Raw genomic sequence first — 288,358 nt, 5'->3', positions numbered from 1 at the left:
TCTATGTGAGTTCATTTCATTCCCACAGACGGGACAGCACAGGACCCTAAACATGTAGATCACCAGTGAATTTTAGATCTCTGGACCATTCCCTAGAGGAGGAATACATGTGAACCTTAATGAAAGTTTTAGGAGTAGAAAACCAGGAACTACATAGCACCTTGAGTTATCTCCATTGGCTTAACCATAGGTCTCATACAACTTCACTTTACATGGAGACTTTAGGATGCCTGGTGACACTTGGTGCCCTCTGGTAGACTTCCAGTTGCTCTAAGTACAACTTATGTTTCTTAATAACGTCCATGATCCTCTTGTTTTCCCACATGGCTCTTCATCCACGTGGCATTCACTTTCTTCCATGAACAATGATAATTCATCCTTTACTGCAGAGGCTTGGGATATAGCAAAGAAGCAGGTCATATAATAGGCTAAAGGCCATTGTCTAAGCACTGAGAGCTCATTAACCAACAGCCCTCACATGTCAGATCTTTAAATGGCTGAAGAAAATCCCTGCCTCAACCTTGTGTCTCCTAGAATGTTAACAGAAAGGATACATGCCATGTGTTCTTGTTCTAACTTCACATAGTTCTAAGGTATCATCCTGTCCCAAATCCACAAGTCTCCAAGGCAACCGTATCAAGGCCTCATTACATTGACTCTCAGTCTAGGTGCTATGCCTCCATACCCTACTCTCCCTCCAGAGAACTTGCTCTCAACATCACCCCAAATAAACTTCCCACAAGTTGGCTTCTCCTTCAGAGTCTGTTGCCTGGGAAGCAAATGCATGAGTAACAAAGCCAAAGGTGTCACACAGATTGTTCCACCAAAGGAATATGGGTTAGCATCAAGCAGCTGAAATACTGATGAGCCTCAATTAAGTGCCCCCTCCTATGTCACTTAGCTATGTTCCCAAATATAAGTATTGTGAGCAACACCATTCTCTGGGCAATGGACATTTTGGGGAAAGTATTAGCTTTAAAAGATAGCATCAGCCCCAGATAAGATACATGAACTAATCTATTTTCATAGTCTGTGGTATTTTGTTTTCATCCCTTCTTTCTGTGTAGCTACACACACACACACATACACACACACACACACACACACACACACACACACACACACGAGAAACATCTCCTCCATTTGACAGCTATCTAAAAATATTCACATCTGAGTTTGAGAATCATACCACTAATTGTGACAGGAAAACAGAAAGCAGATATGTAAAACAGCAAATTTAATTAATACATTAAGAAAAGTTGTTAAAGAGGTTTTGAGAAACAAGCTTCTGTTACAAAATTAATTAATGACACTCACTTCATAATTCTTTTAGTAAAAAATGTTTGGAAAAATCCCGTCCTCCTCTCAGCAACAAGACTTCAGCCAAGCCCAGTAGCATAGGTTTATGATCTCAGCTCTTTGAGATATTGATGCAAGAGGATCAGAAGTTTAGGGCTAGCCTGATCTACAGAGTCAATTCAAAGCCATCCTTGTCAACTTAGTGAGGCTATTTAGCAAGTAAAATGTAAAAGTGGGGAGAGTCTGCAAACATGCTGTTTAGCAGAGGGATGCTTGCCTTGCACAGTAAGGTCCTAGGTTCAGTTATCAGTACAAGACCAAAAACAAAGAAAAACTATAAAAGTGATGCATACTCCTTATAAAACTCTCCATGATGTAGAAAAGTCTAAGGAAGAAAATCACCTTAAAGGTGCCGCCAACACCAGCCAGACAGCATCCTGTACCTCTAACTGCTCGGCTCCCCTGGTCTATGCTTCTATGCTTTTCACTTATGATGTGAGCACAGAAGCACGGTCCCTGATGAAACCTGAATTTCCTGCTCACTCTGGAGGTAGATGTAGTTTGACCATGAAACGTCCCCAAAAGACTCATGAGCTGAAGATGTGGCCCTCACTCTTAAGAGGTGGTGTGTTGAGAAGGGTATTTCATCATAAGATCTCTAACAATGTTGATGAATTAATCCAGTTATATTGCTAATTTGTTGGGACATTGGAAAGTGGTAGAAACATAAGAAACGGGCCTAGCTGAAACAAACAGTCTCTCTATGTGTCTCTCTGTCTCTGCCTGTCTCTCTCTATTTTCCACTCCCTCTCTCCTCTATCTCCTCTCTTTCTCTGTCTCTCCTCTTTTCCATCCTCTCTCTCCTTCCCCCCTTCTCTACCTGTCTGTCTCTCCCTCTTTCTCTTTCCTTCCCTCTCCTCCCCTCTTCCTCTTACCTTCAAAGAGACCGTTTTGACCTGCCACGGATGGAAGTGGAGATGACTATATTAATTGAAAAAGCCAGTTCCAGAAAGGCAAGTACACATAACCTCACCAACATGTCGAATGAAAATGAACTTATCCCACAGCATCTGAGAGGAAAATTGGTCTACCAGAGTCTGCAGAAAGTAGTAGGCAGGAGAAAAGGTTAGGAAAAAGAAGTCCTGGGTTCTTATTACAGGGAGATGACACAGACAACAGCAATGTGCTGTTCAGTTTCTAAAGCCAGGAGGAAGAATTTCAGATGTGGTTAGTGTTATGGTAACTTTAACATAGTACAACATGCATACAGTAAGACACGACATGATGATGATGTTATGTATGGATGTTAAAGATGAAAATATTTTAAATAAATAAGCACCAACACAAAGATGACAAGAACTATTAAAATTACCTATGAGGATTTCAAGCAGCCACTTCACATGCTTAGGTTGTAATTATAAATATACCTGAAATAAATTAGATGGAAAACAGCAGAAAGTTTTTGCAAAAGAAGTAAAAATAAAGGTATTGGCACAGGAATATATTTTTTAAAGAAACATTTAAACAAGAAAATATTACTAACAAAAGTCAGTTTCTTTAAGAGCAGAATCAAGAAGACAGACATCAAGATGAGTGGATGTTACCTGAAACAGTGGAAACTTTCTAACCTGGCCAAAGAAAACAGAGACGTGAAACAAAATTTAAAAATAGAAATTTGGAAACTGTGACATATATATATATATATATATATATATATATATATATATATATATATATATATATATATACATATATATATATATATGTGTATATATATATATATATATGTATATATATATATATATATATCTTGAGATATGGGAGACTGAACTCAGGGCACACACATGCTAGGACAATGCCCTATTATTGAGATGGACTCCCAGTCTATCTTTATTTTTGTCTTGAGGCAGGATATCACTAAGTAGTCCACACTGGACTTGAACTTATATCCTTCTGCCTCAGACTCCAGAGAATCTGGGATTAAGAGTGACTAGAATGGTTTGTTTGTATACATCCATACATATAACTTATATCAGAGGAAAAAAGAATATGGTGCTGAAAAGTAACCACAGCAATAATAGACTCCATTTCCACAGAGAAAGGCAATTCAAAAGACAGCAGATAGCTCATCAGGTGCACTAAAGGTCATGGACAAAATTTTCCAAGAGCTGAGAAAAGTTTTTCAACATTGAGTTTCATAAGTGGCAAAAAACAACATTCAAGAATGAAAGGGAATTCAAGCCATTCTCAGATTTAAAATAAAAGCTAAGAAAATGTGTTTAAAAGTTCATAGAAGAATTTAAAAGTACCCTAAATAGATGGCATTGAGAAGTTGGAAGAGGAGGAGGAGGAGGAGGAGGAGGAGGAGGAGGAGGAGGAGGAGGAGGAGAAGAAAGAACAGCCATAGTGGCAGCACCTTGTTATGAGGGGTGGCTTGCAATCCCAGCACTCAGGAGATTGGGGTAAGAAGACAGTGAGCTTAAGACCAGCATGGGTCTTATGGAAGCTTCCAGCCCAAACTGTGCTAAGTGCAAAACCCTATCTCAAAGGAGAATGATGAAATTTAAAACATCAGGAAAGAGGGAGAAACATGAAATGTACAAAAACAAATTATAGCAACTGACTTTCCTTGTTGAGCCTTCCATGAGCTTATAAGTGTGACAACACTATTAAGCCTGATTCTCGGTGTGTAGAGGGAATCAACTGTACTATAAATGACAGTGTAATATAACATAAAAGGAGCTGAATATTTTATTCATTGAAATACTAATACTGATTTGTTTGAGTTAATTTTATGTCAGCCACTTTGCTGAAGTTGTTTATCAGGTTTAGGAGTTCTCTGGTGGAATTTTTGGGGTCACTTAAGTGTACTATCATACAATCTGCAAATAGTGATATTTTTACTTCTTCCTTTCCAATCTGTAGCCCTTTGACCTCATTTTGCTGTTGAATTGCTCTGGCTAGTACTTTTAGTACTATATTGAGTAGGTAGGGAGAGAGAGGGCAGCCTTGTTTAGTCCCTGGTTTTAGTGAGACTGCTTCAAGTTTCTCTCCATTTACTTTGATGTTGGCTACTGGTTTGCTGTATATTGCTTTTACTGTGTTTAGGTATGGGCCTTGAATTCCTGATTTTTTCCCAAGATTTTTATCATAAGGGTGTTGAATTTTGTCAAATGCTTTCTCAGCATCTAATGAGATGATCATGTGGTTTTTTTTCTTTGAGTTTATTTATATAGTGAATTACATTGATCAATGTCCGTACATTGAACCATCCCTGCATTCCTGGAATAAAGCCTATTTGATCATGATGGTTTTGATGTGTTCTTGGTTTCAGCTTGTGAGAATTTTATTGAGTATTTTTGCATCAATATTCATAAGGGAAATTGGTCTGAAGTTCTCTTTCTTCCTTAGGTGTTTGTGTGGTTTAGGTATAAGTGTAATCGTGGCTTCATAGAACAAATTGGGCAGTGTTCCTTCTGTTTCTATTTGTGAAATAGTTTGAAGAGAATTGGTATTAGGCCTTCTTTCTTCAAAGAAGAAAGTCTGATAGTATTCTGCACTGAAGAAAGAACAAAATGTGCATGCTTTGGTCCTTCTTCATAGGGGTAAAAAAATACTCATGGGAGCAAATACAGAAACAAAGTGTGGAGCAGAGACTGAAGAAAAAGGCCATCCAGAGACTGCCCCATCTGGGGATCCATCCTATTGGTCACCAAATGCAGACACTATTGTGGATGCCAAGAACTGCATGCTGACAAAAGCCTGACATAGCTCTCTGCTAAAAGGCTCTGTCAGAGCCTGACATATACAGAGGAGGATGCTTGAAACCAACCATTGATCTGATCACAGGGTTCCCCAGTGGAGGAGTTAGAGAAAGGACTGAAGGAGCTGAAGGGGTTTGCAACCTCATAGGAAGAACAACAATATCAACAAACCAGAGTTCCCAGGGTCTAAACCACCAACCAAGGAGTACACATGGAGGGACTCATGGCTCCAGCCATATATGTAGCAGAGGATGACCTTGTTGGGCATCAATGGGAGAAAAGGCCATTTGGTCCTGTGAAAGCTCAATGCCTCAGGGTAGGGGAATGTGAGGGTGGGGAGGCAGGAGTGGGTGGGTAGGTGGAGGCACACCCTCATAGAAGCAGGAGAAGGGGGCATGGGATGAGGGTTTCTGAGGGGAAAAGGGAAATGGGATAACATTTGAAATGTAAATAAATAAAATGGCGAATTAAAAAAAAGGAAATACTAATACTGGTAACCCAGACAAAATCATAACTAATTACAATAACAAAACCACTGTGTACAGAGCTATACAAAGACATTTAAAATTCAAAAACAAAAATAAAATCTATTGAAAAATCAAAATATAACTCTGAAAGTATCCAAATAATTCATTAAAATGCAGAGTAAAAAAAGAAACTAGAGAAAACAAAATAGGAGACCTAAATAATAGCATATTAATAATTATATTTAATATACATTAAATGTACCAAATAAAAGATTCAAATTGGCACAATATATTAAAAATATGATTGTTTGCAAAACACTTGCACTAAGTACAGATCTAGGCAAGTTTAAAATACAAGTATGGAAGAGCATATACTATATAAGTATTGATAACATTGATAAAAGAGAACAGAAATGCTATATTAGTATCTTATAATATTGTCTTTGAGCAAATAAAATAAATAAAGGCAGAGGAATGTTATTATGTCACAGTAAATGGATCCATATTCCAAACAGATACAGGAATCCTAAATGCCTATTCATCAAACCACTGAGCTGTAAAACATTTGAAATGAAACTGACAAAAGTTGAAAGAGAAATCTACATTTATGGTTGAAGGGTTCAACAGCCATCTGTCAAAAACTGGATTAAAAAATTATCCAGAAACTCAGAAAAGAATGAGAAAAATTGAACCAGGCCATTAGCCAATGGAATATAAATATCACTGACAGGTCATCTGCCAAACGTAAAAACACTCTTGGTTTTCAAAGACCCAGCTGAGCACACCCTTACACAGCCCTTAGTCTGCAACAGAAGCCTGTATCCTTGCGTGTCAGTGTCTTCTGCTGGCCTTAAAAAAATGCACTGAGGGATGCTCTCTAAATTAAGAAACCTTTTCTCCTGCAGACCCAACCAAGGATGTGCTGTATACTGAGACTCTAGGACATTCTAGTCACTAGACCCCCAGGGTTGAAGAGAACAAAACAAAAAATAACCAAAAAAATTCCAGTGATTCTGTTTACTCAAAGATCCAGACTGTTTCAGGGTAGAGCAAAGTAGGTTTAAACAGAATCTTGGATCTAATCCTTGTAAGTGGCATTAGAGCCAGCAGGACCTTGTTACCCCTGCATGGGAGGGCTCATTCTCTGCATCTAGGATCAGGATAAATCCTTGCCCCTAAAATAAGATCCTAATTAGACTCCACTGAATTCCAGCATTAATATTAAGTCTAGAGTTGCCACTAAGAAGAGGGTAAAGCCCCTCCTCCTTTCCAATCATGAATTGGTTCTAGAATAACAATTAGAAAAATCACTTTATCCAAAGTACTAGCAAGCCCCCAAATTGACCAGAAGAAATTTTTTCCCTATGTGAACAACTTATTCTCTTTCTCTCTTTTTAAATTACTTGTTTATGAGTGTTTTGCCTGCGTGTGTATTTGTGTACCACTTGCATGTGTGATGCCCAGAAAGTCCAGAAGAAGATATCAAATCTTTTGGTGCTGGCTTTACAAATGGTTGTAGACTGCCATGTGGAATAAGAGCCTTATCTTCTGGAAGAGTCACAGGTGTGTTTTTAACCACAGAGCCATCTCCCCAGCCCCAATATATTTTCTCTTAGCCAGTTGTTTCAGGTCCAGTTAGAAGCAGAGGATAACTTTCTGGATATTTAAGTCAGGGCAGGTCAGCCAGGTGTGGTGCACATCTTTAATCCCAGAATTCAGGAGGCAGAGGCAAGTGAATCTCTCTGACTTCGTGCTAACCTAGTAATACAGAGAGAGTTCCAGGCCAGCCAGGGCTGCTTAATTTAGTCTTTTTTAAAGATAAAACAAGTAACTATTATAAACACTAACTGGGTAATTTATGGTGATTTTCATATATACTAACAATGGGCATCAAGATACATTGCACTGCCATTGAAAGAGTACCTTCTAAACATGGTGACATAGCTTGTTCTCTTTTCTGTCACAAAAAGGACATGTACAAGGGACTGATTGTGCATTGTCACCTATTGCCAATGTGTCCTTTGGAGAGTTCTTTGTTCTCTGTCTTCCCCTCAGTGTTTATTCTCTTCCTGTCATCCCCTCTCATATGACATCTCAGAACAGACACGCTCAGCAGATTCTTTTCCTCTTACATGAATTAGTAGATAATGAAAACACTCACAGTAGGTCCCTAGCAAATATATCTCATCTTAGAACCTAACTCTTTCTGTCACTTTACCTAAACTGTAACACAAACCTATGAAAAATGTTTGCTGCTGGCAAATACAGCAAACATTTGGTTTTGGAGGTCCTCAGTTCTCCAGTTGTCAGGATGCTGGGATCTGCCTTCTTTTTCTCCTTCATGGGGGGCTGTATAATCCAAGCACACTTGTGCACAAAGGACTTGGAGTGCTATGAGGTGAAGATGACACAGAAGTATGGGGTCATCATTTAAGGTCATAATTACAATGTATTTTACTCAATGTCCTCATGAGCATCAAGCTCCTTGTTTAATAATTTTTGCATGTATACATGGGTATCATATTCGTGTGTGTGTGTGTGTGTGTGTGTGTGTGTGTGTGTACATGTGAAGACACGAAGCTGATGTTGGAAGTCTTACTCAATTGTTCTGAACCTTATTCCTTGAGACAATCTTAGGTTGAGCCCATAGCTAGCCAGTGTTTTGAATCTGATAACCAGCTTGGTCCTCAGATCATGTTTTCACATTCACAGTACTGGAATTACAGGTAAGCCACCATGCTGAACAGGCTTTTACATGGGTTCTGGGTTTCTTCCTACTGAACCTTTCTTCTCACATTTCATTGATCTACTGGTTCCAGCCATACCCAACCTCAATTTCTTTAAACCCCTATGACCAGTTGCTTTCCATCCATTTCCCAAGCCAGATGAAGGGTGCTGGTTTCTGGAGGAGGTATATTGTCTTGGCTGCTCATGTTGTGGTTTTGCCATGAAATTTTTGCTTTGGGGGGTTCAGATGTATGAAGTGTTTCAGACACTGAGAAATTCAGTATTTTGCTCCAATCCCAGCTCCCTAGAATGAAAGGAAATAACTCCTGGAACCCAGAGCCATGAAGCAAGACCTCCAAGCATCTATAGGCCTGGTAAGCAACTGTGTTATTTGTGTGGAGCCTGGAGACATGGTGCAGCTGTGAGCCTCTGCCTCCCATGCCAGATCAATCCTTTTAAATTTTATTTTTGACAGATTTTGGATTGTCTCAATTGGAAGAGAGAGAGGGAGGGAGGAACACTTGGACAATAATGAGAAAAATCACAATATCTGGTTTCAGTGGAAGAGTGGAGTTTACCTTTTCTTGCCCCTGTTTGAAAGGTGCCCCTGGAGGGCAGTGTGCCTGCCAGCTGGCACGGTGTGCTTCATTTTAAACAACTCCACTCGAATATGTCTGCGTTTATGCTTTCCCTGACAAGCACTATGGAGAGGAGGCTGTTACTGGAAGAAAGCGAGCATGATTTCCAGCTTGATGGTTAAACATTGGCCAACAAGAGCTGTAGAAAAAGAACAGAGATGGGTTTCTGCACTTTGGGGCATCTGTTTGCAGTGGGGGACCCCTACTGCATGACTCCCTGGGAGTGAAAAGCATGCTCCCTTTGTTTTATTTGCTGTTCACTACCATCCCTCCTGCTCATGTGAGTCCTGAGTCTTACATGGCTGGGAGTTTAAAAAGAGAAAAATCAGCACAAGCAATAAAACAGCAGAGGACCTCAAACCATTTCCTCTCGCTTATGGGTTTTGGTGGTGGTGGAGGGGTTTTTTCCCTTTGTGTGCTCATATTCAACTCTTCAGAAACACAAACAATTAAGAGACATATATAATGTGGAACTGCAGAAGAAATAACAAAAGTTCTTTAATATAAGTCCTATTTTTTTCTATAACCCAGTATCTAGTAGATTTCAGAACTGAGACAACAACTTTGATCCATAATATAAAATTATAGCACGTGTTGCATTTATGAAATTATAACACGTGTTACATTTAAGGTCAATCCTATATGTTATTGGAGCAGAATCTGGCAAGATATCCACTTACCTAGTTATGTCTTCTCTAGTTCTGGTCAATGAGAGACCACAAATTAATCTAGACTCAAAAATGTGCACAAAGATTGAGGCCTCATAAAGATAGAGCCAGAGCTGAGAGATGGCGCCATTACGTGTTTGCTGTGTAAGCATAAGAACGTGAGTTCAAGTTCTCAAAACTCATGTAAAAGCCCAGGAGCAGAAACATGCATGTAAAAAACACAGGAGCAGCAACATGCATGTGAGAACACAGGGACACAACCAAAAAAAGAAAAAAAAAAAAAAAGCTGGGCGGTGGTGGCACACATCTTTAATTTCAGCATTTGGGAGGCAGAGGCAGGTGGACTTCTGAGTTCGAGGCCAGCCTGGCCTACAAAATGAGTTCCAGGACAGCCAGGGCTATACAGACACCCAGGGCTATACAGAGAAACCTTGTCTCAGAAAAACAAAACAAAACAAAACACAGGGGCAGCAACCTGCATGTAAAAGCCCAGGAGCAGCAGCATGCATGTAAAAACACAGAGGCAGCAACATGCATGTAAAAACACAGGGGCAGCAAAATGCATGTAAAAACACAGGAACAGCAGCAACATGCTAATCTCCAGCCCTGAGATGAAAGGGATTACAGACAAAAGAGGATCCCTGGTCCTCACTGAAGAGCAAGTCTCATGACATTAGTGAGCTCCAGGTCCAGTGAGAGACTCTCTTAAAAACTAATATGGAGAGTGATTATTAAGCAGGAGGTTGGATGTCAACCTATGCATACACATACAGACACCCATGCACATGCACACATGAACATGTACACACACACACATGGCTTATGAGAATGCCTAAGAATCATCAGGCTCTGAAACAAATAAGCCTAAGGTCACATCTACCATTGTCTAATGTTGAACACACCTCTGCCCTCCCTCATAGCAGCAATATTCATCTCAGCCAAAAGGTGGAAACAACACAGATGTCAACAACTACTGAGAACATAAACAAAACATGGTATACCATGTAATGAAATATTACTCGGCCACTAATAGGAATCAACATCGAGTCTACTAGAACATGGGTCACACTTCTCTCTGTGTATCCGTGCCTGAAGATTTTTACTATGTGTCCTCTCACCCTTGTGTATTTCGAACCATCGATGGGATGTGAACATATGGTCTAGTTAAAAATGAATAAGTTTTGAAAGATTGGGAAACCTACAACAAACACAAAATGTAAAGCATACATTTTTAATGTGTATAGGGGTCCACCATGCTGGTATTTTACTTTTCTTCTTTCCTCCATGGGAAAATATTTCCTAAGAATCATCATGAGATATCACAGGATAGATTGGATAGGATTCACAAGCTATTTGGAATCAGATAAAAGTCTTTCTATGCAGCACAAAGTGCTTGTCCCCCTCTGTGTAGTGTACCTTCAATTTGAAGTCACTGTGGACCCTGGGGGCAAAGCACAGTGCTCTTTGATTTGAAGGTTCAAGGCTTAATGCATCTTAAGTCCCAGTTCGGCGTTCTGAACTTTTCCCATAGGTTTAGACATATATATAACTCGGGATTTATTTTTCATAATCCGATTTTTACATACCTTTATGTTATGTTCTTTTATCCTCTGATCCCTTAAGCCCTAAGAATCACTTCATGGAAGGAGGTAGACTGTTCTTATTATTTATCCCAAAAGGTAACAGCTGATGCAGAAGAACTGAATTGAAACTTTCGGCAATTTTTTTTCCAAAACTCTCTGACCCTATTTGGATCTTTAAGAAAGAGTTCTTCAGATAGAGGTAGAATGCTGAATTTAGACCATGATAATATTCATTGAAAAACTAATTGTGGTGTAAGCTTAGAAACAAGTGCCAAACAAGCTACATATTAATAACCCCACTAAAGCTTATCACGAGGTCTCAAGTTTCTTCTGTTAACATGACTACTGGATGTTGTCCTGGCCCTTAATGGGACTCTCATTGAGGAATTTATCAGTATCATTAAAAAGCCATATTTCCATATGATCTAGTCACAATATTTATTTGCTAGTGTTACAAGCCAGAGATTATGCATATGGTAATAAATAAATAAATTATCTACCCAAAGAACAGAATCCCATGCAGCCACTGAAGATAATCCTTCCAGATATGATGACATGGTGACAGCAGATGCTGGCAAGGATGGGGAGAAAGAACAATCCTCCATTGAGATTACATTGGGATTACAAGCTGGTACAACCACTCTGGAAATCAGTTTGGAAGCTCCTCAGAAATTGGACATAGTAATACCTGAGGACCCAGCAATACCACTCCTGGGCATATACCCAGAAGATGCTCCAACATATAATAAGGACACATGCTCCACTATGTTCATAGCAGCCTTATTTATAACAGCCAGAAGCTGGAAAGAGCCCAGATGTCCCTCAACAGAGGAATGGATATAGAAAATGTGATACGTTTACACAATGGAGTACTACTCAGCTATTAAAAACAATGAATTTATGAAATTCTAAGGCAAATGGATGGATCTGGAGGATATCATCCTGAGTGAGGTAACCCAGTAACAAAAGAACACACATGATACACTCTCACTAATAAATGGATATTAGCTCAGAAGCTCAGAAGCTCAGAATACCCAAGATACAATTTGCAAAACACATGAAACTCAAGGAGAAGGAAGACCATAGTGTCGATACTTCGATCCTTCTTAGAAGGGGTAACAAATACCCACGGAAGGAGTTACAGAGATAAAATGTGGAGCAGAGGCTGAAGGAAAGGCCATCCAGAGACTGTCTCACCCGGGGATCCATCCCATATACAGTCAACAAACCGAGACACTATTGCAGATGCAAATAAGTGTTTGCTGACAGGAGCCTGATATAGCTGTCTCTTGAGAGGCTCTGCCAGTGCCTGACAAATACAGAAGTGGATGCTCACAGCCATCCATTGTACTGAGCACAGGGTCCCCAAGGAAGGAGCTAGAGAAAGTACCCAAGGAGCTGAAGGGGTTTGCAGCCCCATAGGTAGAACAATAATATGAACTAACCAGTACCCCCAGAGCTCCCAGGGACTAAACCACCAACCAAAGTGTACACCTGGTGGGACTCATGCTTCCAGTTGCATATTTAGCAGAGGATAGTCATCAATGGGAGGAAAGGCCCTTGGTCCTGTGAAGGCTCTATGCCCCAGTGTAGGCGAATGCCAGGGCCAGGAATCGGGTGTGGGTGGGTTGGTGAGCAGGGTGAAGGGGGAGGGACTAGGGGGAATGGAGTTTTTGGAGAGGAAACAAGGAAAGGGGATAACATTTGAAATGTAAATAAAGAAAATATCTAATAAAAAAAAGGGAAGAAACAATTTAAAATAGAATACTAAACGAATAAATAGAATGCAACTTTCTCACACTTATCATAGTGTTTGAATGAGCATGCCCCCCCCACACACACACAGGTTCAGCTATCTGCACACTTGGTTCCCAGTTGGTGGTGCTGTTGGGAGGCTTAGAAGGTGCAGCCTTGCTGAAGTACATCACTGTGTGTGGACTTACAGTTTCCAGTTTGCTAGCACTGCTTTCTGCTTGGGGTTCACGGTGTGAGCGCTTAGCTTCCTGCTCCTCCTCCCATGCTTACCATTTGCCTGCCTCTTGCCTCCTGCTGGCTGGAGTGATTCCCTGCATTGATGGGCTGTTAACATTCTGGAAATGTAAGCCCAAATAAACTCTTTCCTCAAACTGCCTTTGTCATAGTGTTCTATCACAGCGGCAGTAAAGTAACTAACACACATGTCTAGGGACGGTGTATTAAGGGTGCAATGGTTTGAACAGTCCCTAACGTCCTTATGTTAGAAACTTGATCCCAAAAGCAACAGAGGTGAAACCTTCAAAAGCTAATTAGGGCATGAATATTTGGCCCTCATAAGTAATGAAAGTAATGTAACTCTGGACTCCATAGCCTCCAGAACCATGATCCAATACATTGTGCTCATCAGATATCCTCCAGTTTGTGTGAACAGCACAAATAAGAAAGAGACAAAGAAAAACCTTTATGTTTATTGACACACATGGTCTTACGAAAAAAATTTCTCCACATTATTACAATTTCTTCTCTTTTCAAAATCTTCTAGAATAAATGCATATTGTTTTATAAGACCTGGAAAAATGATTTTTCAGGTCTTATAAATTAGAAGTTCTCCACAATCAAACCCTTGAATGCCAAACATCTGCCAGTATGTAAATGTCCTTCCTAATGACAGGTTACTTCAGAACTCCCAAAGGAGACAGGACAATTAGACTTCTAATGCTCTACAGCATGGTGCATAGACAGAAGGCACACTTCAGAAAGTGACAGAAACACAAATTCTGAATCAAGTAAGGTGGTGCGCGTGACAGTGATTCTCCAAATCAGCCAATGCGCAGAATGTGGCACAACTGAACCACCTTCTGTACTGTAGGTTCCCATCCAGTTCTGTAAGAAAACTGAGAGTAAGCAAGGGCCCATGATACAAGCCAAAGTCCTCATCATCCTCTTTAGCACCAGATTCCATGTGAATGGGATAGTAAGACCCTGTTCTAAACTTGGCCATAACACTAACATCAGTGTCACCTCCTCTAGCACTGAAGACACCACACTGAGAGTCTCACTCGGGCTTGGTTGTTCTTGTCCTTGTCAAGCAAGAGCCTTGACGATGCTAAGGCAACAAGCACAAGTTTTCTCCCTGAGCTTCCCTTATTTGGGAAGGGAGAAGTCAGGGTCTCTCTAGATAGCATAGGCTGCCTTCAAACTCATAATCCTCCTGCCTTCACCTGCTGAGTACTGGGAGAATAGGCATGGGCCTTCCATTCTGTCCACTTGGAAATCTGGAGCAATTCTACTTAAAATTTCAAATCCAGTTATTTAATTGCAGTTTTCACCACATGTAAGTTGGCCATGCCTCTGATAAATAACGTTAGACATCTCTGTATGTCTGACAGTACTATAATGGTAGTTGGCAGTTCAATGCAAGCATACAGAGAAAAGAGCCAGAATAATCAAGTGTATCATATACTGACCAGTAGACTAGGCTCTGTCATCCAGATACTGCCTGTCTCTCCTGGTATGCCAGAAAGGCTGTTTCTCCTATGTACATGGCTTTGGCCTTCAGGGAGTGGCCCTTGCAGCCTCTTAGAAACAATATGCAGCTGCCTTATAGACCTCTTTCTACTTGAAGGAGTGGCCATCCTCTCAAAGCAGCAGAGACGAGAACAGCTGTGTTTGTGCATTTGATTACCAACTCTTTCTGCCTCGGGAAAGAAGCTTTTTGATTTATTAAATTCCTAAGAGCTGAGTTAAATGGTGAAATTAATAAATGAATAGATATATGAATGAAAACATGAGTGAATACATGAGGAACTTGAAGTTCAAGGAGCCTAAAAGCCAGGCTGCCTGTGGTTCATCCAAGCAGCAAAAAGCTCAGATAAAGAAAAACTAAACAAAGAAGGTGCTAAAAAAAAATAAAATAAAATAAAAATAAAGGCTGAAGGACAGAGCTTGGCAAAGATTCTCAGCTCTCACCTTCTTCACTATATGCACCCACTAGAAACTGAGTTTGGAATGTGGAACCCAGGGACTGAGACTCAAGAAATATATTTAGGACTGGGGATTTAGCTGGAACCATCATTGGCCAGAAATTAATAACAGTAATAGTAGTAACTGTACTAAAAAATAGATAACATTTTGGGGGCTATTAATTTCTTTATTTATATTACAAATGTTGTTCCCCTTTCCAGCCTCTCCTTTGCAAACCCGACCCCACCCATCCCTTTTGACTCTAAAAGTGTGCTTGCCCACCCACACACCAACATCCCCCTCACCCCTCTAGCATCCCCCTTCACTGGGACAACAAGCCACCATAGGACCAAGGACCTCCCCTCCCATTGATGCCAGATAAGTCAGTCCTCTGCTACATATGTAGTGGACGCCATAGACTGACTCATGAATTCTCTTTGGTTGGTGGTTTAATCCCTAAGGGTTCTGAGGGGTCAAAGGGTGATCCCCTTTAGCTCCTTCAATCCTTCCCCTAACTCTTCCATTGGGGACCCTGGGCTCAGTCCAATGATTGGTCTGCCTTAGGTGCTGGCAGAGTCTCTCAAGGGAAAGACCAGGCTCCTGTCTGCAAACACTTCTCGGCATCAGAAATAGTGTCTTTGTGTCTGCAGATGAGAAGGATCCCAAGGTGGGGCAGTCTCTGGATGGCCTTTCCTTCAGTCTCTGCTCTGTTTTTTTTTTGTTGTTGTTGTTTGTTTGTTTCTTTGTTTCTTTGTTTGGTTGGTTGGTTGGTTGGGGTTTTCTCCCCCTGTGATTCCTTTAGACTGGAACAATTCTGGGTTAAAGATTTTGAGATGGGTGGATGGCCCCATCCCTCGACTGGAGGCCATTGTCTATCTACTAGAGATGGTCTCTTCACATTCTTTCTTTCCACTGCTGGGTATTTCGGCTAAGGTCATCCCCATTATGTACTTGCAGCCTCTCCCATCCCTGGTATCTGGGACTTTCTAGTGGTCTTACCCTACCACCACAACATCTGAACCCCTACATATTTCTATTCATTCTTTGTCCCTCTGGACTGCTCTCCTGTCTCTTCCCCTCCTGTATCCCCCCTTTTTCCTCTTCCTCTCCCCTTCACCACGAAGGTCTCTCCCTCCCTCTGCCTCCCATGATTATCCTCTTGCCCCCTCTAAGTGGGATTGAAGCAGCCTCACTTGGGCCTTCTTTCTTGTTAGGCTTCATATGGTCTGTGAGTTGTATCATGAAATTTTGGGCTAATATCCATTTATCAGTGAGTACATACCATGTATGTTCTTTTGGGTCTAGGTTACCTCACTCAGGATGATATTTTCTAGTTCCCTCCATTTACCTACAAAATTTGTGAAGTTTTCATTTTTAATAGCTGAGTAGTATACCATTGTGTAAATATACCACATTTTCTGTGTCCAGTCTTCTGTTGAGGGACTTCTGGGTTGTTTCCAGCTTCTGGCTATTATAAATAAGGCTGCTATGAACTTAGTGGAGCATGTGTCCTTGTTGGAGAATCTTTGGGGTATGCCCAATAGTAGTATAGCTGGTTCTTCAGGTAGCTATTTCCAATTTTCTGAGGAAACTCCAAACTATTTTCCAGAGTGCTTACACAAGCTTGCAATCCCATCAGCAATGGAGGAGTGTTCCTCTTTCTCTACATCCTTGCCAGCATCTGCTGTCACCTGAGATTTTTATCTTAGCCATTCTAATTGGTAAAATATGTAGTCTCAGGGTTTTTTTGATTTGCATTTCCCTAATGACTAAGAATATTGAACATTTCTTTAAGTGAGTCTCAGCCATTCGAGATTCCTCAGTTGAGAATTCTTTAGCTCTGCACCCCATTTTTTAATGTGGTTATTTGGTTTTCTGGAGTCTAATTTCTTGGGTTCTTTATATATTTTGGGGATTAGCCCTCTATCAGATGTAGGGTTGGTAAAGCTCTTTTTCCAACCTGTTGATTGCTGTTTTGTCCTATTGACAGTGTTCTTTGCCTTACAGAAGCGTTTTAATTTTATGAGGTCCCATTTGTCCATTGATGATCATAGAGCCTGAGCCATTGGTACTCTATTCAAGAAATTTTCCCTGTCCCAATGTGTTCAAGGATCATTCCTACTTTCTCTCTTATTAGATTCATTCGGTGTATCTGGTTTTGTGTGGGGGTCCTTGATCCACTTGAACTTGAGCTTTGTACAAGGAGATAAGAATGGATCGATTTGCTTTCTTCTACATGCTAACCGCCAATTGAGCCAGCACTATTTGTTGAAAATGCTTTCTTTTTTCCACTGTATGATTTTGGCTTCTTTGTCAAAAACCAAGTGACCATAGGTGTGTGGGTTTATTTCTGGGTCTCAATTCTATACCATTGATCTACCTGTCTGCCACTGTACCAGTACCATGCAGTTTTTAATCACAATTGCTCTGTAGTACAACTTGAAGTAAGGGGTGGTGATTCACGCAGAAGTTCTTTTATTGTTGAGAATTGTTTTCACTATCCTGGGTTTTTTGTTATTCCAGATGAGAATAACAAAAACAATATTGAAAACAGCTAGTGTAGGATTGCAACCTTGTACAACCAAATTTTTTATGAAGGCACTCAGTGCTTTCAATTTTCCTCTTAGCACTGCTTTCATTGTGTCCCATATGTTTGGATATGTGGTGCCTTCATTTTAAATTCTAAAACATCTTGAAATTCTTCATTTTTTCCCTGACCAAATTATCTTTGAATAGAGAGTTGTTCAGTTTCCATGAATATGTGGACTTTCTGCTGTTTTTATTGTTATTGAAAACCAGCCTTAGTCTATGGTAATCTGATAGAATGCATGAGATCCATTTAATCATCTTATATCTGTTGAGGTTTGTTTTGTGTCCGATTACATGATTGACTTTGGAGAGGGTACCATGAGTTACTGAGAAGAACGTATATTCTTTTGTTTTAGGGTGAAATGTTCTGTATATATCTGTTAAATCCATTTAGTTCATAACTTCTGTTAGTTTCACTGTGTTTCTGTTTAGTTTCTGTTTCCATTATCTGTTCATTAATGAGAGTGGGGTGTTGAAATCTCCTATTACTGTGTGAGGTTCAAGGTGTGCTTTGAGCTTCAGTAACATTTCATTTACAAATGTGGGTGCCCTTCCACTTGGGGTGCAGGTGTTCAGAATTGAGAGATCATCTGAATGGATTTTTTCCTTTGATGAGTATTAAGTGTCCTTCCTCTTCTCTTTTGATAACTTTTGGTTGAAAGTCTATTTTATTGGAATTAGAATGGCTAATCCAGTTTGTTTCTTGGGACCATTTGCTTGGAATTTTTTTTCAGCCTTTTATGCTGAGTTAGTATTTGTCTTTGTCACTGAGGTGTGTTTCCTGTATGCAGCAAAATTTATGAGTCTTATTTCCATATCCAGTCTATTAGCCTATGTCTTTTTATTGGGGGATTGAGTTCATTGATCTTGAGAAATATTAAAGGCCAATAATTGCTGGTTCCTGTTATTTTTGTTGTTAGAGGTGGTATTATGTTTGTGTGATTCTCTTATTCTGGGTTTGTTGTGAGATAATCAATTTCTTGCATTTTCTTGGATATGGTCTCTTTCCTTTTGTTGGAGTTTCTCTTTTATTATCATCTATACAGATAGATTAGTGCAAATATATTGTTTAAATTTGGTTTTATCATACAATATCTTGGATTCTCTATCTATGGTGATTGAGAGTTTTGCTGGGTATATTAACCTGGACTGGCATTTGCACTATCTTAGGATCTGCATAACATCTATCCAAGATCTTCTGGTATTTAGAGTATCTGCTGGGAAATCATGTGTAATTCTGGTAGGTCTGCTTTTACATGTTAGTTGGCTTTTTTTCCCTTACGACTTTTAATATTCTGTCTTTGTTCTATGTGTTTAGTGTTTTGATTATTTTGTGATAGGAGGAAATTTTTCTGATCCAAACTATTTGGTGTTCTGTAAACTTCTTATACATTTACAGTCATCTCTTTCTTTAGGTTGGGAAAGTTTTCTTCAATGATTATGTTGAAGATACTTTCTGTCCCTTTGAATTGGTGCTCTTCTATTCTTATCATTCTTAGGTTTGGTCTTTTCATTGTGCCTTAATTTCCTGGATGTTTTGGGTTAGGAGCTATAGCACTTTGTATTTTCTTTGATTGTTGTAACAATATGTTCTATGGTATCTTCTATAAATGAGATTTTCTCTTCTACTTCTTGTATTCTGTTGGTGATCTTTGGATCTGTAACACCTGATCTGTTTCCTAGGTTTTCCATGTCCAGAGTTGCCTCCCTTTGTGATTTCTTTATTGTTTCTACTTTCATTTTTGGATCCTGAATGGTTTTGTTCAATTCCTTCGTTGTTTGATTGTGTTTGCCTATATTTCCTTAACTAATTTATGTGTTTCCTCTTCAAGGGCTTCTATCTGTTTACCTATGTTCTCCTGTACTTTTTTTTTAAACGTATTTTCCTCAATTAAATTTCCAATGCTATCCAAAAAGTCCCCTATACCCTCCCCCCCCCCACTTCCCTACCCACCCATTCTAATTTTTTGGCCCTGGTGTTCCCCTGTAATGGGGAATATAAAGTTTGCGGGTCCAATGGGCCTCTCTTTCCAGTGATGGCTGACTAGGCCATCTTTAGATACATATGCAGCTAGAGTCAAGAGCTCCGGGATACTGGTTAGTTCATAATGTTGTTCCACCGATAGGGTTGCAGATCCCTTTAGCTCCTTGGGTACTTTCTCTAGCTCCTCCATTGGGAGCCCTGTGATCCATCCACTAGCTGACTGTGAGCATCTACTTCTGTGTTTGCTAGGCCCCGGCATAGTCTCACAAGAGACAGCTATATCTGGGTTCTTTCAGCAAATTCTTGATAGTGTATGCAAAGGTGTCAGCGTTTGGAAGCTGATTATGGGGTGGATCCCTGGATATGGCAGTCTCTAGATGGTCCATCCTTTCGTCTCAGCTCCAAACTTTGTCTCTGTAACTCCTTCCATGGGTGTTTTGTTCCCAATTCTAAGGAGGGGCATAGTGTCCACACTTCAGTCTTCATTCTTCTTGAGTTTTATGTGTTTAGCAAATTGTATCTTATATCTTGGGTATCCTAAGTTTCTGGGCTAATATCCACTTATCAGTGAGTACATATTGTGTGAGTTCCTTTGTGATTGGGTTACCTCACTCAGGATGATGCCCTCCAGGTCCATCCATTTGGCTAGGAATTTCATAAATTCATTCTTTTTAATAGCTGAGTAGTAATCCATTGTGTAAATGTAACACATTTTCTGTATCCATTCCTCTGTTGAGGGGCATCTGGATTCTTTCCAGCTTCTGGCTATTATAAATAAGGCTGCTATGAACATAGTGGAGAAAGTGTCCTTCTTACCGGTTGGGACATCTTCTGGATATATGCCCAGGAGAGGTATTGCAGGATCCTCTGGTAATACTATGTCCAATTTTCTAAGGAACCGCCAGACTGATTTCCAAAGTGGTTGTACAAGCTTGCAATCCCACCAACAATGGAGGAGTGTTCCTCTTTCTCCACATCCTCGCCAGCATCTGCTGTCACCTGAATTTTTGATCTTAGCCATTCTGACTGGTGTGAGGTGGAATCTCAGGGTTTTGATTTGCATTTCCCTGATGATTAAGGATGTTGAACATTTTTTCAGGTGCTTCTCTGCCATTCGGTATTCCTCAGGTAAGAATTCTTTGTTCAGTTCTGAGCCCCATTTTTTAATGGGGTCATTTGATTTTCTGGAGTCCACCTTCTTGAGTTTTTTATATATATTGGATGTTAGTCCCCTATCTGACTTAGGATAGGTAAAGATCCTTTCCCAATCTGTTGGTGGTCTTTTTGTCTTATTGACGGTGTCTTTTGCCTTGTAGAAGCTTTGGAGTTTGTTGAGGTCCCATTTGTCAATTCTCAATCTTACAGCACAAGCCATTGCTGTTCTATTCAGGAATTTTTCGCCTGTGCCCATATCTTCGAGACTTTTCCCCACTTTCTCCTCTATAAGTTTCAGTGTCTCTGGTTTTATGTGAAGTTCCTTGATCCACTTAGATTTGACCTTAGTACAAGGAGATAGGAATGGATGGATTTGAATTCTTCTACATGATAACAACTAGTTGAGCCAGCACCATTTGTTGAAAATGCTGTCTTTCTTCCACTGGATGGTTTTAGCTCCCTTGTCGAAGATCAAGTGACCATAGATGTGTGGGTTCATTTCTGGGTCTTCAATTCTATTCCATTGGTCTACTTGCCTGTCACTATACCAGTACCATGCAGTTTTTATCACAATTGCTCTGTAGTAAAGCTTTAGGTCAGGCATGGTGATTCCACCAGAGGTTCTTTTATCCTTGAGAAGAGTTTTTGCTATCCTAGGTTTTTTGTTATTCCAGATGAATCTGCCGATTGCCCTTTCTAATTCCTTGAAGAATTGAGTTGGAATTTTGATAGGGATTGCATTGAATCTGTAGATTGCTTTTTGCAAGATAGCCATTTTTACAATATTGATCCTACCAGTCCATGAGCATGGGAGATCTTTCCATCTTCTGAGATCTTCTCTAATTTCTTTCTTCAGAGACTTGAAGTTCTTATCATAGAGATCTTTCACTTCCTTAGTTAGAGTTACGCCAAGATATTTTATATTATTTGTGACTATTGAGAAGGGTGTTGTTTCCCTAATTCCTTTCTCAGCCTGATTATTCTTTGTGTAGACAAAGGCCATTGACTTTTTTGAGTTAATTTTATATCCAGCTACTTCACTGAAGCTGTTTATAAGGCTTAGGAGTTCTCTGGTGGAATTTTTAGGATCACTTATATATACTATCATATCATCTGTGAAAAGTGATATTTTGAATTCCTCTTTTCCAATTTGTATGCCCTTGATCTCCTTTTGTTGTCGAATTGCTCTGGCTAGGACTTCAAGTACAACGTTGAATAGGTATGGGGAGAGTGGACAGCCTTGCCTAGTCCCTGATTTTAGTGGGATTGCTTCAAGCTTCTCACCATTTACTTTGATGTTGGCTACTGGTTTGCTGTAGATTGCTTTTATCATAGTTAGGTATGAGCCTTGAATTCCTGATCTTTCCAAGACTTTTATCATGAATGGGTGTTAGATCTTGTCGAATGCTTTTTCCGCATCTAACGAGATGATCATGTGGGTTTTGTCTTTGAGTTTGTTTATATAATGGATTACGTTGATGGATTTCCATATATTAAACCATCCCTGCATCCCTGGAATAAAACCTACTTGGTCAGGATGGATGATTGCTTTAATGTGTTCTTGGATTCGGTTAGCGAGAATTTTATTGAGTATTTTTGCATCAATATTCATAAGGGAAATTGGTCTGAATTTCTTTGTTGGATCTTTCTGTGGTTTAGGTATCAGAGTAATTGTGGCTTCATAGATTGAGTTGGGTAGAGTACCTTCTACTTCTATTTTGTAGAATAGTTTGTGCAGAACTGGAATTTGATCTTTTTTGAAAGTCTGGTAGAACTCTGCACTAAACCCATCTGGTCCTGGGCTTTTTTTGGCTGTGAGACTATTGATGACTGCTTCTATTTCTTTAGGGGATATCGGACTGTTTAGATTATTAACTTGATCCTGATTTAACTTTGGTACCTGGTATCTGTCTAGAAATTTGTCCATTTCGTCCAGGTTTTCCAGTTTTGTTGAGTATAGCCTTTTGTAGAAGGATCTGATGGTGTTTTGGATTACTTCAGGATCTGTTGTTATGTCTCCCTTTTCATTTCTGATTTTGTTAATTAGAATGTTGTCCCTGTGCCCTCTAGTGAGTCTAGCTAAAGGTTTACCTATCTTGTTGATTTTCTCAAAGAACCAACTCTTCGTTTAGTTAATTCTTTGAATAGTTCTTCTAGTTTCCACTTGGTTGATTTCACCCCTGAGTTTGATTATATCCTGCCGTCAACTCCTCTTGGGTGAATTTGCTTCCTTTTTTTCTAGAGCTTTTAGATGTGTTGTCAGGCTGCTAGTGTGTGCTCTCTCCAGTTTCTTTTTGGAGGCACTCAGTGCTATGAGTTTCCCTCTTAGAAATGCTTTCATTGTGTCCCATAGGTTTGGGTAAGTTGTGGCTTCATTTTCATTAAACTCTAAAAAGTCTTTAATTTCTTTCTTTATTCCTTCCTTGACCAAGGTATCATTGAGAAGAGTGTTATTCAATTTCCATGTGAATGTTGGCTTTCCATTCTTTATGTTGTTATTGAAGATCAGTCTTAGGCCATGGTGGTCTGATGCACGGGACAATTTCAATATTTTTGTATCTGTTGAGGCCTGTTTTATGACCAATTATATGGTCTATTTTGGAGAAGGTCCCGTGAGGTGCTGAGAAGAAGGTATATCCTTTTGTTTTAGAATAAAATGTTCTGTAGATATCTGTTAAGTCCATTTGTTTCATAACATCTGTTAGTTTCACTGTGTCCCTGTTTAGTTTCTGATCCACGATCTGTCCATTGATGAAAGTGGTGTGTTGAAGCCTCCCACTATTATTGTGTGATGTGCAATGTGTGCTTTGAGCTTTATTAAAGTGTCTTTAATGAATGTGGCTGCCCTTGCATTTGGAGCATAGATATTCAGAATTGAGAGTTCCTCTTGGAGGATTTTACCTTTGATGAGTATGAAGTGTCCCTCCTTCTCTTTTTTGATAACTTTGGGTTGGAAGTTGATTTTATTCAATATCAGAATGGTTACTCCAGCTTGTTTCTTCAGACCATTTGCTTGGAAAATTGTTTTCCAGCATTTCACTCTGAGGAAGTGTCTGTCTTTTTCCCTGAGATGGGTTTCCTGTAAGCAGCAGAATGTTGGGTCCTGTTGTGTAGCCAGTTTGTTAGTCTATGTCTTTTTATTTTGGAATTGAGTCCATTGATATTAAGAGATATTAAGGAAAAGTAATTGTTGCTCCCTTTTATTTTTGTTGTTAGAGTTGGCATTCTGATCTTGTGGCAGTCTTCTTTTTGGTTTGTTGAGAGATTACTTTCTTGTTTTTTCTAGGGCGTGATTTCCATCCTTGTATTGTTTTTGTTTTTTCTGTTATTATTCTTTGAAGGGCTGGATTCGTGGAAAGATAATGTGTGAGTTTGGTTTTGTCGTGAAATACTTTGGTTTCTCCATCTATGGTAATTGAAAGTTTGGCCGGGTATAGTAGCCTTGGCTGGCATTTGTGTTCTCTTAGTGTCTGTATAACATCTGTCCAGGCTCTTCTGGCTTTCATAGTCTCTGGTGAAAAGTCTGGTGTAATTCTGATAGGCCTGCCTTTATATGTTACTTGACCTTTCTCCCTTACTGCTTTTAATATTCTATCTTTATTTAGTGCATTTGTTGTTCTGATTATTATGTGTTGGGAGGAATTTCTTTTCTGGTCCAGTCTATTTGGTGTTCTGTAGGCTTCTTGTATGATCATGGGCATCTCTTTCTTTAGGTTTGGGAAGTTTTCTTCTATTATTTTGTTGAAGATATTTGCTGGCCCTTTAAGTTGAGAGTCTTCATTCTCATCAACTCCTATTATCCGTAGATTTGCTCTTCTCATTGTGTCCTGGATTTCCGGAATGGTTGAGTTAAGATCCCTTTGCATTTTGTATTTTCTTTGATTGTTGTGCTGATGTTCTCTATGGAATCTTCTGTACCTGAGATTCTCTCTTCCATCTCTTGTATTCTGTTGCTGATGCTCACATCTATGGTTCCAGATCTCTTTCCTAGGGTATCTATCTCCACCGTTGCCTCACTTTGAGTTTTCTTTATTGTGTCTACTTCCCTTTTCAGGTCTAGTATGGTTTTGTTCATTTCCATCACCTGTTTGGATGTGTTTTCCTGTTTTTCTTTAAGGACTTCTACCTGTTTGGTTGTGTTTTCCTGTTTTTCTTTAAGGACTTGTAAGTCTTTAGCAGTGCTCTCCTGTATTTCTTTAAGTGAGTTATTAAATTTCTTCTTAATGTCCTCTACCATCGTCATGAGATATGCTTTTAAATCTGGGTCTAGATTTTTGGTTGTGTTGGTGTGCCCAGGACTAGGTGGGTTGGGAGTGCTGCGTTCTGATGATGGTGAGTGGTCTTGATCTCTGTTAGTAGGATTCTTACGTTTGCCTTTTGCCATCTGGTAATCTCTGAAGCTAGCTGTACTAGTTGTCTCTGGTTGGAGCTTGTTCCTCAGGTGACTCTTTTAGCCTCTATCAGCAGACCTGGGAGGCTAGCTCTCTCCTTAGTTTCAGTGGTCAGAGTATTCTCTGCAAGCAAGCTCTCTTCTTGAAGGGAAGGTGCGCAGATATCTGGTGTTCGAACCTGCCTCCTGACAGAAGTTGTGTTCCACTCACCAGAGGTCTCAGGGTCCCGTGGGGAATCCTGTGTGGGTCCTTGCGGGTGTCCGGAGACTCTGCTGACAAGGCACCCCAGTGCTCGAGTGGACTGGAAGGGACTAGTGCCCCAGCTCAAGCCAGGTTATCTGCTTGCCTAGCTAATGCAGTCTCAGGTTCCTCGAGATTGGATTGGAGCAGACGCTGTGTTCCACTCACTAGAGGTCTTAGGGTCCCGTGGGGAATCCTGTGTGGGTCCTTGTGGGTGTCCGGAGACTTGCTGGCAAGGCACCCTGGTTCTCAAGTGGACCGAAAGGGACTTGTCCTGTACTTTTTTAATAGAGTCATTTATGTCCCCCTTAAGGTCCTCTATCATCTTTATGAGATGGGATTTTGGGTCAGAATTTTGCTTTTCAGGTGTGTTAGGGTATCCAGGGCTTGCTGTGGTAGAATCGTTGGTGTCTGATGGTACTAAGTGGCATTGGTTCCCATTGCCTATGTTCTTGCATTTGCATTTCTCCATCTGGTTATCTCTGGTATTAACTGGTCTTGCTGCCTCTAACTGGAGCCTGTCCCTCCTGTGAGCCTGGTTATGATGGACATCCTCAAGTCAGGCTTCGTCTACGTGTGGGAGGGGTTCTAGTGCACCTGATCTGTGAGCCTTGTTGTTAAGGACCTCCTGGGAGTCTAGTTTTCTCTGGATATGGGTTGGGTTGGGGGGCTGGAGCTGCCCCCAGGTACACCTGTGGCCTGGAACACACCACATGTATTTCCAGCAAGGCAGATAAGTCCTGCATCTGCTGGGTCCCATGGGGATCCCAGTTAGGTCAGGTATTGGGATGGAATGGGGAGCTCAACTGTGGGCCTGGCTATGATGGATCTCCTGGGAGTCAATCTGTCTTTGGGTATGGTAGGGGACCTGGAGCATCAGATCTGCCCCGAGCAGAGTTGCAGAGCCCAGGTAACATTTTTAAATGATTACCATGTACAAGGCAATAAGCTAACCATTTTACATGAGTCTTTCTCAACCAAGTGTCAGTATAATCCAATTAAAAAGCAGTATTATTAGGTCCATGTTGCACATCAAAATTTTGGCTTAGGAAAGATAATTAATTTGCCCAAGATGCACAGCTTGTACAGTACCATGCAAATGCCAATTAACTAAATGCTGTCTAAGTTCTATTTTACATTCTATAATGATTTAGAGTAGATCTATGTAATCAATGTTTTTCAAGCCAGCTCCTCATTAGCACTACCCAGCATCCTTCAAGTTTGGAGTTGTACTCAAAGGTTTTCTATATGTCAAGCTAAAGGATGTCTTTGAATCAATAGATTTCTGATAGCTCTGGGGGTCGGGGAAGACAAAACAACCACTTGAAGGAGTCAATCAGGTCACTTAGACACTCAATAGTGTCATTTACTTGTATATTGACTGGCATATCAACTAACCCCACAAACAGCTTGACTCTCTAGACATGTATTGCGAGCAGTTGGAAAAGTGAAAAATTAAATGATTGTTTCTTTGAATTACTAAATAACATTTAAACGTTTACTTGGGCAAGGAAATTTTTGAGTAAAACTGCTGCAATAGACTAAAAAGTTCCTTCCAAGGAGACTAGAATGAAATAATTTATGCATGGCAAGAACTGGGCAAATGTTTACAGATCATTCAGTCCAATGGTTCTCAATCCTGCCACAAATCACATGGAGAAGCTGCTACATAAAACCAGCCTCAGACTCCATGGGATAGCATTCAATTTCATCGATTTGGGATAGTGTCTTGGCATTGTTAGTTTTTGCCACTCCATGGGGGATTTTTAAACACTATGAGGAACAAATGATTTAACCCACCCTCTCACCACCTATGTAATAGCTTGCCTAAGGCCACTTAGCCTGTTGTAGACAAGACAGTGATATCCCCATCTCTAATTTCCACTGATTTGCCATGAAACTATGACTTCTTTTCAGATGTAACCAGGCAATTCCATTAGAAAAAATGCACTATCTATAAAATTAAAGAAAATCATGCAAGACTACAAATATATGCACTAAGACAATGCATAAAGGAGGCGCATGTGAGCGAAGTGCAATGAAATATATGTATGAAGATACAATAAAGAAACTCATTTTTTCATATGCTAGCTTAAAATTTTAATAAAAATATAAAAACAGACAGCGCAAGCATAGCACACTAGTTCTCTTTAATGAGTGTGTATATTAATTCTAATTATAGTCTGTTTCCCTAGCTTTGGTTATGTATACCAAAGGCAAGGTGATTGCCCAAATGCAGGCAAATATGCTATGCCTTTGAACACACAGGTTTACATGTTCAGCAGTATGTAATAGAAACCTTTGCAGTCAATGAACTGATCCTAATTGTACTCATTTCCCAACTCCTCGGTAGGATTGTCTCCTGAGAGACTGAATGTCTAAAGCCCAAAATAATGAAAACAAAGAACTTACATAGAATTCAGACCTATCAGGTGTCCGATGAGTGTGAGATTTTGATAGTGAACACCAAGAAGAGACAAAATAAGTGAATGCATTTTACCAATTTCTGGTTGTGAACACAGTGCTCTTCACCAAATCTGGTTTAGAGCACATGTGTTAGCCAACTAGAATAAATATTTTCCATTACAGGGTAAAGGAAACAAACTATGAGTAGCTGGATCATACATTCGCTACATAATCCCTAGTCAGATATATGAAAATAGGTCAGTTTCAAAGAAAAAGCAAATTAAGAATGTTAAAAAACAGCAAAACTAAGTGTTTATTTTTACTTTCCAGAAACACAAATTCAAAGACCACAGGCCCAATGATCCATGCAAAGGCCTAATTTAAAATGTTATCTATCTATATGTGAAAAGAGTTTTCAGTACAGGGTTAGAAACCAATGCATTTAGTAAAATAGATTGCTTACTCTAACTTATTGGGATCATGACAGAGGAAGTGGGTAGCTAAAAAAAAATATTTTGTAATTTATTTCCATTGCTATAGATAAAGCTAAAAGAAAGCTCAAGCTCTATGCTCAGAAAGCCAGATCCTTTTCAACCCTAGCTAGGAAAACACATTCGTCTATGGTGGACCAGATGCCAGGGGCAACAGATTTCCTCAAGGGATAAGACGAAAGCTCCTGTATTGGTACGGTTATAAGAATAGACAGAGAATGCCAGGTTAATAACCCTGGACTGAAAACAGAGGCAGCATGCATAGGCTCTACAGAGCTCAACAGCTGGCCTTAGAGGTGCCAGCATCAGGCAGTGCAGAGTGGAATACAAGGAACCCTGCTTAGAGAATCTGTTCAAGATACTCCAAGATACGGTCTTCTTCAAAGAACCTGGGCAAGGACCTGGAACTAGAAAACAGAATGGCAGTGCTGGGTCCAGGAGAAAAACTAACAATCAGTGGAATGTAGCCTAAGGACCAGAGCCTTCTCCACCCAAGAACAGGGATGCTGTGGGACTTTTAAAGCTATATTCCACAAACACAGCATGAACGCCCAAAACAAGGTCGATGCCTGTAAGGCGATTAATATCACACTTTTCATTGATTCCGACATACAAGAGCCAGAATTACTGCTAATAAAAGCCCTCTCAAAAGTGATAAAAAGTATTCCCTGAATATCACAAAATTGATTACCTATTACATTTGTGTAGGGAACGTTATCAACCAATAATTTTATGTCACTGAAGTCACTTGAATCTAACGCAACTTTGTTTTCAGTCCTCGTTTAATTCAGATATTCTGAAGCAGTGTCAGGGTAACAATGGTTATCTGGGTGGGCATCTCTGAAGTTTCCTTTCCATCTGAGTCCTTGCCTCTCATTGAGTTAGAAATGAATTTCCTAGAATCTTGCTGGAAACATCTAAAAGGTACTTAATTTAGATGTAAACACTCTCTCCACACACAGCTTCATGCATTGATTTTTTTCAACATACAAGCATAGCAAATCTCTCAGTGTTCCAGGCATGCCTTATCTCCACTCTGCTTAGATGCCAGACAGTTCAGGTGCTGTAAGCATAGCACAGACAAGAGATCTGTCCTGATACTGGGTTTGATTCAGTTTAAAAACAAAAAAAAAAAAAAAGAGAGAGAGACTGCCATATCCAGGGATCCACCCCATAATCAGCATCCAAACGCTGACACCATTGCATATACTAGCAAGATTTTATCGAAAGGACCCAGATGTAGCTGTCTCTTATGAGACTATGCCGGGGCCTAGCAAACACAGAAGTGGATGCTCACAGTCAGCTAATGGATGGATCACAGGGCTCCCAATGGAGGAGCTAGAGAAAGTACCCAAGGAGCTAAAGGGATCTGCAACCCTATAGGTGGAACAACATTATGAACTAACCAGTACCCTGGAGCTCTTGACTCTAGCTGCATATGTATCAAAAGATGGCCTAGTCGGACATCACTGGAAAGAGAGGCCCATTGGACACGCAAACTTTATATGCCCCAGTACAGGGGAACGCCAGGGCCAAAAAGGGGGAGTGGGTGGGTAGGGGAGTGGGGGTGGGTGGGTATGGGGGACTTTTGGTATAGCATTGGAAATGTAAATGAGCTAAATACCTAATAAAAAGAGAAAAAAAACAAAAAAACAAAAAAAACAAGAAAAGTGATTAAATAAATAAATAAATACATGAATGAATGAATGAATGAATGAATGAATAAATGGGTGAAAAATAAATAAATGGGTGAATAAATAAATAAATGTGGTGGATTCCATAATAAGAAAAATATGTGCCCTGGAGTAATATCTGAAAAGACACTGACTATTCAAGGTGGGATCTAGAGGAAGTAACAAACCAACAGTGAGTTCAAGACCAGGAGCACTTGTTCTTACAAAGGGTCTGAGTTTGATACCCAGCACCCATATTGAAGCTTACAACCATCTATGCTAGATAGATAGATAAATAGATAGATAGATAGATAGATAGATAGATAGATACATACATACATACATACACACACACACACACACACATACATCAATAGATACATAGATAGATACATACATAGATAGATGGATAGATAGATGCATACATAGATAGATAATAGATAGATAGATAGATAGATAGATAGATAGATAGATAGATAGATACATACATACATACATACATACATATATACATACATACATACATACATAGCTACATAGATAGATACATAGATACATAGACACATAGATACATAGATAGATACATAGATACATAGATAGATACATAGATAGATGATAGATAGATACATAGATAGATAGATGATAGATACATAGATAGATGCATATATAGATACATAGATAGATACATAGATAGAGAGAGAGAACATAAACAAATAAATCTTTTAAAACTGTTTTTACCACCACCCATAGGGACTCACAGAGACTGAACCACCAACAAGGGAGCCTGCATGGGACTGTCCTAGGCCCTCTGCACACATATGTTACAGTTGTCTACTCTAATCTTCTTGTGAGACTCCTAACAGCAGGAGCAGGAGCTGTCTCTGACTCTGTTACCTACCTTTGAGACCCTTTCCCCCTAGGGTTGCCTTGTCTAGCCTTAAACGAAGAGGAAGTGCCTAAACTTACTGCAACTGACTTACCATGGCTGATTGATATCCATCAAGGCAGGCCATTTTCTGAAGAGAAACAGAGGAGGAGTGGATGTGGAAGGGAAGAATGGGAGGAGAGAAAAGAGGGAAAACTGCAGCTGGGATGTAAAACAAATAAAATAAAATAAAATAAAATAAAATAAAATAAATGCTTTTTTTTAAGAATAGGAAAAGTAAGTTGATGACCAGTGCACATGTTATAATTTCTCACTCTCTTGTTAACCACTATAATGACAGAGCCATGTGAATTTAAACATAAGTCCCTTCCAGACAAGGTATGCACCCAAATACAAAATATTTGAACTTACAGAAATGACCAGTAGGATAAGTGGAAGGAAGTGCCTGTTATCCACATTACTTTCAAGAGTAATGTAGTTTCTATTCTAGAATTGTCACATCTGTCCCATGTCAATAGCATTCCTTCTCTATTCCCTTTGATAGGTGAGTAAGTCAGCTTTCCATTTCGACGACAGATGTTAGGGAAGCCAGCTTATAAAGAAAAGAGGTGTAAAGTCAAGTATGGTAGTGTGCACTTGTATTCCCAGCACACAGGAGGCAGACATAAAGGAATGATCTAGAGTCTGAGGCCAGACCAGTCTACATAACAAGTCCCAGGAAAGTCAGTTATATAGCTAGAACTTTTCTCAAAAACAGAAAATATAAAAGAATAGAAGGCAGAGGAGGAGGAAGAAGAAGAGGACAGGATGAGGAAGAGAAGAAAAAAAGGAGGCAGCTAAAACACAAAATAATTTTCAATAATATCCCTTGTTCATCCTTATACATATCGTTTCTCTATCCCTTTACTCTTTGTAAAAATGCTATATACTTGACATAACCTCCTCATCTTCCTCTTCCTCCTCCCCCTCCTCTTCTTCCTCCTTTTCCTCATCTTTTCTCATCTCTCCTCTACTGACTTGGAACAGCTCTTTCCCCATCACTCTTCAGAAATGGCTCTTGCCAAGATGAGCAATTGCATTTGGTTTTCCAAAGCCAGTTGATTGCTCTCAGCCCACACCTTTCTTTTCACTGCTCAAGGTTTATTTGGTGTTTTCATTGGCATGACATGTAGGTGGTTGGTTGCATCATCCACATGCAGATCTTACATTTCATGTAATATTGCAATGTACACTACAGACACACAGACTCTCACACAAATATTCTGTAGAACATTTATGCACAAGATACGCATATTGGACTTACACACTGGAGCCAGGTTAAGACTGAGAACTCATTGACCTAGGCATGTTTGGTGAATGTGCACAGCACAACAATGAAACAGATTCACAGGATGGTCAAAGCCTGCACACAGTTGGCCATATGTCTTGGAGACAGTGAAACTGTCATGTTAACCAGGTTACCACTACACAAGTATCACTTAGCAGCAGAGTACAGCTGTGGGGACTGAGATTTTCCTCAGACTGCCTCAACACAACTTTACTAACCCCAGCTCAAATGAGAAGGAGACACTGTGTGGTTTCCATAGAAGCCACACTGCAGCCTAGACAGTGAAGTGTTGGGACATTGGGAAGACTTTCGAACTGCAGCTCCTTCTGGATTACCCAGAGGACATCTGCTCTCTTCTTCAGGTGGGCCTCCTCTTCAGGAGTCAGTCACCCTCACAACATCTGAGATTCCATTTTGGCCCAGGATACAAGGGACACTGAGGAAGAGATCACCATTGATTCCATAGAGACACTAAATCATGGTGGAAATGGGATGCAACCTAAAGTTCTCCATTATGTTCTTGGCCAAGTCTGTCAGAGAGAAGCCCATGACCCAGAATGTATAAATAACCTTTCAGCTTGATCACCTCATAGGCACTATCAAGCACCTGCTTGTGAAACCCTTTCCACTGCTCCTTGTCTGCATCAGTGCCCAGTTCTGAGTTCAGATTCTTCAGGTAGACACTGGCAACATTCACACCACTCCAGACGGGTACCCAGAGTCACCATACTCTCTCCCAGGACCCACCCGTGACAGCTCAGTGGGTAAACTCTCAGCCTTTCTCCCATCAGGTCACAGAACCAAGCTGACTCCAGATTGCAATCATTTCCAATAACTCAGCTTTTGGGGAAACCACTTATTTTCCAAGACACATAAGTCAAGATATACACTGGATTTGATACAATAAGCAGCTTGCATTGTGGACTCTACTTCACAACGTTGAGGTGATGAACTTGAAGATGTTGATATTTCACTGGACCAGATTGAGCCAGCCCCTCCCTCTTGCTGATGGGCCCCCGCTGTGATAATGACCAGCTTGGAGTTTGCAGTCACACTATGGTCTTTACTGGAGACAATTCTTGGTGTTCTGGGGAAAGGGCTGGAGATCCATCATCTCGCCCTTCAGTTTGCCTTCCATGACATCAACAAGAGCAAGCTCATCTGCCAAATCCTTCATTAAGATACTGATGGCACAAGCTGTGCCAACAGCACCAACCCCAATAACCATAAGCTTGTTCTGTATAATCTGGTTTTTCCTTAAGAAGATTCATAATCAGCTGGTTCTTGAGGGTTGCCATCTTAGACCTTGAATCTTTTAAGACCGTTAGTATATGATGTGGTCATGGAGGCTGGCAGGCCAGCAACAGCATGTCTGGGCTCAGTGAACAGTGGCTCCAGTGCCCTCAGGGCACATCTTACACCCCCTCCCCCAACCACCTTTGGCAAGACTGAGTACTGTCTCCTTGAAATTTTTTCTACATCTAATGCATGATATAAGGAGTCCAGACTAAAATTCAAATAATGAAGAAGTTTCATCAACTTCCCACTCTGGGAATTCTTGACCTCCCCCCTTGCCCTAGCTCATGAATAAGCATCTCCTCCTTTAAAGTCTATACATAGTGTGCTGATGTGACTCTTGAGAAGTCCTTTATTGCATCTCTGAATTCTCCCTCTGACTGTAACACTAGGTATGAATCCCCTCTTTGTGTCTCTCCATGAGGCCTCTCCAGCCCTCATCACTGGCATCAAAACGATGCAAAGTCTAGAGATGAGCTGCCGAACCTATGCTCACTAGTTGACAGAGAAGAAGCATTCTAATTATTTTTAATTTAATTTAATTTTTTTTACTTACTCACTTTACATCCTGCTCACTGCCTCCCTCCCAGTCACCCCCCATGTGCCCCTAAAGCATTCTAATGACTAGATTAAGAAGAGAAATACTGTTTCCACTGGGCCGCAGGTGTAGCTTGGTGGTGGAATGCTTGCCCAGCATGTGTTACACCCTAGGTTCTGTCAACAGAAATGCAAATAAAGGAAAAAAAGATTCTATGTGTTAAACCAAGGAACTAAGAGAGTAGCAAGAAAGAAATGGCAGCAGAGAGGAACTTGTTTAATAAATAATATATACAGATATGAATTTTTTAAAAGAATACAATTTTCAAGAAAAGGAAATGAAATAGTTTGGAGTCTTGGAGTCTGGTGTCTACATCAGATCAATTGGTCTAGTGGATATAATGCTCTAGAAAGAGTAATGATAAAGGCTAGGTGGTGAGATCTTTCTGTGTGCAGTATATACATATCTGCAAACTGGTTATATTTAGGAAAGACTACCCAGTGCTACCTGATTTCAAAGACGCCCTCATTAATAGAATAGAATAGAACATGTTATAATTATTATATATGTCATATTATTAATATATAATATTAACCTATCAATATAATGTGTTGGTATTACTATGTATTATAAATATTATTATATTTATAATAAAAAACATAATATAATTAATATAAGATTTCAACAAGCCCTGCTAGATATGTCTGATTGTGTTTGCCTTGATAGACCCTGTATTTTTCCATAGCATGTATCACATCCCAAAACACTAAACAGTGTCATTTAGTTTGCTTATTGTTTGTTACTTACTACTAGTAAAATGTAAATTCCCCAGGGAAAGTAATATGCTTACTGTTACATCCAAAGTGCTTAGAACATTTTCTTGCAAAAAGTAAACTCTCAAATTAATATTAGGTGAGTAGATTAATGAGAGGGATATGTCTTGCTAAAGGCAGCGGGCACTGCTGTAACACAAGAGCATGCCCAGGAGTTTCTACATCATAGATATAGGCTTCCAACGTATACCTAGAAGCATGCAGAGTTATAAAAAAGTGTAGGGAATTAAAAGCTCCCGACCGACTAATCATTACCCACCACATAGTTGTCATGTGACTGAAAATGCATTCAGTTTGACTAATCTTATGAAATTTTGAAATATATTTGTTACGTAAACTAATTAATATATATTCAAACTTTAAAATGTTTCACCTTACATAAAATCGCATGCTCTTAATGAAGTATGCATTATTCACTCAACAAATGTGTTAAGCTCTTGCGATGGAACCAAGAACTCTAATAGGAACAGTATATTGGAAGATGAGTAATGGTAAAATCCTTTCCCTCCAAGAAGTGGAAAATTTACAGTATCCTGCTGTAAGTTGTATTTTAGAAAGAAGGAATGGGGGCATCTGTGCCCAAAGGAGAGAGCCTAATTCCATCAGACAGAGAAGGAATATCAGGACAGAATCTCACATTTAGAATTGTAAGTATGATAGAGAATGAAAAAGCAATAAGTCATTTTGTGAAATGCTACTTGACAAATTTGATCTCAAATTGTTTGGCCTTTGCATCCTCTACAACTGTTCCTAGAGTTTCATTAGCTACAACTCTTAGTCACTTCAGAGCTAAAACTGAAGTTGGGGTAAGAAGATCACACAAACAGGTCAGAGGAGAATACCACTCTACATTCCAGTAGAGCCACAAGAAGTCAGAAAGAAAGATCAGCATGCAAATGGCTGTCCTTTGCTAGTGATATATTCCAATTACTCAATTTTCCCCCACAAAAAATGAAGAAATAAAAGTCCCTAGAAACATATAAGAAAGTACCAGTAGGCATTTTATGATCTTCACACAAGCTGGGTGGTAGAATCCAGTTTTAGGTCCTAGGGTCTTGGACTACTTGCAGTCTACGACAGTGAAAGATGAGTTCTTTGTTCACCTTCCAAAATGCCCTAGGGCATTTGTTCTAATGAAGTTAAGAGGAGCCTTTTTAATGAATCTATGTGTTAGATAACAGGTAACCTTGACATTTATTAAGCAATCTCTTACACTCTGAGATAGATTAATTTTTCCATGAAGATAAATACTGACCAATGTGCTCAATAAGAAAGATTGTCTCACTAACATATAACACACATGGGGAGTATGGCGATAAGCTACCCCACAGGGGAGAGCTGGACACAGACCACAGCCATCTATGGAGCATGCAACAACACCAATGACTCTTGGCATTCAGTGGGTCCTATGCTAACTCAAATAATTCTCCCTGTATGAAGTAATAGAAACGAGAGAACTTTCAAGTAAGGGGGAGAAATGACACATAATCCTAATAACAGTCAGATTCCTCCATAGATCCTTTGTTCTCCCAAATCTTTTGACATTTTCCATATCTTCCATGTCTTTATACAACTTTAAAAATGACAAGTTAGATGCAAAAAAAAAAAAAAAAAAGCCTAACATGCAGTCACAATCTGATCTACCAAACTGAATCAAGCACTGTCTCTCTTCTACTGGGCTGGGTTGTTGAAGAGGAGAAATTGCAAATAGAGATGACTGAGGCATACTCTCTTCTCACCCCTCTGAGAGGAATCAGAATAGCGCAGGCACACAACAACACACTTTACCTTGCATTATCCTAAAGGTCCTAACATGGGACGGAATTGTTAGGGAATACCACCAAGATCTACCGAGGCTAAACAAGCCAATCTGCAGTAGCCTTCCCAACTCCCTGAGCACTGTCTCCAAGATTTTCTGTCATTCTGCCTGTCACCTTTGCTACACAGAAGTTCAACCCATCATCATGCTCTATATGTGTGGATTGCAACTACTTTTTAGACATACCCCTGTTATTATTCTGGCCACCTCTCAGGTGTCCTGTTCACTGGAGGTGAAATGAACTTATAAAAAAACAAATCTACTTACAGATTCTCCTACACCAAGCACTCCAGGGATTTCATTAGTTTTCTAATGCCCTGAATTCCTTAAATTGGGTGATTAGGTCTGACTTGATCTGTCTTGGCTCTCCATCCTAAGGCTACCCCATCCTATTCTCTCCTTGCTCAGGTCCTTAATGTTTTTAAAATTATCCCTTGCTCCCTACACTTCCTGATTCTTCCATTGTGATTTTCTTTGCTAAAAATGTCCCAGCTCCACCCTGTCTTCATATTTTAGCAGAACTATCTCTTAGGCAGGAAAGAATTCCTTCATTTCTCAGACACAATCAATTCCCTTCATAAACTTTCAACACAACTCACAACTTGTATCTATTATGTACTTGTGTATTATGTACTTGTGCATCTAACTCACACTCCTACCCTGAATTATCAGGACTATGTTGGCAAGGACAATGTCTGTTTTGCTTGCTTTTGTATACTCTTAATCTAACGTACTATCTGTCAAACTGTAGAATACACACACACATACATATACATACATATATATAACACAAATTAGTAAATGAATAAATGCATGGCAAAATAAAGATTGAATAAGCAAGATAACATTGGAAGTGAACAGTGAGGCTGAATTAGAATTTTCATCATCAGAAATAGTTGGGGAGGGGCACCCAGGCTCTGAGAACAGTCCAAATGAAAGACATATCAAGAAGTCATAAAATACAACAGGGTAGGTCCAAGAATCCATACTTTCTGGGTTATGTGTGCAGTATGATGTAATATCAATCTAGAGAAAGATAGATCGGTCAAGAAGACTCCAGAATGCAGGGAAAAGATGAATGCTTTATGAGACAGTAAACTATCGTATTGAGAACAAGAGGTGTTCCATGCCAAGTTGAATTTATGAAGATTTCTGATTCTTGCTAAAGAGTATGAAGCACTTAAAACCTCATGTTAATATCATCAGAGAAAATGAAGTTGCTCTGGTCTCTCATATAGTAACATGCATTATACATTGAACTACACACCCAGGCTATGTTATTTTTAAAAATTACTGCTACCATCTATTAAAAATAATAATAAAGGGACTGGAGAGATCGCTCAGTGACTAAGAACAATAAGAGCTCTTCCAGAGAACCCAGGTTTGATTCCCAGCAACCACACTATGGCTCACAACCATCTGTAACTCCAGTTCTAGTAGACTGATGCCCTTTCCTGGCCTCTGTGGTTACTGCAGGCATATGACGCAAGGACATATGCAAGCAAAATACTCTTGATATAAAATAAGAATAAATAAATCTTTAAAGATAGATAAAATAAAGTATAATGAAGATTTGGGGCATACCTTGTTATAAAATAAACAATTTCGATTCCTAGGTAAAAATTAATTTATAACCAAATCACCCCAAGTTCATGCTTTGAGAAATACACTTCACAGTAAGGAAACTGGCTGAGGTATGTTTGTGAAAAAGAATACCAAACTCATCCTTCCTTCAAATAGAGGTCTGGGTATCTGAAAAGATTAAAATAGAGCAATGATTTTTAAACTTTATTTATGATCCTATTTTAATTTAGAAATTTTACATGATCCCAAATATATAGGTAAAATAGCTATATAAAGTACAGGTAGTATTGGGCAAATTAGGTCAATCTCATTTCTTTAATTTGTCTTATTTTCTCACAGTTATAAAATATGATATGGGGCTGCAGAGATGGCTCAGTGGTTAAGAGCACCGACTGCTCTTCTGAAGGTCCTGAGTTCAAATCCCAGCAACCACATGGTGGCTCACAACCATCTGTAATGAGATCTGATGCCCTCTTCGGGTGCATCTGAAGACAGCTACAGTGTACTTAGATATAATAATAAGTAAATCCTTTTAAAAATAAAATATGATATGTGTGCAAATGTGTTTTAATTACTTTTTTACTATTGTGGAAAACAAAAACAAATAAATAAACACCTGACAAAAGCAATTTAAGGGAGGAAGGATTTATTTTGACTGAAGGTTCTTGAAGGACACAGTTGATCTCACAAGGAATACCAGACAGCAGGCTGGGAAGGAGGCTATCTGGTAACATTGTATCTATACTCCAGCAGCAGAGAAGGAAGCTGACTGGTCACATTGTATCTATACTCCAGCAGGCAGAGAAGGAAGCTGACTGGTCACTTTGTATCTATACTCCAGCAAGCAGAGAAGGAAGCTGACTGGTCACATTGTATCTATAGTCCAGCAGGCAGAGAAGGAAGCTGACTGGTCACATTGTATCTATACTCAAGAAGTAAAGGCTGAAGAGAAAGTGAAGCTAGGCTACAAAGCTCGAGGCCCACACTGAGCAAACTACTTTCTTCTGCCAAGCTCTATCTCCTAAAGGGTTCGTTCTCACTGTGACCTCTTTAGGTGTCATAGACCAGATATTGTGCTTTTCGGATATTTACATGGTAATTCATAACAGTAGCAAAGTTAGAGTAGTGAAGTAGCAACGCAAATAATTTTGTGGGGAACTGTATTAAGGTCACAGCATTAGGAAGGTTGAGAAGCACTGTCCTAAAGGCTCTAAGACCTTCACAAACAGTACCTGGAGACCAAGTGCTCCAAGCCGCAAGTCTATGTCTCACATTTCCCATTTGACTTACAATGAGATGATATAAAAATAGAAACAAAAATGTCCGAGGGAGGGGGGTATAGAAAGTAATGGGAGAGGAGAGAAAGGTATGGGAAGGGGAAAGAGATCAATGGCAGGGGAGACAGGGTAAGGTAGTGAGTTATGAAGGGAAGGGAATATGTTAAAAGTACATTATAGCCATACATGAAAATGGTCTTATGCAAGCAAACTTGCATACGAATAAGATATATGATCTTATTTTTTGCATAATGAACTAAATCTTGGCTGACTATTTAATATTACAGGATTTTAACATCCTCAATATTTCTCTGAGTTGATCAATATTTTGATTTTAAAATTATCAGTGCCAAGACTGCTGCTCCACATTAGTCCAAAATGACAGAACATAGTTAAGGCCATTTCTGTTGTTGAGAATTCTGTTCTGATCCCAAGCCAAACTTTATTTAATGATTTTCTATGAAACTCAGGGCAGCAAAGCTAAGATTAATTTTTCAAAAACCAGAAATCTTAGTTTTCAAATGTTAAAGGCTAATTGTAGAAAATATTAGCTTTAGTTTCCCAGAATCAAGGTATTATGTTTCCAGAAATAATATTGTGTGTCCAGTAGAAACACTGCAGTTCACAACATGTAATAGTCTGAGATGAAGTAAGTCTGGCAGTATGCATCAACATTGTATGCACTAAGCTGATATGTTGTTCAGAACAGCAATGATGTCATGAGTGCAATATAGGCAGGATATTCCAGAAACCGTTTGAATTAACCACACATTGAATTCATAATACACTTAATCTTTGGTTATTGTGCAATTGAAAATCTTCTTCTGTTACCAAGTTACCAAGTAACTGCATTCAGTTGTATGACCCTATATGGGGTCTTGATCAAAAGTTAAGCAGACATAAGACTGAGGGGGAAAGGGTAACTAAACAAAATGAATAGTGTATGAAGAAACCTTATGAAACCCCATTAGATTGTAAATTAATTTAAGTATAGCTAGTTGCAAAAGAGTTTGCAGAGAAGTACCACACATGGATGAGCAATGATGCCCCCAGAAGACATGAGTCATTAAATAAAAATCTCTGTGCTAGGTGTGGGTTACTTACCTACCAGCTACTAAGAAGTGAGGTGCAAGAGGTGTGGAGAGACGTGCCGCAAGCAATCACCATTATAAGATGGTGCTGGCTTCCGCTGTGCCTAACTAGTAAACAAGCCTTGTGTGAGAGTGAACTCATGCCTAGTCACTGCCCATCTCGGGGCATAGTAATGAGGTGATGGGCGAGCAACAAATCAGGAGCTGACACACCACATCAGGTGCTGAAATGCCACGCTGAGGGCTATATAAGCAGCACCATTTTCCAGGGTCTGGGTCTTCCCTCCTTAAGAAGCAATAAAGCTTGCCGCAGAAGAATCCGGTTGTCCGAGTGTGTTCTTGCCGGCGAGAACAATAGCTCGGGACAAAAAGGTACCCAAAACAAGACAGGTTATTGACATTACTCCTGCTTGTAATCAAGACATGACATCCAACACACATTGGTGTCAAGACACAAAAATTAAGTTTATCTGACCAGGAAACTCACCTTGTTGGCTAGCTTTCACATGCACTAGTGGCAATACTGTTTGGGGATAAGCAATTGCTCTTTTTATCAGATTTGATACCACAGGAGAGAATCAATGCCGGGAACTGCAAGCACACTTAAAAGTCAATGGATAGGAAAGTCAGGCTCAAAGAAAGAACCTATCAATGTTTTCATATATGTTGTCAAAGTGTCTGAACTCTAAATATCTGTGTTTATGTCTGTAGATTTATGCTGCTCTCAACCTGAGTCAGACGAGCTTTTTATTGCAGCAGTGGGTAGTAGTTAATACAGAGATTCATTATTCAAAGTGCTGAGAGCAACTCACTGTGACTACTCAGCCTTAGGACATTATACAGCTCCCTGAGGATCTGGAAACACCTCCCAAAAGGAGGCAGGAAGAACATAAGAACCAGAAGATGTGGAGGAGTGCATCAAAAATGTTTTCCTCTGGACAAGACATAGCTTTTGCCCAAATGATCTCACAGCATCTATGTTTAACCACATAAGATCAAAATCAAACTCTAGCACAGAGAGAGGAGATGCTCCTCAGATTTCACCCCTAGCCAAGAACTATTTGCAGTTGCTGGTTTCTGGGGAAGGGAAAGTCACCTTTCTTTGGGGAGTGACCATGGTAGATTGTCCATATCTCAGCAGATTTCACACCCATGTTCATAGGAGCATCACTAACTGAAAGGAAGAAAGAGAAAAGGAGAGAAAGAGAGAAAGGAGGAAGGAAGGAAGGAAGGAAGGAAGGAAGGAAGGAAGGAAGGAAGGAAGAAAGAAAGTGAAAGAGAGAAAAGAGAGGGAAAGAAACATCAATTGGGAGACAGGTATGTTAGGGGTGTGTTGGGAAAGTAAAAAGCAGGAAGTGGATATGACCAACATACATTATACACAGTATTACATTTTCAAAGAATAAATGTTTCAAAAGAAAAACAGTTGGGAATAGAAAATCTTCAGACTTGAAGCATCTGTTACAGATAATAGTGAAAATATAGAATCTGTGTTTATTTTGTTCCAGATCTCTTCATTTGGCTCAAACCTCAGACAGAAAAAAGTATAAAATATTATTTCCTGGATAAATTGGCCATATTCAAAGAAAATATCCAAGCAGACCCTATCAGGAACTTTAAGGAAAAGATCAAGTAAAATCACCAGGTGGGGACAGCAGTCAAAGAACAATCTCCAATCCTGCCTAACCTCCCTGTCACAGCTGGGGATTGTTGGACACATGAGAGACTATTTAGTATAAATGGTAGATACCAAAATGTAAGAAATCAATTAGGAAGAACACGTTAGAGAAATTGAATTTTTTTCAGGAACAAGTAGAAGAATATAAATGTCGGTGAACTCAGAGATAAAGAGATATAGTGCAGCTATGAAATGAAAATAGAATACTCTTCAAAGCAAGGAGAAAGAAGCTAAAATAAGACTCAGTACCAAGCCAATAATAGAAATGAAGGGACAAAGCCAGTTGTGGTGACACATTCCTGTTGTGGATTGTCCTGGTACTGTTTATATTTTGATGTTAATTCTACTGTCTGGGATGAGGAGTGAATCACTCAGGTAACTTCCTGGGAACCTTCTCCCCATATTAACTTGTAAAATAAAGGCTAGAGCCAGTGATTGCCCAGTGGAAGAGAAATGGAGCAAAAAAGTTTTGGAGAAAGAAAGAGAGAGAAAGAAGTGAAGGACAAGGGGGGAAGGAGAGAGAGGAAGACTGAAGAGGAGAAGGTGAAAGGAAAATGGAACAAAAGTATGTGTCCTAGAGAAACCAGAAGTTATAAGGGATCTCATACCTGGGGCATATAGCAATGTAGTGGTAGATCTGCCCAATCTAGGCGCACAGCTTGTATTCATATTAATTGAGTTGTGTTTTCCTTGCATGGGCTTATTTGGGTTGGAGATTTACCGCAACACATCCCTACAATTATAGCACTCAATATTAAGGCAGGAGAATTGCAAAATTGGAGGCCAGTTCAGGCTATTAGGTGAGTTTCAGGGCAGCCTGGAAGAGCTCACCAAGAAAATAATGACCAATCCTAGGTAGGCACTGTGTAGCTACCACAGCTATTTATCTAGTTTCTGCAGGTGAAAACAATGCCAGATACTTTTCTTCAAGATGAGAAAATCGATGAATGGCAAGAAACATCTAAACGTACAACTGACAACAGACTTAGAAAAATATAGAAGAGTTCCAGGTTAGGTTTCTAAGGATAAGTATATCTGTTGAAAATCAGAAAGTACACACATACAAGTCAAAAGGATAACTGTTAAGCCTAGCCAAATTACAAGGTAGAAAGGAAAGTACTGGATTTTATACTTCAACAGTGAATAGCCAAGCAGTCATAACAAAGCATGACTAAACGGTACTCTCCTCTGAGTCATGTGATAATGGAGGAAAAGATGAAGAAGGAGATGAGAGAGGTGATGGAAAAGAACAAAGCTCTCATCTTCTTACTGATGAGCCAGTACACAACTAAGTCAGGAAAACCAAGCTAGAATGGGGCTGGTCCTTAGAAACATGGAGGTAGATAGCACAGGAAATCACCTGAAGGGCTCATAGACTGAAGAGGATGTGGAGTTTGGGGGAAACTTCTGCTTCTGGAACTAGACTTGGAAAGTCATTTGACTCTTAAACAATGTACACCTAGAACTTCGATTTAAAAGAAAAGCAGAAGCCTGAATAAGCAACTTCAGTAAGCCGGGCAGTGGTGGCGCACGCCTTTAATCCCAGCACTTGGGAGGCAGAGGCAGTCAGATTTCTGAGTTCGAGGCCAGCCTGGTCTACAGAGTGAGTTCCAGGACAGTCAGAGCTACACAGAGAAACCCTGTCTCGGAAAAGGAAGAAGAAGAGGAAGAAGAAGAAGAAGAAGAAGAAGAAGAAGAAGAAGAAGAAGAAGAAGAAGAAGAAGAAGAAGAAGAAGAAGAAGAAGAAGAAGAAGAAGAAGAAGAAGGAAGCTGCAGTAATTTCATTCTATATTGTAATAGTGAGAAGAATGATAGGATAAGAGGAGAAAGTGTCTGTGTGAGTGTGGAGCTTTTTAATATGGCTCAGATGTTTCATGCTTCAGTAAGAGGGCACATGAGGATGTCCAAAGAAGAGGTCAGATCTAAAGAGTTATAATTTAATTTTCAAAATGCAACATTTCAGCCACAAACAACTGCCTGCTGACCCAAGGTCATGGAAAACCACTTTTCATGTAATTAAAGAATAGCATCTGCAAAGGCCCTTATTGTCCCTTGAGTTCCTTTGGAAATCTTTCTGCTTTGTTTTGTTCCTTTTTCATTGTCTATTTTTTTTATTGATGCTTTGTGAGTTTCTCATCATACGACACAGTCTTACTCATCTCCTCATCCCCTGATACCTTCCCTTTGCCTTTGCAACCTCTCCCCAAAATAACACACACACACACACACACACACACACACACACACCAAAAACAAAGTGTAGAAAACATCTCATTGTGGAAGCTGTAGTATGTCAGTCACAATGTGTCCTACAATATATCTCTCTGCCCACGTCTTCACTTGCAAATATTCACTCCAATAAGTCATTGCTCTGGTTCAATATCTTTGGCTTCTGCAATATCACCAATACTGGCTCCTCATCTGGACTTCCGGTTCTCCTGCTGTTGCCCTGTGTTATGGAGATTCTGTAGCTTTGGAACAACGAGACTGGCCATTTCACACATCCCAACTGTTTGAAAAACAGGGCAGGCATCCAAGAGACGACACCCAAACAGGACAAAATAAGATATAATAAGACAAAGTGAAGCCCTCATATTGAGGCTGGACAAAACAGCCCAATAGAAAGAAAATAATCCCAAAAGCAGACCCAAGGGTCAGAAATACACCTGTTCTCACCATTAGGGGGTCTCTCAAAAACAGCAAGCTAATAGCCATAACATATATGCAGAGGACCTGGTGCAGACCCATGTAAGCCGCATGCTTAGGACTTCTGTCTCTATGAGCCCGTATGAGACCTGCTTAGTTGATTCAATGAGCCATATTCTCCTGGTGTCTGCTATCTCGTGAACTCCTATAATCTTTTCTCTCCCTCTTTTGTGGGATTCCCTAAACTCTGAAGGGAAGGGCCCAATGGAGACCTCCAATTTAGAATCTCTCTTCATAGTTTATGACTGTTGCTCTCTGCAGCCTGCTCCCATCTGCTGCCAGGGGAAACCTCTCTGATGATGAATAGGCACAGCACTGATCTATGGATACGGCAGAATATTATTAGGAATCATTTCATTGCTTTTATGTATCTATTTCTCTGCTTGCTTGTTTATTTATTTTGACCAGTTGAGTTTGGCTCTATTCTAGGTTCTTTCGATTCTCTACTTCCTAGATAGCCAATCAGTATAGGGTGTAGACTCCCTCTCATGGCATGGGCCTCAAGTTAAACCAAATATTGCCCTGACAGCTCTTTAGTTGGCTTTTTCTCTTGATTGAGTCAGTCTGGGCTGGGGAGATGACTTAGTAAATATTTGCTTTGCAAGCATAAAGACCTGAGCTCTAGCCCCAGAGTCCACTTTAAAAAGTAAAAAATAAAAAGCCACACCCAGCTGCCTAAGTTCAAGGCAGGGACCCTAGAAGAGATGCTACTCCTGAACTTTCCTAAACCAGTATAAATCCTAACCACACGCTGAATCCTCATTACTATCCTTATACCTACGAACGACTGTAGCTCTCACCTCTCATCCAAGAAGCCGTTACAGAAATCCACAACCGGTCAAAATACAGACAAGAGCTGATTGTGGACCACTCAACCCCAGTGGACACATCTACAATGCAGTTCCCACACCTAAGGCTGAGGGAATATCATGGAAGAGGAGGAGAAGGGAAGATTGAAAGGCAAAAGAAAGCTGAGCCCATGACATCTCAATCATGCTTGCCTAGACAAGACGTGCATAGTAACAAGACCGATGATTTGTCAACACAGATGGGGGGGGGACCTCTCACAAGTCCCATCCCTAGATTAAAAGCTACAAATGACTGATGCGGAAAGAGGGAGGATTAGTCTTCGCCATGGACAAACCTTCTGATAGGTTATCCAATCCCAAGGGGTCATGCACCCATAAATGTATGCATATGTGTGGATGAGATATAGCATTAATGCTTAAAGAAGAGGCTATACATCTGTGAGGGAGTCAGGGAGGCATGGGAGAAGTTGGAAGGAAAGAGGGAGGGGGCAGGGGTTGTATAAATAAAAAGTGTAAACGTTTTTAGAACAGAGAAGAGCTTCAACTGAAGTCATGGGAGAGGGGGAAGCAGAGTTCCAGGCCCACGTGCAACCAAGAATTGGGAAGGAAGATACATGGATTCCTGAGATTGACTGGTCAGCCTACCAGGCCTGTTTAGCAAGTTCCAGTCCACTAAAAGACCATGTGTTAAGAAAAAGAAAGCGACTGACACCTAATATATGACACCCAAGTTTGTCCTCTGGTCTCCACACACAGGCACATGCCCATAAACCAACACCCATATACACTTGTGCAGTCACACACACATGAAAACACATAAAAATCATGATAGCAGACTCCCCTCACATTATCATAACTAACCAAAGCTGCTCTCCCTGCTCCCTGGAATCTTCATGGACCAAAATAACTCAACAGTCTACTGAACATTTTCATTCAGTAGAGGCTGGGCACATATATTTAATACCAGTTTTTGACTAGCTACTCAGAAGACTGGGGCAGGAATACAAGTCGAGGCCAGCAAGTTGACTGGTCAGCTTACCAGTAGGCTGCACAGGGAGACCCTACCTCAAAAAAGTTATCACTGGTAAGAGAATGAATTTACATAGAACGGATTCTTTTCATCCCTGGCCAAGACTTGAATAAATGACTTCCAGATATCACTTCCACTGTTCTTTAATAAGCACTGTTCTTTCTGGACAGAGACCACTCTACAAAATACGATGACAGGTATGAAGTGGTCAGGAAAACCTTAAAGGAAGGTTCCCTCACCACCCACAGGCCCTGCTGCAGGCAGCAATATCGTAAGGCTGCATTCTAAGACTGTATCTCGGAGCTCAAGTTCAAATTAAAGCCAAGTGCAGCAGCTTTATCCAGACTAATTTGAATCTTCAAGCTGTGCTAAGTGCCTTTTTGCCTCTACGTATGAAAATGACTGCATTTTCCAGTTTGTTTCCATCTGAAAGAAAAAAATGATTTAGGGTGATTATTTTGGAGTATCTTGTCAATTCCACAGAAATTCTCCTCATGATTTTTAGGTTAAAATTCCAAAGTCTCTTTAATAGATAATTCATGTTCCTCTAAGATAGCTTTTCTCAAGAATAATAAGAGCCCTCAAACTTCCCAGAGGCAGAAAAAAAAGTCATATGTGCATCCTGAATGTTCGCTGTTAGAGCTAAGCACTGGCCAGAGGCATGCTCATCTTTCATGATCAAGAGCCGGTCTCCAGGGGTTCTCAGCGGGTGACGTAAAGCTGGAGAACACTGATTAGACGCGCACTCCGCTCTTGGACTTGCTTCTCGCCAATGTCAAAAGCAAATGACATGTTTTTTAAAGGTTCTTTTGGAACCGCTCACTTGAAAAGCTCCAACTCTCTTAAATGCCCGTTCTCTTTACATTTAATTTTTATGTATTTCGTTCATCAAATATTGGTTGAACATCTACTGTGTGACTGGCAGTCGCTCTGCCTGCGGAGAAGACAGCAGGACACAAAGCGAGGCTCCTTCCAGGAGCAGAGAGACAAATAGTGATTTGTGTGCCTATTGTATCCTGCTTTAAAGAAGAGAGACTAGAAGGAGATCCTACCCAGTGATGGTAGGGCGGTGGAGCTGACGACACAGAGTACAGCCAAAGAGCTATTTCCATGAAAGTATTAGAACTGAAAACCTAGTGCCGAGAGGGGAAAAAAGCATCTCTGTAAAAGGACTCGGAAAAGGATGCTACAGGCAGAGGAAAGAACATGCACAAGGGCCTAAGAGGACTCTCAAGTGAGCATGGTGCATCCACAACGATGCTCTGGGGAGCACTTGAAGCAGTTTGAAGTCCTTTTATTAGTGACAGTGGATTTCTCGCTGCACCCGAACTCTTGTAGACTAAGGTGCAAATCCCGTGCTGCCATACTGTTCCAGAGGATGGTCCTTCGCTATCCCAGCAACTGGTCATGCCTAGAGGCAGACTGCCCTCTCAACATTAGGTGCTTACACCTAATATTTTCATGAGGAGAACTCTTTGGATCTACTTGTGCCATCAGCTCCACCCCCCAACCATCACTGTGTAGAATTCCCTTCTATTCTTTTTTCTTGAAAGCAGAATGTAATCAGTACACGTCTCATGCTTTGTCCCTCTGCTTGCAGAGGGAGTCTGGGCCTCTAAGGGCCTGGCACCCCATCGGCTGGCAGAGGCTGACACTGTGACCACACAGATAGTTCAATTCGTCTTTTTGTTGCTGTTGTTTGTTGTTTGTGTGTACAGTACTGGTGATTCAACCCCAGGCCTCTCACACGCTAGGTTAGTATGTAGTCTCAGCTATATCCCTACTCATTCATTTCTCCTTTTGCCATGCCTGCTTCTCCCTCTCTCCTTTGGAGTGTGACCCAGCTGCTTTCTTCTCTGTAGGTAGCCACTGCAGCCTCTTGTTGCTCTGGGCATCCAGCTGAAAGCCTGCCTAGGCTGATGGTTTTAGACACGAGGATTGCAATGCAGAAGCAGGAACAGCCCCAAATTGTAGAATCATTTAAGAATAGCAGTGCTATTTGAATCTGTCTTTGTGCTTAAAGATGCAGTGGTGTGAGGCCCCTACTGCTCTTTTCACAGCTATTTTTACACATATGAAATCTATCCCCAGGCTGGTGAGTAATGTAAAAGCCATATATCTAAGCAGGTGATTTCCCTTGATAATGCCCAGCAGTGATTCTCAATGATCTTGAAGACAGTGTCTGTGCTATGTAATCAACAAGCCTCTTTGTGTCTTTGTAGTACCTTCTGTCAACCCTCTACCCATCTTTAACTTTATATGCATGGCAGTTCGCCTATGATGTTTCACATTGTCTTTCCTGTCATTGAACCTCTAACTTGGCAAATACCTTGTTGTTCTTTAAATCATACTGTATGAAAGCTTGCCTTACCTCCATTCCCAGAGTTCCCACTTTGTGGCACACATCACTATCAACATCTTTCTGCTGCTACTGCTCGGCTGTACCGTTATCTATGTGAAATCAAAGGCCCTACCCTGTAAAGCACTGACCCCTCCCCTGTATCTAACACATTGCCACAAACCTTGGAAACATTTTTATTTTCTCCTGGGGAGAAATGTAGACTTAGATTATTTAAAACATTACTTTACTAAGGGTTCTCAAGTGCTTCAACCCCCTTCTAGCCCATCATCCAAAGGTAGGGGAGAAAAGATGGTATGTAGGACAAGGGGATGTGGACCTGTTTAGAAGTAGTTCTTTGAGGCAATTTCACTCTCCATTGTCAGGACACCAGCAGCCTAGTTCAGTAGTGTCAGGATACCAAACATGAATCAGCAGTGGTGACACAATCCAGCAGAAACAGCCAGACCTCTGCTGAATCGGCACAAGTCAGTGGCAGCAACCAGAACCAGCTGGGACACCAGGAAACGTTCTCAGTCATGCCTCTCTCAATGATGTGAAGGTCAGCAAAGAGTCCAGACCACTGAATAGTCACAAGACTAGCTAGCTAGGCAAGCGTGACATCACTGTCCATTGATTGACAATGTCCAGGGTATTTATACCCTCTCTGAATGTCACGTGTCCTCCCTCGGGTCTTGCATCAACAAAACACCAGGTGGGTTTGCATCACATGACAGGACCAGAAACTTCCTCTTCAGGGGGGGATAGACAGAAACATACCTATAAAATAAATATATTATTAGTGATCATTATACAACTTCCAACCCCATAATAATTGAAAGGTTGCCTTTCCCTCTTGAAAGAGAGAGGCAGAATAAAAGGCTAAATTAATGAATGTATGGTGCTTGTCGTACATGGTACAACTCCCATTGAGATCTGACATCCTCAGGACTACCTAGCCTCAGACTGCTATGTTCCCACATCCTCTTCATTTAAATGGTAAATTAGCGAACCTTGTCATGATTGCTCATTCTTCTAGTCTATATAGATGAGAGAAAGACAGGGCACAAATTGCAGTAACACGGATTTGTTCCCTATTTGTTCTGTTTGTGATCACTGATGAAAAATAAAACTCAATAAACATCTTGAGTAGGCAATTAACAAAGAATAGACTATGTTTTGAGGCACTCTGGTGAGGAGTGCTGAAAATGAACATTGACCACTGATCATGGCAATATGAGGTCAAGAATAACATAGCCTTCTCTTCCTGGATGTTCTAACGTACAGAAGAAAGTGTGTTTATCAGAGAAGTAAAGTGGCTTGTAAGACAAAATGCATGTGTTTTGATTCTCTTAGCAGTGAGTGGGTCACAAGATATTTAACTTCTAACTTGATTGTCTTGATCTTTAAGATAGGATTACCTTGAACTTGACCCTCAAGAATATTAAATAGGGTCATGAGGGCAAATGCCAGAGTAGCATGAGACTGATGGTTAAGCAGTCTGGAGGGTTCTCCTCAAAGACTTCTACTCAGGAGTAGCCAGGACCTTCATGTATATCAGAGAAAGTAATGCCAGGAGTAGTCAGGGTAGAATACAGTAGAGTTTAGTATGCAAAAGAATGTGCACACTTAAAAAAAAAACAGACATATCCAAGTAAGGAAAAGAGATGCTAAATATCTTAACAATAGCTTATGTGATTGTGTGGCTTCTGAAGCTACACCATTCAAAGACTATAACCTACAACACTAGAAACACCAAGATTAAGTTGATTTTAAAGTTAATTTTCAAGAGCGAATTGGTTTACATGTCTGTCAACACATGAATGGATAATGAAAATGTCATTTACATGTGGAATTGTATTCAGCTGTAAAGAAAAATAAAATGTAATTTGCAGGAAAAATGGATAGATCTATAAATTATTATACTAAGTGCTTAACCAGACATAAGAAGACAAAAAGAAAAACAACCATGCTCTCTCTCATATGTGAATACTAGCTTGATGTATGTGTGTGTGAGTGTGTATGTATGTATGTGTGTGTATGTATGTGTGTGTGTGTGTATCTGTGTCTGTTTGTCTGTGTGTGTGCCTGTGTGTGCATGCATGTTTTATGTCTATAAATGTGGGTAAATCCTAAGAACTAAAAAGGAGACCAAGAAGGGGTCAATCTAGGTGATGAGGAAGGGATGGGAAGAGCAAAAGATCAAATGGGACCTGAAAGAGAAAAAGAGCCTGCACACTTACAAGTGGGGATCAAGGACACAAGGGGTGGAGTAGATGAAGGAAACTCTACTAAAATATATGTAGCAAAGAATAGCCTTATCTGGCATCAGTGGGAAGAGAGGCCCTTGGTCCTGTGAAGGCTCAATGCCCCAATTATAGGGGAATGCCAGGGTGGTGAGGTAGAAGTGGGTGGTGGGGGGAGCTCCATCATAGAAGCAGGGGGAGGGCAAATAGGATAGGGGGGGTTGTGGAGGGGACACCAGGAAAAGGGATAACATTTGAAATGTAAATAAATGACATATTCAATTTAAAAAATGCTAACTATAAAAATTGTTATAGTGATGCCTAAAAACTCGTGAACTAACTACAATGAAGTACTGTCTCCTTTCTCTTATCTCACTGAATTTTGTTGTGTGCATAAGATTGCAAACTGTGTGAACGAGAGCACTCTCTGGGCCTCCCTGACACCTTTCATGTTTTACTAATAATTGAGTAGTTAGCATACCTAGAATTACCTTGCATTGCCTAAATCATGTGTATATAGTGAATGTTATATAATATACCTTACAGGTCTGTTATTATTTAATTGAATGAAGATAAACTACTTTGTTTGGCAAAAAAAAAAAAAAAAAAAAAGATTGCAAACTGGATCCCAAAATGCTTTGTAAAAGATCACTAATAAGGAAGGTGTGCTGATAAGGGTGAAATCAACATCCCTGTGTTTTCACCTTGAGCCGGTTTCAGCAGCTATTGTTAGAGCATGTCACAGAGAAGGGGACTTTTTTTCTGTACAGGTGTTTTTTGCAGCTGCTCTGTCTGTTTTTGAGTGGAAGTCCCTGACTCTTGGTCATTCAAGAACACAAACTTGATCATGGGAAATGAGCGCTTCTTCTTCTCCTTTCTCATGACCCTTCAGTTTCCTGTCTTTCTATACTGCCTCGTGAAGATGCCTAGACCACACTATATGCTGGCACACTGGGCTTCAAGATACTCTCCATTGAAAGCCAGTGCTTTCCTCCAGAGCTTTTCCCTAATGTGCTAAAACCCAAGCACTGGTGAGCTGAAGAAATTCTTATTACAGAGTAATGCCTTCCCTCTTCACCACGTGAGTTTCAGATACATTGAATTTCTAAGTTTGTCATTTCAATCTTGCTTCTGGTCCCTAGGGGGGAAAAAAGCCAGTTTATTTCAGAAGCTTGTATCAAACGGCAAGCATACATGCCAGGCTGCAGCATATTTGACTTGCGTTTGCTAGATAAACTGAAGAACTGACTAGCTCATCAGACATGAAAGCAAGCCCTGGGAGGTTAATAATTGACTATACCTTTTTAGTTCTGGAAAACACCTAAGAAGATCTCAGCTTGTCTACTTGTCTGACCACCCTTGTGCAATAATGGAATTTCAAAGGGCCGTGATAGCATGCCTGTCTAATCAACATATCATAAAAACCCAAAACCACCCAAAACTTTGCCTCTCTACTCAGCAGTGAAAGTCAACCACTGAGATCTGGTGGGGTGTTGTTGTTGTTGTTGTTGTTTTAAGCATGTTACTTATTGACCATAAAAGAGGCAAGGCTTGACTGAGAAAATCATGTACAAGCTTCTTAGTCTTTTGATACTTAAAATGGTAAGTCCCCTGGAGTAGTCTACAGGCTAAAGCAAATCTTTATATTTAAAAGAGAACTATTAATCAGCCTTTAGTGTAGCCCTGCTTGACTCGAATTAAACCACTTGTGGAGACTTTTGTTTAGTCACAAATAAAAGGCTTAGTGGATAAAGGTTTGGCCTTTCACTACAGGTTTTCTGCCAAACTGTGACCTAAAATGAATGAATTGGTATTGAGTGGGGCCTCCTGACTCTGTAATTTAATGCTGACAGTAATTAGCTAAGAGGGAGGCGGTCTAATGAAAGTCTAAGGCCTGGTGTTGATGGTTGATGAGATTTCTACACTGCTACAGTAGATGGCAACTCCTTCTTTCTTTTCTGTTTATCACTCTAGGGGTCGAGGGGTGGGTGGAAGGAGAAGGTGTCTGTCATAAAAGACATTGGCTGCTTGACTCTCTGATAAGTGTCTGGACGTTGAAGACTTTGGCTTAAAATTAGCTGTCAGGCTGCAGCTGTCTCGCTTTCTAGCTCTCACTGGTGTCAGCGACAGGTGCAAAGGCATTATAAATGGATTCATATGTCTTGATTAATGCCTTCTTTTGTAAACAGACATTTAAGCATGAAGCCACAACATAGAGACACCCTGCTCTAAAGGTTAATGGGTACGCCAATAGCATATTCAAGCTGTCCTGCTCTGTTACAATCCTCTTTTCGTTCAGAATTTCAAATTTCCCCTAGAATAAATGAGAAAGAGGAGGCCTGATAGCAGAATCAAGATCTATTGTTAGAAAATTCCTGTGTAAATAAAAGGTGGCTCTTCAACAGCTGACTATTTCATAGAACAAAGGATGTTCTCAGCATAATTTCAAATTGAGCCTTTCCTTGCAGGCGCTTCTTTAAAAATCTGTATTCGTCAGCCATACCTAAGTGGGCCCCTCTGTGCTGTGCCTGCGGCTAGGGAGACTTTGCTGGATGAAACCGAGTCTTTGAATTGAGTTATCTAATGTGAGAGTCCAGCGAGCAATCCAGCTGTAACCCAACTTTACAGCAAAACCCTGGCAATACATAAACACATAAGCAAACCATCCTTCCAACAGGAGGCAAAAGGATGTGGACTTGGAAGCTAGCCTGGGCTCTATTGTGAGCCCTGGTCTTAAACAAAATGGGCTGTTCTTCTCCAATTGTGCCCATCATTGTGTTGCCTGAGCACCACTTGGCTGTGTGAGATCCAGAGGGAAATGGGGATGCACAAGTCGGGAGTGGAAAGAACGCACAAACGCATCCCAAGTTCATCCCAAGCTGAGGCTCGGGGAGAAACTGCTGCTATGAGTTTTTTGTCACCTCAATTATTCCAATGAATTGGGAAGCCAAGCTTCCTTTCAAGTGTTTATTGACATTGCCGTTTGCTCTGCTTTGTAAATTGTTGACGTAAATTAGATTTTTGGCCTATTCTATTCCAGATAGGAACAAAAATAAAGTCCTTTGATAAGAAACAGCAACATAATTACTTCACCACCCCAGTAAACAAGCAGTTCTACCTGAGCTTAGTAAGTTCATGAGCCCATTTCCAGTAGTGAAAGGGGAAGGAAGCAAAGATTATGTGCAGGAAATTGGGTAGGAAATCCAATTAACTCTAGTTAGTTTTCAGTCTCTTTAGTCTACAGACCGACTATGTTTGCATAATTTAATTTGGATTTCCAGAACATCAATTTTCTTCATGTTCAAATGAAATAGACAAATACCCATCTGCAAAATTGAAGGATTATCTGGCATTTGCCACTGTTCACCTCTAATCACTGCTCATACTCCGCACCATCAGTCTACCTCTGGAGTTAAAAAAAAAAAATGTCCTACTGTAATAAACACTCCTCATTGAATGGCATCAAAAGACCATTTTGTAGTGTTGATGCAAAATACAGCACTCAGCTCAAAAGGAGTAAGATAGCTTATTCTTGAACCAAATGTGAGTGATGATAGCCAGAACACGGGTTGGCTTGCCCAGTGTAAAAATAAATGATATTTCCATAGTCACAGAACAAAAGATAGGCAGTTTTTGAAGTATGTTGGAGGAAATATCAGATATGTGGGTTACAAAGAAGAGAAATCTCTGGGTTAAGTGTGGTCTGACAACGTTCCTAGTTTGGGGTTGGTATGAGCTTGGTGGTCTGTTATTTCAACACATTTTTTGATAATCACAGAATTACTAAGTCAGACAGAGAGGTGGGCATGAGTAGCCTCTCATCAAGGGGACAAACATGAAGATAATTTGGTTCTGGATCTGCAACAATCCAACTCTGCATAATTATACATTTCTCTTCAGCCAGTCAGTTATTTGAATCTTTAATGGAGGCATGGCTTTCTCTCTGCAAACTTTGGTTTACAATACCAAGGCTCACGTGGTCCATTTACCTTTAATCAGTGCTGAGGGACAGAGTTTCATACGTGCTAAGCTATCGCTCTACTCCGAAGAAGAAGATCCAGGAATGTTAAGCATAAAAGGTATTTGATGCTATAAAAGGCAAAGGCTCTAGCCTTGGTTCCAGTCCTCCCAGCACTGTGGGCAAAAAGAGGAAATCTCGTGGGGCCTCAGCCTGAGACAAAGAACTACAGTCAGTACAAAGTTGGGGCACATGCCTTTAATCCCAGCACTTGGAGGGCAGAGACAGGAGAATCTCTGTGAGTTCAGAGCCAGACCAATCTATATAGTAAGTTCCTGAACAGCCAGACTTACAGAGTGAAACCCTGTCTTTAAAAATGGAAGAGAAAGAGAAGAGGAAGGGGGAAAGAGGAGAAGGTAGAGGAGGAGGGGGGGAGAAAAAGGGAGGGAGGAGGAGGAGGGAGGAGGAGAAGGAGGGGAGGAGGAAGAGGAGGGGAAGAAGGAGGAGGTGAAGGAGACGGAGACGGACAGACGGACAGACGGACAGATGGAGAGACAGACGGAGAGACGGAGACGAAAGCTACAGGCAACTCAGGAGTAATAATGTTCCGTGGGGAAAGAATCCCCCAATTGGTTATTGTAGCCTAGTTCTGGCTTCTATTGCTGTGATTAAACATCATTACCAAAATTTTGGGAAGGAAATTATTTATTTCAGCTTCTACTTCCACATCTTGATCCATCACTGGAAGAAGTCAGGACAGGAACTCAAACAGGACAGGAACCTGGAGGCAGGAACGTATGCAGAGGTTATGGAGGGGTTCTGTTTACTGGCTTATTCCACATGGCTTTCCCATCCTGTTTTTGGTTGGTTGGTTTTGGTTTTATGGGTGTCCCTATCGACAGTTGTCTGAACCTTCCCATATCAAATCACTAATTAAGAAAATGCCTGACAGGCTTACCTACAGCCCAGTCTTGTGGGGGCATTGTCTCAATTTAGACTCCCTCCTCCCCAATGACTGACTCTAACTTGTGTCAAGTTGACATATATTAGCCAGTGCCAAGTGGCCAGCCCTGAAATCATATGTATAAAAGTAACATGTAGACTGAGCAGGTTGTATTTATTTATATATTTAATAAATTATACATTATGAAATAACAAAAAATAGAGGTCATTAATTTGAGAGAGAGCAAGGAGGAAGGAGTGCTTGGAAAGAGTTGCAGGAGGGAAAGGAATGGAGAAAATTAATTTCAAACAATTTTTAAAATATTAATATGAGGGTCAGGTAAGAATAATGTAAACATGGGCTACAAAAAAATAGATGAAGGAATGTTAACATCATTTTTGACAGTGGAAAAGAGAAAGAAGAGAACAACATGATGATCAGGATGGAAAGAGGCAAGAAAAAAGACAGCAGAGGGAAGGAAGGAAAAGTGGAGAGAAAGAGAGAAGGGGGAGGGAGAGGGGGAGAAAGGAAGGGAGAGAAAAAACAAAAACGTTCATTGTGCTACCTTACAGGGTTTAGGAGCCAAGAAAAGAACTTAAAAGAGATAAAGATGCATAATATGATATGCATAATATGATATGCATAATATGATATGCATAATATGATATGCATAATATGATATGGGTGAGCTCCAATTTAAACTTCATTTTTCCCCAACATAATACTTTTGTAAATTATTTGAGAATTTCATACAATGCCTCCCAATTACATTCACTTCCCATTCCTCCCAGGTTTACCCTCCCCCTCAAAAAAAAAAAAAGTCCAATTTGTGTTGCCCTTATCCTTAATGGAGCATGATCGAACTCCCAGTGTCCAGCCAACCCCTTAAAGACAACTGGTCCCTTATCCACCCCTCTATTCCTGACTACCACCAGAGGCCATCAATGATGGAGAGAGCTCTACTTCACCATCTTTATCGTGGTTAAGGGCTCTCTTCAGTCACTATCTGAACTGTTTCATTTTTATTTGTTTTTGTTGTCGGTCAGGGTGGGGGTGTCAAAGTTGCCTTCAACGTCTCTCACGCTCAGCTATGCGACTGTTGTCATTGATAGAATTTCAACAGAAGTTTCCTTGCCAATAGCAGCCTGCAGCAGCACAGACCATAGATACCAACCCGGCCTGCAGCATGACAGATGCTTCATACAAAAGCATCAGAGGATGCATCTGTTGTAGATGCTTTTGTATGAAGATAATTCTTTTTGTATGACATAATTCTCAATGTTCCATGCATCACGGTTTACATTCGAAGCAGAACTCTCGGTGTGGTTTGAATAGATTTAAGATGTCAGGATAGGCAGAAAGAAAGTGAGAAACTCCACTCTCTTCTGCTGGTTTTTAAACTTCTTTTATGGATTGCTAGCTTTCTTTACCAAGATTAATCGAAACATGGTAGAAGTAGCAAAGAGTAATTAATGTCTTATCAGAGCTTCATCCACAAAACAGAAAGGTGAGGAATGCTGTTTTCTCCATGAGGTTTGCAATGTTGACCACTAATATTTTATCTGAAACTGCTTTATGACCTATAGGATTGCCCTCTTTCAAACATAAAATATTTTCAGAGGTTTGTGGTGGGTAAAAAAAAGAAATAGTATTTCTTTCTCTTTATATTTTATAAATTTACGAATAATAGAGTTACTCTATATATCCCAGTTTGGCCTGGAATTCTACGTTGTCCTTCTTCTGTCTCTATCTCCCACCTGGGATTACACATGTCCACCACCGCGCTCATAGGTGCATCTGAGGGAGCTCATAGGGAGAAAGAAGGAAAGATCTTTCACATGCCATGCAGCAGCGCTAACCCAGGATTTTCAGAATGGTCATTGAATCCCAGGAAATAATTCTGAAAAAAATTGTAACTGAAAGGAAGCCCATCACAGTTTGGTCTTTTTGTTGTTGTTTTGGTGTTGTTGTTGTTGTTGTGGTGCTGCTGCTGCTGCTGCTGCTGCTGTTGTTGTTGTTGTTGTTGTTGTTGTTGTTGTTGTTGTTGCTGCTGCTGCTGTGATCAAATGCTGCCCAAAATAATCTTGGGAAAGAAACAGGTTTATTTGTCTTACTGGTTATAGGCATCACTGAGAGAGGTCAGCACAGGAACGTGGAAGAAGAAAGCATAGAGGACCACTGTTTTCTTACTTCCCCTAGCTGGAGCTGTTACCTTTGATACTTATATAACACAGGATCACATTCCTAAGGACAGCACCCTCATAGTGTGCTGTTTCACCCTACATCAATCAGTAACCACAAATTATTTTCCAAACATAGCCACAGGCCAACCCTATGGAGGCAACTAAGGTCCCCTGTCCCTAGGTCTGTCAAGCTGACAGTCAAACTCGACATCATTAAGTCCATAGCATTCACATAGAAAAATGCTCTCTTCAGACCATTCATGCAGATCCTCTCAAATTAAAAGTCACCTCAAAAAAAATGATTCTTCAGCAAACATGTTCTTCCACCTCACGCATATCAGTATCTTGTATACTTCTAACCCCTTTTCTCATATACTAAATATATGGAGATATACTCCATATAGCCTCATGGAAAATATCTGCTTTACTCTACATAACTTCAAGTATAAAATGTTAATCCTTGCACATTTGCTTGAATTACTTAATATTTTCTTTCCTAGTTTAATTGTAAAAGGAAAATTCATCATCTGTCACTTATATGTCAGCAAGAATGACTTCAACCGGGTTAGTTTTCTACACTTCTCTATTACTCAGGTAATACTTCTATTGAAGAGAAACTGGTATAAAGCCAATTTGAAAAATTAAGTGTATATCTGTGTGTTCACACACACATGAATGTGTATGCATTAAGGCCCATTGGAACAGTAAAACACTTAGCACCATGTAACCAAAGATCACTTCAGAAAGGATACAAATTTTCATATCCAAAATTGGTGATGGCACAAGGCTGGTGGCTTAGATATGGGTCAGGAAAGCATGGACACAAGACAGGAATGAGAGCAAGTGTCTTAGAATGAATGTGCGCACATATTTTTATCTTACACTCACAGTATGAATAAAGACCTGCAAAGATAGCCAGGTTCTGATCTCTGGAACCTATGAATGCTTCCTTTAAAGGTAGAAGGGACTTTGTCAATGTTATTACATCAACAGCCTTGCAGTAGAGAGATTTCTAGATTATTCAGAGGGACTATAAGAGTAAATGTAGGTCTCCTTATAAAACAAAGGCTAGTGGAGAATTGTTTACAGAGGAGATCTGTCAGAGGCCACAGGGATGCTGATGTAAGGAGGTCAAGTCAGGGGATCCAAGCAGGCTTTCAAAGCTAGCAAAGATGGGGAAATGTGTTCTATCAGATCCCAATTCCCAAGGAAGGATCAACCTCAGCCACATCTTGACTCTAGCCCAATAAAACTGAAACAATATATACACAAACAACAAAAATCAAATTCAACAGGTCATATTTATACCTACACACACACACACACACACACACACACACACACACACACGGGAGACATAAATGAATGAATTGAAGAGAAATTTTGAAAGGTTCTGGAGGGAGGAAAGAGAAAGGAGAAAGAGATGTACCCATCACGTGATTTAAAATGTATAAGAAATAGGAAAATAACAAGTTTCCGAGTACTGGCCTCCATGACAGTAACAGAGTAAGCTTGTGTAACTGCACCAATGGGCAATAAATACAGCAATATATATTCCAAGTGTAAATTAATGTCGTCCACTCAATAATTCTGAAATAAGTTGTAACTGAAAGGAAGCCCATCACAGTTTGGTCTTTTTGTTGTTGTTGTTGTTGTTGTGGTGGTGGTGGTACTGCTGCTGCTGCTGCTGCTGATAAGGAAGATAAAATGTAAAAACCAAATTAGTACAACCTCTTGCATTTTATACGACAAAACTCACCTCTAAACACATCCACACAAATATAAATTTACACAGAGATAGGTTGTTGGATGTGGAAGATAGCACATTTCTGGTGTTGTTAGTCTGATTTGTACTGGTTACAAACTCTAAGGTCTTCTTGGGTGTGTGTTCTGATGGACACAGCTGAATCATACGCTAACTGTAAGTCTATCATCTGAGTGGCTGCTGATCTACTCTCTCAAATGACTGCATCGGGTTATAACCCACGAGCAAGGTCTGAGAGTCGCAGTTTCAGTGTACCATTGTGGAAATCTGTTAGTTACCTTTGTGTCACTACAGATCACCTAGTTGGTTAGAAGTGGCATCTCATGGTTCTGATTTAACTTCTTAATGGCTAGCTATTGATATTGATATTGAACATCTTCTCACATCTTTATTCTGTGTGTATAATGTAGTATATTATATATCATATTTTTATATATATATAAGTATATATATATATATAAATATATATATATATAGGATAAACACCTCTCGTGAATTCTTTGTCTATATCAAGTTTCAGTTACTTGGTATTATTTTTAATAATTATTTCAGTTACTTGCTATTATATTAGTTTTTCTATATTTTAGATTAAGTACATAATCCAGTATCAGAAAAATGTTTTAAAAAAATATTGTTCTCAGACTGGAGAGATGGGCCCACAAGTAAGAGCACTTACTACTCTTGCTGAAGACCCACAATTAGTTTCCAGTACCCATGTTAGGGTCACAACTTCCTATAACTGTAATATCAGTGACTTTCCCTCTCCTGATATCTTTGGGCTTATTCACACAGCTAGCACACATACATATACTTGAGGGCACATATACATAAAAATAATTTAAAATTATTTTTCTCATTCTGTAAGCTCTTTTAAATTTCTTTTCTGTTTTTTTTAATCATTTGTTGCCCAGGCTAGCCCTAAGATTCTTGGCTCAACAGATCCTTCTGTTTCAGCCTCCTGAGTGTCTGGAACTACAGAGTGCCACCATACTGGATTGTTTTCATTTTCTTGAAGACCGGAAGTTTTGCATTTGGATGAAGTTAATGTTTTCCATTATTTTTCCCTTCTGTTGCTTATACTTTCTTGTCATATCTAAAACCATTCATTCCTCAATACAAAGATACAGTGTTATTTCTGTATGGGAATCTCTAAGTTTAGCTTTTACATGTAGGTCCTTGATTCATTTGAGTTAATATTTTATGCAGTTTGATGTGGGATTCATCCAGCTTTATTCCCAGCTGGCACAGTTAGAGAGATGTGTGATTTCTGCCGTTTAGTTGCATTGGATTCCTTGTCAAAGTTGAAGTAACTATAAAGATTAGGACGGTGGTGAGCCACGTGGCTCACACCTGTAATTTCAGAATTTGGAAAGTGGAGGCAAGAAAACTGCTTCAAGTTTGAGACCAGAGAGCAAGTATGGAGCCAGCAAGGACTACATAGCAAGATTGGGTCACACAAAGGGAAGGGGAGCAGGGAGCTATTTCTACACTCTAAAATTGATTGTATTGATCTCTATGGGGTTTTTTTTCTTATGCCAAGAAATGCCAAGTAATCTTTGATTACTATAGCTCTATAAAGTTTTTCTTATTGATAAGATTAGTTATTTGACACTTTATACATGTACATCGAGCATTCTATAGACTTTCATTCTCTCCATCCCTATCTCCCCCACATCTTTTATTGAGCCTCTCCTCCTTACAGGTCCTTTCCTACTTTCATGCCCTCTTGTTATGGTTTGTGACCCTCTGACTTTAACCAGGACAGTCTGTGTGGTCACAGGATTGGAATTATTGACAGACCAAGTCTTCCACAGGTCCAGTACAGGGAACCACAGCTCTTGTGAGGTCATGTTTGATTGCTGTGTCATCTGCAAATACCATTTCACATCTAGACTAAAACATGATATTTTCAGATACCAAAAAATTATTTTGGCTCCTTTATCCACCAACCCTGCTTATGCATTTTTATATTACTCATCTTGAATTCCAATGGCAAATTCTGTTGGTCAAAGTCATGTATTTAATTTCTGTCTTTCAATTATTGAGCCTTATTCCTTTTTTCTTCATTAGTCTAGCTACTAATTTGTCAATTTTTTTCATCATTTAAAAAAAGTTTTTTCACTGACTTCTATATTATTTTTCTATTCTATTCCATTTTTTCCCTACTGTCAACCTAAGTAACAGAGATTCTCCTAAGATACTAAATTCACCAATAAACAAACTCTGTAATAGGGATATGTATTAGCATCTCTGGGGTCCAGGAATAAAATTTGTAAGAATTAATGTCAGAAGGAGGATGAAAATAGTACAAGAAAACAATTATGATTTGTGTAAGAGTGGAGTCAGTCTAGGCCTGGAGGGGCAGAGGTGGCTACATCTTCACACAAGCACTGTTTGTATCCACGTTTGTTCAGACTTGTAGATCTGGTGGTCTGGGCTAGTCCTTGCTAGCAAGCACACATTCATGAAACCCCTTCTTTTGTGACCTTTTGCCTTAACCCCGCCCCACTGCCGCTTAAAGTTTGACACAAGTGACTCCATTTTGATGTTGATAACCTTCACCCTGCTGTAATCTTTCTTAGATCATATTCTTTACTTCTCTGTGTGAACTCAAGTATCCTTTATCCAGTGTCCTTTCAATTAAGCTGAAGAATTCCCTTTGATATACACGCGCACACGCACAGAAAGAGAGAGAGAGAGAGAAGGAGGGAGGGAGGGAGAGGAGAGGGGAGAGGGAGAGGGAGAGAGAGGCTTGTGTGGACATCATATATATGGTACATCTAGTAGAAATAAACTATTTTTTATTTATTTATCATTAGTATGCCTAGACTTCTCTTTCCTTTTCTGGAGGAGAGTTTTGCAAGATATATCATTCTTGTCTGATAGTCTTTCAAATTCAGCACGTCTAATGTTTACACACTTCTAGCATCATGGTGTCTTCTGAGAAACTGGCTGTTAGTTGGAGTGAACAGTGGACATGATGACTTATTTCTTTATGTTTTATGGAGTCTCCCTTTTTTTACTTTTAACAGTATAGTAGGGTATATCTCAATATGCATCTCTTTGGGGTCTCCTTTTCATCTGAGGGCTTTTTAAGCTTCCTAGATATGCAGATTGATGCTTTTCAGCCCATCTCAGAAATGATTTCTCAAACATTCTCTTGCCCCCCACCCCTTCCTCTTGTCTTCTTCTCTGGGATGTCATTATGCATTTGGTGGCACACTGCACAGTGTGCTGGGTGTCTCTGGGATTATTCTGCTTGTTTTTTTTTTTATTGTTGTTATCATGTTTTTCAGACTGCAGTTCTCAATTGATCTATCTTCCATTGAGAGGGCACGTTCAAGCGGTGTGACAGTGGCTGCTTTGCTGTGATTTGCCCACTCTTCATAACTAAACATTCTATAGGTTATCACAAACCTTGATGATTCATTTTCAGATTTTTGAAAACCTTTATTTTGAAAATTTTGCATTCTCATCACTTACACGGAGGAGTTAATTTTCAGAGTTTTCTATACCATTTTTCTCAAAGTGCCATCTTATACTTATGATATATTAAGAATCCCATCTCTTTTTCCAGACTTTAAGATATAACACTATTGCCAGGCAGTGGTGGAGGTGGTGGAGTGGTGGTGCACACCTTTAATCCCAGCACTTGGGAAACAGAGGCAGGGAGATCTCTGAGTTTGAGGCCAGCCTAGACTACAGAGCGAGTTCCAGGACAGCAAAGGCTACACAGAGAAACTCTGTCTCAAGAAACACACACACACCAAGAAAGATATAACACTACATTTCTTATTCTCTCTGGTTTAGGATTGTTTTGGGAGACATCAAGACCTGCCACCTTCTGTAATGCCAGATACTTTGTTTTGCTAGCATTATTTTACTCTAGCAAGAAGGGAAAGGATAAGTCGGGTGCAATTTTCAGTCTCTCACATGCATGAGCAATGACAAAATAAGTGTGAAGATGAAAAGGGGAAAGCTGAACTCACGCAGCCTTTCCTCTGCCGTCCTCTTAGACTGCTTTCTCAGGAATCTTCAGGAGCCACACTGTTATTTTACCACCATCGCTTCATTTTCCACCACTCCAATAGTACCACTGAATCATAGTCTCTATAATTATGCATAATGTACACAACTTAAATAGTAAGTATATGCAGGGTTCCATTGGGGGAAAAAAATCAAGGAGAAAATCCCAGTGTGGCAGACTTGGTGACATGAAAACTGGGTACTTTATATTTTGCATCATTAGAAAACAAGCTATAGCAGTAAGCCTCACAATGTGACGCTGTCTACATACAGCATATCAGTGATGCAGCGTATCAGAACCACGGCATCACTGTGTAATTTACTGCATACTTGCAAACACTTATTTTTGTCAGGCTGTTTTCTAAATAGTAACCCTCTTAACCTTGCAAGGAAGAAAATACGCTGTTTCCCTGTGCACCAGCACCACCAAGAGTTGGAAAGAAGAGCTATTCCTGACTTAGAGAATTCACTAAGACTAATAAGCTATATAGAAAGAACAAAGAAGGCCAAGTTCTGACCCCACCCCATCACCTTTCAAGACTGAATAAAGAGCTTGGATTTTGCTAAGCAGCCAAGGCAAGATGATGAGGTCATCGATGGAGAATATGAATAAAGTACAATGATGCTGTCTTGCCATTTTAAATGCTTACCTAGATGAAGAGAGACAGCAGTCTTGCAGTGACAGCTATACATTATTACAGAAAATAATGATATTTTTTGCTAGACGGTCATTTTTTTTTTGGCTAGTAGTCATTTCGAATCACTGTTATAATCATTGGAACAACTTGTAAATATCCATAGAAGGACCTGGATGGTGCATACTGGAACAGCATTTCCTTTGGATATGCAACAGCCTCTGTTCAATCCCCACTGCTGGCCAGAGTGGAGAGGACGGGGAAGCTCATAGAAGCCATAATAATCCATCCTTTGCACTGGGATTCTACCTTCAGAACACATGGTCATTTTGTCTCATTAGGTCTTCTGTCTACCCATTATTTTTGCACCTATAGCTGATTCATCTTTCGAAGTTCAAGTCAAGTTCAAGTCAAATTCAAGTCAAGTTCAAGTCAAGTTCAGGTCAAGTTCAAGTCAAGTCATTTCTATTGAGCACTATTAAGATCACAATACTTTTCTTCTTTTTTTTTCCCTTTGGTTTTTTGAGACAGGGTTTCTCTGTGTAGCCCTGGCTGTCCTGGAACTCACTTTGTAGACCAGGCTGGCCTCGAACTCAGAAATCCGCCTGCCTCTGCCTCCCAAGTGCTGGGATTAAAGGCGTGTGCCACCACCGCCCGGCTCACAGTACTTTTCTATGTGCTGCAAAGCAAAACATGAAACAGTTTGTCAAAAAAGAAAGGAGTTGTGAAGAAGGGAAATTTATTCTGTTTCAACACACAAAAATCTCAATAGTTTGGTCCAGGACAAATATGACACCTTTCCTTCAGAAGAGTTACCATCTTCTGTTAGTTAGTGTGTGTGTGTGTGTGTGTGTGTGTGTGTGTGTGTGTGTGTGTATGTGTGTGTGTGTGTGTGTGTCTGCTCACAAGTTCTCCAGATGACTGTTCTATCCCTCCCCACCATTTTTTCTTGAGAAAGGGATTCTTACTGAACCTGGAACTCACCACAGCAGTGTGGTTACAGGTACAGGTTACACGTGTGGTTACATATGGCCATGTTTTTTTTAAATTGTAGGTGCTGAAATCAGACCACAAATGTTCATGCCTCTGTAAAAGGTGCTCTTACTCACTGAGCTGCCTCTCAAGCCTGCTCCTTCATCTCTAACAATGGTCTTTCGTTGGATTATCAGCAATACTTATAAATTAACTATTGCATAGGCTACACTGTTGATAGTGCTTATTCAAATGCTATGTCACACCAGCATTTCCAGTAAATACTTCTAATCCACTAAAGACAGGCGCTCCAGGTCCAGGGAGAGCATTTCTGAAGCAGTGTCTCAAAGACGAAGACTCTCCTTTTAAGAGTTGCTTGAAAAATGAAACTTCCTTCTGACAGCTATCAGAGATATGGAAAATACTAGCACATCCAGAGCCATGATCTTTAGGACAAGTAATTTAAATAACGTGTACTCTTAATACAAAACACAAATCAGTCTGTATATTTTTTTAACTAAGAAGTAGAACTACACAAATTTCAGGGAAGAAAAACTTGTATGGAAAAAAAGCCAACCATGAAGACGAGCAAAATGGTTTGATATGAAGCTCTAGAGCCACCTTTCACCCATGAACATCTGGACTCAGCAACTGCTCACAGATAAATTCCCAGTCTGAGAAATTCAAAAAACTAATTAAAAGATACATCTTAAACAAACACAAAGCCAGGCACTTCAAAGCTGGCCGAGCCATGTTGATCTCCTTCTCGCCAGAATTCAGTTCCCAAACACAGTTCCAGGTAATTGAGAAGAGACCATTTGGCAGCAATAAAATAATTTATAGATGTCCTCCAGAACCGCTGACCAGCCCTGTTGGTGAGGATCTGCTTCCAGTCAAGGCCAGTTCTTAACTTCTGTGAGAAGTGTCTGCCTTGGCAACTCCTCAGACGCCAACACAGAGTCAAGGAAAAAAGAAGAATTGTGCAAAGATGTTCCTAAAAACAAAACATAAATTTTCATCAACTTACATGAATAAAGTGGAGTTATCTGGCCTCCCAGACAAAGAATTCAAAGTAACTCTGAAACTTCAAGAAAATGCCACTGTAAAGAATTTCAGAAAAAAATCAAAAAACCACGAAACTCAAGAAGAACGAAGACCAAAGTGTGGATACTTCATTCCTCCTTAGAATGGGGAACAAAATACCCATGGAGGAAGTTACAGAGACAAAGTTTGGAGCTGAGACAGAAGGAAGGACCATCCAGATACTGCCCCACCCAGGGATGCATCCCATAAACAACCACCAAACTCAGACACTATTGCATATGCCAGCAAGATTTGGCTGAGAGGACCCTGATATAGCTGTATTGAGTGAGGCTATGCCAGTGCCTGGCAAATACAGAAGTGGATGCTCACAGTCATCTATAGAATGGAACACAGGGCCCCAAATGGAGGAGCTTGAGAAAGTACCTAAGGAGCTGAAGGGGTCTGCAACCCGATAGAAACAACAATATGAACTAACCAGTACCCCCAGAGCTCGTGTCTCTAGCTGCATATGTAGCAGAAGATGGCCTAGTCAGAGAGGCCCCTTGGTCCTGCAAACTTTATATGCCCCAGTACAGGGGAACGCCAGGGCCAAGAAGTGAGAGTGGATGGGTAGGAGAGCAGGGCAGGGAGAGGGTATAGAGTACTTTTGTGATAGCATTTGAAATGTAAATGAAGAAAATATCTATAAAAGGAGAAAAAAGAAAATAAAATCTTATAGAAAACAAAAAAATTTTTTTAAATTTTTTTCTATGAATGTTTATACCGCATGTGTGATTGGTGTTCTCTAAGGCCAAAATAGGGTGTTGGATCCCTTGGATTCAACTGACAACTGTAAGACAACATGTAGACACTGAGAACAAAACCCGGGTTCTCTGTAAGAGCAGCAACTGTTCTTAACTACTGAGCTATCTTTCCATCCCTGTGGTGGTTTAAATAGGTTTGTCCCCTGTAGACTCATGTGTTTGAATGCTTGGCCCATATGAAATGACACAATAAGGGTGTGTGTCCTTGTTGGAGGAAGTGTGTCACTGTGGAGGCGGGGTTTGAGGTCTCCTATATGATCAAGCTCTGCCCAATATGGAACAGAGGATCAAGATACAGAACTCTTGGCCCCTCCAGGACTACGTCTGCCTGTATGTTGCCTTGTTCTCCACCATGATGATAATGGGCTGAACTTCTGAAACTGTAAGCCAGCCCCAATGAAATGTTTTCTTTATAAGAGTTGGCATGGTCATGGTGTCTCTTCACAGCAATAAAAGCCCTAACTAAGACAGTCTAACGAAGAATTCTTTAAAGAAGCATTTTTAAATCTATACCAGAAGTCATAGAGATGAAGGAAACAATATTCTAAGTGAAAATTCACAGAGGTGTTCAACATCAGATTACATCAAGCAGGAAAAAAAGGATGAACAAATTCAAGGTCTTTGGAAATAATTCAACTTGAGGATCAAAAGGAATAGTGAAAAAACTGACTGAGGTTATTTGAGACAGCATCAAGATGACCAACATATACATAATAGGAATTCAAGACAAGAGCCAAAGAAGTAGCTGAGTACTCCCCAAATCTTGGAAAAGACTTAGATATCCAGATCAAAAAAAGAAACAAACAAACAAACAAAAACAAAAACAACAACAACAACAAAAACCCAAAGACCACTAACAAGGAAAATGCAAAGAAATCCATACCTGGTATATTACAATCAAGCTTTTAAAGATAGACAGAGGACTTCAAGAATAGCCAGAGCAAAAACGTATTTAGTCATCTTCTGGGAACTTCTATAAGATCATGAGCAAATTTCTTAGCAGAAGACTTGTGGATAGTTTAAATTGTCAACGGGTCAGATCTCAAGTTAAGTGTTCTTGCCAAAATCAAGTAAACTTAAAATAAATATCAAAGTCTTAAAGTTTGGGGGAAAATGTGTGTAGACATACTAAGAATAAGATGGCCAAGTGACAAGGGCTGTACATAAGCACTCCTCTTCGTCTGGACTGGAGCTCACTGGTAGTCTGTGCTCAGTATGCACAAGCCGTGTATTTACTCCTCAATGGCAAAAGGAAAGTCCCAATTTCATCTAAGCTTCATTTTGTTCCTCTTTTGTTCTGCTAAGGAGAAATTAAAGCCAAACTATCTCATCTAATCATGTGTCTGGTTGAAAGTCTCAATTGTTTTGACTTTCCCATTCTTAAGTTGTAACACATATGATTCATCTTGGTGTTTTTCAAAGTGCAGATATTAAAGGAGGGATCCTGAGCTGGGAACACCAGATGACATCGGTGCTGTTGATCTGCAGACACACATTTTTGTACTAATTTCTTGGTTGGCATATCATATTTGTACATATTTATAAGGTACAATGTGATTTTTTGACTTATGTCTATATTACTCTGTAATGAGTGAGCAAATAGACTAAGGGGCCCATTCGTCACTTTAACTCAATTCGTTTCTCCACAGTGAGTACAACCTAATTCCTCTTCCAGCCATTTTGAGATATTGGGCATGCTTTATTAACTGAATAACTCACTGTGCTGCAGGTGACCACAATTTATTTCTTCTATCAAGCAATAATTTTGTTTCATGAATGTCCTCTCCTATGCCCACTGTTCTCCCCGAGTGGGTGTAACAACCACACTGTTGCCAACTTCTACATTATCAGGGTTTTTTTTTTTTCCAGATTCAACTTACATGATGTTTTGCTTCCAGTTCTGGCTAAGGATCTCCAGCTCCATCCATGTTTTCACAAATAAAACTATCTATGCTTTTTGCTAACTATGCATGTGTAAAAATACCACATTTTTAACTTTTCCCATCAACCTACTGGTAGAAATGTTGGTGGCAAATAATGCCTAGTGTGAATAAAACTACAGGAAACATAATAGGGTCATGATCTGTCTGTCTGTCTATCTGCTTGTTTGTTTGTTTGTTTGTTTGTTTGTTTGTTTGTTTGTTTTGAGATGGGATCTCAAAATGTAAACTGTTTTGGCCTTGCTGTCTATCCTCGTGCCCCAGCTTCCTAAATGCTCAAACTGTAGCCATATATCTATCACCAAGCCCAGTTCTTCAAGCAACTTTTGAACATGCTGATTTCATTTCACTTCCTTTGGTTTTATCACTGGTAGCAGAGGAGGGTCTATTTTTAGTATTACAGAAGCCTTCATAACTGTTTCCATAACTACTATACTAGTTTATGTCCCCATTGGTATATAAGACTCACATTTTTAATAGGAAGGTATAGAAGATTTCCTTCTGCAGTGAAAATCTTAGCTAACATTGAGAATTCCCCTACTTCTTAATATCAAAGTAGGACTTGCATCACATTAAACTATTGTGAATTAGACCCCAAATACCAAAAAATAATGATAAGGTAACTCATGTATGTTATGCCTTCATCCATGTAATCATGCCACAAATAAGTCTTGAGAGCTGCCTCTGCACAGGAGTTCTGCATTCTAGGGGAACTTACACAAGATGTGAAGTCACTTACTTGGAGGAGTTCCTAACATTCTTGTGGGAGGAGCATGTTCTAAGCAAATGCACACCGCCTGTTCAAGCGCTGGAAATAAAAGGAAGGCAAAGACTTGGTGGCAGAAGGGTAGCCAGTGTCACCTTGCTGGAAAAGTCTTCATTCTCTTGTCTTGAGTTTAAGCAACTCTTCTTTAATACCTGTGGTGATCATCATCATACAAATCATCAACTTGACAGACCCTAGTATTACCTAGAAAACTGATCAGGTCTGTGAGCGTACCTGTGGGAGTATCTTGGTTACACTAATTAAGGTAGGAAGACCCGTCTTAACCATGGGCAGGACCACTCTCTGGTGGGAATCTCAACTGTATAAAACAGAAAAAGGAACTGACCAGCTAAGCAGCAGTGAATATTTTTCCATCTCCATTTCCTCATTCTGGGACCAGATGCTTCAAGCTCCAGATGTCCGGCCTTACCCATCATAAAAGACAGTACTTTGAACTGTGAACCAAAATAAGGCCTTACTCCCTCCATTTGCTTTTTGCCAGGGTCTCAAGCCACAGCAACAGGAAAGCAACAATGGCAGCTCCCAGTACAGCTCTTTCCCTATTTACTTGTACTAAACTTAGAACAATGCTAAATAATAATAATTAATAATAATAATAAAATAAAAATTAAGAAAAATAAACTTCCCAAATTCCCCAAATGTGTAGAACTAAGCAAGTGTTGAGTCATGGTGTGTGAAGTGAACCAAGTCCCCATCCTTACCTCAAAGCTAAGCTGGAGAAGCAAGACTAAAGATCAAAGAAAGAAGCATTAACATCTCCAAGTTCCACCACATTCCTTCACAGTTGCCTGGCTCCAATCTGACCCTCACTTTTTGTTTTTCCAGTTGTAGGAGGGGAAGGAGCTTTATAGAGACACAAAATAGAGGCAGAAAAACAAGCACAACTCGACTCTTGTGAGCGCCATTTCTGTTGCTTTATGTCACCTGTTTATGATACGCTGCTTTCGATTGATTTATATTTGTATAAATATCTCATGATATGCTTTATTTCATGCTTTCCTGATATGAGAATTAATATATGGAAAACAGCTCAATAGCAACACACACATACATCCTAGGAAAAACATTCCAACCTAAGCGATAAGCTGCTTACATGTGTTTGTCAGAGCTACTGGTAAATTAAGAATCTCCCTTACTCATTCCATTCTGTCTCCTACATGGATAGAAATCCACCACATCGTCGTCACCTTCAACCAAGGAACAAGGAAGCCCAGAAAGGCTTTGGCTTTGTTTGCATCTGTCTAATTTGACTTAGATAGAATTGTCACCTCCCACCACAACATTTTAATAAACGATTGCATGTTACCACTCCCCAAGTGTCAGCTGATAAAATTCTACCTCAGAAGTTATTATCCTTCAAGGCACTCCTGCTGTCCCCAGTTGCAAAACACAGACACACACACCTGATGTTTAGGCGAGTTCAGAATGCCACCTTTGTGGCTTCTATATGTAAATGCTGTTGCTTCTTAACTGGAATATTCACCATAAGAAAAAAGCAAAGATCCTCAAATGGGCAAGTGTGTATAAAATTCAAAAACATGCTTAATGTGCAGGTTGTACTGGTTAAACAAAGAGTCATTAATGAAGCAGTTTAGGGGCTTCTATCCTTGCTGTTTCATCATTTGGATGGATCAGTGTTCAATGTTTACCCTTTTTGCAGTATACCAAACCATATTGGACAATTCAAGGGGGTCAGAAATAGTGACTGCATAGCATAGATGAGTGAGAAGAAAATAATGGGATCGCTGACATAGTGTCACTCCTAATGGGGGTGTTTTGTTTTGTTTTGTTTTGTTTTGTTTTGTTTTGTTTTGTTTTGTTTTAAAAGACAAGGTCTCCTCTGTAGCCAGGCTGGCTAGAAATTCACTCTGTAGCCCCAGTTGCCTACAACTTGAAGCAATCCTCCTGCCTCAGCCTTCAAGTCATGGAACTATGTACATGAATCACAAAACCTGGATTACTTTTGAAGAATTCACTCTTTTCTCTTTTTAAGAAGACATTTTGGTTGGAAATGCTTTCTCTTTTTTCCCATGTTTTTATTTCTTGACGCTTTCATGTATGAATACAATGTATTGTTTTCGTACACACTCCTATTGCCCTCTCTTATTTCCATCTTAATCCTGATTACTTCCAACTAGCCTTCCTCCTGCTTTAATGTTTTTGGGGATGGAGTGGGGTGGGGACAGGGGGTGTCTTGTGCCATGAGCCAGAGCTGCCACCTGCTCCTGATTCCAACAGTCCTGTCATTAGCACACCTCACCAGCCCCTGACTCTTCCATAATGTTCCCTGAACACACCCTGTCCTGAGTGTTTGAGTTTATACCCGTAGATTAGTGCTGCTCCCAGCCATGGTCAAAGAACTTCTTTTTACATTTAAGTGATTGATGCAGAAACGTATACATCTACATGTGCACATGCAGGTCACAAGAGGGCATCAAATCCCTTTATAGATGGCCATGAGCCTCCATATGGTTGCTAGGAATTGAACTCAGGACCTCTGGAAGAGCAGCCAGTGCTCTTAAACACTAAGCCATCTCAGTGAGCCTGAAACTTATAAGTTGAAGTGCTGAGAACTAATGGCTATTGTGTAATTGGTTCGCCTTAGCAGACTGATTCACTGTCTTGATCTGAAAAGCTGGTTCCATTACCACCTTGGCACAAGAACTGTTTGAGTCTGGCTGCATAGGAGTGTGTGGTAGCTAATTCTCACTGGCACCTTTATAGGGTGTTAAATTTTTATTTTATTTTTTTTTTTATGTGTATGAGTGTTTTGCCTGCATGTATGTCTATGAACCCGGTGGCCAGAAGAGGGCATCATATCCCCTGGAACTGGAGTTACAAATAGTTTTGAGCTGCAATATGGATGGTAGGAATTGAACCTATGTCCTCTGCAAAAGCAGTGAGTGTTTTAAACCACTGAGTCTTCCTCGTGCTAGTCCCTGACTTTGTAATTTCAGATTAAATGTTTTATGGGGTAGAACTAACGATTTCTAAGGAAGCCAACGTGAGCAAACATTCATGGGCGAATTCTTTCTTGGCATGTTTGTGATCACCAACCCTGTAAGCAAGAGGACTCTTAGCACTGACTAAGCACAGATGGGATGATGGCCTACCCGTCTGTATTCTCCTCTCCAAAATGAGAAAGACTTTAGAGAAAGTCTGGAATACACAGCCATATATCCAGTATGTGATACAAAGGAAGCATTGGAGACACTTGGGTGAATCATTGGCCGATGAAATAAGGACAGATTTCCAAGAGGCACGGAAAGACAGGTGTATCTGGAGATGTAAGAAAATAAGTACTAAAACACTGGTGACCAGAAACAATGACCACGAAGAGGGAAACGGAACCCCTGAAGGACTTACAAAACTTACATGACCACCTCAGAGGCCATTCAGATGGCTGGCATTACTTTCAGTGTAGAGAGAACAGAGGTAAAGAGAAAATGATGTGTGGTCAAACCCAATGAGATTATAATCTAAGTCACAGTGAACAGTCAGCATCATTGGTCTAGAACCAAGATGCATATACCATACTATTCTAGTTTGATTCTGTTGCTGAAGCAAACACCAATACCCAAAGCAACTTGGGGAGGAAAGGGGTTTCTTTCAACTTATAATTCCAAGTCAGATCCATCCCTGAGGAAAGTTAAGGCAGGAACTCAAGCAGGTGTCCTAGAGAAGCTCTGCTTACTGTGTTTTCACTGGCTCATGCTCGACATCAACCAAGACCTTGCTCACAAAAATGACCTCAGGCCAATCCAATGTAGGTCACTTTTTGGTTGAGGCTCCCTTTGCCTGGGTGTCTCCAGGTTGTGTCACCTTAACAATGAAAACTAACTGGAACACAAACTGTCTTAGAGCTTCATTGCTGTGAAAAGACGTCATGACCAAGGAAACTCTTACACTGGGACAACATTTAATTGGGGCTGGCTTACAGGTTCAGAGGTTCAGTCCAGTATCATCAAGATGGGAGCATCCAGGCAGGTATGGCACTAGAGAAGCTGAGAGGTCTATCTCTTATTCCGAAGACAGCGCTCCTCCAGCAGGTGGGGGGGGGGGGGCCTCAAAGCCCAACACCCAAAATGACCCACTTCCTCCAACAAGGCCACACCTCCTAATAGTGCCATTCTGTGGGCCAAGCATATTCAAACCACCACACATACTAAGTGATAAAGGAACAAATACTAGAAAACCTGTACAGCAGCACAGAGTAAGCATTAGAAGACCACAGAGTGAGCCTTAGATGACAAACATAATGAAAGAAGTGGGGTGTGCGTATGCACACGCATGCACATATGTGTGCAGTGCACATGCCACAATATACCTGTAAAGGTCAGAGAACAACTTTTAGAAGTCAGTTCTCTTCCTTGCACCATGCTGAAGCAATCTGTCTTGTTGTTGCTCTGCATTGCACAGTCTCTCTTGCAGACTAGCTGGCCTCTGAGCTGCCTGGCAGTTCTCATGGCCCTGCTTTCTATTCTCGTCTAAGAGTTCTAGGATTACAAATATGCAGAACAATACCTCACATTTTCCATGCGCTCTGGGGATAGAATCTGGATAGTTGGGCATGCTCAGTGGGTGCTTTTAACCACTGCGCCATCTTGCTGCCAGCACCTGTAATGCAGGCTCTAATGGATTGATCAGGAAGAATAGAGTGTTTTCAGGAACTATGAGGTGCCCTGTGAGAGAAACAGGAATGCCCCTAAGACAATGAGGAAAGAAGATTCTAAGACCAATAAAGATGTAATATTTGAAGAGGCAAAGATACTCAATATACAAGCAGAGAGGCCACAACCCTAGCACTAAGCCTGGTGATTCCCTATGAGTAAATGAGCTACAGGTCTTGGCGATGCCTCAATCACAAGCTAGCACTTTTAAGAATGAGAGCACAGCACCATCAGCCCCGCCCCTTTGAACATACAGCCATTCATACTTATCAAGTGAACATGTCTCTGCAAGACCAAGAAGCAGTACCACAGTACTCTTTACCAAGCAGATCAACAATATAGCTCCCTCTTGTCTCCTGAGTTCTTAATGTTCCCTAGAAATGGGGCTGACAGGATGATTCGGTGCTAAAATGCTTGCGTTGCAAGCATGTGGGCCTGAATTTAACCCCCCCCCCCGAGAATTCACATTTAAAAAGAAAAAGGAAAAGCCAGATGTCAGTGTATTTATTTATTATCCCAGCCCTGGCAAGGAGGAGACATGAAGTTCTAGCTGGCCAACCAGTCACCCTGAACTGGCAAGCTGTAGCCCAGTGAAATGGTCTTGTCTCAAAAATCTAGGTGGACAGTTGCTGAAGTGGTCATCTGACCTCCATACACACATGCATGTACACCCACAAACCCACATGCATACACAGGCACACACAAACACAAAAGTTCTGGTTTTGATAAATTTAAAGAGAAATGAAGATTCTTTAGTTTAAAATAGTTGCCTTTTAGACTCACTTCTGTAGTTAAATGAAAGGATAACCACAGCTTCCGTTTGAGGTCACTTCCTGGTACACCATTCATGCCCTTACATAATGCCTTCTAGGGATGCTGGGTTGGCTCTGGAAGATGCTTAGGTCATCCAGAAACCTCTCACAAAACCAACTTACATCAGGGTCTTGAATATTTTTGTATTGTAGAATGCTTCCGTGCTCTGCGTGTAACTCTGTCAGAACCTTATTTCTAAATCCACAATTAAAGTATTTTGAAAATATTATAGAATGATACATGCATCTCTCTATAAGCATGTTAATAAAAAATTCAATAGAATGGGGTCTCAGGCATAACTTTCATGTAATGTTGAGTGAGAGAAATAATTCCATGTGCTACAAGTGTGACATCAAGATAGCTGTGATTCTTATGAGGTTCACTGGGCCTTGCTTCCATTTCTTACTTTTAAAATGCACTTCAAGTAGATGTAATTTCTTCACTTCAAGTTCCTGGACCACAGGCTTTTAGCTATGAACATCCAAAAGGCCTGGGTTAAGAACTTCTTGATTGAGAGCAGGTTAAAAGCTTAGAAAGAAAAGGCAGTATTAACTTATTCTAATATTATGTCACTTAGGGTACATTTTCCAGCATTTAAATAATAGTGCTAATGAATGTAATTGCTGCTTGTATAGTGAATATAGAATTATCCTTTCTACTCATGCTTTTGAATCTCCCAAGTGCTCAGTGCTTAAGCAGTTCTGACACTCTGTTCTAAAGGAAATGATAAGGTAATTTTTGTACAGTGCACATTCGTCTTAAATTACTTCCAAGGACACTTACATCTCAAAAGACTTGCTTTCTAATGTCTCCAACTTCAAGATAGATACAGGGATGGGTTTCATGGCAAATATTACAGACATCGGGACTAACTACCCCCATTAAGTCAATCTATCTGTAATTGCACCGTCTGTAACATTTAGACTTGCCCAGATTTAGTGGATGACTTCCTTGCAAAACTCTATAAATACCAAATGTCAATAAAATGTCATCTACAACACAAGATATTTCAAATGTTTGCTAATTGCAATTCCCGGTTTTCAGGCATTGAAGCATTTTCCTGAAAGGGGACACAGTCATCAAAATAGCACATATTGTTCCTTGTGCACACAACTACTAGCAGCCCGTCCCATTGATAATCTTATTTCTTTCACAAAAACCTCACCACCAATGGTAATGGTGACTTCGCTTTCTCACTTGACGACAGCTGACAGTAGTGATCAAGCTGATAGGGTCGGAGTTGGGAAGATTTTCCAGGATCAATTGCTTATTAAAGAAGAAAGTGTCAGCGCATGGGTCTAAGTGTGATCACTTATGTAAGACTGCCCTCTAGTGACTCATCCAGAGAACAGGAACGAAAGGAATGCTGGCCTCTTGGAGAAGCATAAGTCTCTTTAAAAGTAATTTTAAATGTCTTGACATGCCTTTAATCCCAGGACTTGGGAAGCAGAGGCAAGTGGATTTCTGAGTTCAAGGCCAGCCTGGTCTACAGAATGAGTTCCAGGAGAGCCAAGGCTACACAGAGAAACCTCGTCTCAAAAAATGAAAAACAAAACAAAACAAAATAAAAACAACAACAAAAACAATGTCTTGGTTGGTTGGTTGGTTGGTTGGTTGGTTGGGGAGCTTTGAGAGGAGGATTCACTATATAGCTGTCAAGCCTGAAACCTACAAAAATACTCCTGCTTCCATTTCCTGAATCCTGATGTTGCAGGGGTGTGTTACTGAGTCCTGATAAATTCCTATTGGCAAACAACAATATGTGCTATTTTAAAAAAACAAACAAACAAACAAAAGACATGCAATGTGATAAAAGAGAATACTACAGAACACTGGAATGGATGATCAAATGAATCTGCATATCTGCCCACGGGACAGTTCAGCATCAGTGACCACCATCCTAGGAAGACAGATATGAAAAAATAAACTCCATGACCTCAAGGAAGTCCAAATATCATTATAAATGTGAGTATCGTGACAGCAGATGCTGGCGAGGATGTGGAGAAAGAGGAACACTCCTCCATTGTTGGTGGGATTGGAAGCTTGTACAACCACTCTGGAAATCAGTCTGGTGGTTCCTCAGAAATTGAACATAGTACTACCGGAGGATCAGCAATACCTCTCCTGGGCATATATCCAGAAGATGTTCCAACTAGTGATAAGAATACATGCTCCACTATGTTCATAGCAGCCTTATTTATAATAGTCAGAAGCTGGAAAGAACCCAGATGTCCCTCAACAGAGGAATGGATACAGAAAGTGTGGTACATTTACACAATGGAGTACTACTCAGCTATTAAAAACAATGAATTTATGAAATTCCTGGGCAAATGGATGGATTTGGAGGGTATCATCCTGAGGGAGGTAACCCAATCACAAAAGTACTCACATGATATGTAATCACTGATAAGTGGATATTAGCCCAGAAACTAGGACTACCCAAGATACAATTTGCAAAACACATGAAACTCAAGAAGAAGGAAGACCAAAGTGTGAACACTTCGCCCCTTCTTAGAATTGGGAACAAAACACCGATGGAAGGAGTTACAGAGACAAAGTTTGGAGCTGAGACGAAAGGATGGACCATCCAGAGACTATCCCACCCAGAGATCCATCCCATAATCAGCCACCAAATGCAGGCACTGTTGCATACGCCAGCAAGATTTTGCTGAAAGGACCCTGATATAGCTGTCTCTTGTAAGGCTATGCCGGTGCCTGGCAAACACAGAAGTGGATGCTCACAGTCAGCTAATGGATGGAATACAGGGCCACCAATAGAGGAGCTAGAGAAAGTACCCAAGGAGATGAAGGGGTCTGCAACCCTATAGGTGGAACAACAATATGAACTAACCAGTACCCCCAGAGCTCGTATCTCTAGCTGCATATGTAGCAGAAGATGGCCTAGTCGGCCGTTATTGGGAAGAGAGGCCCCTTGGTCTTGCACACTTTATATGCCCCAGTACAGGGGAACACCAGGGCCAAGCAGTGGGAGTGGGTGGGTAGGGGAGCAAGGTGGCGGGAGGGTATAGGGAACTTTCGGGATAGCATTTGAAATGTAAATGAAGAAAATACCTAATAAAAAATTGGAAAAAGAAAAAAATTGTAAGTAACCAAAGAGAGGCAGGAAAGAGTTAGCAAAGGGCTAGAAGGATGGCTGACAGCTAAGAATGGCCACTGCTCACAACTGACTTAATGCCTGCTCCAGAAGAATCTGATGCCCTCTTCTGGCCTCCTTGGGCATGGCACCCACCTGTTCAAACTCGTAAGACACACCCATACATAACACAATTTTAATTTTTTTGTTTTAAAGAAAGGACTCAGTAAGAATAGGAGAGCACAGATTTGCTCTCTAACAATATAAAGTAAAACATTATAGAGTAGTAATAAAAAATTTTATTCAAAATGGGCTTAATGACATGACTTCACAAAAGAAATCCCAAAACATTGTGGCTCCTGGATAGGTAATACAGTAAATCAAATACACTAAATGACATCATCAGTACTGAGTGTGGGTGCTGTGGCATCGAACAGCTGACAGTCAATGCTTTAACCTGGGGGGGGGGGCAGGGCATTTCTGACAAAAATCATAAAAGGTGTAGCACATCTCTAGCATCTTTTTATTGTTAATTACTTTATTTATTTCCTAAATGTTGCCTCCCCTCACAGTTCCGTCCCCCCTGTCCCCGCAGAGTTCTGTCCTGCAACCCTCTTCCCCTTTGCCTCTGAGAAGAAGCCCCCGGGCATCTTTCCTCCCTGAGGCATCAAGTCTCTTCAGGATTAGGTGCTACATATGTGCAGGGGGCCTCAGAGAAGCCTGTGTATGATCTTTGGTTGGTGGCTTAGTTTCTGAGAGCTCCCAAGGGTCCAGGTTAGCTGAAGCTGTTGGTCTTCCAATGGGGTTGCCATCCCCTTCAGTTCCTTCAATCCTTCCCCTATCTCTTCCATAGACGTCCCTGCCCTCAGGACAATGCTTGGCTGTCAGTATCTGCATCTATCTCAGTCAGCTCCAGGGTAGAACCTCTCAGAGGACAGCCATGCTCGGCTCCTGTCTCAAGCACGACATAGCATGAGGGAGAGTGTTAAGGAATGATGCTTACCCATGGGACGGATCCCAAGTTGGACCAGTCACTAGCCCACCATTCATTCAGTCTATGCTCCATTTTTGTCCCTGAATTTCTTTTAGACAGGAGCAATTTGGGGTCGAAAATTTAGAAGATCAGTTGGTGTCCCCATCCCTGCACTGGAGGAGCTGTCTAAATACTGGAAGTAGTCTCTTCAGGTTCTATCTCCTCACTGCTGGGCATTCTGATTAAGGTCACACACATTGAGTCCTGCGAGCCTCTCACATCTCAGGTCTCTGGGACTTTCTAGAGAGTCCTCTGACGCCCTCACCCAAGAACTACATATTTCCATTCATTCTCCTAGTCCTCTGTTTTTCTTTCCTGTCTACCCCCACACCCATTATCTGATCCCTCTCATCTTTTCTCCTTCCCCTCACTTCTTCCACCCAAGTCCCTCCCTCCTTCTGCCTTCCATGATGATTTTGTTCTCCTGTCTCACTGAAATTGAAGCATCCTCACTTGGCCCTTCCTTCTCATTTAACTTCTTAGGATCTGTGAGGTATATCAAGATTATTCTGTACCTTTGGGCTAGTATCCACTTACCATTGAGTACACGCCATTTGTATCCTTTGAGTCTGGGTTACCTCACTCAGGATGATATTTTCTAGTTCCATTCATTTGCCTGCAAAATTCATGATGTCCTCTTTTTAATACCTGAATAGCATCTTATTGTATAAATGAACCATATTTTCTGTATGCATTCTTAGGTTAAGATGGTTGCTCCATTTTCTGGCTATTATGAATATGGTTGCTATGAACACAGTGGAGCACATGTGATATCCAGGAGCATCTTTGGGGTATATGCCCAGGACCAGTATATCTATATCTTCAGGTAGAACACTTTCCAATTTTCTGAGGAACCATTAGATTGATTTCCAGAAATAGTTGTACCAGTTTCCAATCCCACCAACTATGGAGAGTGTTCCCCTTTCTCCATATCCTCACCAGCATGTGCTGTCATTTAAGTTTTTGATCTTAACCATTCTGACTAGTATAAGGTCATTTTGATTTGTATTTTCCTGATAATTAAGATATTGAGTATTTCTTTAAGGGCTTCTCAGCCATTTGAGATTTCCCTGTTGAGAATTTTCTGTTTAGCTCTGTACCCACATTTTTAAATCGAGTTATTTGGTTTTCTGGAGTCTAGCATCGTGAGTTCTTTATATACTTCGGATATTAGTCCTTTACCAGATGTAGGGTTAATGAAGACCTTTTCCCAGTCTGTAGGTTGCCATTTTGTCCTATTGACAATATCCTTTGCCTTATAGAAGATTTTCAGTTTCATGAGGTCCCATTTGTCAATTGTTGGTCTCAGAGCCTGAGCCATTGATGTTCTGTTTAGGAAATGTTCCCCTATGACAATGTGTTTGAGTTTCTTTCTCACATTCTCTTTTATTAGTTTCAGTGCACCTGGTTTTATGTTGAGGTTCTTGATCCACTTGGACTTGAACTTTGTATACCGTGATAAGTATAAATCAATTTGCATTCTTCTACTTGCAGTCTGCCAGTTAGACCAGCACCATTTGTTGAATATGCTTTTTTTTCATTATATAGTTTTGGCTTCTATATCAAATGTCATGTGTCCATAGGTGTGAGGGTTTATTTCTTGGTCTTTGATTCAATTCCATTGATCAACTTGCCTGTCTCTGTACCAATACCATCTGTTTGTTTGGTTTTTTTATCACTATTGCTCTGTAGTACAGCTTGAGGTTAGGAATGGTGATTCTGTCAGTTCTTGTATTGTTCAGAATCATTTTTTGTCTTCCATATTGTATTAGTTAAGGTTTTACTGCTGTGAACAGACACCATGACCAAGGCAAGTCATAAAAAAAATTTTTAATTGGGGCTGACTTACAGGTTCAGAGGTTCAGTCCATTATCATCAAGGTGAGAGCATGGCAGTATCCAGGCAGGCATGGCACTCAGAGCTGAGAATTCTATGTCTTCATCCAAAGGCTGTTAGTGGAAGACTGACTTCCAAGCAACTAGGGTGAGGATATTAAGCCCACACCCACAGTGACACACCCATTCCAACCAGGTCACACCTATTCCAACAAGGCCACATCTCCAAATGGTGCCACTCCCTGGCCCAAGAATATACAAACCATCACACATATGAAATTGAGAATTGCTCTTTCCATGTCTGTGAGGGATTGTATTGTAATTTTGATGGGAATTCCAGTGAATCTGTAGATTTTTTTAAGATGCCCATTCTTACTACATCTAAAATACAACTTCAGTAAAGTTGATAGGTATAAAATTAACTCAAAGAAATCAGTAGTCTTCTTTTATAGAAATGATAAATAGTTTGAGAAAGAAATTAGGAAAATAATACCCTTCACAACAGGCACAAATAATATAAAACACCTTGGTGTTACTCTAACCAAGCAAGTGAAAGATCTGTATGACAAGAACTTCAAGTCCCTGATGAAAGAAATCAAAAAAGAATTCAGAAAATGGAAAGATGTAGGCGTTCTCTGGTAGAATTTTGGGGGTTACTTATGTATGCAAATGTATCACTTATGAATAGTGATACCTTGACTTTTTCCTTTCCTATTTGTATCCCCTTGTTCTACTTTTGTTGTCTTATTGCTCTAGCTAGAACTGCAAGTACTATATTGAATAGATAGGAAGAGAATAGGCAGCTCTGTCTTGTCCATGATTTTAGTGGAACTGTTTTAAATTTCTCTCCATTTAATTTGATGTTGGCCATTGGCTTGCTGTATATTGCCTTTACTATGTTTAGGTATATACCTTCTATTCCTGATCTCTCTCTCTAAGACTGTTAACATTAAGGGTGTTGGATTTTGTCAAAGGCTTTTTCAGCATTTAATGAGATAATCATGTGATTTTTTTTTAGTTTGTTTATATAGTGGATTATGTTCAAGAATTTTCGTATGCTGAACCATCCCAGCATCCCCAGGATCATGATGAATGATGTTTTTGATGTGTTCTTGGATTTGGTTTGCAAGAATTTTATTGAGTATTTTTGTGTTAATGTTCATAAACAAAATTTGTCTGAAGTTCTCTTTCTTTTGGGGTCTTTGTGTGATTTAGGTATCAGAATAATTGAGGCTTCATGGAATGAAATAAATAGTGTTCCATCTCTTTCTATTTTTGTGAAATAGTTTAAGGAGTATTGGTATTAACTCTTCTTTGAAAATCAGATAGAATTCTACAATAAAACCATCTGGCACTGGGCCTCTTTTAAGTTGAGAGTTTATGTTACAGATGGTTGTGAGCTACCATGTGGTTGCTGGGAATTGAACTCAGAACTTCTAGAAGAGCAGTCAGTGCTCTTAACCAGTGAGCCATTTCTCCAGCCCCCTTGTTGGTACTCATTTCTTAATGACTGATTCTGTTTCCTTGTGGGTTATGGGACTGTTTAGATGATTTACCCGATCTTGATTTAACTTTGGCACACACAGTCTGTCTAGAAAGTCATCTATTTCATCGAGATTTTCAAGTTTTATATAGTATAGGCTTTTTTAGTAAAACCTGATTTTTTTTTAATTTCCTCAGTTTCTGTTATGTCTTCATTTTCATTTTGTTAATTTTGTTAATTTGGATACTGCCTCTGTGCCTTTTAGTTAGTTTAGCTAAGGGTTTATCAATCTTGTTGATTTTCTCAAAGAACCATCTCTTGGTTTTGCCGATTCTTCGTTTTGTTCTCTCTGTTTTTAACTGGTTGACTTCGGCCCAAAGTTTGACTATTTCCTGCCATCTACACTTCTTGCACGTTTTTTCTTCTTTTTGTTCTAGAACTTTCAGGTATGCTGTTAAGTTGCTAATATAGGATCTCTCCAATTTCTTCATGAAGGCATTTAGTGCTGTGCATTTTTCCACTTACAACTTCCTTCATTGTGTCCCATAAGTTTTGGTATGTTATGCCTTCATTTTCATTGAATTCTAGAAAGTCTTTAATTTCTTTATTTCTTCCATGACGTAGTTATCATTGAGTAGAGAGTTGTTCAGCTTCCATGTGTATGTGAGATTTCTGTTGTATTTGTTGTTATTGAAGTACAGCAAATACTATACTTAGTCTGTGGTAATCTCAAAAAATGCAAGGGATTATTTTGATCTTCTTGTATCTGTTGAGGCTTGTTTTATGTCTGATTATATGGTTAAGTTTGGCAAAGTTTCTGTGAGGTGCTGAGAAGAAGGTATATTCTGTCATTTTGGGGTGAGATTTTCTGTAGTTATCTGTTAACTCTATTTGGTTCATAGCTTCCACCTTCATTGTATCTCCGATTAGTTGCTGTTTTGATGACCTGACTATTGGTGAGAGTGGGGTGTTGAAGTCTCCCATTATTATTGTATATTTTGAGTTTTAGTAAAGTCTCTTTCACAAATCTGGATGCTGTTGCATTTGGATAGACGTTCAGAATTGAGACTTCATCTTGGTAGATTTTTCCTTTGATGAGTATGAATTGTCCTTCCCCATCTCATTTTATTACTTTTGGTTGAAAGCCTATCTTATTGGATATTAGAATGGCTAATTTCAGCTTGTTTCTTGGGACCATTTGTTTGGAAAGTTTTTTCCAACCCTTTTCTCTGAGGTAGTGTCTATCTCTGTTGCTGAGTTATGTTTCTTGTATGCAGCAGAATGGTGGATCCTGTTTACATACCCAGTCTGTTAGTCTGCATTTTTTCATTGGGGAACTGAGTCTTTTGATGTTGAGAGATATTAATGACCAATGATTGTTTAGTTACTGTTATTTTGTTATTGGGGGTAGTATTGTGTGTTATAGAGATTCTCTTCTTTTGGGTGTGTTGTGGTGGTATATATGTATGTATGTATGTATGAGATTCTCTTGTTTGGGTTTATTGTGGAATGATTGATTTCTTGTGTCTTCTTGAGTGTAGTTACTCTCCTTGTATTTGAATTTTCCTTCTAATATCCCCTGTAGGGCTGGATTAGTAGAAAGATATTCTTTACATCTATCATGGAATATCTTGGTTTCTCCATCTATGGTAATTGAGAGTTTTGCTGCATAAAGAAGTCTGGGCTGCTATCTGTGGTCTCTTAGGGTCTGCAAGACATCTGTTCAATATCTTCTGGCTTTTAGAATCTCTGTTGAGAAGTGTTTTCCTGATCCTTCCAGTTTCCATCTGTGCCTAGAGCTGGCCCTGTGCTTCAACTCCCCATAACCAAGTCTAGCTGGGAGAAAGCTGGTCTTCCTGGGGTGATGACACATCTGAAAGCACAGGTAAGATCACCACTTCTGCTCTATGGGATGTGCCAGAGCCCTCAGAACACAGGAACTGAGGAGCAGTCTGGGACAGGATCCTTCTGGTTTCCATCTACACCTAGATCTGACTCTGTGCCACAGCTCTCCATACCCAAATTCTTCCTAGAGAGAGATGGTCTCCCAGGAGTATTGACACAAAGTCTTACAGGAGGGGCAAGCCACAGTCAGAGATAGCAAAACCAAATAACACCAGAGATAGCCAGATGGTGAGAAGCAACTTTGAGAACATAAGCAACAGAAACCAAGGCTATTCAGCATCATCAGAATCCAGTTCTCCCACCAAAGCAAACCCTGGATATTCCAACACACTGTAAAAGCAAGACTCTGATTTAAAATCACATCTCATGATGATGATATAGGACTTTAAGGACATAAATAACTCCCTTAAAGAAATACAGGAGAACACAGCTAAACCGGTAGAAGCCCTTAAAGAAGAAACACAAAAATTCCTTAAAGAGTTACAGGAAAACACAACCAAACAGGTGAAGGAATTGAACAAAACCATCCAGGATCTAAAAATGGAAATAGAAACAATAAAGAAATCACAAAGGGGGCAATGCACATATGCCATAGATTCCTGTGGAAATAATGAGTGAAATCTTGTCACTTGTGGCAATGTAGATGGAACATAAGAGCACTGTGTTAAGCATTATGTAAGCCAGGCATAGAAAGGCAGGTACAACACACTTCTATTCATGTATGGAATGAGTTACCCAAGACTAAAGAGGGTTGGGGAGAAAACGGGAAATGGGTGAATTGTTTCTCAGGTAAAAATAGACAAGAGATAGAACTTCTAATGTGCTATTGCACAATGGGACAAATACAGGTCACAACCTTGTCCTATTTCTCAAGAAGCTAAAAGAGGGATTTTGAATTCACTCACGATTAAGAAGAGATAAGTGAGCCGGTCGTGGTGGCAGACGCCTTTAATCCCAGCACTCGGGAGGCAGAGACAGGCAGATTTCTGAGTTCGAGGCCAGCCTGGTCTACAAAGTGAGTTCCAGGACAGCCAGGGCTATTCAGAGAAACCCTGAAGAGGAAGAGGAAGAGGAAGAGGAAGAGGAAGAGGAAGAGGAAGAGGAAGAGGAAGAGGAAGAGGAAGAGATAAGTGGTGTTGTTGGGCTCTGATGTGGGGATGCTGAGAAGACACTGAGCAGCACAAAGCTTCAGGGTAGGTGCCCAACTGACAAGGGGCTCATGGCTAGAACCAACAACCCAGCTGGTTGCTGGGTTGTACAGAGCCAGAACAGCCAGTGTTAAAGGTTCACTGCTCACTGCTGAACATGAATACATAATTTGTGCCTTCAGTTTTGTCAAGGGGCCAGATGAAGAATTAATATCTTGGCCACATGGCAGTGTGGGTGAGGAGAAGACACGTAAAGTCCAGCCCACCACCATGTGACACAGGTGGGCTGTAGACACCTAGAGGCCAGCCTGCTGCCATGCCATACAGTGTGGACAGGGGAAGATACCCAGGAGCCCACCTGCTTCTATGCCATGTGACAGAGCAGGTGAGTGGAGGACACTAGAGGTCTTCCTGTGCAAGTACATAGTAGACAGATGAGAGAAAAGAAAAGTAGAAGTGTTTGATCAGTATGAAGTGAGGTAGAACAGGAAATGTGAAGGTGGAGCAAAATAGCCTATCGTGAGTAGCCCTCACCACCTGGGGTCATGGTGAAATCTCGGCCCATACTGCTGCTGAGGACCATGAGTCTATGTCTGTGGCCATGAAAAAGCAGAGGTCTGTGTCAATGTCTATGGCTCACATTACCACTAAAGACCATGTTGATATCCCTGGTCTGGGCCACCATCTGGGAATACATTGAAGTCAAAGGGCAGAGCTGGCCCTAGAGGAGTAAGGAGTGGAGCTTGGATGATGACATCAGCCCAAGAGAGTTGGCCACACCACTTTTCTGCAGTGAAGTGGGGTAGGTGCCAGGGAGATGCCTCACTCACCCTTTCCCACATACTGGCAGTTAGGAGAGCTGGCCCTAGAGTCAAGAGAGTGGGAAAGCCAGGCCTGCCCTTCACCAGCTACAGCACTCCAGAGTGATGGACCTTCACTGGGCAGTACAGTAGAGCTCACTTTGGTGATATGGGTGCATGTAAACCACCCAGCCCTGGAGGCATGAGAATGTGAGAGTTGACTCTGCACCTTGCCAGTTGTAGCACTGAATGAGCTAGTCAGGCAGTGTTAGAGAGCTCACCCCGGGGGAGCAGGTGCAGGGGAGCTGGTGGGTTGACCAACTCAGCTGCATTCAGGCCCAGATCCAGGGCTTTGAGCTGTCAGATCCCAATACCTACTTCATCTATGAACTTCTGGGTAATGTGAAAAGACCAGCCCTACAGATCCAAAGCTGCAGTATCTCCATGATGTAGGACAACAACAGGATATCCAAGAGGAGTCCCAGTGAGGTTCCAGTATTGATCGTGTAGCAGAAGCAAGAGGCCTCAAGACAGACCAATGACTCATCGGAATGAACATTTGCAAGTTAAGATTTCTGGACTGAAGGGTATGGCCTTACTTTTGGTTTTACTGCTGTGAACAGACACCATGACCAAGGCAACACTTATAAGGACAGCATTTAATTGGGACTGGCTCAGAGGTTCCATCCATTATCATCAAGGTGGAAGCATGGCAGCATCCAGGAAGGCATGGTGCAGGAGGAGCTGAGAGTTCTACATCTTTATCTAAAGGATGCTAGAAGACTGACTTTCAGGTAACTAGGATGAGGTCTTGAAGCCCATGCCTGCAATGACACACTTTTTCCGACAAAGCCATACCTACTCCAACAAGGCAATACCTCTTAATAGTGCCACTCCCTGGGCCAAGCATATTCGAACCACCACATGTACACTGAGACACACTGTGCTACACTGCAGCTTCCACAATGAGATGATTTCTATGCTTCGGTTTGTTTACTTCTTTTTATTTTTCTTTCTTATTTTCTTTGGGGAAGAGGCTACAAAGGAAGATGGCAGATAGAAAAGTACAGGTGCCTCAAACCCTCTGGGTCCCTTTGTCTGTGTGGAACTGGTCTCTGGTCACAGGTGGGCAAGGAGTTGGCAGGAATGACAGACAGACCAACACCTGAGATTGTGTAGAATCTGAATGTAAATTGTCAAATTGAGCATCAAACTTTTTATACAGAAGAAAATAGGGAAGTTAGGTGACACATTGGCAAGGTACAAATGAGGTTACCGGATACTTAATGACTGTTACACAAAACAGGGGAATGTAAACACAAAGACTGGCAGGAACTGGGAAATAAAATAACTGAGACAAAGTCAGCCCTATCTAAGATCAGCTATAGTCTTAGAAGCCAGGTGTGAGGTCTTTACACTCCTAGGGCAAGGACTTTCACACCCAAGTCACGGTTCTAATTAGGGAGTTCCACTCTAGCTAACCATCTCATGAATAATGCATTACCCTAAAACCACACACAGCCCGATCTACTTCCTAAACCACTGTAAATTCCTGTATATGGGAGAAACTTGGCTTTTATTCTAAGTGATAATGTAATACCAGAGGCAATTCTGAGTGTTACTGAATAGGCAACATTGAATTCCAAGCCCATGGTCAGCTCAAGGACTTTCTAGGACGTTGGAACACTGGTGAAGGCTTAGCTATGTCAGAATTCAATCTTAAAATTTAATCTTTAATATTACTTTTAATAAAGTAATATTAAAAGAGAGCACGTGAATCCATACACCAGACTAACACGAGTATAGGGTATGAGTATATGGGTTAATGAGAACGTCAAAACTCCAGGGGATGAGTTTGTGTGAAACTCTTTGCCTCGTGAGCGCTTCCAGACCTCTCAGCCTGTCAAGCAGACTTCACCGGAGTATGTGTGGCATACAGGGAGATGAATGGCATTGGGATCCATGATGTAAAACTCACAAAGAATCAATTTTAAAAGGTTTTTGAAAAACAAAAGAACAAGTGTTGAAGAAGTAAAAATGGGCCCAGCTGTGGTAGAGCATGCCTTTAGTACCAGCACTCTGGAGACAGAGACAGGCCAATCTCTGAATTTGAGGACAGTCTGGTCTATAGAGCTAGTACCAGGACATCCACAGCTACATAGAGAAACCCTGTCTCAAAAGCAGTTCAAAATAGCTAACTAGATTCTACAGTATATGGGTTATACAGTGTATATGGCTATGTAGTCCTCGTTTAGTTACATGCACTTTTGGTCAAACATGGTGACACTCACTTGTTACCCTAGCACTCTTTTCTTTTCTTTTTCTTTTTTTCTTTTTCTTTTTTTTTTTTTTTTTTTTTTTTTGAGACAGGGTTTCTCTGTGTAGCTCTGACTCTCCTGGAACTCACTCTGTAGACCAGGCTGGCCTCGAACTCAGAAATCCACCTGCCTCTGCCTCCCAAGTGCTGGGATTAAAGGCATGCGCTACCACTGTCGGGCACTACCCCAGTACTCTTAAAGTAGAAGCAAACAACAGTGAGATTGAGTTTGAGACCATTCTGGCCTACATAGCTAGACCTAATTGGAAAGAAAAAAAGAAAGAAAGAAAGAAAGAAAGAAAGAAAGAAAGAAAGAAAGAAGGGAGGGAGGGAGGGAGGGAGGGAGGGAGGGAGGGAGGGAGGGAGGGAGGGAGGGAGGGAGGGAGGGAGGGAGGGAGGGAGGAAAGGAAGGAAGGAAGGAAGGAAGGAAGGAAGGAAGGAAGGAAGGAAGGAAGGAAGGAAGAAAGAGGTACATTTTTGTGTTTGTATAGATTGGTTAACAACTAAATTTTATTTTGAGAACCTAAATAATCTGTTCTTGGCAAGCTTGATAAAATTATCCATAAAACCATGTAGACCTAAGATGTTTTAAATAAATTAGGAGTCATTTATGAATCCCTCTGATTCTGGTTGTGGGACTCTCTTATACCCTCCATACTGAGAAATGTATGTCTTGTTAACTTCAGGGGAAATTTTTGCTGGCACCACTTTGTAGCAGCAAAACCAGCCAGTATCTATAACACACATCCTTGGACTGTATTAATGCAGGACTGTGAGCCATTGCTGACGAATGGCTGAAGCACACAGGATTTTAAAATAGGCTCTGCATTTACTTAACAATACTTTGAAAATATCATAATGGAACCCGAGAACAAAGACAATGTATGTTTGTCACAAATTTACCTATGTGTTCATTTGTATATTTTCAGAGGTTCCCTGCAGGTCTATAACTACATAGAATTATGTTCTTGGTGGAAGTAGTTGATATACATTATATACTTTTATGTGTATTTATATATATAAGCACATATACATATACACACATATGTATATATAGGAGAGAGAAAGACAAACATCCATTCTTATGATGGCAGTGGAATGTCACTTAAAGGAGACAAAACTAGCAGCCAGAGACATTTGATGCAGCCCTGTCTTTAGTCTCAGTGTAGACCATGGGTGGGGCACATTCCCTGTGGATCTTGGATTACTTATTTGACAGTCAAAAGACTTTGACTCTTTCTACAATGCATTCCTCTGTGTAACTCTGCGGTACATGGCAGGGGATAATGAGATGAGGGGAAGGGACAGCAACTTTCTAGATTGCTATTCTTTCCCAAAGTCACACCCACATTTGCCTTTGATTGTCCTTCCTCAGCCTGTCTCACAGTCAGATTTGACACGTGTTTGGCAGAATCTCCAGGGAGTGAAACCCAACTGGGTTTCTGCAATGTGAATTACCAAATCAGAGAACAAAGCAATCCTACCCTAAGTAATGACCCTGTCCCTCAGGCAGTCTTCAGCTCCATGGCCTCCAGCACCTTTGACCTGACAGCAACATGATTAACCCCCTTATTATAAGTCATTTACACAGAGGACCCAGGGACAGTTCAGTCACTGGCTCTCACGGTTTATCTCCAGTGCAGTTTATTAGTGAATTGCAACAAAGTACCTCGTGTGTGACCAGGAAAGGCAATCTGGTTCCTGGTTGAGCTAAGGCTTAAAACCCCGGAAACCCTGAAGGGACGGTAGGAGTTTCGCCTGTTCCCGGTTACCAGGCCCATGTCACTAGCCACAGTCCCCCCCCCCCCCCCCCCAGATTTATGGCCATCAGTCACTTAAGGGCAATGCCCCTAGTCCCCTCCACATGTAGAGGACATGACCTGTAGGCTCAAGACAGATCTCCCTTTTAATGAGGTACCTAAAGGCCTGGAGGGCTTAGCCAATAAGCTTTCCTTCCCAGACATCCCTCCCTGAAAAAGGTATTTAGCCTCAGGCCCGCCCTGAGAAGTGGGCTATGTTTTTACACATCCACTTTCTGCCATGACAATAAGTGCCTTAAAACCATGACTGCATCTTTTCACTGGGATCCGCTGTGGGGAAGGCTTCCCTAAATCTCTGGTGGAAAGCCTCTGTGCGCTTCCAGCCATGACAACGACCAAACCAAACGCTATCAAGCTAAAAACTCCCATAAGGGACCAGCCGGAGCTCCTTCCTCGCCCCACCCCCCAACTCCCTTCCCCGCCCCGCTAGATCCAGCCCACTGCTCCGTTCTCCTTTTCCATGGCTTCCAGTGGCACCTGAATGTCCAAGAGCCTGAAAACCAGAAGGCCCCATCCTCCTTGGAGGCCCAGGAACTCCCAAGCCAGCTGGGGCTGTCCCTCACCTCAGACTGAGCTTTCCCACCGCAAGTGGTGTCCCAGGGCTCAACAGCCCGACCATGGGGAAAGTGCGATCGACTGCATCTGGCCTCCCTGATCCGCCTTGCCTATGGCAGAGAGGATGCAGGACCCCATAACCCTACAACCTCGGGCTTCTCTGAAGATATTTTGTGTGGACCTTTATTCTAAAACCTTCCTACTTTTCATTATCAAAGGATGACTTGCCATAGAAATGATACTTGGATAGCATAGCCTTCAGATTCCATTTAATGAATGGATTTTGCTTGCCTGTAGTTCCTGGGATTGAAGCAGTATCTCACAGGTACCAAGGAAACGCTGAGCTATGACCCCTGACCCGTGAACGAGCTTTAATACAAATCTACAGACAAAAAAAATTATTTAAATTTTATTTCTAATAGTACAATAATATATTGGCTATGTTTCTGAATTAATCTTCTTTTAAACAGTATATCAGAGTCCAAACAACACTGCCCACAGATTCAATAAATGAGATGATAATGATAGCCAAAGTGATGGAAGATAAGTAGCTAATGATTGCTGCTAGATTATAGGTAAGGAGGGAGAGACGTATAAGTAGGTAAGTAGGATTTTTTTAGGGTTTGTGGGGTGTCCCGTCCCAATTTATAATACTACCACACAATCTATACAACTAAGACTCAAGAAACACCGTGGAAGAGGATGTAGAAAGATAGAGGCCCCGGACTGCACATCTGCTGCGAGGTATCGTCTTCTACAAGAGACCAGGGAGCTGCACCCAGGAAATCTCTACATGATTGCCTAACCAAGACAAAAAAGAAGAAGAAAAAAGAAAAGAAAAGAAGAGAAGAGAAGAGAAGAGAAGAGAAGAGAAGAGAAGAGAAGAGAAAAGAAAAAAGAAAAGAAAAGAGAAAAAATGATACCTCCAACTGACACGCCAATGTGAATTGAGGAATTCTCTCACAAGGGTCCACCCCTAGAAGAGCTAAAGGGAATTAATGATTGCTAAGGAGAGAATCCGTCTTTTTCAGGGCAGCACTGAATGATCTCATCATATATATCATATTTAAGTATTATGTATGTATTGATCTCTATATAAATGATCTAAATATATATCATAATTAAAGAATAAATGATCATGTATTTGAGAGACAAGGGAGGAACTGACAGAATGAGAGTGGAGAATATGTATGTATAATATTCTCAAGGTAAAGTTTTTAAAAATTTAAAACAAGAATAAATTTTTTTTAGTTTAAGAGTTTTTTACAAATGTATGCGTGCAAGTTACTCTGATCTAATCATTACACATTGTATTTGTGTACTAAAATGCTACACACTATCCCATAAATACATACAATTACTACTTATCAATTAACAGTAATGTTTTGAAAACTGCAGAAATGGCTCAATGGTAAGAATACTTGTTTTGCAAGCATGAGAGCTGAGTTTAAAATCCCCAGCACCATATAAAAGGCTGAGCATGGCTGAGCATGGCTGGGCATGGCTGAGTATGGCTGAGCATGGCTGAGCATGGCTGAGCATGGCTGGGCATGGCTGGGCATAGCTGGGCATGGCTGGGCCTGGCTGTAACCCTAACACTGTGAGGGGCAGAGACAAGTAGCTTGCTACGGATTTCTCATTTAGCACTGATTGCTAGGGAGATATAAACAAACAGCCAATCTCCCTAGACAGGGAACTTGTGAAAGAACCAAGTAACAATAGTACTTCATGAATCCATGAATGTCTTGGGGTTACATACAAGATCATGGACAATAAATAACAAAAACCTCTAAATCACCAAAAAACATAGCCCAGCAAGGGTAACAACTCCTGGAAGCAGGAACTCTGGAGCCCGGTGCACAACTTACAGGCAGCTCTATGGGTTAGGCTTCCAGTGCTGTGATAAACACTATGAGCAAAAGCAGCTTGTAGAGAAAAAGGGAAATTTGGCTTATAGGTTATAGTCCATCATCAGAGGAAGCCAAGGCAGGGGTGTAGGATGAAAACCTAGGGCTAGGAATTAAAGAAGTTATGGAGGAATCCTAGTTGATGCCTTGCTCACTCACGGCTTGCTCAGCCTGCTGTCTTATACAGCCAAGGACCACCTGGCTGCCCACCTCAAGAAAATAGTCTACACACTTGCCTCCAGGTAATCTGATGGAGACATTTGCTAAGTTGAGGTTCTTTATTCCAGATACACCTAGATTCATTACCAAGTTGATCAAACCAACCAGCGCAAGTCAGAAAGGTTTTCCTTGTTTGTGTGGGGTGGGTGGTGGGGGATGTGTATATGTGGATGTGTACATGCATATAAATGTCCAGTGAGGAGAGAGGGCATCAAAGCCACCGGAGCAGAAGCCACCAGAGCAGGTGGTTGCCTCCCTGAGTTCTGGGGTCTGAACTCAAGTTCTCTAGAAGAGTAATATATACTCATCATTGCCGAGCCATCTCTTTAGCCCCTGGACAGTTTTCTCTCCTCTGCGGTTCTTCCTGACTCAATAATCATCAAGGTAGAGGTAAGTTTCAAGGAGGCTCTGATGTCACACAAAGAAGGAAATTTCCACCACCCCTACTGCTACCACCATCCCACCCCGGGAGAGGTTTCCCTCACTTCTGACATTATCGGACACCTTGGAAGACAGATCAGAGCAGAGATAAAAATTAATGGTCGGCAGCATCACCACTTACGGACTACTTATTTACACACACCTCTCGCCTTCTATTTTAAACTAGAACTCACATCAGTAGCCCCTCAGGCAGACTTGGGGGCCACGGAGCCCTTTCATATACTCCTTTTACACAGGGCCACACTGGATAAATCTCTCTGATTTTCACTCTGACTCATCTCTTTATCGAGACACATGGCCATGCAGGGAAGGAAGGTAATTGTGGAATGTAAATAAACAATAATTTAATTAAAAACAAACTAGTTTTGATCCTTCCCTGAGTCCCACATTAAGGCCAACACCATTTGTAGTCAATAATCCTGAGAGAAATCTACAAAAGAAAATAAGGTAGGAACACAGTATTTTCTTATTAAGATGTAATAAGAATGGGAAACATGTACAGATCAGTCCCTGCATGAATTTCCACATAGAGAAACACAGCTAAGCATCAACTAGAAAAAAAGAAAAAAAAAAAAAAAAAGGTTGGTTGGTATTACAAATTGCCTTTGTTCCTCTCAAAGAACATGACACCTGTGCATAATACACAGAAAGCTTTTATACGCCTTTTGCTGCAGAGTCTTCCTGATTCTTTCATGCTTCACTTTCAAATGGGACCATCTATCTCCTAGAGACACACCACCCTCAGCTCTTTCATATGGAGCACTTTGCTCTTTTTAGCTATCCTTTCTATTTCCTTTAAGCTACTCCCCATGTATTATTTCTCCACTAGTGAATGTGTCACACTGTGGCAGAAGACATGCCCCACCATCTCCAGTGAAGGAAAATTCGTTTGAGCTCACAGTTTCAAAGGATACAGTCCATCAAGATGCAGGAATTGATCCTAGAAACAAATGTGTGGCAGAGTCCATTTACATCCCGGCAGGCAGGAAGAAGAAAAAGGAACAGGATTCAGGCAGGGCAGAGCTATCACATCCTGACCCAACTCTACCAGCCAGACCCTATAACTTCCCAAAACAGTGCTCCTCAGACACGTGACATATCTTCAGACTAACTCTTCAGAACTTTCAAAACATCACTGTGAGCTTTCCTAGTCTTTCTTCCTATTATGACAGAGCAGGATGGAGGAGAGGCTCGTCCATCTTGTACTTTTGCTGAGATCGTGTCCAGGTTCTGACCTCCTTGATGGAGAATCCCATGGAAAACTACCCAGGAACCAAAGGTCAGGATTTCCTGAATAACTTACCTTAGCCTTTGTTGAAACTGCTTATTTGTGTAGACCTTGCTCCAGCTAACTGTTTATCTTAGCTGCCTATTTGTGCAGAACCCACTCTGGCTGGCTAACTGCTCATCTTGGCTTATGTTTAAACTGATTGCTTCAAACTGCTTTCTCTGTGAAGCCCCCCTCGCAGCTTCCAAGTGAGATGCCTAAATGAAACCTCTGCCCTCAAAAAACCATGTTCTAGACACTTGGGGCCACACCTAAGTCCTGGAACTATGGTCCCTACTGGCTGGAATAAAGACTTTCAAATGTCTATATGCACTTCGTCAGAATGGTCTCTGTAACATTAGTACCTGCCTTGCCCAATTCTATGTCATTTTAAAATGACTAGATCTGGCTTCTGGAAAGAGAACTCTTCAATGATACAAGGAATAACTTATATGCGCAAAATACAAAATTATATTTAGTTCATAACACAGTGAGAGAACACTTGATGAATAGTTTTCTCCCACCACATTCATTTATACACAGTATACAGTATGTGACTTAATGGTGAATTACCTACACTCTTTTCCAGTGATGTCTAAGTACAGAGGGAGGCAAAACACTCGGGTTCAGAATTTTACATCTTGACCCTGAAACTGAACTGTCTCTACCATGTCTCTACACATAGTGCACCATGCAGCTTATACTTTAAGAAAATCCTTCCAACCTTCCCACCAAAGGTCAAAATAGAAGACAAAGCCCACAGTTTCTGTCACTGTGAAGAACCTGGAAGATCTCTTTCTCCCAAAGATAAGTACAACCAATGAAAATTTTAAAGATTCGGCCATTTCTTGTTCTCATGACATTTCTAAGGAAGCAAATGAAGACATGCCCTACTAAATCATGGTTAAAAAAAAAATTAAGGAAGCAAGACTGAGTGGTCCTGGGCCATCATTTCTCTCCTCCATGGCTCAACTGACCTAGCTCAGTGTGAGGAAAGGAAGGTTTAATCTGGCTAGATGGAAGTGACCACACAGGACTCTTTGTCTCCACAATTCCCAGAGTCCTCAGTTCCAGGCAGAGATGGGAATCTTCCCAGGAGGGGCACAGTACTTTCACTGCTGGGTCACCTCTAACTCTCGGCAACTGTGGAAGAGACTAAATTCTAGGTGAGGGCGGATGAGATGTTGAGGGCGGGCTTTCTCTACTCAACTTCAGAGTAGGGGCTCTACCCAAGGACACTGTGACCCTGCTCATTCTGTCACTACTGGAGATTCCACTCCAGGAGCAGACCAGAGGCTACTCCCTCACCCAGAATAGGACTCAAAAGGCAACAACATCAGCACAGCAGAGAGGAGTGGTTCTCCATCCTTCCAGCTCCAAATCAGAAATTCATAGACTTTGCCCAGAGCTTGAAGTAACAAAACTTAAAAGCCCTCCCCTAAGAAATAGACTTTGATGGGGCCACTGTGGTTCAGAAGAGCCACGGGTGCTCAGAAACAGTGGAAACCTTCATGGAAAGTAAATACGGAGATGTTAGCAGTTCCATGAGAAAAAGAAGCCATATCTCAAGCCAGCTGAGTATAACCAGGACAGCGAAAGGAATGGCAGCTAAAAGATCCTTCTGGTAGCAGAACAAACCTCAAAGACTGGCTTCAGAACCTACCTGTGGAGGGCAAAAAGTAAAGTTTGGGGTGAGATAACATACAAAATCACTTGGTTATGGTTAAATAAAGTTATACATTTCAAAAATGAAAGAAAAGAAATCTACCCACGCAATAGAACAAAAATTTAACTAGTTCTGATTGTAGAATTAATTTTGCATGCAAGGTATCATTGGAAACAAAAGACTTACCAGGAAACAAATAGTAGCACCTAACCATGCTAACAAAGGCAGAACTTTAAAGGGACAGGTTGAGGAGGCACCAAAGAAGATCCAACTCAAAACATTGCCATTCTACAGTGATGGAACACTGGATGCGGCTGTGCCAGCTGAGGAACTAACATCGGATTCCTTACAGTAAAGAGAAAATAAACTTCATTAAAGTCAGTCAAGTTACTAAACAAATAAATAAGCAATCGAGAACAAATAAAAGCCCAGGAAAGGGCCAGGATAAGAATGGGGGAGAGAAGAAATCCAAACCTAGAATTGAAACAAGAGAAAAGTATATGACTCCCTGCAAAGAAAAATGTAACATTTACATTGAGAAAATCAAAAACTGCATGTCAAATTATGTGCCTTGTGCTAGTTAAAATTATCATTGCTGTGATGAAACTCTGAGATCAAAAGCAAGATGGGGACGAAACAGTTATTTGGCTTACACATCCACATTACTGTTCATCATGGAAGGAAGCCAGGCCAGAAACTCAAACAAGGCAGGAACCTAGAGGCAGGAACTGGTGTTGAGGTTATGGAGGGGTGCTGCTTATTGGCTTGCTCCCCATGGTTTGCTCAGCCTGCTTTCTTATAGAATCCATGACTGCCAGCCCAGGGATGACCCCACTAATCACTAATTAAGGAAAAAATGCCTTAGAATTCGATCTTATGGAGTCATTTTTAAAATTGAAGTTCCCTCCTTTCAGATGACTCTAGCTTGGGTCAAGTTGACTTAAAACTAGCCAGCATAGTATGGAAAACACTCTAGGAATTCAAAAAAACCTAAGTACCATGAAATAAACAACTCAATCAGTAAATAGGCTAATGAGGTGTGTATCAAGTTCTCAAAAGATAAAGCACAAATGGCCAATAAGCGCATATAAAAGATGTTCAACCTAATTAGCCATTAGAAAAATGTAAGTTCATTCTAGCTGAGATTCCATCTCACCTCAGTCAGTTGGCAGAAGAAGTTGACAAATAACCAGGAATTAGGGAAAGAGGATGTACAAAAAGGAAGCTTCATTCCTGCTGGAAACTTAAATAGACATGCTACTGGGTGGATCAGTATGGGGATTTCTCAGTAAAACTAATACTCAACCATATGACCCAGCTATCTCACTCCCCAGTGTACACTCAAAGACATCAAGACAGCATTTCGCAGGGTTATTTGATCATCACTACTTACTGCAACCCTGTTCACATTAGTCTAGACACTGACCCAACCTGGTTGCTCTTCGACAGGAATGAACAAAGAAAAGGTGGTATGGTTGACAGGCAACATATGGCAAGACCCTTCATTCATTGGCCCTCTAGCTATGAGGCCCACCTACAGCTGTGTCTCTAGTGGTCCAGAGGTCCTGTTTGAGAGGTCACAACCAGCATCTCCTATCAGAAAGCAACAACTAAAATACCTTGGACTGTGCTTCTTGAAGCTGGACCAATGGACCACAGTGCAAATAAAAAGGTAGTGGGTAGAATACTCTGGGATTATCTGCACTTCTTAAAAGTGCTGAAGAATTTAAAAACCCAAGGAAGATTCCTGGTAGTAGCTCACAACTTTCCTAAAGCTGTGACCCTTTAGTACAGTTACTCATGTCATGATGACCTCAACTATAAAATTATTTTCATTGTTACTTCATAACTGTAGTTTTGCTACTGTTAGGAATTGTAATGCAAATCTTTCTGGAGACAGAGGTTTGCCAAAGGAGTCTCAATCCACATGTTGAGAACCACTGCCTAAGATGCTATGGTGGAGATATGTGGAAAACATTGCAATTATCACTCATACATTTCTCCTTTCAGTCATTGTCTTCATTTAAAAGGCAAATGTGATACCCACCTAAGCTTTCTCCCCCAAGGGTACCAACAAACTGTTTCATGTAATTGTAGAGTTCTAGAGTCAACCATTATGAAATCATCCTGTAATGACAGAGGGTTGGAGAAATGGCTGAAAGCCATGCCCCTTTGGAACTGTGGTTCTCAACCTTTGGGGGACACATATCTGATATCCTGCATATCAGATATTTGCATTACAATTCATAACAGTAGCAAAAATATAGTTATAAAGTAGCAATGAAAATAATTTTATGGTTGAGGGGCACCACAACATGAGGAATTGTATTAAAGGGTCGCAGCATTTAGAGAGAACCACTGCTTTGGAATGCCTTGACTCTTTCCCTTCTCTGCAAGACTTCTACTTTTATAAGACTGTTTTTTGTTACTGCTCCACTCCCGCCCTGGTCTCTCTTACTTTTAAGAGCAGGAGAACAAGCTGGGCCTAAGAGCTCACCTCTATAATGCTAGCATTTAGATTACTGAGACAAGAAGACTGCTATGAGTTAAAGCCTTAGCAACAGAATAAGTGAATCCAGGCTAACCTAGGCTACTCATCTAAAAATAAATAAATATAAATGAAGAAGGCAAAAGAAAAAATACTGAAATCATACTGATGACATTCTACTCATTTATAGCATGTACTATATCTGAATGACTGATTCTGGCCAAGTTATTTATGCTATTTTTTGTTCTTCACCTGTAAAATAAGCTAATGCTTATTGAATAAGGATTTGTATACCTTCCACATAACAAATGTTGCTTAAGTGTTAACTACTAATTGATGATGATTCATTTTCTTGATTGCATATAATCATACCATAACCAGAAATTATCTTAGTCCTTCAATACCTTTAAAAATATGAAGGTTAGCAGGGCGGTGGTGGCACACACCTTTAATCCCAGCACTTGGGAGGCAGAGGCAGGTGGATTTTTGAGTTCAAAGCCAGCCTGATCTACAGAGTGATTTCCTGGACAGCCAGCGATATACAGAGAAAACAAAAAGAAGAAGAAGAAGAAGGAGGAGGAGGAGGAGGAGGAGGAGGAGGAGGAGGAGGAGGAGGAGGAGGAGGAGAAGAAGAAGAAGAAGAAGAAGAAGAAGAAGAAGAAGAAGAAGAAGAAGAAGAAGAAGAAGAAGAAGAAGAAGAAGAAGAAGAAGAAGAGGTTTCCAGGAAAAATAGAAGCAAAGAGAGACAGCCATACTAAGTAAATTAATGCGATTTCAGAAAGACAAATATTACATGTTTTTTTCACATTTTGGGTCCTAGATTTTAAAATAGTTACATAAAAACCACATAGGGATGTTTAGGAAATAAAATCAATAACTGACAAGCGTGAAATTAAAAAGCTTCCTCCAGCAAAGGAAATAACCCAATGAAAAGAGCCTACAGAAGGGAAAAAAAAAGTTTTGTCAGCTATACATCCAATGAGTGTTATATTTGGAACTATATAAAGAACTCAAAAATAAATAAACCCCAGTAACTGCTGTGAGGAAACACCATGACCAAAGCAAGCTGCGAAGGAAAAGGATGTATCTGGCTTCTACTTCCTTATGAGTTTTCATTATTGAAGGAAGGCAGGGTGGAAACTCAAACAGGGGAGAAACCTGGAGGCAGGAGCTGATGCAGAGCCATGGAGTAGTGCTGCATACTGACTTGCTCGGCCAACCCAGGGTGGAGCCACCCACTAAGAATTGAGCCTTCCCATTCAATCACTAAATAAGTGTGGGTCCTTCTTAGAAGGGGAAATAAAATACTTATGGTAGAAATACAGAGACAAAGTGTGGAACAGAGACTGAAGGAAAGGCCATCCAGTGACTGCCCCCACCTGGAGATCCATCCCATGTACAGTCACCAAACAGACACTATTGTGGATACTATGAAGTGCATGCTGACAGGAACCTGATATAGCTGTCTCCTCAGATGCTCTGCCAGAGCCCGACAAATACAGAGACAGATGTTCCAAGCCAACCTTTGGACTGAGCATGGGGTCCCCAATAAAGGAGTTAGAGGAAGGACTGAAGGAGCTGAAGGGGTTTGCAATCTCATAGGAAGAACAACATCAACCATTCAGACCCCCCAGAGCTCCCAGGGACTAAACCACCAACCAAAGAGTCCACATTGAGGCCCCCATGGCTCCAGCTGCATATGTAGCAAAGGATAGCCTTGTCAGTCATCAATGCGAGAAGAGGCTCTTGGTTCTGTAAAGGCTCGATGCCCCAGCATATGGGAATGCATGGGCGGGTAGGCTGGGAGTGGGTGGGTGGGTGGGGGAACACCCTCATAGAAGCAGGAGGAGGGAGTATGGAATAGGGGGCTTCCAGGGGTTGGGGGGACCGGGAAAGGGGTGCAAATAAAGAAAATATTCAATTAAAAAAAGAAGAAGAAGAAAGGAAGAAAGAAAGAAAATGTTCTACAGGCTTGCCTACAGCTCAGTCTTATAAAGGTGTTTCTCAACTGGGGGTCCCTCTCTTCAGATGAGTAAAGTTTTTGTCAAGTTTGCATAGAACTAGCCAGCACAGTGGGATAATAAATTGAAGATATCGTTTTGGAAAGACAAAGCAAAAATGGTGTGCGAGTGCACGTGATATGTGTGTGTGTGTGTTCAATGTCCTTAGCCAAGAAAATGCAAATTAAAGCAATAATGAGATTGCACTTCACCACAGTGAGAATGGCTATGATTTTGAAAACAAATAGCTAAGAGTTCTGAGAAGGATATGGAGCAAAGTAGGAGCATTACACACTTATGGGGAAAACATAAACTATTCAACCACTATGGAAACCAGTGTGGCATTTCTCAAAATTAAACCATGGACTGCTGTATGACCCAACTACATTCCTGCTGAGCATACACCTCAAAGACTCAAGCTCAGCCCATCACAGAGATACTTACACATGTACTTACTATAGCACCATGCACAACACCCAACTTCTGCAATCAACCTAGGTGTCTGCCATCAAATGTGCAGGTGAAAATATGTGGGAAATATACATAACAGCTTTATTTGGTCATAGAGAAGAACAAAATTATGTGATTTGTTGGACAATGGGAAAAATGTGATCAACACATTTAGCAAAATAAGTCAGTCAGAAAGATAGATATAACATTCTCTCTATATATATATATATGTGTGTGTGTGTGTGGGTGGGTGTGTGTGTGTGTGTGTGTGTGTGTGTGTGTGTGTGTGTGTGTGTGATGAAATTACACATTCAAGTACAAACATGACATGAAACTACAAGAAAGAAAATCACTATGGGAATAAAAGAGTATGGAGCAGAAGAAAGGAAAAGGAGGAAAAATACACATGAATATGGTCTAAGTTCATAACCTGAGTATATATGAAAATATCCCTGTAAAACCCACCATATGCAATAAATAAAAATTTAAAATATCTTTGAGCAATGGGTACATCTGGAAAAAAAGAATTGAAGTAATTTGAAATCTGAAAGGCAGTTAGTTAGTTAGTTGTTCATAATGAAAGTAAGTGAACCCAGACAATATTAAGAATACAATAAAAGCAAACCAAAGCACCCATGAAGATAATATACAAATGTTGACGACAGTAAAGAGTCATTCTTGGTGGCTGTGATGGTTTGTATACACTTGGGTCAGGGAGTGGCACTATTAGGAGGTATGGCCTTGTTGAAGTAGGTTTGTCACTGTGGGTGTGGGCTTAAGACACTCACCCTAGCTGCCTAGAAGTGAATCTTCCACTAGCAGCTTTCAGATGATGTAGAACTCTCAGCTCCTCTTGCACCATGCCTGCCTGGATGCTGCCATGCTCTTTCCTTGAAGATAAGGACTGAACCTGTGAACCTGTAAGCCAGGCCCAATTAAATGTTGTCCTTATAAAAGTTGCCTTGGTCATGGTATCTGTTCACAGCAATAAAACCCTAACTAAGACAATGGCATACTTCTTTGTTTCCAGCTTCTAGGACCATACTTAAATTATTTGCTAGAGAGATGAGTAGTCAACAGCAGTTGCTGCTCTTACAGAGGTCCCAGGTTCACTTCCCAGCACCTACATGGTGGTTCACAATCCAGGGGATTGGATGCTTTCTTCTGACTCCTATGAGTCACCACATACTGCACATGGTGTACATTTATGCAGACAAAACACTCGTACACATAAAATCTAAAGCAATATATTTTTAAAGATATAGATACATATCTATACATTATTATGCATAATAAAAAGTCACGGTTTTTCTCCTTTCATATATTAACTGACTTAAAAACAACTATATAAGGTAATGTACTTTTGATGGGTCTATTACATATGCAAATATCATATCATCAAACTCAGACACTATTAGGGATGTCAACAGTGCTTGCTGATAGGAGTCTGATATAGCTGTCTCCTGAGGGGCTCTACCAGTACCTGATAAATACAGAGATAGGTGCTCTCAGTCAGCCATTGGACTGAGCACAGGGTCCCCAATGGAGGAACTAGAGAAAGGACCCAAGGGGCTGAAGGGATTTGCGGCCCCATAGAAGGAACAACAATATGAACCAACCAGTACTCACAGAGCTCCCAAGGACCAAGCAAAGAGTGCACATGGAGGGACCCATGGCTCCAGATGCATATGTAGCAGAGGATGGCCTTGTAGGTCATCAATGGGAGGCGAGGTCCTTGGTCCTGTGAAGGTTCTAAGCACCAGTGTAGGGGAATGCCAGGGCCAGGAAGCAGGAGTGGTTGGGTTGGGGAGCAGGGTGTTGGGGGAAGGGATAGGGGGTTTCAGAGGGGAAACCAGGATAGGGGATAACATTTGAAATCTAAATAAAGAAAATATCTAATAAAAAAAGATTCAACAAAAATAAATAAATTAAATAAATAAATAAAGGACATACAAAGTAATAACTAGAAATTCATTTCTAAATAAATGCTGTAACATGTGAATACAATATGTATAACAATAATAATACAAATAGGGAAAGAAGTAGAGCCGGGCATGGTGGCACACACCTTTAATCCCAGAACTTGGGAGTCACAGGCAGGTGGATTTCTAAGTTTGAGGCCAGCCTGGTCTACAGAGTGAGTTTCAGGACAGCCAGGGCTACACAGAGAAACCCTGTCTCGGAAAAACAAAAAAAGAACAAAAGAAAAAGAAAAGAAAAGAAAAGAAAAGAAAAGAAAAGAAAAGAAAAGAAAAGAAAAGAAAAAGAAAAGAAAAGAAAAGAAAAAAAAGAAAAGAAAAGGGGAGGGGAGGGGAGGGGAGGGGAGAGGAGAAGAGTGGAGAAGAGAAGAGAAGAGAAGAGAAGAGAAGAGAAGAGAAGAGAAGAGAAGAGAAGAGAAGAGAAGAGAAGAGAAGAGAAGAGAAGAGAAGAGAAGAGAAGAGCGAAGAGAAATTTGGGGGCAATGTTTTCAAAAATCTCACTGAAATAATTTACTATAAATTTAAAATAGATTAGAATAAGCTCCAACACAACACGTTAGAAAATAGTAAGGATTTAAAATATCCCACTGGAAAATATTGACTTAGTACAAAAGAAAGCAGGAAAGGATAAGGAGCAGAGGGACAAAATGCCACGAGATACACAGAAAAAAACTTCATGAATCAAATAACATAAATAATATTACATGTAAATGGTGGAACTACCCAATTAATGATGTGAAATTGTCACACTGGACAAAAATGCAAAACTTTCATTCTCAGCTCTTGGGAGGCAGAAATAGATAGATCATCTTAGATTCTTAAAGGCTCACTGGGGTACACAGTGAGATCCGATCTTTAAAAAAAAATTACAGAATTCAGCTACATGCTGTCTACAGAAGACAGAATTGATTCAAAGACAAGTGTGGATTAAAAGTAAAGGGAAAAAGAGTCTACATCTTCATCCAAAGGAAGCCAGGAGCAAACTGTTTCTTTTGCACTTGGTAGAGCTTCAAAGCCCACCTCACAGTGACACATTCTCTCCAACAAGGCCACACCTACTCCAGCCAGGCCACACCCCCTAATAGTGCCATTCCCTGGGCCAAGCATCATCATACCACAACAGACATTTTCCAAGACAGACTGCTGAGAGATGGAGTCTAAGTCTGACTTTAGTGTGACCGAAATTTGTTAAAGGAACATTTTCAGGAAAAAAACGAGGTAACAGATGAAAATTGTTCAATGAAATTTAACAGGAGACTATTGTTCTTGACCATGCTTCTGTCAAATAGCTATGACTGAACATCACAATGGAACCACTCACGTTAAAGGTCTAAGTCAGCCAACTGAAACCCAATTAATTGTTTGACTTGAAAAACCAGGAGAGAGAGACACGGGCCAGCTTACCCAAATAAGTCAGCTTCAATTGGCACGACAATGGAACTCCTCCAGCCTTTATCCTAATGTGAGAAAAGGATCCTGCAGCTGGCCAGTCAGTGATATTTCTAGGTTCTGTTTGTCTGTCAGCTGCTAAGAATGGAACTCAGTGCCTTGCTGCTCTATTGGCATAAGCTCAGATCTTGGTAAGAGGACATGAAGAAATTAAAAGTCTGCAAACACGGCTAGAGAGTTTGTAGACACTGCAGCCACTTTGAAAATCAGATTAATAATCTCTTAAAACATTAAGTACAGGCAATGGCAAGGCTCTACAGCACAATAGATAGTACGATAAACTTCGATAAGTCGTTCTCAGGGAAATAGTGTCAGAGCTAGCTTCAACCACTTGTCAGTGTCAAAATCCAACCAGTTAGTTCAAAATTGGGCCTGGTCCGCCCAACCCCTGATGAATATTAGTTTTTTATCTCTATAAGAAAATATCCAATATAAACAACCTGAAAGTCAGCGTGACTCCATGGTTATTTGGCCCCATTGATTTGGTTCTAAGATGAAGTCAAATACCTCCTGTGGAGGGTGCACAACAGAACAAAGTTGTTTACTTCTTGCTGCCAAGAGACAAAGGAGAGATTAGAATGAGGTAGTAACCAGATATGCTTCTCAAAGGCATATCCCAGTAGTAGACTTCATCCAACTAGGCCCCAGCTCCTAATTTCCGCCTCCGGCTAACAATGCCTTGTATCAACATCCCTTTCTCCCTTCTTTCTTCCTTCTTTGCATCCATCCTTTAAGAAAGAAAAAGCCTAAAAAGAACAGAGGCCAGATTTAACAACATCACTATGAGGGACAATATGCTTCATGGAGTGGTTTGAGACAAACGGATGCTTAACACATATCATAAACAAAGCACTAGGAATGGAATGAAGCCTGCTGGGGAATGGGAGGCCAGTTCCTAATGGTACCCTGAAGGTCCTTCAAGAAGATAACACCTGTCTGTAGATTCATGACCAAAGGGTTGGTCTTCAAGCATGGTTCTGCTGTATTCTCACTCTGATTACTTAAACTATGATTATAAACCTAATCCCCTCTCTCCCTAACTGACCCATATAAAAGTGGGATACGATTTCTAATCATGAATGGCAGAAAGTCGTGGGATTCCTGAATCATTAGCAGGGTGAGCAATTGGGTGAGCATTGTATCCCCCTTGTGTTCCCACAGCTAACTCTGAGGCAGTCCCCTAACTGACTGTAGCATTGCTTACACGTTCATGGCACCTCATTGAATTTAAAGAAAAAAAAAAACAAAACAGGGCAGTGTCTGCTCCTAGGTGTGGCTGAGGAGAAGATATCCTGTGGATATAAAGGAGAGAACAGCCAAAAGTGTAGCCAAAATGGCAGGGTTATATAGGAATCAGAGAAGCTGAGGGAAGGGAAGTTCCAGGACCAGAGAGGTTCAGCATAAGGGGTAGGGTGAAAACTTCGGAGCGGAGCCAGGACTCCATAACCAGGTATTGATGATGCTGAGACTGGCAGCCAGCATCTGCTTTGATATGTTAAATAGGCACCTCAGTTCATTTGTCCTGAGTGTGAGACCTAACATTTATCTCCCAGGTCAATGTTCCACAAAACCAAAAGCTACTGGCCATATTTATTTAGCATGACACAGAAATCACTTTTCTGCCAAGTACCAGTCAAACTTAGATAGTCAGTCTTTCCTAGCTGTAGGGACAGAGAGACGAAAGGCTGGGAATGCATTTAATATGAGTTTCCCTGACAACAGGAAGGTAATCAAAGTGTGCAAACAAGATGTGTGACCAAGTAGCACCAAGAAGGGAAACACTTCTTCTTCATTTATTTGTTTGATTCTTTTGAGACACAGTCTCATGCTGCCCCGGCTGACCTTGAACTCAATATGTGATCAAGGATGACCTTGAACTCCCAATCCTCTAGCGGCCACCCATAAGTCCTAGAATTACAGGAGGGTAACACCGTCCTTGGGTTATGTGGTATATGGTACCAGGGCTTCATGAATGCTCTACCAACTGAGCTATCTACCCACCAGCCCTGAAAATTCTCTTTAGAGAAAATTTAAGCATCACTTTTTTGACTAAGAGGGTAGCTAACCTCAGTATGCTGAGCTAAGATTCCACTGATACTCATGATAGAATATATGGAAACTAATTCGTGTTACTCCAGGTAACATCGCATTTGCACCCGAAAAACAGGAAGCATGGACCTTATAAATATTATTTCCAAGCTCCCCACAAGAGAAATAAAAACCCATAATCATTGAAATTTTCCAATATAATAGGAAGAGCAGCAGATGAAAACGTGTTTACAGCTCTTCTCTGCCAAAGAGAATGGACTAGCATGTGCTTTCAACCCCCCTTTAGGGGGAGGACCAAGTATAATAAAGCCCAGCACAGCTTGTCTCCACCAGGAGATAAAATGGTCGTCTGCTTATCCATCATTGACTTCACACAGAGGGATGGCACCAATAAAACAATGATTTTTATAGAGCTCTGAAGGAAGACAAAGCCCATCAAACACACCTCACAGCTTTATAGCGTAAACAATATGTCCCTCAGAAAGAGAGACTTTCACAAACCAACTTCTCTCCGTCTTTTTTCTCCCTTCCAAACCATTGTTCACTGTAGGGATCTGGGGCTCAGATTCCAGCATCCCCCAGGATCTCTGTGATTCCAATGTCTTTATTAAGAGGGAAATGTCCTGAGCTCTGCACTCAAATGTCTTGTGATTGGGGCAGCCCTGAGTTGCCAGTACATATCTTTGGCACCTCAACCAGACCTGACTAACTGAGACAGGAAGAATAGAGAGCCCGACACGGGTTAGGAGATGGATTTTTTTTTTCTAAACAATAAGGATCTTCTCCCTTCCTAGGGAGGGGCTCTTCACATTAAATCTTTTAACTTTTAGCCTCTGAACTTTTGTTTATTCAACTCAATGGGACTTTTAACAACACTATAACCCAGACACTGCAGAGACAGCAAGGATGACCTACCTGAAGGTTCTTACTGACAGGAAGACAATCAGGTGAGTCCACAGATGACCGCAGTGCAGTCCACAGCAGGGGTAGGTTTGGTGGAGGGTGTAAATAGGTTCTCTCTCTCTCTCTCACACACACACACACACACACACACACACACACACACCACAAATGATAGCTTAGCTATCAAAATCCAAAGCAGAGAATAAATACAGCACATTCTTATTCCTGGCTGGTGACACTCAAAATACAAGGCATTTTGGAAGACAGTTTAGCAATTTCTTACAGAAGAGAGCACATACTTATTGTATAATCCAGCAACTGTGCTCCTTGATATTTACCACACAAGTTTAAAACTTATGACCAATGTTGCATAGTGTAAGACCCGAAAAGCCTTACGTCCGGGATGTCCCACTCACAGAGACGCAGAGACGGAGATCAAAAACGCAAGAGGTTTATTGATCCAGCATGCTGGGGTCGTCCTGAAATCGTGATGGAAGCGACCCCGAGTAGCTAAAGCACACACCTTTTATACATTTTTTAGAGCAGTTCTCAGTCACAGTTTAGGACTGGCAGTTTATCATTGATTAACCTTTAACTGCATTAAGGGGGCAGACTTAAGGACCGGAGACATTGTATGGGCTTTTCTAGACAATCAGATGACTGTCTCTTAGAGGGTAAACTTAAGGACGAGAGGCATTATGTGAGCCTTTCTAAACAATCAGAGGACTGTCTCTTAGCAAGTAAACTTAAGGACCGGAGGCCAATTCTGAGAAAAGAACATCTTGGTGTTTACCTAACTTTTTACAACAGTGGTCATTTTGAGCTACCACAAATCTTGCAATAGCACCATGAACTAAAATACCACAAGTGGAATGAGGTTTGAAAAATAGAAAAGTACTCATCAAATATTTTAAATTCTATTAAATGATATGGTATATGTTTGAAAACATAACAGAGATTAGCATATATCTAGAATCCCAGCTCTCCTAGGGTCCAGAAGAATTGTAGGTTCAAAGCCATCCTGAGACATATAGTATACACACACACACACACACACACACACACACACACACACTTTACATTGTTCTAGCTTCATCTCTGTTGCTGTGACAAAATACCCCAACCCAACGCAACTTAGGAGGGGAGGTTGTTGGGGTTTTTTTTTTGTTTTGGTTTTGGTTTGGTGTTTTTGTTGTTGTTTTTGTTTTTGGCTTACAATTCCAGGTCATAGTCACCATTGCCATTGAGAGAAAGTCAAGGCAGGAACTCAGGTCTGGAATTTGAAGACAGACCTGCTTGTGTTCCACACACCATTAGTCCCTACCTCACAGTCAAGGAGGTGTAGAAGGAACCTTGCCACATGCTGTTTGCTCGCTAACTGGCTCTGATTATGCTTAGACTGCTTTCTTTTACAATTCAGGACTACCTTTTCAGAGAGTGGTATCCCCACCCAGTGGGCTGGACCCTCCGCTGTCAATCAATAATCATGACAGTCTACCACAAACCTGCTCTGAAGTGAATCTAATCTAGATAATTCCTGAATTTCAATTTTCTTCTCAGATAATACTAGACTGTGTCAAGTTGACAACTAAAGCTAACCAGGACATACATATACAGTAAGACCCTCTCTTGGAAAAAAAAAAAAAAAAAAAAAAAGCAAAACAAAGATCATGTCCACAAACAAACCAGGACAAAGATATTTATAGCAGTTTTATGTGGGGAGCCGCACTCACATTTGCCATTACAAGATGGCGCTGACAGCTGTGTTCTAAGTAGTAAATAATCTGCACATGTGCAGGGGCAGTTTTCCCGCCATGTGCTCTGCCTTTCTCGTGATGACAACTGAGCCAATGGGCTGCAGCCAATCAGGGAGTGACACGTCCTAGGCGGAGGATAATTCTCCTTAAAAGGGACGGGGTTCTGGCACTCCCTCTCTTCGTCTCTTTCTCTTCGTCTTTTCCTCTGCTCTCTCCCTCTCTGCCCCTCTCTCTGCATCTCTCTCTCTCTTCCTCTCTGCCTCTCTCTGCTGCGCTCTTCCTCTCTTGCTCCTGAGTAAGCAATAAAGCTTTGCCGCAGAAGATTCTGGCTTGTTGCGTCTTTCCTGGCCGGTTGCGAACGCGCATAAGAGTTTTATTCATAATTGACAAACATTGGAAGCAATCAAGAGTCCCTCATTTGGTGAATGAACAAATAAACTGTGACCCACTGGATAATGGAATATTAATGCTATAAAGACATGAGCTATCAATCTGTTAAAAAAAAAAAAAGATGGAATTTTAAATGAAAATTACTAAATGAAAGAAGGTAGACCCAAGAAGCCTTTGCACGACTCTCTGGCTCCTATTCAACAGTTTTCTGTGAAATGAAAAACTGTGAAGACAGATAATGGAGGAAGCTATGGATATGCAGCACCAGGGAGATCTGGAGTGTCCCTATATCTCCTGCTCAATTATGCTATGAGCCTTACAAATCAAATGTCTAAAAACTAACATGTAGTCATAAACATAAAATCTGTTAAATGTTAGATTGTCGTGGTTGGAGTTACTATTGCTGTGACGAAATAAATACCATGAACAAAAGCAACTTGGAGAGGAAAAGTTTATTCAGCTGACATTTACACATCATAGCTTATCATCAAAGGAAGTCAGGACAGGAACTCAGACAGGGCAGGAATCTGGAGACAGGAGCTGATGCAGAGGCCATGGAGGAGGGCTTCTTACTGGCTTGTTCCCTGTGACTTGCTTAAAGCCTGCTCTCTTATAGAACCCAGGACCACCAACCTAGGCATGGTACCACCCACAGTAGGGTAGGCCCTCCCCCATTGATCATTGATTAAGAGAATGTCCTGCAGGCTTGCTTATAGCTCAGTCTTGTGGAAGGCACATAAGTCCCTGTGCTAACAGATAAGCACCAGGGAAACCAGGAATGTTAAACACACAGGGTTGTATTTTCAAAGTGAGAGTTGTATACCCTGCTTTTTGCCCAGAAGGCTGAGAATGCTTGTGGTTAGCAGCCTGGTAACCTGCGCTATCTGTATGGCCAGGCCTCACCAGCTCCCCCAAACCCTTAACTAAAGCTTATCATCTCAGTCAATCTTTAGCCATATCCTCCCCCAAACCCTTATCATATGCTTGTTTATATTGGAGGCTGATTCCTCAGTTAATCTACAAAACCTATTTTTATGGAAGATATCATTTGTATTTTACAAGAGTTTCAAAGTAATCGTGTCTTAAGCTTTGTTGTGCACACAGGATTGAGTTAATTATCACCAGGAAACTTTTTCCAAATTGTGCTGTGCTTAAATATGTCTAAAATTACCTGGCGTCAGACTCTCGAAGTTTGATCCAACACCTGGACTTACTTCCTACCACTCACGGATTGCCTTGCTGCTGATTGTGTTATTTGCAGGAGATCCACACATAGTCTTATTGAGGCATTTTCTCAGTTGAGGTTCCCTCCTCTTAAATGACTCTAGCCTGTGTCAAGTCAACATAAAATTAGCCAGCACAATTGACCTCTTGGCAACTTGACACAGAAGACAATTTAAGACATAATCTTTCCTTTTTTGGTTCATTCCCCCAAGATCTCAGATTAATTAATACTACAAATACAAAACAAATTAGAAACTTAAAAATGGTCCCCAGTGTAGAAGAATTTTAATCTAGCATCATAGCAGCTCTGGCAAGGGATCACATCCAAAGACCTAGGTCTGTGTGATCTAGCTGGAATGCAGATGCAACACACACCTTTAGTCCCTCTGGCTGAAATGCAGACACACCCTAGCACACACCTTTAATCCCAAACAATGTAGGTAAGGTTAGTTTGTAGAAGGAAGCAGCCAAGTTTGGAAGTGATGACTAATTGAGGGTCAGACACAAAAACAAATCAGAGAAAAATTTGACAGACTGAGTCAGAGATACGATATGCCCAGCTCTCAGGAGAACAACACAGGAGAGGACTTCAGAGATCAGCACAGAAAGATGGAAATGGAAGATAGAGTTTTACTGAGACAGTTTTACAGAGACAGGTTGCAGGTGAAGACAGAATGAGCAGGAAAATGAGGAGTCAGAAGATTATTACAGATTGCCAGAGTTAGAGGTCAAGCAGAGCAATTCAGTGGAAAGCCAGGGGAAGCCAGATTGAATCAGTCAGCTTGGAGAGGAGTTTGAGCCAGAACAGCTGAGTTGAGCCAAACAGTTCAGAAAGAGCTAGAAAGGATGAGGTTAGTCAACAGTAAGCCTCCCAGGTGACAATTACATCTAGTGACTAAAAGTTACTTTTACACCACAGTTTTTACCAATTTAAACACCTTTGAAGTTCAATTTCTAAAAAAAAAAAAAAAATCTAATGTCATGTTTAAAACCCAAAAGTCTTTCAACTGTGAGATTCTATAAAAACAAAAATAAGAAATGCTTTCTTACTTCAAGAAGGAAGAACTGGGCACAGTCACAATCTGAATAAAGTAAAAAACCACACTCCCAACAGTGTAAATAATTCAACGTTCAATATCTGGGATTCACTCACAATCTTCTGGGCTCCTCAAAGGGGCTTGGGTCACATCTCCATCTCTGTATTCTGCAACACACAGACTGTCTTCTAAGCGTGTGCAGGCTGTACTCGCTGCAATCCATGGTACTGGCATCTCCAAAATTCTGAGGTTTTCTGCTATAACTAGACTACACTTTCACCAGTAGCCTCTCCTGGGCTCTTTTTATGGTGCAAAGCCTCAACTTTTCCCCATAATTCCTTCAATCCTGGGGCTCCACTGCTACTCCAGCTGTACCTTCACCAATGGGCTCTTCTGGACCTTCATAGCACCAAGCCTCAGCTGGCTGTTAAAAAGGGTAACCTTTAGTGCATTGTGTGAAGGTCTGTCTCTGTATACTCAATTGCTAATTTTGTACCAGCAGAGATCTATGGCCCCCGCATCAGTTTTTCTATTTTGTAAACATTTACCTTCCTCACTTGCTGATTAACTTAGTAAAAAACTGACTAAGGCAATAGCTGCGCAGGAAGGGGAAAGGTGGGACTTCCATGCAGAGAAAGGGTCTCTGAAAGAAGAAAGCAGGAGTTCGAATTTGCCCAGGGAACATGGAGAAAAACAGCTGTACCAAGGCTGGGAGAGAGATAAAGAACTAGCCATGTGGTAGGACCTAGGCTGGAATAATCAGGATAATTTTGATGAACTACCTGAGAATCTATAGGTCCAGCTATACGCTTAAGCTTTAATAGATATTAATAATTCTCTGTGTCATTATTTAACCACTGCCGGGTACAAGGAAGTCCCACTATAGCTCTTCATGACCCTTTCATGCCTTCAAAACCAGTGAAGGCCAACACAAGGTATAGCCTTGACCACCTCTGAACACAGCTAACATGTGCTGACTCTGAGGAAATATTTTCCAGAAATGTTTCCTCAATGATATTGCTTTTCTCTTAATCATGACTGCTTCTTCTGCACCAGATCACCAGCACTCATTGTCCAAGAAAAAGAAAGGTTTTGCTTCCGGCTTCTTGTTGACTACACCCAATCCTTCAGTTCTAGCTGACCAGGCACTACACATTCTTCACACAAACGACCCAGTAGGTTTGTTTTGTTTTCTTTTGTTTGTTTTGCTTTCCTCTGAAACTCCACAAGCCAGGCCTCCGTTGTCTCCACTGCTCTCAACGTTCTTTTCCTCTAAACTCCCACAGAACACTAAGCTCTCAACACTCAGTGGTTTCCTAGCCCAAAGTTCCAAGTCCTTCTTCCATAATCCTCCCAGAAAAAACATGGTCAGATCTGTCATAGCAATACCCTGCTATCCAACTTGTCTTAGTTAGGGTTACGATTGCAATGATGAACTACCATGACCAAAAGCAACTTGGGGAGAGAAGGTTTTATTCAGCTTACACTTCTGCAGCTGAGTTCATCACTGAAGAAAGTCAGGACAGGCACTCAAACAAGACAGGAATCTGGAAGCAGGAGCTGATAGAGAGGTAGTGGAGAGGTGCTACTTACTGGTTTGTTCCTGGTGGCTTATTGAGCCTGCTCTCTTATACAATCCAGGACCACCATACCAGGGATGAACCACTCACAATGGGCTGGGTCTTCCCTTATCAGTCACTAACTAAGAAAATACTATGCAGACCTGCCTACATCCAAGTCTTATGGAGGCATTTTCTCAACTGGGGTCTCCTCTCAGATGATTCTAGCTAGTGTCAAACTGACATAAAATTAGACAGCACAGTGACATATGCTTTTCTTTAAAAAAAAAAAATGGAAGCTGGGATAAAATATTTTTCCAGTGCATAAGGTCCTAGATTTGACCTCTTGAACTCAAAAAAGAAAAAATATAAAAAGTAAATTCTGGATTTTAAAATGCTTTCATTTGAAATTCTGTTGTTTATCTCATAACAAAAAAATATCTTCTTAAAATGGTTAAGATGGCAAATTACATATTTGGAGAAATACTGGGAGCTATGAATGTGTAGGAACAGGAAATATGGACAGTCATATAAATAAGATCACAATTTAGAAAAGTGTGCCAGGGGCTGGAGAGATGGCTCAGTGGTTAAGAGTGCCGACTGATCTTCTGAAGGTCATAAGTTCAAATCCCAGCAACCACATGATGGCTCAAGGCCATCTGTGATGGGATCTGATGCCCTCTTCTGGGGTATCTGATGACAGCTACAGCAAGCAAGTGGGACTCAGAGAGAGAAGAAAAAATGTCTGAAGGCAGCTACAGTGTATTTACTTACATATAATAAATAAATAAATATTTTTTAAAAAGAGAGAAAGAGAGGAAAGAAGGAAGGAAGGAAGGAAGGAAGGAAGGAAGGAAAGAGAGAGAGAGAGAGAGAGAGAGAGAGAGAGAGAGAGAGAGAGAAAGAAAGAAAGAAAGAAAGAAAGAAAGAAAGAAAGAAAGAAAGAAAGAAAGAAAGGAAGGAAGAGAAAAGAAAAGTGTGCCAGGCACAGTGGCACACATCTATCACTCTATCATTTGGGAGGACAGGTCAGAAAGAGTTTGACTTCAAGGATCCTTCCCCCAATCTCAAAAAAAAAAAAAAAGCAAAATAAGAAATAAAGCAAAGCAATCAATATAAAAACCAAAGCAAAAACTGTGTCAAAAGAACTACAGAGAGAATGCTGTTACAAAATATTGAAGGCAGGCAAATCAGTCAGTGAAAAGCTTGCAATACAAGTATGAATTTGCACTCCCTGCAGCCATGTTAAAGGAAAAGATAGATGTACTAGCATGTACTGGTACAAATGTGCACTTGTAATCCTAACGCTAGGGGGATGGCGAAGAAGAACCCCTTGGGCTTACTGGACAGCCAAATTAGTCAAATAGCAAGCTCTAAGTTCAGTAAAAATAAATTTTATATATATATATATATATATAGTTGGAGAGCAATTGAGGGAGACAACCAGTGTTGACTTCTGGCTTACACACACACACACACAGGAACACACATGCACAGAAAAACAGATGATTAAAATTTTACAAATCTTTCTATCTTTTTAATCTAGATAAAAGTTTTAAGATATGTTATAAGACTGTACAGGAACTTCTCCAGTGATGATAAACTGACTGGTTTTGTGTGCCAACTTGACACAACTTAAGAGTCATCACAAAGAAAGGAGCCTCAGTTGAGGAAATGCCTCCATGAGATCCAGCTGTAGGGCATTTTCTCAACTAGTGAACAATGAGGAAGGGCCCAGCCTATTGTAGGTGGTGCCATCGCTCGACCAGTGGTCCTGAGTTGTATAAGAAAGCAGGCTGAATCTAGAGACTGCCATATCCAGGGATCCATCCCATAATTAGCCTCCAAACGACACCATTGCATACACTAACAAGCGTTTGTTGCAAGGACCGTGATATAGCTGTCTCTTGTGAGACTAGGCCGGGACCTAGCAAACACAGAAGTGGATGCTCACAGTCAACTATTGGATGGATCACAGGGCCCCCCAATGGAGGAGCTAGAGAAAGTATCCAAGGAGCTAAAGAGATCTGCAACCCTGTAGGTGCAACATTATGAACTAACCAGTACCCCGGAGCTCTTGACTCTAGCTGCATATGTATCAAAAGATGGCCTAGTCGGCCATCACTGGAAAGAGATGCCCATTGGACAGGCAAACTTTATATGCCCCAGTACAGGGGAACGCCAGGGCCAAAAAAATGGGAATGGGTGGGTAGGGGAGTTGGTAGGGGGAGGGTGTGGGGGACTTTTGGGATAGCATTGGAAATGTAATTGAGGAAAATATTTAAAAAAATGTAAAAAAGAAAAAGAAAAAAATAAATAAAGCAGGCTGAGCAAGCCCTGTGAAGCAAGCCAGTAAGCAGCATCCCTCCATGTCCTCTGCATCAACTACAGCATACAGGTTCCTGCCCCGTATGAGTTCCTGTCCTGACTTCCTCTGGTGATAAACAGCCATGTGTCTATCTTGGTTTTTGGTAATGGTATTTTGTCAAAGCACTAGAAACCGTAAGACCACCATGTAAGAAAGCATAACCAAATGAGGCTGGAATGAAATGAGGGAGGGAATCAGAGAGCTATGAGGAGGTTCGGTCCCAGATCTGCGTCTCTGTGTGCATTGTTTCAAACACACCTGGTTCCTCCACTAGGTCCTCTTTTTCCTACTGAAGCATGGAAGATCAATACCTGTGCAACTATGTTTGCTCAGGCATGAGTTCAGCAAAATGATATGTTCAAAACGAATTTATGAGCAGAGAATCTAGAGAGAATAACGTAATATGATTGCCTCCTAGAGACTCTAATCCACAATAACATTTTAAAGGCTTTGAGAACTTGTAATAAAGAAAACTTTACTTAATCTGCTTCACGAGTCTATTGGACTCTAAGTCAGCATGATCTTTTTGTTTTGTTTTTTACCTTGAGCCCACTGGCAATTTCTTAGTTAAGAGCTCTGTGGAAAGAGGAGGAAAAGCATTATCTTCAGATAAATTCTAAGATGGACACTGGGAAATCCCTTCATCGTATAAAACTTCATAACAAATCTGGGTTTGGTGTGCACACTTGTGTTCTCAGAACTCAGAAGGCTAAGGCAGGTAGATCAGGACTTCAAGACCATCATGGGCAACATGGCAAGATCCAGTCTCAAAAATAAAAATAAAAAAATAAAAACAAGGAGGAGGAGGAGAAGGAAGAGGAGGAAGAGGAAGAAGAGGAAGAGGAGGAGGAGAAGGAAGAGGAAGAGGAGAAGGAAGAGGAAGAGGAGAAGGAAGAGGTAGAGGAGGAGGAGAAGGAAGAGGAGGAGAAGGAGGAGGAAGAGGAGAAGGGGGAGAAGGAAGAGGAGGAGAAGGGGAGGAGGAAGAGGAGGAGAAGGAAGAGGAGAAGGAAGAGGAGGAAGAGGAAGAGGAGGGGGAGAAGGAAAAGGAGGAGGAAAAGAAGGGGGAGGAGGGGGAGAAGAAATGACAAAACACATGAAACCTCCTTAGCAACACCTAGGTCTTTGGGCAGAACAGTGAGGGTTAGAGTGTGCATGTACTTAAATGGTTTATTTCGGTGACTTCTTTCTTTAGTATTGTGAAATGACAGTGCAAGAAATTGCTTAATACGCGGTCATAAATGTCATTTCAGACATAAAAGTCTTACAGAACAATTGTCTTAAAGACATATCTACAGAATTGGTTTTGGTGTTTGGGGTTTTTTTGTTTTTTGTTTTGTTTTATCTAAAACTCTTTTCTGTCCCACAAACAATGTCACAGACTGATGTCTCCTCATCTGAAAATGAAGAAACATGATCACAGGTGTTGCTGCAAAAGTGTCAGCCGACGTTGTACCAAACAGGGGGGCCCACTCAGCCGCCCCTTCCTAGGCAAATAGCTCGTCTTCCTCTTTCAAGAGAAATTGACCTGGATTAAAAATATATAATTTCATGTTTCATAACCGTAAACTAATTTTCTTATGAATTTATGAACACAGCCATGAGAGCTTCTATCTGTCAATGTCATGATGCAGAAAGCCCTTATCCTCAGAAGCAGGGACGAGAGAAACCGATTAAAATGCAGTGGATAAGCAGCACCCACCATATATCATGCGGTGCTGAGAGGAACTCAGGTTTTAATATCCTAAAGATACAAGGGAGCAGATGCTGTTACTGGCTTCAGAGAGTCCTCAAGGAAACATAAATATAAAATAGCCGTTATCCAAGAATGTTTAGGGGCCTCGTGGCAGCAGAGGGACAAAGGTTCTCTACAGCACAGTACCAAGATAAGGCACCAGGGAAATGTCTGGATTTATGAGAGCTGTCGGCCGTAGAAGAAGCTGGAGTCTTTGATATCTCTAACAACAACTGGATGTAGATTTTTTCCCATGTGGAAAATATTCATTGGTTAATTTACAGTCACTATTCCCAATTCTTCCAATTAAGATTCCACGGGAAATCTAATCTTTGAGAATAAGCATTCTATGGGGGTTTGTCTCCTCACTACAGCCAAGCATGAAAAAAAAAAAAAAAAAAACCCTTTCCAGGCCAACTTAAAATTAAATTGCCATATGCCCTCATCGGGAAGACTGGTGATCCACCAAAGACACTGTTTCAAGTCCATCATGAAAACCTACTGCATTTGGTTAAGAAGAACCTGAGTATTCCTTACATTTCTGGTTGCTGTGACAACATATCTGAAAGAAACACTTAAAACCAGGATCTGCCTAGAGAGAGGCTTCAGTAGTTAAAAGTATGCGCCGGCCGGGCCGTGGTGGTGCACGACTTTAATCCCAGCACTCGGGAGACAGAGGCAGGCAGATTTCTGAGTTCGAGGCCAGCCTGGTCTACAAAGTGAGTTCCAGGACAGCCAGGGCTATAAGAGAAACCCTGTCTCGGAAAAAAAAAAAAAAAAAAAAGTATGTGCCATTCTCCCAGAGGACCAGAGTTTGTACCCCATCGCCTATATGAGACTGCTCACAATTGGCTGCCTCTCCAGCTAGGAGGACCAGACATGCTCCCTCGGCCTCTGCAGGCATCCACATCCATATGGCTCAATGAGTACACATGCATGCTCACAAATATAAAGAAAGCAAGTCTAAATCCAGGAAGAGCTATCGTGGCTCACAGCTTTAAAGGTTTTCAGTTCATCGCGGTCAGGAATTTCTTGTGGGTAAGGCCATGTGTTGGAGGGGAGGGGAGAGGAGAAAGAGTAAGAGGGGGAAATGGAGGAGGGGAAAAGGGGGAGGAAGAGGAGGAAAGGAGTAGAAAGAAAGGAAGAAATGTTAGAGTAGAAAAATCTTCTGGTCAAGAATAGATACCTAACACTCCAGTTGGTCACCATCGAACACTTCGGCTAAGGGGCCACCCCTAGGAAGCCAGCTGTGGTTAAAACATGTTTAAGAGCTAGGCAAAATAATTAGCGCCCAACCTTTTCCTTCCCAGAGTCCTCATGGACTGCAGCCATGAGGATTTTAATATGTAAGGGGAATTTTTTCAGAAAAATGCAGCTTTTTTTTGTTCTTTATTTTTTCTAAACATGCTTTTCTTAACACCTTGAGATTTTTCCGAACACTTGGGACTTCCTTCTCTATCTCTAAAGCTCCCCCACCCCAATACAGCTGCTTGTCAATCAAGTGTCTGACCTGCTTACCACATTAAATTGCATGGCTTTTTCCCTGCCCCCACCCCCAACCCTATTCTGCTTAGAATGAAAGAGGTGATGAAGTTTTACAACTTGCCTGCTAGGCAGTTTGTCTTTAAACTCTATTAAAATTGTCATTGTGCTTCTATTTAAGTACACTTTTAAATTATTTTATTAATGAGACTAGGAACTTCGAGGGAGATCCAATTTCCCCTGCACCAGAGTAAAGGAAGAAGTGGAAGAGAAAATGATGGAAGGACAAAGAGTGGAAGGAGGAGAGGAAGGTGGGTAGGGCACAGCAGAAACCAGAGTAGACAAGTGTCTTAGAGTTTTACTGCTGTGAACAGACACCATGACCAAGGCAACTCTTATAAGGACAATATTTAATTAGAGCTGGCTTACAGGTTCAGAGGTTCAGTCCATTACAGGCAGGCATGGTGTAGGCAGAGTTCTACATCTCACTTCCAGGCAACTAGGGTGAAGTTCTTATAACCCACACCCACAGTGGCACACCTATTCCAACAGGGCCACACTTTCTAATAGTGCCACTCCCTGGGCCAAGTGTATACAAACCATAACAAGAGGAGAGGGGGGGACCAGTAAGCCATTCGCATAGCCTCTGGGAAAGTCCCTATGTGCCTTCCTGTCAGTTCTTCTCTTGTCTTCTTCCACTCCACGGGGGCACAATGGAGTGTGAAAGGATACTTTCTTCAAATAGTATCTTTCTAGTTAAAAAATAACACCTGAACCTACACAGGCAGTAGAAGGAACCAACCCTGCAAATCATCATAGAAGTAAAATAACGATGCTAAGGTCCTATTTCCCCAACTTGTTCTTTATTTGTCAGTAAAGAAAGTCAGGGGCCAATTGCTGGGTGGAAGATAGAGGCGGGACTTCCAGGTCCCGGGAGACCAGGAGAAAAAGGCAGATGCAAGGAAGGAGAAGGAGGGGTTTTTTCCTGCCTTGCTTTGAAGGAAGAACTCAGCAACCATATGAGATCTCTAGGGAGCTGGGCCCTGTGACTGGGAACTGGATGGTCATGGATGTTTGGCAAAGGCTAGGTGGGACTAGCCACTGAAGTTTGGGGCAGATAGAGAGACAGGGATAAAAATATTAATAAGGGCATGCTTTTCCAGGTGGGAGACAGTAACGCCCAGTAATTATGCCAAGAAGGCAAGTTATAAAGGAACTTACTATTTGTGTGTCTTTTATCCACGCATTCAAGGGAAGCTAAAAAGGGTTTGGGAGTATGGTCTCCTCCTGGAGCTAAAGGCAGGTAGAGCAAAGGAGAAGCCAAAGGCAGGTAGAGCAAAGGGGAAGCCGGGTGAGAGCTGGTAGCTCTGCAGGTCCTGGAACAAAAATAGTTACATAAAGCCACAGGCAAAGAAACAAAGTGTCTAATGAAGAAAACCTGTTAAGGTTTTAGTGACCACAGACTGAAAAATCAAAGGGCAGAAAAGTATAAACAAGGAAGTAAGAGTTATTGCAAGTTAACTGCATCTTCACTTAAAGTACCACGGTGTTCCATAGGGTGCCCACCTCCTCTTCCAAGGGACACGCTGGACTTGACCAATGAGAGACCCCACAGATTTCGCCATTTACTTCTGTCCCTGAGGAGGAGGTTCCCTCAAGGGAATTCATGTTCCTAAAGCTTCATTATCCATGATCCACTGGAATCAGCATGCAATTTGGATTTAAACACTATTGTTGGTTATCTAGGAATATTCAGAGTGCTAGAGTGCATTTAGCTCGTTGGTTGGTTTTGGTAACCCTAGGCATGAAACCCAGGCCTTCATGCCTGCTAAGTAGATGCCATGCAACTCTTATACCCCTAAGGATTACTGTTTGCATTGTTTTGGTTTTTTTATTTCTAAAAAGAACAGCAGAGAAACAGTGCTCAATATATAAGTTAACACATTTGTGTACTGTTTAAGACACCCCTTTGGAAAAGGATTAGAATACATCACCCACTATATATGGTATAAAAGAAAATGTCTTGATATGGAAGAACTTTGAAACCCCTGAATGCTTTCTCTGCCTGAGAACAGCATTTCTAAACAGAGCTCAATTCTCATCCTGTCCCTCCTTAATCCATTCTGCTCCAAACCTAGGCATGAGTTGGCACCACACTCGCATTCACATGTTTACTCTGTTTACATTTTGCTTCCAAGGACAGATTTATATTAATGAAGAATGAGTTGTTAAAAGGAAATTTCTTTGTTGCACAGAAGAGCATTATTGAGATTCTAAGGAAATCTGTCGGTGCGCTTTCAAACTAACATACCTGAACGCATTGAAGTAATGTCTCCCCAAAGAGAAGGGCAGAGGTGATCTCCCTTTCTTGTTGTTGTTGTTGTTGTTAATTAATTAATATTATTATCCAGTTTTTAGTTGGCATATAATATAATGACTTATAAAGATTTTGCCCTTCACCCTATTTTGCCTTCGTCTCCTCTAGTCTCCTGCCTCCTGAAAATAAACTCCCTTTTGCTTTTATATCACACACACACACACACACACACATACACACACAGAGTTCAACTGAGATTCTATATATGAGAAAAAATGAGTTATTTCTGTTTCCTCCATTAACTTTTCTTGTCCATTTATTTTTTCAAGCTCCTTCCCCCAAGAGATAGCCTCTTCTTTCTTTCTTTCTTTCTTTCTTTCTTTCTTTCTTTCTTTCTTTCTTTCTTTCTTTCTTCCTTTCTTTCTTTCTGCCTTTCTTTCTTTCTTTCTTTCTTTCTTTCTTTCTTCAGAAACAATGGTAACTCAATCTCTGAGTACAACAACTAGAATCTTAATCTTGTAAGCCATATATAAAATTTAAATCCTCTGGTGGCGAATCCTGGCAGATCTGCCATTGAAACTGGGAGACACTAGCAGCTACATCTTGTCCTTATGCTATCCCCATCCAAAAAGCTCCTAACTCTCTCCTGTTTCCTCTCATCCTCCACCCAACCTGGAAGTCCTGCCTACTCGCCCAGTGATTGATTCCTTTATTCATTAGGGGATGGTTCACAAGGAGACATCTGAGTACATGACTCATACCTCCTTAGCAACCCCTCCCAGGAGAGCAGAATTATCATCAAAATACAAGCAATCCCAGGGATATCCACAACACTTCCCCCTTTCTCCTCTAATAAAAATCAAAACTTTTCTCTCAAATATAAACTGAGCACAACTATTACCATTTTGTAACTTATAAAGTACAAGATGGACCAAACACCCAGACCATCATTTTTGTCAATAAAATAGAACACTATCATGTATCCTAACTTAAAAGACTTATAATTCCACACCTGACTTATGTCCTGGCTTTAGATTGTATGCCATCTGAAAACTATCCTCTCAATTCTGTTCTCTAAATGTAAATAGCCTGGGCTGTCTATGAGACTATAAGTAGTCTTTCAACCCTGTCAGAAATCTGAGAATGACCAATATTATCTGAAGATATAGGAAGCCTAACACAGCTTCCAGAACTGAGACAAATTGTAGACAGCTGCCTACCTATACAGCCCCAGTAAGTCAGGAAGCTGGAGCATCAGTCTTCAGCCTTCTGACCCAGGATCATCTGACAGACCTTTGAAAAACAGGAATTATTAAGGACTAGCCTATTCTGTCTTGGCAGAACTAAGCTGTCCTAACTGTAACTTGTGTCCACTCAATAACTGTACAGGTCTGCCAGAGAGATAGGCAATTTTTGCTCAGTGGCCACTTAGTCACAATGTTCTGTTGCTTCTTTGAATCCACAAATGGGAAGCTGTTAAGAGCAGATTTGTCTCAAGAAGTGAATAAATAACATTAAATGTCACATTCTGTGGATTTCTGATGTTTTTGAAAGCCAACTTTCTATGTAAAGTAATCTGTACTGTTGTCCATTAATTACCCTTGGCTATTTCTAATTAAAATATCTGAAAACACCCTAACAATAAAATCAGAGCCATGAATTTGCTATTTGGCCCTTAAACTCACAGGTTTAAACATCTCAGATCGGTTTATAATAGCATTTATAGAAGGACTGGGTCCAAGCCTTGTACTTACAAAGTTTTTGTATCAATAGAAGAAATTTATACCAATGAAAATGAAACCTTAATTCAAGGTTATTTTGATATACCAAAATAAATTCTGTACCAAAATAAAGAAATTATGACTTCAACTTAGTAACAATTATAAAGATTTCTACCAAATGAGATTATGGCTATACAGTCAATTCTAGCTATTTCCTCCCTGTTCCAATTATGACCATGTTCTAAATTCCCTAGAAAGACAACCTTAGAATAACCACCTCCAGCCCCAAAGCCCAGGGAACTGGGACAACGACTCTTCATAACTTCTTCAAGCTGAATATGGTATGGACATTGAGATATTTTTTAAGGGAGTGGGGGAGGGAAAATGGGGGAGTTGGTTGGACTTAAGAAGGCCACACCAACAATTGTATTAGTCTCTGATGTATGACTGGATCCAACTGAAAGTCTGAGACATCATGAGTTCAAGCAGGCCAGTTCTGCATGTCTAACAATGAGACTCACCAAGGCTGTATATTCTGTAATACACAAATCTCAAAACAAAATTTTAGTATCATCAAGATAACTTTTTTGTTTGATTTTCTGGAATCTAGTTTTCTAGGGGTGTCCCTTAATGAAATCTGATCCATATTACTCTGGAAGGTGTATAGACACTAATCACCTTTTTTAAAAATCCAAAGTCAAAGACTTTCTCCCAAATCAGCATATCCTTGAGTCAGTAATCAGAAAAACCTCTATATTGACCTCTCACAGAGGAATAATATAACCATGAAACTCAAAATCTTACCCATTTTGAACATTAAAACAATCCAAAACAAATGAAGTAAACTAGAATACAGTTTGTGCCTATTCTTAGGCCTTTTCTATTTTTCCATGCAGGATAATAACCCAAAATTCCCATGGAGCCCATCTTAGACAGAATTTGTGTATCCTGTAAGACATATTAGAGCAATATCTCTTCATACCATCTTAAAGCAATTAATTCAAACTTTTACTAGTATCCACCTATAGGAAGCAGATAGTTTTTACTTGATAAGCTCTCTGCCTAGAGCAGCCATCTTGTTATACCATCTATCTGTTTAACACTCTGCCTGGAGCCACAGGCATTTTTAATTAATACCTGTTCACTGCCCTCTCTACTTCAAGTCAGTGACTAATTTTCCCTATCCTAGTTCCGAACCACAGGCAAAACTCCCCACGTGGTTTGGACAAATCTATATATATATAAATCTATTCTAAAAGCAAATAACCCCAATTTTATAAATTCACAGTTCAATCAGTCTCTGCCCCAAGAAGTAGGCAACTTCCCATCTACAGCTCTCTGACTCAGAGCAGCCTGCACTCCCCATAGCACGGGACCTCAGAGCCTGCAAGCAGTTTCTCTGTTTCAAGGTTCCTGTGCTTGAGTCCATGTGATTTGTTCCAGTGCTACCCAGCTATTCCCTAAAAGACAAAACAAAACAAAACAAAAAAACACCTCTAACTCTCAGACTAATAATCTTACATTTCTAGTGGATTTTTGCCCAACACATTGGTTTGCCACCTATTGCTGAAAATATTAAAAAGAGGCACCAACTTCCAGAGCTGCACCCAACTACTCTCTGCCTGCCAGCAATGCACTGTGGGCAATGGCCATCTGTTTTTATCTCATGGAGACTCTGATTCTGAGCTCCAAAATCTCTCCACCCAGCTTGCTAAATTCCCACTGGCAGGTCGTTATCATGCCAGCCCCATGTTTCAAATCCCCCAAGGCCTTTGTTGTGCACATCTGGCAAACCCACACTTAGCCACTGTACCTTTCTCTCTTGAACCCAGTTGAACTGCCTCACAAAGGAAAACGCCACACAGACTTTGTTCAGAAACAATGGTAACTCAACTAGAATCCTAATCTTGTAAATCATATAAAATCTAAATCCTCTGGTGGTGAATCCTGGCAGATCCAACGTTGAAACCGGGAGACACTAGTAGCTACAACTTGTCCTTATGCTATCCCCTCTTTTCTATTTTCATAGCCTGTTGTGTAATAATTTCTTCCAAGTCTAAACATTTAATCCTTGGAGGAGGCTCATTAAGATTGAGGAAGTTCTAAAGAGAGGCTCATTAAGGCTTGGGAGTGGATAACATACAAGGTTCAGAAAGTCCCTGAAATCAGAATATAAGGCATCTCCCTCCTCAAGGTTATACAAGCAATAAGGGCTACCACGGAGAGAAGACTCTGACCTATTGATCTGCCTGCAAATTCCCACAACAAGTTCCAGGTGTCCAACTTTTATGTATCATCATCAAACTGGGATGCACTTTGGTAGTGCAGTAGCCTTGAGTCATTCTATGTTCCTATAAGTAATTTCAATAAACTCATTGGTTTATCTAGACAGAGAGAGAGGGAAAGAGAGGGAGGGAGAGAGGGAGGGAGGGAGGGAGGGAGGGAGGGAGGGAGGGAGGGAGGGAGGGAGGGAGGGAGGGAGGAGAGAGTAAGAGGAGGAGGAAGAGGAGGAGGAAAGGGGGAAGAAAGAGGAAAAGAGGGAGAGAGAAAGAAGATGCAGTCAAAGATAAGATGGGGTAGGGGAACATGAGAGTATTTCTCCTCTTCTAAGCTTCCTTCACCAAACAGAAAAATTCTTATTCACTAAATTATAAGCAAAATAAGAATATAGACATAACTTTTGCTGGCTAAAAAGAATACAACATTATTTTACTTCTAATATTATTTTACTCTTTTTTATTTATGTTTGTTTTGGTTTTTTGACAGTGGTTCACTAGGTAGTTCTGGATGGCCTAGTTCTTCTTCTTTAGTGTTGGGATTAAAAGTGTGCTCCATCTATTCCTGGCTTTATCCTAAAATAACTTTTCCTTTACCTTCTCAGATTAGTAACTGAAGACTATAGACTAAACTGACTGAATTCATATTAACTGAATAAAAGTCATATAAATACTATTGACAGGGTGGTGTTTTAAGTGACATGTATCCCATAGTCTCAAAACATTTAAATACTTGGTTTTCAATTGATGGTACTGTTTGGGGAAGCTTAGGAGGTAGGGCCTAGCTGGAGAAAATATGGATTTGGAATCAGGCTTTGAGAGTCTTAGGCTCACATCATTGTTAGCTCAGTCTCTCTTCTTCCTGCTTGTAGTTCAAAATATAAATTCTTAGCTTCTAGCTACATCCACCATGCCCCACGCCACCCCCACCCCCTGTCTACCAGCCTGGACTCTAAGCCCCTGGAATCACAAGCCAAAATAAACTCTTTCTTCTATAAGATGTCTAGATCAGAGTGCTTTATCACAGCAATCATAAACAAACTAAGACAGAAGTTCCCTGTCAACTTGACACAAAACCAGACTCATCTGGGAAGAGGGCAAGTTGAGTGAAAAAAAAATGACCTCTATCACACTGGTCTGCTGGAAGTGAGCTGAGTATTTTTTGATTGAGGTTCCTTCTTCCATAATAACACCAGCTTGTGTCAGATGGACAAGAGAAAACAATCAGCAAGATAGTTCTTACACGCGTTCTCGCGACCGGCCAGGAAGAACACAACAAACCGGAATCTTCTGCGGCAAAGCTTTATTGCTTACATCTTCAGGAGCCAGAGAGCAAGAGAGCAAGAGCTCTATTGCTTACATCTTTAGGAGCCAGAGAGCAAGAGCCAGAGCAAGAGCAAGAGAGAGAATGGGGAAACCCCGTCCCTTTTAAGGAGAATTATCCTCCGCCTAGAACGTGTCACTCCCTGATTGGCTGCAGCCCATCGGCCGAGTTGTCGTCACGGGGAAGGCAGAGCACATGGGGTGGAAAACTACCCTTGGCACATGCGCAGATTATTTGTTTACCACTTAGAACACAGGATGTCAGCGCCATCTTGTAACGGCGAATGTGAGGGCGGCTCCCAACAGATAGTGGTATTTTTTTTTACACAGAGATATCACAGAAGAGAAATTAAGAGTCTGAAGAAGTACACCGAGTGGTGGTGGCACACGCCTTTAATCCCAGCACTCGAGAGGCAGACGCAGGCGGATTTCTGAGTTCGAGGCCAGCCTGGTCTACAAAGTGAGATCCAGGATAGCCAGGACTATACAGAAAAACCCTGTCTCAAAAAACAAAACAAAACAAAAAAAGAGTCTGAAGAAGTAATGAGACATCAAGACTTACATTATTTTACCAAAGAATAAGAAATTTTGGAGCAGTGGACAAAGAAAGGGGGATTGGGGCTTTAAAGAATTTACATAAACCGGGCATGGTGGCACACGCCTTTAATCCCAGCACTTGGGAGGGAGAGGCTGCAATTTTCTGAGTTCGAGGCCAGCCTGGTCTACAAAGTGAGTTCCAGGACAGCCAGGGCTACACAGAGAAACCCTGTCTCGAAAAACCAAAAAAAAAACCAAAACAAAACAAAAACAAAACAAAAACAGAATTTACATAAGAGCACAGTGACTAGGAAATAACCAGCCAGTTGTTATTTTCAGTAATACCTATTTGTACAGACTCATTTGAGTATGGTTCTCCAGTCTCCTGTGATAAACACCTCTCTCCTCATCTGGTTACAGCAGAGGGGGGCAGATTTATGCCTCCTCTGCTAGGCAGACAGCAGAACAGCAGAGAATTAATCTTCATCTGCTGTTCTCCCTTGCCTTTACCTTTAAATAATCAACAATGCCAAGGCCAATGGTGTATACATTTTGAATGTTGAGCCATGATATCCTTCAAAAGCATTAGTCGTTCATTTTACTAGTTTGGACATTTTAGTGCTGCTTTAAGGGATATAGTCATGAATAACGAACACGGGAGAGATAACGTCTTTTTATTGTTTAGCAACAGCAGGAAAAAAAAAATGTAGTAGAAACCAAGGAGAAGGCAGGCAATGATGATCACTCTCACCAAACAAGAGCATATAATTTTGCTTTAATGAAGCATTGCATCTAAAAGACCTGATTCTGTTTTCCTTATCTCTTTGCAAGCTAAAAAACAAACAAAACAAACAAACAAACAAAAAACAAAAACAACGAAGTATTTTTTGGAATCTTTGTAACAGTTAATTCTTCAATGCAACTCCATAAATTCAAGTCAAAACAATTCAAGCAGATGTTGAGGACTTTCAGAGTTTTCTAGTCTGATTGGTTAGTCAGAGGATCCTGGAACAGCTAAGCCACCAAGTTATTGGGACTGTTTGTTGTTAATGTGCTAAGAAGGAATTCAAGGTCTCATGTATGTTAAGCACCACTGCCCAACATATACAATCCCAAATAACTTTTTGTTAGTCTCAAACACTAAATACTACTTTCTTTTTTTTAAGATTTATTTATTTATTTATTAATATATGTACGTGCACTGTAGCTGACTTCAGACACACCAGAAGAGGGAGTCAGATCTCATTACGGATGGTTGTGAGCCACCATGTGATTGCTGGGATTTGAACTCTGGACCTTCGGAAGAGCAGTTGAGTGCTCTTACACACTGAGCCATCTCACCAGCCCTAAATACCACTTTCTAATTGATAACTGATCTCTTGTTTAATCTACTAGCAAGGAAACATCAGGATGCCTTGGGCCTTAGACAGTCATTAAATTTGATGCTATAGAGTAGGTTTTTATTAAATGTTGTAAAAGTGCATTAATGAATCAATTCCCGGGTTTTCTATTACTTTCACAAAATAAGGGAGTTGTTATGCTGCCCAGATTGGCTTCCAAACTACATCCATTTTGGTCAGACCTCAGAGTAGTTAAGATAGCAGACATTCTCCAGTGTACCCAGTTAAATAGAGTGCCACAACTAACTAGATGGGACTTAAAACCAAATATTTTTATGGGGCAGGTTATGAAGACCACAAGCAAGGTGGCCTCAACCAGCAGTGAATGAGGTGGGAAAGCTAACTCAGGAGGACAGTGAGAGAAGGCAAGAGATGGAACTTGTCTGACTTTCAGGTAAATGTTTTTGCCAAAACCTTACTTCTAAGGAGGATGCATACCCTGCAGGTATGTGAAAACTTCTAGGAATCATTGCCTTATCTCAGGAAATGCAAACACGGCTGGCTACAGCAGCTAAGCCTCTAGAGAAGAGTGGGGTCAAGGGTCTGAGCACCTCACAACCCCATTTTTTTCCTACTCCCCTGCCCTTACTTACCACCCCTTTATTTTAAATAACATTCTTTGCTTTGCATTCCTGATTGCACAAAGCAGTTGTTAATGTCTTCCTAATAATACCTTGCAAAAACAACCGATAGCAACTTCCATTGCTTTCTAAAATTCTGCTTCTCACATGGATGCCTAAAGCCAAATATCATTAGGTCATGTGAAGTTTCTATTGCAAGGGCTGTTTCACAGTTGCTTTACCACTCGCTGACATGGGTTTGAGACTCTTCCAGCCTCTACTCTTCATCCACATACTAAGAATTTGGATTCTTTCCCTTACAACATTTAAAATATATATTGATTTTTCTCTTCTCATTGCTTCCATAAACTCCTTTACTCTCGGGTCCCATTTACTAGCTTGTAAATATTTTCCAATTACAAAAAGCAAAATAAATGAAATGCCTTGGATCTTGGAGTCTGGGTTTGGCTTTGCCACTAAGATGTCAGAATGAGGCCTGGGGAGGCAAAATACAGAGGCACTGGGCTACATTCCTTTCTCATCACCACTAGGATGTTAGGCTCATGGAATGCTCAGGGAAAAGGAAACACAGCCTAAGATGGAACCCCAGTCCATGTTATCTGGTGAGAAACAGCAGGGGCTGGGGCAGAGGCTGTTGTTCTCAAACTCCTGGGCACCCAGACACCACTGGACACCACAAAGATTTGAAAACATAGCCTGAGGACCTGAGATGAGCTATGGATGGGGAAAGTCCAGTTTAGCTCAGGGTGAGTACCAAGAGTGTGGAGGGACCATCTTCTGGAGACTTGGGCACTGCTTGGTATGATGAAGGCTTTCCACCCCAGCAGTCCTTGACAAAAGAAACAGTTCTTGCTTGTCCAAACTGATATTCATGGTGGAAAAAGATGCATAGGACTAACCCAGGATAAACCAGACATTATATATCTTCTGCATGAAGGAATGCCTGGGAAAGGAATCTTATTGGCTAAGTCCTCAGGCCCCCCCTAGATACCTCATTAGCATGAAGAAGTCTGGGTTTCTATGCTATGTAACCAGTTGTCACGGTCCTCTTAGTGGGATGTCATAGTCACGTGCTCCAGGACAGGAACCTGTTCGGGAGTAGATTCGAAAGCCTAGTTCTCAACTATGAGATTTGCTGGAATTCCTTAATCTGTTCGACCTTACCAGTTTTTCTGTTTGGTGACATGGTTCCACTTGCCCCACAGGAGTCCATGTACTCAGCTAGTAACACACTTCTTGCTCTCACCTTTGCCTCATCAGAACCAAACTTTTAGACTAAGGAGATAACTCACTGGGTCAAGAACTTGACCAGCAAGGCAAACACAAGGATCTGAGTTTGAGTCCCCAGAACCCATATTAAAGCTGGACATAACAGCCAGGCATGTGTGATCTCAGCACTCCCATTGGGCAATTTGAGACAAGAGAATCCACAGAGTTCTCTTGTCTACACTGAATGCAACAGTAAGGATGAGTCCCTGTTCCAAACAGGGTTGAAGGCAAAGACCAACATCAGAGGTCCAAACTTGTGCCATTGTATGTTCATGTATACATATGGACACCACACACACACACACACACACACACACATACAAACACACACACACGACCAGCAGTATCAGGCTTACATTCTGCCTTTTGTGTACCACAATGCACCCTGATGTTACATTAGCCTGCACTGTAATACTGAAACAGCTCCTTCTAAGGTCATCATGACTCTGCAACCAAATTGACTGGGTGTTGTAGGCTTAGATTTTTCAAAACCTACTATTAATAAGGGTTGTCAAATGCTTTGAACCCCCACCCCCACTCTGCCACTTCTAACCCACAGTCCAAAGATAGAGGAGAATGATAAATAGGACAAGGGGATGTGGACCTATTTAGAAGTAGTTCTTTGGGGCGATTCAAATCTCTATTGTCAGGATACCAGAAGTCCAGATCAGTAGTGTCAGGATACCAGACATGAATCAGCAGTAGCAACATGATCCAGCAGAAACTTCTCAGCCTCCACCAAATCAGCATGAGTCAGCAGGAAAACTAGCACCAGCTGGGACACCAGAAGTTCTCTGCCGTGACTCTCAAAGAAGATCTGAGAAGATGGAAGACCAGTGAAGCCTTTCAAGGCTGTTGAGTCCTATTTATACTCTCTCCAAACAGCATGTGTGTCCCCCATAGGTCTTGCCTCAGCAAAACATCGAGTGAGTCTGCATCACATGACATGACCAGAAACTTCCACTTCAGGGAATTTAAAAGTATCTTCACCCCATCATGACTGGAACTCTAGCTAACGCTAACCAGTCACTAGGGATGTCAATGAGCACAGACAAGAACTGAATTCTTAAGCTGTACTTTATTTGGAGAACCAGAAATCTGAGAAGGCAGAGGGTTAATGTTCTCCAAACTTTCCATCTCACCTCTAGCCAGATTATACAGGGAAACCCAGGCTGAGGGCAAAGGCAATCCATCACCCCAGAGTGCAGGGCCAGGGCTGTGGGTGTAGGGGAGAGGGGGCAGTGGGAGAGTGCCCAAGTCCTGCCAGAGTTCCGATGCTCTGGGCAGGTGAATGTGGGAGGACTGTTGGATGCTTTTCACTTGGCCCCAGGTGGGCATCTGGCTGTATTAGGCCACTGACCTCACACGGCGGGTGGTGGACAAGGGGCAACCCCAGGTACCAGGTTCTCAGCCTCTGGCATCCCACACTGGATATGCCAGAGGATCTGAGAACAGAATAGGGGCCCCGGGGCAGCACTCGAGCAGGGGAGGAAGGCAGGAGAGGGCAGGGGGAGAGGGCGGGAGGCACTGGGTGTGTCCCACGCAGGAGAGAGTCCTTAGTCTGGTCCATGGTTGCAGCATAGGAAGGCCTTCTGGTGGGAGGTTAGACGGGACTCATTAGGAGAAAGCCTAGCCCATCATTCAAGCAGGCGGGCCTTCATGATCAGAGACAGTCTATGGTTTTAGAGCTTTATTGTAGAAAGGCAGGGGGAAAGAGAGAAGGTAGAAAGAGAGAAGGAGAGGCCAGCCATGGCCACATGGAGAGGAGGGGCAAGAGAGAGAGAGAATGAAGGCTAGAGAGTAAGAGAGGTAAAAGCTTAGAGAGAGCAAGGTGGGGCCAAGCAGCCCCTCTTATAGTGGGCTGGGCTGCACAAAGGAGTCAGAAGGAAGGATTTGGGGGGGCTATGGGCTCCAGACAAAGCCAGGACCATTGAGAGCCCAAGGGCTGAGGACAGCAATTAACCCAAGCTGGGGAAATGGGAGCTCTGGCTCAGCTCAGTGGTAATTGTCCTTAGCTTGGCAGTGGTTGTCTAGAAGTGCAGAGAGGCCTTCTATGGGAGAATTAGGCTGTGGCTCTATAGGCGAAAACCTTCTCCATGCTCCCCACTGTGGTTTCGATGGAAGAGACAATCCATGTTTATCCATACCATTTACTGACTGCTCATTGTGGAAAATGGATGCATACCAACTTCTCAGGGAGAACCAAAGATTAAATACCTTTTGCAGGGAGGAATATCAGGGAAGGGAGTTTATTGGCTAAACCTTTAGGGCCTCTAGGTACCTCATTAGCATGGAGAACTCATGGGGCTACATGACCGATGTGGGGAATGTGGACACATATTCCAGGCCAGGTATCTGGCAGGGAGCAGGGAGGCACCTACTGTCTCGGGTGGGTACCCAAGTGCAGGGGTTTCAGACCTGCTTTCCAAGTTCCCTGGAATTGTTCACTGTCCTGAAAAAGTGCATGATTTTAGGGGATTATATTGATTAAACTAATGGAAATAGGAAGACCCATTGTGGGTGGTACCACTGGGATGGGATCCTGGACTGTGTAGGATGAAGGAAAAGAATCTGAGCTCTTCAATCATTCTCCATTTCCTGACTGTGGACACAATGTCACTAGCTCCCTCAGGGTTCTGCTGCCATGACTGCCATGATAGACTGTATCCTAGAACTGTGAACCACAATAAACATTTTCTTCTTTAAGTTACTGTGGAGAGCCGGTACGTGCCACGAGCAATCGCCATTATAAGATGGCGCGGGCCTCCGCTGTGCCTAACTAGTAAAACAAGCCTTGTACACAGGTGCAAGAGTGAATTCACTCCTAGTCACTCCCATTCTTGGGGTGTAATAGTGGGGTGATGGGCAAGCAATGAATCGGGAGCTGTCACACCATATCAGGTGTTGAAACGTCATGCTGCGGGTTATAAAAGCAGCGCCATTTTCCCAGTTCGGGGATCTTCCTGAGAAGCAAGCAATAAAGCTCTTGCCGCGGAAGATTCTGGTTTGTTGCGTCTTTCTTGCCGGTCGAGCGGGACGCAATAAGTTACTTCTCTCTGGATGATTTTCTTACAGCACAGAAAAAAATAACAAACATAAGTGGTTAACTAAGGACAAGCCATTAGCAATGTGAACATATCAAGCTGTTAATAATGTGTATACACAGATTCCTGTTTATAATACTGAATACAAAAGTGCCCTTTATAACACAAGTTATGAAAATGTCCTTCCCTGTCCTTTCTATCTCCTATCACTATTAGACCTATGACACATTCTAGGAGTTTCTATTCATAGCTCTCCTACTGCAACTCTCTTCTGGTTCTTCCTCTGTTTCTCCCCTTTCACTCTCTTTTGTGGTCCTCACCACATACATGAAAGCTTATTGTGGTATTCTTTTCCTTTCTCTACCACCAAAATCCAACTTGGTGAACCAATGAGTTTTATTGGGGTTACTTACAGAAATATGGGTGAGGGGTTACTTACAGAAGCAGAAATGACTCAAAGACAGTTGCATCACCTATGCCCACCCCAGCATGAGTGACAATTCATAGAATCTGGAAACCTGAAGCACACTACACAGCTGAAGGCAGTTCAACAGGTTGGAGGGTGTCCTTTCCAGTTGGCTCAGCTGGTCTGACCCTTTCCCAGGCATCTTGGCTGTTCTTTGTTTCTTCCAGGCAGCTGTTGTCTCAGTCTTCTTTTCATCCTGGCTTGTCTTAAGAGTTACCCCCAGTAGTCTTTATATACTCTTGTTAAGGAAGAAGTGAATCTGGTCAATTTCAGGGACTTCCTGAAGTAATTTTGAGTTGTCTTCTTTCTATCTTAAGGACCACCACTGTGGGATGGAATGTTTCAATCTTAGAGGAAACTACTAACAACAGTATATGCCATGACATACATACGGAGGTCTTAGGCCAACTTTGAGGAGTTGTTTTTCTCTTTCTACCATGTGGGTCCAAGGGATGGAACTCAGGTCATCAAACTTGGCAGTAAGCACCTTTGCGTCATCTCAGCAGCCCTCATTTGCTTCCTGTGCTCTCTCTTCTCTTTCATAGTCCAACTTCAAGTCCTATGACCCGTCCAGCAGGTCTAGTTATTCGAGGGTCTCGAGGGGACCTTCTCCTAAGAACCAAATGAGGGTATAGAGAGAGACGAGAACCTTGTGCAAGAACGACACGGAAACATTCCGAGTGGCATCAAGGTTCCACTGTATTAGCCAGGCCCAAGGTTTAAATGCACAAGCAAAAGGGGAAGTGCCTTTCAGCAGGAAGGATGAGGCAGTAGAATTGCACAAGCAAAAGGGGAAGTACAAATACTTATCAGCGGGAGGGGTGGGGCAATAGAATTGCACATTCTTTAGGCAGTTACACAGGGAAGCAGGAACTTGGCGGTATCAGGGTACATCTTGAGGTCAGGACATCCGGCGCTGACTTAGGGCTGGAACAATCTGTGGTTGTTCTCAGAGCGGTGCGTCGGTGGCCTGCTTTTGATCCCCTTTTCTTCTGGGGGGAGAGGCCCAATACAGAGATCAGGACAATAGCGTTGTCTTAATAGCTCCCAACAGTCCTATATGGAGAAAATACCCACATTCACATCTCTGTCTCAGCCCTCTCCACGCAACCCCATTCTTTTACCCAGTTGATCATTTGACAGCTCCTACTCAGTATTTCAAAGTAGTTCTACCTGTCCAAAGCTCATCCCATGACCTTGTTCCATTAACCTTGCAATTTTCTGTTAATTTATAATTTCAACTTACAGTTGCCAGACTGAAGTATCAGCTATTACAGGAGACTTGGGAATCATTTGAAGTGCAACTTCTTGGGCTTCAATCCCATCCACTGAACCAAAGCCTGGACAAGGAGAAGACAAGCAGTCTGTGGTTTTTCAAAGTTCCTGTATAACTCAGACACACACCAAAGTTTGAAAACCACAGGACTGTATCTAATTCAGCCTGTGTCGGTCACAGCAGAGACTTGATCAATGACTCTGGTTTCTTCCAAGCAGAGGGCTAGCATTCCAAAGGGCACAGAAGAAAATGGGTTGTTATTAAATACAACAAATATCCTGGAGTCGGAAGGATTCAGTTCTATCTCAAAGTGGTTGAGAAGGGTTCCTCTTTTTTTTTTTTTTCCTACTTCTTTTTTTTTGTTTTGTTTTGTTTTTGTTTGTTTGGTTTTGTTTTTTTGAGACAGGGTTTCTCTGTATAGCCCTGGCTGGCCTGGAACTCACTTCGTAGAGCAGGCTGGCCTCGAACTCAAAACTCCGCCTGCCTCTGCCTCCCGAGTGCTGGGATTAAAGAAATGTGCTACCATGCCCGGCTAGAAGGGTTCCTCTTAATTCTAAATGAATTACCCTTCTAGAATAACCTTTCAGGTTTCTCTTCAAAGCTAAATTTATGTGACTTAACCCAAGTTTTTATTTAAAAAAAAATAAAAATCACCCAACACAGCAACTCTCAAATGTAATTGGTTTCACTTCACCTTTATTGTGTTTGTAAACAATGATCTTATTTCAAAAGCAATGAAAAATAAAGTATAATTCTTTCTAAGAATTTGAAACTAAGATGCTCTGAGGACATTCAAAACTAGCCAGCTTGCATATCCAAAGTACAAGTTCCTTTTATACTCTATTTACCTTCAGTTTCTAGTAATACTCCGGCTCAGAAGCATCTCCATCACAATGCTGGGACTTTGGTGGTGTCCAGTTGCAGATTGCAGAACAGCAGGCAGGCTGCCTGAGGACACAAGACCCCCACAGTCATAAACAATCACAGGACAAAGTTGTTAATAGCAGTCTGAGTCAGCCAAGAATAAAGCATCCTACTAGAATAGCCACGTTTTAAATAAACACGAGTGACTTCCAGAATGACCCAAGTGCTCAAAGCATAATTCAGTGTTATATACTTATTTTTTCTCTGCAAAGGATCACTTTATTCTTAAAGGAATAAAACAACTCTGTCTATGAGAAAGGGAAGGATTTTTTTTTTCTGGTCAACTATCAATGTTATTGATGCCTTTTGGGTGCACGTCAGTGTAACAGGCAAGGTGTAGGTGTGCGTGTTTACCACAGGAGACAACTGATTAGAATAGTCACTATAAGCAATATAAAAATGAAATGCAATTAAATGACACATTATGAAAGATTAGTCATGGAGTCACCTGAGGCAGTTTCAAGTAATCTAGAAGGCAAAAGCCAACTCTACAAATACCAACATAATGTTGTATTGTATAACCATGTGTGTTGTATATAACTCTTCCACTTTAAGTTTCTCAGATGCTTATGAGAATCAGTTGAGTTGCATGCCATTACCTCAAAAATCCAAGTGAGAGGAAGTTTAATCTTAACCTGCATCAACAGAGAATTCCTCCTGTGTGGAGCATTGACGTTGCGCACAGCCTTGGGGACAGAGTAGAAAGTGAACTGAGCGGTACAGCGGCATACCAGTAGACAGAAGAACACACTGGAGCTGCCCATGCCAACATGAGGAGGACACTTCTGTTGGTAGAGGAAAACAAACTAAGTTGTCTTAGTCTTGGAGACTGAGCAAGAAGCATCTGTCAGGCAGGGAAGAAGGAAGAGGATTCCAGTCAGAGGAAACAATCTGATATGAAAGTATAGCTGTGGTTGGCAGCAGCTATCAGGTAAACCAAGAAACAAGGTAGGTACATCATCCCTTAAAAGTCTTCCAGTTTACCTCACTCTAACTTTCAAAAGCATCACTGATTTTCTTCTGTGAGTGTGTGTGCGTGTGTGTGTGTGTATGTGTGTGTGTGTTTGTGTGTGTGTGTGTGTGTGTGTGTATAAGGTGGTGCATAGGAGTGTGGAAAGCCTTCTGGGGTACCGCTTGGCAGGAATCTGACATTGGCTAAAGACAAAGAAATGGGCTTCAGACAGGAATCTGACATTGGCTGTGGCAAGGAAGTAAATTCAGACAAGAATCCAACTTTAGGCTGTAATAGGAAAGTAGGAGAAGGCAGAAATTTTAGTCTTCGAGTGGAACTAGGCCTCAGGTGTAGGAAGCCGCCCTCACATTTGCCATTATAAGATGGCACTGACAGCTGTGTTCTAAGTGGTAAACATAATCTGCACACGTGCAGGGGCAGTTTTCCCGCCATGTGTTCTACCTTTCTCGTGATGACAACTGGGCCGATGGGCTGCAGCCAATCAGGGAGTAATACGTCCTAGGCGGAGGATAATTCTCCTTAAAAGGGACGGGGTTTTGCCATTCTTTCTCTTGCTCTTGCTTTCTTGTTCTTGTTCTTTTTCTTGCTCTTGCTTTCTCTCTCTTGCTCTTGCTCTCTTGCTCTCTTGCTCTCTTGCTCTCTTGCTCTCTGGCTCCTGAAGATGTAAGCAATAAAGCTTTTGCCGCAGAAGATTCCGGTTTGTTGCGTCTTTCCTAGCTGGTCGCGAACGCGTGTAAGACTCAGGCAAGATTTTTGGGCTTGGACAAGGAAGTGGGCTCAAGTATTTCACTCATTATGACAAGCCTTTTTTAAAACTGTCATGGTAGCCGGCGTGATGATGCACGCCTTTAATTCCAGCACTCGGGAGGCAGAGGCAGGCAGATTTCTGAGTTCGAGGCCAGCCTGGTCCACAAAGTGAGTTCCAGGATAGCCAGGGCTATACAGAGAAACCCTGTCTTGAAAAATGTAGTCTCCCCTCCCCCAGCCTGAAACCTGCTTGCTCAGGGGTGGAGCTTCCTGCTCATTCGGTCTGCCACGCCCACTGCTGGAACCTGCCGCTTTGCTGTTCGGAGCCACACACGTGCTCACCTTTCTACTGGATCCAAGATTATTCGTGGGGGGGGGGGGGGAATCGGGTCCCCTCCCCCTTCCTTCATAACTAGTGTCGCAACAATAAAATTTGAGCTTTGATCAGAATGAATTTGTCTTAGCTCCGTTTCTTCTTTCGCCCCGTCTAGATTCCTCTCTTACAGCTCGAGTAGCCATATCAGTCTAACTGTTCATGTTGCGAGCTGCTGGCGGCCGCAACAGAAAAACCAAAACCAAAACAAACAAACAAAAAAATGTCATGGGAGTAATCTCAGGACTTGGCTTGCTGCTTTGTTAGTAGTTCCTTATATACTGCTTGCCCAAAATACTTGCATGTAATTAAAATTGTATAAAAAGTGGGTTGGAAAATAAAAAATTGCCTTCAGTCTCAGAATTGACTGGGGTCACGCTACAATGTTGTCTGTCTTTTTTATGTTTTAATCCTCACTCCCGCACTGGAGAACCTGTAGACTGACTGAGCGGGCTTGGTCATAGGAGCACATTCAGGAGCTTCAGAGAAAGCAGTGATGAACATAATGTACTTTGCCAGGGTCCCTGGCTGACATCATCAGCTGTCTGAACTCCACAGGAACTTCTCATTCTCTCCCTGGCTCAGTAAGACTGGTGGTCAAGACCATGAATGGCTACATTACATTATAACTGGGATTCATATGCACCAAGGTGGCCCAAAAAAAAAAAAAGGCTCAGTTCCAAAAAGTGCAACCCAAAGCAAGCCTGGACGTGGCATGAACCAGCATTTGTCTGCTTGAAGCCTTTAGTCTACTGTTCAGAAATGAAGTGTGTGCCACTGTGGGGCTCTGTGAGTCCTCATTGGGTTGGTCAAGATGCCAGATACAAAGTCTTTGGGTTTATACTGATTGACTGACTCTCTAGTCAGAAGTGGAGATTTCTGACACAGTAGATCACCTGAAGAGTCTGCAAACACAAGGAGATAAGTGGGCTTACACACCTGCAACTCACAGAGTTGTGATCCTGGAAAGAGCTGTACAAGTTCTACCACACTATTGTAAATCTTTTTTGGAGAAGCTGAGGGATGCTGAAATAATCCTCAGCTACACTGTTAGAGTAATATGTTTATAAAATTCATACTTAATAAGGTAGGATACTCATGTCTGCATAAAGGTGTTTATAAAAACCAGACCACAGATTGTTTCTGGAATCCTTTGTTGAGTTACAAAAGTTAAAAAAAATGGCAACATTTGAAACTGTGACTGACAGTACATCATGTTTCTAATGATAACCTTTGACTTTGCTTGATTTTCTTAAAAATTAAATGTCAGCGTTTAAAATAGTCTTGTGTAACAAGGCTGGGGGTCTGAGTTAGGAATAAAACCTTTTCTATTAAAAAACAACCTTTCATTGTTACTGTTTTTAGCACATTCAACATTTCCATGATAAAGAATCATTTTATTAAAATTATGTACAATATATACAGGCATAAAAAAATCAGATAATTAATTTCCCTATCTTTTCCCATTCTGCTTTTAATCCTTGTCTGAACAATCAAGTAAGTGTATGGATGCAAATACACTCAAGTTTCAGAATGCACTAATTGTTTACGAATGCTAAGGATCAGAAAGACACGGTGCTTCAGGTTGCTCATCTATATAATGCAAACAATGTTCATACAGCATTATAACCCTATACAATAATATGTTGATGCAAAATACTTTTTTTTCTTGATCCAAATATGAGTGACCATGACCCAGGTACAGACTCAGACTGCCCCACATAACATGTGCCAACACAGAACTGGTTCCACTGTCTGTATAGTTACACAATACCAACTCATAAGTCAAGGGATTATTTCTTCAGATATATTGGTGGGGACAGCAGGTGAGAAGTTTACAGTGATGTGGAGAGAACTTAGCTGTTATCTGATGACACTTGTGGCTTTGAGTAGGCAGAAGCTAATTTGGATGTTTACACATCCCAAAAGTTTTACCTGATAGCCAAAATGAGGTTAGGTCACACAGGATGGGCCAGGGTGGGCTCTTAAGGGGACTAATGACAGTCTGACAGAACCTTGGCTCTGGATTTGCAACTTTTCCCAATCAGGAAATTAGAATCAATGAATACACCTTGAAGAATATTTAACTTTAGGGGAGCTTTCTTGGAGAAGCCAGGTCGCTCATGGGTCAAGAGGATAGTCACTAGAACAGTTAGTGCATAACCTTCTCCCAACCCATGTTACACAAAATAAATAACTAAACCATGAATTACTACTGACAGAGAATGCTTATCCATTAGACATGAAAGTGGAAACTACAAAATAAAACGTAAGAATAAGTTTAAAACCAAATGACTACACAATATAACAACATGGCAATTCATAGATAAATATGATTTTCTAACTACATCATCTCTTTGAAAACGATTTCCTCCTTATTCAACAGTTCTTTCATAATAGAAAGCTACACCCAAGCATGGGTGGCCAAAAGTAATGACAACACTGAGCATGGTAGCAGATGCCTTTAATCTCAGCACTGGGAAGGCAAAGGTAGGTGGAGCTCTGTGAGTTCACAGCCAGCCTGGTCTGCATAGTGAGTTCCAGGCCATCCATGGCTCTATAAAACCCTGTATTAAAAAAAAAAAAAAAAAAGTCAACGGAGACAAAAAGTTGATCCATTGTCTAAACTGCATGTAATCAAATATACCCTATTGTATTCGATATGGAGTTATGCCCTTTCCCGTTAAAACAAAATGCGTGGTGTCTGGGGCAGACTCAAGAGGACAGGGACAAAAAAAAAAAAAAAAACTTTCCCTGGAGAAACTTTCTGAAGCATCCATACTGAGGAAAGCCACTTCTCTAACCGTGGACTCCAGAGGCTACACTGAAGAAAAATCAAATGGCATTTTCCTGGCTTTCATTGTTTTTGACCCGTCTAACCCCGCCCTGGGCTGTGGCTGGGAACGCACAAATTTGCCCTTCTGTGGTGACTCGCAGGTGAAAGGAGGACACGCATCTTCAATACCACAGCTGTCACTCTACAATCCCAGGCTGGATCCTGCTTCTGCTCCTCCCGCGCCTGCCTCGCCCCAAGCTGTGCACATGCGCATTCCAAGAGCTCCGCGCCCCCTGGCTGAGTCTCTGAGTCTCCCAGCCTCGGTGCCACGCCACCTGCCTTCCTGCCCTTCTTAGGGCAGCTAGCTTCACTACCCCATACTGGGCACGCGCACACCCGGCCATTTTTTTTTCCTCGGCCGGTGAGGTGGGGGCAGTGGGCGGAACCAAACTGCTTGCGCACGCTCGGGGCATGCGCAATACGGGGACTGAGGCGCCAGCTGTCGACTTGGAAGTTCCGGGGAAGGAGCGCATGCGCTAGGGTACGCGTTGCCGGCGAGAGGGCAGCCTGACGACTCGGAAATTTGAATACCACAGTAGCATGGAGTGTGACCTCATGGAGACTGACATCTTGGAGTCGTTGGAAGATCTAGGGTAAGACGGCGGGGGCATGAGTTTCTGAAAGTCCACTCTGCTAGAGCCCCGGCAACTCCTCGGGCGCCCGGTCGGAGCCACCTGCCTTGCCACTCCGCACCCGACTCCCGCCGGAGCTTCCCGCTGCTGGCCCAGGGACCCCCGGTGCCACGTCCACACCTACCCTGCCCACTGGGCTCCGACGGCCCTCGTCCTCCCCGGTGCTCCCCTACAGCCCAGCTACCCGCAGCGTGTCTCAGTCATGCGTGTCATTGTCTGGGCTCCGGTTCTCACCACCCCCCCACTCCCCAAGCTTTCTCTTCTTGCCTCCCGTCCTCCCACCCTACCCCCACTTTATGGTTTGCCAAAGTTGTATCTGCTTTCCTACTTGGCCCCAAGATTCCCTACTTCTTTCTTGAGCTTCTACCCCCCACCCTACTTCTCTGTCTCTCTCTCTCTCAAAAAAAAAAAAAAATCATCTTTGCTCAGTCATCTCTGCATGCACCTAGGCTTCCCAAAGCGCACGTCTGGGCGATGCAGCCGGCTGCTCTCAAGCCCGCTCAGCTGTGCACCTAACCTTTCAACCACCTGCTTTGGAAATGACAGTCAGTGACTTCAGACCTCCAGCACAGCCTCGCTGAACTCCAGCATTCCAGGGTCATCCTCACCCACCAAGAATCAGCATATTTGCATCTTGACTCTCAGTCATAGTCTTCAGTGTTTAGGAATTTGGAAATAAGGCTTATTTATCTTGTTTGGTCACCCAGATCAAGGTGCTTAAACTTGAGAACCTAGAGGCTCTTAGGCAAAAAAAAAAAAAAAAAAAAAAAAAAAAAAAAAAAAAAAAAGCCCTGCATGATTAAGTATTTGCCTGCGAATAACTATTTCAGGATAAAATCAGCGTAGAAGAAATGACGCACCGAGGTCCTCCTGCCTCTGGCACCTGAGAGCTATGATTAAAGGAGTGAGCCCCCATGCCCTGCCGATTGTTGTATTTTTAACTATAATCCTTAATCAAAGCTTAACTTTAGGCTTTTCCATGCCATGGAAATTCTTAAGGGACACCTTTCTTTAGGGAAGGACACCTTTGAGGTAGCCAAAGCGCAACCCATGTGACTAGCTTGGTGTCCTAGTAGGTACTGACCATAAAGGAAGCTTACTAACCATCGCTGTGAACATCAGCCGCTGTGGTCATTTCTTTGAATCACATTTTGTGCATAGCCCAGACTTGGCCAACTTAGTTCTTGCAATGGGCCACACGTAAGCCTTATTCTGTGGAACGGGTGCTTTTCAACGGGTGTCTAAAGATGATTCGCTTACTCAGTAAACATTTTTTTTGTGTGTGTGTGTGTGTGTGTGTTTTGTTTTTCGAGACAAGGTTTCTCTGTATAGTCCTGGCTGTCCTGGAACTCACTCTGTAGACCAGGCTGGCCTCGAACTCAGAAATCCGCCTGCCTCTGCCTCCCGAGTGCTGGGATTAAAGGTGTGCGCCACCACACCCGGCCAGTAAACATTTTTTAAGGGACACTTGCTCTGTGCCAGTGTGGGGTTTTCCTCAGGGTATAAGTTCACGTGGAAGCTCTGAGAAGCATACAATGAAAAGCCCCGAGGAGGGTCTCTTCCCTTGAAAAGGTAGTGTTGCAGGAGTAGAACCAGAAGAGTTCTGGGATATTCCGTGCAGGTGAAGATCAGCTGACTGGCTGCAGTGGAAGAGCTTGCTTCCATTACTGTTCCTTTATCCTAATGATGTTTTCTTGTCTGGCTTACTACAACTAATTATCCCTGCAACAATTGCCCTCAAGTAAATAGTTAGGTTGCATTGTAATATAAACCCTAGAGTTTTTAATGAAAGTTTATAATTAATTTTAACTTAGTGTGGTTACATTTAAATATTATTAAAAGTCACCATTAGTTGATTGCTGTGTATTTTTAAACAATTTGCTCAAAAATTACAGTTGAATACTATCTTTTTTTTCAAGACAGGTTTCTCTGTGTAGCCCTGGCTGTGCTGGAACTCACTCTGTAGACCAGGCTGGCCTCTATCTCTGAGATCCATCAGCATCTATCTGCCTCTAGAACAGTAAATGCTATCTTTTATCTCTAACCTAGCACAAGAAGGAAGGTAGCAGCTGCTGGCTGTTGAATGAATGTGGAACACAAGGAGGACTTTCTAAGCCTGGGCCTTTATTCAGATGTCTCTACTATCTACTATGTTGGGGGTTTTGTTTTTATGTGTATATGTGTGTGTGTGTGTGTGTATGTGTGTGTGTGTGTGTGTCAGTATATACCATGTGTATACCGGATATGTGAGGAGGCCAGAAGGAGGATCCAGATCCACTAGAACTAGAGTTATATGAAGTTGTGAGCTGACCAGTGTGGGTGCTGGGAACGGAACCCAGGCCCTCTGTAAGAGCAGCATGTGTTCTTGCTTGCTCAGCCATCTCTCCAGTTCCTCCCCTCTGGCCATCCCTTTTTTATCTAGTTCCAGGATGACAGTATAATTTTGTGTGAGTGTGGAAGATTTCTTTGTCATCCACTTCATATGTAAACATATAGGCATATTTAAAAGAATCTGAAAGTACCCAGGCCTCTGAATACCATGTTAAGTATATTTAATGTATGTCCTTGATGATAATATTTTTATTTAACATTTCACTTAAAAGAATATAATCTTAACTGGCTGCTTTGGTTTTATTTGTCTGTTTTACACTGGGCACAGTAGCAAAGTCTTTAATCCCAGTGGGGGAAGAGGCAGGCAGATCTCCATGAGTTTGAGACCAGCCTGATCTACATAGTAAGTTCCAAAACAGCCAGGACTTCATAGATTCTTGTCCTTAAAAGAAAAATTACATTTATTTGTTTATTTGTGTGTCTGTGCCACCATGTACTTGTCGAAGTCAGAGACAGTTTGCAGTTGATTTTCTTGTATAGTGTGATCAAGCCTTGGTGGCAAGCACCCTATACCTGCTGAGAGCCATCTCAAAAGCACAACAATATATAATTGAAGAGTGCTTGCTTGCTTGCTTGCTTGCTTCATTAAGATAGACCTTGCTAAGTTTCTTGGGCTGCCCTCAAACTCTTGATTTCCCTGCTTCGGTTTCTTGAGTAGTTGGTGCTAATATGAATATGCCAGAACACCCAGTTCTGATTATTACTCTTAAATTCTTATGCCTGGGCAGTATGAGACCCTGTCTTAAAAAGAAAAATAAGTAAAAAGACATAAAATGACATATTTATAAAGTAAATGATCACTTGGAAAGGTTCCTAAAGCAAACCTCCAAAAATAAAATCTAATTGGTAATGGTAAGAAAGTAAACTGCAAAAGAGCTTTCAGTGAGCGTGTAAACGTCGACTGTGTTCACTACATTTATAGATATTGTGGGGTTTCTATGTTGAGGTTTTTAGGGCTTTTATTTTGTTTGTTTGTTTGTTTGTTTGTTTTGAAGGGGACACTTGTTTTAAGACAGTGTCTCCTGTGTCTTAGGCTGGCTCTGAACTCTGCGTAGCCAAAAATGTCCTTGAGCGATTGATTGATCTCAGGCCTCCACCTATCCAAAGCTAAGATTACCAGCATATGCCACTCTGCTCAATTTATAGTCTTGGGATCTAAACCATGTGTGTGAGGCGAGCATTCTCCCACCTGAGCTGCATCCCCAGCCCTCGTGTGTTCCGAAGGCTTGAGTTGCAGCGATCATTTGATTGGTTCCTTTGTTGTTTTGTTTTTAAGGACCTCACTATGTGGAAGTCACTGTGGCTCCGGGCAAAGGTTCTTCTCTGTTTCCCCAGGGCTGAGATAACAGGCCTGTTCCATCATGCCCAGCTTGACTTTTTCTTCATTTAAAATACTTTTAAAAAAATGTTTATGTCTATGAGTATTTGCCTGTATGTGCATATATGTGCCACATGCATGTGGTTTCTTTACATAAGCAACGCATAGATGTGTCTTACTTGCAACACACCGCACGTTGATTTCCCTCTGAAATTTACTTTCTTCCTCACCAGTTACAAGGGCCCATTGTTGGACGATGGTGCACTGTTGCAGGCAGTCTCCGCTGGAGCCGCTTCCCCGGAGTTTACCAAACTCTGCGCTTGGCTGGTGTCTGAATTAAGAGTCCTTTGTAAACTAGAAGAAAATGTGCAGGCAACTAACAGTGAGTAAATTTTCACTTTTTAAAATGAAATTGGGGCATTGTGAACTAAACATTATTAAAATTAAAGCTAACATTTTAAGTTTTGTAACTGGAAAGAAACATGTCAAACCCTGTGTTCCCCATCGCACATGCAGACGCGCACACACAGTGATTTTGATGATGTTGTTTTCAAGGATAAAGTAATTCTAAATATAAGGCTCCAACAATAAAATATATACAGAGGCTGAAAAGATCTTTGTACTGAGACAGAGAAAAATACAGAGTACACATATGAAATATATGTGCTTGCCATATTTGTTTGTTTGTCTGTTTTAAACAGGGTTCACCATATAGCATAGATTGGCCTTGAACTCATGATCTTTCGGCCACAGCCTGCTGAGTGTTGGGATTATAGGCAAGACCCACATTGTCTGTATTTTGTGAAACTTGAATTGTGACATCCTGGATTGGTGGCTACTAGAATTTCGGATGTTCTTCTTTTAGTTCTACCAGATTCCAGAACTCTGTACAGTATGTAGTGTGTGTGCATTGTCATTCTACTGTGCTTGGGAAGAGAGGGGACACTCCATTAGGCCACTGTCATATCATTGTAACCAGGTGCAGCAGCCCAGATGATAGTGTTGAGAGTATCTGTTTTCTTGTTTTTCTTGATTGCCTGGTTTCTTGACCTTTACCACTAGTTTGTTGACTCTGAATGAGCTTGGAATCTGACACTGTACCTTCTGCTTCTTCCTGTCATAGGTAGAGCTCTAATGGATAGGAAGTAAGAATGTCTGACTGTTAGTGTACCCCTCGGACAGTGTAATCCCATTTTGAAGAGCTCATTCTCGCTTGCTGGTATACATTTATTTCTTGGTATGTTTGCGGCACAAGGAATTATTGTATTTACTCAGACATGTCTGTCAGTGCAGGCTGGTTTGAGGAAATTTGCATCAGCCTGCTAAGTGCTGGACTTTCTACACCTGGCCTGTTAGTATATTTAATATGTGCAGGTTGGTTGTATCCTAGGTTAGCCTATGTCTGACCAATTCAATTAACAAGATCTAGTGTCATAATAATAATGATAGCATATGTTATATTTATTATCCCTTGTGTTCAAAGCAGTAGGTACTGGTTAACTCATTTAGACCTCAGGGCAGTTCTATGAGTTAGATTTTATTACTCTTATGCAGTCAGTGACAAAAGCCCAAAGAAGTTAGGTGCATTGCCTCGGGTCATGTAATTTAGGCTTCAACCACACAGCATCAGGAGAAATTGGGACCAGTGCTTTTAACCAGTTTGGCAGTCTGCCACTAACTGTGACTGATTTGTAGAAACCTTGTAAATACTGTATGGGATACCGTTTTTAACTGGAATCATATAGAACACGGTAAGAGTGGTTATTGCTTGTATAGAGGGAGGGCAGGGTTAGCACGGCTCTTCCTCACTAGCTGTCAGGAAGAGCCTTGTGGCTCTCTGGGATGCTTTGATCACTCTCAAGATGCCCTTTTCCTCGCTTGCCTCCTCATCTCCCAGCTGCCTTTAATGGAGCTCTGTGGAGCTTTAGGGTTGACGAGTCACAATTTGATAAATACATGATGAGAAAATGGACTTAGGACATGAAAATGACTCTAAGGCTTATTCATTTCTCTCCATCTGCAATACTGAGAAGAGAACAATCAGAATACTGACGATGACACCCATCCCTTCATTTACCCATTAAACGTCAAAAATATTTTTATATATAATTTATTTTTATTTTGTATACATTGGTGATTTGACTACATGTATGTCTGAATGAGGGTATTGGATCCCCTAAAACAGAGTTACAGATGGTTGTAAGCTGCCATGTGGGTGCTGGGAATTGAACCCAGGCCCTCTGGAAGACTAATAACTGCTGAACCATCTCTCCAATCCCTCAAGCATTTTTTTATTTTATTTTTTTGCATGTTATTGAAATAAAGAGCTGTAAGTCATGTTTGCTGCCTTCTGGTTTCAGTTACCTGAGAATATGAAATACAAGTGAAAAAACTGGTGATTGCTACAGTAATTGAACTCTTGCTTTTGTGGTTCACAGGAGGAAGAAATCAATGAGTGCAAGAGTATTAGGGAGGTCTCGTGGAGAAGCCCGCGGGGCTTTGATGGATGAGAGAGATTCACTAGTAGAGAAGGGCACAGTCACAGTCATAGCTTAAATAAAGGCTCAAAAGTAACAAACGAGTCAGGCTTTTCTGAGACACTTTGGAGCGCGGCGAGGCCTAGTAGAGCCAGTGTTTGTGGAAGAGGCTCATAGATGGCTGTGACTGAATGTACTGGAAAAGACAGACTTGAACAGTTGGGAGGAGTCTTTGAAAGCAGGTAGGAAAAAACCGGCTGAGGTATAAAGTTAGAGCCATTAAAAATTCTCAGGCAGGGCTGGTGAAGTGTGGCTGAAGAGGAAAAGCAGTTGGCATGCAGCCCTGGTGACCTGAGTTTGGTCCCTGCAACCCACCATCAAAGTGGAAGGAGGAGGGATGCAACTCCACTGTCTTTCTGACCTCTGTGCTCTGTTCTACACAGGCATCATACACACAAAATAAAATGATAACTTAATTGTCAAGTAAGAGACTAGCCTACTGCACACTCTAAAACGTTTTTATTACAGTGGTGTGAGAAAGGATGAACTAGCAAGAAGAGCCTGGGCAGGAAAAGCCTAGTGGGAACTCCATTTTGTGACTAATGCTGTCAAAATTATTTTAATCCCCCCAAGGTCCAAGCGAAGCTGAAGAGTTCCAGCTTGAGGTGAGTGGGCTACTTGGGGAGATGAACTGCCCGTATCCTTCTCTGACATCCGGGGATGTAACCAAGCGCCTTCTTGTTGAGAAGAACTGCCTCCTTTTGCTCAGTAAGTTCATGGCTACTAGAATGTACTGCTCTGTCTGTTTTACATAAGTGATATGTGGGTGGTTGTTGTTCTTGTTGTTGCTCTTGTTGTACCTCGCTTCCTTGTGACTTTAGTTCAAATACTATCCATTTAGAAGAAGAGCTAGCTACATTTCCAGCTAGGAGCTGGTGGAGGGATGCACGCCAGTGGTGCTTTGATCTGAACTGACCTCTCTCTCCCTGGCCTCTGCTTTGGCGCTCCTCCAGCTGCTGTGCCTCTCCTGTTGTGACCAGTGGGGCTGCTGGAGTGTCATGCCGGTGTGTCACCCTGTACTTGTGTTCTAGATGGAAAGCACACAAGTAATCAGTGGCAAGCCTGGAGAGATAAGACAGTGGGTTTTAGGCAGGAAGCGGTGCTTGCACGGTGGCATCGGAAAGGGGTTTTTGTTTACTGTTGTTTCTTTGGATTGGTAAATGCTTTTGTTTCTAAATACACATGATCAACACTTAAGTGGTTCCTCTACCACCGATCATTGTGGAACATCGTTTGTTTGTTTGTTTTTTGTTTGTTTGTTTTAATGAAAAGTTCTTTCCACGTTTTTTAAAAAGATAACTGTCTCTTTTCCTGAAATACAGTTAGTAGACTCGAAATTGTATTGCCTTGCACAAGCTTCCCAGTATGCTTAAGCAATAATCTTAACTTAATCTGTAGTGCTCTGAAATTAAGCTAGATTCAGCTTTGGTTAATTGAATGTCCATGACAAGCGTAGTCCAGAAAGGTTGGTTGTTTGTTTGGTTGTGCAGTCTGAAAATACTAAAACCACAGTATTGAAGGTTTTATGTTGTTTTGGGTTTTTTGTTTTTGTTTTGTTTTGTTTTGAAAAAAAATGTGTTATAGCTATTATGCTTAGGCGCTAAAAATTACTACAGTTACTTAATGTCCCCTTTGTCTAGTATTTGTTGCTGGGGCAGTGTGTGCACGAAGGTCAGGACTTGGTGTAGACACTAATGTTTATGTCTAGCTTCTGGATATTTTTCGGTCTCCTTCAGATTGTGACTGGCCCAGCAGCAGCAGAGCCAACTGACTCTTCTCTGCAGTGTCGCTTATCCTGCTCGGTTGTGCTTGTCACTTACGTTATCTACGTAGGAAGATAACCACTCTGCAAGATGCTTGCAGTGACTCTAGATGGCTGAGTCTTCGTAGAACTCAGCCTTTTTTTCTACTGACACTTAAGAAAGCCACATTGACTGTAAATCTTTATAAAGTGCTTTTAACTCCTTGTTAATTCTTAAGCAGACTATACTAACTATTTGGAATCAGGATCATAACTACAAACTTTATTTTTATGAGTTGATACCTAAAGACCTTATCAAGAGTATACAATGACATGTTCCTCCTGTAAATAAGTGAAGCGTGAAGCAGCTAAAGGTTACTCACCTTTTACATCCTTCACAAGACACACTGGTCCCTTTCCTTGTCCTTGTCACTGCAGCCTGCTTTCCCCAACGCAGCTCTCAGTGTGTAACCTCTTTCATTGAAGCATTTCATACATGCGCTCATTGGTGCTCTGTGTGACTACTTCTGTCATGCCAAGTGTCATTTTTGTCACATCTTGATGCTAGGATTTTCTTCCAGCACCCTGCCACACTAATACGAATTGTTTAGCACAGTACACTGTACTTAAGAGGAAATAAATGATCCTCATTTGAAGTACCAGAATAGGATAATAATCTTTAAGTGTAGGGACTTTGGGCTGTTTACTGGCCTTGTATGGTTCTCAGTTTATACGCACAGCTAAGTTAAGTCAAGCTTGAGTTCCTAATAGATGAAAAGGGGGATATTTTGATTCTTAAGTAGATTGTCAATAAAGATCATCTTTGGTTTTGGGGGTTTTTATAGTATTTCTAACGCCTTTCTAGTGCTTTGAATGTGTCAGTTGCCTTAAAGTTTGTTCATGTAATGGTATTAGTTTCAGGAATGACTGAACTATCTCATCCCAAATTTAGACAACCAGTGTATTAAATCATGTTATATGATTTTCTAGAACAAGGGTTGGCAAACTTTATTAAAAGGCCAGACACTAAGTAGTCCTGGCTGAGCATTCTATGAGGTCTCAGTGGCAACTCCCCACCTCCTGTGTCTCTGCAGGAACACAGTCATGGACGTATGAGAGCAAGTGTGTCAGGACACTGGTAAAAACATGTTTACAACACTAGTTGCTTTCATAACCAGAGTTTTGCTTTTTCGTTGTCTTAATTCCCAAGTATAGCTTACTACCAAGATTTATTAAAGCCACATGGAGTGGCCTCTGCAGAAATTAGCTGTATTTATTACTTTAGAACAGGAATTGATGGCTTCACAGAAATGACTTAGGAAAATCTTGACTTCCCCTTGGCTTCCACCTGAGGACAGGAAATTTGGCGATTCTGGTAGGATAGAAAGACCTAGAAAACCTCCCAAAAGAGCAGAAGCAGGCTTTGCTGAATGCTCGGAAATCCTCCGGTTTAGATGGAAGTGTCTTTGGGACAGTTACAGGAATGTCATTTACTAGGTTAGGCTTCTGCTGAATTTCATGAGATGTGGCCCTCATGTATAAACATTCAACACTAAGGGAATACTGACAGAAAGTGACTTAAGAGCCCAAGGGATGGCTCCAGGGTAAAGGCTCTTCCCACCAAGACTGACTATCAAGTTCAAAACTGCCAACCCCATAGGTAAGAGAACCATGCAAGCTGTCCTCTGAACTCCATATACGTGCTGCGGTGTGCACACATGAAAAAAATACCAAAAAGCAGAAATGATTTGAAAGTTTTGTTGTTATGGTGGGGAAGAAGGTGAGGAATGTGGAGAGGAAGGGCATGTGGGGAAAGACCAATGACAGAGACCCCCAACAGGTGAGTAAGACCCCTGGAGAAATGAGAGAAGAGCCTTAGAAAGTCCAACACCTTCACACTTAGGATGGTCCTGACCACTTCTAGACTGACTGATTATGAGAGGGGGCAGGCAGTTTTGTCATTGTGCTCACATGTGGTTCAAAGTGAAAATTGGCCCTTTGTCACCTTGTGCAAAATTTTAACAGATGCCAACCCTGTTCAGGAGGTAGCATGATCAAATGCAAGAATCTAGATCTTTAGGTGTGACCCACCTTGAGCTTCAGTTTCAAAATATTGCCAAATTTTAATTAACCTGTAAAGAGTTTGTGAATACCTGAGTTGCATAATCAGTGTAATGTTATGTTGTCAGCTGGTAACAATGGTTTTCATTGCTTGTTCTGTCCATTCTTGCAGCTTTAAAAGTTACATATCATTAGGTCTATAGAGTTGTGACTCCAGACTTATGGCTATTAACTATAGTATCTTATTTTGAAATCTTATTTTGTTTACTTCAGCATACCTCATCTCAGAACTAGAAGCTGCCAGAATGCTCTGTGTGAATGCTCCTCCAAAAAAAGCTCAAGAAGGAGGCGGTAGTGAGGTCTTTCAAGAGTTGAAAGGCATATGTATTGCTCTAGGAATGTCCAAACCTCCAGCCAATATAACTATGTTCCAATTCTTCAGCGGGATTGAGAAAAAAGTAAGACCTTTAGTACCGATTGTAGCGTATTAAAGGCATAGTCCTACATTTGCTTGAAATGAAACATTAAGTTTATTTCTCTTAATGGGAACCTAGTTTACATATTAATAAGGAATGTTAATAAATGAGTTTGGGGTTTTAAATCCTAGATACCTTAAAGAGAAATGAATATTTTAGTGGGCTTTTGGTTTTGTTATTTTTAAACACTGACATGTTTCTTTTTCAAAAATGAAACTTTATACTTTGGTTTAAAAGCTGAAGTAAGCTAGATATAATGTAAAAATAACTAAGATTCTTACGTCCTTTATAAAATGACTGAACTTTGAGATGATCTTTATAGCTTTTGTCATTATTTCTATGTTTCCCCCTACTGACTGGACAGAAAAGGACATTAATAAGTCCTGTTTTCTAATCCAGTTGCTTTGGGTTTGTATATTCCAACTAGCAAACTCAATTTGCTGGCTCCTAACATAATTTAGTGTGTGAAAATAGAATCACTTTTATGGCACACATTATCAACAGAATACTGATTTATATATATATATATATACATATATGTATATATTAAATTATTAGGAACAAGCCATTTTAATTTAAAAATGGATGAGTAAAAGAAAATGGTATTTGTTATATAAAGTTATTTCCTGTCTGCATATCTGCCGGACTCACTCACCGTGGGGTGAACACTGTGGGGCACAACAGTGGATCTGTAGTTCGTAGTCTCTGTGTTCATTCATCCATTCAGCTAGTGCTCATTTAGTGCCCACTGGTGTCAGGCCCTGTTGAGGGCCAGTGAAGGATCCGTGCTTCTCAGTCACGGAGGAGTGGGCCAAGCCAGTGTCTTATCTCATGGGTCTTTATGTTTATGTTTCAAAACTGCTTCCACCTCTTCCTCTGTCAGGATTCTTCTTTTGATGGCAAGATATGATGGGAATTGGGTAATGAGGAAGATAACGTATTACTTTTAGATTTTTTTTTTATTCATTAATTTGTTTTTGTGTCAGTTAAAGGAAACATTAGCAAAAGTTCCGCCTAATCATGTGGGAAAGCCGTTACTGAAGAAGCCGATGGGACCAGCCCACTGGGTGAGTCGTGATCCTCCTGAGGCTACTTCCTAAGCGGCCATCCTTTATGTCAACACTCAGAGCCCAGGTTGGCCTCAGATTCTTGGCAGTCCTCTTGCCTCAGCCTTCCAAGTACTGTGATTACACCTGATTTAAATTACATTTTCTGATATGTGATTTGCTACATGGACATCTTTGGAATATTTTGGGGGAACCTCCAGATTTATGAAGAATAAATTTTATTTGTGTGTGATTTAAAGCACTTAACTCATAATTTGTAAACATTTCATGCACTTATTAAATGAAGTTTGGTATGAGTGAAGCGTTTTTTTCTAATTGCCAGATGGATCCAACCTTGCCTGAGCTGAGCCAACTTCATGCAGTGAATTATGAGAAAGCTAACCAAGAATTCTTACTTTATTTACATATATTATTGTTTTGAGACTAACTTTTCTGTCCTGTCACTTTACTAACCATTCACATATTAGCCAGTGGGAAGGACCGTGTGTGGGGAATGCTGGGGAGTCACGTGTGACAGCGTCAGTTTTTTTCTTTAAGAACAGGGGATCAAGCACATGTGTAAATCCTAACTGGTTGCTTAAATTGTGCTTTAGGAAAAGATAGAAGCCATTAACCAAGCCATAGCCAATGAATATGAAGTCCGGAGGAAGCTGCTAATCAAACGCTTGGATGTCACCGTCCAGTCCTTTGGCTGGTCTGACAGAGCTAAGGTACGGTGGAGTAGTTGTTTATAACACAGTCCCTACACCCCTGAAAGGAAAGCTTCCAGGTGACCCCAGCCCCGCCTGCCTTGCCTGCTCTGTCAACAAGCCTGGCAGCTGTATTTGTACAAGGTAATTCTTAACTACGGCAAACTGCACAGAGTTTAAAACTATTTCCTACCACCTGGAACCCAGTAAACTCCTCAGATCTTTAATCTTTTTAGTTGTAGTGTTTGTTTTCTACACCCCATTCTGAATTTTTAACATTTGTCTTTGAACACTTTTGTTTCAACAGAGTCAGACAGACAAACTAGCTAAGGTTTACCAGCCGAAGCGCTCACTCTTGTCGCCTAAAGGTAAGGTCTCTGTTGCTCACCTTCTGGCCGCCAGACAAGACTTGTCAAAGATTTTAAGGACAAGCAGTGGGTCCATAAGAGAAAAGACTGCCTGTGCCATTAATAAGGTGACTAGAGTACTTCTGATTTTCTTTCCCATGCATTAGTCTCTCTGTAAAATGAGAAGTTTACGTTATCTTTCTTATCGCATAGGTGCTGATGGGCAGGGTGCCTGACAGAGGCGGCAGACCTAATGAAATTGAACCTCCACCCCCAGAGATGCCACCGTGGCAGAAAAGACAAGATGGCCCCCAGCAGCAAGCAGGAGGCCGAGGCGGAGGGAGAGGTGGTTATGAACATTCCTCATACGGAGGACGAGGAGGTCATGAACAAGGAGGGAGAGGTGGACGTGGTAGCTATGACCACGGTGGCCGAGGGGGAGGAAGAGGAAATAAACATCAAGGAGGCTGGACAGATGGAGGGAGTGGAAGTGGAGGTGGTTATCAGGACGGTGCTTATCGAGATTCGGGCTTCCAGCCTGGTGGCTATCATGGTGGCCACAGTGGTGGCTACCAAGCTGGTGGCTATGGTGGTTTCCAGACATCTTCATATACAGGAAGTGGCTACCAGGGCGGTGGATACCAGCAAGACAATAGATACCAAGATGGTGGGCACCATGGTGAACGAGGCAGTGGTCGTGGGGGAAGAGGTGGTCGAGGGGGTCGGGGAGGACGTGGAAGCCAGGGAGGAGGCTGGGGAGGAAGAGGGAGCCAGACTTATCATCAAGGGGGCCAGTTTGAACAGCACTTCCAACATGGAGGCTATCAGTATAGTCATTCTGGATTTGGACAAGGAAGACATTATACTAGTTGAGGCTACAGAAACTCACATTTTGCTAGAGCTCAAGTAATAGAAACTTAGTTTCAGAATCCTGAATCCAACATCTATTTGGAATGAATGTAAGACCACAGGTAGCAGGCATACTCCTGCTTAGGATAACCATTTGCTGGTCTTCATTCAATTCTTTCTCTCTTTTTATTACTAAACAGTTTTACATAACACTGTTTATTTAAGAAACATATCTCTTCTTTCTATGAAAAACAAATTTTAAAGGCAATTTAAGTTGCCTTTAGTTGACCGGTAAACTAATCCAGTTGGAACATACATGCTTTTTTGAAGAAATTACTTGAATAAAATAGTTTTCACATTTTCAATATGCAAGTTTTGAAAATGAGGATTTGCCTGGACTTTTTTATATTTAATGCTGGGAAACCTTCCTCATATTAACAACCCATGTATGTTTTTCGTAAGCTACCTTCTGATGTCTATTCTCCGAGCATAGCTCTGCCCTGATTGGCATTTTATTCAGAGAGATGTTTGTCACCTTTCTTTTTGGTAGACCTGTTGGGTTGGTTCCTATTACATGAGCTCTTTTGCAGATAGCACATTCAGTAGCCTTATCCTGTTGGTGGAATACTGTACCATATGCTCCTCCAAAACCCATGAACACGGCCAAAACCCATAAAAACAACAAAAGCAAACTAAGTCAAGAACCGTAGTATCTGTAGGCACTTAGTTAAGTATAGCAACTCAAACCAGACCTGCATCCATCCGAGACAAACGTTCCTCCTTCACCCTTGTTTTTACTTGAAATTCGCTAGAAGAAATGGCGAGCAGACATCTGTTCCATGCACTAGTTAATGCTACTGGCTCAGCATATACAAGTTAGCTTGCTTTAGGCAAGGGACCTTTCTTGTGATGGACGTGCACTACGAAGTGAGATGGAGTCCTGCTCCGTGCAGGAGGCCCTTCATTATTGCTGCAGAAGACAGAAGCCTGGCTGAGTCACTCTCCACGTCTATCCTGAAATCACTCAATGCTTCTGCCGGGTTTTTGTACATGTAAACACTGTCAAGCTGTGAAAGAAAGTGGCTGGAGGTGTGTTTGGTGTGAGAGGTGAGCAATAAAGTACCTGCACATTCTCTCCTTGCTCTGGGAGTTTTCTTTTAGCTATTTTCATACCAGATTGTGCGTTTGTGTCAGGTTTATGGAGTAAGGCTTTTGTTCCTGAATGGTATTTCCTTAAGTAGAAGGTAGCCCTTTTTCTGGAAACTGAAACAAACTGGGAGGGGGAAAAGCTATTTCCACATTTACCTTATTTATAACAGTACGGCTAGAAAGCCTTCCTCTGACTCTGTCCACTGGGTGTAGCTGTTGCTACACATGTTAGGCAAGATGCAGTAATGCCCCTCCCTAACCTCAGAGGGTTTGTTTCCCGTTCTCCCTAAAAGCAGACGTGGTTTTCTTAGAAGAAAGTGACCTGGAAACTACAAAGTACTTATTAGAGAAATGGTATCTTCTGCTAAGTGGACCATCTTTAAGGTTTATTATGGTGTGATGTGTGTGTGTGTGTGTGTGTGTGTGTGTGTGTGTGTGTGTGAGTGAGTGGAGCATGTATGTATCTTAAGGTCACAGGGCAACTTTCGGGTGTTGGTTACTCCCTCCAACAGAGGGAGCTGGGAGGTCAAATTTGCATCCGTCAGTAATCAGGCCTGAGCAGATAGATACCTTACTCTGAGCCATCTCACAGGCCCCCAAGGGGTCTTATCTTTAAAATACTTTACTATTGAAATAGGGGTTTTATGATAACTAAAACTATCCTTGAAAGACCAATATGATCCTTTTATTCATTTTAGCAAATTTCAGCTACCTTTTGTGATTGCAAGATGTTCAAAATGCTTTATTAAAATGAATTAGAGTGTAGGCTTTCTCTTAAACAGCAGTGAATACATAGGTTTACTGTAGGTGGTTCCTCTTACCTCAGGTAGATACTTGCTTTGTTTCCGTAATCCAGGACTCCAGAGTCTTCCTCCCACTAGACTTACTCTTGACAGGTAGAATTTTGATTTATTATTACAAGGTTGTTTTCTCAGGCATGATCTTTTGAGAACAAATGGTAGATTTCTCCACAGTGACCTTAAGTTTTTCATCCTTGTTTATGATTTAAACTAGACATTGTTCTCCACATTGAGAAGCCATAGAAGAATTTAGTTTCTCCCCTTGACCATAAATTCTCTAGATAAGATATCCTAGCCACCAACATTACCACATTAGCATTGTTGGGTTTTGCAGAGAATGTTCCCTTAAATGATGGCATATTCTGTTTTCACTTGTTTTCTTTGTGTTTGGAATCACAATATGTCAAAACTGGCCTCAAACTCTTGGGCTCACCCCAGCCTCCCAAACACGTGGCTCTACAGGCAAATGCCACCAACCATACCGCAGCTGATCTTGTAGACTCTCTTAACCTTGTGGTCAGTAGTGATTTACCTGGGGTAAGGCATATGGGGATTTCTTTGAGAATCAAGATTTTTCACATGAACCACTAAGCCATCTGTGGAACAAGCCGGGTAGGCCTATACATTGTTCCACCCAAGATCAGGAGCTGGAACCGGGAGTCTGTGCTGAGAACTCTTGAGCCCTGCCATGGGTGGGTCCTGTACCTTTAATGTGTAGAACCAGTCTGGCTGATGTCCGGCTGCACCAGACACAGACTGAGTCTGCCTATCAGGACTCGAACCACTTCTACATGCTCGGAACTGATTGCCACTGGCCAAATCACCTTTTCCCCCAAGCGTTTCCCATCTTTATTTCTGTTGTATGGGTTCTTCCTAAACTCAGCTGATGTCCTTTTAGTTTTTTAACCCAGAGTGACCTTATACTGACCCTCCTCCATCCAATTCTCAAGTGCTGAAATTACAGGCATGCACCATGTCCTCAGGCCTTGTAAAAGTATCTTTGAGTTTACCTAGGTAGAAAAATAGATTCAGGCTGTGCTCATTACCACATACGGGGCTCTGTAAGACTTCTCCCTGATCTTATTTTATTCCTCCTTAGCATGACTATAGTTAGAAATATTCCTCTTGTTCAGTGACACAGCAATAAAAACTGGTGTGTACCAGTTTGGAAACTGTGTAATTCATCTAATTCATGGACTAGAGTAGGGACTAGGTTTAAGGGGAGCAGTCTTATAAAGCACGAACAGTGAGATAATGGCCCAAGAAGCTTCGTGTACATGTGTAATAGAAATAGAAATGGTACAGATTTGGGCAAAATGCAAAGGTTATAAGTAAGAAAAAGATAACTCAATGTAGCTATGTTTTGCCTGACCGAATGCTTCTGTGTGCCTCCTGTTTAATGACGAAGGCTGCAGCGAACACCTGCACCAGGCAGATGGGAACAGGAGCAGGCGGTGCCTCTAGGGTTACGTGTTTGTGTAGCCCTTGGCAACAGCTAGCATTGCCCACTCTAGGTGGAGGCTTGTTATCAGGATGCCTCCCCCTGTAAGAGCATCTCTCAGGCCTGGGGTGACTGAGATCCTTGGCCTAGAACAGCTCTCTAGAACCCTTCTGGTAACTAGGGCCAGCCGTTTCTCTGACTCTTCAGGACCTTCTGTCCTTCAACCTCGGCTAGAAACTCTATTTTTGCCATCCTTATTGCTATCCCTGCTGCCGCCAGTCACCTGACAGGCTCAGCCTTGCCTCTGCCCCTGAGGCCATCAAGCTGTTTCCGTGCCTTGATGGCTGGCTGTTGTGCTGCTGCTCTGTTCATGAGGGCAGCTCAGATTGTCCCACTGACAGCAGTGATCCTACAGGAAGCCTTTTGTTGAGTGACCCTGCTGCATCTGCATCGGGAGAAGGGGCACAGGATCGTGTCTGCTTAGCTTAGTAAGCTGAGTACCTTTTTCTTTTTCTTTTTTTTTTTTTTTGTCTTTTTTTTTTTTCCATTTTTTATTAGGTATTTAGCTCATTTACATTTCCAATGCTATACCAAAAGTCCCCCATACCCACCCACCCCCATGAGTACCTTTTTCACAGGGCAACTTAAAGAGTGTTTGTACCCATCCCAGCAAACTCTCATAAATAAAAGTTTGTGTTTGTACTATTCATGGCATGGTTGCCTGTGCCCTAGTCACAGGCTACCAGGAAGCTGGCCCCCATGAAGGTGGTTGCAGGGCCATCCAAGGTGTGTGATAGGAAAAAGCCTGGTACGAACTATTTGAAACATTTCATCACCTTCAGAAGCTGCAGAAAGCTGCTGTAATTGCCCTGTAGTTTCCTCAAAGCATTGTGCAGTATTCAAAGCAGCAGGCTCTGACAAAGGATGGGTTGACTAGTTGTTTAAGTGACCATTATTTTGCTCAAGGAATTCAGGACAGTGAAGAAGAGTCCAACAACTGCCAACAAAGCAGTTAAATTTCCCCATTCCCCCAATGTCTATCTAGATCCAGGAAAATATTTACCAGAAGGAATGTGTGCATTAGTAATCATACCATTAACAACAGTGATTTTGCCATATTTTTAACAGTATCTTAATGATGTGTTTAACACTGCTGAGTGACCCAGGGTAGGGCGGTTCTCCCTCTTCTGTCTCAAAATGATTTATTGTAATAAAAAGAAGAAAAAAGTAATATCCTGGAGTGTGCTTCATCTGAAAACTCAAGGAAATGCTTAGAGATAAAAGTTTGGGATTGGCTGAACAAGGGTACAGGAGATTTGCATCACGGTACTTAATCAGAGTTACAAGTCACTACCAAATCCCGGTAGATCGGAGGGAAAGGGTAGTGGATCAGATATAGAGTCTTTTTTTTTTTAAGATTTATTTATTGTTATAAATAAGTACACTGGGCTGGTGAGATGGCTCAGTGGGTAAGAGCACCCGACTGCTCTTCCGAAGGTCTGGAGTTCAAATCCCAGCAACCACATGGTGGCTCACAACCATCCGTAATGAGATCTGACTCCCTCTTCTGGAGTGTCTGAAGACAGCTACAGTGTACTTACATATAATTAATAAATAAATAAATAAATAAAAGATTTAGTCTTAAAATAAATAAATAAATAAATAAATAAATAAATAAATAAATAAATAAATAAGTACACTGTAGCTGTCTTCAGACACACCAGAAGAGGGTGTCAGATCTCATTACGGATGGTTGTGAGCCACCGTGTGGTTGCTGGGACTTGAGCTCAGGACCTTTGGAAGAGCAGTCAGTGCTCTTACCCACTGAGCCATCTCACCAAGATATAGAATCTTAAGGAATCATGGTTTATTGGACAAATAGAAGAGTCAGGGTAGGAGGAAGACCCAAGAAACCTGGCATGCAAGGCTAGATTTAGTGGGAAATATAGTTATTACTATTAAGAATGCTAAGCTTGGCCTAAGCCTGTCCACTGTACGTGGGTGATAGACAGCCCAGAGGAGCCTCCTTCCTCAGTATACTGTGCCCTAGCCTGACGCATAAATACATTGTAACTTAAAGAACATCCTTATGACTTGGCAAATCTTAGCCATTAACAGTTGGCCTCAGATCAAAGGCAAGGGTCTCTCCAGCCAACCAAACCTCCCTGTGACCGGCTTCCTTGTCTCTCTCCGCACCATTTGGTCTGGAATGCTTTGGGGTTCTAAAGGTTTTGTTTTGTTTTGTTTTTTCCCCACAATAAAATTGCTGAACTTTAAGCAGCTTTGTAAGAAGCGTTTCAAAAACAAGGAAGGAAATAAATTGCAGTGCGGAAGACTCCTTCTTGTCATGTTATAAAGACCCTTAAGTATTTCTAGAATCTTAAGGACTTTTGTTTCTGTTTTATAATTATCTGAAATAAAAAGCTGAAACATGGCGTATTGGCAAAGTGCTTGCCTGGCATGCTCAGGGCTGAGTTCAGTCGCCGGCACCAACACTGATAGCTACTGCATCGGATGGTATGGATCTAGTACCTTACTGTTGTGTACTTGTTGGTTGGTGATATAACAAGCTAAAGTGAAAATAAATCTCCTGTGTTACAGATTCCTGTGTTTGGCTTCTATTTACTGTGGATTAGGGGACTGGTGTCATAAATATCTGCTGTGATATATGCTTCTCTGATGAATAGGATAATCCCAAAGGTTGTGGTGTATCTGCCGTGTAGGACAGTGTATTCATTGTTTGCAGTGTAGGAAAAAAAAAAAAACTAAACTAAAACTTAGCACATTGAATAAACAAATGTTTATTAGTGATGTGGTCAGGAATCTATTAAAGCTGCTTATCTTCATGGAGAAATGTGAAGAACAATTTTTCTATGCTCTGTAGCCTTTTGTGTTCGAGTGAGATGCCAGAAGTTTTCCCCAGCCAAGAGCATGATTTTATTTTGAGTTTGAGTTTTTATCCAAAGTACAAGGGAGAGGGATTTCTATTGTCTGTTCTGTTTGTTGGTTTGTTAAATGGCACAGCCACCTGAATCCATGTCTGCCACAGAAACTCCCTCCGGCAAGATCCTCTGATCAATACCTGACAGTGGCCATCTTCTCCCCTGGGCTTATGATTGAAGATCTCTCTGTTTTTTGATTTGCATTCATTGCAACTTTAAAACTGATTTACAGTAAAGATAAATGTGTCTCTTCCCCGAAACCGTTTTGAACTAGAAATGTACAGGAAAGTTTTTAAACGCTTTATCTGGAGTCAACATTTTCAAATCTTGCATATTGCTTTATCATACTGTCCAATAGAAATGTCTGTTTGTTTGTCTTTAACATCAAGACCATCTAAAAGAACTTTGCAGCCAGGCATACCCAGCTACATAGTAGTCTTGAGTATGGAAAAGTAACAACTTGCTGATGGTAGTACTTCTTCCCTAAGTAGTCTAGTAGTCTACAGGAATCTCCTAAAAGCAGTCTCCCACATAACTATAAAGTCATTATCATACTGAAGTAGGTTAGGATTCACTCACTCTGTTCATGCTCTAACAGTGCACATCTAAATTTTCCTAGTTACCATAGAAAACCTGATTTATATACTGTTTGACCCAGAATTGAACCGTGGTCCCTTACGTTGCATTTGGCTATAGTACTTGGTCAGAACTGTAGCTCCCCTTCCTTTTTTCCCCACTAATTTTGTTAGGTTTTACTTTTGAAGTGTTCAGGCCAGTTGCTCTTCAAAATGCCCAAGTGATGTTGTCCCTGTGTTCCTCCAGAGGAACTCTGACACATTCTCAAAGGACACCATTCCAGTGTGGCTGCCACTAAGACACTAGAGGACAAGATGCAGGAACTCTTCATCTGAGGTCTCCAAGTGCTGCCTAGTTTTGCCCAGCGTTGTCTGGTTCGTGCAGACAGGAAGGAAGCAGTCTTGAAATGAAAGCACTCTCCTGTGCTTAGGCTCCTAGGATTCTAGAACCCGACCCAGCTGTCAGTGTTCCGACCTCACTGTTAAATTCATTTTTAAACATATTTATGCTTTGGGTTATTTACATGTGTGTAATATATATTTTTTCTCTAATTTACATTTTACCCATCCAGTTGCTTGTCTTGACCACCTAATTTTAACTGGAAAGAATAGACAGTGTTAGAAGGGGGAAAAAAAGACAAAGAACTCATCTTCATATGACAATACCCAGAAGAAAAGCTCCTTTGAGCATCATTTTCATTTATATTTCTTTTTATTTATTTGATTTTTTTATATGGTTTTTCAAGACAGGGTTTCTCTGTATAGCCCTGGCTGTCCTGGAGCTCACTTTGTAGACCAAGCTGGCCTGGAACTCAGAAATCCGCCTGCCTCTGACTCCCAAGTGCTGGGATTAAAGGCGTGCGCCACCACGCCCCGCTATATTTCTTTTTAAAGTAACTTCTGATAAAGAGTGTAATTAAATAGTAGTTTTCTGAAGTACTTGAAAGTGATAAAATGTCTTTTTTGTTGTTTGGGGTTTTTGGTTGGTTGGTTGGTTTTTGGTTATCAAGACAAGGTCTCTCTATAGTCCCTGCTGACCTAGAAGTTGCTCTGTAGACCAAGCTGGCCTCAACCGCAGAGATATGCCTGCTTTTGCCTCCTGAGTGCTGAGATTTAAGGCACACACCACCACTGCCAGTTGATGAAATGTTTTCTTTTAACATGAAGAAATGGAGGCTGCTCCAAGTGTACCTGATATGACCATCACTACAGAAAGGGGAGATGGGGCATAAATTCAGTGTAAGTTGTATTCCAAAGGTATGCTTTAGAAATAGAGCTTGGTGAGATTTCTCTTGGTCCATCCGGAACCTTACTGTCATTCCTTTTGACAGCCTACTGTGATTCTCTGCCACGATTTAACAGTTTGGTGCATCTACCTACAGGAGTCTACCTTCATTGTTTTCCAACAGCACAGCTCTTAGACCACCCAAAGCCTGTTACCGTGGGAATCTGGGACATTGTTGAGGAGGCTGACCTTCCACAAAAGGTTCCGATTGCGTCTGCTCTGCTTTAAGCAGATCAATGAAGAATCGAGGGAGGTAGCTAATACCCCCTGCCCTACTTAAGGCACCGTGAAGACGTTGGCTTCGCCCTTCCCTTTAAAGGTCATGGTGGCAAGGTATGGTACAGTGCTCTCCAATGTGGAGCCAGCCTGGCTTACCTAGGAAGTTATCAAAGTTATCAACCATCCTTCACTACAGAGGGAGGCCCTGGCTCCCAAGTTACACATAGAATGACCCCTCTCTCCCAAGAAGATAAAAGTGAGGCTGGAAAGATGACTCAGGGTTAAGAGCATTGACTGGTTGTTCTTCCAGAAGAACCAGGTTCAAGTCCCAGCACCTATATGGCAGCTAAAAACTGTCTATTAACTCCAGTTCCGGGAGATCGAGCGCCCTCATCTGGCCTTCTAGGGCACTGCATGCATGTGGCGCACTTACACAGGCAAAACATACACGTAAAATAAGACTTTTCTTTAAGAGAAAGAAAATCAAGGTGACAGTGTACTACAAAACAGAGGTTACGAGGAAGAAAAAAACTCATTCTGATTTGTTTTGTCGTGGGCTTGTCTATTTTGCTAACTCTGGAAAACTGATGAATTGAAATCATTAAAGTCACCATGGTAGTCAGTGGTATAATCAAGATTGCAAGGCGTCTTCATTACGAACTAAAATCTCTCTTCAGCAGACTAGTAACAGTTGTGTTTGCACATGCATGTGATCCACAGGCAGACACAAGCTATCTACATACATACAATACACACTTTATTTCTTTTTGTGTATGTTTATTTTTCATTGAAGGTACATTTTGTCTTCCTTATCATAGGAAGACCAGAGATACAAAATTCCTTCTATATATGAAAACTAATAAATATATAAACCAAATGGCAGGTGAGATAATTCCTTTGAAAAGAAATACAAAGACTCCAGCCTTCCCTAAGGTTTCCTTCTGGGTGTTTTTAGAGGGTTTGCCAGCACTTGACTTGTCAGTTTCTGTTTTGAATCCGTTAACACGTACTCTGCTGTATTTATGAATAGTAACAGTCTATATACATAGATCCAACAGCACTGCCCGAGGCGCTCGACCATTAATGAGTTCTCGTTCTCATCTAGTTAATCACGGCTCCTTCAAGTAGAGACATCACTTATTGTTTAGTATCCCCAATCTGAATCATGCCCCATTCCAGAACCTTCGGGGCACATTGTGTCACCTCTACCAAGGTTGTCTTAAGACACTGGAACCACTTAGCAGTTATGGCCTCATGCTCTCCATTTCTAAGGAGGAGCATAGTATTAGCAGTTGAGCTGTATGGAAGTGACTTTCACAAATAAGACCATAGTCAGTTTTACATGGGATACACACGTTAGCCCACCTGGTACCCACCTGGAATATTTCCTAACTGGTTATTTGATATGATATGGTTCCCTCAATGACAGACTCAATCACCTCAATTTTTCTTTTATTTTGATTATTACTTTTTAAAGACTTATGTATATGAGTGCACTGTAGCTGTCTTCAGACATACTAGGAGAGGGCATCAGATCCCTAGATGGTTGTGAGCCGCCATGTGGTTGCTAGGAATTGAACTCAGGACCTCTAGAAGAGCAGCCAGTGCTCTTAACTGCTGAGCCATCTCTCCAGCCCCTACATTTTTTTTTTAGACAGATTCTTGCTAAATTGCCCAGGATGACCTCAGACTTGGGGTCCTCCTATCTCATGGCCCAAGTGCAGAGATTATAGGTATTGGAATATCAGCCTGGCGTCTCTATTTCAAAAGATACACACTCAAAGAAAGACATTTAAATTATTAATATTTTAAATGTGTACATGGAATATCAATCCATAGTTGAAGTTTATGGTCATTTTTTCTTTTGTGAATTTTTTTTTCATGGTTTTAAAGCTTTACTGTAGAAAGGCAGAGAAGAAGAGAGAAGGTTGGAAGAGAGAGCCCTGTGGCCAGCCATGGCCACATGGAGAAAGGGGGGAAGGGTGGGGAAGAAGAAGAGCTAGAGATGAGAATTGTAAATGTTTTTCTAACTATGGGTGAGAATTTATTAGGAAGAAATTAAGTTACCTTTTGCATCTAGAAATTATCTAAAATAAAAATCATAGGCTTACTTTCAGCTTACCAAACTGGTTGTTTATCTTTAACCTAGTAATTTGGTGGGTCTTTCTACTAAATTTCATCCCTCAGAACTTGATTTGCTTTCTTAATTAACATTCTATTTTGGGAATCTTCAGAAAGAGTGGGGAACTCAATTAGGTGGCCAGGTGTATGCTGTTTTGATTTGTTTTGTTTTGTTTTGTTTGTTTTTACCATATCTAGCATGAGTATTAGGGGGGCTTTGGGGATATGATTCCCCTTAGTGATCCAGGATTGATTGAGACCTAGGTGATACACACACATGGCATTACAAGCACAGCCACTGTGTGGTAGGACACTATAAACACTCCTTACAGCCAATCAGCAGCAGAGGGTTCACTGCCTTTCAGGGTCTAAAGAATGTCTTTGTCCCTCAATAAAACTTCAAGTCCTGGTCCCATCTAAAAGGCACACACAAAGGAGCTCAAATTCAACTTCTTTTGAGACACCCCTACACACACGCACACACTTTACAAAAATAATATTGTCCAAAAGAGCTAAGTTTTGATTTTAGAGAAAACCACGCACGTGCACCAAAGCTTTCATCCCCCTGGCTACAAATGGCTTTAGAGAGATGTGGGAAGCTGCTTAAGTAGTTTTCGTGGCACCTCAGCAGGGGCAGACAGAGTACAGGAAATAAATAGTTCAGTCAGGGTAAATTCTCTATCCCGTAGTCCAGTCATGGGGATTCCAGGATGACTGGAGGCTGTGAGCATATCCAAATCTCTTTTCCAGACCGCTTCTGAGAGAGACCGTGCCTTTCAGAGCGCCTCTTCTCTCTCCTCCTCATAGCCGACTTGATTGCCTTTGGTTTCCCAAGCTTGACCTCAGCCATCCTACAAGACAAACCAGAGCCTGCTGCAGAGTTGGGTCTCAATTAACAAAAGCAGAGTGTAACTGAAATACTGTTTTCCAAAAGAATATAAGGGAAGACCTCAAAAGATGAGCACCTCAGAGCTTCCATATTTAGAAGAGAATTAAAAGATCATAGAGAGCCACCCAGCTGTGATCTAAGCCTGTAGTCCACCATACTTAGGAGCCAGAGGAGAATCCCTTGAGCCCAGGAGTTGGAGGCTAGCCCAGGGCAACATCCTGTGACTCCAACTCAAAAATAAATAAATGAATAAATAAACTTCAAAGCAGAAGCAGGGACCAGAGAGATGGGTCATTGTTTCAAAGTGCTTGCTGTACAATCATGGATTTTAGCACCCAATGTAACAAGCTAGCTGTCCAGTCTAGATGGCCTGGGCACGCCTGGAACTACAACCTTGAGATGGTGGTGCAAGAGGATTCGACTGCTGGAGCTAACTAGCTTCCAGCCTAGCAGAGGAAAGACATCACTCCAAATTTGGAGAGAGACCCCTGAATTAAAGAAATTGGAGAGAGAGAGAGAGAGAATGAACAGAGGCCATCCAACACCCATTTTTGTCCTCAGCACATGCATGCAGATACATGTGGACTGGCACACATATTCATATTCATATATACAAACAAGTAATCAAAAAGGTTGTCCACTCAGCACATGAAAATCTTACTCTCATGCAGAGTTCCTGTATAGTAAATGAGGTGTTCCTGTAGGGTGCTGCACAAAATATTAGTCCCTCTCTCAAATGTTCCATGTTAAAATGTTCCCAGCTCAGAAATTCATGCTATAACATATATAAGGGCACTAAGAAATTTTGCATGAAAATTGCATATAGATATGTGCATATGTATATATACACTGTATATTCATATCATGTGAATTTGACTTTTCAATAATTGCTTCATTTTAGGAATTATTTCATGTTCCCAAATCTATTTTCTTAATACAGCATGGTCTGTTGACTAATTGTCTTCGCCATGTTGAATGAATTTATAGTTTCAGCATATTCTGACATTTCATGTGCACGCCAGTTTACTATGGGTGAGCAGAGTATGATTCTTGGGGGACAGGGCCCACTTTATAGACCCTTGCAACCTTCACATCTTGGATTGCCACCCCTCTTTTTTTCTTTGATACTGTCAAGAGTCTGTTTTTAGCACAGGTGAGAATCTAATTCTCCCCTCTACAAGTCCTCCCTGGGTTTGAGCCCCGGCTCTGCCTTGGACAATGAGGCAACCCTGCACTGCACTGCTATGTAAATATAGGCAACAGTTACAGGTCCCATGCGTATCACTGCCATACAGACATGACCTTGTTACATTTCAGAGTTCTATTTGGGTTTTATGCAGGGTGAAACAGGTGTGTGGGGCGGGGGGAAGAAATCATCTTTCCTGGTTCATATAACTAGCCAGTAGTAACTCTAAAAGGAATACATACATCTTGATTTCTGATCACAGTGCTTTTGAAGTCATGAGGCTATTACCAGAGCTACAAGCCCATATCAGCACACTCAGCCTCCTCCTCCTCCTCCTGAGGGTAGTCATGGATTCACAGCACTGACCTCACCACCCTGCTTGGCTTCATCTTGCCCATCATCCTGGTCAGGTTCAAATGCAGTGCCTCGATCTACAACATCCACACCAGCTTGTACCGTGGGCTTCTCGTTTTCCCACTTGGCAAAGCCCTTGTCCTTTGCTGCTTTGTCATGGAACTTGGATTTCATTTTGGGGAAGGTATGGGACCCTGAGTCTCCCCAGACAGCCTCTGACCACACAGGTTCCGTCTGGGTGGCTTGACTAGTGGTGGCTCTCTGCAGCCTCACGGAGATCTTCCGGGAAGATCCTGTAACCAGGGTAATGGCTCTGCTGTCCAGGTCTCGGTGTCCAGCCGTGACCCCAGGAAACTCAAATACCTCATCCTGCACTAGAAGGGAAAAAAAAGAGTGATTATTATTTGACATTGGTCTGTCCAGGAGCAAACCATCGCTGTTAGTACAGACACCAGGAATCTGATATGCAGGGTTCCAGAGGACCAGATCAAAAAGCAACAGAATGAAGGGTTTAGCATCCAGAGCAATCTACAGAAGGGAGTGCCCTTGTGTTTGTATGATTCAGACCCTAAGTAGATGCAGAAAACAAATCAAGGACAGGTATGGAGAGGTGCTTTAAAAAAACACTGCGGGGTGGGGTGGGAGGGGTTGTGAAGAACACAGAGAGCCTTACCTGGGGGCAAGGCTGGGCTTCCAGGCAGTGACCCGGGGTTGCTGCTCAAGGAGGGTGCCCTGGCAAGTCTCCTGCAGGCCAGAACCAAGAGGTCTTTGCACTGCTTGTGGCAGTTGGCTCCACAGTCTAAAAAGAACCCAAATTAGCACAAATGAGTGTGAACCGTGTGTCTGACTCAGCTTCCAGAGTGGAAACAGCTGCTAGCCTTGCCAGCCTTGCTGGCCTTGCAGACCCCCTTCTGAATTTCAGGGATGAATCTAGGAAGCCATTGTTGGGGGCACAGATTAACTCTTTAGCTTCTATTGTCCCAAGAGACCAAAGTTCTCAGTGAGGCCAAGACTATTTATGGTTTAATTAGACCGATTTGATTCCTACCCAAAATATCCATCGCATCCCAGGTATTTACCTTTGCACTTGTAGCCTTGTTTGATTATGCCCCAGAGCTGAAACAGAAGATGAGGCAATGTCAGTGGATGGGAAGAGACGTCTAGAAGGAAAACAAGTCAACAGAGAAAAAAGTCCTGGGAAGGCCAACAACTGGTGGCTCACAAACAGGATGGAGCTGCTCTAGACACCCTTCCTGTCGGAGAGGAGCCTCTCCCATCCCCCCAACCCCCAGCTGTGATGTTAACTTCCCTTTTCTTTCTTGGAGCCAAATGGTAGATGGGATGGGAAATTAAAGTTGGTAAATTGGTATGTTGGTTCCCCTTTGGTGATGTACTTTCAAGCCAAATATGTAGGAATTGACCAGTAGGTCTTCCTGTCTTTCTCATTAATGATACTGACAGCTTTTGCCACCTTCTGCAGGGAAGGAAACAATATAAGCAAATTACTAATTTGGATTTTGCCAGGTAAAAAAGGGGCACATGTGCTTGCACTGTGTCTGTGGCAGGGCTGTGGGGGCTGTCAAAAAGGCTCTGACGCTGCCAAACAAGGATATGGTTGCTTCCACGAAGTTAGTAAGTATGAAGCCACTGCTAACCAAAGGTTCCAGGGAGCATTGTGATGGATTTAGTTGCTGCACAAGACCCCAACACACAGGATTAAACATCAGAAAACAATCACTCATACGAACGCTCCATTCTACAGTGCTGAAATTAAGCTTTTTATCAGGCCTTTCCCGGAACCAGGAGAAGCAACAACTTAATTCTTCCCAAATGGCCAGTTTCAATTTTCTACCTACACCTTAATTCATAAGAAGGAAAGGTGAAGGGACTCATGCAATCAGTTCTCCTTTTCTGTTTAGACAGGACTGCATGATGTAGCCCAAGATGGTCTTGAACTTCCAATCCTCCTGCCTCACCCTCCCAAGTGTTGATGTTATTATAAGCATGTACCACTACACCTGGCTATTTTTCTATTGTTCTCTCCCCACCTTCATGCACAGGGAGGGACCAATCTGCTATTGCTTAGGCTTCTCTCTGTCTATAAAATCAACCTCTGCCACCAGGTTCATTGGAAAACATACCCTGTTTTGTTGAATTACGTGTTGCCTGGTTTTAGAATCTAAAACAGTGATAGCTAGGATCTTTAACCGAAACTATAATTTTGTTCTTTGACATGACAAATGCCTCAGGTTGGATGAGGAGTGTTTTTGCAAGCTGTTTTGGCCACAGTCTTGGTTGTGGTGTAACATCTTGGCAGAAATGAAGACATTCTAAAGAGTCCCGTGTTCCCTTCCCTTTATCCCTCAAGCTATTGAATGAAGCAATGGTCCCCAGGGAACTGGAGCTTCCAGCAAGCTCATGCCTGGAGACAAAGAGGCTGAAGTCCCAGACCAGCAAGAGGAGGGGCATCTCTCTCTGAGAGAGAGTTCCCACAATCCTGACAGCTTCTCGGGCCACCTTGCAAAAGAGACTGGAGCTGAGACAAGGCTGGGTCAAAATCGGGCCAAACCACACTTCAACAAAGACTTCCTGGTCGTAGATCATACCTGCTCTAGTTAAGCACAAACCTGGAGTGTCAGAACTCAGAAGACTAGATGGAGTCGTGCAGCACCTCTTTATTTGTCGCTATTGGCATTCCTTCTAGGCTCTGCCCCACCGTTACCTGGCAACAGCCAGGTGTGCCTGACACACCATAAAAGGGGCTGCTTGCCCCCCCTCCTCCCTCTCTTTTCTTGCTCCTCTCCCTCCTACCCTCTTAACCCCTCGGTCCCCTCTCCTCATTCCCCTCCCCCTCTCCACCTGCTCATGGCCAGCCTCTCCTCCTCCTCCTCTTCCTCCTCCTCCTCCTCCTCCTTCTTCTTCTTCTTCTCTCTCTCTCTCTCTCTCTCTCTCTCTCTCTCTCTCTCTCTCTCTCTCTCCCTCTCTCTCTCTCTCTCTCTCTCTCTCTCTCTCTCTCTCTCCTGCCCCTCAACTCCCATCCATGCCCTAGATAAACTCTATTCTATAATTCTATTCGATACTTTCCTGTGGCTGGTACCTCAGGGGGAAGCGATGCCTCAGCTTGGGCTCACAGAAGCACCCCCTTCCCCGACACCATACTGAGCCTCCACCAAACATATCCCTAGCTTCTTTTTCTCTTTTTAAAAAAACACAGCAGTCCCTCTTCCCAACATGGCCACATTGAATTGTTTATTTGTCTAGTTGGCATCTTGAAGTCAGGTGGCTAAGCCTAGAGAGGCGTCTGGGTCCCAGGTTCTGACACTAAAAACTCCAGTAAAAGTTGGGACTTTGCCCTCCTGGTATACTGGTGTTTAACACTGTGAGAAAAGTGTCCTTGCCCAGATCTTCCTTCTACCTTCTCCATAGCCCTAGCCCAGGGCAGCAGGGATGCCAGCACGTTCAGTATTAGGCTTAGCTTAGTTTAGTGGGCTTAGACTGGAAAAACTCTACCTTGGTAATGGATTAGTCTAGGTGCTTGCTGTTTACTTAATACAGTGATGCTGAAAAGGATAGGCCAATGGCCTCAGGAGAGGGAACACTGTTCACAATGCATTATGGTCAACATGTCCTCTGAGTAGGAGCGTCTGGCCCTGATTTTAAAAAATGAAGTAGCTACCAATGTAGAGTGACTAAGAAAGGACGCCCGGGTGGCTGCCCCCTTCCTCTCATGCAAACAAAGAAATCCCATCAGGGGACCCCAGAGATTCTTTTGATCCTTTACAGTCCTTAGGTCTTTCAGTACACATTAAGATGCAAATGCCTTCTGGCGGCATCACAGTTTGCCTCTGGGCAGTAAAGATGTCTTCACACCACTGATAGGTTAGCTCAGGACCACTAAAGACTAAATGGGGGCAGAAAGGGAAAGTGGGCAATCAGGTTAATTATACCTTCTCAAGAGTCTGTGAAATTTTAAATCATCTAGCTGGCTTCTGTCATGTAAGAGGTGAAGATGACTGTTAGCGTTCTATCTAAACTCCACCCCACAGTTACCTGGCAACAGTCAGGTAGGCCTGACTCACTATAAAAGGGGCTGCTTGCCCCCCCCCTTCCCCCTCTCTCCACATGCTCATGGCCAGTCTCTATTCTTCTCCTCTACTTCTCTCTGCCATTCTCTGCCTCTACTACCCTCCTAACTCCCCTCCCCATGCCCTGAATAAACTCTATTCTATACTGTACCGCCATCTTCATGTGGCTGGTCCCTCTGATTGATTGATTGATTGATTGATTGATTGATTGATTGATTTTTCAAGACAGGGTTTCTCTGTGTAGCCCTGGCTGTCCTGGAACTCACTTTGTAGACCAAGCTGGCCTCGAATTCAGAAATCCACCTGCTTCTGCCTCCTGACTGCTTGGGATTAAAGGCGTGCGCCACCATACCTGGCTTCTTTATTTTATTATAAACACATCAACGATGATTCAGGAAATAGATACATGCAAGTCTCAACCTGCAAAACTTTAATGACATTCCAGTCCCAGTTTCTGGGTTGTTCCTGTGTGAACAAAGCCACTAGGGTAGGACCAGAAGGAGAGTAAGGGTCAATCATATATATGAGAAACTCACAGGTAAATTAAATGAACTACAAAAAAAAAAAAAAAAAAAAGCCTCAGATAGGCAACCCAGGCTCAGAAAAACAAATATGGTGTGTATACAATTATGTATGGAAATGAACTGTTAAGTCAATGAAGTCAATGATAGCCAACCTACAACCCATAGAATCACGGAGGATAGGTATAGAGTGTTAGCATTTTCTCTAGGCTCTGCCCAACAGTTACCTGGATAGGCTGGTACCTCGGGGGTTGGTGGTGGGGTGGGGGAGGAATGCCTCAGCATGGGCCTACAGAGGCACCCATTCCTTGTCACCCTCACCATAACACGCCTCTACCAGACATATCCTTCCTTCCTTTCCTTTTCTTTTTTATAAAACGCAACAGTTTCTTGTGCTTTCCTTAAACTCTTTTCCTTCTGTTTGTTTTGTTCTATTCCAGTGTGTTAGTTTTTATCTTTTATACTGTATTATATTTTATATTATTATCCCATAGATGCCTGTTTTCTAGTGAGAGACAGAAAGGGGATGGATGCAGATAGGAGGCTAGGTGGGAGGAACTTGGAGGAGTAGAAGGAGGAGAAACTGTAATCAGGCTATATTATGTGAAGAAGAAAAAAATCTATTTTCAATAAACAGGAGTAGGGGAGAGAAGAAACAGCCTTTCCTGGTGTGATGGTCCATGTTTGTAATCCCAGCATTCAGAAGGAAGGAAGAAGGGTCTCAAGTTCAAGGCCACCCTGGACTCTTGAGTGAGAGACCCTTTCCCACTACATATAAAGATAGGGCACCCTAATATAGAGATACAGTACATTATTAGCATCACTGAAGAGCTGCTGGAGAAAGACAGAATCAAGCAAGAGTCCTTTCAGGACATGGTTTACTGAGCTCCCTTAGAACCCAGGTGGGAACAGTGCCAGGAAGAGGCAGTGGGTCACTGTGCCAGCCAACAACAGCTGAAGGAATCCCCGCTTAGGTGAGTATTTCCCAGGTTCCTTTGATCTGAGAACACAGGCTGCTATGGTACATGAAATTCTTTATAATATGAAGAACGCTAGACTGAGAGCGAGAAGAGCTGGCTAGGCTTCATGGTCCTGCTGCCAGTGACTTGTGTGACCTTGGGGAACTAACTCGTGTAAGTTCTCTAGCCTTCAGTTTCTTCTATAAAATTCGGGGATTGCCAACAGGCTTTCAGTTCTGGCAATTCTGAGACGCATGCACTGCCTTCTTTACCCTTAAAATAGAATTTATTTCAAAACCAGATGGGCCAGGCACTAGAGAATGGTTCCTGGTATTCTCAGTTCCTTTCGAGGATATATCTTTAGAGTTGTATTTATACATCCCTTGAAGACTAAACGACCCTTAGGTATTATGAGAGCAAAGATCAAAGCAAGCTGTACAAATGAAATTAAACATATTTTGAAAAAATAAAAAGGGTTACAAAAATTAAAAGAGATAATTTCAGGCAACTCTCACAGTGCCAAGAGAATTCTTTCCAATATTTTTGTGCTGCTTTCTCTTTTGTCTCATTCTCCTGCTGCTTTAGAGTTTTAATACGCCTGCTATCATTTATCTCCCCAACAACTGGCAGGTAAGTGGTGTATTAAGTATCTTTTACAAATAGGAAAACAGACATAAAGATAGTCATTGACTGAGGTCCACGACATGAATTAGAAGGGAGCAGAAGTGAAGTTCAAAGTCCAGATTCCAGACCCCATGTCCCGAACTCTGTACTTCATTCGCATCCGAGCACAGAATCAGCACCTGGGTTCAGATGAATCAGGGGAAGATGTGGCATCCCAAGAATGACCACCTTCCTGCCTCTGTGAAAGCCAGTGTCCTGAGCAAGGAGGAGGCAACACAGGTAACATTGTGGACCTGTGGACAAATAAATGCCTCAAGTTTCTCATACGCCACCAGAGGTCAGGAACTAGTCCTGACTTACAGTTGTGCCTAAGTAGGTCCTCTCAGCCTGATCTGTTAATTGGAAGACTCAAAACTGTATTTCACAGAGAAGTGTGTGTGTATGTATGTGTGTGTGTGTGTGTGTGTGTGTGTGTGTGTGTGTGTGTGTGTGAGAGAGAGAGAGAGAGAGAGAGAGAGAGAGAGAGAGAGAGAGAGAGAGAGAGAGAGATTTGCAGGGCAGTGGAGCATTTACATGGCTTCATGCATTTGCATTTTCAGGTTTATCTACTTCTCCAAATCCCCCATGAAAATAGAGAAACAAGAGACGCATAAAAACAGAAATGCATTTGGTGCACGGTAGAGTAGTCTGGTGAAGCAACCAGTGGCGATGCTAACAGAAAAGGAACTTCCTTCTCTGTCCCTGGGATTGATAAGGCGAGCTGCCTAGAGAGGTGTGGGGGCTGCTGTCAGCACCTGGAACTGTGCTGAGCGGGAAACCTGCCTCTTCTTTACCCATTCTCAGAAGGATGTCGGTCACAAAGCCAGTCCTTCAGGCAAGGGACCGGAGAAGCACAATCTGCTGGCAGCCCCAATGCAACCAACATGGGATGTGGCCTCTGAATAAAACCAGCCCTTCAGCCCCGGGGCAGTTAGTTATCAGAGCTAGGTGCTGGGCCAGCCTCACTTCCAAGTTTTCATTTTCTTTTACTTGAGTACCAGATGAAAGGATAATCAGGGTTAGCATTCCTTCTAGGCTCTGCCCCACAGTTACCTGTAAAAGGGGCTGCTTGCCACCTCCTCTCTCTCTTACTCTCTTACTCTGCCTCTTCTCCCTGCCCTTTCTCCCTTTGTCCCCGTTCCCCCTTCTCCATGTGTTCATGCCGGCCTCTCCTCTCCTCTCCTCTCCTCTCCTCTCCTCTCCTCTCCTCTCCTCTCCTCTCCTCTCCTCTCCTCTCCTCTCCTCTCCTCTCCTCTCCTCCTCTCTCCTCCCCTCCCCTCCCCTCCCCTCCCCTCCTCTCCTCCCTCTCTCTCTCTCCCTCTCTCTCTCTCCCTCTCTCTCTCTCTCTCTCTCTGTCTACTCCTTTCTCAACTCCCCTCCCCATACCCTAAATACACTCTATTCCATACTATATCAGTCCTATAGCTGGTCCCTCAGGGGAAAGGGAAGCCTCAGCATGGGTAGGCAGAGGCGCCCCCTTCCACATCACCATACTGCACTTCTATCAAACATATTCCTAGCTCTCTTGCTTTTTAAATAAAACACAATAATCAGAGCCCCAAAAATCTGGTAAGGAGAGGGCCAAAAGCTGGCCTTACCACCAGGTAGTCAGGGTAGGTATATAGCAGTGGTTCCCACCATTCCCAAGGCTGCGACCCTTTAATATGGTAATCCCCCCAACCACAAAGCTATTTTCACTGCTCCTTCATAACTGTAATTTTGCTAGTTATGAATCATAATAGAAATATCTGTGTTTTCCAAAGGTCGTAAGTAATTTCTAAGGGATCACAACCCACAGGCCAAGAACGGCTGCTATACAGTCTCCATGTGCTGCAGGGGTGGAGGCCGAGCACAGGTCCATACTCAGCACCTGTACTTGAGTGCACACCCTTTTCAATAGAACTTTGCAATTCTGGAGGATTTGGGGTCGCCGATTTGGGGTCGCCATTATGCATCTCTCCACCTTCCTAGGCAACACGGGGAGAAAATGTCTCAAAAGCGTGTTGTAGGGAATCCTTACATTACTGTCCAGGGACTTTGTTACTGTCAAGCATTAGGTAAATGTTATTTCTTATCATGACTGCCTTATCCCCAAAGGGTATTTTTTTTTCCCTCTGTGTTGGGAAGTATTGAGCCACACCATGATGGATGTGGTGACAAATACCATGTTAAATGAGTGCCAGAAGGAACTGGCTGAGATAAATGTTCCTCTCTATAACCATTGCCAACAGTGCTGATGAATACCAGGGTTCTCTGGGCTGACACCTTCCCCTGGCGCCGGTTACTACCAGGGCTCTCTCTCTCTCTCTCTCTAACAGGGCTCAGTTAGCCTTCCCTATCTGGTCACAGGTGCTCCTGGAGCCCAGCTAAACTCACAGATCGTTTTTTTGCTTTTATCTCATCTCTCACAGATCTATTTTGCTTTCATTTCATCTTTCGTCTCAGGGAGCAATCACACAACCGATTTTTGACTCAAAGGAGAAAGTGAATCATATTTAGTAAACCATTTCCCTGCCTTTCCAAGGTCCTGCACAAATGAAAAATGGAACTCCAACTTACAAATCCCGCACAGTGTTCGCAGAAGGTCGGCTTGAGATAGTTCATCTCCTGAAAATTATGGATGAAGCCTGGTCCCATTTTGCAGTGTAGCTGAGATTTAGCTCTCAGGAAATAAGCCATCATTTCGTCTTTGCTAATTAGGCCGTCCCTGTTAGGAGAATCAAAAAAGGGAAGGAGCTTCGATTGCTCTATCACCAAGTAGTCATCACACTCAGCTCCCCCCAAACCTTTGTCATCAAAAGCAAATGAGAGACTTTCACTTTTCCTAAACATCCAAAAGGAGGATAAATCTCAAAGAGCACAACATAGTCAAAGCCTTCCCCAATAAGTAGATTCTGTACGCGTGTTAATATCTGTGTGTGTCCATGTGTCCATGTGTGTGTATTCACATGTATGAACACACATGGATCAGAGAATTATCTTTATTCCTGAGTACAAGCTTCCAGAAGGACAGCTTTCTAGTCCTTGACTGGCAATAAGATGGAGATTATCACCGTCGTAATCTATTTACTCAGCCTAATTTAGTGCAGGCTACTCCCCAGTGGCCCTTGCATCTTTATCCTCCAGCACCCTCTGCTCATCTAGAGAAGAGTCTCCTGATCTCCTCTACATAGAAGGAGTTTCCTCTTCAGCCCACCCACCTGCTTCAGCTCACCACGCCCCTTGCTTGCCACTTGCCCATCCATAAGGACACAGGCAAGTGCTGGGTACAGAGATCTTTCCTTTCCTGTTCAGTTCAGGATTCCCTTGGCCTTTTCTTGGCTCTTCCTATGGCATCAGAAGGACTGCTCCTTCCCTGCTCTGGGCCTCCATAGACCTTGGCCTTCTTGCAGGCTCGGCTGAATCTCCCCCACCCCGTACCCCTGTTTCTCCTCTTTCTGGAGATGCCCAAGACCTTTGTTCCCCCCACATCTCTTTCCTTGATTCTGCTGCCTTCCCCAGCACTGGTCTTTCTCCCTTACCGAGTCCCAAAGTTGTCAAAACCACCAGTGATTAGCATTTCCTTCAATCATTCTATACCACTCAACCTGGTCAAGGTCCTCAAACTGCCCTTGTGCTGAAGCTGCCAGTAAGGGCAATCCTCAATGGCCCCTGTCATTCTTCCAAGTCTCTGACCTCGTGGCAGTGTGTACAAGGGGGACATATTAACTTTTTGATGTCCTCTTCTATCTAGAGCATGCAAGTCCATGCTGCTCTGTTTTTCTCGCTCCTCTCCTGCTCCCCCTTCTCTGGCTCTTCTGCAGAACCCACAAGTGGGAAGGGAAGTCCGACATGCTCATCTCCCCCTAAACTTCCCACCAGAAAGGAATGCTGCACCAGACCTCATCAACCAGCTAATACCAATGGACTGAAAGGTAACGTGCATTCCTGCCCAACTGCCCTCACACGTTTTGTTCTACATCCTCAATAGCTTGCTAGGCATCTCTTTCTGTGCACCGTCTCCCTCTCACAATCAACATAGCTGTGTCAAAGCCTGTATCTTTCTTTCTAATTTGTATTACCACGGATTCTCCTGTTTCTATGAACAAGGTCACAGTTGTACCCCAGACTTTTATTCCTCTCATGTGCAAAATAACTTGAATTATACTAACAATTTTTAAAATTAAATCATCTAGTATCTTGCCCATCCTAAAAGAAAAAATTATCCTGCATTTTCTGCAGATACATGAGTCAATCACAAATATACACGAGAGTCCAATTCGATCTTGCTGGTAGCTGGGACTACAGGCCTTTGCCCTCGGGTTCTCACTTTGACTTGTCAGGAGGAGGCTTCTAGAGTTGGTGGTAGTGAAGCAGTAGAAGGACCTAAAGAAACTGAGAGCTGGTTTATTTGCAGACAGCACTTATGCTTGACAGAGATGTGCTCTGTCCTATGATAGCACCCACCTGATCATGTTCAGGGATACCAAGAAAACCAACCAATGAAAAGCCAGACTGCTCTATCAGAATAGCAGGGCAAAGCTTGTTAGGATGTAGATTGCTGGTTTGCCTTCCCTGCCACCCCTAGATAATTTTCTGTTTTTTTTTTTTGTTTGTTTGTTTGTTTGGTTGGTTGGTTTTTGGTTTTTGGGTTTTGTTTTGTTGTTGTTTTTCCAGAAAGGGTTTCTCTGTGTAGCCCTGGCTGTCCTGGAACTCACTCTGTAGACCAGGCTGGCCTTGAACTCAGAAATCCGCCTGTCTCTGCCTCGAGTGCTGGGATTAAAGGCGTGCACCACCATGCCTGGTTGATAATCTTCTGTTTTAAGCCAGATTCATTAAAAACAAAGGAATTCATTAAACTTACTGATCTTTGTCTAGTACGCAGAAGGAATCCAGGAAGGGGAAATTGGCAGCTATGCTCTCAAAGTCCTCTTGGGAGATGTAACCATCGTGGTCATGATCGTAGTTTCGAAACACAGACTGCAGAGGATAGACAGGTATAGCTAGTATTTACTATGGACATGCGTAAGTCAGGCACTAAACTTGTGGGGAACCAATAAGAAGATTCACTATTCAATCAAATGGCCTAGAGGCTGATGGGAGACTCCTAAACACATAGCTTGTTTAATACTAGAAAAGCTGTAAGAATTTTGTGGAGGGCTTTGAGGTTGGGATTTAGATAAAGGTTTGCTATGGAAATAAAAGTGTAAGTTGAGATTTCAGGGTTAGGTTAGGGTTAGTAGGAGTTAGATTGGTGAGTTTATTGGTTATAGTACCAAAAAATATATATAGAAAATGATACTTGAGGGATTTAAATGACCTCAAAACTTGAAAATATATGTTGAATACCATCCTCACCAAAATCCCAGTAAGAAAAATTTTAATTTATATTTGGGGGGGGGGGATGTTTTCAAATGAACAAATAAATTTTAAAATTCAAATAAAAATAAATGTGTAAGCTAAAAATTGTTCACAGTGATGAGAGAGTGATGCATGCCTGTGTGTGTATGTGTTCATGCACAGGCATTCAGGTGCCCACAAAAACCTGAGTGGGCTTGGGTCCCCTTGCTGGAGTTACAGTTGGGTTGTTAGTCAGCCAGTATGGGTGCCAGGAATTAAATTCAGGCCCTGCAGATCAGGGAGTCCTTTTAACCTCAGCAGTCTTCCCAGCATGCTGCTTACTTATTTTGAGAGAGGGTCCTGTTGTGTAGCTCTGGTTGACTCAAACTCTCCCGCCTCATGTTCCGTTGCTGGCATGACAGCTGAGCATTAGCACACAGGCCTTCCATGCTATGCCTTCTAGTGATTTCTTACTGTCTCACACATACACCATAAAATGTCTCTCAACTATTACAAAATCCCTGGGCTCCCCAAGACAAAGAACATTCTGTGTTCTTAAAAATCCTTTTCCAGTAAAAAGCACTATCTATCTATCGCAGAGATATTCTATCTCACATATCCAACCTTATTGTAATCTACACTGAAGCAGTCCATGAAAGCAGGGGTTTAATCATGCCTTGATCACAATTTCCAGTGACAGAGACATTTCCACTTCTTCCTCAGCATTTCTACTTCTACTCTTCTGTGGGCCTCCCTGCCCCCCAGTCTTTTCAGGCAGGGTCTCAACATCCTCCTGCCCCAGCCTCCCAAGGCTTGGGATTACACGGGTGCACCACCATACCCAAGTCTGTTTTGTTTCCTTCAGTCAAGAACCTGAAAGTGCCTTGACTTAGATTGAATGATTTTTCAGACATCAGTGGCATTGTGTGGCTGTGTCATAAAACCCTTATAATACACAGCAGGTAAAGCAAAGCAAATTAGGGGATGTTTCCCTGCTCGGCCGTGAGCACCCTTTCTGCAGTGAGTTTCCCTAAGTAATTCTTATGGGTAAATCCACAAGTGATTCTTATCCCCAAAGTCCTTTAAGTTGGTAGCAGTGACAGAGGTGGTAAATGCTCAAGAGGGGAACTGGAAGGAGCTGAGAACAGTTAGATAAATAAGAAGACACGGTCAAAAGAGAGAAAGGTCTTTTCTGGTAAATTCTTCTCTTGGGGCCAAACCAGGAAGCAAGGAGTGTCAATTGTTCATCAGTCGACATTCAAGTTCAATTGATTCTATTTCGCCAAGATCTATTTTTTCATGGATGTGATCTGATTTCTGGACAATAATAGAATATTAAGAAAGAAAAAGGATTGGGCTGGAGAGATGGTTTAGATGTTAAGAGGAGTGACTGTTCTTCCAGAGGTCCTGAGTTCAATTTCCAGCAACCACATGGAGGCTCATAACCATCTGTAATTGGATCTAATGCCCTCTTCTAGTGTGTCTGAAGACAACTACAGTTTATTCATATGCATAAAATAAATAAATATTTAAAAAAAATAAAATAAATAAAAAAAGAAATTACAAAGAAAGAAAAAAGGTGTTTTATAGAGCTCTCTGATTATTCTCATTCAATTACTTACCTCAACCAACTTCCTTATGTGTTTGTTGATGATTGTGGGGTCTGGCTTTGGTACCACTTCTGAAGCCCACTCCAGAGGTACCACAGGCTTATTAGGTGTCGTTGGGGAGGTTGGCTGCTAAAAGAACAAATACACAGTTTTAAATATTAACTGGACCTTGATCCACCAAGAGAGAAAATTTACTATATGAACAGCAGTAAAGACTTAAGTGGCTTTTGTTGTTGTTGTTTTACTTGAGATAGAGTCTCACTATGTCTCCCCAGTAGGTGTGAAACAACGTAGACCAGGACAGTCTTGAACTTGAACAAATTCTCTTGCCTCTGCCCCATGAGGCCACCATACCCAGCTTTGCATTGTTGTTTATAAACCAACATCTTTTGTTAATAGAATCTGATCAGTAACTGAAACCATGTTTCGCTTTAGTCTGGGCTTTTTGAGACAAAGTCCCTTGCTCTGTGTCTCTGGAGCATATAATTCCATTGTCTTAGCCTCTGAGTGTGAGTCTTCTAGCATATACACATTTCTAAGCATATACTTTAATAGTGCACTTTGCTTAGTAGTAGCTTACATTCTATTCTAAATATGCATAAAAGTGTGTGCACCTGGATCACACAAATAGCCCATTCAAATTCTCTAACTATAGAAATCACTAAATCGTTCCTAAAGGTTTACCTGATAATGCACCACGGACTTTTATACACACACACACACACACACACACACACACACACACACACACACACACACAACACACAATTACAGTTATCAAGTTATTGGCTTTGGTGGCATATACCTGAAGCTCCAGCATGTAGAAGACTAAGGAAAACCAGGAGTTTGAGGCCAGCCCGGGTTTTATACCAAGACCCTGTCTCAAAACTGAAAGTTATCTAATTTTACCTATTTTTCAAATTGTTTTCATGACAAATCTGCATTGAATGTATACAAAAACTAGTAGCCAACATGTGGCCAAGTTTCTATCCTTTCTCCCCGTCCCTTTGTTTAATGTGCTAATCACTGCAGACTATTCTGTGACTACTTGATTCTCTCTGTTCCCTCTGGAGCTACTGACTTCTTTCTCCACAGGCTTTTCCAGTAGAGCTGTCTACATGGAGAATGTGGCAGCAATAGTGCATACTGCACACAGGAGATACAATCCAATCTCGACCCAGCTAAGGCCGCTGTGTGGTTTATGTATTTTCCTCTCAGAGACTCTCATGTGGTGGCAGAGTTTTCACTGGTCTACACAGGCGAACCTGTTCTAGGAGGCTCTTTATTTAATATGAACTAGGGATACATTTCTTTCAAGAGAAACTGAGGAGGACCCGTAACACATTTTAACGTCAAGTAAAGTTGTGGTAGGTGCTACTGGTGGGTTACTAGCAAGACCAACAACTTTGCACAGTCTAGATAGAGCCATGCACACACAGTTTACACCCTTCTCTTCACACACCATGACTCTGTGTGTATAAATGTGTGCACGTGTGTATTGCATGTATATGTGAACTCTCGAGGTCAACTTTAGGTGTCCTCTTCAATCACTCCCAGTCACGTAATTTTTGAGACAGATTAAAAATTTGTTCAACTACTTTCCTGGGGAATAAGGGTGTTTTTGTCCTGCTCCTGCTGATGTTTTTCTTCAGTTGGTTTGTTTCTTTTATTTTTATTTGTGTATATGAGTATTTGGACCTATATGCATGAATGTGCCCCCTTGTGTGGAGATCAAAAGAAGGCATCAAAACCTCTAGAACTGCAGTTACAGGTGGTTGTGAGCCACCATGTGGTGCTGGGAACTGAACCTGGTCCTCTACAAGATCAGCAAATGCTCTTAACCATGGAACCATGTCTAGACCCTGTTTGTTTGTTTGTTCGTTTGTTTGTTTGTTTATAACACAGCCCAGAAGTGTATAAGGGATCTGGACAGAAACCCTACCTAAGACAGCATCTTAAACAGTGAGATACTGTTATTTGTTTGCTCTTTTTTATTCTCTCTCTCTTTCTCTCTCTCTCTCTCTCATCCTTTGTATAGATGAATTCTTGGATACAAAAGATAAAAGATTAATAATAAAACAGCATGAGAGTGCAATTCTTCCTCCTCCTTAACAGATGATGTGAAGAAATAATCCCTTTGGGGATAAGTTGGTCCACTGGTTAAATGGGAAGACTACAGATCTTCAAAGTTCTTCAGTCTTTAGAAGACAAAACTCCATCAAAATGGTCAATGATGATAAATGACAAACAGAGGAGTTTAGCACCGAGACAAAAACAATACGTACCGATTTGGAATTTCTAGGCTCCAACACCAGTGACAGTTTGTAAATATCATCCTCTGTGTGGTAGAGGTCCAGAGAGAGCTATGACAAAACCAGAAGACACGGCTGATTAGGTTGGACTTCATTTCTTTATGTACTTTAGTGGAACACTTTCAAATTGAACATTAGAGGTCTCATGCCTTGTAATCTGGATGGATGTAAAGGAGTAGAAAGATGCAAAGGCATGCAGAGATGAGAAATAAAGGTTTGAAAAGAACAAGTTTATCCTGGTGAGGCCATGAGCATCAGGAAACAACGCAATGAACTCTGCTCCCTTGCAGTGTTGGCTGGACTGCTTTTATATTCTCAAGCGGGGGTGGGGTCGGGGGAGGATTCTAGATTTCTATAGCCTGGATACTGGACAGGTGCATAGTACAAGACCTGATTAAAGATCCATGGAAATAAAGACTAAACTAGTCCAGATCCTATTGTTTTCAGAACATTGTGCAAAGTCTCGGTGATAACAAAGTGCAAAGAGTAGCCTTTTGCCCTCAAAGGTCTGGCAGTTAACTCGAAGAAACAGAATTCAAGCAAACAACCACAAGACAAGTTGGGTTCACATCCATGCCTGTTAAGTATGAAGTGAGCCACCCCTCTCCAAATGTTACAGGAATTATTATGGGAAAGAAGAGAGTGAATACAAAGAGTGGATGGAGCCACCATTCAAACCTAAATTTGACACTGGTGAACTCTGGAGCGCTGAACAAGGTATATGTGCTCTAGCCCTCAAATTCTCCATCTGTAAAGTGTGAATAAACTATACAAGTCTCCAACGAACTAGACTTCAATGAGGACCAAATGAAAGAATACATTCAAACTACTTCACAAGGACCCAGCAGACCAGACTGTCCCGTGAATTGCTATATGATGTTATCGGTGTATCTGAATTTATTGCTATTATCACTACACACAGGGAACCCCAGAGAACGATCAGGAAAGACTCAGGAGGTAGTCTGAATGGGAAGGAATGAAAGGCTGACTTCATTACCTGAACTTCTTTCCTAAGAAGAGTAAAGTTGGCATTATAAAATGGTCCCCAAATCTAGGAAGACCCCAAACCTATGTCTTGAAAACCCTGCTTGCGAAGAATGGACTCTGTGTTTTTAACCTTTCTCTAAAGAGTAGTCACACATGTCACATACAAAGGCTTCTAGGAACCAGTTATTCAAAAGAGTGAAATAGGATGCATAAAAAGGATATTTGATGGACACACTGGGACCTGTGGTGGTTAATATCCATTCTTTAGGACCTAAAATCACCAGAGAGAGGTCTCTGTGTAGTGGGCAGAACATCTGTCCTTTTTGCCTCAGTTGCAGTCTGAGGTCTTGCATGGAGCAGTTTCCATAAATAGTGAGAGAATGCTAAATGCAGTCTTCCTTTCAAATTCCTTGTTCTCAGCCCCTGCTTTGATTGGCAAGCAGGTTCCCTTCCTCCTGGCTTGCCTCTTAGGCCTGTGATGTCCAAGTCCCAAGATGACTGGTACCAGCATCCTCAAATGAAGTAACAGCAACTCCAAGACGTTCAGCCAGAAATGCCCACAACCTTTACAAAATCCATGAGATGTTCCTGCAAGTATCCTTGTTGGGTATTTTCCCAAGACAGATGCGCAAAGACTGACACATAATTTGGTCTTCTCCAAATGTCTTCTTTCTACTTATCAATACTGTAATCCTGAGGAAACGATTAAGCTTCTTGACTTCTTACTGGTCAGTAATAGCTTTCCACCTTGGTGAAGGTTTAAGTGAGCTAATGCATATTCATTTCATTGGCTTTGCTTAGAAGCTCACAGATGCAGGCTTGGCACATAGGCAATGTAGCAGCCACAAGTAACGCTGCTTATCTGTGAACAGAAAACTGTCCCCAGGGCCACTGATACCATGTCTGCCCTGACCCCTCAACCCTATTTCCTCTCTCAGATCTTGGTGGGGACCTAGGAATTTTTCTCTGCCTACCTTCCAATTTTAAATAATATGACCAAATTTGTCTAACATATTTTGCCCCCAATGGTTTTGGGCAATTTTCTGATCCATTATCTGTCACATTTACCCTTCAATCCTGTCAGCACAGGTGGCTCTAGAGTTAGATTTTATATTAAGATTTGCTTATTATAAAATAAAACACATTTGATCATATTTACACTCATCAGTTTAGCAAATCGTCCTCTCCTTTTTTCTCTTCCTCCTCCTCCTTCCTCCTTCTTCTCTCTCTTCTCTTCATTTTCTTTTCTTTTTTAAACAAGTCTGTAAAAACATAGGGGCTTTCCAGCTATTTGCATGTGCTCAAAATGATAAGTGTAACTGATGGGGCTAAAAATACCATGAAAAGAGTTTGTCTGTTTCATATATCATGAAACCGAGGCATTAGCCTTGAGAACTCCTCATTTTATGAACTGGGGTCTCAAGGTGAGATGCCGTCTCCAGATCCACCCTGAAAGGGGGAAGAGTCTAAATCTCTACAGAGTGATGCTGTGTTTCCCGCTCTTCACCTCACCCATGCTGTTCGAAGGAACAAAGGACACAGTGGAGAGAAGGACAAGGTCTTTTCCTCATAAATTGTATTCTCTAAATAAATAATGGAAAGAGTTGGAGAAAGTATTATTTAATTTTGCACTGGCACATAATAAATGACATGTTATTAATATGGCCATAGCAGAGAGCAGCTGTGCACCCAACGTCAACCGTCACTATTTATTTCCATCTTAAAAGGCCTTCAGAGTTCCATATGTTAAAAGCTTGTTCAGTGGCTCAGTACTATTGTGATGTAGTGGGGCATTAAGAGGTGAAGCCCAGTGAGAAGTCTTTAAATCATGAGAGCATGCCTCCAAGGGGACTGTGGAACCTCAGCTATGTCCTCTTCCCTTTCCACTCCCCAGCCAGGAGATGAGTGATCTTGTTTTGCCACGTGCTGCCCCACTGATATGCAGCCTTACCACAGGACCAATGCAACGAAGCCAACTGTTAACAGGCAGAGCCAAAAATAAGCCTTTTCGTTCAATAAATTGATTTATACTGGGTATTTGTTATAGTGACAAATGCTGAGTAATTTCTTACCCAAGGGAGAGAGTTCCCCAACCTTGTATCTAGGAGTTGGTCATTTTTAAACTTTGGGGACATTTATAAATCTTCCATCTTTTATTTTTGAGAAAGGAAGGGACAGAGGTGGTATGGCATTTTTCTGTTCCCCACCCCAACCCCCAGGATTTATTACAGGGCCTATGTGAGCATTTACCAGGGAGATGGATGGGGAAGGTGCCAGGAGAACTAGTGATCATGGAAAGTTCCAGCATTGGCAGACAGCCTGATGCACAGAATAGGTGTTTAATGATTGTTCATTAACTTGAGTTTTCTCACTTTCTATTTTTTTAACGTGCTAAAGCATATATGGGTCACTAAAGAACACAGCCACTTGACCTGAAGAAAAAGGAACTCCTCCCTTAAATGCTGTGCTCGTGGACACGCTCTTGTGCCTCAGACAGCTGCAGTCACGTGGTTCTTAATTCAAACGCGCATGTGCTTCATAGAGTGGACACGAGACTCTAGTGGACACATAAGCTTCCTCAGGGCTCATGGTGAGGACATTGCCTTCCACATGGCATCAGAAAAAAACGTAATGTGCCTTTGCGTGTAATGGACATCCTCCTTGATTGTGGGGAGACAAGGATGATCTTAGATATACGAAGAAACTGGCTTAGGTGTCGTGACTGCTCTGCAGGTCTGTGCTGTCCAGGGGAGTCGGTGGGCCATGGCCAATGCCATAAAACTGTTTTCTTATTTTCATGGCTGTGCCATCCTGTATTTCTAGAGTTGTAGAAATGCAGAGCTCATGAATGACCACAGAAGCATGAAGAAAAAGCTACAGTTAAGATGGACTAGCACAGGTTCAAGGCAGAGGTCAAGACTTCTCACTTACGATTTTTTGCTATCACTCTGAGCTATGCAGACTTAAATATGATGCTAAATAGCTTCTACATTGTCCCTCTGTGCTCTTAAAAAAAAAGAGGTGGGCATACTCTGGCATTATTTTTTTTTTTTCATTTGCTTTTCCTAACCAAAAAGAACTGCTTCTTAGCTTTTATTTTTTAAATTCAGGTTTCCGTTTATACCATTGAACTTTCATTAAAATTTTTTTTCAGAACTTTTCTAAACATCTTCTTGATAATGTAGCTTGGTGCATGTAGGTTTTGTGTTTGTTTGTTTGTTTGTTTGGGGACTGAGCCAGGGTCTTGGGCATGCTGGCAAGTATTCTACCATGGCGAGAGCTTCCCCTTGCTTGATGCACTTAAAACTGACTTAATTTCCCTGCTTTATCATTGTCTTCTAGGTGTTGGAGACATTGCCCAAATGTAGGCACCTGTGTTATAAAGTTATACTCATAACCATAACTGTTAAAAGCACAGTCTGGAGGCAGACAGTTGAAACTGCGGACCACACTGGCTCTTCTCTTCAGACATCATCTGTCTGTTTCGTGGTTTGTAGTCTGATTGTGGTTAGAAACCTGGGCACTGATTCACGGAAACATATTTACATGGCAAATGATTAATCAATGCAGGTGCTTGAGTTATTGTGAGGTGGTTCCCCACTGGAGAACATCTTTGTGTTCGTTGTTGAATCACACAAACCCAAGACATCTGTGGTTTGACCACTTCAACGTCACACTAAAAGTACAGTTGATATTACCATTCTACTTAGGGGTGTATCCTTTAGTTGCAGTTAGTGGGTGAAGTCTGGGAGCCAGGCTCCTATTCCAACGCAGCAGTCCTAAGTAATTTAGGCTGCCAGAGCTTAAGAAGAGTCATTGCTTTCATTTTCTATGGACATCAAAAGAGAACATCAGCTCATCAACGGCAGCCGAGTTTCAGATGCTGCGCTGTTATGAAGCCAAAGGGGGAAATTGTACCTTTGCTTGTTTAAGCAAGGATAAGAGAATTTGTTTATGTTCCTTCCTTCTCAAAAACCAAGTTACCATGGAAGATGTCATCTTTTATACACCTGTTGTGTCTAAACACTAGACCTGAAGACCACCCAAACAATCTGTTACAAGTGCCTAAATAAATAAATAAATAAATAAATAAATAGAGTGGCAGTTGACAAAAGGATGTCAGACTTTTTGTCTGACACTCACCACTCCTAAGCAGAGCATTCACTCTGACTCCTGAGTTCTTAATTGTGCCAGGTACTGTGGAAGGTGCTGGGCATGTGCTAACTAAAGCACATGAACAGAAAAAGATAGTTAGTCTAACGCAGAGCAAAGCCTCCTGCAGTTGAGGCGAATGTAAAACCCAGGATAAAGCACAATAGAGTCATTCCTGCTTTGGAAGAGAACAAAGAATGCCCTGGAAAGACTCTTTAAAAAGCAGCACATGGTGGCCCATGGCTAGAACCCTAGCACTTGGGAGATTGAGGTCAAGGGGCCACAAGTTCAAGACTAGCCTGAGCTAAACAAGACCCAGTCTAAAACAAACAACAACAACAACAAAAAAATGAAAACAAGAGAAAAGTAAACAAAAACAAAAAAAGCAAGAAGTCAGCAAGACGACTCAGCAGAAAAAGGAACTCCTTCCACAAACACACCAACCTGTTTTAGCCTTGAATCTATATACAGGTAGGAAGAGAAAACAAACTCATGACGTTGTCCTTTGACCTGCACATGATTGCTGTGTTATGCTCAAGTCTCTCTCTCCCTGCTCCTCCTTCTTCTTTTTCTCCCTCCCCCTCCTTCTCTCTCTCTTCCTCTTCTTCCCCCTACCATGCACACACATAAATATAATACGAAATAAAAAGTTTAAATTAAGAATAAAGACAGAGCTGGGCATGGTGGCGCATGCCTTTAATCCCAGCACTCGGGAAGCAGAGGCAGGCGGATTTCTGAGTTCGAGGCTAGCCTGGTCTACAGAGTGAGTTCCAGGACAGCCAGGGCTACACAGAGAAACCCTATCTCGAAAAACCAATAAATAAATAAATAAATAAATAAATAAATAAATAAATAAATAAATAAAATAAAGACAGAGTCTTTGAATTATCAATCAAAATAGAAGCAGAGGACTTGAGGACATAAGGAAAGAGCTGATTAGTTGGCCAAGTATGCTGAAGGAGAGTAATGGGCTAAAGTGGCTCTTAGGGAAGAGGTTCATGTAGGCAGAGACTAGGCTTCTCCCAAAGAAGGAAAATGTATTTGCCAAGAGGCTACAGTCTCAAATCATGCTCCTTGTGGGTGTAAGTTTCTGTTTTCCTCATCCTTTGAGAGCCTCATCCTAGTCCTAGGCTCCTTAGGCCTAGGCTCCATGGACTGACCTCAAATTATTCTCCCTCTAAAGTGAATTGTTACAACATATCTTTCGATGACACTGGAAATTAAGATACAAAGTGCAAATAGCATACTATTGACCCCTGGGACTCACAGTGAGTAGGTTGATCAAATCCATGTTAGGTTCCAAGTGGTGAGAGGCATTCTGCAGGGAGACCAGTTCACTCAGGGTAACAGAAAGCTGGTGCATTTTCACAACGTTCACTTTGTTCTCCTCCATCCAGTCTGGGAAAATGACATGGACTGCTATCAAGTCTTTCAAGTGCACGCCAAGGATGGGGATTTTGAAGCCATCACAGTCAGCAAAGGCTTTGCGGTAATTGCAGTAATTGCCATTGGAGGAGACCAACTCTGTCATTTCATTCCAGTTCTGGGAAGAGATGGAAAAGTAGAATTTTCAAGCAGCAACTTTCTCCCCTGTCCACTCCCAGATTCTGGAATATGTGGTTTGGAATTCCTCAGCTATGGGGTGGAGTATTAGCTGTACCAATGTTGATGCAGGAAACTATCAACCAAGAGGAAAAAAAATCAGAAAACTGCACTGGGCCTGGCTCTCACTGGGACAGCCTGCTCCACTTTGCAACAACACAGAACTATCTTACATTTCTGCGCACCTATGAGCTGCTAAATGGCAGCACATATGCCTAGGATTCTGAGAGTCATGAGAAATTACAGTTCACAAAGGCAAGCATGTAGCCTTTTACAGTACCATCATGGTTCCAAGAAAGTTACATTGCAAGTGTTACTTGAAGGTTAATCTGGGACAGTGCAAGGTAGAGAAAGCTGAACTGAGCTGGACATTTGGAATTCCCACTAACTAAAAGGGTGAGTGTGAGTGTGTGTGTGTGTGTGTGTGTGTGTGTGTGTGTGTGTGTGTGTGTGTCTTTATGTATATGAGTGCTCTGTCTGCAAGTGAGTGTGTGCAGCACATGCCTGCCTGGTTTAGTGCCTGGGGATATTAGAGGAGGCTGTTAGATCCTTGGTACTTGAGCCACAGACAGTTGAGAGCCACCATTCAGTTACTAGGAATCAAATCTACATCCTCTGGCAGATCAACAGCTGAGCCATTTTTCCATCCCTCAAATACATAATTTACAGAGATATAGTATAACCCCTAAGCTCTTTTTTTTTTCTGTACAGCTTAAGTTTTCTTTTTGCCTTTTATTTGAAATGTAGTATAAAACTTAAGAAAAAAATAAAACCCATAGTGAGTCCCATTATACTTGAGGTGAGGGTAGAGCCTGAGGCCAAATAATGGTACTTATCTGGCTTATTCGCTTGTGTTTATGCAGATATTCTTGGCTGGTTAGTGAACAACAGCTAGACTTTCTAATAAATTGTCCCCATCACCTTCCCTTTCCAATAGCATCTCATATGACTCATGAGCTGTTTCTACCTCCAGCACCTAGGATGGACTCTGCAGTAAGCTTAAGTGAATTCCACATGTTTTGTTTATAAACAGCTTAGGAATAGAGAGGGTGAAGCCAATCAGTATACTATGTTTCTCAGATAGCTGCTATTGGTCTAGGATGGCTGTCATATGACTTGAGATGGCCAAAAAACGTATAGGAAGAGGGTCTCTAATTAATGAGGGCAGAGAGAAGTCGTTCAAGGAGAGTAGTTTTTGTCCTGTTGTGCCCCAAAGCCAAATCAGGAGGGAAGGCAGGCTAATAACAGCAAGAAGTCAAACAACCAAAAACAAAAATTGAACAAGAAAAGCTACAAACCCCTGATATTGAGAAAGCTAAGCAACAGAGCCAGGCTCTGGTATGGTCACTCCTGGAGACTGCCTGCCACTGGACTGCCATGGTTCTCAGACAATACACCACTTTATTATTTAACCAATTGAGTTTTTTTTTTTAACATCTTTAAGGTTAAAGCAGTACACACCCTACTCCCACAACTGCCAAGTGTTAGTATAAGGGAAAAGGTTCCTTTCTGCTCAGTAAGCAAAATGATTATTTGATTTGGTCTACAAGTTAATATAGTAGAGAAAATCAACTATATTACTAATACCAGTGAACTGTATTTGAAAGGCACATGCTTTTGTTTGTGGCAACTCAGTTATGAGTCTGAATATTTCTATATAAGACCTCCCACTCTCTCTTCCTTTGCATCTCCCATGTGCCGCAATGTTGTAACTATAGTAGGTATCCATGAATTCATTTCAGAAGCTTTGGATATTTATTCTACTCAGCCGGTATCTTCCACATTTATTGGAGTGCCGATCACATAGCAAGCACCACATAACTATTTGGTAACATTTATAATATTGTCATCTTTGGCTAGGGCATATTTATTTATTTATTTATTTATCTATTTATCTATCTATTTATTTATTTATTGGGGGTGGGGCGGTGCATGGCTCGGCATGGATATACCATAAGGATAACTGTTGGGAATAAGTTCTTTCTTTCCACAATGTGGGTTCCAGAGATCAAACCCAGGTCACCAGATTGATGACAAGCATCCTCACCTACTGAGCCATCTCACCAGCCTGGCCAGAACATTCTTACAGTAACACCTATCACCAGCAGCAATCTGGTTTGATGGGTAGGCTTGGACAATGGGGCTAGTCCCTTTCTATTTTGTGCCCGATATATAACTTGACATTGGTTTAAGATAAAAGAAAAAAATACTACCTTCCTATAGAATATATGCCAGGATCAGAGCATATCTCAGCAATCTATAATGCCGACTTAGAATTTAGATAAAAATCCATGGTACCTTTGTAACTTCGGAAGAGAGGTGAGAATGGGTGTCTTTGAGTCGGGAAATGGAGCTGTGACTAAGGCCACCAACCACTGCCATCAAGGTGTTAAAATTTTTTAGTTGAAGGAGTTTCTACAAAAACAAACAGACGAACAAAAACACCATTAACACTAACACATGGTAAGAATTTTTAAAAATTATCTTGGATTTTCCAAGTTGCAGGTGAATATGAGAACAATTTTAATAACAAGAATTTAGGGAGAAAACATACATCAGTTTAAGATGAAATGAAAGTTGAATTCTCTGAAAATACAATACCAGTCATTTCACATTAACATAATTAAATGCTTCTAAGCACTGCCTTTTAAAAGTAACCTGCTATGTGAAAGGAATATAGTTTGTTTATTAGATATCTGTGAACAGTTTAATAGTCCAGTGCTGTTTTATTGCTAACACTAATTTCCTCAATGACTTTTCTCAGGACAACTAATGAATATACAGAATCCCCAAACCCAGATCTGATTATGATGAAGGCAAACCTGGGCTACATTGATGAACTTTGTGATGACTTCTGCCCTTTGTTGCGCACTTGGTTTGCTAAGAACCATCAACTGGACCCACTTAGAGATTCCATTAAATAAAGCAATAGATCTCTCCAATGTCGGGTTATTCTCCAGACAGCCATGGATGACATAGCTCTGATAATCTGTGAACTGGCAAAAGAAGAATAAGAGATTCTGAACTATAATGGAGTTTTCACAAAATCAGATGTTACACAGTTGGATAAGAGCCATGAGCTAGCCTTTCGTAGCACTGTGGTGATTTCTTCCATTTTGCATTTATAAAGGTTTCTTTCAAGTTCTATGCTTCTGTGCCTCTAATGGACTATCTTATTACAATTCAAAATTCAGATACAAACACACAAATCATAGAGCTTTAGAGGATGGGTAAGAAGGGGAGAAATTCAAAGTTATATTGCAGAGCATTCCAAGCTTACTGAATCCTAAGAGCCATGTAGGCCATTATCCTCGGAAAATTAATAGAACAGACAGGATCAGTATTTCCTACAAAAGAATTAAGGTTCTACCAGTGACACCAAAGAACAAGCACAGTTAAGATACAATGGCATACACTAAAGAACAGGAAATGGATGGAATATAATACTCTCAATACACAGTGAGCTTCTAGTCTTTCAAAGGGAAAGGAAGGTGGGGGGAAAAAGTAAGGGTGATGAGAGAGAGAGAGAGAGAGAGAGAGAGAGAGAGAGAGAGAGAGAAAGAGAGAGAAAGAGAGAAAGAAAGAAAGAAAGAAAGAAAGAAAGAAAGAAAGAAAGAGAGAGAGAGAGAGAAAGAGAAAGAAAGAGAGAAAGAGAGAAAGAAAGAGAGAAAGAAAGAGAGAAAGAAAGAAAGAAAGAAAGGAAGGAAGGAAAGAAGAAAGAAAGAAAGAGAGAGAGAGAAAGAAAGAAAGAAAGAAAGAAAGAAAGGAAGAAAGAAAGAAAGGAATCTACGTTCTAGTCAAATCATCTTGCTTCCCAGCAACGATGTGATTTACGTCGGGGTCCTTAGGAAGGGATGATTTCACCTAAGCTCACGCGATACATCAACGTAACTGGCTGATGGAGACACTAGCAAGAAGTAGATCATGATAAAGGGTGGCTTGAAGAGACTGTGGCTGAGGACGGAAGGCGAGCAGAAGGGAAAAGGAACATAGAAAGGGAATGAGGGTCCATCAGGATGCATAGGGAAGAAAGTCTAAGTCGGGATGTCCGTCTCTGGGAAAGAGACCATCTAGTGTTGAGATCTCCTCAAAGCCTACAACTCTGAATTCTCAACCTATTTTCATAGTTAGGCATTGTATAGATACCAACATAAGTTAACACATGCCTAACCCCCACTGCCATAAACAAAAGGCCCAGCCAAACTGTTCCCTTGGAGGAGGCCTCTCGACCTAAATAAACCTTGAATGGTTAAGTCTCTGCTGGATATTTAGAAAAATCACGCTTTAATCCTATGAAAGGAGACATTGAACATAGCTGCAGAAATAGAGCTCCTAGGCCACAAACTAAAGACAGGATAATATTTATATGTGGCTAAAAAGGATTGTTCTGGTGAATTGAGGGCACATTTCCAACGCAGCCCAGTGGCAGGCGCTGCCAGCACTTGGGAGTATGAACACACGGCTCTTGGGAAAGTTGGCACGTTGCTTGTTACCCTTGGAAGAATAACCGTCAGGTTTCTTACTGAGATCCTTCTAAAAGATTTATGCTCCAGAAAAGTGAGGTGCTCCGCCAACTCAATGGGCTCCAGATGGTCAAATAAGAGGCAGGCCTTTCCCCTTTTGGATACTTTTTTCCTCTGTGTGACTCTCCTCATCCAGTCATAGGAAGGACTGTGAAAAGAAGAACAAGTCTGGTCAGAGTGCTGAAAACTCATGTCACTCAGAGGAAGATATCAGCCTACTGACTAACTCTTGGCCTACTGCCAGGAGCTTGTGTGAAATACATGCCCTGTCTTCCATATTTGAAGAGAAAACCACCCACCCTTTGCCAAGAGTTTTGTCTAGGCACAATAGGTTTGCCCCGATCCATTCTGGATCTCGTACTTGGTACTCCTTGTGCCCAAGCAAGATCTGAACTATAAAGAAGATATCGCGGACAGGCCTATAAAGTCAGAAGTGTGTTGGCATATAGATGGTGATAAAAGGCGCTTGGAAACAACCATGATTTTGTTTATCACACCTGAGGATCGTATGGATTATCTGAAAAATTCATTATGAAGACAAAGGCCTACCACATCTCCCTTGCAGAAACACTGATTTACTAGAACTGAATCTGAGTGACAGGAATGGTAAACAAGCATCCCTGGTGAATCCTGGGTCATTCATTACCAGTCTTGAAGAAACAGTCCAGGCAAAGAGAACGCCTAAGACAGAAAATATGTATATTTGAGATATATCCATAATCCTAGCACTTAGAAATCCAAGACAGGAAAAATCATCAGAAGTTCAAGGACAGCTTAGGCTACATAATGAATTTCAGGCCAGCTTGGGATAGAATATACAATTGTAATATGGACAATCACACCTAGAGTCAAAACACTTCTGGCAGAGTTAGCTGGTCTGTATTAAGTGAGTCTGATTAGTATTAATTAAGTCCCTAATGAAATAACCAGTCCGTGATACAACTTTGGTCAATATTTAGGGAGCCTCAGGCAAGCCTCTGAAGCACTGGGGTAGAGAGCTTTTCAGACTTGGAGAAGAGAATGAATCACAAGGGAATCTCATTAAGGTATAGAGTCCAATCCAGAAGGCTCAGGCTTCTGAAGCCAAGACTGTTTTCTCATGGGCTCCTAGGAGAAACCAGTGTCATGATCTGAGTAGCAAGAGCATAGGAGACATTGACTACATTCAGATTAAAGAGGTAATTATTCAGCATCTACTTTGTGCCAACTGTTTTCTTGTGCTCTCTTGTATACTTTTAAAACACAGAAAAATCCCACAAAGGTACTGTGCCATTTTACAAACAAACTGCAGCTTGGAGAGATACATGGTATTTGATATAGCTGTGTTCATTGTAGCCAGGCTCTCTCCAAAGAAGGAACTTCCTTCTAGAACAGTCGAGACTCCAGTCAAGCAGGGTCATTACTACCCCTCCCCCAAAGCAATGGACCCACAAAGACCAAAAGCCTCATGCCACTCTTACACGCTAGATATGTCCATGAGGCTGATGTGTTTTTCATGTCCTAGTTGACTAGCTACTTCCCGGAACTCCTCAGTCATGCGAATCAAACCAAGATCCAAATTAAACTCTGCAGGAAATTTCAGAATCCAGTACCTGAAAGGTAAAAAAAAAAAAAAAAAAAAAAAAAAGGACTTTTGACAGCTGGAAGCTTTCCTTTGGACCACACTTGGAGACTATTTTAAAAACTGAGTATAACACTGACTCCAGTACCAGACGAAGTTGACAGCTCCCATCCCCAGCAATCCCATTGTGTCTTTCTGTTCCTTCATGAAGCAAGATCCTGCAAACCCTAAGTTCTTCCTGACTTGCTACCGAACATAGCTGAGGGGAATCCCCTCCCAATTTGTGGCAATGTATATGGTGAAGGAGTAGAAAACAGGGAATCTACCAGATCTATGAGTTGTTTTTATTCCCGAAGGCATTACTTGATCTCGAGCCCATAAGGTAAATTTTACACTGCTCACCAAGAACAGAGAAGAACTAACAGTTACAAAGACAGGGAGAGGTATCACTGCTTAGGAAAGACAAGATTTGTTGACAATTCCAGAACCCAAAGCAATGGGAAATTACATCTATACATGTATTTACCTCATGAAATAGCAGATCTTCAGTCGGAACTCATCACAGCTTTCTCCACTGGCATTCCGATACGTAGGGCAGTTAAGAAAATGTTTACACATCTTCTCTTTGCATGTGCCGAGCCTACATTGCTCCAATAATTTACATGAATCTCAGGCAACATTTGAGCTACAGGCTGAGGACCGCGACTGCAAAAGTGCCTCAAACTCTGAAACTTTTGGAGAACCAACAATATTCCTGAACTAATGTGATTCTACAGTCAAAGATGCATTCATTCAAAACAATGTATTTTTAGACTTGGGTGACATTTTTATTGACATCTTATGGTATAAGTATAGCTATTATGAAATTTGCTAAAAATCCAAGATATGAAATGTTTGGGTTTCGAAATTGTGGATGATGTGAATGCAATCTGGAGATAGTCAAATGGGCATGGAAGTGGGCTGTGAGCATGTCCACACTGAGTAGTCAAACTTGGAGTGTTAACGCTCTGGGATGTATTTTTGGTCCAGTGGAGAAGTCACTTACAAGTTAGCTGACCTTCCTGAGTACTTGACAACCAGCAGTCACAAACTGTGGTTACAAGCACACTGGAACGTATACACAATTCAAAACTTATAGTACCCAGAAGCGCCATTGTAGCTAACAAGGAGTTTTTGTATTGGGTTTGTATATAACAAGTACTTTAATCTCATTGTTATTTTAAAATGTCAAGTTCAAGTATGTTAATGTTAATGTTGCATTGTTTGTTCTTGAGTCTATTCACTGGTTCTCCTTTACCAGATACTCCTACTGAAGTGAGGATTAGTGGGCCTGGTAAAGTATCCAAAGAGGAAAACATCAGTCTTCAATTTTCATATGACCTGAAATTTCCCACACTATGCTTGAACATGCCCAAATGACCCTCTGTATTTACGTTTCATGCACTGGCAAGCTCACTAAGAGAAGAGTGCTGTTTGCACGCAAACTCAACGGGCCATGTGTGGCTCAAGTGCTTCACTCCCTCCTCCCCCCCCCCCCTACACTCTGCCTGTCAAGAGTGGGAGCAATGGACCCAGAGACCTTGCTCACTTTCAAGGCTCTCCATTCAGGGTGAGTGCCTCTCCACCCTGTCTAACATCCTCTTTATCCCTTGAGGTTGTAGGGAAATGGAAAGAAGACATGTGAAGAGGGCAAGCTTATGCAGCCTTGGCAGATGAGAACGTTGGGGCAGACTTTCTAAGTCACAGGCCCCACTCCCTCTCCTGAATATGCTCCCAACCATACAGGGCCTCCCAGATAGTACAAGGTAGAGATATAAGAACGCACTTAAGAGATTATATAACATGCACAGATCTTAGGAAATAAACCTCCTGGGGCTGCTGTAAGACTGCTTGCATTATCATCTGTACACCTTTTAACAATTTTCCAGACCTTATTATACACAAAAATCAGTTAAAAAAATTTGTAGCTCTTGCTACAAAAGTGGGATTTTTCAACTATGTAAAAATTTAATTTTTAGCCTTGTACAGATTTTTGGCTTGTTTGCTTTTGTCAATAAAAACCAAACATTATCAGCAATCAACAAATTATAGAGAAAAACCAACAAAACAAAACAACAAACAAAAATGTCCTATGGGTCGAGACCCCTTTGGGAGTCACATATCAGATATTCTGCATATCAGATATTTACATTACAATTCATAACAGTGAAAATTACAGTTCTTAAGTAGCAATGAAAATAATTTTATGGCTGGCGTCACCACAACATGAGGAACTGTATTAAAGAGTCACAGCATTAGGAAGGTTGAGAAATACTGTTCTAGAACATTCATTGTATCATGCCAGCGGGAAGAAATGTAAAAACTAAGCTAGTCTTTATGATCATCACAGAAGGAAAATATTAGGTTCTAAGTCAGTGCATTAAATACTCTTTCATTACACTACCACTCAAAATGTTGAAGACAAGTTAGCAACCCTTAGCATACCACTCCTATTCCACTTCACATCTTACTGATACCTTCAATCACAACCAAACACCTAGTATTTAGTCAACGACTTGGCCCATCATCCAGATGTCCCATCTAACATCTATATAACCTCAAAACAGCTGGGAAACTAAATAAGACTTTATTTACCTTAATCTACTGCTTTAGATGGACACTCTATCTAAATACAGAACTTGAATTGTGACCAAAAGCATTACACAGCCTTTGAAAAGATATATGCAGAGGAGTTTTCCTGCCAGTTCAGTGGAGGATAAATACCATCGGTGCATCAGTAACACGATTCTGGGCAAGTAACTGTCGTTCAGGTCTCCATTGTCATCTAAGGGAAATCAAAAATGTGTGAAGAGGTACTGGTTAGTTCATAATGTTGTTCCACCGATAGGGTTGCAGATCTCTTTAGCTCCTTGGATACTTTCTCTAGCTCCTCCATTGGGGGCCGTGTGACCCATCCAATAGTTGACTGTGAGCATCCACTTCTGTGTTTGCTAGGCCCTGGCCTAGTCTCACAAGAGACAGCTATATCACGGTCCTTTCAACAAACGCTTGCTAGTGTATGCCATGGTGTCATCGTTTGGAGGCTAATTATGGGATGGATACCTGGATATGGCAGTTTCTAGATGGTCCATCCTTTTGTCTCAGCCCCAAACTTTGTCTCTGTAACTCCTTCCATGGGTGATTATTTCCAATTCTAAGAAGGAGCAAAGTGTCCACACTTTGGTCTTCATTCTTTTTCAGTTTCATGTGTTTTGCATCTTGTACCTTATATCTCGCTATACTAAGTTTCTGGGCTAATATCCACTTATCAGTGAGTACATTTCATTTGAGTTATTTTGTGGTTGTGTTACCTCACTCAGGATGATGCCCTTGACTCTAGCTGCATATGTATCAAAAGATGGCCTAGTCGGCCATCACTGGAAAGAGAGGCCCATTGGTCAGGCAAACTTTATATGCCCCAGTACAGGGGAATGCCAGGGCCAAAAAATGGGAATGGGTGGGTAGGAGAGTGGGGGGGTGGGGAGGGTGTGGGGGACTTTTGGGATAGCATTGGAAATGTAATTGAGGAAAATACGTAATAAAAAAAAGATGTAACGAATAAATGCTGAAAGTGAAAGCTGTGAACATATAAATAATTGAATGATATAATAGAAACAATTCAAGGTAAGAAAACAGAATGTATGCAGAGACAGACAATCTGAAATAAAAGTCAAAATGAAAAAAAATGTGTGAAGAGATGCCAGGGTTGGTCTTTTCTTCCTTTAATATCACAGTATCAACAATGCCCCCCAAGCTCCCATTATATTGTGTTAGATTTATTTTCAACTGCTTTTAATTATGTGCAAAGAGTAGATATGTGCCCATGAAGCCAGAGGCATTAGTGGGAGTAGCAGGCAGTTGTGAGCCATCAGACATCATCTGGGAACCCACTTTGTCTTAAGAGCAGCATGCACGCTTAACTGCCGTGAGCCATCTCTCTGGTCCCAAGGTCAACTGTCGTTACTATCTTACTCTTGCTGTTATTTCCTAGAAAACTAAGGCAGATGGGTGTCACCATTCTTCTGCTTTACAATTGACTAAATGTAGCAAATACAAATTGAGGACATCCAGGTAAATTTGAATTGAAAGTAAATGATGATCAAGTTGTCAGAACAAGTATGACTTTGGAATATTTGAGGCATAACCAAAAATATGGTGATCATCTGAAATTCAAATGTGAGCAATCCTCTTGCATTCACTTATTTATGGGAGTCGGGGTGCTTCATGTGTGGAGATCAGAGAACAGCTTTCCGGAACCGGTTCTCTCCTTCTACTATGTGAGCACTGGCAATCAAACTCAGCCCATCAGGATTGCCCATGACAAAAGCTGAGCCACCTTGCTGGCCATCATCATTCTGTATTTTACCCAATAGCCCTACTCTGGCTTACTTCTGGTTTCTATCAATTGAACAAATTAAATTGTTAAATTGATTAAACAAAGTCATCTTGTGTGACTCCAATGCTCAATGCTAAAGTAGATAGACTAACAGCAAAATAAAGGCTCATGGCTGTGGTAGACACAGGATATATACAAATGAAGATTATGGTAGATTGTGCAGTGCACACACACACAGAGACACATGAGTCAAAACACAAAACAGTCATGAGTGTAGCATGGACCATACGCATGACGACAAAAATTGGGAAGTGGGATGGGAGAAGTAAGCACCATTTCTGAAAGGTTATTAGGAATTATTAATATCTAGCATGACAACTGATGGCTTTAAAAAGAATTCCAATGAAAGAAGAAAAAGATGGAAGTAAAATGACACAAAGAATGTTCCAGAAATGAATGGTAGTTTGTCTGGTATATGAGCTGTGGACACTGAAGAGAAAGAGACCGAGGCCAACGATGGAGTACTTCTGCCCTCAGACAGCAAGAGATAGACACTGAAGCCTATTCCATAAGGAACCTGCATATGAACAGAAGCGAGCGGAAGCACAAAGGGACCAAAGAGGAAAGGCTCATACCAAACATCTCAATGCATGTGCTGAGAAGTTCATCTAGTGTTGCCGCTTTCCCGAGCCCGTTGGACCCCATGGTTCTTTAGCCGTTGTCAAAAATCTGGAGACATTTCCAGCAGCAGACAGACTATCTCCATATCTGTACGAGGCAGTGGTTCTCTCGCCCTTTGGCAGGTAATGTTCCTTCTTAATTATACTTCAAGAATGCTCTGAAAGGAAAAGAAGAAAAGACTCAATTTAGACCACATCACGGGACTGCTTTTCTATCTTTCCCCACCCAATAGCCATTGACTGTATTTTCTGTAAGAAAAGTATCAAGTGGACAGGCGATCTTAATGGCCGGGAGAATAAAATACCTGGGTGGAATGTCCCTTAGCATGCACTATGATCTGAGACCACAGAGGTGTTCCATCTTAAATGACACCCCTTTCTGCAGCTAAACAATTTTTAAAATAATATCTTACACGGTCTTCATATTCTTACCTAATAAGGCATTTGGGAATACCACACCCTTTACTTAATGACATTGCAGATATATTTTTGGACATACATTTTAAGATACAAATAGAGTTATAAGCATCATCCTCACTGACCACATAAATGTTGAACAACTATAAGCAGAAATTCTAAACCTTTCTTAAACTTGCTAATAATGACATTAGTACTATGAGTGGTTGTCTTATTTACTTTTGTATTGCTGTTAAGAGACAGCATGACCAAAGCAACTTATAAAAGAAAACCCTGGTTGAGGCTCATGGTTCCAGAGGGTTAGAGTCTATGACCGTCATGGTGAGGAGGATGGCAGGCAGGCATGTGTGCTACTGGAGTAGTAGCTGAGACCACATCCTGATACACAATTAGAGATGACAAGATAGCTAACAGGGAATGGGATGACCTTTTGAAAACTCAAATCCCACCCCCAGCGACACACTTCCTCCAACAAGGCCACACCTCCTAATCACTCCCAACTGGGGACCATGGGGACCAAGTATTCAAATGAGCCCACGGGGCCATTCTCATTCAAACCACCACAACAGTAAAAAGCATTGTTTATTGAACAACCTCCCGACGCAGTAAGCAGGACAGAAGCTTTAATCTTGCCTAGGTTTACTGATTAGACCTTCATACTGATGCTGTGAGGCACCGATTATTATTCTCTACTTATATAAATAAACTTGTGAATTCATAGAGACTCAACAATTAAATCCAAACTACAACATCGTTTAGTCCTAGGAGTAAAATCCTCGTGATAAAATAAAACTTACTTCTGGGCTCCCTTTTCCTCCTATGACTCCCCTAGATGTGAATAGTGTGAGTTGTCACAACAGCGTTCCCTAATCCAATATGAAGGGCATTACTCTTTCACATCATCTCAGGAAGAGGATACAATGACAATATCAGTCATAGAAGTAAGAGAATGTCATTGGGGAACCGGGGTCTGAAACATCTTAGAGTTGGTCATGGAATGTGTCCCCATTGGAATAACAGCACCGCCTTCCTTCATCGAGCCAGTCGCTGATGTCAGATCATTACAGGACCTGGAGAAACATAGGCCACCATGCTCTAAAGCATTGTTCACTTTGGACAGTGGAGTGCACAAGTGAGGTCATCACGGGCTCTTCTGGAGAGCTGTTTTGACTCAATGCTTATTTCCCTCTCAAGTTTGTTTATGGAACTGGTGATCATTGAGCATCAGGTGTCGCATTAGGCACAAAGGCTACCAAGATGAAGGAAGGAACCGTTCTGTCCTCGCCTTCAGCAGGTTCACACTCAGCTGCAGAGAGCACAGGGGGAAAATGACTAATATCCCTATGCATAGTTGCATTCATTCAGTGGCATTTGCGTCAGTCTGTGCACTGGGCATATAATTCTAGATGGAAAAGGGGGTGCGTGTTTCTTGTCAACTCATTTTATATAGTCACATCTTTGTGCCTAGGGTGCCAGTTTCAGAAGATAAAAAGAATGGCTTACTGAAAACAACAGGAAGGGCATCCACAAAGCTTTGCGTAGCCAACTCTCATACGCCTCATAACAAAGCTGGCTTATCAGCAAACCGTTCCAGACCTCCCTACTTAAAAAGAAAATCACTTCTCCCTCAGGCCACCTCCCACTCAGTGTACTCTCTTCATGACTTTACCTTTCTTTGGATACCTGAGGCAATAACTCTCCATAGGACCCCTCCCTCAAATTTACCAATTTATGAAAGAATGGATTTATGAATGAATAAAATAAAAATTACCCAAAGTTTGTCTGAATATGTGCAAATTTGTGTGAGAATTAGAGACCCCCACAAATACTTAAGACATAATACTTAAGACTTAATACTTAGTTTTTTCCCTTTTTTCAGTTTGATTCACTAATTTGAATTAGCTTTAGAAAATTCTGTCAGCCTTTTATATTTAACAGGGTCCACCCAGAGTCATAAGAATTCCATACCTCTTCTACAACAACACTTCCCTGACTTTTCTCTAATGTAAGCTCAACTAGTACACTTAAAGGTTAGACTGAAGAATTAGCTGGAAATAGTGGTATATGACTGTAGGCTAAGCCTAAAATGACTCTTGAGTTGCCTGGAAATGTTAAGTTCCCCACAAGTAGTTAGAAATAACCTGTGCTAAAGACCTGCCACTGTTTGGGGAGCTGTATTTGTGAACAGTGAAGAATCTGGTATGTAATGGGCCAAGTGGACTGGGCTATTGGGTTGCCATCTGTTTCTGCCATCACTAAGTCTCTCTGTGTCTCCACTTATCCTTTGTCCTCTGCACATTTACTTGTGATCACATTTCAATCATGTTGGCCTTATTATGTCTACAAATGCCTTTCTAAAATCAAATATTCTGCCATGCAAAAACAGTGGCATTTAGGCTTTAAAATGGACAGTGAGGAAAGATGTTACCTATAGTCTTACGCAAAAATATAGCTCTCACTAATGTCACGGTGTGATTCTTTTGTTTTGCTGGGCGTATTTGAGGTTGTTTCTTATGTAATCATAATTGATTGTTTTAAAAAGCACTTACAATCTATTTTCATACAGATAGAGTTCCAGGTCTGAAAAGATGCCAAGGGCAGTTGTCATCCCTGGGAAGGGCATGAAGGAAGCAGAGTGAAGAACTGGTTCGTTAAACTCAAATGATAAGGGCTCTGGAAAACCTGAAGACAACAGCAGAAGAGAAGCTCAAGTTAGTAAATGGAACCCTAAAAAATCTATCTGGGGCTGAAGAACCGTCAGTGGTATTCCCTAAGGTCTATGTAGTGTTGGAAATTTGGTGTGAACGGCAACCTTAAAATCAAGTAAGAGGGGAACATACTCAAAATAATGATTTGGTGGCATGCTTTCGTTAGTCAATTGGCAGAGAAAGGTCCAGATGGTAAAAGCATTTCCTGTGAAAGTCTGGTGACCTAGGTCAACCTTCTAGATCTAGGTAAAAATTGAGAGAACTGGCCCCACAAAATTGTTCTTTGATCTCCACACAAATGCCAAAGCACATGGGCCATCCACACCCCAGATAAATAATAGACAGAATTTAATTTTTTTTTTTTTAAAAAAACTTGTCTTAAAACAACTCATGCAGTTTTGGTTTCTTTAGTTCTATGCACATAGTTTGAAATCCTACTTCAGTTGTAGGTTTATCTCTAGAAGTATTTCATATAAGAGTTTCCAAGAATAGACCCCAAATGTTCATAACAATCTTCAGCCCTTTGCTGTCTAAACAACATCACGTTGGCCATGTTGAGTTAACGATCTCTACAACACTCAAGGAACTTTAAGCTGTATCTGAATAACTCTCAGAGACTCCAAGTTGAAACTTAAAGAAGATTAAGCCCTAAAAGTTAGCGGAGGGGGGGAGCTGAAAGTTTAAGCCAGTAAGAAGTTAATTCACACAATGCTCCCGGCAGGACAGGGGAGATGGATGCAAGCATTAGGGGAGAGATTGGCCTTAGGGAAGTGAAGGCTACCTCTTTTGGTGCTAATGCAGGGGCAGGGGAAGGAGGTAGATAGATTTTTCATTTTGATGGCTAGATATTAAAGGAGCTCTTGCGTGGCTATGATAGATACAGATCTGAGATCTACAGAATACTTGAGACACTAAGAAGACGCCAAAACTCCCATCAACAGCAGAAACTTGGTGTTTTTTTTCAATGACGTTCAGTGTCCTTTGTCTTTTATGCTATTGTAGCTTCCCTTGTGTGATGTCTCTGAAATTATTTTGAGCTTTCTGGAACAACTTAATACGGCATTCTCTCCTTAAGGAAAGGTTATGGCTTCCCTTGGCTCTGGGGCAGTCACGCTCTTTCTGCAAGTTTGAGTCACAGACAGAGAGCAGAGCTGCCACAGGTGCTAGTTAACATTTCATCTCTCCCTGCCTGACTCGGTGACAAGGACATTAAGCCACCAAGGGAAATCAATAGAGATAACAATAGAGAAATTATTACTCTCTTACCTTGTGAACTAATTCAGGTTATTTCATCTGGCAACTACAATCTTAGTTACCCTCACCATCATTACCATCTTCCCAGCCAGGCTTCCTACATCCTTGGCTACCATTAACCCTCCAGTACCTTCGTTACTTGTTGTTTTTAAAAAGATTTAAAAATAAGTAAAGAACTTCAAATGGGTACTGCTATTCTCTTCTCAGTTCACACTTTCTAGTTAGATTTTATATTTTTCTTTGGCTAGTTCAGCTTGGGTCTTGCTACTCTAGCTTTTTATTCCAATGTTTCCAAGCCCGTCCCTTGGTTCTTTGGCTTTCTCTTTCTATCCTGTTTCCTACCATCAGTCACTCTTCTCAGCATGCTCATTGCTTCTGTTCTCATCTCTCTCAAAGCAGGCTGGGTCACAGACCTACTGGAATAGTTTGAACATAGAGAATTGGCCTTTGTGCTTATAGTAAGGGCAAATCATTGCACATGGGCCACAATAGATGACATGAAGAATAAAATCCCACACTAATGGATGGCTAAGCTTTACTTCAAAGGTCATTTGACAATGGCAACAGGAATAGCTATAGAAAACAGTGTATTTTTCAACTCTAAACCTATTTTCCATTCTCGCCAATGCTTATTTAATAACATTTTCCTGGGTCTTAAGTTATGCGCTATCTGTTCATGTATAATTTCCTTCTACATTATTTTACTAAATCAATAGGTTATTAACTAATATTCATGCTATATTTTGTCCCGAATTTAAAAAAAAAACAAAGTAATAATAGCTTGTAGAAATACCACTTATTTCTGGCAATCTATCATGAAAGTTACAATGTTGGAGGAATACATATGTTATATCTACTTTAATAAAAGCCAAGCACAATTATAGACTGCATAAATAATGACGTAGAGGCTTAAAGAGTCTGAACTGATTGTCCAAATAGCATATTACTCCTACTTTCCAAAGTACAGGTCTGACTCCAAAATTTTCACCCCCCCCCAAATGACCTGTAAACATTTTAGCCCGTTGAATCCATTTCTAGGCACTGTGGAAAACATGTGCTCCCTGCTCACTGTGCTGACTCCTAAGCATGTATCACTGGCTATATTGTCTATAGATGAATAAGCTTCATTGTTCCAGCAGGCTTGGCAATCCAGGGGAACGCTGGTACCAAGTACCAAACAGGAGCAGCTCAGAGCTCATCTCACTCACAAGACTGCGCTGCTTTTGGGCAGGAATGGGAGTAACAATAAAATAGCAAAGTTCATCTGTGTGTTTTTCTTAGTTGCTGACATTTAACAATAGTAGTCAAGCTACTATTACTACTATTACAAACTACTACAAATACATTAGTATTTAGTACTAGATGTGCAAGTTGAATAAGAAAGTCCAGGGAAGCTCTAGCAATAAACCATGAAACACCAAAGTCCAATTAAAGGGTACTTTCCTGGCATGTGGAAGGAGCTAAGCATGAAACAATGCTGTGCACACATGTTGTAGACACTTGTGGGTGGATGATATCCAGATAGATGCATTCATTCATACCCAAGGATTATGTTGTACTACGACAACCCCATAATCGAACTGAAAATAACATTTAAAAATGAGGCTAGCAGCTAGGGAATGTTTTACCCTACAAGTTAAGATTTGAGACTTTAGAAAAAAATATATATGAAGAAAAATATATATTATGCATATCATATACATATATAATATCATATACATGTATAATCATTGTCTTCATCTCAACATGCCAATCTTGATGGTTCATACAGTAATTCTGTTGTTGTCCCTAACACTCAAGAAGGACCTAGTATCAAGTTACCTGAAATAGTGGTCACATTCCTGCATTCCTTAGATTGTTCCACTTATTTCAGAGCAAATTTGATGATGATAGTGATGAAGGAAGAGAAGGAGGAGGAGGTGTCGAACATGGAGAAGAGACAATTTTTAATGCTTTGTGTGGCAGTCACTATTCTGAGTGCCTTGTCTCCAACTTTTACCTCCCGAAAAATCTTCTCTGGAGGGCTTGTCCCTCCCCAACATTCCAGCAATAAAGAAAATGCAACTAAAATCTCCTTATTTAATTGTTAGTAAAACACAATGAACTCTTGTGAAATGAATTTTGAGCAATCCCTGGCTGGTTTCTCCCATTCTCCCCACTCATCCTCAATTCAGGTCCTCATACTTTCTAAACACCAAGTCACATAGACCGCCAAGCCCTTGGGTTTAATTAAATAACTAATTTGGAAGGCAGGAGAGCATTTGTTTTCTGAGATAGGGTTTCAGTACGTACAAGGTGGCTTTAAACTTGCTGTCTAAACCGAGCTGTTCTAGAACTCATGATTCTTCTACTTTAGACTTCCAGTTCTCCACCATGTCTAACTCAGTCTTTGAATTTTGAAAAAGGCACAAAACAAGCCAGGAGTGCTGGTACTATTTGGGAGGCTGGCTTAGGTCAGGAGTTTGAGAGTAACCTGGGCAATGTAGCTAGATTTCAATCTCAAACATAGCAAAATTGCACAAATAAATGAAAACATTAAAAGTGTGTGTGTGTGTGTGGGGGGGGGGTCCTTTCCAACTTTGCCCTAGCAGAGTGGCTCCCACAAAGAAGGGTAGCAAGAAGGGCCATTCTGCTATCAAGGAAGTGGCGACCTGAAAATACAACATCAACATTCAGGAAGTGGGCTTCAAGAAGTGCCCTCCGACACTCAAAGAAATCAGTAAATGTACCACAAAGGAGATGGGGACTCCAGATTTGCACACTGATATACCAGGCTCAATAAAACTATCTGGGCCAAAAGAGTGAGGAATGTTTCATATTGCATCTGAGTCCATTTGTCCGGAAAACATAATGAAGATGAGGATTTTCCAAAAAAGCTCGACAGATTGGTGATCTCTGTGCTTATCGCCACATTCAGAAAACTACCGATGGTCAATGTAGATGAGAACTAAACTGCTGAATGTCAGACAAAGTTGCAGAACTGCAAACAAATAAAAATAAAGATAAGAGTAGTAGGTCCTAAAGTTAGAAAGACAACCATGAGAGAGAAGAAAATACCCTATGCTGGATGGAAAACGGGAAGAGTAATGGAATGTATGTGACAGTTAACACATAGGAGAAAGCAACTGGGAAAGAGAGGGAACCAGACAGAGTGGGAGAGGGCACATTGGAGAAAATGCAAACAAAGTACAACGACGCTTATAAGAAGCTGCCATGATGAAACCCATCAGTTATACGCTAACCTAAATAATCAAAGAAGAATAGGGGCTAGAAAGATGGCTCAGTGCTTAAGAGTGCTGTCTACTCTTCCAGAGGACTGGGTTCAATTCTTGGCACCTAAACTGCAAGTCAAAAAAAACTCCAGCTCTAGGATGTCTGATGCCCTCTTTTGGTTTCCGTGGGCACCAGGCATGTATGTGGCACACAAGTACACACTGTAGACAAAGAACTCATACACATACAGTAGGATTAAGTTAGAACAAGAGTGACACATGGGGACACAGGGTGCTTTGTGATTACTAATTGTATGACCTCAGCTATTTGATCCTTGACAGCGATAAGTACTAAACGATTAACTTGTCCCCATCATTTTGATGACCCTTTCATGTGCACAGATTAAGAAACCCACCAAAACCTGTACTCTGGATGAGTTTCCTTCTCCAGTCGTAACTGTACTATGGTAACATAGAAGTGACAACATTTGTTCCTATTTAGAAACATGCATGTTTATGGTACTCTTTTGATGAGATGGCAAAAATCTCAGTTTAAATTGCTTCTGGATCAGGGATTTGGAGCTAGACTTTTTATTGGAACCAATGGAAAGCCAAACATAAGAACTAAAAAAGGAAAGAGTGTCTTTCAAGTTCTTTTTTTGCTTTTAGCTGTATTTAGACACCTTGAAGCATCCAACTGGAGGGCTCTCCTTAACGGCACTGTTGTGCTCTTTTTTATTTCAGATGTTTATCCTACCACAAATATTTCTTTTCTTTCTTTTTTTCTTTCTTTTTGTTCAGGACAAGATTTCTCTGTCTTCTCTTTTTCTAAAAGAAAAAAAAAAGTCTCAAGAAGCTGTGACACTGCTCATCCTCGAATGTAAGACGCGCCAACTAACTCCCTTACTCCCTAAATCACAGCACATCCCTATGGAAAAGATAGCGTAAGTTACTAGAACGTTCTGTGGTATCTATCATAGGTCCCACTTAACTTCTGTAAGGTTCACTATTATCACCCAATTGGAAAGAAGTCACTCCACCTTTCTCACCAGAACAGAAGAGAGCATGAAATACAACATGATTTTAAAATGAAGTCCTGTTCCCAACCGCATTTGCAAAGTAGCTTTCTGTAATGTAGAATACGGCTTCCCATTAGGACACTATTATGAATGCATTCACAGCATATGTACATATGAGAGACCAGGAGTCTGTACAGGGAAACCTGTCAACTTACTGCAAAATCCTTTGGGATTTCTTAAGCATTTAGAGCAGTGATTCTCAACCTTCCTAATGCTGCCACCCTTTAATACAGCCTGTTCCTCATGCTGTGGTGACGCCCAACCATAAGTATTTCATTGCTACTTCAAAACTGTAATTTTGCTACTTTTATAAATTGTAATGTAAATGTCAAATTACAGGATATCTGCTATGTGACCCACAAGGGGCTTACTGCCCATAGGCTGAGGACTGCTGATTCACAAGTTGGTAGTGTGGTAGGTATGTTGAGCTTCTAAAACTATGCATTCCCTAGTGCCAGGAATCCGATAGTGACTTGCAATCTAGAGATACAGAGAAGGATAGAAGGAAAGGAAACTAGCTTTTCCATGAAATAACAAACAGATGAGAGAGAGAAATGGGAAGGAGAAATGAATCAGACTTTTAAAGGCATTAAATAACCATATAAAGTCATCGGACACATGTCTAGGTAGGAGGTCTCAAAAAACTACAGCTTTGTTCTCAGAGGGAAACAGATCAGGTCAGCAATATAAATCATACAAAACAGAGGGGAAGTCAGTTTCTTAGAGTGCCAATGTCTGTCTGGAAGCCTCTGGGGGTTGGACAAATGTTGAAATGTGTGTATGTTATTGCCAGGCTAAAAGGTGCTGTGGCGTGGAACAGCACTTTAAGTACTGTAAATGACATTGGCAGAGCATGGGGACGATGAAAAAGAAGTTCATTTTCTGAGAAGCAGGGGCAGGGTTTCAGTGGACCTGGGAGAAGGGATGGATCTGGGGTAAGGGGGTTCTCTTAGGGTTCTATTGCTGTGAAGAGGCACCATGACCAAGGCAACTCTTATAAAGGAAAACATTCAACTGGGGCTGGCTTACGGTTTCAGAGGTTTAGTCCATTATCATCGTGGCAGGAAACATGGCAGCATCCAGGCAGACATGGTGCTGGAGGTGAGGAGAGTTCTACATCTTGATCCAAAGGCAGCAGAAGGGGACTGTCTTCCACAGGCAGCCAGGAGGAGACTAGAATTCTACACTGGGCAGAGCTTGAATATAGGAGACCTCAAAACCCGCCCCCAAAGTGACAAACTTCCTCCAACAAGGCCACACCTTCTAACAGTGCCATTCCTTATGGGCCAAGCATTTGAAAGCATGAGTCTGTGGGGGTGAGGACTGGGGTCATACTTATTCAAACCACTACAGGGACAGACCTGAGGTAAGTGTTGGACCTGGGGTACATGTTGACCTGGGATAAGGGGCTATTTATGGAAAGGTTTGTATGCCATGGAAAGGACCTTGGAGCTATGTAACACAATAGAGAACTGAGCAAAGATTTTAGATATGCACCCTCCTGACATGTTTCAGCCTGGCAATAACATACACACTTTTCAGCAATGCTCCAACCCCTAGAAACTTCCAGACAGGCATAGACACCCTGTGAACTGATTTCCTCTGTGTTTTGTGTGATTTATACTGCTGACTGGATCTGTTTCCCTAGATGAACAAGACTGTACTTTTTGAGAGCCCTTACCCAGAAGTGTGTCCTGTGTGTCCTGCACACACTTGAGTATATCTCCATCCATTAATTCCTCTTTTATGACCCGACCACCAGCCTTATTCTGCCCATTTCCCAATCTACTCTAACACTCTCTTACTGCATGAGATTCTCCGTCTTTCGAAATCCAAGTTCATTATCAGATTCCAGGGAGAATGCTTGCCAGTTACTAACATCTCTTCAACCATGCCTGAGGGTGGATAATATAAGGAACTATCTTCATTGCAAGTATTGTGAATGGATCTGCTAGTCACAATAAGGATGTTGAAGAGTTCAAACAGTAACTGAAACCAGGCTGGTAGCAAATTTAGAACCAGAACGCAACAGCTTCTGCAGTAATCTGTGGGGATTTTACAAGTGTGTAGGTTCCCACAATGGCTGACCGTTGCCTGTTGAATCTCACCACATTATCTCATGTACAGTAGCTCCTTATCAGTATTAGTTTCTAATTTACATCCCAGGAAACAGAGCATGTACTCCAAATCTGGTAGCACATGCTTTTAATCCCAGCACTCTGGAGTCTGAAGCAAGTAGATCTCTGTGGGTTCATGGACAGCCTGGACTGGTATGTGTGTGTGTGTGTGTGTGTGTGTGTGTGTGTGTGTGTGTGTGTATGTATCTCTGTGTGTATGTATGTATTGATCTTATTACTTATCAAATTTTTCTGATTATATTCTTACTAATCACACAAACATTCAGTATGCACCAGAATTTTAGCTAAAAAGATAATTCCTCACTACTAACTCCAACATGTTATGTATAACTGAAAAATATAAACTAAAATGTTTAAACATGTCGTTAATTTGGTTCTACACTCTTTCATTGTTCCAGAAAAAGCATTCAGGGCTGAGAAGGTGGCTCAGTGAGTGGGAAACTAGCCATACAAGGGTGAGGACTTGGGTTTGGATGCCCAGAACCCACACAAAGCCAGGGGTGACAACAGATGCCTCAGCTATTGTGACAGTTAGATAAGAGGCAGAGACGGGAGGATAGACCATCTCGCATGGGGTGTACAGCTGCAAACTGGAGTTCCAACAAAACAGAAGGCAAAATCCTGACATCTGAGGTTATGACCTGTGCATGTTCACTGTGGCATGTGCATACCTTCAGGAATACACAGGAAGACACACACACACACACAGAGAGAGAGAGAGAGAGAGAGAGAGAGAGAGAGAGAGAGAGAGAGAGAGAGAGAGCTACTATAAGAACATTCAATGACTAGGAAGAATACCAAACTATGTGGAACCGTCTCTACATATGAAAATTAAGAAATACTTGAAACCAGAAATGTACTGGCTGTATGTACTGCAGATAAATGTGTTGTCATTTTTGGTTTCTTTTTTTTTTTCTCTTTTTTTTGCCTCCCTGCTTCACTCCCCTCTTGAGTGTTGGCAAATACAGACACCAGTAAGACTGTTTGCTGTCTTGATACTTTATTTCCTAAAATGTAATTCTTGGCTTGATGAAGGCCACTTTAATAAAATGTGAAGAAAAGCCAACCACCTACTTTCTCCAATCTAGAAAAATCTCTTCTGTCATCTGGACATTTCCAAGCTTCTGTAACTTTGGTGTAACTCAGGTGGTAGCTGAATCATTCCACCAAGTTTTTAACTTAGGTCTATGTGAGAGCGCTGTCTGAATGCAGTGTGCTGACATCAGCAGTGTCTCTCTCAGCTATGCTTGCAGGTCCCAAACCACTACAACCCTGCTTTGCATAATCACCCCAAACTCTGTCTCTGATGTGACAGAGGTGAGGTGCAAGAACACAGTCCCTGGAGAGACATCATGGATACTGCTCACAGACTGGAGAGACATTATGGATACTGCTCGCAGACTGGAGAGACATCATGGATACTGCTCACAGACTGGAGAGACATCATGGATACTGCTGATTGCACGCACCTTCTCTCTGCAGACTTTTCCCCTTATCTGAGAAAACCTATTTAATGACAAATAATAAACGGAACGTCTCAGTGTTTTCTCTGCAATGAAGATCGTGTACACCAATCAATTCTGCCTCCCTCAGCTTTTACAGATCACAACATGGAGGTCTTTTGGGAATGATGCATCCCGTAGCTGTATTTGTCGGTTCTGCTAGCATTTAAAATTTTCAAAAAATGTTTAGCTATTTGTAAAATGATATACCAACCCAATCTCTACTTTAATATCCAGTTTTCTTTATTCTTGTAGGAAAATCAGATCTGTGGAGTCTACGTTTGCTAGCCAGCAAGTGCCTCCCAGGCTCCCTGAATCTTCACTCCCTTCTGTTGTTCCCTGAGGCTGAGGCCAAGTGTCACTTTCTTCTTTGGTAGTTTTAGGAAGGGAACCTGGTGCCTGCTTGCTATCAACATTTCCTTTGCCAGCCCCAACCTCAGACTTACTGGATGGGCCTCTGACATCACAGACTCAAAAGCTAAGGAGGACCTTTCAGAGTAAAGAGCTTAAGAATAGTCCTTCATGTAGACTAGATAAAGAGGAAGACAAGGCCACTACCGTGCTTCCTCAAGCTTCCCCTCCTGCTCACTAAAAAGAGAGCTCAAACAGCAAGACAAATGTCATCTTTCACTTGGGCACAAAGCAGGTTTGGAGACTTCTGCTTTGTCTGTTGAGAAGAATTAGGCCAGTAAGATATTACTTATTTGTGTTCACATTATCCTTAAATGTCTATATTACCACAAGGTTTGCAATTCCCTCCTATTTCTATGGTTTTTTTTCCTTCATAATAAACTCTCAGACCAAAGAGAGAGTTCAATGGAGAAAGTGGTTGGCACACAACCATGAAACCTAGAATTCGATTCCCCAGCACCCACATGGCAGTCCACCTATAATCACAGTGCTGGGGAGACAGAGACAAGAGATAATTGGGGTAAGCTGGTGTACTGGTTAGATTTGTGTCAACTTGACACAGCTGGAGTTATCACAGAGAAAGGAGCTTCAGTTGAGGAAATGCCTCCATGAGATCCAACTGTAAGGCATTTTCTCAATTAGTGATCAAGGGGGAAAGGCCCTTGTGGGTGGGACCATCTCAGGGCTGGTAGTCTTGGTTCTATAAGAAAGCAGGCTGAGCAAGCCAGGTGAGGCAAGCCAGTAAAGAACATCCCTCCGTGGCCTCTGCATCGGCTCCTGCTTCCTGACCTGTTTGAGTTCCAGTCCTGACTTCCTTTGGTGATAAACAGCAGCATGGAAGTGTAAGCCGAATAAACCCTTTCCTCCCCAACTTGCATCTTGGTCATGATGTTTGTGCAGGAATAGAAACCCTGACTAAGACAGCTGGGTAGCTAGATTAGCTCCTGATTCTGTGGGAGACTCTGCCCTAATAAATAAAATGGAGAGTGGAGAAAAACACCCAACATCAACCTCTGGCCTTTACATACCCATGAACACACCTATCTTCACCTGTACACCCATGCTTCCACCCCACACATGCCAAGAAGTTCTCACTGCAATGGTAGTCACTAATGAATCACTTGGATCGATGCTTCTTGACATTTCCCTTGGTATATTCTAGAAAGATTAAGATAAAACGGTATCCATTGACTTGAGCTACCTTTAAAAACTGTACCTCCTTGTGCTTAGAGGCAAACATCTTCAGTTCTGCACACTATATAGAGCATAGTCTTCTTACACTCTGTCAGCTTCCTCTTCCTGTTGCTCTGCTTGGGTTTCTTAACTACAACTAGAAATATCTGACTTCTCCATGAAGGCTCTAGGAGCCCACCTCACACTCCCCACCGTGGCCTTTTCAGGGTAGTTTCCTGTGTGTCATTTATAGCACTTGAATAAAATAGAGTCACACGTAATTGCTGACTGAAGAGGCTGAGCTGGTATTCTTCTTTTGTTGTTGTTTATTACTCTAAGAAGAGAAACCAGAAAGGACAGAAGGTTTGTTTACTGGTCAGGGCAGCTGCAGGATTGAACCCACCACCCAGTTTCATCTTCCTGTTCATTCAAGTTTTCTGACAGTGTTTTGGGTTTACCCTGGAAACTAAACCTCTAATTCAGGAGACTGCTGTAATGGGAGATACAAGGTGCATTTTCATTTTCCAAGGGCACTTCTTACTTAGTTAAGAGGTTAGCAACCTTATTCTAAAAGAAGATCCCTATGGACAAAATTTAAATGATTAGCCCATGTTTAATCAATGAGCATAGTGGCTGAAAGAAAAATACCCCACTAGAGTAAGCTTTTAGAACCCAGATTTGCATGGGGGTAAGAGTGTCTCTGAGAAGTCTGTAAAGCACCTAGTTACAGAAGTGTGGACTTTGTACCTTGATGTTGTCCATTAATCATTTAGATAAGGAGAGATGACTAGGATATTTGCTAACAGTCAAGGAATGTAAGTTCACTGGTCTGATATCAACGAAAGTTAGCTTTTTGATTTTTTCAAAGGTTATCCTGACCTGGTTATCTCTCCTGATCAAAGAAAGTTTTAAATTCGGCAATCTAAAGTGAAAGGGGGGGTGGGTGGAGTTAGTAAAGCTCCGCTGTCTCTAGCTAGTGGGTGCTGAGACGCTGAAGCCATCCTGGGAGTTTTTTAAATGATTGGAGGCAGGTAAAGGGGGATGAGACTTATAAGGGTATTTCAGAGCTCAAAGTAGGTTCTAGCACAAACTACTGTTTCTGCAGGTCTGAAGCTTGGGTCCTTCCCCTGCCTGTCTATTTGCTCCTCTCACTCTGATCCAACACACCACTAAACTATTGGGAGACTCCCTGACCTGTCAGAATTTGGACTATCTTATCTACAAATTGGAGTTTGCTGCATTGCTGTCTCTAAATTCCACCCACATCAGGCAGAGACAGCTATCTCAAGAAGGATAGAGTGGGGTGTCCATCGAGATGGCCCAGAGGATAAACAAGCTTGCTATCAGCCTAGAGACTTGAGAGCAATGCCTGGAATCTACAGGGTGGAAGGAAAGAGCTGACTTTTTTTTTTTTTTTAATAAGAGCTGACTTTTACAAACTGCTTTCTGACTTCCACACATGTACTGTGATGAACACATACACACACACACACACACACACACACAGAGTGTAATTTTTAAAACAAAGACAAAGATAGAGCAAGTGAATTAATCAGGAGCAAATGCATCCCCATTTTTCCTAGTAATATTTTTAGGGCTTGGGTAGTTACAATCTTAATTTTGGGAAGATGTTTCTCTACCTTAGAAAATGTGCAGGAAAAGTCCTGCCTCTTATTAAACATTTGGAAGACAATTTGAGAAGACTCCTTCCCAATGAGTTGAAACCCTGAGGAAGAGCTACATGCTACCATGAGAGCAAACACTTCTTTGTATGGCCTAAACACTGACTCTACCATTGTTATCTCATTGAGCCAGAGGTCTAAAGAGGCAGGCATGGTACTGCTGCCTGACCCTGATGCTGTGCTCCTAGGCTCCCATCAGCCTCTGCTCCAACTACAGGTTCCCTAAATGCATGGCACTTCTCCCTAAACAATCCTCTTTTTTCAGTCCCACTAATCCTTTGCCTACATTGGGACGGTGGGGGACTTGCAGAGCCCTTTTGCAGTTTTCCAAACATTTCAAGGTTTTTTGTTTGGCTGTTTGCTTGGTTTTCTTAATAACTACCCAGAAACATCGAGCTATGGGTTGTATGGATCTTTCTGGAATCAGCAACTTTCCTATACAGAAAATAAGCACAGATAAGTTAAACCTCTGTCTCCTTGAAAAGTATAGATTCTACATAATATTGTACTCTTATTACTGATAAGTCTGATCAGTTGCTTGATAGTAAGGTATAAAGTATATTGTTGTCTGTATTTTATTTTGGAAACAAAATGCCACCAGACCAGTGTGCTAGGAAACAAACACAGAACACTTTTGTTGGCATTCATGATCAACTCTCAGGGATTCCTGTCCAACTCTTGTAATGTTTTGTTTGTTTGAACAGTTTCAACATATAATGATGCGGGGTGGGGGTGGGTCCTGCCATTATTTTAAACTCACTTATTTTAAACTTCCAGTGGCTCAAGGACTGGTAAACAAGTCACATACCTTTTAGAGTAGCCATTAGATTTTGTGGCTATTCATCATACCTAGCACAGGGCCTTCGGTTTTTTGTCTGTCCACACAGTTCCTCTGTTCCCTCAAAATTTGGATGCCATTTCCTGCATATTTGCCATGTTTTGTTAGTGGATTTTTTTTTTTATTTTTATTAAACTTCTTTTTGTCAATTCAGGCCTGGTGATGCACACTTTTAATCCCAGCACTCCCAAAACAAAAGCAGGCAGACCTCTGTGAGTTTGAAGCCAGTTTGAAGTATACACAGTGAGTCCCAGGACAGCTAGAGCTATATAGATATAGAGATCCTGTCTCAAGAAACTAATATATATACATAAATTACATACATATATATGTACATATACATATGAACAAACAGATACACATGCATATACATAGTATATATGCATACTGGTATATATATATATATATATATATATATATATACACATATATATACACACATATATACATATATACATGTGTGTATATCTGTATATGTGTATATGTATATATGTGTATATATACACACACATATGTTTTTATATATGTGTAATGGGGTTTGTTTTTTTCATCACTTGTGAGTGTGTGTGTGTCTGTGTGTGTGTGTGTGTGTGTGTGTGTGTGTGTGTATGTGTGTGTGTGTGTGTGTGCACCACAGTGCATATGTGGAGCTCAGAGGGAAACTTGTAGAGTCAGTTATTGCCTTCCACCATGTGGGTCCCAGGGACTGAATTTAGGTCATCAGAGGTGGCAGCAAGTAACTTTACCCGTTGAGCCGATAAAGTAAAGATTAATGATGGGAAGAGAAGAGTATGAGTAGAGATATAAACAACATTGAAAAATAAAATAAAATAAAATAAAATAAAATACCTTAAAGTTTCTGTGATGAAGACATAGGAATTCATTATGTCATGTTGTTTACTTTTATATATATTCAAATATCCCACAATAAAAACTTGAGTTTTGTAGTTGTTTTGTCTTCTCTTTGAGGCAAGGTCTTACAAAGTTGTCCAACTTGGTCTTGAACTTCTAATCCTTCTACTTCAATCTGATTAAAAGTTCTGTTCTTTTGTAACTTTCAGATAACTCTCAAGTATATCACAGTGCTTCAGAAAAGCAAACAGGAATCCCGTCCCTCTGGAAGCGCCTCTCTTCAGGCCCTTCTCCATTCTGACCTCTACCACATGTCTTACTATTCAGCTCGACCAAGTTATGTGTGATTCTTGAAATAGACTTTTTCAAAAAGCCTCAGTAACTATGTCTTGTCGTCGTTGGTGGTGGTGGTGGTGGTCCTTGCTTGCATGTTTGTTTTTCTTCCAGCTCAAATGTCACGAACTCCAGGAACCCTCCCCTGGCTCAGCATGATAGTGTCCACTTCTTGGACTGCCATACTACTCTTCTTGATAGGCATATATTCACACATTGCAATGTGCTTTTTGCAATACTTTAAAATGTATGCATGACTAACAAGGTGGTAATATTCTATGAGAGGAAGTCAATATCATTATCCATATTTGATGTTTAAAAATACCAAATGAATCATCTTGTATAAAAAAAACACTTTAGATTTTTAAAAATTTCCTTTTGATGACTTCTTCATGAAGGGATCTGTAGATTAGACTGGATGTATTAAGTCTTTAAGCATTTTAGATTTAACAAAAGCTCTAAATTTAGGAAGTAATGGTCCAAACAACTTTCTAAATTCATGAATTTCTAAATTTATCTGCTTCTATAAGGTTGGTATGAGATAATAAACAAGATAAGTTACAGAACGTTTTATGCATGCTGTGTCTCATTAATTCTGACAGCTAGATAGATTTGTTCTCAATTCTTATATCTTACTTAATATCACCAGCACTAGCTTAAGTCAAAGTTCTTACAGCTTACAAAGAGAGGTTGAAGAACTATTACATACATACACAGACACACTCAGACACATGTGTGTGTGTCTATGTGTGTGTGTGTGTGTGAGACATCAAGAGATTCTGCTCCTGATGCTATTTGGCTCTTCTAGTTATCTGTAATAATGGTCCCCAGAGACATTTTATGTGAGTGAGTATGACTACCCTTCTCAGTGCCAATATTATGTCATGTCTTATAAAATTTAAATACAGCTCTCAGCAAACTGTCACTTTTGGCGAATCTGCTAGGCCCATTGTCACCACCATTCTTTCTACCTGTCATCAACAGAGATAGAATAATGATATTTGAGTGTTGGCAGAGTCTGAGTTCTACAGGACCACCCTGCAGGAGACACAGAGGACCACAGTTGAGAGAATAGTTCAGTAATAAAAACTGAATGAGTGTGTTCCGGGTAGGAACTAAAAAGAGAGTTAGGGTGCAGTTATGAATCCACAGAGCCTGAGAATGCTTTTGTGTCTGGTAAAAGTCTACTAATGGAAATGGTAAATGTATTGGTCATGATGCAACATCAATTGCATGACAAGGCCAGCAGTCTCCACTGCACAGTGGATGTCCTTTCCATAGAGAGCATCCATTTTAAACCTAGGTAGAATGAGAGACAGCATCATTATGTTAAAAAAAGGCATGAGCATTGTTTCCAGCAAAAAAACCTCACCCCACTGGCCTTTTAAAATGCAAGGTAGCCAACTCTTCTCATTTGATTTCTTCTCTTACAGCACTCTGCTCACTACAGCGCTATCTACTTTCTGAATGAGGTGAAAGTAAATGTTATTTTCTTTTCTATTCCTAAAGCAGGCATAGTTTAAATCCTTACAACAAAAGAAACACCATCAGAGGCAGAGACATGTCTGGATCAAGACTGGCTGGGGAGGGAAGTGGGCTACAGAGAAATCTGAAAAACCACCCTTCAGATTGGCCACTTGCCCAGGCCACAGGAAAATAATGATCTCTAAAACAGCCTGTCAACTCATATGATTTTTGAGTGGCAGGCATTCCATGCATAAATGAAATACTTTCTACTTTGAGAAAGCAGAACTGAGACCCGGGCCAATTTCAGTGTTCACTCAAATCGAACTTGCAGTGTGAGTATCTCAGAACCAAATATGGATGTACTTGGTTCTCCAATTTAAAACTACTTCAAATTCTTGAGGGCTTGGGAGCCCCAGAAGGCTCTGTTAGCTTGAGATCTGAGAAGGAGCATTCTTCATGGGTACAGGGAGAGCTTCTGCAGTATGCCTGGGAAAGGACATACTTCTCTCGAGGTCCTTGATTCCAGTCTTTAGAACTGTTCTGCAACAGGGACCTTCATGTACAGATGTCTAGGCACAACTCTCACGTGCCTTCCAAGGTTAATTTGCACAGAAGGCACCCAGGAAGCCCAGTGCAAAGCAGTTTGGATTGTTGAATGGAAAGAAAATGTCCTCAAAGCAGAGGAGAGACCGAGCCGGTTTGTTAACTTGGAGACTGACTGTGCCTTAGATTGATGGCTGTGTCTAACTCCATTCCTAGCTCATCAATTTCCCTTTGGGCCAATTGCATTGGTCTCTCTGCCACATTACAAATGCTCCAGACAGGGGAAAATGCAATTAAAATCACTTACACATTCTCTAATGCAGTTGCTTGTCTGTGGGGTTGAAAAAAATTAAGCGGCGAGAAAGTAATAACTAAAAGGAAGCTCTGGGAATAGATATAAATTTCCCATGTTATTTTCCTCCCGTGGGTAGTTCTCTGCCAGTTGTACCAGGAACACATCCTTAATTAAAACTCTGACTGTATTTATAGTCTTAAAGCAAATCAATGTCATAATAATATGGCACCTTATGGGGTAGTTATGGGCCAGCTGATTAAGGGAAAAGACGGGACAACATTTGGGAAATAAAGAAGCCTTCAGAAAATAAAAGTACCAATCCTATTAAACAGAAGCTTAAAAGATATTAGTGTAGCTGCAGCAACCTGAATCCTGTCACAAACTAGACATGAATAAGATCCTTCTATTACAGTAGGGGCATCAAGATTTACACTGCTTTGAACTCCGCTGACCGAAATGAAATCCATAATGGTAAAACCATCACCAACCATCTCACTGTCTTTCCTTCTTTTATAAATGTTCTCTTGTATGCTCTTGGAAGGTGCCGAAAATTCTGTTTATTACAATAACCAGTAAAAAGGGGGAAATACCTTTTGGATCAGTTTATGAGTCAGTTCAAGACTTTTTTTTTTTTAATTCAAAGAAAGTAGCCCTAAACAGTCATACTACAAAGGTTATTATAATGTTTTATTTATTATAAAACAGCATACATTTATATTTTCCCTGGCTATTACTATGTATAGCTGCACTCACAACTACTAGAAGCCACATACAGCTGTTTTTATGATCTTACCAACATACTGATAATGGTGCTAGTCAATAAACAATGAACTTGTTGGAGAACTGACCAACAGTAAAGAGTCTCAATTAGTCTAGTGAGCTAAGACTCCTCACACTGAGCAAGTGACCACAAGGAGGAAAGGAATAAGCACGTCGGAATGCACACTTGCCCCCTGGATGTGCGGGTGTTGTAGCCAGCAGAACTCCCAGGAATTGCTTTTCTTAGGCAAGGAGAATATATGCAAGAGAGCAGGCTGGACTATTTTAAATGTAATCAATTAATTATATTAATAACTTTTATATCTAAAAAATGGGCCCTCTCAAAGCTGATGTTACATCATGCCGTCATTGCTGAGACTTCAACCAACCCACACCAGTGACGAAAATGATGACTAAATTCCACTACAAATGTTATCTGAAGCCAATATCTTTGTGTCTGTGACTAAGATGGACTTATTCTTCAAGTCAACTGCCCATAAAACTTACTTAATACCACCAACAATACCCATCAGCCAGCACACCACAAACTAGTCATAAACCAATGCCTAACAGAAGATCATGACAAGGTACAGCCTTTTTCACTACAAAAGACAATTCAAAATGTGCACTTGAATGATGTAATTGAACCCCGTCTTCGCCTGGATGACAGCATAAACAGAGAAATTCCTGGGATTCGGGGCTAATAGATTGTTTACACTGTGTAGAATTCTGCCTGCACGTACTTCCTCCATGACTGTGGACAAGTTACGTACATTTTCTTATTCTCAGTCTCCTCTCTGTAAACAATGGGAATGATGCCCACACCCCTACTTGAAATTGTGGCAGTGAGAGAGAGTGCCTAGTGCCAGTGAATTCCCATGTAAACGGGCATTCTCTTTTTTCAATCCCAGAGATGAATTCAAAGACCAAAGCACAGTGACTTTACATACCACAGACTCTGAAGGGACAAAGACCACATGAAAGAATAGAACACCCAAGATTTTAGGTCTCATAAAGTAATGAGAACATGACAGCATGATGGCTGACTCCTATAATAAATGAGCAACTGATATAAAGGGGAAATAAGGGACCATGGGGCTAGCTTTTGGAGAACAGGTGTCTGTAAAGCATGCAATCTTCCAAGACAGACAAAACATGCTCTGTGTCCTAGGATTCCATTCCCTATTGCAAAACATCAAAGAAATCAAGCAAGCATTTGATGTCAAAATTCTGAGTCCATTCTTTATGTCTCTGCTAGCGTTCACTAAATTATGCCATTTCCTTGGGGAAAAAAAAGCATTTTCCATCAAAGATCAGAGCCTTCATATCCTCAAGGTTTTATGTCTATGAAATGCAACCAACCATGAATGTACAGTATGTTTCTCAAAGTAGTGATATCTGTACTGAACACCTTTTGTTCTTTTCATTATTCCTTAAAGAATATAGGATAACAATATTAGGTCACATCTCCAAGTGAGACACAGATGATTGAAGTCACACAGGAAGATCAGCATAGGTTATATAAAAAACACTGTGCCCAAGCCGGGCGTGGTGGCGCACGCCTTTAATCCCAGCACTCAGGAGGCAGAGGCAGGCAGATTTCTGAGTTAGAGGCCAGCCTGGTCTACAAAGTGAGTTCCAGAACAGCCAGGGCTATGCAGAGAAACCCTGTCTTGAAAAAAACAAACAAAAAAAAAAACCACCCAAGCAAACAGACAAACAAACAAACAAACAAAAACACTGTGCCCCTGAACAGGAAGGATCTGGGCATCATGATCATGCATGGTGTTCATGGAGTCCTGGAATCTATCACATAAGGACACTAAGGGACAAGTCTCATCCCCAGTGTTCTAGTTTAGAAGACTACAGTGAGAACTACTACTGATTTGGGTTTACTTTTGAGGGGATTGGGTGAGTAAAATTAAATTTTGCTTTTTCTTTCTATAAGTAGGTTAATCTCTAAAATATGTAATCTGGGCATGATGACTTTGCAAAAAACATTTATACTTTCTCAAGGCATCCATGTAACACTGATCTCCTCAGTGTTCTTCCTGTCAGCCTGAAAGATTTCCCCATTCCCCAGATCCTTATATATTATACACAGCCTTTTGCTCACTACCATTTTGATGTCTAGCCAAGTGAAGGGATGTAGAGAGGCAGATGAAATGTATAAAAATGTTCAAGCAGTAGTTTTCTGTGAAGGCTCTCCCTGACTGATGACCCAGAGAAACCACAGGTTCACAACTGGCAAGTGAGACAACCACTCAGTCTCTAGGTGCGCAGCAAATCATAAGATGGCAAGACTCATGGCAAAAGAGCATGCGCAGCAGCCATCAGATCTCCTCCTACGCCACTCCCAGTCAGTCCCCTGCCATGGAACCCTTTCCATGCTGAACTACACTGACCTAAGTGTGATCACGCAAGCGCAGGTGTGATGATTATTGCATATTTATCACAATAAATGGTGGGCAGAGGTGTATGTATTTACATAGAGTATGCATGGAAAAGCTGCTTGCTGTTGAGTCGGTCCTTGGCTCACGGGACTTAACAATTTTTTTCAACTGGATGACGGTGTGGTATCTGTATTAGTGGTATCTATATTGGACAACTTAATGGGTGATACTTTGGGAGGATCAGAGTGAAGGATTGTGCTGTTTCTATGGATAAGCAAATAACCTACTCGAACAACAGGTCTTCTAAGTTGAATCATATAAACAGGTCTGAAAATAGTTTCTCCAGTATGAAAACAGCTATTCCGTGTTGAGCATGGCTAAAGTAGCTATCCTTTAAATAAATAAATAAATAAGTAAATAAATAAGTAAGTAAATAAATAAATAAATAAATAAATAAACAAATGAGTTACAGGAGGAAAAAAATGATGAAAAAGCTACAAAGGGCATCAGTGCTGTGCATTCCAGATAAATTTACAAGTGCTTAGTGCTGGATTTACCAACACAAAAGTCTTCATTGTGAACTGTTCCTCAAAGAGGAAAAAGTAGACCATCAGTCAGTGCTCGTGTGGAGTCTGGATGGGACTGTCACAGAGGAAAAGAGCCCTTCCTTCTGTTGAGAGTTTAGAAGGCCATGGCACACACACACATTGTGCATCTAATTGTGTTGGTACAGAAACACTCACGGTTGCATTTCTTGGGACCTTTAAATGGTGGGATTTACCTACAAACCCCATCCTTTAAAAAATGTAAATGGTCAAGAGCCCGAATCCCTTTCATTTCAGCTTATATCTAAGCACCTTCTGAGTCTCAGTTTTTTCAATATGCAAAACATATGCATGATTCTTAAGTTGTAATGGAGTTCTCTCTTAATAAACCTATCTTAAATTAAAGCTAGCGTTAGTTGAAAATGCATTCAACAGGTAAGGACTGAAAACAGCACAACTTGGCAGCAAGGTACCCTATTGGGTACCAGTTGTTTGCCCTTCTGGTCATCTGACTAAAATAGAGCTATAGCTCAGACTATTACCCAGCTTTCAAGAAAGGAAGGTCCAATAAATGGGAAGATTGGGCAGAGATCCAAGATCAAGGTTCAAAGCGTGGTTTCCACTGAATTCCTATCACATTTACATCATACAGTTGTTAAGTCAAGGTACCATGAGCAAAAAACTGACTAGGCAGCACATAGCATTACCATGCACACTCTATCAAAGTATATACACCTGTGCACATCATATGGTATTGGGAATGTATAGTATGCATACACTATGCTTATTAATATTTGTTGATGATCTCTTGTATCAGCAACAGAAGCCTTTGGGGTTTTTTTGTTTTTGTTTGTTATTTTTTCTGTTTCTGCATTGGGATATATAGTCACTACTGTAGTAAAATGTAATGCAATTTCCCCATCTTCAAAATACACGTGTTAAACTCAACACTGGAAAATTCATATCCAGATCTGAAACTTCTTGACTGTGTGGTATATATATTATTTGCATATAAAATTAATAATTTTAAAATTATTTGTACTTTAAAAAGCTGGGTTTAAGCCTTGTTCAAAATCTGTGGGCATACAAAACCTCAGCAGTTGTCTATGTCTGGTGGGTAGGCGCTCTCAAGAATGGCTCAGGCAACAGCAGCCTTCTGAACTGAGACAAGGAAGTCACAGGCTAGACAGGGAAGTCACAGGGAAGATACCGACTGGCTCCAGGACCTCACAAAATGGCATGAAGAGGAACAAAGAGCTAGAGCAAATTCTTTTTCTCTTTGGACACTCCAGGTTTGGCAGATTCTTCAACATCGTAAGGAAACATCGTAAGGAAAAGAATGAGAAGAACTTCATGGTGCCAGATTAGCCTTTTCTTGACACCCCATCCCCACCCCTCCCCATAGAGCATCTGAGGCTGTCTCCTTAGGGATCCTGACTGATGAGATGTTACAGGTCAGCTGTGCCTCAGAGACATGTCCCAGAACCATCACACCCTGCATTATTTCCATTCCCTCTTCATGTACAAGGGGTGAGATGGGGCGAGGGGGGGTGGGGGGGGAAGAGACTTGATGTGCCCTCAAGTAAAGGTTGCAAGCAAATCAAATGATCTGAGCCCTGAGAACAACCCATCATCAGTCATCCTCAAGAGAATCCTAGGCTCACCTCAAGCAAAACACCATCTCATGGGACTCCACATGGATACAGCCCCTGTCTGGTTCCTCAGGCCAGTCCACGCTATCCAGAAGAGGAACCTGCCCGATCATTTTTTTCTGCAACTCTGACCCAGAGTTCTGCCGCCTCTAGAAGATCCATCATCAATCAGTCTCCTGCCTACTCTTTCCTCCTCTTGGGTTAAAGGTCCCTGAACAGCAGCTCAGTCCCACCATCCTTCCCCCTTTAGCTGATCTCTCCAGAGCAAGCTCTGTCACAGAACACTTTTATAAACAAGAAAAAACAGACAAAAACCCCAGAGCATCACAGAGCCACTAAGACCAGCCACTAACTGTAAGTGCTACCTTTAAAGTCATGAGGCTGTGTGAGTTTACAAAAGAAAGCATAAAGGTAAGCACTCAATGAATCAGAAGGCACGCATAAAACCTGATGCAAAGGTTGATCCAACTGTCGACTTAGAAGTACATCTTACAGACTCTTACACACTGTTACAGAAATCTTTTTTTTTCCCTTTCAGAATTGACTAGGAATGATCAAGTCAGTCATAGCATTAATTCACCAGATTATTTTAAACCACTACGTTTTCAAGTTTCAATGGTAAAATATTAATAAAATTCCAGCCATCAGCTCCTATCCACTGATTCACTACTCTGCGACTTAAATCCTGGCTATGAACCTAAACATAAATCCTGGATACCTAGAAATCAACTTCTTAGCCAAACAGGAATCCAGTCTCTCATTCTCACAGTTAGGAGACAGTGTGGCTAAGAAGACCACATTCTTTAAAAGTTAGTAAAAACACAAACTAACAAGTACAAATGAATGTCTTTCTATAGTGTCACAGGGTACCAAAATCAACAAGAAATGAAAAGTTGGTGACTTGTAACTCACGCGCGCACAAGCACACACACACGCGCGCGCACACGCGCGCGCGCGCACACACACACACACACACACACACACACATCTCTGGTTACTTACTGGGGTAATTTTGTCTTCCTCACACCAGCGCTTGGCCTGTCTGGCTGCCAAGTGTGGCGCATGCCAGTAGCAGCTGTTTCCTTCCAGTCAGGCTGTGCGCCTTAACCAGTCATATGCATCTCCTGATAAACACCGCTCTCTCACTCGCTCGCTCGGTGCCAGGAGGTCAGAAACTGAAGATCATTCTTCTCCCCTTTGGCAAACCTTCTCCTGAGCCGTGGGTTGGCTCAGCCACTTGATTAGCATGCAGGGCAGCGCATTCCACCGTTTGTTTTACTTTTGGAGACAAATGGCCCAAGAGCTGATAAGTCACACCGGGAGGGCAGGTCACTGAAAACAGAAAGCTACCTCCATTTGCTTGGGGGGTTGGGGAGGCTGAAAGTCACCACTCTCCTGTCTCACTTAAGTTCTCTCTAGGGTGTCTAGTCAGCAAGAAAACGGAACCAGGAGTTCAGCCAGCAGGTGGAAGTTGCTTTGTAGGCCAGGTGCCGATAAAGCACAACCAATCTGCTTGGTCTCATTTTCTCAGAACTCCTCCACACAACTATGGTGACTGTCCAAAGGCAAACTTTAGCCTTCTAAGAATGTTTAGTCACGTCCCCTCCCCCATCTGGCATTGCCCTTCAAGGCTGCAGCCGAAGGTGGCCAGTGACAAGTGAGTGAGGGGGAGAAAGAAGATCCCATGCAGTTTTGTCAAAAAGAGCCAGAGGAGATGATTTCACGTGGCTTCAGGCCTCACTTCCATGTAGCTAGCTGCCTATAGTGTCAACATTCCAGAGAAGCACAGAGCATCGCATCGGAGATTGGTAGCCAGGGTGGCTGGGGAGAGAAATGGCCATCGTGCAGACCCGCTGCTGACCACCCTATGCTCTGGGAAGCTGGGGAAGGGACAGTTTCTGTACTGCTCACAACGGCGGCAGGCTGCCACGCCCATGGTGTGGGATTCATCCTCCCCGCTGAGCTGACTTTCTTTTCTCACCCTTGCCATCTCTCTTTCTCAAGAAAAGTCTCAGTGTCTGTGGCTTTAGGAGTCTGACCTTGGGTCTCTGACTTCTTGAAATATCTGGAATACCAAGGTGATGCTTCCCAAAACTCTGTTGGAACTTACCCTTCAAGGGAGAGTGGAAATATTTGGGAAAAAATAAGGAAAGAGTGACTGGAGCCCCCCAGGGAATTTCTGAGTCACAATTATTCTGCTACACTGCCAGCCTTGACTTTTAACAAGTGTAACACTCTTAGTATAGGAGCATGCATGGCTAATCTTCCAAACTGGGCTTCATCTTATAATTATTGGTAGTGAAAATTAAACCAGAAATCTCCCCCTGTATAATAGAAGAGGAGGGGGGGAAGAAGAGGAAGAGGATAGATTTCCCAGGCCTAATTTTTTTTTTTACTTAGTTGTGAAAGTCAGTGTGTGCATGGAAAACATTGGAAATATCAAGACCTAGCAGTGAGAGTTTAAAGTGAACAATAGAAATGAACTCCAGATCCGAGGATGCAGTGCGCTGAGATGGGTCACCTCCAGAGACTTTGCGCTCCTGTGGAGATGACTCAGTCTCCACTCCCAAACAGAAAAGGAAGCCTGCTAATCACTTGAAGTACTCTTCTGACTTATTTATACTCCATGTTTACAGTAACAGAAACTTCTGGACCCAAGGGCAGATATCAGTCACTTCATCTGCAACCAACTAGGTCAATTATTCTGATAATCCATTATGTACCACAAGGTCAAGGAAAGAGAACCTTCTGGAAACTGTTCGGTGACCAACAAAGAAAACAATACAGAGATTCTTTGCCAATTCTACTTGCAGCCAAGGGCAGACCCAATGGTACTTATGAGGCAAAATGTCAACACAGAGAACAAGGCATTGTCCCTTTCTACTCTGGGTCTAGTCAGGTGACTGACGATAATGACATCATCTTCCAACCTTGCAAGGGAAAGAGCACTTTTCTAACCAACTTACCTACAGGTGCCCACCATTTTCATCAACTCCAAAGTCTTGCCTCTTTCTGACTCCCCGCCCACCTGTGATTTCCCCTGTGTATTGCACCTGTTCTAGGTCCTAACACCTGTCTCCCTTTCAGCTCACCTGTCTCCCTCTCAGCACACCTGTTTCCCTCTCAGCACTCTTGTCTCCCTCTCAGCACACCTGTCTCCCTCTCAGCACACCTGTCTCCCTCTCAGCACACCTGTTTCCCTCTCAGCACTCCTGTCTCCCTCTCAGCACATCTGTCTCCCTCTCAGCACATCTGTCTCCCACTCAGCACATCTGTCTCCCACTCAGCACACCTGTCTCCCTCTCAGCACACCTGTCTCCCTCTCAGCACACCTGTCTCCCTCTCAGCACACCTGTCTCCCTCTCAGCACACCTGTCTCCCTCTCAGCACACCTGTCTCACCATCTAGCTGTTTCCACTTGCTCCTGTGTCTTAACCACGATCTCTCTGATTCGTTGCTCTTACTATCACAGCTCAGTTTTTCTTTACAATTAAGTTTCTGGAGAAATACCTGTCTTCCTGTCTCAAATCTCATTAAAGGCTCAGTCTACTTGAGGACTAGCTTCTCCTGCGTCACAGATACTGCTTACTCCACATGGCTGTATGACATTTTTTTTTCTCCTATCTTACTTAACTTTTGGCTATATTTGATGCAACTGAATATGTGGTGCCAAAAATGTCCTGTGGCTTCCATGAAGTCTTGCTGCAGCTTCCTTCAGCCTTTCTACATAAACTACCTACCCTTAAATGTGAAAACCCTTTCTCTTCCATTCCTGTTTATAATATGTTTCATGCATGCTGAGTGACTTGCCTCTAAAATCCCCATTTATGACCTCAATGTCTCTTACATTTTACCTATGATTGAAGCCTCTTAGGGGCCATGGTGGTATCTTAGGCATTAGGCATTTCTATGTGTCCAGAAACTACTAGAACCTTGACGGGGACTATTTGCCACAATCCCCCTTTTGTTCTTTCTCTCTCTTTCACTCTCTCTGTTTCTCTTTCTTTCTCTCTGCTGATTTCAGGCATAAAACAATTGTTTTCATAACCTTAAAATTATTTTAATCATGATTAAATACTTTTATCATCATGAAAAGATTTCAACTCTGTTCATAAAACCCTAAACCATGATGAAGAATTTAAATATTTAAATGGTAAGATAATTTTTGTGTATAAACTATTACTCCATCATAGCCAAAGTAAAATCACAAATGTCAAAATGAGATAAAAGAAGAGAAGCATACAGATAAGTGATGGATACCTTTAATATAAAACAGTATTGACAAGTAGTAGCTGGGCAGAGGATAACAATAAATATTTCACAAGAGCAGAAGCCAAAATGACCAATATGCATGTGAAAAAATTCATCTTCCTTACAAAGGGCAAATTAAATAAAAATAAGATATCACTTGACAAACTTGACAAAAAATAATAATAATAATTCCCAATGTTAGAAGGTGTTTAGAAAACAGAAACTTCTCCAGTGTTCTCTCAAGAATATGGATAAGCCCAGTGGGGGTGGCGCACTCCTTTAACCCCAGCACTCAGGAGGCAGAGGCAGATATCTGAGTTTAAGGCCAATGCCAGTATTGTCTACTGAGCAAGTTCCAAGACAGCCAGGGCTATACAGAGAAACACTGTCTGGAGAGAAGGATAGGGAGGAGGAACAGGAGGAGGAGGGGGAAGGGGGAGAGGAAGGGGAGGATGTAGCTGGTACACCATGTGAGGAAGCTAATTTTGTAATTTGAAGCCAACACTCTTTACAATGTGATTTTCCTTTCACTCACCAGTTCCTGTTCTAAAATTATATTCAAAGGAAAGACTATGGATTGCATAACTATGTGGTTATTTCTTAGGGTACCCTTTAACCTCTGAGTGCCCAACAGGGCTGTATCAGTGACAATCCCTTCACAGCACTATTGCTATGCAATAATAAATAAATAATACATAATAATAAAAATAAATAATAAAAAAATAAATAATGTTCACATTTATTATTGACCTGGGAAATACTTGGTATTGAGTAAAAGTTTCTTCAGAATAATCTCATTTCCCAGGAATATATATGTGAACATAGGAGAAAACTCAAAACAAATACCAAAAATTTTAAGACTGTTTTCTGATTGTCTCTGAGAGTTAAATTCACATAGGGCCCTCAGCCCATTTCTCTTATTGTTTGTACACAATCTTTTTAAAGGTAACAGGGTAAACTGGGGCTGAGGATGTGGCTCAGTTGGTAGACTGCTTGCCTGAACTTGATCATGCCTGTAATCTTAGCACTTGGGAGGTTGCAGTAGGAGACACAGAAGTTCAAGGCTATCTTTGGCTACATGAGGAGTTCAAGGCCAGTCTAGGATACATGGCATTTGTCTCAAAAATAAATGAATGACCAAATGAATGAATGAAACAAAAGTACAGGGAGGGGAAGTCGTCTAGAAGATACTTATGTGCACTCGGTATTTACCCAATGAGGAGAAAGCCATTGGCAAGAAAAAGGGATTTAAAAAAGATAAAGATGAGGAAACCCTCAGAGTTCATTAACAAAGCTGGATACTTCTCAAGTCTCTCACTTGCAATCCCGAAGCAGAATACTTGGCAGGAACTTGCTAGAAGTGATGGAAGCAGCAGGTTGCATGGGCACGGAAAAGGAGAAAACAGTGGTCTGGCCTGAGCACCCCAGATTCCACTTCTAAGACTCCTTCTTGGGCTTTGCGCCTACACAAGGGACCCCCTTATAGAGAGATTCTCAAATGTCCCATCGCAGATCTTCGAACAGAAAGCACTGTCTTTCGGGCTACTCCCCGACTTGTGCCAGACTCCACACAGGCTGTTCTGCCTTGGTAACACACCACCTACTGTTGGCTTGAGGCACTGACACTAACATGCATGTGCCTTAAACCCACCCCTATTTCCCTATCCTTGCAGGGACTTTAGGTTCAGCATTGCTCCTCTCCATCCCCCCCCCACCCATTTTTGGAAACCGTCTCAGTTTTTCTTTTAGCTTCATTCTTTATCTAAAGATCTTGAGGGTTTGCAGGGTATGCAATGATACCCAGCTAGCTCAGTTGGTAGCACATGAGATGCTTAATCTCAGGGTCATGGGTTTGTGCCCCATGTTGGGCACCAGTTGTGGATCCAAGTTTTGCCCCACTACTGGGGTGTGAGAAACACTGCTGGGTGGACAAAACACAAAGATGTTGACTGTGTTTACCCTGCACCACTGCCTTTGGGTACTGGGCTTTAGGGAAGTATAGAGACACTGCTCAGGGGGGGTAGGAAAATGCAGCTCAGGATGTGGGAGGCTGAAGCTGGGGTTCCCTGACCACCCGGGTATCCAGTTGCCACTGGGGTGCCATACAAAGGAATCAGGAATGAATTCCTGGGGGTACACAGGCCGCAACAAGGCTAGGATGGGTTAATGGGGAACTCCAGCTTAGTCCATTTGTGATTGTCCTTAGCTTGGTGGCAGTTGTCTGGGGGCCTTCTGTGGGAGACTTAGGTTGCTGCTCTGTAGGAAAAGAAAGGTCTTCCTCATGCTTCCCATGGTGGTTTCAATGGAAGAGACAGTCCTTGGTTCCAAACTGTCTATTGATTGTTCATCATGAGAAATGGGTGCATACCACCTTCTCAGGGTGGACCAGAGATTAAATATCTTTTGAAGGATGGAATGTCTGGGAAGGGAAGCTTATTGACTAAACCCTCAGGGTCTCTAGATATCTCATTAGCAGGAAGAGAATTCTGTTTAGGTCACGTTTCCTATATGAAAGGTGTGGCACGTGTTCCAGGTCAGGAATCTAATAGGCAGTAGGGAGACGCCTACTGTATCAGGTGGGTGCCTGGGTGCCGGGGTCTCGGACCCACTCATCCTTACTAAGTTTCCTGCATGGTCTACTGTCCCACAGGGCAGTGGTACTGCCCCTGCTCCTCTTTCTCTACCCCTCCTTCCTTTCCTTTCAACTGTGTGAAATCAAAGAAAGTACCCAATCAGAGAGAACTCCTCTTAAGAGTTGTGCTAGCTACGTTCCTGTTCTAAAAAAGAAAGAATTGTTTTCTATGTGTTCAGAGTTGAGGGTTTTAGTTCCCCTCACTGCCCTTGCACAGAACAAGCTATGTCAAAAAATGATCAGAAATACAGCTTCTGCACACAAATCTACTAAAGGTCATCAAAACGAGACAAAAATCTCTGCTCTCAAGATGAATAGCTCTGTGGGAACAGAGAGAAACACATAGAACACCAAAGTAGAAGTAATTATGATAGCAATTATAATATGTTAATATGTGTATACTATGAAAACTTTAATACATTAACATATTATATAATTGTAATATGTAATATATAACCTGTTAACTACTGTACAAAAGGTTATAATAGATTAATATGCATACACTATGATAATTTTAACATGTTAACATACTATATAATTATAATATACATATATAATATGTAATTTATAACCTGTTAACTACAGTACAAAAGGTTTATTCCCCACTAACAAGCAGTCTAAGAAATAAGAATGTAAACCCAGATTATCTTTCTGACTCCAAAACCTACATATTACCCCCAACCTTAGTGGTTTGGTAGCCACAAAGTTTTCTTAGAAGTCAAACTTAGAAGAAAAGTTCTCTTGTTCATTTAGTTAAGCTTACTCACCTCCTAGCACAGCAATCTAGTTAACTTTATTACATTTGAGGTCTAATTATTAGCATATAAGATTAGCTTCCTTAGTTGGGCAGTGGCGGTGCACGCCTTTAACGTCAGCACTCAGGAGGCAAAGGTAGATGGATCTCTGAGTTCGAGGCCAGTCTGGTTTACAGAGATAGTTCCAGGACAGCCAAGGCTACACAGGAACCTTGACTCAAAACAAAACAAAACAAAACAAAACAAAACAAAACAAAACAAAACAAAACAAAACAGTTTTCTAATATTATCAGCCACAAATGTGATGTTGAGCCAGTTACAACAGTCAAGTAAGTGTCTGTGTGGTAGCCAGGTGCGAAAGGACAGTTACAATAGTCTCTCTATGAATGAATGAATTCTATGGGATAAACACAGGTAAGTTTCAAACAGCCCACCTCCAGGTTCATCTTTAGAACACAATGCACAGATGAATTGGAAATCATATTATTAGCAGACAAAATGAGGTGGCCTCCATCAGAATTGGTCTCTGCACCCAGCCCCCACATCTCCTCTTGGAGAAACTCTCAAGTTTGCAGACAAGTCCTGACTACAATAGAGTGCCCCTGTCATTTCTCTGTTTTGTCTTGTTTTTCAGCTCTCCTCCTTCCTCCCTCTCTGAAAATTTTCTCACTCACTTTTTATAGACATCACCCTTAAGATAATTGTGTTATTAATTTTAATTCATTTAAATTTATCTTTATGGCTCTTATTTTTCTCTTAAAATTCTTTTCTTGGTGTATAGCAGAGGTTCTCAACCTGAGGGTCAAACAACCCTCTCGCAGGGTTCTCCTAAGACCATCCTGCATATCAGATATTTGCGTTAGGACTCACAACAGTAGCAAAATTTTCAGTAGCAACAAAAAATAATTCTATGGTTGAAAGGGTCACTTCGTGAGGAAATGTAAGAAAGGGTCGCAGCAATAGGAAGGGTGAGGACCACTGGTGTCCAGAGATCCTTTGAGCTCTTTGCTCTTTTCATAGGACTTCCTGGGAGAACACCGAAGGAACCTCTAGCTGAATAGGAGCCAGCTAGAGAGGACCTAATGCTATCGCAAGAGGATTTTCTTACTTGTACATCATGGTGGGTTAACTAAGAAGACACGGTTAGCAGAACATCAAAGGTGGTGGGTCAATTATCTTCTTGCCTAATCTTTTCATGAAACCCGGAGTAGTCTCAGGGTTCACCTTCGTGATGTCAGAAGAAAAGCAAGTAGACCGCTGTAGTGGAGTAAGACATCTCACATGGAGGGTTCAGAATGGAGTTTCTAGTTGTGTTTCTATAGAAAAGTGGCTGAATTCTTGATAAAGCTTTTCAGTTAGTGGGAGTAAACACAGCGGACTGAGCAGCCAAGACAGAAGAGCTGCTCAGGCAGGAATGGCCAGCTTAACCTGCGAATTTGTGATCGAATGTGAATACCCACAGATTCTTCACAAAGTCATAAAAGCAGCACTCCAGTGCTTTGTTTTATAAAAATGCTTAAATGTGAAAGCATTACTCACTCACGGTAACAAAGTGCTATATATATCAGGCACTTACCAATCCCCTTTCTTATGTGTTCTTAACTCACTGACATAACATAGTTTTCTGTGTCACATGGCAGCAATATGAGATTCTAAAAAGATAGATACCATAGATATACCTTTCCATTTTAAAAATTGATACTCTGTAAATTGATTTTATTTTTTATCATGGCCAAGTATGTTGGCTCTAAACTCAATAATAAAGGCTTTACACCAGGCTCTTTTTGCAATATTGCCATAGTTATGACTGATGAAAATCTGTCTTTGTCCCTGGAACTTATGTATGACTTGACAAAAATGTTCTTTTTCCTAAATTGAACACGGTCCCAGGCTGAAATGTTCCTAGAAACGTTAATCTGAAGGATTTAGACTGTACAATGAAAGGCAATAAAATTTCATTTCCAAATTACATCCTAGCAGCCAGGCCTACTCAATGACTGAAATGGAAGATGCCTACTTAGGTTTTATGATGAATAATAAGCTTCTGCAAAGGATCTTAAACTCATTGAAATTTTGTCAAAGTTTAAATTTAGAGTCTGTCTACTTTTACTATTTTCTTAACTTTTTCTCTTGTACGGTAGTTTTTAGAGACAAGGTCTTGCTCTGTAGATGAGGCTTGCCTCAAATTCACAATCCTCCAGCATCAGCCTTTCAAATGATGGGATTACAGGTGTGTTCCACCATGCCTCCAGCTACCACTTGCTATTTTAACATTTGTTAACTCCACATACCAAGACTCCCATGAATTCTAAGTCCATTTCTGTCAGGGGATCAATCGCTGACTGGCAAAAAAAAATTTAAAAAACAAAAAACAAACAACAAACCATGAGAGGCTACAAACTGCCAGGCTATAAGGAACCAAAGACATCCCTAAGCTGTCATCTTGAAGCATCCTCCTGCACATTCCCAGCATGCACTGGTGCCGGTGAAGTGGTCAGTCCCTCCCACACATGATTCCGTCTGTGTGGCTCCTCCCACACATGATTCCGTCTGTGTGGCTCCTCCCACACATGATTCCGTCTGTGTGGCTCCTCCCACACATGATTCCGTCTGTGTGGCTCCTCCCACACATGATTCCGTCTGTGTGGCTCCTCCCACACATGATTCAGTCTGTGTGGCTCCTCCCACACACGATTCCGTCTGTGTGGCTCCTCCCACACATGATTCTGTCCGTGTGGCTCCTCCCACACATGATTCTGTGTGGCTTGCTGGACTTGTAACTGAAGAGTCAGCACCTCACATGACACCTGAGGCAATAATATAATATCAACATCGGGCCAAGGATCACCAATATCTTCAGATACTCTCCTCCGGGTGAGATAGTTTCTCAAAACAACAACAACAACAACAACAACACAACTCTTCTATGTGCTAAGTCTTTATTGCAAACTTAAGTTGGAGTAAGACCTTAGAATGAGGGTATTTAGTGTACATTACAATTAACAACGACTTCAGCCCTAGCTATCATGTTCTAGGTCACTAACAACCACACACCAGGTTCCTGGCTTTAAATGAAAAATAGTTCTATTTCTTACAACAAAGGAAATTTGTTCACAATTCTCAAGCATTCTTTGTTTTTAGAAAGGCATTGTTTAGAGATTATGAGAAATGTACAAATTCCTGGTTCATAAAAAAAATGACACCACACCAATCAAAATCAAACCCACATGAATCAAGAGCACATTTGTTAAATAAAATAGATCCAAGTCCAAGTTTGGATCCAACTTACAGGCCTAGATGAGCTGTATCTTTTCCTTCAGAATAAAATGCAGGCAGGCAGTTCCCTCCTGCCTGTCACACACAGCAACTTCATGATACCCGAGTGCTCAGAAGTCAACTACTAAAAATAAGCTCTCAACTTAGTGCCCTCGACCGAAAGGCCAGGTGAGACTATCCCAGCTTGAAATAGGTCCCTTGGGCCCTGATTCCACAGAACCTACTTGTTTTAAATTCTTAGTAATATTCCTGACAATTCTTTCACACTTGTTTTTTTTTTTGTTGTTGTTGTTTTTTTGTTGTTGTTAGTCCTTTTGTAACCTAGTAAGAAAGGTGGTATGATGAGCTGGGACCCCACACCATAGAAAAGAGGTAGGCCTCGCAGTCCCCACTCAGGCATAAACCGAACCTTTCAAGACTAATAAAAAGCCTTCATTTTAAATAAGGAAATGGAAAGGCCTGAGTCAAAGGTGGCTCCATGCTTTCCCACATAAGTTTTAGAATGGAAATCATGCAATTGATTTCACAAGTGTGGCCTATAAAAGTAGTCAACAAGTGAACAGAGACACATGCAAGACAAATTGAACATACAACATACTGTAAAAAGAAATAATCCGATGATTAGGGCACTCTGCAGGAATTGGAGGCTCATGTCTGTAATGTTAATTCTCAGGAGACTATGGCAAGATTTTGTGAGTTGAGGGCCAGCCTGGGTTACAATAGTGAGTTCTAGACCAGTCTGAAGTATAGAGTAATACTGTCTTTAAAAAAAAAAAAAAGACACAAGAGGCAGTTGGTCAAAATAATCAGAATGAATATTCAATGAAGTCTATATTATGCAGCCATGAGAAAAGATGAAAACAAACACATAGCCATTCTTATAAAACAAACCCAAACATGATTCTACTTTTACATTTCTGATGTGATTGATTTTAGCATCAAGGATGTTTAAAACAAATGGCACAACTTCAATAATTAATGTTTAATATTAGTAGTAGCAGCCCAAGACACAAGTATGTGTAGGACAGAGGACAACTCTAGAGTTGGTTCTCTCCTTTCTCCTTCAAACACGTTTCAGGGATTCAACACTGGTCATCAGGCTTGTGCAGCAAGCACGCTTAGCCACTGAGCCAACTCAGCAGCCCTAAGACCAAATTTAAGGGAAATACAGATGTAATACTGATAGGATTTGGATAAATGTGCCAGTGCGCACGTGTTAAGGGATGATGATAAGACCTGTAAGGGTTTAATGGAAGACTTCTCCCTTATTGGAGGTGTGTACTTGGGGGGAGGGGAGGATCTCTCTTAGTCTTCTCACCGCCTAGCCATCCAGCTTTTGGAACTTTGAACGCTACCAGAAGCTAGCAGGTCTTTATATCGTACAGTGGCCGTATCTGTGTGTGAACTGGATTGCTTTGTTTTAGAAGTATGATGGTTATTACCTTTATCATGGTGGCCGATTCATGCATTTCTGTTATGTCAGGAAATCTAATTGTGGTTTAAAGGTATGCAGTTTATTTCATGTCCAGTGTACGTTGACTGTTTAGTTTCTTTGTTTGGTTATTTTAAGTAGAATTTAAATGCTCCACACTACTTGAAGGACTAATAGGACCAAGCATTGCAAACATGGCCATGGGTATGTCTTGACTTCCCCAGGTCCCTCTCTCTTGCTGAACCATTCAGTTTCATTCCTAACACTAGCCCCAAGGTCTGTTCCCTCACTGAGCCTCTTCCTTATGCCTGACTGAAACTTCAAGCTCCAGCCATCAAAAAACAGCAGTCAAAACTCATTATTTGGCTACCCTGGCAAACTTGTCAATCAGGACTTCCCAACTTAAGATAGCACAGACTTCCCATTTTTTGTCCTTAAAAACCACTCCTGCAGAAACACCTGCTGCTCTCTTTGTCCTATCCAGAGTCCTACCCCCTTGTCCTTCCAGGGTAATAAATATCCTTTGTGCTTAAGAATTTGGTGTCTGGGTGTGTTCTGTGCTGACTCTAGGGATCCCTTACAGTGATAGCATAGAAGAAGAAGAAGAAGAAGAAGAAGAAGAAGAAGAAGAAGAAGAAGAAGAAGAAGAAGAAGGAGGAGGAGGAGGAGGAGGAGGAGGAGGAGGAGGAGGAGGAGGGGGAGGGGGAGGGGGAGGAAGAAGTAGACGCCCACAATTAAAGGTCTCTAATGTCTTACTTATTCAGAAGGTGGCATGGTTGGGGGGGGGGTGTTCTTTATTGTTGTTGATTTGATTTCATTGTAGTTTTTCAGACAAGGTCTCAGTGAAAAGCTCTGACTTTGAGCAAGTTTATTACATAGCTGAAGCTAGCTTCAAAATTTTTAGCTTACTGCCGCAGCCTTTCAAATGCTGAGATAACATGTGTGTCACCTACCTGTCAATATTGATATTAGACTTTGTTAAATCAAGTGTGTTTTCCAATTATAAAACAAAGGAGACATATCCTGTAACTTTCAAGGCACAAATGTGGGGAAATGAAATACAGCGAACTTTAAGAATTCAAGAGAAGGCAGAGAGAGAGAGAGAAATGAAAAAAATGTGATACTAAAAACTAAAGTTACTTACTATTTTAATGACCACAGTATAGATTGTCTGAATTCGACTCCAGAGTGTAAACCTTGTCATTAAGGAACAAAGGAGAAGGTAGGCCAAGGTCAGCACAGTTCCCATAAGGAGTAATGCTGTCTGTGTGTATATAACAGGACCAGAGAGACATCGCTCCTCTTTAAACTGCTTATTCTAAATCCTTGACCCTAACTAAAAGCAAGCTCTTCATGCCAAAACCAAAAGGGAACACTGACTGATGCTGTAGAAAAAGTGAGGGATGGGGAAGTGCAGAGGAGACAGAACGAATCAGTCTGTGCCCTAAGTTCACCACAAAGAGAATGAAACTCACAAGGACCTGCCTATCGGTTGTCTAGCCAGTATAAGGAAAACCATGCCCCACTTCCTACAATGGATGGTCCTCGAATGCAGAGTGGACATCCTCCAGCACCTGGTAGCTCCTGTTCTTCCGAGGGTTTCAGAAAGGTGAACTCTTGGCCTGCATAATGGAGCCAGAACTCCTTGAAGAAATCTGCATTGAATTTAGCCAGGCCAGATGGTACCATTTATCTGTTAGTTCAGAGTGTGCAGAACTAGATAGATGGTTCTGATCAGTCTTATCATCGGGGAAACAGATGGAAAAGTTTCTCCAGAAGGTAATCCTTTAGTCTGATTCCAAAAGGAGGCCACGTGGTTCCTCTGGGCTGTCTATGCTTGGCAGTGCTTTCTCAGCCTCTGTTCATTTCATACATGTTGGGGATGAAGTGCAGGCTCATTGTGGGCGAGGCACTAGGAAACTAGGACCACGGCAGCAATCTTCATTGCTTGAAGACAGCATCTTCCAAATGTCCTTCTCCATGCCCAGTTTTCAAGGAATTTGTAATGTCGCCTTGACGATTCAGTAGCTAAAATAGAAAACCGAACAGGACAAGGAATCCAGAGACCCGACGTCCGTCGCTCATGCTGCCTTTGTCCTTTTGAGGGGCAGTAAGCAACTCTAGGCCATTGCTCTTTGGAATCCATCTTAATAGTAAATCAGAAAAAAAAAATGAGTGGTAATATGTGTCTCATGGACTTGCTTTCAAAAGGAAAGGAAATGTCCCAGAAAAGGTATTTTGAAGAACTATCTTTCTAAAATTTCTAGGAGACACAATCTGACAGCAAACCCCTTGTTGCTCTAGCTCTTGTAATCCTTCTGCCCTCCCTCTCCTGTAATCATCCCTGGGCTTAGGTGTAGGGTTGTGTGGTAGATATATCTGTTGGATGAGCACCACAACTCTGCATTTTGATTGTCTGTGGTTGTCTGTAATGTTCTCTAACTGTTGCAAAGAGAAGTTTCCTTCATGGGGAGTAACACTTATCTGAGGGCATAAGGACAAATATTTAGAATGTAGTTAGGGATTATGTTGGTTTAGTAAAGTGGCTGTTGTAGACTCTTCTCTAAATTCGTGGCTTTACTAGGTAAAATGGCTATTTCAGTAACAGGCTTGATTTGTCTCTTGTTGAGTGAGTCAGGTCTCCACAAGGAAGCCACCAGTAGACTTGCTAATAAGGATAGATTGAAGGGGAAGCTCAAAGAGTCCTCATCCCTCCACAAAGAACTACAGGCAACTAAGAACTGCTCAGAATGAGAAGAAGGAACATAGCAATCGCTTTTCTGAATCTAAATGGACAGCTCGGTAAAGATAAACAGATGAGTTATATTATATAGTACGTTGTATGTGTGTGTGTGTGTGTATATATATATATATATATATATATATATATATATATATATATATATGTATATATAAAATTTCTGTGATGTTTATTCTTGGTTATCAATTTGACTACATCTGGAATTAACTAAAATCCAAAAATGGAGAGTACACACCTGTTAGGGTTTTTGCCTAGTTTAAAGTAATCCAGATCTTGAGGTGGGAAGACATACCTTAAATTGGGGCCACACCTTCTGCTGAAAGCCTATATGAGGGCATGGAAGAAGGAAGATTTTGTTCTTTGTCTATTTGCTCTTACCTTTCCTACCAAGTCCCTTTCTGCACTGCAGTTAAAGCCTACTCCTTCAGGATTCCAGTATTTACTGAAGACTAATTGAGACATCCAACCTCTTAGCGTGAGCAACTTCTGGATTCTCGAACTTTCTGTTCACAACCAGACACTGAACCACAGCTTGTAAGTCATTCTAATATATATAATATATGTGTGTGTGTGTGTGTGTATGTGTGTATGGGGGGGTGGTGAGAGGAAGATTCATTCTATAAGTTTTCTTACTTTAAAGAATTCTGACCAATACTATTTCCTACATAATTATATATAAATGTATAGTATATATACTATATTTTTATACCAAATATATTTATACTATTTAAGTATATATAAGTGTGTGTGTGTGTCTGTGTGCATAACTACAACAAGGAGAAAGAGGTCATAAATTTAAAATAACAAGGGGGGAAGTTCATGGGCGGGCGGAGGAAGGAAAGGAACAAGGGAAATGATAAAGTTGTATTTTTACTTTTTTATTTTTGCTTTTCAAGACAGGATTTCCCTGTGTAACCATTGCTGTCCCGGAACAAGCTTTATAGGCCAGATTGGCCTGAAACTCAGAAATGACCTGCCTCTATCTTCCAAGTGCTGGGATTAAAGGGTGCACCATCAGGCCCAGTGATACAATTATAACCTCAAAAAATGTTAAAAATTAAGGATAACCGTTCTGTACTGGCCAACCTTAAATGTGTATTTCTTATTCTCACAAGGTACTTTGAAGGCTCCTTGGTGTTGCTCGTCATGTGCCATTATCTACAGAAGAGGCTGACAAGTTCTAGTTGGCACGTTGACACTGTGTGCCCAGTGTTGCTACTCCTTTCGGCCACCATTTTCAACACAGTCTCAACCTGCCCAGTCTACTTTCACCCACAGATAGGCATGCGACCCAAGCAAAGTCAGTCACCAGCACCCTTTTGCTTTGGTCACTCAAAAGCACTCCAAAAGCATGCACTAGAATCAGGTGAATTAGCCCCTCCCCTAATGTCCCCCTTCCTTGTGGTTTTCAGATGTGAAATCAGACAATTCTTTTTCTCTAGCCAAAGTCTAAGACAAACCTACAACTATTAACAATCACTTTTTCTGCTGCTCCACAACATTCCAAGTGCTGAAGCAGGGAAAAGAGCAGGGCCTCAGCCTGTACCCAGTCCCCTAGTTTGAAACATGCTTGTCTTCAGTGAATCTCACCCAGAGAGGAGAGTCCTGTAGTCAAAATATACTGTATAAAACCTCTCAGGAGAACAAATCTAGTTTCTGCTGTGGTTGAAGAAAGATGATCTCTGTTTTTATGCAGAAATCCTTTGATCTCATTTGAATAAGATACTAGAGCAAAGTAAATGTAGGTGAGAGGAGAAGGAGAGGGAGAGAGAGAGAGAGAGAGAGAGAGAGAGAGAAAGAGAGAGAATAGCTAGAAATTTGAAGACTTTGCAGTATGCTCGTATTTATGATAATCTCAACTCATTTTGATGTCTTTGACCCTTGGGTCCTCCATTCCTTCCCTAGGTGCTCCATGCTCCATCTCAGCTCATTCTTTCCAGCCTTGTGTTCTGTCTGTATTTAAAACTACCCCTCTTCCTTTCCAAGTTACACTTTCCTGAGTTACAGATTTGTCACAAGCAGAAGAAAGTATAGTTCATCTTTCTTTCTTTCTTTCTTTCTTTCTTTCTTTCTTTCTTTTCATTTTACTTTCATATTACAATGTGAGAGGGTGACTCTCTATGCTCCGGAACACAGTGAAATTAATTAATTAATTTTTGTTTGACTTATATGTTAGTGATTATAAAAATCATAAATTGTTATAAACATTTAACTCATTGCACCAGGAAGACAGATAAAGATTCTGTAATCACAACTTTGTGAAGTCTGTGCTGGTGCCTATGTATAGTAGCCTGCAGATGGCCCTCAGCCATCGTGGCTGATTCTCTCTGGCCAACAGGATGCATGAAAAGTGACAGTTGAGCTTCCAAGGTAAGGACATAATAAACATTGCCTCATTCTGAAGGAATTCTGATGCCATGCTAGGAAGATACTGTTATTTCCTCCAGTAAACTCTGCCCTGTTTGCTTTCCCTAAGCATTCTGTGAATCCCCTAATACATAATTGAGTTGACAGAAACTTTCTAAGATCTCAACAGGGAAATAAACATTCAGATCCCTGAAGGTCAGTGAACCTTAAGTAGTTAAGCTATGAAGATATCGTCACACTGATACAATGTAATCATTTCTCAAAACCTGAAGACAAAGTTAACATGGAAAAGCAGGAAGAAGAAAAGCAACTTACCACATAAAGAGAAAACTTTCAGAAGACAATTATCAGGTTTCTCTGAAGAAACGTTGTAGTCCAGAGGAAATGGAATGACTATAGAGAAGCTAATAGAAAAAAAATGTCAACCAAAGATACTAAACCTGGCAAGACAGACCATCTTTCAGAAATGAAGAAGGTAAAAAGGACCTTTCCAAACACAGAAGGTGTTTCATCACCAATTAGACACGCCTTAGGAGCTAAAAAGAGGTCTTCCAGTTGAAAAGTTATTATCTACTACATGAAAGTATAAAACTCATTTTTAGGGACTGAAGTGATGGCTCAGAGGATAAGAGCACTGGTTCCTCTTCCAGAGGACCAGGGTTTGGTCCCAAGTCCCCATATGACAGCTCACAGCTGCTATCCCAGGAGCAGTGGAGCTGATGCCCTCTTCTGGCCTCTGCACAGACACACACCTGCAGGCAAAAATACCTCCACACAAAAAATAACAAATAAAATTTAAAGATGTTAAACTCATCCCTATTAAAACGTAAGCATCTGATGACGCTCAGAATGCAGATACTCTCCCAGCTCACGATGGGGTTACATCCCTCAAAGGCTCAGCAGATGTCAAAAATACTGAAAGTCATAAAAACCATTTATTTCGCCAAACCTTCCAATCATTGTAACATGACAACACAGTAGGGTATAGAGGGCCAGTTGTTTGTTCTATAATAATGCATCTGGCTCTATAATCATACACTCATGGCCCCGCCCAGTATCATCACAGACTAAATGCTGCATACCCCTGGCTGCAAAACTATCAAAACCTGACAATAGAAATATGGTTCCAACAGACTGGACTCACTTTTGCCCATCACAAGACTAAAAAGACGAAGTGTGAGCTCTTAGTAAATATGGGTCCATCCATATTCTAATACCATAATGGTGATGGCCCGGCCACTTTTAACTATTGTGTGCAAATGGACCGCAAAATATATTATTAGCTGTAGATATGTTAACTTGTTAATAGATACACAATACAGAATGATGTAAATTGTGACATCAGTAACAACAACAAAAAGTTGTTGTTCTCAGCTTAAAATACATTGCTAAAAATATCAGATGTTTTATGTAATCTTTGGGTGGAAACTACAAAGCAAGGCCCGTAAAACAAACAATAGGTAAAAGGTTGGGAATTAAAGGATACTCCCACAGCAACCACAGCAGTCATCAACCCACAGAGGAGTCAGCCTCCGAGGAAGAATAAACGAAGGGACTCTAAAACAGTAGACCGTAGGGTAGAGAAATGTTTCTTTTGGAAAAATGCTTGCTTCATAAGCATGGTCTGAGTTTGGAGTCTCATCAGCCATGTAAAATATCAGGTGTGGTGCGCCCACCACTGTGAAGGGCAGGGATATCCCAGGGATTTGTTTGTCAGCCAATCTAGCCAATTAGCAAGCTCCAGATTTAGTGAGAGATGTTCTTTCAAAAAAAGTTAGAGTGAAAGGAGACATTCAACATAACTTGTGGCCTCCGCATATGAACAAGCACACCCAAGCAGACCATGCACACACAGGTAGACACATGCATATGTCGCATATACACAAAAGAATAGAAAGCAACTAAAAGTTACACTATAAAGTTCTTGCCTATCAATAGTTACTTGTTAAGTAAATGGATTAAGTCAAAAGACATAAAGTGGCCACATGAATAAAAACCAAAGAGCTCACTATGTATCATTTACAAGGGTCTTGTGCCAGCTTCACACACTCTGAAAGTAAAGGGGAAGTCCATATGCATGGTAAGTGAAGAGAGCAGAGGTAGCTACATTAGCTAATTTTATATCAAATAAAGGAGATGTCAAGTCAAAAACTGTAAAGAAAGGAAGGAAGAAAGAAAGAAAGAAAGAAAGAAAGGAAGGAAGGAAGGAAGAAAGAAAGAAAGGAAGGAAGGAAAGGAAAGGAAAGGAAAGGAAAGGAAAGGAAAGGAAAGGAAAGGAAAGGAAAGGAAAGGAAAGGAAAGGAAAGGAAAGGAAAGGAAAGGAAAGGAAAGGAAAGGAAAGGAAAGGAAAGGAAGGAAAGGGAGGGAGGGAGGGAGGAAGGAGGAAGGAAGGAAGGAAGGAAGGAAGGAAGGAAGGAAGGAAGGAAAGACAAAAGAGATTATTATTGAAACAGAAATTTGATCAAAACTTAAGGTAGAAATAGACAATATAATCACAGGGAATTTAGACTTCATTAGACAGTAGAAATAAACCAAAGTGGAAATAATAGAGTTGAACAACGCACTATACGTTGAGTAGGTTTAACACAGAGAAGATTCCACCCAACAACATGATATATTGCATCCTTTTAAGTAAAGCATGTGCAGAACAGACTCCAGGATAGGCCTTCTGGTAGGTCACAAAACAAGCTTTAACAAATTTAAAAAAGATTGAATCCTTGTCAAGTAGCTATTCCAACCATACAGCAGGAAACAAACAAACAATCAAACAAATCTGTTATGGGCAAGGGTTGGGTATCATGAGGTAGACCTGTAATCCCAGTACTTGGGAAACATTGGCAGGAGGATTAAAAGTTTGAAGTTAGCTTGGGCTACACTTTGAAATTGGAGGCCAGCCTGGGGTACCCAGAAAGACCCTGTCCATACATAAATACATTTTAAAAAGTTAAATTAACCAAATTTGGTGGTTCCCACCTTTAATCCCAGCACTCAGAAGACAGAGGTAGGTAGATTTCTTTGAATTCAAGGCTATCCTGGTCTATATAGCAAGTTCTAGGGTAGCCAGGGCTACATATTGAGATCCAGTTTCAAAAACAAAAACAATCTTAAAAGAGATGCATCAGTTTCTACGAGCCATAAACTGGGGAGCTGCTAGATTTCTCGCTATGCGTGCATGAGAGTCCAGTAATGGGGTGAAAGGGAACAAGAATGGAAGTGACTGTGCTGGGAAAAGAAGTGAGACACAGCTCACAGGAAAAGGGTGACCAGCTGGGTTCATGGCAGATGAAGGGCATGAGGGTAGGAAATATGGCTCCAACTTGATGGATTGATGTCAAGATCTCAAGGACCAAAACCAAAGAGTGGACATCAGTGGAGGATGGGATTCTTATCTCAGAAGCACTGTTTGAGATGATGCGGAACATCAAGGGGAGTGATATTGCAGACAACTAGACAACTGGACATAGACTATTTAAGGGAGCACAGTGCCATTTGGCAAGAACAAGAGTATGAGCAGAGAATGGATTTAGAGAGAAGAGGGGAACAATGGCTTTTGAGGGAGGAGGGGATGAAGTTCTTTGAGAGGTTAGAAGGGTTAAGGAGATGGCTCAGTGGGTAAGAGTACTTACTGCATAAGCCTGGCCACTTGGGTTCCATACTTGGAACTCAGACTTTCAAAAAGCCAGATGTGGCAGTACACATCTGTAATCCTGTCACTCCTATGGCAAGGTGAGCAGCACCAAGAGGAAGGTCAGCTGCAAACTCTCTAACCCAACACAGGGCAAAACAAGAGAGACCCTGCTTCAAAGAAAGAGGGAAGGAAAGAACCTGCTTCCTAGAAGGTATCCTCTGACCTCCAGATAAGAGAGCTATGGCATGTGCACACACACGCGCGCACACACACGCGCGCACACACACACGCGCACACACACGCGCGCACACACACGCGCGCACACACACACGCGCACACACACGCGCGCACACACACACACACACACACACACACACACACACACACACACACACACACACGAGTCAACCAGTGTTTATAACTGTAAGAACACCAGGTCTCCAGTGTCTGATACTGGGAAAGGGTTGGATCAGGCTCAGAGAGGGGGATGCTGAAAAAGCATCATTGACCTAGTCCATCTCTGACAGGGTTCCAGTGAGCCTGAGGACAGAGGTCAGATTTATAACTTCAAAGTGTGATGGAGAAAAGTGGAAATCATGGTGGGAGGGGGTGAATGGAGGGATTCAGCAGGGAGATCATTTTCAAGAAGAAGTGTAGATATTTGAACGAAAATATCATAAACAAAAGTCAAAGAAACCAAGAGAGGAGATGCTAACAAGGGATGATTAGTGACAGAAAGGCATTGGGGTGGCTTTAGCTGGAAAGCACAGATGCCCACACTCCAGAGCACATCTGTGGTACAGTCACCGCCATTTGTCGTTGTTGGTAGGGTTGGACCAAAGGGACCTTTTTAGTTCCCAGGGAATCAAGGAGAGCAAGGTGTTCTCTTTCTCCATCTCAAACTTCTGTCTCAGCCCTCTTGTAAATCTCTGGACTCATGTGACTGTTTTATAAAAGTAAACACTGACACAACTCACCCAGATGACATATACCTCACTTTTAGTGGGGAGAAAACCCCATAAACTAAAACAATGGTCATACCTTCAGGATTCAGCTTGCTGCTATCTCTAAGGCATGAAAACTGGATTGTGAAGGCTGAGTGCATACCCTTCCCTCCGCTGCCCCCAGACCCCAGCATCATCCCTCCCAGCCCAGCCTCAGCCCCTCCCCAAAGAGTCCTGAGCAATTGTATGTAGCTTGATTGCCAGTGTGCAGTGTGCTTCAGTATTTCATTCTAAATCGCCTCTGCAATTTGCTGACTTCTAGCCTTCAGTAAAACCTCACCTGTCTGTAAATCAAAGGAGTCCTAATACGGCTGCGCATTAAGTTATAGCCAACAGTATTTCCTTAATGAAAGCCAAGACCAGTGTTTGGAAGGACAGTAAGACATACAAGATTAAAAAGGACTTTGTCCCCAAGTCACTTAGATAAGTGACTCATGTGAGAATTCTACTTCCATGTTCTTTGTTAACAGATTGTTTTCCTGCCAATACAAATAGATAAATAAATAGAATTTACCACAAATAGATAAATAGATAGAATTTACCCCACAGGCTTGTCCTGGAACTCAGAACAGCATCTGCTCTCTGAAATCTTTACTATTGCTTACTTCTTTGCATAGAAGGTGAAAATAAGTTGATATACTATGCTATTTCATTTATTAACATACTTTCCAAGTATTGATCATATAATACAATTATTAACATATTAATAAAGCTTGTGTATATAGAGTTTTGCATCAGTGGCCTAAGAAATACCATAATAAGCCTTATATTCTTTTGTAAATAGAATGAATAATTTAAGGAATATAACATATTTATATTAAACAATAACTTATCAAACAGAAACTTGGTCCATTCCACACTCGGTGTAGTGCATTGAAACAATTTCATGGAAGACATATGGCATTTTAGGTGCAGATGCCTGATCACTATTTATAGCTTTGTTTCTGTGGGGGAAAAAATGGAAAGTGAATTTAGAGGGCCAAGAAAATCCCCAAGCTTTTGGAGCCTTCCCAATGCATGAAGCATGAAGCAAAGCATCATCACTTGCATTTTAGATGTCTGCAGCTTTTACTCTGACTGTTCTAAATGTACCTTCCTAATCAAACCCTCGTGTAACAAGAAACGCACCCCAAATAGCACTGCTGCAGTTGGCCATGGCTCCACGTCAGGGCTCCAGGGCCCTGGATTTCCAGGTCTCTGCCTTTGGCAAGCCATGGGAAGCTTCAGGGTCCTCTGGTTTTATATCCTCTTCCACAGGTTTATTTTTGCATCTCCTTATTTAGCACATAGAGCTATCTTTATCACCCGGCTGACTAGCATGGGAGTCCCCAGGGCAGAGAGTTACACAAGACCACTGAAGCGTGTTTCCTACCCATCAAGTAAGGCATCAGCAAGGAGTCACAATGCTAGAACTCTGTGTGTGTATGTGTGTGTGTGTGTGGTGTGTGGTGTGTGTGTGTGTGTGTGTGTGTGTGTGCGTGTGTGTGTGGTGTGTGTGTGTGTGCGCGTGTGTGGTGTGTGTGTGTGTGTGTGGTGTGTGTGTGTGTGTGTTGGTGTGTGTGTGTGTGTTGGTGTGTGTGTGGTGTGTGTGTGTGTGTGTGGTGTGTGTGTGTGTGTGTGGTGTGTGTGTGTGTTGGTGTGTGTGGTGTGTGTGTGTGTGTGTGTGTGTGTGTGTGGTCTATGCATGTATGTGTGCATTTTAATTGCTAATGATGCCTTCCCTTTTGTATAGAATCAGAAGCACAAAATCACAAATGCTTCCTGGAACTCAGTTTTAGTCTGTGTAGAAGAATCAATTCTAGGCTTAGATTCACATGAAACATTATAATGATAAAATGAAGTCTACTGCAAATATGTAATCCTGATTTGTTTTGAATCGGCTTTATTCTTTTTTTGGTATTTCTACCTGTGTGTGTATGTGTGTGTGTGTGTGTGTGTGTGTGTGTGTGTGTGTGTGTGTGTGTGTGTGTGCGCGCGCGCGCAGGTATGCTAGCCCTACGTGGAAGCCAGGAGTCAACCATAGGTGTCTATTCTGTTCTTTTGAGAAAGACTCATAAAGCATGGAACTTTCCATTTGGGGCAGACTGGCAGAACTAGTGAGCCCCCAGCACCTGTCTGTCTCTGTCCCCCGAGTTCTGGGGCTACAAAGGCAGGCCACCATTTCCAGCTTTTATATGGGAGTTAAGGATGTGAACTCAGGTCCTTAGAATTGCTCAGGAAGCTCTTTACCCAGTGGGTCCTATAGTCAGCTTCATCCACTTGTATTTCCAACTGAGAAGTCAACAGTTCCTCAGACTCAATGAGCTTTGAGTTGTTCTGGTAACTGGATGACAAAAGGCATGGCTTCTTTGCCGGCTTTCAACTACTGCATTTCACCTGAATCCTCGAAGGGTTGCCAGCTCTCTGGTTAGGATGGAGGAGACAGACTGTGGGTCCTAAATGGTGCATCATTGCCCACATGCTACATGTGCAGCCATGCACAGCAGCCACTAGACTCTCAAAGCTCCTGAGCATTTGAAATGAAGCCAGTCTGGATACAGATGTGCAGTAAACAAAATCAGAAACCTCGAAGATGGCAGGAAAATAGGATGATGTAAAATATCTCAATAACAGGTTTTCCATCTATCTATCATATATTGAATTGATAGTGATCTATATCTAGGTGGTTAAATAAAAATAAAATGTATCTAATCTATTTGTTTTGATTATTTGCTTTAATGTGGTCACTTGGCAAGATAAAATGGATCTTTGTAGCTCACTTGTGTTTCACCTTTTATTCCTGATGGATGCCCCTAGTAAGGCTTCCATTATAAAAAGCAGTAGTCAGACCCACTGCAGAGCCTTACTCTAAACTGAACTAATGGGAAGCAAATAAAACCAGAGCAAAGATTATAACAGCCTGTGCTTATTCAGCTCCCGCATACACAGACTCTTAATACGTCCCAACACGGCATTTATGGGCACTAGACATTAAACGATGAATTCCAGCTTCCCTCCCTTAAGCCTTTCCTAGATGATAATAAACTCTTCATTTCCCTCTAAGGAGTCACCAACTATAGCGTACAAACTGGAGAGTCAACCATGAATCATTCATCTTGAGTTTTTGCCTCCCACCCTCACACCCACCCCCTAGCCCTGTCTACAGCCACTGAAACAAAGGCAAGAGATCATTGTGCAGAAATAGAAAGATGGCTGTGAGTCCTTCAAGTTCAAGTTAAGTGGAAAGTAAAAATTTGAACAGTTCATGTCTGGACAGCAGGCAGCTAGCCCAAATGCAGGAAAATTCCAGAGAGATTGCTGAGTAGCTAGTGTTTCTGGATTCGGATTTGTGTGCAGGGAGGAGGTCACCTCGGCCCAGAATAGCAAATAAGCAAAAAAATACCAATCCCCGATATGGATTACCATATTACTAAATCCAATACATACTGGGGCGTGGGTGCTGCCAGCAAAGAATTGCTAGTATAAAAACAAAAAAAACAAAAAACAATAGTGATTTCTGCAGTAGATTGAGAGCAAAACAATGATATCGTTGTGGGATTCTGAAGTGAATAGAGGAATAAAGCCGGGACAGGTCTGCTGAAATCCCCAGCCGGATCTGCTGACATCTTGTCTGCCTATAATTGTTTTCTGCCATTCATTTCCTCCAATTGTCAATTATTACTAAAACAATTACGGAGAAAAAAGTGTGTGTGTGTGTGTGTGTGTGTGTGTGTGTGTGTGTGTGGTCTTTGTTTCCTGTTGCCAAATGGATACACTGAAGTCATAGAGTCGGTTGGCCTGTCGGTGTATCGCAAGCTTTTCCATTACCATAAATTATGCTGTCACAAACAGGATACAGCTCTTCACTGGATGAGGAGGCCACAAATGGCGCTGAATTAGCACAAACATATTGTTGACTCTGACAGCAGGACAAAGGACTTGGCTTTCTACCTTATAGATACTATTGGGGTTTGATACTGATTATAAAGTATTGTGTGTTTATTCTAAGACAGAGTAGAAAACAATAGTGTCTGATATTTCACTGACAAGAGATCACTCCTGTTAACATGTTGGCTTATAAATTCTCAACTCTTAGTTCCTTCTCTCTCTCTCTCTCTCTCTCTCTCTCTCTCTCTCTCTCTCTCACACACACACACACACATATGTATATGAACTCATATGTACATATGAATATATACATGAAATATGTATATGTTTCATATTCAAAAAGGTTGTATGAAAAGTATCTTATAGCCTTTTCTTTCTCATGTAACACTAAGTATGACTGTATTCCAGCCCTTTTAAATATGCTAATGGAAACTGTGAAATTCAAAATTATGGAATAATATCAAACAGTTCCCTTCTTTTTGTATTTTCTGTTTAGTAATCAAGTGTGTCTTTTGCAAATAACGATTCTTTTACAGGGACTGGAGACCGTTCACCTGCTAAGGGCACTTGCCGCTCTTTCGAAGGGGGAGGGGGGGACCAGGGTTCAGTTCCCAGCATTCACATAGCAGTTCACCACCATTGCCCTAACCTCAATTCTAGAAGACCTGACGCCCTCTTCTCGCCTGAGCGGGTACTACACACAGGTGGTTCACAATCCACACATGCAGGCAAACTACAAACATACAATAAAAATAAGTAATTCTTTAAAAAGAAAAAAAATCTGCACACAATTTTGTCTGAATTTGATTAAGTTCCTTGGCTCATATTTCTAATTAGACTTTTCACTTTTTATTTAAAAAGATAATATTGTGATGTTTAAGAAGTTGTGTTAATAAAGTCTTGCATGTACATTTTGAAAGTTTCATCATTTTTAATATTCAAATATAATAAAATAATATACTTTTTAAATCTTTTTTTCTGGTGCTAGCCCTGCTACCTAGGGCCTTGCGTGCACTAGACACGTGTTCTAACACTGAAGGATATATGCCATCTCATGAAGTGCTCTCTGCAGCATACTAATACAAACAGCTCCCAAACCAACCCTTCACAGGTGACTACCAACGGAACCTTCCCAGAACCGTGTGTGAGCACCTAGTAAGGGAATGGAGATCATAATCCCGACGGACCATAATGCTCAGTAGAGGCAGGCTGCCGTTCCACCATAGCTCGCCTGCCCCCTTCCTCTACTAGTCCACATTTCCAGCGGTCAGCTGTCCTTCTGCCTGACTATTCCACCACTGCTCAAACTCCCATCAATTCCTGGAGCCGCTCCCTGATGCAGAGCTATTCTTGATGGCTTTTCATTGGACCACAAGTCACGTGACTCGCAGTCTGTGCTCTGCTCCCATAGCCATGTCTAATTAGTATTCTTCATTCGCTTCAGAACCTAGGCCTCAGGGTCCTGCGCTCCTTATCCTAGCTAAGTCCTGCGTCAAATCGTATCCATTCCACTTCCTCAGCGACCCATGACATCTTTGAGGTATCATATCCCTCCGTCTCGCATCAGTCGCCTGTCAGTGTGGCCTCAACTCTTTTCAGACACAGCTCACTGCCCCACGTGCTCCTTTCTCTGCTCTTCTCGAGGGTGTGACTCGATTCCCTGAATGGGTTGCCAGAATGAGGACTTAAAAAAGGGAAGACACATAATTAAATGTGATTCCAGGTGAAAGGGTAATAGCTTTATAAATACGACCACTACAGCCGTCTCCGTGCACCCTCATGCACTGGAACATAGATAGTAGGTAAGTAGGCTTTGTTTTGTTTTGTTTTGTTTTGTTTGTTAGCAGAAATTCACCTCTCAGTGAGCATCCGTCATTTCATCTAATCACCCATTCTCTGAGCACATTTCCGTCTCTGTCCAGGCTCACGGCTCCTTGCCTGCAGTGGCTGTTCTCTTCTGTTCTCACCTCCTTGCCTAGGCTTCATGATCTGTATCATCAGTTTGATTCTATGTATCAGATGCCTGTGTCCTACTTGACTCCCTCTCTCTAACTTAATGTTGAATGTGCCAAGGTCTGACATGCATTCACACCTAGGAGAACCTGAAGTGCTTTGGTGGGATGGTGCTGCTTGCTAGCTTGGACTGTAGTGTGTGTGTGTGTGTGTGGGGGGGGGGTGCTGGGGGGGGGGGAGTTGGGAATCTGCCAAAATCCACATTCTGCAATTTAGGGCTCCCGTAGACACTCAGAATCCTATGCATAGCACCCCCTGCTCTCTGCACAAGTTCTGGCCAGATGGGAGATGGGTGTAGCTTCCTGACCCTGGCCTGACTCACCCCACACCCTTTTTTACACATCCCACAAGCCGAAGATTAGACTTGCTGACATCTACACCACTGTGGTTTCGCGTGATCTTTTGACCCTGCTTTTATTCCTATGGAAACACGGGGCCCAGGGTGGCTATTCTATGTAACCTGTAATGATTGTAGGAGTTAAACCAGAGACAACAAACCTCTACTTAGTTAACAGAAAAGTGAAAAAAAAATATTGACATTTTTCTAAATTGCCTAACTTAAAAAAGTCTCGAGAGACAGAAAATGCCTCAATTAACCTATGAAGCTATTAAGCAGTTCCCAAGGAATGCGTTTGCAATACCTGGTATCTCATGAATAAATTTATTAAGCTGGCCCTCAAAAACCAATAGCAAGCTGTAAGACTTTGACAAATGAAGAACATATATTCCTAAAATAAACCCTCGAACTCATCATTTTTATCTACTGTTTAAAAAGGATTCGCAGTAAACCATAATGCTTATAAGGTAAATGTCTTCACTGCAAAAATGTCTTTTTCTTTTTCACACATTCATGGTGTGCATGTGTGCATAGGTGTTCACACACAGAGAGATGTGAGATTGTCAAGGGAGTCTTCCTCTAAGATATCCAAGGACTTGCAAACCTGGCTGGCTAGCCCACCAAGCATTCCTGTGAGCGCTGAGGATTGAAGCTTCAATCTTCCTTTGCATAGGAAGGAAGAGCTTTAATCAAAGCGTCTGCTCAGCTGGCAAAGACGTTTAACAATTTTGGGAGGGACAGGTTCAACCGATAGCAGAATCAGGGTTATTGAGAGCGAGGTCGCCATCCCCAGAGCCATGTGTGTGGTAGCTCAATAGAACAACTTGGGTTCAGAACTGACTTTGGAAATACCGTGCTGCCATGGGAAACCAACGTGGAGAGTGATTTGCTTAGCTCTCTCACGGAAATCTCGAGTCACTGTGTTTCCCTTTGTCTCTTCAAAGCGTTTCAAAACAGTACAAACAAAACAGTCATGCTTTTCCTGTGTTTTTAAAAAAATATCTCTGTGAACCTATTTCCATGGAATGACTTACAAATTTCTAGTCAGAAAAACAATATAAAACAGCACAACAACAACAACAACAAAATACCCACTTAAATTCTTTCAGCAGAGAAAAGGGCCAAAGAGAGCCACCATGACTTAGAAGGAAGCCCCGGGCTCCGCACCAGTTCTGGTGGGCTCACAGTTCTGCTTTTTTAACTTTGCTATCTTCTTGCTGCAAACTCTAAACACACAAATCTCATGCAAGGAGAGGCAGAAAGAAAAGCAACCTGTTTCCTTCTCAACAACTGGCAGAGCCTACTTCTTGGTCAGTCACTGTGCTGACATCAATCAAGCGTCATTACCACGCAAAGGTGGAGGTTATCTGCCCTGGAAGCACACAGGCTCATCATTTAAACAAAAGCATTCACGTAATGCCAAGGGATGTCCCTCGGCATGTCCCCAGAAGCCTTCCAAGTTTTTGTGAGCATCATCAACTCTTTTAGGTTTATTTAATTTCCCTCCCACCTTTCCATTTCTAAGCACAAGGATATTTTTTCAAGACCCTCAAAATTTATACAGCAGAAAGGTTTTGGAAAAAAACTCAGATGTAAATAATTGCTATGAATAATTCCTGTCTCTGGAAAAGCTCAGGGCTTGGATGTTGCCTTTATGTTTTAGAAGTTCATCATTGTTTAAGAATGATTGATTAAGAAAGGAAACTTTGTACCAGATGAATTTTCATCTTCACAGCTGTACACAAAACTTAAATTTCAGCAAAATAACTTCAGCAATGGTTTGGTTGTGTTTAAAGACATGGTTATTAAGTATATTCTAAACCAGTATTCCTCAAAGAAGTGACCGACAGATTACTGACCAGCCTGACACAAAGCACAAATAGTGTCAGGCAGATGTTTTCAAAAATGACCGTCAGGGAGATTATAGATGATGCTGAGATTTAAGGAAGTCACCACAAGAAAACAACTTCCGTAAAATACACACTTGCTACCAGAAGCTCAGGATGCCATTGCTGACTCTGACGGCTGGCTACTCTTCAGAGACACAAGCAAAGCTCGTGTTACAGTTATAGTAGGACCTGCCCTCAGATCACAAATATTGCCTGTGCCCAATAAGCAAAGCCAAGGAAACGTGAGAAATAGCAAGACGCAAACTTAAAAGGGACACATACCCGAATCCGCAGTCATGTAGTCAGTGGAAGTTCACAAGAGGTGTGGATCCTCCTTTCACCAGGTTCTTGAAAGTCTCTTCAAGGTGCCTGAACCCCTCAAGATGGCTGGGCTCCCCCTGAAAGAGCTGTTGTCCCCTCCATTGCTCAAGTCCAATTCATAAGTGAAGAGGAAAAGCAAAATAATAAAAAGAAGAAGAAAGAAAGAAAGAGATTTGCAAGCCTATTCGTGCCCAACAAACCACTACCTTGAAGGGGCTAGGCTTTGAGCTCAATGAAGTAAAGGCTGTTTGGCTAAATGGCAGGCCCACTTCCTCCTATTCTTTCCCTACTTAGTTTTCCGGCCTCCAGTGGAGCGCTGTTTTTTTCCCCTTTCCTGTGCTATAAATAAGCTGCTGCTGTGAGTACCGAGGAAAGAGGAGGCAGGAAATGTATTTGATTTCAAAAGGCAGTCAGAGGTGTGTGTGTTAGGTGTGTGTGTGTGTGTGTGTGTACAGTGTGCATGTGTGTGTGCGCACGTGTGCATGTGCACACATATGCATGTATGAGTGTGTGTGTGTGTTCCTTCCAAGTCTGCACTGGTAAACACACTGAAGAAAATTTAACCTAAATAATTCAACTTTAGTGTGAGCCATTGAGTTGTGACTTAACTGGTCCCTCAGTCTCTACTTGACTAGAAGTTGTCACTTCCCACCAGCGAAGCTTGAATTCAGAAATAATAGCATTTTCTGTGTAAACTACCACGAGCAGATTCACACTGCATCCTTCATTTCCTGAAAGACAAATTTGTGGGAGTGGGGGGGGGGTGCCTGAATACCAGGAGGAAGACCTGGTTCTGTTCTGTTCTTTTGCTTTCTGTCTTATTTTTTTCTTTCCTTTCCTTTCCTTTCCTTTCCTTTCCTTTCCTTTCCTTTCCTTTCCTTTCCTTTCCTTTCCTTTCCCTTCCCTTCCCTTCCTTTCCTTTCCTCAGACAGTTTAGACGATGCCTTACTACACAGCCCAAGCTAGGCTCAAACTCGTGATCCTCTTGCCTCACCGCTCAAATACTAGGATTACAAAGTGAGCACCATGTCAGACTCATTCTCTCCTTTCATTTAAAAATATGTTGAGGCTGGAAAGCTGACTCAGCAGGTTACAAGCACTTGCTAGCAACCCTAGGGGCTAGAAAGTGTTTTCCAGTACCCATAGAATAAGCCCAGCATCCCACAAATGCCTGTAACTCCAATTCTGAGAGTGCCAACACCCTCCTCTGGCCTCTACAAAGTGACCCCTCCAGTGTGTGTGTGTGTGTGTGTGTGTGTGTGTGTGTGTGTTCACACACACATGCAGAGGAATTATAAAAGTCTTTAAGAGAAAAAGTAGAGAATTTCTTGAGTCAAAATACCAAAAAAAAGAAAGAAAAAGAAAGAAAGAAAGAAAGAAAAGAAAAAAGGAATATACCTTCTGAATCTAATATGAATGGGAAAAACAGACATAGCTTTTCTGCATTCTTGCAATCCAAATTCCCTCATATTATTGACAATGCAAGCAAACCCCAAAATAATAGCATTTTTTCCCACATAACAGACGAGCAGCTAAAACTTTTGCTAACTTCTGATACTGATATGTAGAGAAACAACCATTTGTGTAATAGTAAGTAGAAGTATAAACTGGTCTGTATTATTTTTTAAAGATTTGTTTTACTTCTAATTACGTGTGTGTGGGGGGCACACCCATGAGTTCTAATGCCACTGGATACTAGAGATGTCAAATCCAATGGAACTAGCGTTATTAGCTGTTGTGAGATGTCTGACATGGGTGCTAGGAACTAAATCCAGGTCCCCTGCAAGAGCCAGATGAGCTCTTAACCACTGGGCCAGCTCTCCAACTCTGGACTGCATTCTTCTGTGGGCAGTCCTCACCCTCAAGTTCACTCCACATACTCCAACAAGGTAATGAGATCTAGTTTATTCTGCAGATTGGGGAGTAAGTTAGGGATGGGAAAACAATTTAGTTTCAAGCACACACACATACACACACACACACACACACACACACACACTGTAGCTCTTAATTGATTATAGCTGCATATGTCATGCTTCAAATTTTTATTCAGCACCGAGAACGTAGCTTAATGGTAGAGTACTTGCTTAGTATGCTTGAGGTCCTAGGTTCAATCCCAGCACTGTAAAAACACTAAAAGTAAAAAGTCAAGCGTTATTCAGTTAAAAGAGGAGTTGAAAAACTGTACTATTCAAAGAGATCCACAAGATTCTATGAAATGCCTGTATATTGCCCAGCTAACATCTCTATCCATCTATCTCTGTACCTTTCTACACTTAACTGACTAACAAGCTGCTCTTAACACACAAGTGACATGGAGACCTTACAGTGATGCCTCACCTGTTGGAGGAGCCACTCAAAAACCAGGGAAGGACCAGTCACCACAGTGACACACACATCAGAAGTTCTGAGCACACACGATGACTATCAAGTGATCCTCTATGAAGTTATGATTATGTATATCTTATCTTCTAAAGGGAATTTTAGATTTTTAAATGTAAGAATAAAAATTAAATATTGGTTCTATTGATGCCACTCTTATTCAGAAGATAAGCTTTTGCATCTAATGTTAAGACACTCAGAGTTACTTCAGAAAAGTTATCTGGCGTACTGGCGGCCTGTCTGGGGAGCTAAAGAGCAACTTTCGTTGGTTGTCTTGGTTCTGTTAAGTGAATGAAACAGCATATATTCTATTGCAGTTGCCTAAAAACAACTTCAGTAACTGCAATGTAGAAGAAACTCAAACCCATGTCCTCAAAGGAAACAAACAAAAAGGTCTGGATGCTGTTTCTCAGAGGAGCAGTGTGCATCTGAGCCTTAATTTTGTGGTTTTGGTAACAGCTTCTTGTTGTCTACACGGAACAGAAGCCCCCGGTCACTGTTGAATTGTGCCCTCCAACTCAAATGTTGCATCATGTTAATAAGATGCACAGGGACTTCTGTGATGAAGGCTCAGAAGGATACAGGCTTTACATAGCTCCTATAGAAGATGGCTAGAGGTCAGGAATTCTACATTCTAACATAAGAAAAAAAAGTTACTATTTAACACAACCAAAAACTTACTGAGATAGAAAAAAGAAAACAAAATCCTTCCCTGTTAATGTAATTAAATGAATTTATGTCATTTAGCAGTTCATTTTCAAATGGCCCAGCTCTTAGTACATATGACATTAAAGCTACTTTGCAAGATTACAAACAGCCTGGCCCGATACTAGAATTCATACTTTGTCTAAGGAGAGGCCCAGTCTTGGTAACGGTCAGTGGGAAAATCCAAGCCAGCCGGTTTTCATTGTTTTGGACTTTGGCCTCTATTGTTGTCCTCTGACTTTGCCCCAGACCTAAAATACAACAGATTTCTGTGTAACAATCAGAGCACCAAAAGGAAATGAGGCTCTCTGTTGATGAGTGGCTAGCGCAGGCCCAGCTTTTGTAACACTAACATCTGATGCTGTGGATAAAGTAAATGCTGACTGCTGTTGCAATTTTTTTTAAATCTGTAAATTCTGACACATAGGCACCGATCCAAGTGTTTCTGCTAGTTACATGCTCCACTGAGGAAAGCCTCCTGACTCAACCATGAAGTTGTGTGTGGAGCCAATGACTGGAATGAAAAAGCAAGGCAGGACAGACCCTCATAGGGACAGTGTGTGACACACACCTGAAGGCAAGTGGAAGCTACTATGGGCTGCAAGAGAGTTGGTGTCCTGTATTACCGTGCCTTGTGCAATATTTGAGAGGAAAGAGAAACATGGGAGAAATCCTCTTAATAATTAAAATCCATTGTTTTGGAGTCTCTTTAGTATGATAGAAAGCCATGCGGCTGATTATTGATTTAACTGTTTATACAGTTTCCTTGTTTGAGGATTAGATTTGTTTTAATTCACAATGGTGCTCGGGTCATAAGTCCTTTTACGCCCAAATTATACAATCAATATAAAAAGCTTAAACTGAATTTATATTTACAGTAGCGAGTAAGTGCAGATGGCCTTTAGCTTTACAGGTTAAAGCTAAAGTAGAAACGAAAAGCCCTTGAGTCCTCTGGCTGTGTACAGCGTGATCGGGAGCCTCTCTCATCTCCCTTGCATGCTGGGAAAAACAAACCACCTTACTGAGAGCTACTCACATATAGAGTGACATGGCACTTCCCTCCAGCCATCAGCAAGATGCTGGACAGTTTAATCTGACTGCAAGGACTTGATTTACCAATAAGCAAAGAGATATAATCCCAATCAAGCTCAGGATGATATATATATATATATATATATATATATGTGTGTGTGTGTGTGTGTGTGTGTGTGTGTGTGTGTATGTGTATGTATATATATATATGTATATATATATATATGTGTGTGTGTGTGTGTGTATGTATATATATGTGTGTGTGTATGTATACACACACACACACACATACACACACATATAATAGGCATAGTGACTCATACCTTCCATCCAGCACTTAGGAGACAGAAGCAGGTGGATATCTGTGAGTTCAAGTTCAGGCTGATCTACAGAGTTAGTTCCAGGACAGTCAGAACTACATAGCAAGACCATGTCTCAGAGAAAAATAATATAGAGGTTGTGTGTGTGTGTGTGTGTGTACACATGTGTGCATCACATGATCACATGGTACAGAAGCCTGTAGAAGTCAGAGGAGGCCATTGGTCCCCTGGCATTAGGGTTGTAGACTTGTGAGCCGTCATATAGTGCAGGGATCCAAAGCCCGGTTCTCTGCAAGAGCAACCAATGCTGCTAAAGCAGAACCATGTGTCCATCCCCTGTCCATCCCCTGGTCGCAGATATTGAAGGCTGTGAAACAGATGACCCAGATCATCCATATCTGGCCAAGCAGACTCGGGAGAAAATCTTACATAAAGACGGCTTCCAGTCGTGCAAGAGACAATCATATACATGGGACCATATATACCTCATTCACGTTGTTGAAGTTTATGGGCTAGAAGCAAGATGTAGGTCCTTTCCCTGTTCCACAGGAGGGGGATCTTGGGGCCTACCTTAGAGCCTAAGTAACCAATCTAGAAGAACCAAAGGTCTTGTTTCCATGTGGGTCTCTAAGGACAGTTGAGGAGTGTTACACAAAGGCAAAGTAGACAAATACCGTAATGTCTCCTCCTTCCAATCAGTGGGGGTCTTATCACCCTGATGGAGAGTCAAGTCAGTTCTCTACCTTCATGAATTCTAGAATAACTCAGTAATGCACCGGTCTTCATGCCCCATCTCTGTGATTTTGGAATGCCAAGAGTCCTGGCCATGTTTTGAATGTAGTTTTGTATTTGTTTTTTTTTTTTTTTTTTTTTTCCATTTTTTATTAGGTATTTAGCTCATTTACATTTCCAATGCTATACCAAAAGTCCCCCTTACCCACCCACCCCCACTCCCCTACCCACCCACTCCCCCCCTTTGGCCCTGGCATTCCCCTGTACCGGGGCACACAAAGTCTGCGTGTCCAATGGGCCTCTCTTTCCAGTGATGGCCGACTAGGCCATCTTTTGATACATATGCAGCTAGAGTCAAGAGCTCAGGGGTACTGGTTAGTTCATAATGTTGTTCCACCTATAGGGTTGAAGATCCCTTTAGCTCCTTGGGTACTTTCTCTAGCTCCTCCATTGGGAGCCCTGTGATCCATCCATTAGCTGACTGTGAGCATCCACTTCTGTGTTTGCTAGGCCCCGGCATAGTCTCACAAGAGACAGCTACATCTGGGTCCTTTCAGTAAAATCTTGCTAGTGTATGCAATGGTGTCAGCATTTGGAAGCTGATTATGGGGTGGATCCCTGGATATGGCAGTCTCTACATGGTCCATCCTTTCATCTCAGCTCCATACTTTGTTTCTGTAACTCCTTCCATGGGTGTTTTGTTCCCACTTCTAAGGAGGGGCATAGTGTCCACACTTCAGTCTTCATTTTTCTTGAGTTTCATGTGTTTAGGAAATTGTATCTTATATCATGGGTATCCTAGGTTTTAGGCTAGTATCCACTTATCAGTGAGTACATATTGTGTGAGTTCCTTTGTGATTGTGTTACCTCACTCAGGATGATGCTCTCCAGGTCCATCCATTTGGCTAGGAATTTCATAAATTCATTCTTTTTAATAGCTGAGTAGTACTCCATTGTGTAGATGTACCACATTTTCTGTATCCATTCCTCTGTTGAGGGGCATCTGGGTTCTTTCCAGTTTCTGGCTATTATAAATAAGGCTGCTATGAACATAGTGGAGCATGTGTCCTTCTTACCAGTTGGGGCTTCTTCTGGATATATGCCCAGGAGAGGTATTGCTGGATCCTCCGGTAGTACTATGTCCAATTTTCTGAGGAACCGCCAGACTGATTTCCAGAGTGGTTGTACAAGCCTGCAATCCCACCAACAATGGAGGAGTGTTCCTCTTTCTCCACATCCTCGCCAGCATCTGCTGTCACCTGAATTTTTGATCTTAGCCATTCTCACTGGTGTGAGGTGGAATCTCAGGGTTGTTTTGATTTGCATTTCCCTGATGATTAAGGATGTTGAACATTTTTTCAGGTGCTTCTCTGCCATTCGGTATTCCTCAGGTGAGAATTCTTTGTTCAGTTCTGAGCCCCATTTTTTAAGGGGGTTATTTGATTTTCTGAGGTCCACCTTCTTGAGTTCTTTATATATGTTGGATATTAGTCCCCTATCTGATTTAGGATAGGTAAAGATTCTTTCCCAGTCTGTTGGTGGTCTTTTTGTCTTATAGACAGTGTCTTTTGCCTTGCAGAAACTTTGGAGTTTCATTAGATCCCATTTGTCAATTCTCGATCTTACAGCACAAGCCATTGCTGTTCTGTTCAGGAATTTTTCCCCTGTGCCCATATCTTCAAGGCTTTTCCCCACTTTCTCCTCTATAAGTTTCAGTGTCTCTGGTTTTATGTGAAGTTCCTTGATCCACTTAGATTTGACCTTAGTACAAGGAGATAAGTATGGATCGATTCGCATTCTTCTACATGATAACAACCAGTTGTGCCAGCACCAATTGTTGAAAATGCTGTCTTTCTTCCACTGGATGGTTTTGGCTCCCTTGTCGAAGATCAAGTGACCATAGGTGTGTGGGTTCATTTCTGGGTCTTCAATTCTATTCCATTGGTCCACTTGTCTGTCTCTATACCAGTACCATGCAGTTTTTATCACAATTGCTCTGTAGTAAAGCTTTAGGTCAGGCATGGTGATTCCACCAGAGGTTCTTTTATCCTTGAGAAGAGTTTTTGCTATCCTAGGTTTTTTGTTATTCCAAACAAATTTGCAAATTGCTCCTTCCAATTCGTTGAAGAATTGAGTTGGAATTTTGATGGGGATTGCATTGAATCTGTAGATTGCTTTTGGCAAGATAGCCATTTTTACAATGTTGGTCCTGCCAATCCATGAGCATGGGAGATCTTTCCATCTTCTGAGATCTTCTTTAATTTCTTTCTTCAGGGACTTGAAGTTTTTATCATACAGATCTTTCACTTCCTTCGTTAGAGTCACGCCGAGATATTTTATATTATTTGTGGCTATTGAGAAGGGTGTTGTTTCCCTAATTTCTTTCTCAGCCTGTTTATTCTTTGTGTAGAGAAAGGCCATTGACTTGTTTGAGTTAATTTTATATCCAGCTACTTCACCGAAGCTGTTTATCAGGTTTAGGAGTTCTCTGGTAGAATTTTTAGGGTCACTTATATATACTATCATATCATCTGCAAAAAGTGATATTTTGACTTCCTCTTTTCCAATTTGTATCCCCTTGATCTCCTTTTGTTGTCGAATTGCTCTGGCTAATACTTCAAGTACTATGTTGAAAAGGTAGGGAGAAAGTGGGCAGCCTTGTCTAGTCCCTGATTTTAGTGGGATTGCTTCCAGCTTCTCTCCATTTACTTTGATGTTGGCTACTGGTTTGCTGTAGATTGCTTTTATCATGTTTAGGTATTGGCCTTGAATTCCTGATCTTTCCAGAACTTTTATCATGAATGGGTGTTGGATCTTGTCAAATGCTTTTTCTGCATCTAACGAGATGATCATGTGGTTTTTGTCTTTGAGTTTGTTTATATAATGGATTACATTGATGGATTTTCGTATATTAAACCATCCCTGCATCCCTGGAATAAAACCTACTTGGTCAGGATGGATGATTGCTTTAATGTGTTCTTGGATTCGGTTAGCGAGAATTTTATTAAGGATTTTTGCATCGATGTTCATAAGAGAAATTGGTCTGAAGTTCTCTATCTTTGTTGGATCTTTCTGTGGTTTAGGTATCAGAGTAATAGTGGCTTCATAAAATGAGTTGGGTAGAATACCTTCTACTTCTATCTTGTGAAAAAGTTTGTGCAGAACTGGAGTTAGATCTTCTTTGAAGGTCTGATAGAACTCTGCACTAAACCCGTCTGGTCCTGGGCTTTTTTTGGCTGGGAGACTATTAATAACTGCTTCTATTTCTTTAGGGGATATGGGACTGTTTAGAAGGTCAACTTGATCCTGATTCAACTTTGGTACCTGGTATCTGTCCAGAAATTTGTCCATTTCGTCCAGGTTTTCCAGTTTTGTTGAGTATAGCCTTTTGTAGAAGGATCTGATGGTGTTTTGGATTTCTTCAGGATCTGTTGTTATGTCTCCCTTTTCATTTCTGATTTTGTTAATTAGGATTTTGTCCCTGTGCCCTTTAGTGAGTCTAGCTAAGGGTTTATCTATCTTGTTGATTTTCTCAAAGAACCAACTCCTCGTTTGGTTAATTCTTTGAATAGTTCTTCTTGTTTCCACTTGGTTGATTTCACCCCTGAGTTTGATTATTTCCTGCCGTCTACTCCTCTTGGGTGAATTTGCTTCCTTTTTTTCTAGAGCTTTTAGATGTGTTGTCAAGCTGCTAGTATGTGCTCTCTCCCGTTTTTTCTTGAAGGCACTCATAGCTATGAGTTTCCCTCTTAGAAATGCTTTCATTGTGTCCCAAAGGTTTGGGTACGTTGTGGCTTCATTTTCATTAAACTCTAAAAAGTCTTTAATTTCTTTCTTTATTCCTTCCTTGACCAAGGTATCATTGAGAAGAGTGTTGTTCAGTTTCCATGTGAATGTTGGCTTTCTGTTATTTATTTTGTTATTGAAGATCAGCCTTAGTGCATGGTGATCTGATAGGATACATGGGACAATTTCAATATTTTTGAATCTGTTGAGGCCTGATTTGTGACCTATTATGTGGTCAATTTTGGAGAAGGTACCATGAGGTGCTGAGAAGAAGGTATATCCTTTTGTTTTAGGGTAAAATGTTCTGTAGATATCTGTCAGATCCATTTGTTTCATCACTTCTGTTAGTTTCAGTGTGTCCCTGTTTAGTTTCTGTTTCCATGATCTGTCCATTGGTGAAAGTGGTGTGTTGAAGTCTCCCACTATTATTGTGTGAGGCGCAATGTGTGCTTTGAGCTTTACTAAAGTTTCTTTAGTGAATGTGGCTGCTCTTGTATTTGGAGCATAGATATTCAGAATTGAGAGTTCCTCTTGGAGGATTTTACCTTTGATGAGAATGAAGTGTCCCTCCTTGTCTTTTTTGATGACTTTGGGTTGGAAGTCAATCTTATCAGATATTAGGATGGCTACTCCTGCTTGTTTCTTCATACCATTTGCTTGGAAAATTGTTTTCCAGCCTTTCATTCTGAGGTAGTGTCTATCTTTTTCTCTGAGATGAGTTTCCTGTAAGCAGCAAAATGTTGGGTCTTGTTTGTGTAGCCAGTTTGTTAGTCTATGTCTTTTTATTGGCGAGTTGAGACCATTGATGTTAAGAGATATTAAGGAAAAGTAATTGTTGCTTCCTGTTATTTTAGTTGTTAAAGGTGGCATTCTGTTCTTGTGGCTGTCTTCTTTTAGGTTTGTTGAGGGATTACCTTCTTGTTTTTTCTAGGGCGTTGTTCCCGTTCTTGTATTGGTTTTTTTCTGTTATTATCCTTTGAAGGGCTGGATTCGTGGAGAGATAATGAGTGAATTTGGTTTTGTCGTGGAATACTTTGGTTTCTCCCTCTATGATAATTGAGAGTTTGGCTGGGTATAGTAGCCTGGGCTGCAGTTTGTGTTCTCTTAGTGTCTGTATAACATCTGTCCAGGCTCTTCTGGCTTTCATAGTCTCTGGCGAAAAATCTGGTGTAATTCTGATAGGCTTGCCTTTATATGTTACTTGACCTTTTTCCCTTACTGCTTTTAGTATTCTATCTTTATTTAGTGCATTTGATGTTCTGATTATTATGTGTCGGGAGGAATTTCTTTTCTGGTCCAGTCTATTTGGAGTTCTGTAGGCTTCTTGTATGTTCATATGCATCTCATTCTTTAGATTTGGGAAGTTTTCTTCAATAATTTTGTTGAAGATGTTTGCTGGACCTTTGAGTTGAAAATCTTCATTCTCATCCACTCCTATTATCCGTACGTTTGGTCTTCTTATTGTGTCCTGGATTTCCTGGATATTTTGAGTTAGGATCTTTTTGCATTTTCCATTTTCTTTGATTGTTGTGCCGATGTTCTCTATGGAATCTTCTGCACCTGAGATTCTCTCTTCCATCTCTTGTATTCTGTTGCTGATGCTCAAATCTATGGTTCCAGATTTCTTTCCTAGGGTTTCTATCTCTAGTGTTGCCTCGCTTTGAGTTTTCTTTAGTGTGTCTACTTCCCTTTTTAGGTCTAGTATGGTTTTGTTCATTTCCATCACCTGTTTGTATGTTTTTTCCTCTTTTTCTGTAAGGACTTCTACCTGTTTGATTGTGTTTTCCTGTTTTTCTTTAAGGACTTGTAACTCTTTAGCAGTGTTCTCCTGTATTTCTTTAAGTGATTTATTAAAGTCCTTCTTGATGTCCTCTACCATCATCATGAGATATGCTTTTAAATCTAGGTCTAGGTTCTCAGGTGTGTTGGGGTTCCCTGGACTGGGCGAAGTGGGTGTGCTGGGTTCTGGTGATGGTGAGTGGTCTTGGTTCCTGTTAGTAAGATTCCTCCGTTTACCTTTCGCCATCTGGTAATCTCTGGAGTTAGTAGTTATAGTTGACTCTGTTTAGAGATTGTTCTTCTGGTGATTCTGTTACCGTCTATCAGCAGACCTGGGAGACAGATTCTCTCCTCTGAGTTTCAGTGCTCAGAGCACTCTCTGCTGGCAAGCTCTCTTACAGGGAAGGTGCGCAGATATCTTGTATTTGGACCTCCTCCTGGCCGAAGAAGAAGGACCAAAACAGGACCTTTCTCAGACACTGTGTTGCTTTGGCAGTTCCCAGGTGGTACAGACTCTCACCTAAGCAGACTAAGTTCCTAGGTTCCTTGGAGTCTCGGGACCAAGATGGCAACCGCTGCTGCTGTGGCTTAGGCCGCCTCCCCAGCCGGTGGGCACCTGTCCTCCGGTCCGGAAGGTGGCCGGCTGTCCCCGGCCCACACAGGGTGCTGCCTCAGCGCCTCTGTGCTTCCGCCTGTTCCAGAAGCTGTCAGGTTCTCTGGCGCACCCTCTCACCTGTTCAGACTAATTTCCTAAGTTCGGCGGGTCCCGGACCAAGATGGCAACCGCTGCTGCTGTGGCTTAGGCCGCCTCCCCAGCCGGGCGGGCACCTGTCCTCCGGTCCGGAAGGTGGCCGGCTGTCCCCGGCCCACACAGGGTGCTGCCTCAGCGCCTCTGTGCTTCTGCCTGTTCCAGAAGCTGTCAGGTTCTCTGGCGCACCCTCTCACCTGTTCAGACTAATTTCCTAAGTTCGGCGGGTCCCGGACCAAGATGGCGACCGCTGCTGCTGTGGCTTAGGCCGCCTCCCCAGCCGGGCGGGCACCTGTCCTCTGGTCCGGAAGGTGGCCGGCTGTCCCCGGCCCACACAGGGTGCTGCCTCAGCCCCTCTGTGCTTCTGCCTGTTCCAGAGGCTGTCAGGTTCTCTGGCGCACCCTCTCACCTGTTCAGACTAATTTCCTAAGTTCGGCGGGTCCCGGACCAAGATGGCGACCGCTGCTGCTGTGGCTTAGGCCGCCTCCCCAGCCGTGCGGGCACCTCGTAGTTTTGTATTTGTATCCCTCATATCTTAATAAAGTAATACAGAAGAGAAAGATAATATACCATAGCCCAGTCCCTTAAAAAGTTAAATGCCAAATCTATGCAAGTATTAACTATCTGATACACCTTTTTATTTTTCCCTTGAAACATTTATATTCTTCAAGCATGAAGCCATTTTTAAATACACAGAGATAAAATTATTATGAAGTTTATTTTACACATGCAAAATTTGAGCTAAAAGCTATGTTATTGTGGGAAATAAATGTAAGCCATACTGAGTGCATCGAGAAACCACTTGGGCAGTGTAAACTTACTCTCAGAGTGTGCAGTGCCTTTTTCACTAATCTCTTTAGTCAGTCATCTGAAGGGCAAATATCTTATAGTACACGAAGAATTTATTATCTCATTATTTTCTAGAGAAATTTTGATGAGCTGTTATTGTACATCTTGGTGATATCATAAATACAAATTTATTAAATTTTTTCATTTAAAAAATTCTAAATTTATTATTTAAAATTTAAGTGAATCTAATCTAGATGTGGCAACTGCAAGTTGCTTGCCAGGTAGATAAATAATTTTTTTCCTCCAGGCAAAAAAATAAAATTCTCAAATCTATTAAATGTGAAACATATCCACTGTCATTCTTGTAAGGATGGATTAGACCCTGGAATACCTTCCAAATATTCTTTAATAGTGAATTTAAAACGCAGCTTGAAAGAGGAAAATCAGATTAAAACGATGGGTTTTTCATATCCACTTAAATGTTAATGAGTGATTTCAAAAAGTCTAAGAAAGAAATGTGCAGTAGTGTGCGACTGTGAAAGGCACCTTGCCTTCTGGTTGAGCTAAGTTTAAATCCCTGAGACCCCCGCAGGCGTTCCTGCAAGGGATGGAAGGTGTTTGCCATGCCCCCAGACACCAGGCTCCTGACATGAATGAGGCCTCAGCTCTTCACAATTCTGTGGCCATCAGTCAGGTAGGTCAATGCACCGAGCTCCTGGCATTCTGTCTGGACTCCACCTCCACAGTTACCTGACAACAGCCAGGTATACTCCTCCCCATAGTTACCTAACAACAGCCAGGTAGGCCTGGACCACTATAAAAGGGCCAGCTTGCCCCCTCCTCCCTCTCTTAACTATTGCCTCTCTCTCTTGCCCTCTTGCTTGCCCTGTCCCCGTCCCCCCCCCCCCCCCCCGTTTCCTCCCCTGAATTCCCTACCCCCCTCTCTCCACATGGCCATGGCCGGTCTGTACTTCTCTACTCTCTCCCTCTCTCTGCCTTTCTCTGCCTCTACTACCCTCTTAGCTCCTCTTCCCAGACACTCCTCCCTGCAAAAGATAAATACCCTTTACCAGCCTGAGAAAGTGGGGTACGGTTTCACTCATCACCACTCTCCGCCATGACAATAAACGCCTTAAAACCATGGACTTCTTCTCATCAGGATCTGCTGTGCTGGAGCAATGGAGCAGGTCTTCCTCTAAGGAGCTGTGCCTGATCTCCCGCAGGGGGTCTCCCTGCACTCTCAGCAATGGCCACCAAGCCAAGCAGCCCTCCAAGCAAGCCAAGGACTCTTGTGCCCGCAGGACTCAGCAAGAGTACTCTCCTCCCCGTCTTTTCCCCTTCATCCCAGGCTAGAGCCTGCCCCTGCGCCCCACACTCCCTTCCCAGCTCTTCCCGCAGCACCCAGCTGTGTCTGTGGTCCTAGCCAGCTCCAGCAGTCTGCAGGGACCTCAGACTGCACTTCCCCACCCCCAGAGCAGGATCCTGTGGCTTCTCATAGCCTGACACTCACTCAGTGGCTGAGTGCGGTGCGCACAGTCAAACTTCCTGAATCCCACCTCACCCAGCAGCCCAGGCCGTTTTAACCCACACAGTAGTAGATTGTTTCCCTCATTTCTGTGACAAAATATATGGGCAAAGAAACTGAAGGAAGGGTTCCTTTGGCTCATGGTTTGAGGGAGTACAGTTATTATGGTGGTAGGAATGGGAGTATAGTGGCGAGTTGTGCTGCAGACACATATTGTGTCAGGAAACAGAGGAAAGTAAATATGGTTCCAGACCCACTTTTTTTTTTCTTTTGGCCTTTCTATTGCCCGGGACTCCAACCCACGAAGTTGTTCAAACCTCTTGGACTGAGACCACTGGAAACGCCTTCCAGGTGATTCTAACTCCCAGCAAATTGATGAGCAAGACCAACCATTGCACAGGGCTACATGAGCTCAGGGGCTAGAATTCAAGAGACTGAACACGAATGGTTTTGGAGTTTTGGCATCATCTCCCAGCTCCTTATCATACGGTTTGCTCAAGAGCCAATGCAAGACTAATTATGAAGAAGCTCGTGTTACAAAGTCCATCTTATTTGGGTAAATTCAGCAAAACAACATTTTTTTTTAACTTGCATAGAAGTTCCTACTCAACTCAACGCCCTGGGCTTGAGGTGATTGAGGGAAACGAAACGAAACAAAACGAAACGAAACAAAACAAAGCAAAACAAAACACCCACTGAACATTAAGTCTTTTTCTATTAAAGCTGCATTCCTTCTAAAAACCAAATTTTCAAACACCATGGTCCAATAAGCGAGTATCATAATAATTTAGACAGCTTATAGATCATTTCTGAGACTCAACCCTGGTGGATTTATAACTTAGTAGAGTAGGGTAAGCCTTGGAATGTGCATTCATCATAAAGCTTGCACAATGTCTCTGCACAATGGAATTTGAGAACCAATGACCTGGTCACACTGAGGTGATCCAGGGGACAAAACATACATTCTAGACTGAGAGAGTGGCCCAAGGGACTCGGTTCTATGAGTACTGAGAATCCCGCTGCTTGCCAAAGCCAGCATCAAGGTGTTATTCTGGAAAATGTGGCCATATAAATTTCCTCTACAGTCAGTTTGAATTTGTATCTAATGATGACAAATTCAGTTTGAGTCTCTTCAAACAAAGAGAAATCTTTTTTTTCTCCCTAGATGTCAAAAACTATTTTTTTGCAGTTTTTAAAATGATAGTAAAGAGCATTTACTATGTAATTTATTCATTGTCTTGACCTAGATGTATATTAATTGGTAATGTTAGCATTTTCATGTTCTTGAGAAGCAGAGTGCTTTCATCCTGCACGTCTGCAACCTCAGAGCCTTCAAATAATTCTTCTGTTCTTTCTCCCACAGGTCCTGAAAGCTGATATTCTATTTTTTTCTTCCAACGATGGAGGGGCCAGTTTTTGAACTAATAGATGACAAGATGACACCATTATGTGTGAGATAAAAATGATGAAGTCAGATCAAACATCAAAATGTGTCTTTGATTTTAAAAACCAATTGTTAAACAGAAAGAAAGGAAGAAAGTGAAGGCATGAGCAGAGGAAGGTCTCGGAGCTCTGGCTGAGCATGGTGGGTACCCAGCTGGCATATTCCCTACCAGCAGAAGGTATCTGGTATATCACTCTCAGATAGAAGACTCTGGTGCCAATCTCTGTGGAACAGATAATATGACCAAAGTAGCCCGAAGGAAAGACATCAGGGATTGCAAAACAAGACAACAATAAAAAGAAAATCTATCTATCACAATTTTTTGAGTAAGTGATACATGGTCATAGCCATGGAAAACTCAATTTTTCTTATTTATATTCCCAAGTAATAGTATTTGTGCTTTGGAGTCAAGGGTAGTTATGTACAATTTCTAACTCAAGAGCTATTAGGAAGTGGCTGCAGTGGTTGTAGATACTAATGTCTAGGCAGTTTGTCTCCTTGTTCTTACCAAAACAGCTTGCAAGGTGGTCTCTGTGATTCCCAACTGTTTTGGCTGTCTGGTCTATGATGTATGTGTAGCCAGAGGGAGAGAGGTGAGAAGGGTGATGGATGGGGAAGAGAACAGAGGCAAGCCTCTGCTTTTTTTTTTTTTAAGTGATCAGAGTTTTAAAACCATAGTCAAGTCCTATAGGTGATATATTCACACTCTGCACATGGTTTTAAATATTGTGCTTTATTAAATTTTTTACACAATCATTTTATATGTTCTTAAATATAAAAAGAAAACAACCAATCTTACATATGGCATGAGACACTAGATCTGACGCAAGAGCCAACCTTTTTCTCACTTTCTTCTGGATCTACTTCCTGTGAGTTGGTTCCATCCTGGGGCAGTCTCTATTCAGTATCAAGGGATCATCCACACCAGGCTAAGCAGACTTTCATCCTCTTACATTTAATTCTCATGTTGAAAAGAAACTACACTCTCAGAAGTTCCGACAGGTCACAGGTTTTGACTGATATATATATAAAACCAAGCCAGCACTAGTGATATAAAGAATACTTATGGTGAACTTACTGAGTTCACTTTTTGAGCCAAAGACTTGGAAAGGATGATAACAGGTATCCAAAAAATGGGAAAAAATACCTCCCAATGAAGAAGACTAAATTCTTCAGATAGCTCTAATTACCAGCAATCCAGTTTCTTACAACTTCTGCTATTACGGCTTTCATAGATTGAAGATGCTACATAACTTTGCTTATCAGGAGATGTTATTTATCTCCTGTACCCTAAACTTCATCATTGATTCCCAGAAGAGAAGGGTTTACTGAAAAAGATAAGAAATCTTTACTCCTAGAAATCCAAACTTTCAGAGCCCCCCCCCCCCCAACCCCTAACAAATCACACCAGAGTTCCTAAGGCAGTTAAAGATGGCTGATATGATCAGAGACCAGACTAGAACTAAGAGATAGGCGTCAGCTGTGAGTTAGCCTTCTTTAATACAATGAACTAGTCACATTTGAGGGCAACAAGAGGCAACAAACCTGAAGTTGACTGACTGACATAAATAGAATTCTATAAACTAATTACATTTCAGGAAAAAACAAAGATGGTGGGACATTAAAATGTCTGGAGGACACATTAGAACACCATCCCTTCCCAGGTTTTCATCTGTTCTTCAAAGTCTGACAGAATTCTCCACGAGAGGAGGTCTGCCCTTTCTAGACTCACATCTGTAGTCTTCACAGTGACCAGAAAGGAAAAGGGCTCCTATTGAAAAACCTCACCCTTAAGCCCACCTTCAGTAGTCTAGTGACAGCAAGCCACATCTTTATTGGCCATCAAGACGTGACACATTTCCACTGTCACTGGGAGTTTAGTGTTTTCCCTATGTGCATATGTTATATGCCCTTATTAAAAAGCCAGTTTCGAGCCGGGCATGGTGGCGCACGCCTTTAATCCCAGCACTTGGGAGGCAGAGGCAGGTGGATCTCTGAGTTAGAGGCCACCCTGGTCTACAAAGTGAGTTCTAGGACAGCCAAGGCTACAGAGAAACCCTGTCTCAGGGAAAAAAAAGCCAGTTTCTTCTTTTCCTGCTCCCTTTCCCTTCCACCCTCACTCAGAGATAAGCTGTACATTCACCCCTGAACCCCAATAAACTCATATGAATCCATTGCATAGTGTGGCTTTGTGTCATCCCTTGGCACTAATCTCCCAAGGTACCTACCTTTACCATTTAAATACTAACAGCTTCCCTTTCTACCTTCAACAGGAAAAGAAAGTCCCTGGCAGGACTCTGCCATGGGTAACTCACTTGCCTCTTGTAACAATCACTGTGATCAGGAATTGGGTGATAGAGCTGAGACACCCAAGTGTCATGACACCCAAGTGTCATGACAATCACCAAGGCCAAAGAGACTCATCCTGCTGGAAGTGAAAACGAGCTAGCTCGAAACAGACAGAATAAAAAGAGATCCAGAAAATGCCTCCTGTTCCCAACCAGATACTGAAGGTATGGACATCAGTGATTAGGGGAAAGGCTACAGTAAGATAAACCACAATAAACATGAAGTGCATGCAAGCTTTCAGAATCCTGTGGAGGCAATGCTTCTAGCAGACATGGTGGCACATACTTGGAACTCTAACATTTGAGAGGCAAAGGCAGGGCAATCAGGATTTTGAAGCTAGCCTGGGCTACATAGCAAGACTTTGTTGGAGATGGGGGTAGAAATAGCACTTCTCCTTGTATTGGTTGAAAGGACTGAAATTCCAGGCTTAGTAAGAAAGGGCGATGTTAGAAACCAGTGGCTCTTCAAGCCTCAGTAGCAAGAGCTACCTCAGCAGTCCCCCTCACAGATGCATAGGCACTTCACAGAAACATTGGATGTGAATCTCCCTTCTAACAGGCTTGCCAGAGTCTCTCACCTGAGGAAGTGCATTGACATCAAAGAGGGTGGCCCCACATCCTGTTTCCTACTCTCTTCCCTTGCCTCCTGCCTGGGAACCAGAGAGCCTGGCTGCCAGGAGAAGACGGAGGTGAAGCAGAGAAAATAGGCCAAAGGTGAATACGGGGAGGGTTTTTGTTTAAATGTCTCTCTTAAGAGGGGCTCCTTCCTTGAGGATGCCAGAAAGTGGGATGGAGCTGCCAAGAAGCCAGAGGAGAGAACTCTGAAGTTCTCTAGAGCTAGCTGCAAGGGAAGTGCTCAGGCAGATCCTCGAAGAATTGCTTAGTTCATGTTGTCTAATCTTAAATCCAAAAGACGCCCATGAATAGGCACTGAGGATGCTATGGATTAAACCATGCTGCCATGGTTACCTTCAGGGGAGACAACAGCATCCTCAGAGGAAGCAGTTTATTTGTATTCTTGATGCCTCCTACTTTAAAGAGACACCCATCTCAATGCATCCACATTGTGAGTTAAGTTGAAGAGGGTATGTGAACTTGGAGGACATAAAAAGCACATATTCCTAGATGAGAGAATGAGATCTCTCTCAGTTTTGACAGGTTGGGTGTAGGAAACATGCCTGTAATTATAGTAACCAGTAAGCTGAATCAGGAGGACTGTGAGTTCAAGGCCAGCCTGGACTGCATAGTCAGTTTCAAGCAAGCCTGGTCAACACATTGAGACAGTGTCTTGATATATCTACGTGAGTCAGGGTCGGGGAGTGGAGGTGAGTGATGTTAAAATATCTTCTTGACAGGCCAAAACAAGGTCTGGAGGGTGGGGGCGTGGAGGGGATGTGAAACATTTCAAATTCTGTATTGCTGTCTCACCAACCTCCCTACAGTAACAGCTGGGTGGAGAGAGCAGCCTGGCAGGGCTGGTAGTGCTGGCTTCATTGGCTGCTCTCACAAGCCTCAAGCCATTCATCAACTGCTCAGACAGGAGACTGTTACAAAGTGTTCTCTGGTTTGACTGAGTTCACTTTCATAATGAAAAATGACTTTCAACTAGTTCTCCCTCTATTTGTTTTCATTTAAAATACAAATGAACAGGTGGCAGATGTAGCTTGTTGAAGGGCTTGCCTAATCCCGACAGAACCCAGGATAGAATCCCAGCACTACATCCACAGGCATGGTGAGACATGCCTGTAGGGGCAGCGTTAGGGAGTTGAAGGCAGGAGGATATGATGTTTAGGGTCATCCCTGATAACAAAGTGAGTTCAAAGCCAGCCTGGACCATGTGAGACCCTCTCTCAAAAAGAAATATGACAAAGACACAGGTAAAAGGAAGATAATATAAGATATAGCTGAGTGGTAGACTGTTTGTCTAGATATACGAGGCCCTGGGTTCCATTTTTAGTACTGTCTGAGGGTTTGACTGCTGTGAAGAGACACCATGACCAAGGCAACTCTTGTAAAGGATAACATTTAACTGGGGCTGGTTTACAGGTTCAGAGGTTCAGTCCAATATCATCAAGGTGAGAGCATGGCAGCATTTGGGCAGGCTTGGCACAGGAGGAGCTGAGAGTTCTTCATCTTGATCCAAGGAATCCAGGATCAGACTAGCTCCTACGTGGATAGAAAGAGGGTCTCCTTACTCACCCCTACTATGACACACTTCCTCCAACAAGGGTACACCTACTCCAACAAGGTCACACCTCCTAGTAGTGTCACTAACTGGGCCAAGCATATTCAAATCACCAGAGGTACCAACTTTAAAAAAGAAAGAAAGTGGGTGCACCTTTAATACCAGCACTTGGGAGGCAGAGGCAGGAGGGTTTCTGAGTCTGGGGATAGCATGGTATACCTAGTGAGCTCCAGGACAGCTAGTGTAACATAGAGAAACCATGTCTAAAAAAAAAAAATAAAATAAATAAAACAACAACAAAACCAAATAAACCTAAATAAAATACAACCTGAAATCTTCCTTGTAGAAGATGTAAACTTGTCAACAGTCAAGTAAGGTTACAAAAGTGAATGAAAAGAGAAAAATGTGTTTGTGTGTGTGTGTGTGTGTGTGTGTGTGTGTGTGTGTGTATGTGTGTGTGTGTAAGTCATCAGATCACAATGGAGTAGTCCAGGCCAATCTGTCAATCTGAACTGATCATAAAGAGAGTTGGTGTGATTATGCACACATGAAATATCAGCATGCAGGCAGCTGAGGCAGGAGGATCAGGGGTTGGATTCCATGCCAGTTTAAAGTACAGAAAAAGCCCCTGCCTACATGCTAGGCCTTTTGAAATACAAACTTAATGTTCAACTTCTTTCTAAGAGACTGCTATACTGTGTCTAGAGTCATCTTAATTAGGAAGATACATAAAAGTCAAATACCCAGAATGGGATAACAAGCTCCAGGAATTTTTCCAGAGATTTTTTTGAAAGTCTTTTAAGGGCTTTTAACATGATGTAGAAAATCTGATAATTACTCAGCACTCCCTTTGAGGCTTTATATCTTATAATTAAGCAACAAATGACACCAGCCACTGTGCACTTATTTTTTTTTCTGCCACAAATTTAAAGGAAAAATCATTGCTGTGATTATAAAGCAAAAGATCAATAAACTAAAGTGCATTCCCTCCTCAGTGATTTTTCTTGGGAGAAGACATGTAGAAAATGCTGAAGAGCTGAAGAAGCAAATATCAATATAGATTCATATTGGCCATGCATTTAGCTCCAAGAGCAAATGTGTTTAGCATGTCATGGCTTCTGGTATTTGCTAGACTTTATTTCAGTACTTACATTCTTGAAGAATTGTTCTTCATTTATATTATTGCTAATAAATACCAACCAACCAAACAAACAAACAAATGCTTAGTTGAATTGCACTTGCCTAGTATACCTGTGGCAGTAGGTCCAAACAAATCTAAAATAAACAACAACAACAAAAAATCTATTTAAGCCAGGTGTGGTGGAGCACGCCTTTAATCCCAGCACTCGGGAGGTAGAGGCAGGCGGATCCCTGAGTTCGAGGACAGCCTGGTCTACAGAGTGAGTTCTAGGACAGCCATGGCTACACAGAGAAACCCTGTCTCGAAAAAACAAACAAACAAAACAAAACAAAACACAATTTAAAAGGATTAAATAAGCCTTCTGGCTGGCGCCTTTTACTGAGGCAGATCGCCAGCTTGTCTGCTCCCCTGAAGACACTACAGCCTGAAGTCATCCCAGGAGTGTAGCTGCATGCAGGACACCTGGTAAGGGACACTCCCAAAGGCCACAGCAACTGGGAGTTCAGTGGACTCAGGACCTATCACTCCCAAAACCCCCGCCCTCGAATTCTGCTCCCCTTTCAGTCAGGACCTTCTGCTGGGGCAGATCAACAGCTTGTCTGCTACTCTGAAGACACCACAGCCTGAAGACCTCCCAGCAGCTCTGCTGCATGTAGGGCAACTGATACAACAGTCAGAAATCTTCCCTGTGTTCTGCTGCACACAGGGCAACAGACCCCACAGTCCGAAGACCTTCCTGGAGAGCAGCTACACACAGGCCAACAAATTGACTGCCCTGTGAAGACCCAACACTTTGAAAGCCTCTCAGGAGATCTCCTGCAGCCAAGGTAACATATTAGCAGCTTCTCTGACCCTATGAATACCCCGCAGTCTGAAGGCCTTCCAGAGGCCTCCCAGAAGAACCACTGCAGCTAGATTGACAAGTCACCAGCCTACATGCCATTCTGAAGACCCCACAGTCTGAAGGCCCCACAGGAGGTCTGCTACAGCCAGGGCCACAGGCCTACCCAGGGACACAAGAGGCAGGGGACAGACAGAGACACCCAGACCAGCAAACACCAGGGATAATCAGATGGTGAGAGGCAAGCACAAGACCATAAGCAATAGAAGCCAATATACAAGGGCATCACCAGAACCCAGTTCTCCCACCACAGCAAGCCCTCAATATATTATACCAACACACCTGAAAATCAGGAAGCTAACCTAAAATCCTATCTCATGAAGATAATAGTGTCCTTTAAGGAGGATATAAATAACTCACTGAAAGAAATACAGGAAAACCCAGACAAATAGGTAGAAGCCCTTAAACAGGAAACAAAAATCTCTTAACAAAGTGGAGGAAAACACAAACAGAGGAAGGAATTGAATAAGTCAGTCTAAAACCTAAAAGTGGGAGTAGAAACAATGAAGAAAACATGAATGGAGGCTACTATACCCAGCAAAACTATCAATCAACATAGATGGAGAAACCAAAATATTCTATGACAAAACCAAATTCAAATAATATCTATCTACCAATCTAGCCCTACAGAAGATTCTAGAAGAAAAACTCCAACACAAGGACAATACCTACACCAAAGATAAAACAAGATATTAATCATCTCACAACAAAGCCAAAAGGAAAGAATCACATGCACATAATGCCACCTACTACAACAAACATAACAGGAACTAACAATCATCTGTCTTTAATATCTCTCAATATTAATGAGCTCATTTGACCTATAAAAAGGCATAAGCTAACAGGCTGGATACACAAACAGGAACCAGTATTTTGCTAGGTAGAAGAAACACACCTCAATAGGAAAGACTGACCAAGCCAGCTCAGTCAATCAACAGGGTCTCAAGGGCAGGAGTGGGGATTGAAAAGAAAAAGATAGACAAACATTATAACAGAACTCCAGCCAGTGTTGAGGCTGAAGTGGGTTTATTTTTTCCCAGTCAGCTGTTATACCATTCTTGGTACATGCAGAGAATAGGGTCAGTTCTTAGAATTAAGACAATGTGATCAAACAAGGCAAAGAACAAAGAGATCACACCAGGTAGTAATCAAACAAAGCAATAAACAAAGTCCTAAGTCACTGGGTCTTGGTGCTTATCAGGATTACCAAGACAAAAGGGAGTCACACAACCCTTGGCTTTGCTCACCTTGATCCTTGCATCAGCCCAAATACAAATTCCTTTATCTGATCCTACTTCATTCTCCAGAGCCTAGTGACAAGTACTTGCCAAAGTTATATGAGCAACAAATTTCTATAAGCAGTACCAAAAAAGACAGTCACTACCTCAGAATAAAATGCTGGGAAAAAAATATCTTCCAAGAAGATGGTCCCAAGAAACAAGTTGTAGTTGCCATCCTAATATTCAATAAAATAGATTTTCAACCAAGAGTTATCAAGTGAAATGAGAAAGGACACTTCATATTCATCAAAGGCAAAATCCACCAAGAGAAAGTCTCAATTCTGAACATCTATACCCCAAATGCAAGAGCACCCAAATTCATAAAAGAAACTTTACTAAAGCTCAAAGCACACATTGAACCCCACACAATAATAGTGGGAGACTTCAACACCTCACTCTCAAAAATAAGCAGGTCATTGGAACAGAAACTAAAAAGAGACACAGTAAAACTAATAGGGGTTATGAACCAAATGGATTTAACAGATATTTACAGAACATTTCACCCTAAAACAAAAGAATATATCTTCTTCTCAGCACCTCATGGTACCTTCTCCAAAATTGACCATATAATCAGTAACAAAACAAATCTCAACAGATACAAGAAGATTGAAATAATCCCACTCATCCTATCAGATCACCACAAAAAACAACAGAAAACCCACATACCCATGGAAACTGAACAACTCTCTACTAAAAGATAACTTGGTCAGGGAAGAAATAAAGAAAGAAATAAAAGACTTCCTGGAATTCAATGAAAATGATGACACAACGTACCCAAACTTATGGGACACAATGAAAGCAGTTCAAAGAGGATAATTCATAGCACTAAGTACCATGGTAAAGAAATTGGAGAGATCCTACACTAGCAACTTAACAGCACACCTAAGAGCTCTAGGACAAGAAGAAGCAAACACACCCAAGAGGAGTAGAAGGCAGAAAATAGTCAAACTTAAGGCTGGAATCAACCAAGTAGAAGCAAAGAGACAGATACATAGAATCAACAAAACCAAAAGCTGGTTCTTTAACAGAATCAACAAGATAGATAAACTGCTAGCTAAACTAACGGGTCCAGAGACAGTATCTAAAATAACAAAATCAGAAAGGGAAAGAGAGACATAACAACAGAAACTGAGGAAATTAAAAAAAATCATCAGATCCTTCTACAAAAGCCTATATTTGACAAAACTGGAAAATCTAGATGAAATGGATGGTTTTCTAGACAGATAGCACATATCAAAGTTAAATCAGAGCAGGTGAAATATCTAAACAGGCCCATATTCCCTAAGGTAATAGAAGAAGTCATTAAAAACCTCCCAACCAAAATAAGCCCAGGGCCAGGTGCTTTAGTGCATAATTCTACCAGACCTTCAAAGAAGAGCTATTATCAATATTCCTCAAACTATTTCATAAAATAGAAACAGAAGGAAGACTACCTAATTCATTCTATGAAGCCACAATTACTCTGATACCTAAACCACACAAGGACGAAAAAAATAAAGGAAGGAAGGAAGGAAGGGAGGGAGGGAGGGAGGGAGGGAGGGAGGGAGGGAAGGGAAGGGAAGGAAGGAAAAGAAAAGAAAAAAAGAAGAAAAAAGAACCTCAGATCAGTTTTGCTTATGAATATCTATGCGAGAATACTCAATAAATTCTTGCAAACCGAATCCAAGAACTCATCAAAACCATCATTCATCATGATCAAGTAGGCTTAATCCTAGGGATTCAAGGCTGGTTTAATATACAAAAATCCATGAATGTAAACCACTATATAAACAAACTCAAAGAAAAAATTCACATGATCATCTCCTTAGATTTTGAAAAAGCATTTGACAAAATACAATGTACCTTCATGTTAAAATTATTGGAGAGATCAGGAATTCAAGGCCTGTACCTAAACACAATAAAAGCAATTTACAGCAAACCAACAGCCAATATCTAATTAAATGGGATATACATGAAGCAATCCCACTAAAATCAGGAAGAAAAGAATGCCCACTCTCTCAATAGCTATTCAAAATAGTAACTTGAAGTTCTAGCTAGAGCAATAAGACAACAAAAGGAGATAAAGGGGATACAAATTGGCAAAGAAGAAGTCAGGGTATCACTATTTGGAGATGATATGATAGTATATATATATAAGTAACCACAAAAATTCTACCAGAGAACTTCTACAACTGATAAACAACTTCGGCAAAGTGGCTGGATATAAAATTAACTTAAATAAACCAGTAGCCTCCCTTTATATAAATAGGCTGAGAAAGAAATTAATGAAATGACATCCTTCACAATAGCCACAAAAATATAAAATATCTTGGGGTAACTCTAACCAAACAATAACTTCAAGTCTCTCAAGAAAGAAGTCAAAGAAGATCTCAGAAAATGGAGAGGTCTTCCATGCTCATGGATTGGCAGAATTAACATAGTAAAAATGGCATCGTACAAGAGCAATCTACAGATTCAATGTAACCTCATCAAAATCCCAACATAATTCTTTAAAGACATGGAAAAAGCCATTATCAAATTCATCTGGAGAACCAAAAAGCCTAGAATAGCAAAAAAAAAAAAAAAAAAAAAAAAAATTATTCTTAACAATAGAAGAACTTCTGAGGGAATCACCATCCTTAACCTCAAACTGTGGTACAGAGCAATAGTGATAAAAATTGCATGGTATTGTTACAGAGACAGACAGGTTGTCCAGTGGAATAGAATTGAAGACTCAGAAATATAACCACACACTTATGGACTCTTGATCTTTGATGAAGAAGCCAAAAATATACAATAGAAAAAAGAAAGTATCTTCAATAAATGGTGTTGGCCTAAAAGGCAGCCTGTATGTAGAAAAATGAAAATATTTGTCACCTTACACAAAGCTCAAGTCCAAGTGTATCAAGGACCTCAACATAAAACCAGATACACTGAATCTAAAAGAAGAGAAAGCGGGAAAGAGTCTTGAACTCATTAGTACAGGGGGACTTTTCCTAAACAGTACTCCAATGGCTCAGGTTCTAACATCAAGAATTGATAAATAGGATCTCATGAAATTGAAAAGCTTCTGTAAGGCAAAGGACATAGTCAATAGGACAAATTGACAATATACAGATTGGGAAAAATCTTCACTAAGTCCACATCCAATAGAGGGCTAATATCCAAAATATATAAAGAACTCAAGAAGCTAACCACCAAGAAACCAAACAACCCAACCAAAAAATGAGGTATGGAACTAAACAGAGAATTCACAACAGACAGATCTCGAATGGCTGAGAAGCACCTAAAGCAATGTTCAAAGTCCTTAGTGATCAGGGAAATTCAAATCAAAAATGATCCTGAAATTCCACTTTACACCAATCAGAATGTCTAAGATAAAAAACTCAGGTGACAGTACATGTTGACAATGATGTGGAGAGAGAGGAACACTCATCCATTGCTGGTAGAATTGCAAGCTGGTACAAGCACTCTGGAAATCAATCTGGAAGTTCCTCAGAAAATTGGAAATAGATCTACCTGAAGGCCCAGCTCTACCACTCTTGGGCATATACCCAAAAGATGCCTCACCATGCCACAGGGGCATGTGTTCCACTATGTTCATAGTGGCCTTATTTGTGATAGCCAGAAGCTGGAAACAAGCCAGATGTCCCACAACAGAAGAATGGATACAGAAAATGTGGTTCATTTAAACAATGGAATACTACTCAGCTATTAAGAACAAGGACATCCTGAGTTTTGCAGGTTTATGAATGGAACTAGAAAATATCATCCTGAGTGAGATAACTCCCCAAAGGACATGCATGGTATGTACTCACTAATAAGTGGATATTAGCCAAAAACGTACAGAATATCCAGGATACAATCCACAGAACTCAAGAAGGTTAGCAAACCTAAGGGCCTAAGTGAGGATGCCTCAATCCCACTTGGAAGGAAGAAGAAAGCAATCACAGGGACGAGGGGGAGGGAGGGAGAGACCTGGGTGGGGAAGAGGACAGGGAGGAGAAGAGGGGCACATGATTGGGTATTGGGTGGGAGGAACAGGATTAAAGCCCTGAGAGCCAGCAGAAAGAATGGAAACAGGCAACCTTGGGAGGTAAGAGGTGGGGGGACCCTCTAGAATGTACCAGAAACCTGGGAAATGAGAGACTCTCAGGACTCAAAGGAAGGTACCTTAGTGGGGAGAGTGAACTTGTAGAGTCTACTTCCAGTAGAAAGACAGGGCACAAGGAGGGATGGGGTTGCCATTCCACGGTCCAAAACTCCAACCCAGAATTGTTCCTGTCTGAAAGAACTGCAGGGTCAAAAAAACAGAGAACAGCTTGAGGGAAAGGAGATCCAGTGACAGGCCCAAATTGGGATCCAGCTCAAGGGAGGGCCCCAAGACCTGACACTATTACTGGTACTATGGTATGCTGACGAATAGGAGCCTAGCATGACTGCCCTCCAAAAGATCCAACAAGCAGCTTAAAGAGTCAGATGCAGATAATTACATCCAACCAATGGACAGAAGCTGATGACCCCTGTAATTAAATTAGGGAAAAACTAGAAGAAGCTGAGGAGAACAGCGACCCTATAGGAAGACCAGTAGTCTCAACTAACTTGGACCCCTGAGATTGTTCAGGTACTGAGCCATCAACCAGGCAGTGTACACCAGCTGATATGAGGCTCCCAACACACATACAACAGAAAATTACTAGGTCTTGACTCAGTGAGAGAAGATGCAAACTCTCAAGAGACTTGAGGCCCCAGGGAGTAGGGAGGTCTGTTGGGGTGGGGGTGGAAAGTTGGGGGGTTGGGAACATCCCCTTGGAGATGGTATAGGTTGGGGAGGAGCTATGGGATGTGAAACAGTCAGAGGGTAGACTGGGAGGGAAATAAAAACTGGACTGTAAAAACAGATTAAAGAATAAAAACAAAAGAAAAAAGAAAAAAAGATTTAAAAAAAACTAGTACTTGTAAGAAAACTGTTAAAATGTAGTCACTGAATTTAGAAGAATAAAACACATTCCAACAGATGAATAAGAGGAAGATCAGCAAGCCTTGGCAGGACTCTTTGTCAATGGTATTCAACTGGTGTTTCCTTCTTGAAAGAGTCAACACATCTAAGTTCATACCAACATACCAATATGGATGACAAACCAGCTTACCTAGATGCCATAACTGTTATTTGTTTTAGCATAAACCTTGAGATCTCAATGAGGATGATGACACTGTTTCTTCATCTGTCTTCTTGTACTACTTGATTCCTTTCTGTCATCTTCCAGGAAAGTTGTTCTCAAGAGCATTCCCCAATTCAATCCAATTCCCATGTCCTTATCTCCATGGCAGAGTCCACTTTCCAAGAACCCCAACTTGTAGCAGTGGTGAGCCATCCCAGAGAGGTGATGTGATGGGGTAACGGAAGACTGTCACATCTCAGGCAGCTGGCCATGATGACACAGCACACTGGAACGGGGACTGTGGGTTGCATGATGGAACAGGAAAGACCATGGTTGGCATCCTGGGGATGCACTGAGTTATTGGGTGGCATTCCCTTAGTCCCTATGGAACAAATGAACAAACACTGCATCCTGTTTGGGGGGGGGGGAGCATGAGGATCAGGGCCTCTGAGGGCTTAGGAATGAGGAAATGGCTAACACACCAGAGCCAGGAAGACCAGTTAAGATTGGTTCAAAGTGGAAAAGATGAGACATGGAGGGAATCCAGAGCTATCTCAGTAGACAATAAACACTGCTGGCTATTGACTGGCCGTGGGAGACAGAGTGGCAGGAAGTGACTCTCAGAACTAGGGAAGGCAGTGGGTCGGAACTCCATGGCTATGATGGCCTTGGGTGTCCTGAGTCTTGTTATATTCCTAATGCCCAGCCCTAGTCTACATCTGCATTTCTGTCAAACATTTGAAATAAGTAAACTTGGAGATGAAGGCAATGAGTTCACTTTTAGATAAGGAGAATTTTTGAGTCATGGTTTGAAGGTCTGTTCTAGGAGTTGAATCTATTCAATGCCGGAAGTAATCAATAAGAGACAACACTGATGCCCTTATTTTTAGAACCTTCTTCTGCCCAGGTTTAAAGGTTTATATCTCTAGGAGAATTTGTGTAATCTATACCTGGGTGGTTTTCACCTCCCTGGATGTTTAAAGGGCATAGCGGTCATTCATTTTCACTAATGGGAAAACTGCCTAATGTTAACTGTTATCTAAATATCTCAATCTTGTTTGGAGCACAATTTATTCATCCTTTTTTTTCCCCTTCCCCATAATTTAAAATTTTTGAGCTTGAATCTTATATATTAAGTACATTTCACATAAGGACATTCTGGTAAAAGCTAACTCCCATCACATGACATTTTTTAGCTAGACAAAAGGGCAAGTTAGTTTGAAAAAAGAATAGAGGGAAATCTGAGGATTCTTACTGCCATCCAGTGGTGATGCAGTCATGCAAATGTGGTACAGAGTCCATTCATTCCTGGTCCTCCCCAGCAAAGCCCAGATGCCGTTCATTCAAGCGATGCACACGGGATGCTAACTTGCGTGAGTACTTGGATTACATTTTCCTGGTCCCAAAGGGAATGGCTTCATTTATCCCTCTTGTAGTCTTGTCACATACAGGAGGCAAACATTTTAATTAAGAGTATAATTCAGT

The 288,358-nt window shown here is 41.5% G+C and overlaps 2 protein-coding genes and 1 pseudogene across 7 annotated transcripts; 1 reads left to right on the top strand and 2 right to left on the bottom strand.

The window, feature by feature from the left end:
- On the bottom strand, positions 32,050-33,638 carry Gm9360 (predicted gene 9360; annotated as a pseudogene).
- On the top strand, positions 142,819-157,680 carry Fam98a (family with sequence similarity 98, member A). 2 transcript variants are annotated; one of them, NM_133747.2, is made up of 8 exons: positions 142,819-143,024; positions 147,006-147,154; positions 149,883-150,017; positions 153,385-153,569; positions 154,574-154,654; positions 155,248-155,364; positions 155,651-155,818; positions 155,904-157,679. In NM_133747.2, the coding sequence occupies exons 1-8, from the start codon at positions 142,972-142,974 to the stop codon at positions 156,561-156,563; spliced, it is 1,548 nt and encodes a 515-aa protein (NP_598508.2). In that variant the 5' UTR covers positions 142,819-142,971; the 3' UTR covers positions 156,564-157,679. The 2 variants fall into 2 exon arrangements, with proteins under 2 accessions (NP_598508.2, NP_001344789.1); NM_001357860.1 differs by lacking the exon at positions 153,385-153,569 and having other exon boundaries at positions 155,904-157,680.
- An 8,030-nt stretch (positions 157,681-165,710) lies between these two features.
- Positions 165,711-258,895, bottom strand: Rasgrp3 (RAS, guanyl releasing protein 3). Of its 5 annotated transcripts, none has more exons than XM_006524271.3 (18): positions 258,597-258,894; positions 205,816-205,948; positions 202,805-203,007; positions 200,516-200,618; positions 198,321-198,383; positions 197,694-197,825; positions 196,234-196,381; positions 194,533-194,706; positions 194,009-194,125; positions 191,376-191,651; positions 184,943-185,020; positions 182,670-182,786; positions 180,572-180,687; positions 178,288-178,435; positions 170,580-170,616; positions 170,174-170,299; positions 169,513-169,874; positions 165,711-167,922 (listed from the first exon to the last, which is right to left on the bottom strand). In XM_006524271.3, the coding sequence occupies exons 3-18, from the start codon at positions 202,872-202,874 to the stop codon at positions 167,914-167,916; spliced, it is 2,076 nt and encodes a 691-aa protein (XP_006524334.1). In that variant the 5' UTR covers positions 202,875-203,007; positions 205,816-205,948; positions 258,597-258,894; the 3' UTR covers positions 165,711-167,913. The 5 variants fall into 5 exon arrangements, with proteins under 5 accessions (XP_006524334.1, NP_997129.1, NP_001159965.1 ...); NM_207246.4 differs by lacking the exon at positions 258,597-258,894 and adding an exon at positions 229,105-229,227; XM_006524273.3 differs by having other exon boundaries at positions 166,101-167,922; positions 182,670-182,783; positions 258,597-258,895.
- Positions 258,896-288,358: the final 29,463 nt, after the last annotated feature.

Source organism: Mus musculus, chromosome 17 (assembly GCF_000001635.26).
Source record: "Mus musculus strain C57BL/6J chromosome 17, GRCm38.p6 C57BL/6J".
Taxonomy (NCBI): Eukaryota; Metazoa; Chordata; class Mammalia; order Rodentia; family Muridae; genus Mus; species Mus musculus.
The sequence above is the reverse complement of the archived record's forward strand: the minus strand, read 5'-3'. Positions and strand labels throughout refer to the sequence as shown.

Coding starts and splice junctions, on each gene's coding strand:
- Rasgrp3 (XM_006524271.3), bottom strand. CDS start 202,874: ATGGGGTCCAACGGGCTCGGGAAAGCGGCAACACTAGATGAACTTCTC. Junction 200,619..202,804: donor CACATGCATTGAGATGTTTG/GTATGAGCCTTT, acceptor GATTTCCCTTAG/ATGACAATGGAGACCTGAAC. Junction 194,707..196,233: donor AATCTTTTAGAAGGATCTCA/GTAAGAAACCTG, acceptor TTCTTTTGCCAG/TTCACAGATTATCAGAGCTA.
- Fam98a (NM_133747.2), top strand. CDS start 142,972: ATGGAGTGTGACCTCATGGAGACTGACATCTTGGAGTCGTTGGAAGAT. Junction 147,155..149,882: donor AAATGTGCAGGCAACTAACA/GTGAGTAAATTT, acceptor AATCCCCCCAAG/GTCCAAGCGAAGCTGAAGAG. Junction 150,018..153,384: donor GAACTGCCTCCTTTTGCTCA/GTAAGTTCATGG, acceptor TGTTTACTTCAG/CATACCTCATCTCAGAACTA.